The 288,358-nt window shown below is 39.5% G+C and overlaps 1 non-coding gene across 1 annotated transcript; it reads right to left on the bottom strand.

Annotated features, from left to right (window-relative positions):
- Positions 1-26,502: 26,502 nt before the first annotated feature.
- Positions 26,503-26,643, bottom strand: LOC118595935. The gene has a single exon (XR_004946620.1). It is a non-coding gene; the product is annotated as a small nucleolar RNA SNORA48 (small nucleolar RNA).
- Between the last annotated feature and the right edge of the window lie 261,715 nt (positions 26,644-288,358).

Genomic DNA, 288,358 nt, shown 5'->3' with positions numbered 1-288,358 from the left:
GATATTTGGTGCAGTGGAATGTCCTCATTTAACAGCGCAAACTCGAAGGGATTTTAAATGAGAATTTTCCGCATTTATATTCCTGTGAAGGGCTGTGTCGGGGCTGTTACCATCTCTGCTTGTTCTGTTTATTCAGCATGAATGTCTGGAACACGTCGTTGTTCTGCTGGCTTTTATCTGATACGCGGTCCCAAGGTACCACAGGGAATATCTTCATTATTAACATAATAAGAGGGAAACTGGCTGCTTGTGAAAACAGCATATTTTCAGAAATTGGCCTGTGTTACAGGCTGGCTGCTAATTAGAACCCAGCTACCAATGGCAGGGTATCAAAGGGCTCAGCGATCTACATGAATGCAGCAGAGAGTTATAACAGCAGCTGGGGAACTTACTCAGTTCAGGGTTTTCTAGCAAAATGAAAGATATCAGGAAGGTGGAACCTAACAACCAAGGAACCTCAGACTTGTGGATTACTTTTTTTTTTTTTTTTAAGTTCAGGAACTGTGCCAATGCATGCTTAGCCCTAAATGGAGACTACCCTGTGACTATTTGTTCCTGAGTGCAGCCTTAGGCACACCTCCCTTAGCTTCTCGAAGGGGCCAGGAAGGGGCTGTCAGAATAGAAAGAGTTCCTTTCTCTGGATTATTCTTAACATTTTCATCACAGGGATTGAAAGCTATGCAATGTGAAATATAACATTACAAAGACTCAAACAATTTTCAAGTGTATAAATAAAATGATAGCCCCCTTCACATCCTTACTTGATTCTACTTTTCACTTCAAAGATAACCATATGTATCAGCTTTTGTTACTAAATTCCCTTTGTCCACATACACAGATAATAGTATTCTTTCTAAAACTGCATGAATAGGACTAACTTTCTATATTCATCTACTGTTTCTTGAAAGATCTTTTCCTGTTGTGAAATGCAGTGCCCATGAATCCCCAAATATGTCAATGTCTCTAAAACATGTGGATTCTACGTAATATGGCACAAGGCACTTTGGAGATGTGATTGAATTAAGGTAGGATATGTGGATGAGTTCTATGGAACCACGGGAACCATTCTAAGAGGAAATGTAGCAAGAACTGACAAGAGAGGTAGAAGAAATGTGACCACAGAATTGGAGATTATACCAATGTGGCCAGAAGCTAGGGAGTGTCAACAGCCACTAGAAGCTGACACAAAACTGACACACGTGGCTAAAGACAATAAAGGACTAGAGTCATGTGGGTAAGCTTGGTGGTCGACTTTACATCTGGGTAAAGGGAATTTCAGTCGAAGCATTGCCTCTTTTGGACTGGCCTGTAGACATGTCTGCAGGGGCATAGTCTTTATTGCTGATTGATGGAGGAAGGCCCAGTTCACTGTGGGCAGCTGTCACTCCTGGGCATGTGGCCCTCAGGTGTACAGGGAAGGTATTTGAACAAGCCAGAGAAAGCAAGCCAATAATTGGCATTCCTCTGTGCCCTCTGCTTTAACTCCTACCTCCAGGTTCCTGCCTTGAGTTCCTGTCTTAGCTTCCCTTGATGATGGAATATGATAACAAGCTGAAGTAATCTCTTCCCTCTCCTACTCGCTTTTGGTTCATGTTTTATCCCAGCAATAGCAAGCAAATTAGAACCGTCATCTAGAAAATTTCTATTTTTTCTGTATCAGTAATATTCTAATTCAAGGCTTGGTAAACTGTGATCTATGAGCCAAATCAGTCCTAATGTCGGCTTTTGTAGAGCAGACATGCTAAAAGTAGTGAACTAATGAACACTTACAATTGGTTTAATTGTAGAGAGCACTGATTTTGAACCCTAATTAAGTAAAATGTTATCTCCTAAGCAAAGAATCCTATTCTTCTCATTAATGGACTCATATTATAAATATGTCACTTAACGATTGTTATTATCCCAATTGGTGTTCATTGTTGGCTAAATGTAGTTAGACTTCTATAATAGCCCTCTAAATATATATCCTTAGTATTTATAGTAAACAACAATGCAAGATATATCTGGAACATTTTTATGGATTTATACATATACATCACACACAGATGTGGTGTGGTGTACACGTGAGTATTGTGACATGCCTGTGGAGGCCTGAGGACAACTTGCAGTAGTTGGTTCTCTCCTTCTACCCCATGGCTTGTAGGGATTGAACCCAGACCATCCAGTTTGATGGCAAGCACCGTTTTATCCATGTAGTTCTCTTCTTTGCTCCACCCTTTTCTTTTGGATGCACATATTTGTCCACTAGAGGGAGCCAGCAGGAGAATAATTAGTATTAATAGGGTTACTAGAGATTCTTCAGCTGGCTGTTCTGTGTTGTACCTTTGAGTAAACAGAGGAAAGACTAAGAAAAACGAGGGCGGGGGAGTGCTACCTCATCCCAGTGGCTTCTGGAACCACCTTATCTGCCATCAATTCCAGTTTAGTGAATCAACAAATTGCTTGGAGTAAGCAGGACATTTGTCAGGAGAGGGTTTAAAATCAGGGACAAGAGTCACTTGTATCTGAACCTGTTCAATGATTCTGGGGCTATCTTAAGGAAAACCTAAATTTTTACTGTGCAATTCTGAATCAGGAAACTTGCTGGGTTAAGATTCACTAAACTCAGGGGCACATTAGTTCTTTTTAGAAGGAGTGAGAAACTTAGCATTTCCTACCCTCTGGAGCTAAAAGAGGTCCTGTGTATATCCAGAAATTGATATGGTTAAGAAGAACTTGCACATATATAGCTGTGACCTTTCTAAAACATCCATATGCTTACACACCTCTTGTTCTGTTGACATAGGAAGGGTTAAAATTTTGTAGCCTATAAAAGTTCAAATAGATGATTCTAAATCTTTGCCTGACTTAGGATAGTATCCATTAAAGGATGAAATGATCCAAGGACCTTCACCAATTACAGAGGACTTGATTAAACTTGATAACTCTAAGTACCAGTGCCTTTTACACTGCAGGATTGCCAGTTAAATTTGAATACCAAGGCTGTCTGTAGCTCATAGCCAACAGTTTATTAATATTATTTAATTCCCTCACTGAATCAAAATGATTCTTAGAAACAGATTGTTGCTCATGTTTTTTTAACGTTCTAGTTGATAGCATTGGTATTTTTCTGTTGTTTTGAGATAAATCAGCATTATACCTGGACCACACCACCACTGTGGTCACCCTGAATCCCTGCTTATTTTTTTCCCCAGGCATTTTAACCAGACTTGGGAACTCTGCAGTTTCACTGAAATTCTGCCCTCATTCAGTCATAGATGCTCTGGTGCTGTGATCTCCCAATAGAGTGCTCTAACTGACTCCCTCTGCTGTTTATAGCAATTCACACGTAAAGGTCACAAGGTTCTGATGGGAAAGACTTCAGCTTTTAAGGGAAAAGGTCCACTACTTAGGACATGACCTGATTGCTAAAGGGATTTCTCTCTCACCTGAGATAATAAAGGCTGCTCCAAGTTTCCTGTAGCCTGAAGCTAAAGGACAGTCATGAGATTTTTTTTTTTTTCTTAGACTTGTGGGATGCTGTGTATTGGTTTCCATGTCTTCTGTAATAGCTTTGCCCCTATATGCACCACCTATGAAAAGAACACAGACTAAGCTTTTCTTACCTGGGAAGACAGTCATAAGCAGGGTTCCTCCTCCTTTGCTTAGATAATTTGTTTCTGAGTGTTCTGAAGGATGGAAAATACAACATTAAGATGCTGACTGAATCAGCTGGTAAAAACTTCTTTCTAATTTTGTATATGGCTGCCTCTCTCTTAAGTGCTCTTCCTTTTCTTATAAGGCTGTTAAACCCATCATGGAGGCATCATCCTCTTGACCTTATCTAGCTCTAATGACTCCTAAAGCCCCTCCCTCAAAATAAAACTGGGGATTATGTCTCCAGTCAATTGTTGAGAGGCACAATTCAACCAATAGCAACCCCCTTCCCTCTGCCCATATATAATATGATTTACAAATCTGCATATCAATGTATATAAGTGCATACATACATGTATTTATATGTAGTTATGTGCTGCCCAATGACATCTTGGTCAGTGGTGGACCACATATATTGTGTAGTTTTTCCATCTCCATTAGAACATTTCCTCCTGCAGTGAGGAACAAGTGTTACAAAACTGAAGACACTGACAAAACCCATCAGGTCCAGGAGGCAGAAGAAACACAAGATTCAGGAGGCATGGGAAGTTAAAAGACTCAAGAGACCACTCTATGAAGTTGTAGAGGCCGTACATAGTTGCTGTGGGAGAGAATATTTTGGGGTTATCAGTAGGTTTAGTAGGGAGCCCCTGAGATGTAGCTGATGAGTCATCACCCCTGCTGGGGTGGGAGTTTTGATGATGCAACTGATTTTTCTCTATTCTTTCTTTCTTTCTTTTTTTTTTTAAATTAAAAATAGTTTTGTTTCTTATACATTATGTGCTGCTTATAGTTTCCCATCCCTCTACTCTTGCCCGTTCCTTCCCACGTTGCCCCACCCCCAAATCCACTCCCTTTTTGCCTCTCATTAGAAAAGAACAGGTCTCTAAGAAATAACAACCAAACATGACAAAATAAAATGTAATAAGATGAAGCAAAAACCTTCATATTGAAGTTGGACATGTTAACCCAACAGGAAAAGTGTCCCAAACAGGCAAAAGAATTAGAGATCCACTCTTTCTCATAGTCAGGAGTCTCATAAAAATACTAAGCTAATTGCCATAATACATACTTAGAGGATCTGGTGCAGACCCATGTCAGCCATGTGCTTGCTACTTCAGTCTCTGTGAGTTCACATGCACCTTGCTTAGTTGATTTAGAGGCCATGATCTCCTGGTGTCCTTTATCCCTTCTAGTCTTACAGTCTTTCCATCTCCTCTTCCACAGGATTCCCCAAGCTCTCCAATTTAGACTTTCTTTCCACAAAATGTCTGGCTGTGGGTCTCTATATCTGTTCCCATCAGATGCAGTTGATTTTTAAACCACTGGTGCTCTGGTAAGTACCCCCTCACCTATAGTCATATAAAGAACCCCAATAAACTCATTGGTTCACCAAGCTGGACTTCTCTGGAATCATATCTTTTGTCTGTTGTTAGTGCCGTATCTGGGGATAAATAGACATTTTTTTTTCATAGCTCCCAAAGAAAAGTCCTGCAGCAACCAATATAATAGTCCCTTAGCAGAAAATTCTTATGTCCTTGTGGTATCACACCTGAACAAGCAAGTTTTTGATCAGCTGAAATTCAACTATAAAAGCCCCTGGTTATCCCAGATCTTTAACCATATTTGTTAATAAACATAACAATAAGATACTAAGAGTTCTTGTCCAAGAGCATGGAGGAAGGCAGGCCCACTGCACATTACACCCACATTTACACCCAGGAGCAGAAGCACCTTTAGAGTGTTTTAGAGCAGTAGCAGAGAAGCAGCATGTGTAGAGTTCTCCTCTGAGGTTATTTCAGGACATGAATGTGTCTTGCAAATTCTACCTGATGTGGAAAGTTTATGAAATTCTGGTCAACTTCAGCATATTTTTAACAGCGTCTTTAGAATTTTCTTGCTTGCCTTCATCTTAGTCTCCCTCTAAATGCAATTTTATGCAGACAAATGCAATTTCATTTAAACAAATGCCATTTATTTCACTTTGTTCCTTTACTTCCCTCACCCAGTCTTGGTAGAAACCACAGCAGCACTAATGAGGCATCACAGCAGCACCAATGATGCCTCACATTGATTTATTTATAAATTGTTCCATTGGGTGACCCTGAGCTGGTGTTTTTTGCTCATGAATCTTTTGGTAAAACTCTAGAAGGAAAACTCCAAGGAGAGTATTCTGTGACCAGACAATATAAACCTGCAGGAAAAGAATGTTTGAAGTCAACTCAAGCAGTAGAGCTTTATGAGCTCAACTCATCATGTGGCTAAAAATACAAATCAGTAAATATTTATATGTGTTGCAAGCCTGCTTTTGGAGTTTTCTGTGGTTTTAGCATATGGTGGCAACAGAGGTTTCATTTGATGGTGAGCCATGTCACAAATGGACCTCAAGTCATTAAACTCTTTGCTTTTATCCTGTTGACATTGCAAATTGTTTCTTTTACAATTAAAACTTACCTTCACAGAACTGAGTATGCATATCAAGAAAATGTCCTGGTAAATTTTTGTGCTAAGACAGCTAGGAATGGATATACTAAAATACATAGTTTGGATAAACTTCATAAGATTGATTTTGATCAAATGACCTATAATACTTTATTCACTGAGCAATGATATATACTGGATTAGGAAAAACTGGTACATTTCAGGATGCAAGCTTAATACTGATAGTAGTCTTTGACTAACCAAATTGTTAAAAAATATTGCTGGAGTAATTACTGTAGAGTTGCAAAAATGTTTCATAATTAACATCTGATTAGTTGGACTCAGAATCTTGAAAAAACTATTAAGATTCATATTCAGCTTTATTTCATCATATTCAGTGAACTATCAGCATATTCTTTTCATTTTTGTGTTTGTTTTTAGGATGGCTTGAGGCTGTTCCATGATAGGTGGCTAATTCCACAAGCAAAATGATTTTAGAAAAACATTTTCTTTATGAGGGAATTCTTGAAGAAATTTCCAGTGAGAGAGAAACCTAGTTTCCTGGGCAAATTATTAGCTGGTTCAATAAGGAGTTAAAAATACAACAGCATTATTGTGAGTATTGTATTTACCATCTTTAGTCTTGTGGAAAATTGAAAGGAAAAATGATATTTTAAGAATAAAGCCAGCAAAGTCAATGGAATAAATTTGGTTGCCCAAGTTTTGCACTGTTTTTAATGGCAATTGTGTCTAGCCTCCATTTTAAAGGAGAACTGACACTTTATGAAATCATAACTGAAGACTGTTGCTTAAGAATCAAACCAATGGGACTGGAGAGATGACTCAGCAAGTAAGAGCACTGGTTGTTCTTCCAGAGGACCTGGGTTCAATTCCCAGCAACCACATGGTAGCTTACAACTGTCTGTAACTCCAGGTCTAGGGTAACTCATACAGACATATGTGCAGGCAAAACACCAGTGTGCATTTGTGCGTGTGTGGAGAGAGAGAGGGGGGGGAGATAGAGATAGAGATAGAGATAGAGATAGAGAGAGAGAGAGAGAGAGAGAGAGAGAGAGAGAGAGGAGAAGAAGAAGAAGAAGAAGAAGAAGAAGAAGAAGAAGAAGAAGAAGAAGAAGAAGAAGAAGAAGAAGAAGAAATAAAACCAGCAAACTGAATGGAATAAATTGTTTGCTCAAGTTTTGCACTGTTTTTAATGGCAATTGGGTCTATCCTACATTTTAAAGGATAAACTTATTTTTTATGAAATCATAACTGGAGACCATCACACCTAATGATGGAACATTCTGTATCTCTTGCACTTGTAATTTCTGATATGATATGGTCAAAATTAATTATACTAATGCATATTTGGATCAAATAAAAGGAACCTTCATGGCCCACCAACTGAGGATCAGATCTCCATGACCCAGATCTTCAAGACTGAGTCTTATGGAAATATGATACAAAAGAAGATTGCCTTTGATGTGGGGCACCATGCCAGGTTTTTTTTTCACCATTTATATACTATAATAAAGCTTCAGGACCTTGAGCCTTGGGTCTAATACTTTCAACTCAAAGAGAACCCTCTAGACTTCTGGAACTGCATCCCAGTGGGGATCTTAATTTATAGCTGACCATGGAGATCACACTTCTAAATCAGATGACACCCTGAATACAGACAGTTTTCCCAGTGTCATAGGTCAAGATTCTCTTCTGCTCATCATGAAACCTCTACTCTTTGATCTCTCCTGTTTCTTCCTTTTTACTTGTGAGTGGCCTGATAATGAGAAATTAGAATTTTCCAGTCAAAGACATCTGCAAAAAATTGAGCTGAATATTGAACCAACCATTCGAAACTCAGATCTTTCTATGATATTAGAGACATTTTAGTATGCATTATGGCTAAATTTCCCAGAATCCTAAGTGTGACCATCTGTTTTGACTTTACAGCTGGTCCCATCTATGGAGTTAAGCTTCTACACCAATTTATTTTTGTTCTTTGTTTTAATCTAACCCATCAGTGAACTGGGATCACCAGATCCACTTATTGTATTGAATGGAGACTATGTAGCAAAAAGAGTGGTTAAATATAGCTAATTTATAAGAGTGCCTACCTACCTATCCATTTTGGCAGATTTCCAATAGATAATAACTCAACATTATTTTTTAGTTAGAAACTCCAATTCCTCTGTTTCAACTAATCCCTCCGTAAGTGAAATCACCTAAGCAGGGTTCTTGTGTATATCTTTTTTGCTCTCAACTATAACCCAAGTAATGGAGAATGAAAGGCAAAGGAAGACTAGGGATTTTGATGGTGCCACTGTAGTTCCATTAACAGTTGCAAGAAATGCATTAGTTCACATTCCTGAACCTATATTCTAGATGACAAGAAACTGACTAGCAAATGTTAACCCTGCTGGAACTGGAAGTGTGTGTGTGTGTGTGTGTGTGTGTGTGTGTGTATTCATTTTACATCATAACAACCACAGTTCCCCTTCCTTCCCCTCCTCCAGTCCCCCCACCTCCCCCTCATCCCATCCCCCATCCACTCTTCAGAGAAGGTAAGGCCTCCCATGGGGAGTCAATAAGGTCTGGCAAATCAAGTTGAGGCAGGCCCAAGCCCCTCCCCTCTGCATCAAGACTGAGCAAGGTATCCCACCATAGGGAGTAGGCTCCCCAAAAAACCAGTTCATGCACCAGGGATAGTAAATCCAAGTCCCACTGTCAGGAGCTCCACAAGCAGACCAAGCCATGCAATTGTCACCCACATTCAGAGGGCCTAGTTTGGTTCCATCCAGAGTCTGTGATCTTGAACTAGCTCTGGTCAGTTGTCTCTGTGGGTTTCCCTATTATGATCTTGATCCCCCTTTCCCCATCCACCCATTCCCTATGCCTACCCCTTCATGCAATCCCTCCTCCCTCTCTTTGACTGGACTCCAGGTGCTAGGCCCCATGCCTAGCTGTGGATCTCTGGATTTACTTCCATCCACAATGCCAGAGAAACTAGGTAACAAGGAGGACCCTAAGAGGGACAGGCATGGGATGCCCTGGGAGGGGGGAATAAATAAGATCTCCTGGGTAAACTGGGAGGGGGTGAAGGGGGGTCAGAAGGGAGGGGATGAGGGATGAGAACATGAGGGAACAGGGTGATTGAACTGGGGGAGAGATGGAGAGGGAGAGCAATGAAAGAGATATCTTGATAGAAGGAGCCATTATGGGGTTAGGGAGAAACCCGGTGCTAGGAAATTCCCAGGAATCCACAAGGATGACCCCAGCTAAGACTCCTAGCAAGAGTGAAGAGGGTACCTGAACAGGGGCCTTGCCTTTTAATCAGATTGGTGACTATTCCAATTGTCATCATAGTACCTACTGGATTTCTAAAGTGTGTTAAGTCCCCTTTCTCATGGGCTAAGATTGAATATAAGTGAAGTGATGATTATAAATTTGTTTTTTATATTAGCCACTATGACTGCTCCTACATCCAAGGCTATAGCTACCCAGTGAAAATCTGGATCCCCTTGCTCACATAGCCTTAGATGGATTATGCTGTATTATATATCTCTTCCTACTGTCCCTAGACGGACACTTCAGATGTGTTAGAAATATAATTACAAAAGTTAACAGCTTACTTGCTTAAACCAGATTGGCTCCCCTCTGATGCATTCCTGGATCTGTGTGATTTGGACAGGTTTGGTTCATGGGACCTCAGCTAAGCAGCATACATAGTTCTTTTGTATCACCATCCTGATAAGCATCACTTTAATCTCCCCGATGGATTGTATTCTCTTGAGAATCTTAATTGCATGTTCACAGCCACCAACGGCACAGCAGATGGCTTCACTGCGATTAAAGAGACAAATGACAAACGAGAGAAAAACAGAAAAAGGATCTTTCTGCCATGAGCCGGATGTTGTGACTTACATGTCTGTACTGAGACAAACAATCCAACCACGATGGTCACCAGGAGTATTGCTTACATATAATCTTTTTCCAGTCTCTCCTGAAAAGGAGGCTGACCAGAAAGAAGGTTAGGATCATTATAATCATTATAGACAGCAAGAGAGCAAGATGATGAGAAAGCAAGATTGTGTGTGCGTGTGTGTGTGTGTGTGTGTGTGTGTGTGTGTGTGTGCGCGCGCGTGCGTGTGTGCGTGTGAGAGAGAGAGAGAGAGAGAGAGAGAGAGAGAGAGAGAGAGAGAGAGAGAGAGAGAGAGAGAGAGACTATTAACTCCTTTCTGACTAGGGTGGGTCTTTCTTGGTAAGTCAATCAACTATATTTTGTCTTCCTTCAAGGCTGCCCCAGCAGAGCACTTGGGTCCACTCCCCATCAATGAGTCCTTTTCAAGAAGGTTTTACTTGTTGTAAAATTCAGTTAACTTTCAATTGTCTCATATTTTCTCTGTTAATAGTATTTAAAGTCAGTGAATGAACTTTGAAGTCTCCCTCTTCCTGCATCATTTCATTAGTATATTAGTCAGGTACAACCAAAGATGGAAACTAGGCTAGTAATTTGAACCAAATTTAGGAAGAGTTGTCCTTTAATCTGGAGTTGATGAAGAGAATACTAAGAAAACACAGGTTCTGCTTCCTGTACCCCTATTTACCAATAAACAGGGGTGTCTGATATTAAGTTTGGTGGGAAGAGAACCTAACTCAAGACCATCAGTGGGGTGTTGCTGAAGAGATCTAGAGACCTTAGCTAGAACCATAATTCTGTAGCAACAGCTCACTGGAGGGTGCAGATGACTACTAGAACCTGGTGGACAGGATTGCCCAGTGGTAGCTATGAGTGCATACCACTGGAGACCGCTGGTCTACAGGAAGTAGTCACCAACAGGTAGAGAAACTTCATGGAAAGCAAATGTTCTGGTGTCCTACCACTGATTCTCTGGTAGGTATTTGGTTGGATGGAGCAACAACATACTATAATCAGGAATACATCAAAGCAAAACAAAACAAATACCCCACCCTTCCTTTCCTATGGTGTGGCAGCTGGTTAAGAAGAAACAGAATCGTGATGCAGGTCAAAGGAAGCTGGATTTGAACTGGAGAGACCGTGAAGTCAATTGGTATATTGAACCAAACATAAACAATAGACTACAAGGTAGAAGGTCCAGTGAAGGGTAAAGAATATGCACACAGCTTGAAGTGTAGATAGATGCTGAACTTTGGGATGAAGTTTATTGTTCTGCCATTTAGCTTTTCTTGTTCCATCATGTACCATGAACCTGTTATACTGCTAGTACACAAGTCTCTTGTGTTGCCAAAGGGGTTCTGCATATGGCGTTCCTAGAATTCCACTTAACCATTTTCCTGCTTATAGACTTTCAACTTGTTTCAAAGTTATAATCAAGTAAGTGCTGTATTGTTGCTCTTCTACTTAAACAACAATATACATCTACAGAGAAAATTCTGGAAGGCACATAACAAAATATGATACCTTCTTCAATGGGAGAGTTTGGAAAGTGTTTTCTTTTTACTTTATTCATAGCAGTTTATGTTGTGTTTTTACAGGTGTGTGTTTTTTAAATAATTAGAAGCACAAAAATAGTTTCAATGCTGAAAACCACAATTTAATTGACTTTGAATACTATCACTAAGCATCTGTTTAAATACTCAGATATTTCTATGACGTAGCCTTTCAGCCTTCTTGTAAGGACCAGCAGCTGGTATCTGCATTATGGGGTCCCATCAACACCATATGGATGTTCTTTCAAGCCTGATTTTCTGATCACATGCATGGCTCACAGGGAAGCTTTCCTCTGGTTGAGGCATCTTCCCAGGCATTCGTGGTGTGAGACTCTTCAGAGAAAGGCTAACCTGACTCTTATACTTTCAATGGCAAGGCACACAGACAGCAGGAGCTGAGGGCATGTTATCTTTTTGGTTCCAGTCCTGATGTGAGGCTTGCTGCTGGAGAAGGGAGCAGTGGGGGAAGGGAGGACACCTTTGGCCTGTCTGCCACCAGATCCATGTGACTGGACAGCCAACAATTCTGTTTCTAAACTGTAAGCATTTTTCATTTTCCCCGTTTATTGAAAATAGATTTTTTTCTCACATTAATATAGACTAATAATCTCTCCTTACTCCTCCCAGTACCTCCCTACCTCACCTTCCACATGGATCCAACAACCCCCTTATGTTTAATCATTAGGAAACAAATAGGCTTCTAAGGGATAATAATAAAATTTAAGATAAAACAAAAACTAACCGGTCAGAATAGGACAAAACAAACAAATTTTTTAAAAAAGGAAAAGAGGCCAAGAGAAGTCAAAATAAACAGAGACCCACTCATTCCTACACTCTGAAATCCCATAGAAACACTAAATTGGAAGCCATGACATGTATGCAAAGGACCTGTAGGGGAAAAAAGAGAGAAGAAAAATATGTAAATAGACTAAAACAAATAAGATAAAGTTTTGTTAAAAGAAGGAAAGGAAGGAAGGAAGGAGGGAGGTGGGGAGGGAAAGGGGAGGGAGGGAAGGAGGGAGAGAAAGGAAGAAAGGGGAAATACTGGAAAACCCTGACACCACATAAGGAACATCCGAAGATGTGATTGAGTTTGTTTTCTGTTGGCCATCTACTGCTGGGCATTCAGCCTACCTGTAGGAGCAGTTTATTTCCCTGGTAAGACTCCCTCAGAGAAAACTAAATTTTCATTGGCAGTGGTTATCCATTAGAGATTGCTTCTGGGTTAGGGATGGGGACCCATTTCCTCTCTGCTCTAGGATTCTATCTGGTGTAGACCCATTGCAGACCCTGTGCATGCTGCCTCAGTGCATTGATCCTGTTGATTTAGAGGGCCTTGTTTGGTTGGTGTCCTCCATCCCCTCTGACTCTTACACTCTTTCTGACTCCTTTTCCACAGGGTTCCCTGAGCTGTGAGGGAAGAGATTTGATGGAGATATCCCATTTAGGGCTGAATGTTTAGAAGTCTCTCACTTCCTACATAATGCCTGGCTGTGGATGTCTGTATTTATTTGTTTCCATCTGCTGCAGGAGAAATCTTCCTTCATGATGAATAAGTAAGGCACTGATCTATGTGTATAGCAGAATGTCACTAGGTGTCATTTTACTGCTGCCTTTTTGTTTGTTTGAAGACAGTGATGTTTAGTTTTACTCTAGGTCCCTGGGATATCTAGTTTCATGCTTTTGGTCACCCAAGCAGTATTGGGTATGGGTTCCAACTCATGAAGTGGGCCTAAAGTCAAGTCAGACATTTGTTGGTTACTCCTGCAAGCTTTGTGCCACCATTGCATTGGTACAACTGTAGATTGTGTTCCAAGGGTTTGTGGCTATATTGGTGTTTACATTTCTCCTTTGGTAATATACGGAGTACCTTCCTATACCAAAGGCACTAGCATGTTGGAGTGAAGGCTCTGTGTAGGCACAAACTCAACTTCTCCATTGCCAATGAGTTGTGTAGGTGTTGTGTTGAGCAACGGGGCCTTGATGTCGGTTCATGGTAAGCAACCTATTGTCTTGGCTACAGCCTTTTTCTAACAACTTGATTATATAAACCCCAACCCTAGTACTGGTGACTTCGCTTGGGACTCTCTGTCCCCATTATTTGGAGATTTGATTTACATCATTAGAGTAGTTTGAATAAGAATGGCCCCCATAGGCTCGTCTATTTGAAAGCTTAGTCATGCAGGAATGGAACTATTCCAATTGATTACAAGAATCAGGAGGTGTAGCTTTGTTAGAGTAGATGTGAACTTGTTGGAGGAAGTGTGTCATTGGTTGTGGGCTTTGAGGTTTCAAAGGCCCATGCCTGGTCCAGTCTCTCTCTTTTTTGCCTGCAGTTTAGGATGTAGCTCTCAGTTACCACTTCAGCACCTGCCTGCATGCCACTACGATCCCTGCCATGATGATAACGGGCCAAACCTCTGAAACTATAAGCAAGCTTCCAATCGAATGCCTTCTCTTGTAATAGTTGCCTCGGTAATGGTGTTGCTTCATAGCAATAGAACAGTGACTAAGATAATTGCCTTCATATTTGTATATGTTATAAGAAGCTTCCAATGTGTTAGGCTTACATATGGCCCTTAATTTAAGCTATGTCTGTTGCATGATATTTTGTTTGTGTTCTGACCAATAAAGCTTGCCTGGAGATCAGAGGGTGGAGCTAGCCATTAGTTAATCACAAAGGCCAGGCAGTGGTGGCACATGCCTTTAATTCCAGCACTTGAGAGGAGGAAGCAGGAAGATCAGGAGTTCAAGGCCACCCTGGGCTACACAAGACTGAACCAATCTAAAAGAGAAACAGAGCTAGGTGGTTGTGGTGCATGCCTTTAATCCCAGCACTAGGGAGATGGAGACAGGAATAGCAGGCAAGTAGAGACAGGACCTTGCCCTTCATTCAGTCTGAGGATTTGTAGAGACAGGATCTCCCCCATTCAGTCTGAGGATTTGTAGAGGTAAGAAGTTTATAGTGGCTGCTGCTCTGCTTCTCTGATCTTTAAGATTCACCCCTGATAACTCCAGGCTTTTATTTATTAAGACTAATTAGGATCACATTTCATATCTTTCCATATGTTCCCTCTCTTTCTCCCCTCTTTCCTCTTCTTCTCCACTTAATACTCCCGTTCCAGTCCCCCAATCAATTCATAATTATCTATTGTATTTCCTTTTCCTAGGAAGACTTGTGTGTTGCCCACTAGTTTCTTACTCTGTGGTTCTACTGATTGTAGCTTAGTTATTATTGATTTAACAGCTGATATCCACATATAAGTGAATACATACCATATTTGTTTTTCTGGGTCTGTGTTACCACGCTCAGGAGGGATTTTTCTAGTTTCATTCATTTGCCTGTGAATGTCATTGTTTTTAAATAGCTGAGTAATATTCCATTGTGTAAATGCACCATATTCATTCTTCTGTTGAGAGACATCTAGATGGTTTCCAAATTCCGGCTATTATTAATATAGCAGCAATGAACATGGTTGAGCAAGTATCTCCATGGTAGGATGAAGCATTCTTGAGTACATCCCTAAGTGTGATATAGTTTGATCTTAAGGCAGATTGAGTCCTATCTTCCTGAAGAACAGTCATAGTGTTTTTCCTAATTTCCATAGTGGCTGTACAAGTTTACGCTTTTACCAGCAATGGTTACATGTTGACCTTACTCCATATCCTCACCAGCATGAGCTGTCACTTGTTTTATTGATCTTAGCCATTCTGACAGGTGTAAGATGAAATCTCAAGGCAGTTTTGATTTGCAATTCCCTGATAACATTTCTTTAAGTGTTCCTCAGCCACTTCAATTTTGTCTTTCGAGAATTCTGTTTATAACCGTGCCCTATTTTTTTTCCATTGGAATGTTTGTTTTCTTGGTATCTAGTTTTTTGAGTTATTTATATATTTTGGATAATAGTCCTCTATCAGGTGTGTAGTGGTTATAAATCTTTTCCCTTTCTGTAGGCTGCTGCTTTGTCCCAATGATGATGCCCTTTGCTATGCAGAAGTTTTCAGTTTTGTGAGGTCTCATTTATTAATTGTTTATCTTAGTAACTGTGCTAACAGTAAGTCTTTTCCTGTGCCAATGAGTTCAAGGCTATTTCCTACTATATCTTCTATCAGGTACAGTGTGTCTGGTTTTATGTTGGGGTCATTGATCCATTTGGAATTGAGTTTTGTGCCAAGTGGTAAGTATGAATGAATCTATTTAGATTCTTCTACATGCAGATGTCCAATTTGAACAGCACCATTCATTGAAGATGTTCTGTTTTCTAATATGTTTTTCTGGCTTCTTTATCAAAAAGTAGGTGCCCAAGGGCATGTGAATTTCTGTATGGGTCTTCAATTTTATTCCATTGATCAATGTGTATGCTTTTGTGTCAATACCATGTTATTTTTATTACTATAGCTCAATAGTATGTTTGACATCAGTGTGGTGATACATCCAACAGTTGTTTTATTATTTAAAATTATTTTAACTATTCTGGTTGTATGTATGTGCGCGTGCGCATGTGCGTGTGCGTGTGCATGTGTATGATTCCGTATAAAGTTGAAAACTGTCCTTTTAAGATCTTTGAAGAATTGTGTTGGGATTTTGAGTGGGGTTCCATTTAATATGTATAGATTGCTTTCAGTAGAACAGCTGTTTTTTTTGTTGTTGTTGTTTTTTTTTTTTTTTTTTTTTTTTTACTTTATTAACCCTATCATTCATGAATGTGGTAGATGGGGTGATATTTTAATTGTGCTGAAATGTGATTTCATTTGTATGTTAATAAACGAAGTTTGCCTGGAGATGAGAGGTCACATAGCCAGAAACAGGAGTCAGGTGGTAGTAGCACATGCCCTTAATCTGATCACATGGCAGGCAGAGTCTCTGTGTGGTCAAGGACGCAGCCAAGTGTGAAGACTTTAACCCCAGGACCAACCATAGAGATCTAGAGGTCTGTATAGACAGGCAGTGATGAGGAAGTCATGTGGTTGGATTTAGAGCCAATGAGAAGGTAGAACAGGAAAGCAATAAAAGCTCAGGTTAGGCAGGAAGAAGCTCTCTCATGTGGGAAACTATGGCTTGGTGGTAAGCGAAAGGGTAGTCAGTGGCTCTTCGCTAACTCTCTGATCTCTTCGGCTATTACCCCTGTATTTGGCTCTGTGTTTCTTATTTACTAAGACTGTTTAGAAATTTGTTTACAGGTAGATCTTTCCATATTCTGACCTCTTCTTCAATTTCTTTCCCCAGTGTCTTAAAGTTTTAGCATATAAGTCTTCCACTTGCTTGGTTACAGTTACCCCCAATAGTTTATGTTCTTTGAGGCTATTGTGAAAGGTGCTGTTTTACTGATTTCTTTCTCAGTCCATTTGTCATTTGTTTATAGGAGGGCTACTGATTTATTTTCCTTTTTTTTTCTGTTGAACTTTTTCATTTATTTTATATACCTACCATAGCTTACCCCCTTCCTCTCTTCCCGAGTTCCCTACCACCACCTCCTGTCTATCCCCCCACATCTACTCCTCTGTTCAGAAAGGGGCAGGCCTCCCATGGGAGTCAACAAAGCATGTCATAACAACTTGAGGCAGGATCACTCCTCCCTCTGCATCAAGGCTGGGCAAGGCATCCTTGCATAGAAAAAACATTCCAAAAAGCCAGCTCATTTACCAGAGACAGGTCCTGAACCCACTGTTAGGGTCCCCACAGACAGACCAAGCTACACAACTGTCATCCACATGCAGAGGTCTAGGTTGGTCCCATGCAGGCTTCCTAGTTTTTGGTTGCAGATGGAGTTTTCTCCAGTCCTGTCCAGCTCCATGGACCCTACAATCACTTATAAAATAATCGCTCAGAATCTTATATTAATTAAACTGCTTGGCCATTAGCTCAGGCCTACCATTGTCTAGCTCTTACACTTATACTCAGCCCATTTCTGTTAATCTATATGTTGCCATGTGTTCCGTGACTTTACTTGCTGCCTTTACATGCTGCTCCCTGGACCAGAGGCTGGTGTCACCTCCCTCTGCCTTCCTGTTCCCCCCAATTCTCTTCTCTGTTGTTCTGCCTATACTTCCTGCCTGGCTACTGGCCAATCAGCATTTTATTTATCAGTCAATCATAGCAACATATTTTTATAGCATACAGGACATCCCACAGCAGTTGGTCCAGAGTCCGTGAGCTCCCATTAGCTCAGGTCAGCTATCTCTGTGATTTTCCCCATTGTCATGGTCTTGAGGGCTCCCCCCCACCCATTCTTGTATAGTCAGAAGGGCTACTGATTTTTTTGTGAGTTAATTTTGTACCCAGCTACTTTGTTAAAAATGTTGGTTAGTTGTATAAGTTCCTCAGTGGAAATTTTAGGGTCATTTATGTATACTATCATATCATACTTTGACTTCTTCCATTTCAATTTGTGTCCCCTTGAGTTTCTTCAGTTGGCTTATCATGAGGGCTAAGATGTCTAGGACTCTATTGCATAGGTAGGGAGAGAGTTGACAACTGTGCCTTGTTGTTGATTTTAGTGGAATTGCTTTGAGTTTCTCTCCATTTAAGATGATGTAGGCTGTAGGCTTGCTGTAAACTGCCTTTATTATGAAATGCATGTCTCACTTCTCCAGGACTTTATCATGAAGGGGTGTTGGATTTTATCAAAGGCCTTTTGTGCATCTATTGAGATGATCTTGTTCTTTTTCTTTTAGTTTGTTTATATGGTGGATTATATTGACTGATCTATGCATCTCTGGGATGAAACCTACTTGACCATGGTGGATGATCTTTTGATGTGTTTATGGATTTAGTTTGCAAGTATTTTATTGAGATTTTTTGCCATCTATATTAATAAGGGAGATTGCTTTGTAAATCTCTTTCTTTGTTGGGTCTTTATGTGGTTTGGGTATCAAGATAATTGTGGCTTCATAAAATGAATTGGGCAATGATCTTCTGTTTCTATTCAGAGGAGTATTGGCCTTTGAGGAGTATTGGCATTAACTCATCTCTGAATGCTTGGTAGTATTCTGTGCTTATACCACCTAGCCCTGGGCTTTTATGGGGGAAGGGGATTGGGGAGACTTTTTAAAACTTTATTTTTTTAATTTATTGTTTGTGTCTTTCACATCATGCATCTTAATTCTATTCATTTCCTATCCCTGCATATATGCCCTCAGCCCTCGTAGCACCACCACCCCCAATAAAATTTAAGAGAAAAAGGAAAAGAAAAAAAGGAAAAAAAATCTTGTCATGGAAGCTGTTGTGTGACACAGTGCTGCTTACAGTAAACCCTTTGTCCATATATCTTTACTTGCAAGTGTTCATTGCAAAGAGTTGTTGGTTTGATTCAGGGCCTCTGGTTTCTGCTACAGTATCAATGCTGGGCCCTCACTGAAACTCCTTTTGGTCATCCTGCTGTTGCCCAGTGTTGTGGAAATCCTGCAGCTTTGGGTCTTCAGGACATGTCCCTTCATGTGCTCCAGCATATCACAGTTGTGGTGGATATTGGGGTGGGCCAAGCCATAACCCTCGTTCTGGGTCTGGAGAGTTGCAGGGTTAGTCAGCTCACCAGCTCTCCCTTGTCCTCACCACTGGGGTGAGCTCTCATGCATTGCCCTGGTGAGTTCACCCCTTGCAGTGATGAGTAAAGGGTGGGGCCAGTTCTCTTGCTTTCATGTCCTCAGGGTCAGATATCCCACACCTACACCTTCAGGGCCAGCTCTACTGTGTTGCCCAGTGCTGCAGCAGATGAGGGGCATGACTAGCTCTCCTGCTCTTATAACCTCAGGGTCAGCTCTCCCACCTGCCTCAGGCATTGATGGGTGCAGGAGTAGGGGACTGACATCTCTCCCCCACCCGTGCTACCACATGAAAGTGAATAATGAGAGCTTTTCCATGCTCCCAGTATTGGGGCTGACTTGCCCACAACTCTGCCAATGGGATTGGCTCTGTTGTGTTGCCCACTCAAGGTTCAGGGCCTGCTTTCCCAAGTATTGCAGCTAGTGGTGAGTAGGGGCAGCTCTTTTGCCCTTCTGACCTCAGGGTCAGTTCTCCCACCTGCCTCAGGTATTGATGGTTGTGGGGGGCATCTCTCCTGCATGCATGGTATGACAAGACAGATCAGTAACGGGGACAATTCTCCCAACTTTGGGGCTGGTTCACCCACACCTCCACCAATAGAATTGGCTCTATTGTGCTGCCCAGGTGAGGTACAGGGCCTGCTCTGTTTGAGAGACTTTTAATTGCTGCTTCTGTTTCATAGGTCTCTTTAATTTGCTTATCTGATATTTATTTAATGTTGGTAAGTGGTATGTATAGAGAAAGTTATCTATTTCTTTTCACTTATCCAATTTAGTGGAGTGCGGGTGTTTAAAGTATGTCCTTGTGATTCTCTCTGGATTTCCTTAGTATCTGTTATTATGTCCCCCTTTTATTTCTAATTCTGATTAGAATTAGACAATTTGGATAGTCTTTCCTGCCTTTTAGTTAAGTTGGATAAGGGTTTATCAATCTTACTGATGTTCTCAAAGAACCAACTCTATTTCATTGATTCTTTGTATTGTTTTCATTTTTTTTATTTTATTGGTTTCAGTCTTGAGTTTATTTCCTGCATTCTACTCCTTTGTGTGTAACTTAATTTTTGCTCTAGAGCTTTTAGGTATACTATCAAGTTATTAGTATGTGTGATCTCTCAAAATTTTTATGTAGGCATTTAGTGCCCTGAACTTGCCTCTTAGAACCACCTTCATTGTATCACATAAGTTTGGGTATATTGTACATTGATTTTCATTTAATTCTGGAAAGTCTTTCATTTCTGTCTTGACCCATTTTTCATTCACTAGAGAGCTGTTCAGTTTCCACAAGCTTGTATGCTTTCTCTTGTGGATATCCAGTTTTATTCCATGGTAATCAGATAGGATGCAAGGGATTATTCCAATTTTCTCATATCTGTCAAGACATTCTTTGTATCTGAGTATGTGGACAATTTTGAAGAAAGTACCATGGGATTCTGACAAAAAAAGTATTTCCTTTTGTGTTTTAGTGAAATATTCTACAAATATCTGTTAGGCCCATCTTATTTATAATGTCTGTTAGTTTTAACATTTCTTTTTTCAGTTTTTGGAATGACATGTCTGTTGGTGAAAGTGGGGTATTGAAGTCTTCCACTATCAATGTATGATGGTCAATGTGTGTTGTAAGCTGTAGTAGTGTTTCTTTTATAAACTTTGGTGCCCTAAGTTTGGTGTATAAATGTTAAGAATTTCAATGCCCTCTCTGTGGATTTTTTCTGTAATGAATATGTAGTGTTCTTCTCTATCTTTTCTAATTAGTTTTGGTTTGAAGTCAATTCTGTTAAATATTAAAATGGCTTTACTGGCCTGCTTGGAGTATTTTTTTCCATCCTTTTACCCTGAGATGATGTCTAGCTTTGTTGTTAAGGTGTGTTTCTTAGATGAGGCAGAAAGATGGATTCTGTTTTGATGTTGGTTAGTTTGTGTATTTTTATTTGGGAATTGAGACCATTTATGTTGAGAGATATCAACATATGTAGTAATCAGTGATTCCTGTTAGTGTGTGTGTGTGTGTGTGTGTGTGTGTGTGTATTTCCTTTCTTAATTTTCTGGTCTAGGATTATTTATTTCTTGTGTTTGGTTGGGTATGGTTAACTCTTTAGGTTGAAATTTTCCCTCCAGCTCCTTCTTTATGGCTGGATTTGTAGATATTATTTAAATTTGGTTTTATCACAGAATGTCTTGTTTTCTCCCTCTATGGTGATTGACAGCTTTGTTGGGTACAGTAGTCTGGGCTGGTATTTGTGGTCTCTTAGAATATGTAGAACATCTGTCTATGCCATTCTGGCTTAGAATCTCCATTGAAAACTCAGGTGTTATTCTAATAGGTCTTCTTTTATATGTTACTTGTTCCTTTTCTATTGTAGCTTTTAATATTATTTCTTTGTTTCATTGTTTCATATATTTAATGTTTTGACTATTATATGATGGTGGGGGGGGGTAGCTTTCTTTTCTGGTCCAGTCTACTTGGCGTTTGGTATGTTTTTTGTATATTATAGGCATCTTGGTCTTTTGATTAGGGATTTCTTCTATGATTTTGTTGAAAATATTTTCTAGGCCTTTGAGTGGGATTTCTCTTCCTTTCTCTGTTCCTATTATTCTTAGATATAGTCTTTTCACCATGTTCCAGATTTTCTGGATGTTTTATGCCAGGATTTTTTCATATTTAACATTTTCTCCTACCATTATTTTATTGTGTCTTCAAAGAGTAAGATTCTCTCTTCCATATCTTGTTTTCTGTTTGTGAAGCTTGCCTCTGAAGTTCCTGTTAAAGTTCCTAAATTTTTCATTTCCAGATATTTGTTCAAAAAATTTTGATTGTCAGATCAAAACAAAATAATTTTGGGTTTCCTTTATTATTTTTATTTCCACTTTCAGGCCATGAACTGTTTTGTTCATTCCCTTCAACTGTTTGTGTTTTCATAGACTTCTTTAAGTGATTTATTCATTTCCTCTTTAAGGATCTCTTTCATATTCATAAAGGCTATTTTAAAGTCTCTCTCTCTCTCTCTTTTAGGTCTTTGTCTTTTGCTTCAGCTGTGTTGCAAAACTCAAGGCCTACTTTGGAAAGGTTGCTGGGCTCTAGTGGAGACATTTTCCTGGCTGTTACTGATTGTGTTTTTACACTGGTGTCCAGTCTCTGGGTTTCAGATGATTGTAATTCTAGGGGCTAATATCTAGTCTTGTCTTTTGGGTGATGGGTGTTTTGTTTATTGGTTTCTGTTACCCTGTCCGGTTTTTAGGAGAGTGTGGTGTTTGTGTGTTACATCGTAGGACATTTTTTTCTGGGATCCTATTAGGTTTGGCCACTGGGGGTTCTGAGTAAAATGTGTTTCCAGTTATTTGGAGCTGACACTAAGGAAAATGGATGGTTGGAAGGCAGGGTGGTGGGGTCCACAGGAGGGAATAGAGCAGTTCCACCTGAGTCTGCTTAGTCTCCTGCGAATAGAAGCAGAGAGTGAGTATGGGCCACAACAGGTAGTCTACTATAGAGCTGTGGATGAGACTAGGGGATTGGGTTTGGAGGAAAGGAGGAAGAGTTAAGATATGAAGCTAGTATCCTTGTGGGTTCTTATGGAGTGCCTGGTGGAGTTGGGGCCCAGGATAAAGCAATGAGTTGGAGAAAGAAGGTTTGAGGAAGGGTCTAAGTGATCTGTTGGAGATGGGGACAGGGAGGAAGGGGAGGTCTCTGTAGGTGTTCTGCTGCAGAGCTGAGGATGAGACTGGAGTGGGGATTTAATTTGAAGGAGAAGAGAGGAATAGTAAAGATCTGTGGTTAGCCTTTCTCCCTGCTTCCCTGGGAGGACTGGCCTGTAGATTGCCAGGGAATGACTGTGAGCATTTTTTAAACTTCTGAACTAAGGATTTGGTGTAAAAGGTTTAATGATCTAGCAGGAACTCTCCAGATTCTAGAGCTAAGCTCCCTTTCCTGACAAGCTGCAATAAAAATTCAAAACTGGGGCAGAGTCTGCATGACAAGCTTTGTTTCTATGATGCTTTAGTCGCTTCCCAGAGCTGGAGATTGAAAAGCCAGGCTGCATGTGTGTGAACACTGACAGCCATAATCAGAGAGGGCTCAGCAGGCCTTTGTCTGGGGCCATGTGCCTTACTAGGTGAGTATGAAATTCTAGTGCCTCTGAGATTGCAGGGTTGGTGGTGAGGTGTGCTTTATTTCTCTGTTAGATAGAGTACTGGTGACATTCAGGAAAGGGGTAGCCAGATCTCCTAGTGGTGGCAGGAAGGCAGACCACAGCAGGGAAGACAACAAAGACCACAGTGACTAGGGATAAAAAATAGCAGCTTTAGCTAATACAGGCAAATAATAACTGTCATTTGAAGACAGCATGGTGTGGCCTTTGGCCTTTTCTTTCTTTCTGGGTCCTGAAATGGTCCTTTCTATGGAGCTTCCTGGATGTGCCTGTGCAACCACAGTGGTATCATTGCTGTGTAAGACTGGCCTTTAGCCTGCCCATCACAGTCTTTGTTCCCAAAGCATTTTGCAAAATAATGAAAGAAAAAAGATGAAAAGCACTTAAAGTGAGAATAGGAGAGTAATCACCCTTTCTGATCTCTCTCTCTCTCTCTCTCTCTCTCTCTCTCTCTCTCTCTCTCTCTCCCCGTTCAACTTCCTTTCCAGTGGGGTCAGACTGGCAGCATTATTATTGTCAGAAGTGGAAAACAAGCAGAGAATTAATAGGAATTGCATGTTTATTTTAGAGCAGAAACCTGGGAGTCAGATGAATTCAGAGTGCTGTTCCTGTGTCTCTGCAGTTCCCATACTGGACAGCTATCTATCACTTTCACAGAAACTAGGAAAAGCACTGAAGTTTGCTAACTCAGTTAGGCTCCACGTTTTGAGTGTGACTTAAAGGCAACCATTTCTCATGGAAGATTGGGAACTTACACTAGAGTAGTGAGACATTCATAGTGGTTGTCGAGTGACAAGTTGTAGAACCACCCAAGCCTACGAGGGATTATTTAAATTTCATTAGTTGGGCTAGGAATACCCATTGTACATGTGTATGGGACTGTTCTATGGGCTAGGGTACTGGACTGCATAAAAAGGAGAAAAATGAAATGAGAACTGGCATTGTTTGCTCTCTGCTTTTCGACAGTGGATTCAATGTGACCAGCCAGGCTTCTTGTGTCCCTGCTGCTGAGTCTCTTCAATAATGGTTGACTCTGTCTCTTAGAACTGTAAGCCATTGCAATCCCTTCCTTCCTTCCTTAAGTGGCTTTTGTCTGATATTGCCATGGGAGCCCACCACACATGACCACTTCAGCACAATTTATCGCCACTGGAAAGTCTTTATTCCAGTCTGCTGGGACAATACCTAGCTGTTCAGGGACCAAGGTGTGACCCCAAGTATCCAGAACATGTGGTTTATGAAGGCAGAAACCATGTCCTTGCATCTTGTCCAGCAGCTTGTGGGGTAGGGGTGCTTTGTAAATACCAAGTCCTAGGGTTTTAAATAGTGCCCCTTGTTCAGGTCTCTGACTCTTCTTATGTGACAAGTGACATTGTCACAGGTTTTAACTTCTCACCTCAGGGCACTGGACTGGGAATTCTACATATTTTCACACAGAGACTTTTCCTTCCTTCCTGGAGATTGTGGCAGCCACCAAGACAGAGTGTCTCCTTGCTTTGTCTCCAGTTTGTGGGTGTGAGCAATGGTGCTTGGCTGGCATTTCTAAAACTGAGGGGAAAGGATGCTGAACTCCTCTGATCTTGCCAGTGAATGTTTTCAGAGCAAACAGGAGGAGCAGTAATAAATATTTCAAGGCTGGAAAGCATGTTTTACAGCACCACAGCCTTACAAATGTTCACAAGCCACAGCAAACATTCTGTGGGAGTGCATTAAAGTGATTCATAAGAATGGGAAGTTCATCCTCATCAGCCTGGCTGGACAGATTACTAGCGGACACACTATTACACCCAGTCTTCATGCTTTCGGCATTAGAGCTGGCATTTATTTCTAATATGTCATGGTGAAATAGGTGGGTGAGTTTACCTGTGCTACAAGACAGAAACATCTTTACAGGAGAACAGACACCATTTTCTGTGTGCTTATAATAAATAAACCACCCAGGAAAGGAGTAGTCTCCTAAAAAGCTTGAGAAAGTTTGCCCTGAGGAATCAGCACGGCTTGATAACAAGTCATTGACTAGGGTGTCCTTTTCTATTAGGCTGCTTGTAGCTAGTGCTCAAGGAATGCAGAAAGAGCATGACCTTCGTAACTATCAATGTTAGGGATTAGCATTCCAGATTTTAGTATGTGTGTGAGTGAGAAAAGCGTGTGTGTGTGGGATTATTGTGTTTCTTACTGTAGCAACTACTATCCATGGTAGAGTTTGTATACACATGTGCGTGTGTGTATGGACATGTGTTATGTAGTTGATATATTATGCACCCCAATAAACTTACCTGGGGGTTAGAGAAAAGAACAGCCAGCCATTATATTAAACATAGAGGTTAGGCAGTGGTAGCACATTCCAGAGGCAGAGATCCATCTGGATCTCTGTGAGTCCAAAGCCACATTGGAAACAGCCAGGCATAGTGACACACACCTTTAATCCCAGGAAGTGATGGCAGGAAGCAGAAAGGTCTATAAGGTATGAGGACCAGGAACCAGAGGCCTTTTTACGCTTTTAAGCTTTTAGCAGCTGTTCAGCCGAGAGCCATTCAGATGAAGACTCAGAAACTTTCAGTCTGAGGAAAAAGGATTGGCTGAGAAGTTGGCAAGGTGAGGTTGGATATGGCTTGTTCTGCTTCTCTGTTCTTTCAGCATCACCCTGATATCTGGCTCCAGGTCTGTTTTTATTAAGACCTTTTAATGTTCATGTTACAGTGTTAACTCTTCTTTGTCTTGATAGCCCCTCTTAGAGCCTTGAGATTCATGGTGCTGTTCCTTAACCTTGCTTGGCATTTGGTTTAGAATCCTTGATACCTGGTTGGGTCCCTTTGCGGTTTCCTGTATTCTAAACTGGCTTGTTAGAGAGACTGGATAAAGGGAAGGAACACTGAAGCTTGAAAAATGTCCAGAAATTGTAAAGGTTTGAGTAACAGAGCTTCTCCTGTGCTACTAAGGGGCCTGTATGGCTGAATGCTTTCTCTAGCCATCATATACAACTGATCTCCTTCAGGTCTACATGTAGCTAAGGGTGAAGATCAAGGTACGACATTTTCAATAGTTACAAGCTAGATTTCCCCATTGCATATGACTAAGGAAATAAATTATGGTTCATCTGCACCATAGCATATGATGGAGTTGAAAAGACTCACTTACACATGTAGATGTTGACTTGAAACCATTTCTAAGACGTAATATCAAGTGACAATGGTAAGTCATAAAGCAATGCTTATTGTTGGTTGATTGTTATGTACAAAAGCAAATAAACACTCCATTGTTATGTATCAAATAGATATAGAAAAATTTTTTTTGATGTGCCTTAGGCATGAAACAGCTTTGGCCACCAAGCCAGGCATCAAGCTCAGGTGAACAAAGGACTGCCATCTGCTCTGCCCCTGACTGATAGAAGAACACCACCAACAAGGTATCTCTTTGCCCATTGCCAGGGGTTTAGAAGAGTTCTTTAAGGAAGCTGTATCACTGCTCTAGGTGTACCATAAGAGAATAACACAGGCTGTGGAGTTTAAATAGTGGAAATTGATTTTTGTGTGTATGTGGTTTTCCAGGCTAGAGGCCCAAGTTCAAGGTATCAGAAGAGTCTGTTTCATTCTGATGCTTCTCTTCTCTTCATGCTGTTCAGAGGGCTGCTTTCTTAAAACTTTTTGAGAGTATAATTATAATTTAGATTATAATGATATCATTCCGTCTTCCCTTTCCTTCCTCCAAAACTTTCCCATATGTATCTCTTTACTCTCTTTCAAATTTGTGGTCAGATGGCCACTGTTTAACCGTGTCCTCATGTGGTCTTGCTTCTGTGTACACATCCCTGCTGTCTCTTCATATCCTAATCTCTTCTCAAAGGGGAGCTGTCATATTAGGTTAGGGTTTATTTGGATGGCTTCATTTGAATTTAACTGCCCCTCTTTAGAGGCCCTGTGTTTAGATATAATCACTGTTATGAAACCAACACAGGAATTCTGAGTGAGGATGCAGTTCAGTCTAAAGAGAAGCCCACATACCATTTTTAGAAGTTATCTAGGGGAGGGAAATGTGAGCCTTGGAGTAGTAGGGGTATATTTTTCCTTGTATAGCTCTGACAAGTGTCTGAATAGATCTCTTCACTAAGTTCTTCTTAATCACAAGTGATTTAAAAATAACATGATTTCCAGATCTTTCTATGGTCTTTTCCCACTTTCTGCACTGTGACTAGCAGCATGCTCTCATTTTATGGAACCATGGGGTCATTGGTAAATTACATCCATGCCCACTGATGGAATGGCTGTCAAATCATATATGGACCATTTATCACCTTCTCAAAGATCCTTTTTCTTACATTTCTATTTAGAATGTGGTTATTTAAGACCATATCCTTTGTGAGGCTACTTGAAACACAATTCCATTTCTAACTCCAGGATGCATTCTCATTTTTACCCAGTGGCAATGTGTTTCTTCTCAAGTATAATTAGGTCTCTGTTGTGACACAGATAGCATACCTGTGTGGGAAATTGTCCCTTTGGTTTTGCTAAAGAATAACATACAGATGGGAGGCAAGAAGTTTCCTACAGTTCCCTCCACTTCCACCTGCTTTCTTGTTGCCAATGGTGTTTCCCTTTTATTGGACAACTACTCTGGACACCTTCACTTCTTTCCATCTGCCATGATATGTGTACACTAGTGATACTATGACTTCAGATACATAGACACAAAATGTACATGTGGGCCAAAATGTATGCATGGGCCCTTGGTGTGTACCCTCTCATTTGGTGCCTTCTCATTTCCTGAGTATTCCTTTCCGTTGGTTTAAGGTCATTGGCCAGAAGCACCTGCTGTTCTCTACCTAAGGGATTTCATCTTGGCATGGGACTCACAGCCAGTGAGCAGAACAAGCCAGTATGTTGCCTCGGGGATCCAGAAGTAGTTATTGATGATAGACAAGGAATGTTCAGGACCAGCGTCTTAGCTCTTCAGCTGGGATGATGTCAGTGAATACTCCACATTAGCCTTGTGGTTTCTCTGGTAATAGTGACCTTGGTTGCTCATTCTGGAAATTTCTTTAGAGACTCAGTCTTTATTGACTTCCTTTCCTTTCTCCCTCTTGCACTTCCTTCCTTCAGAGTTTCCAAGAATCACTTCAGGATGTTCAGCTTCTATTCATATAATCATCATCAAGCCTTCTTTTGGGTTATCTAAACAAAATTTCTACTGCTTTCTGCTGCAATGTGCTCTCCTCAACATAGCAAATAAGTAATGTTAACAAGTCGCCCTGTTTCCTGCTTTGTTCAAATCCCCCCTTTTTCATTTTGAAATAAAAATGGTTCTATATCCAGAAAAGAGAAACCCCAGAGATGAGTCTTCAGGGATATACATTAGAAACCCAAACAGAGGCACTTTTCTATGTTTTATTTATTTTTTTTATAATTTCTTATGTGTATAGACGGTTTTGTATGTAAATGTATCCATCCCCCAATACCCTCTCATAGCCCTTTCCCATTCTTGCTAGCTTCCTTCTTATTCCAAACTATTCATGCTTCTGCCCCATGTCTTGTCTTTTTATTTATGCCAGTAGTGACAGTTGTGATAGCCGTGCCATATCCAGAAGACAGTGTGTCATGTCCTCTCCTTCCTCTACCCACTACAATCTTTCTACTTCCTTTCCTGTGATGTCCTCTGCACCTTGGAGAGGGGATACAGATGTTCTTTTTAGTGGTCAGCAATCTATCACCCATTCTCTGCTCTTCTACCAGCTGTGAATCTCTGTATTAACTGTTACGTTCTGAAAACAAGATTCTCTCTTCCAGATTAAGAGAAACACTATTATGTGAGTATAAACATCAGTATTTAGGAGGCAGTAGGGTGTGTGTTCATGTAGAAAAAAGATCAGTAGTACATAGAGCCCATGACTCCCCAGCCACAGGCTTTGACAAAGTTTCCAGTACCAACTACATATTGTTTATGATGGAGCAGGCCCACAATCCAATTGGAAAGCAGTTGGTTGGCCCCAAACATCCTTGCCACTACTGCGCTCGTGGCAATATCTTACCTGGCAGGTCTGAATTATAGCACACAGAATCCACATCTGGGAAAGACCACTGACGCTTCAAACATTGGTAGGATAAGAAAGACACACGCTGCCCTGGAAGGAGCCAGGCTATCCACAACTGGGAGGCCCAGCTCCAGGAGTGTCCCACATGGTTGTTTTTGAACTGACTTGCACCAATGTGAGAGAGAGCCTACCCAAAGCTTTAGTGGTTTAATCCTTAACTGCAATTTTATTCTGCTCTTTGAATCTGGCCTCCAAGTTAATGCTTTTTAAATGTGGCTGTTGTGAACTTCTCTGCCTCTGAAGGGATATTCAGGAAAACAAAAAGAGAAAATCAGTTTTCCAAGTTTATCTTTACACAGTGATTTATTTCCCTAGGAAAGGCTTAAGCTCAAATGTCATTTCTGGTTCTCATTGCTGCCCCTTCTTGTGCTGAAGGTCTCAGCAGAGGGGGGTGCACGGGGAACTCAGCCCCAAGGTGGCCCAGGTGGTCTGGGTCTTATGCCAGATTCAACTTCTCTAGCCTGCTGTGTTCTGTAACTGCTGGGGGCTGGTATTTGGTGCAGGGATTAAGTCACTGGCTCTGAGAACAGGCTTACAAATGTCACCTCCTCAGGGGTCATCTGGCTCATGGTGGGGCATAGAGGGGAAATCATCTGGGGCTCTACAGGAGGCTGCCCAAGTAAAGTCTGGGAAAGCTCCTGGCTATGTGAGTACCAGCTGTGGGAAAGCAGTTAAAAGTTTGGGCAAGTTTTTCAAATCTCCACCATAGCCACATACAACAGCGGCCACACATTTGTCTGCTCCAATTCTCATCAGATGATCCCGGGAAAAATTCTTTCAGAGATCACTCAATAGAGGCTACTTGGGAAGATGAAATTTAACATAGAGCCAGGGCACTCATAGATAAGATCTTGAAGGTTGGTGGCTGGTATGGCTCAGAAGCTGACTGACTCTGTGGGTATATAGGTTTGAATGTGAATGTCCCCCAGGGGTTCAGAAGGTGGAACATTTGGTCCCCAGTTGGTAGCACTGTTTGGGGGAAGTTTAGGATTTTTGGTCTTGTTGTAGAAAGTATGTCACTGGGGTCAGGGTTTGAGAGTTTAAACACTGTCATTCCACTTTGTTCTCTCTACTTCCTGCTTGGGGGTCCAGATGTGAGCTCTTGGCTTCCTCCTCCTGCCATTGTGCTGGTTGCTGCCATGCCTCCCCATCATCACAGACTCTATCCCTCTGGAATTATAAGCACAAATAAACCCTTCCTTCTTTATTTTGCCTTGATCATGGTGTTTTATTATAGCAACAGAAAAGGAATTAATCCAAAGGTTAAAGGTCTCCCTGTATCCATTTGTCTGTGTCTTTAGATACGCAAACCTTTGAATACTGGAAGGTCTTTTAGGCTTTAAGACAAACTAGACATGGAAGTTCTGCTGGTCGTAAGGACTTCCATGTACATGAATGTAGCTATTTCCTTATGAGGCTGGGATGTGTGGTACAATGAGTTCAAAGAGTGAATCTGAAATGCCTTAGCTTTGGGATGTTAAATCCGGATGCTTCACTCCCTTCTTATATCATAACTCTCATGAATGCTTGGGCGTGAATATATCTTTGTCTAAAAAAATGAAAGGTGAGGAATTTCACCGTGATGAAATCAAATTGCTTCTCTTTTTACACTGGTCCCTCTTCCAGTCTTCAGGAGCACAGGAAGGAGAGAATAACATCCTCACTCTGGAGTGCTGGGTGCATTCATGGTTATTAATTTGATCTAGAAACTTACAAACATCTGGTAAAGGGGCTGGAGTGATGGCTCCTTTCTGTAAAGTGCTTGCTGCGTGAGCCTAAAGACATGAGTTTCCATCCCCAGCAACCACATAAAAGCTAGACTTGGTGGTTTGTGCCTGTAATCCCAGTGTTGGGTAGGCAGAGGCAGGGAGATCATTGAGGCTTGCCTGCCAGTCATGCCAAGCTGGCCAAATAGTAAGACGGAGAGTGACTGGGGAAAGACACCTACTGTTGACCTCTAGTTTCCATGTGCACACACATGAACATGGGCACACACACACACACACACACACACATACATACACACCTACACACACACACCTCATACATATACACACACACATACACACACACACATACACACACATACTTACACACATATACATATACACACATACACACACACATACATACACATACTATACACATACACACACACATACACACACACACCCCATACATACACACACACACACACACACACACACACACACACACACACACACACACACACACACGTGTCCGCTATTAAAATATAAAATTGGAAAGCATAATAAAGAAGCAAAATATCAGTAAGACCGAAAAAAAAATGCCCAAACAAAACTATTTGAGTGTTTCACTATAACCATAAAATATCAGAAATTGGGATAGTTCCTGCTTCATCTTTGTAGATGAGTAGAAACCACATTGGATTTCCTTTTGGTAAAACTGTGAATACCACAAAGGGACAAAATAAACCAGAAATCAAATGAGACTATTTCAGAGCGAACAGGTGTCAGTTTTAAGGTTTTACCACAGTGACAGCGACAGTTTGTATTACACAGTAAGAGACAGGAATGTCTAGTGTCAAGAACACAGACTCTATCTGCTTTCTAGTGGTTTTGGTAAATAACTATCCTTAGTTTCTTTATCAGTGGAGTGAGGCTAATAATATTTCTTATCAGGTTTGTATGAGGATTGAATGAGATGGTATTTTTTAAGCATTTCCAACAGTGTTTGACATAAAAGTACTTAACAAATATCAGTAAATACTGGTCTGTCTTTTGTCACCTCCTCATTATATCCTGTCTTCCAACTAATTCCTACAAGTCTGTGAGAAAGTGTTGTGTTTTGTCCATTTCTCTACTGGCCTGTATAATGGACACTCTTTATTTGAATTCATTCTCCTTCTTTCCTTCCCAATTATAGCAAATGCTGGCCTCACTCCTCTCATTGTATCCTGTTTGCTTCCCTTCTTCCTCCCTCTAACAACCAAAGAATCCCAGCGAGATTCTGTCCACTTACTTTCAGACTACGGTCTATCCCTGCTAGCCAAGCCTCTATCTTGGTCCTGAATTATTAGAATGGTTTCCAATTTTTCCAACTTCTACTATTTTACACCCTTTAATAATATATTCTCAAATTCAGCCAGTCCACTTCAAGCCCTTTCATGAACTTCCATCCTACAGGAAAACTGTCAGCATGATTTGAGAAGTGTGTGTGTGTGTGTGTGTGTGTGTGTGTGTGTGTGTGTGTGTGTGTGTGTGTGTGTGCTGTCCCTGCCTCCCTTTCATACACCTGTGTTTATGCCTTTGATGCTATGAGCTATCATTCCTCTGTCCTCAGCCCTTCTCTCTAATAACTACACTGTCTTGTGGCTCCTGGAGTTGGGAGAGTACTCAGTTCCTGTTTTCCTTGCCTGGAGTGTTCTCTCTTCTTCACTGTTCTTACCCTGCTCCCTCTTATCTAAGAATGCTTTGTTCTAATGCCGCCTTTCCAATGAGATCCCCTTTAGGATCTGCCCCTATCTAAGGCTCTACCTCTGTCCTGTTTTGCCTTTTTTGCATAGTGCTTATTATAATGTGACAAACTCCAACCATTCCAGATAGAGCTTAAGCTTAAGTGGGGCTGAGGTTGATAGTGGGAGAGATAATTTCTACTTTGTTCATTGCTACCTCCCTAGCACTAAGACAGTGTTTATGAATTCACAGAGTTTTAATCAACATTTACTAAATAGACAGCTAGCTACATTTGTATTCTAGAGATGAGAAAACTTAGCCTCAAGGAGCTAAGACAATCTGTACTGCTGGGCATTCATGGAAGTTGCAAGGCATTAAGACATTGCTAGACAAATGGATGGGGGAGTGTCTTTCTATATGCTGCGAATATGTGTTGCTCTGATTGGTTGATAAATAAAGCCGTTAGGCCTATGGCAAGGCAGCTTAGAGGCAAGGAGGAAGTTCAAAGAGAGAGACAGGAAGAAGTTGGGGAGAGACACCAGTGAGGAGCCCAAGAAGCAACATGTAATGGGATGCAGGTAAAGCCACAGAATATGTGGCAATACACAGATTAATAGTTATGAGCTAATTTAAGATATAAGAGCTATCTAGCAAAAAGCTTGAGCTATGGCCATGCAGTTATAATTAATATAAGCTTCTATGTATTTACTTGAGAGGATGTGAGTGGGAGAGATGTGTCCCAACCTCTAGCAGGCCAGGACCCAGGAAATCTTCAGACTACAGATGATAAATTTGAAATGTCCTCTAATTTTGGTCTGAAGAAGAAAATATGTACTCTTATCCCCCCTCCCAATTCTGCACTGCTTCTATAGTGAAGGGAAGAATGTTATAGGCCAAATAATGCCTTCCAGAATTATGTTGAAGCCCCAGCTCATAATTGCACTGTATTTGGAGACAGAGCCTTTAAATATGTAATTAAGGGGAACTAAATGAGTGTGAGACCCTTATCTAATAGGACTGGTGCTGTGATAAGGAGGGGAGTAAACACCAGAGATGGGCAGGCACAGAGGAAAGACTGGGTGAGGACATTGACAGCAGGCCCTCAGCTGTCATCTATAGAGACTGGCCTTAAGAGCAATCAATCTTGACTGGGGACTTCCTAGCTTGTAGCAATGTGAGAATACACATTTTAAGGTATCCATTCCGAGGTGTTTGCTAATGGTGGTCCCAGAAGTCTACGAAACAAAGGTAGGCAATCTATTTCAACCCATTCTGTGTGCCTAAAAGAAGATGGAAGACCTGAAAAAACCTGACTATGGAATTTTATGATTAGAAAGAGTCAAATGCTTGTAGTAGATCCCGCAGGAAGAAAAGGCTGATGTAGAGCAAAGGTACCTTTGCAGAATCTGCACTCAAGCGAAACAGAAAAGCTTGGTAGGGAGCCTGTAAGTGGCTCCTCTCACTGTATCCCAGATGTCTTCTTTAGGCATGACTTGGGAAATGTAGACTAGACTGTGAAATCCAGAACTCTCTCTCCCACACATCCACATGGACTGAGTCTGTGATTCACAGCCACCATCCTCAAAAATGCAAGGTGGCAGACAGAGGGCTTCTTTCCAGGGTGCCTATAATGCAGTCAGTATGGGATATTTTTGAAAAGGGCTATTTATTGTTTTAACAGCTGTATGTCTACTCTCTTGGATTAAAAAACAATCTACCTGTATCCACAAATGACTTCTAGGGGTTGGAAAGTGTAGCTGTAAAATTTTCAACTTAAAAAAAACCCTCCAGGTTTTCCAAATCTGTCTCCAAACCACAGCATTTTTTCCATTCTAACTTACTCCTTATTCATGAAGGGTTGAGAAAGCCAACCTCAGTCCCAGCAGCCAGAGTTAGACTGGGATTTTAGTCAAAGGCAATAACATACACAGGACCCATCTTCTTGGATACCACCTCTCTAGGAAGAGCTAGTTCCGGTAAGCCTAAGAACTCTCTGCGACTTCTCATTTAATTTTCTTTCAGGTATTCGTTTTTCAATTTGCTTTGAAGGGCTGCTGATGACTTTGCTATGCTAAACTCTGTGGGTTATTTGTTTGTGGTTCGTACATGAAATGCTAGCATTATCATGACACAGTTACTAGTAAGTAATCATCTGATTGCCATAAACACGTCTCTCTCAAAATATTACAAATTAATATTCATGCTTGCCTCAAATCCACCATTCAGAACAAATGTATAGCTGTATTGTTTATCAAAAAGCACATTCCCCCTCCCTCACACATGGCACTGAAAGCAAGAATGATTGTTCAGTTCTATATCTTAAGGTAGGGGAAGTCTCTTTGGACTGTAGCATTAGTTACTTTGAAAGAGACTGCTCATGCTACTGTATGGCCACCCAAAATAAAACACAAATGATTCCAGGGGAAACATCTCCACACCCTTGGAGTTACATTATTCAAGAAACCATTCTGCTCATTCAATCCTGGCAGCTGAGAAATCATGCTACAGCATGTTCATATGAAATTGTCACATAAAATGGTAGTTGTGGTTATATTTCTAAGCTGATGGCTTAGTTATTGTTAAGGGGACATCCTGGAATCCCACTATGAATAAATAAATACAAATGCTTTTTTTCAAAACTTCACATCTACCTGAAGAAGGCAACCCTCAACTAGGCACTGGTTTTGAAGCACAAGATTCATGAAAGTCATCAGAGAGAACAAAGGCAAGACCAGAAAAACAGAGCTGGGATATGCCAGTATGTTCACAAACCATGGCCATAAAAAGATAGGGATAATTGTGCATAAAATATCTAAGTACAAGCCAGAGGTAGTGGTGCATGCCTTTCATCCCAGCATTCCCAAGACAGAGAGGCAGGTGGATCTCAGTGAGTTTGAAACCGGGTCTACACAGTGGGTTCCAGGACAGCCAAGGCTACACAGAGAAACCCTATTTCAAAAAAAAACCAACCAAACAAACAAAATTATTTCAAAGTAAAATGATAATATTCTTTTCTGATAATCCAATAGGTAACACCAAAAATATATTAAGATGGAGCTAGAGAGACTACTCAGGGGTTAAGAGTATCTACTCCTCTAGTAGTCTGAGGTCTGTTCTTAGCACCCACCTTAGGTGTTTCATAAATATCTGTAACTCTAACTCCAGGGAATGTAATGCCCTTTTCGAATTTCTATACACATATACACCACTCCCACATCCACACCCACACATATATACACCAGTAAAAAATATAATAAAATTCATATTATTTACCTATATCTTCTATCTATCTATCTATCTATCTATCTATCTATCTATCTATCCATCTATCTACCAACCTATCATCTGTCTATTTGTATATCTGTCACCTATATATCTATCCAAACTTTACTCTTACTAGGAAAAGAATTTGAAAAACCTCAATAATTTTCATGTACCCAATGTATATCTGTATCTTTGTGTACAGTGGTGGTGTTGGTAAATGTTTAGCAACTGATTGTCTTAAAACAAACTGATAGAAACCCAGATGATTTCAATGTCTGCCGTATAATCATCCTAGGATTGATTCCAAGCTACCAGCATGCCCATAACTAAATGCAAAGCTGGAGAGAAGGGCACACAATTAGCTTTTGCAAGTTAGTACTAGATATTTTTAGAACTCTGCAGTAAGACTTATAAAAAGCATGCTCAATTTAGGAAAGTGTTTTCAAAGAGTTACATACATTTGAAAGGAACAGATTTGTAATAAAATGTAACATACATTATTGTGATAATTTCCTGAGGAACAGTGGACTGCAGGGGAAAGGAAATTCTTGGTTCAGTATTACTTTTGATGAAACCTTACAATGTCCACCAGTTCTCTATGATGGTGACAAGACCATGAGAGGGACATGGGGTTTGGGAACTGAGAGACCTAGGTTTGAACGTAACTTCCATCATATAATTCTATGAGTCCATGAGGAAGGAACTCGGAGCCTTTCAGGCTCAATTTCTTCCTAAGTGAGTGAAATGATGAAAGTCAGTCATTATAAAGCACAGCATGGCCAAGGTGGTGCTTCACATATGGTGGTCATTGAATGTTACTTGGATCTGTCTTATTTGTGACTTATGAGAAATAATTATAACACATCATATCTTATGTTATCTTTTAATGTCTAAATCTCTGAAAAGTTTTCTCTGATCATTTACATTTAACCAAATGAGAGAACCTAAAATCCTTGATGTTTAAGAAACATTTGATAAATATTTCTTAAATGGATGGACACATGAATTTTGAATTATCTCTTGGATTTTCTCCAAGGTAAAAATCACAAAGATTCCATTAACCATGCTATAAAAATACTATCCAGTAAATTACAAAGTACTACCCATTTTTACCTCCTAAATACTTTATTTATTATGCCCCTCTGTCTTTATCTAGGATTCTTCTGTTGGTTTATAGCATCTTTTATTTTTTCCTAATCAGTTTTCTGTCTCTTATCTTGAAAACCTCAGAATTATCCTCAATAAGTCTGTTTTCAATTAGACATTCTAAATTCCTTAAGGTCAAAAGTTTTCTTTTATTATTTTTTTTTCCAAAGGCAGATGGAGTTCTACATACAATATGCTCAAGGAATATGTATTCAAATGTATAGTGAGTTAGCCACTTTGGGAAATTGACTTAGTTTTCTATGTTTTGAAATTACTGTCCACAATATTCTCCCTGGACTCTCCTCATATTCTGTTATTCTTGATAATTTCAAACTCCAGGCTTGATGTCACATACGTCAGGGATATTTTGTGCCTATACATTATGAGGTCCTACCCCTGCTATGTACAATATAACCTGTGCTGTTCTAGTCCTTAATGTCCATTTTCTGCATCACCACATCTGAGGACATTGTTTGTTTCCCTTTGGCCTTCTTCCAACTTGAGGTACCAAGAGCATAATCAATTTTTAACTTCCTGAATTATTGGAGGTTTGTCTACAAAATCATATTTGATTAAACAGATTTTACATGACCCCTGTAAAGAGTGGATTTCCATTGACCTGGATGAAAGTCCACACAGAAGCATAGGATTCAAATGCAATCATATATTCCACCATGGCATCAAGGCCAATGATGGACTGCACATGTATACAACAGTGGTTATTATACAATCTTGTGATGTCATGGTAAAGTCAGTATAAGCATATTCTATGGTGTTCATACAGGACAAAACCTATTAACAGTACATTTCTCCAGACCAATACCCATCATACATTCATTAAGCACAGGAGATAACTGATGACATGTCTACTGCCTATCTCTGAGTAGTTACTTAAATGAGGATATGAAGAAGGCAAAATTTCTAGTGCAAGCAGAATAAGAAATCAGATTGTTCTAGCACATTTGACAATGGCTGGTTTCATCCAAATGTTCAGTGTCCAGAATTGTTATAATTAGGAATCTTTACTGTTGACTTTACTCATACCCCTACACACAGATACAATCACAAGCACATTCTTCCTATGACTTTTACATTTATTGTTAAAGAACTTGACTTTTGTGACTCAAACTTCAAGGAGACTCCTTATATACTAATAGACTTGAATACCCAGGGTTTGAATTAGATCTCCACTTAGTTAAATAATCTTGTTTAAATAGCTTAACTTCTTCAAGCCTCAGTTTCTCCTCTCACATCTTCCCTGTGATAATTGGAGGGTTTAGTGGAGGTAAAATATTGGTCTTCTATCCCAGGACGAGCCTGCTGTTTAGGTGGCACTTAGAAACAAGGAGACATTTCTGCCTTCTTTGTGAACTGTGGGTACTCTGCCTTAATTACCCATGTCTTTTCTTCAGTTAGGTCTACTCCAAGTATCCAGCAACTTACCTCTTCCTGATATTCTACAGCCCTCGTATGTTTCATAACAAGTAGACAAGATATATGTAGCACTGTGGTATATTTCCTTATGACTGAGCATGTATTGTTTTGGCTTACATGCTGTCTCTTCTGAATGAGACTTCAGAAACTGTGTTTTATTTAGTATAATAGCACTGCTCAAAATTTATTCAACAAATAGACCAATCCATTTTTTATACATACATTCTAATAAATATATATGATGAGCAAAATGTTTGGTTGGTGTCAAACTCTTTGTTGATGTGGACCAGTTAGTAAGGGGTTAACAGTTTCATTGCTGAATCTTTAAATAAATAATGAGTGAATAAATAACCAGGGGCTGGGGACCTAGTGCAGTTGGTAGAATGCTTGCTTAGCGTTCGTTACATTAAGTGGGGGTTCAGTCTCCAGCATCACACAAAACCAGCATGGTGGTGTGTGCCTGGAATCCCATATCTCAGGTGATGATGTCAACAGAATGAGAAGCAGCATTTTGAGGCCAACATAGGCTACACAATAGGAGATCTTCCTCAAAAGCAAGGTGAGACAAACAGAAGCATTCATTCCATATCTTCCTCATCTGGGTTGGATCAGATAAGCACAGGGTTTCTTAAAACTATTTAATTCTTTCATCGACACATTAAAGCTACACATATTTATGAGGTCCTTATGCTATATTGATGCATGTATACTCCATGCAATGGTAAATCTGGCTATTCACGTCTAGTTTCTCAAACGTTCATCATTTCTTTGTCATCAGAACATTCAAAATCATTTCCTCTGGCTTTGCTGACCTGAACATACATTACTGTTATCTATAGGTGACATGAAGTCCGTTGGATCAGTAGCACCCATGCCTCTTGTCTAACTGCAGCTCACTCAGGATCTATCGGCTAACATTTACCCATCCCTCTGACATCTTTTCAGCCTCTGGTAACTAATATTCTGTTTCTAGGAATTGGTGCATTGCAAACCAGAAAATATTCTACTTCCTTTTACTTCACATTTGTCATCTCTGTGCTGGATATCGCTCGATTATAACACAAATGATGCTGCACAAAGAAGAAAATACGTTCTATGAACAAAGCAAATATTGTACCCATAATGCCTCTTGTCCTATTGTTATCCTGTATGTGCTTTGTTTCTGTCTTTGGGATCAAATTCTGCCATGAAGGAAATTGTTCTGTGGTTCTGAGATCTGCAGTTACATGAGGTTTTAGTCACCCAAGAACACTGATTTTGTAACTATTTGCTAACTCAAAACAACCCAGTCAGCAGGGACTGTGGAGAAAGACACTGCTGCCTTCCTCTCCTTTACCTTGACATTTTCCCAATCAGACACATCATTGTGGGGTCTCAGATCCAATATATTGCAGGAAGAATTTGGCCCTACCAGCTGGAATGGGGAGAATGGGAGAGCTGGCATCTGCAGTATCTGCCAGCGATTACTCAAGGTATGGCAGGAACAGAGCTTTCTGTACACAAGCCAAATGAAATTATTAAGGTTAACCTTCTCACTCAGCACTTAATAGGTAATCAATTTTCACTCCCAACAGTGGAGGGTAAAAATCAAGGCGGGAATGATAATGCTGCCTGCTTACATTTGTGACGGGCTGTTGAGTGTGCCAAATGATTTTACATGTATTATTTCATTTAGTTCTTACAGCAACATAAAATTGGCGGAGCGCACATGCATGCATGCCATGCATTAATTCTGCACCACTTATTTAACAAGTATTTTGGATCCATCTACTATACACCAGACTGTGTGGTAAGCTTTGGGGACAGAGTGATGGTGAAATAGACAAGCATCTATTATCTTGTTTTTAGCAGAGTGGAGAGGGATGCATCATTATGTGACCCAAGGTCACAGGAAGAAAAGCTGTTTGAAACCTAGGAGTGTTGTCTCAATCTTGATCCGTGATCACAGAGCCATTGTAAGTGGAGATTATTTCACTTTGTTATTCAGCTCCAATACAAACTCCCCTCTCATTGATCTATGGAGCACAACAAATCTGCTGTGGTTTGCCTTCTGGTTCATTTAAGCATACTTTGGGTATTTTATCATCTTTAGGAGAGCCCTCTAAAACTCTCTCTGCAGAGGTTATTGTGGTAATACCAGTAGTGGCCCGTATGATTAGACATATCACTACAGCTTTCTCCCAGTGGTATCAGGAAGCAATAGGCAAATCCCTATTGTCTAAACATTTTTTTTAACCATACCTCTCAACATTAAAATTTCAATGGAAGTTTTATCCCATTCTGTTTTCGGCATGCCTTTTATGGTTCAGCCATCTCTTTACTCTCAGGCTTGGGGATATATGTACACAAAAGCCTGGATGTCTATGATATGCCTTGCCTCTACACAGAGGCCAACAACATAAGGCTGAACTTATCTTTGAATGGGAAAAGGAAAAGAAAGCAAATGATCGAAAAAACAATAGTCACATATTGCTATATCAACGTAGTTTAATGACATTACAGAAGAGCCAAACCAGAACAGTGCCTGGTTGCAAAAGTCCAGTTTTTGATTGCAATTTGTGCCTATGGTGGAGGCAGAAAATGCAGACAAGCTTGGACATTAACCCTGGACAGTTGTTGGGTCTTGCTCACAGTTGCCTGGGTATCACCTAAAACATCCAGGTCAGCTCTACAGAACACCTCAAGGCTAGGGTAATGTAGGAAATAGAGAACAAATTCAAAGTGATCATGGCATGGAAGCCCTACTTTATGGCTCAAACTTGATAAGAAAATAAAATGTGTGCAGGTTTTCCAACCAGTTATTAAATGAGAAAGATGAGATGTGCCAGCAGCTCAGAGCAAAGGGTGAAATAAAATGAGCCACAGGGAAACTTTATATGGACAATATCTGGAATCCTTTCTTGTGAGTTAAAACTTCTAGTCCTAGATGTAAAACAAAGATGACTAGACTGCTATACAACTCCAGGGAGGCTACCTAGAAAATGGGACCCTAGGAAAGACACAGGGATCGCCCAATGACAGAGAAATGGATGAGATCTACATGAACAACCTGGACGACAGTGGGAGTAATGAAGGGCAAGGTTTGAGGGAAAGAAAGCTTAGGGGAGCAGGAGATCTCAGCTGGATCAAGAACAGAAAAGGAGAACAAGGAATAACAGACCATGATAAATGAAGACCACATGAGAACAAGAATAGGCAGAGTGCTCGAGAGGTCCCCAGACCTGTAGACTGCTGGCAATGGTCGAGAGAAAGCCTGATCTGACCTAGTCTTTGATCAGATGGCCAAGCACCCTAATGGTCGTGCTGGAACTCTCATCCAATAACTTATGGAAATGGATGCAGAGATCCTCAGCACAGGGACACTTTGCTCAGCCTGGAAGGAGGGTATTGGACCTGCCTGTACTGAATCCACCAGGTTTAAATGAATCCCCAGGGGAGTCTTGGCCCTGGAGGAGATGGGAATGGAGGGGAAGGGTTAGGGGGAAGATGGGGGCTGGGATGGGAGGGGAGAGGACAGGGGAACCCATGGCTGATGTGTAAAATTAAAACACAAATATAATAAATTAAAAAAAAGAAAAAAAAAACTTCTAGTCCTTGGGGTGATTTCCTTTTACAGTGAAGGAAAGTCACTTGAGAAAATGTTTATTTATTTATTTCCTATGTAATTTTTTATTTAAATTTTTTCTTTCCTTTTACATACCAACCCCTGTTCCCACTCCCTCCTCTTTTCCTATTTCCCCCACCTACCTGCATCTCACCCCCAACTCCTCCTTATAGAGGATAAAGCCTCCCTAGGGTAGTTAACACAGGCTGTCATACCATGTTCTGGCCGGACCTAGCCCCTCCCCCCTGTATCAAGGTTGAGTGAGGCATCACACCATAGGGAATGGGGTCTAAAAAGCTAGATCTTGTACCCAGGACAAGTCCTTGTCCCATCAACGTGATCTGATGTACACCTTCCCAGATCTTACCAGCCTACAGGAACATCGGGGACACATCTTTCTTGATGATGTGCTAATTGATTTCTTTTTTTTTCTGAGACAGAGTCTCTCTGTGTAGCTTTGGATGTCCTGGAACTCACTATGTAGCCCAGGCTGGCCTTATACTCACAGAGATCCACCTCCCTTTGCCTCCTGAGTGCTAGGATGAAAAGTGCACCACCACACCAGGCTGCTTATAATGGCACTTGATCCTCAAATGTTAGACTCTAAGTGTCAGCTTCTTCCACATGCTTTCCTTTAGCTTATCTGAGACTCATCATTGAACAGATGTCTCTGTGAACTTCCAATGGATTGACTCTGCCCAGATTGATTTCCCCTTGCTCTCAATTTCCCCTCAATCCACTCCTCTCAAGATTTTCTCACACATCTTAAGGATGGTTATCAATCATGCTTCTGTTACTACACTAAAGAGTTAATTCTCAAATCTCATATATGTAAAGGTTGAGTATCCCAATCTGAAAAATCCCCAAACTAAAATTCTGAAACATTTGGAGCATGTGTATGATGCTATACATGGAAAATTCCACATCTGGCCTCATGTGATGAGTAGCAGTCAATGCATATGCACATACAGTGTTGTCCTGTAGTGCAAATGGATTTCATGTTTACGTTTGCATTCAGACCCCAAGATGTCTCATTAAATACATGGAAAGACTAGGAAAAAAAATCTAAACATGGTGGTGGTAGCACATGCCTGTAATCCCAGCACTCAGGAGGCAGAAGCAGGCAGATCTCTGTGAGTTCGAGGCCAGCCTGGTCTACACAGAGAGTTCCAGGAAAGGCACAAAGCTACACAGAGAAACCCTGTCTCGAAAAACAAAACAAAACAAAACAAAATCTAAAATTCCATACCTTCCTGGTTCCAAAAAGTCTAAATGAGGGATAATAAGCTCTTTTATTCTTGCTGTGTGAGCAGCACTTGTTAGGTATCATATTTCCCTCCTCTTAGAATACCTTCATGTGGTCTCTTAGACACATGTCTAATGTCAGCATTTTTTGCTATTTCATCTCTCTCCTGCAGGGGTATTATAGCCACCTTTATCTCTGGACTGGGTCTTTGCCATAGCTTTTTAACTGCCCTTGTTCTGCCTACCTTCCTCTCAATACTGTATTCCCATCTCAGTAATTAAAGAACCTGTTAGCATGTAAATTAAAGCTGAGACTGGTGTTGCAGTCTCCTTCACCACACTATACTACAGCTCCTGTAATTCCACACTACCAAGAGACAGAAACAGGAGAATCAGAAGGCATCATCTGCCTGGTCTATTGAGTGAATTTAGGGTAAGATATGCTCTATCAGGTAGAACAGAGTCAAAACCTGTCACAAAGATCAAAGAAGGTAACTATATAGTGATAAGTTGATAAATGCAATGGAAGAAATCACAAGCATATATGAACCCAGTCTTGGAACATGCGGTTATATAAAGCAATGATTTTGTTCTAGGCTCATAATGTCAATGAATCCCTCCAAATCCCACCTATATAAAATGGACTCACATTCCAATACCATCTGTCTTTCCTCATTGGTATATTCTCTTTTTCAAATGGATGACATGATATTTTTTAATAGTTGTCTGATAGACTAGAACCTCTGTGGAGGCAAGTTTTACGTGTGTGTACATTTGAAGGTATATGTATATGCACATGTGTATGTGCATGTCTATATGTATACAAAGGTGTGTGCACTTATATGCATATGTGTGTTTATATGTATGTATGTGCATGTGCGTGTGAGTGTGTGTGCTGTGCTTACTGCCTGGTGTATCATTGGTTTTCAATGAATAGTTGCTGAATGAATGAATGAATGAATGAATGAATGAATGTAGTTTAGATTATGCCTCTATGTTCTTCCGGTCCTTACTCTTCCTGACCTGGAGCCCCTGCTTTCCTGTCTTGTACAAAATGCCAGGCAGGGCTGTCTTCTGCTAGTGGTTACACTTTGCTCCTGAGATGCCAACTATGCTCGAAGCCCTGTGCCTGAGTGGGCTGGCTTGTGGGGTCACTTAGCCATGCACACCCTGGCTTATGCTGATGTCTCTTCAAAGGGTTTTGTAAAGAGCTTCTTCAATGGCAGGCCTTATCTTCCTGCTCTTTTCATTGGATTCAAAACCAGCTCAGAACCAGGTCAGGAGGGTTCGGGATAAATACCCTCCAATCTTGTCCAGTCTTTGGGCCACCTGGGCCGAAAATCTTTTTCTCTATGAGTAGGAATAAAGCGACAATGCTTTCAGGCCTTTTGAGTCAAAGTACGGACCACACAGAGGTCAATATTTTTTTTCAATGTCATAGAATCTACATCTGGGTTCTGTTGAGTCACTCTGAGAGTTATAACTGGACTGGACTGGCCAGCTATGGTAGACAAGAATAGATGGGGTTAATGCGGCAGGGACTCGGTGAGGCATATGTTTCTGCTCTTTGGGAGGGCAGTAAGCCTCACTTCCACATTTTCCTTTAGGATATCCTGGTTTATCAGAGGAAAAAAAAAAAAAACAACCCAGCTTCCTGAGCATTTCTTCCGTTTTATGATGATTATTTTTTCCCATTTCTCCTTCTCTCTGTCTCTCCCTTCTCTCATCAGAAGGTGGCGGCAGAGGTCGCTTTCTCCGCTGCTCTCTGCGGTGGCTTCATCTGCCATCTGTCCAGCGGGACACAAATGCTCCCCAGTGAATAAACGCAGGGCAAAGTCCTTTCCAAAAACATATCGATTCCATCTGAGGAAAACAAATTCACAAACGGCCACTGCATTCATCAGTTCATTCTGGGCAAGGTGATACAGAAGTTGTGCAAAACTAAACTCCCAATAGTGGGCATCCTCAAGTGTGTCTTCCATATGCGGCAAACTGCAAGGCTCACAAGAGGGAGAAGTGTTGCCAGGGCTGACAGCTGCTCTCCAAGAATCCCTGCTTAACCCACCAACCCTGTGTGGAGCCAGGCCAGGCTGACTGTGGGGCCCTGCTCCCACACCCATGCAACTCACATAGTCCAAGTCGGCTGCAAAGCCTGCATGGGCTCTGCTCCCATCTTTCAAGTTGTTCTTTTTTTTTTTTTTTTTTTTCTCCTTCTGACTTTCTGCCTTGGTTGGTGTCCTGAAGCTGAGGAACATATTCCTCTCCCCACTCCCCAATTTTATCAGTTGTGTCTGTTTGAGAGAGATAGAGATTCTTGGACCTAATGTTTTCCTTAACATGTGAGGAAAGAGTTTCATCTTGAATCTCTTCTGTTTCTCTTCTGTCCCTCTGTTTCCAAGAGTACTGTTTTAAAAAGGCATTAGAATCATGCAAAATAGCTTGATATTTGGAAGTCTTGACAAGGTAATAGACATTCAAGGTATTATTTCCAAATTAGTATCACTTCAGCTCCAGCAGAATACCTGATGGAAATCTTTTTTTTTTTTTTTTTTTTTTTAAGGTTTTCGAGACAGGGTTTCTCTGTGTAGCTTTGTGCCTGTCCTGGAACTCACTTGGTAGCCCAGGCTGGCCTCGAACTCACAGAGATCTGCCTGGCTCTGCCTCCCGAGTGCTGGGATTAAAGGCATGCACCACCACCGCCCGGCAGGAAATCTGTTTTTAAACTGGGAGTTAGACCACCTAACAGAACAAAGGGAGGTTTTAAGTTTGCCCTGTTCTTGACCCCATGATCTCTGTGCTCCAGCCAGTAATTTTCCTCTATATTTTCAGGAGAAAAAGAGTCTCCTGAAAGTATTGCATTTCCTTCCAGGTCCCATTGAACAGAACTGAGTCACATGACCTTTCCTAAGCCAACAGTCAGTATTATAGAAGTAGTTTTACCTGGGTATACTTATGAATCTTACTCTACTTTTAGGTCCATTTTCCTTGAGCATGCTGCTGCTACTATCTGCACAATATTAGGTTTCTCTCAGTAAACAAAGCAATTGCCATGGTAGTCCAACTCCACTCAAAAGTGAAAGGATGTAGCTGTAGGCAGAACTTGGATGTGTGCATTTGGCTATTCATTTTGGAGATGGCCAGTGTTATCACACCAGTGATTTCTGTGAGTAATAGTTTGCTTATGGGTCAAGGGTTAGAAGAAGATTGGAACACTGATGACAAGGGGATTCTGGTAAATGACATATAGATGTATTTGATATGTGGAATGTGAATTTATCTATGCGTACATGTGCACTATATTAACAGACAACTACTGAAGAGGTGTTTTAAACAATGAGGAGGCTACACTGTGTGTGTGTGTGTGTGTGTGTGTGTGTGTGTGTGTGAAAGAGAGAGAGAGACAGAGACAGAGAGAGAGACAGAGAGAGGAGAGAGACAGAGACAGACAGAGAGAGAGAGAGAGAGAGAGAGAGAGAGAGAGAGAGAGAGAGGAGACTCATTGAACTCTTTTCATAACCCTGGCACTTAGAACAATATCATGAAAAGAGATATTCCTCCTCCCTATGATGATTCCACCAGGTAGAATGAATTAGATAAGGAATCCATTTTACTTAGAGGCAGATAAATTGACACATAATGTGTTGTATCACGACGATAGGGAGAGTATATATAGGTGAGTCTTCAGTTTTACAGTACTACTTGTAAAGTAGAAGCATGATATTACTATTACCTTGACTAAGAAATTAAACAAGAGTAAAAGTGTATTGTTGATTATGATCCAACAATATGGTGGGCCAAGAATAGGGTGGTTATCTGTTGTCCATTCAGTACCACCTCCCTCCCACTATTCATCTCTCTTCCATATGTGATAAGACCATTTGGGGAACTATTTTTTGTTATTTTGAAGCTCTGGGCTGGAGTTTTCCAATGATAGCAACTCATAAAATCTTTGTTAGGTAGAACACAGGGATAGGATGTTATGCTTCCATGGCAGTTGCTGTCAAAATAAATGGGAATTTATAGGAACTTAGCAGTAAGCCCTGGAGAATAATTCCCTTTGCTGCTGTAGATGGAAAAGGAAGGTAAGAAATCCCAGAGGAAGTTGAGGGTTCTGTGTGTTTCCCAGAAAAATAACTGAAGTAGAGGGTGCTTCCGACTGAGTTTGCCTGTTGCATGAGTTAATCTTCTGTTGCTGTGATAGAACACCATGACATAACCAAGGCAACTTGCTGAAGAAAAAGTTTGTTTGGGCTTATGTTTCCAGAAGGTCAGAGTCCATCAAATTGGGGAACCATGGCAGTAGGCAACAGACATGACAACATGAATTGTTGATAACTCATATTTTGAACTGCAAGCAGGAAGCAGAGAGAGAAAACTTGAATGGCATGAGACTTCAAACTCCCAAAGCCCTCTCCCAATGATGTACTTCCTCCAACAAGACCACACCTCCTAAACCTGCACAAACAGTGCTACCAACTTGGGATTGGTATTCAAATGCCGGAGCCAATCGGAGATGTTCTCACTCAGACTGCCACACTTGTTGATGCTTTTTTTACGTCTTCCAACAGTCTAGCAGTTGGGGAAGCTCCTATCCTCCATGTGCATGCTTTTAGTGTCTGGAACATACACAGTGATTTCTTTTTCCTGATGTAATTTTGACATATTTAAAGGTTCATAAAATTGTAATTAGTGTATCTATGTGCATGGTTATCTTGTATTGTGTGTGTGTGTGTGTGTGTGTGTGTGTGTATATGTGTGTGTATGTGTGTGTATGTGTGTGTGTACAAAATGGTCCAAAGGCATCATTCCTTTAAGTTATAAAGTGGGTCTATTATCCCTATGAGAAGTGAGTAATACAGCGCCACAGAGAAAAGTCTCTCTTATGACATTCTCTTCTCAATTACCGCTCAGTGTTTTTCTCAGTTTTTAACTACTCAGTTGTTAACATTTTATGTACTTGTTTTGTAGCCTCTGCTATTTTTTATAGATTACAGGTTAAGGTAAAAATGTGGTTTTACTATATTTGTCTAAGGTTAGATTTTTTTTTTTTTCTTTCTATGTGTGTGTTTGCAGACACAGCCTGTAGTTGGAGTTTTTCTGCCTGGACCACAGTCAGGACAAATCTCTCTCACCCGCCAGGCCCATAGACGCTCAGACCCAACCAAGTAAACACACAGAAACTTATATTGCTTACAAACTGTATGGCCATGGCAGGCTTCTTGTTATCTACTTCTTCTATCTTAAATTAACCCATTTCTATTAATCTATACTTTGCCACGTGGCTTGTGGCTTACCAGTACCTTACATCTTGTCATGGCAGTGGCTGGCCATATCTCTCTTTGGCCTTCCACTTCCCAGAATTCTCCTCTCTCCTTGTCCCACCTATACTTCCTGCCTGGCTACTGGCCAATCAGCATTTTATTTATACAGATCAATATCCACAGAAACAGCCGCCTCATTCTCTTTCATTGAAGGATATAATATCATTTATAAAATTACATTCCCCACTGTGGACACTCATATTATTTCTAATATTTCCCATTACAAGTAGTGAACATTCTTGTAACTATTTTCATACCTACATGAGGATTTAGAGGGAAAAAACTTACAAATTCATTATTGTATCAGAGATCTTAAACATATCTCAATGTAAGGACATTCCAAAACTGTCTGAAAAAAATCTTAATTTGTTTCAAAAGATAATTTGAATCCTGCCAGTAGCTCTGATATCATAAATTGGCATGATTCCTAACAAAATTAAGGAAGGGGCTTTTGAACTTGACACCTAACACTTGGCACCTGTCACCTAATTATAACTATATCTCGAATGAGATTAAGTTTAGAGTGGCTTCATTGCAGAAGGGTGTTTGTCTTTTCTGAAGGGTAGAGGGGCAACAGGACAGTCAAAATAATCTTCACTCTGCCCTTAATTCATTCACATTTGTTCAATGGTATTTCCCCAGGCACTACTTTCCTCTACCATTTCTCATAATGCATCATGAGTTGTGATATATTCTCTATTGGCCTCCTTGATCCTTATGTTTATTTATATTTAGCTGTTCCTGAGACATTCCCTCCTCAAAGGGCTTCAGACTGCTCAGATAATGTGGAAATGATCTAAATATCAGTCCTAAAGAAGAAACCTTGCACTGGTCTGCGTATTAGTCACTAGTGGGTGGAGCACAGTCCAAGCGAGCCTAGAAGCCCCATCCCAACTCACCAACACCCTGAGTGTTACAAGAAAAAGAAGACTCAAGAATCTCATGAACAGAGATTTTTCTTCTTCTCATTATGTACTTGTGGGCTTTTGGTAGAGTCTGATTAGTCCCAAATAACCAGACTACAAGATCTAGACTTAAAATTAAGGGATCTTTCCATTTAAATGAGTGAAGACTAGTAATTACTGAACACTTACATCAAACCAGAGAGTTTAGACAGGTTATTTAAACTTATCTCCACACAACCCTGTGAGGCAATTGGTATGTTGCATTTTACTGCAAAGGAGAGAGCAAATCAGACAACATACAAGAAGTCTGTCTGTCTAGCCAGTCATTTGTCACTGGGAATTTTGTGTCAAGTGTGCTCCAGAGGGTACACACCCCTACTTGTTATGCACAATGAGGACTCACTCACGGGAAAGATGAAGTAGAGATAGAAATGATGGAATAAATATAGAGCCAACATTAAAGGGTTATAACTGTTATCTCCTTCATTGACTCAGTTGAGCACTACCTTCCCAGAACAAATAACTTCAATTAAAACAACAATCTCTGAGATCAGTTTGTGGTTGCCGGAAGTCCATACATGGGTATCTTATTTCTTTAAAGCAGGAGTGCTCATCACAGAGCACTACTGATATTTTAGGCCATATGAGTCTTTGATATGTGACATGGGGGACACATCCTGTGCACCATAACAAGTTTCATGTCCCCTCTCAACTTTTACTCACTAGATGCCATAACACCTCTTCCAAAATGTAGCAATTAGAAATGTCTCCATGGTGGGGAGGTGGCTCAGATGACTATCCAAGCATGAGGACCTGAGCTCAGATCTCCAACACCCACATAGAAAATCTAAGTGTGGCAACATGTACCTGATGGGTATGGACAAGAAGATCCAAGAGATTACTGGTTAGTCCGAAGCAGTGGTTCTCAACCTTCCTAGTGCTGCGGCCCTTTAATGCAATTCCTCATGTTGTGGTGACCCCCAGTCCTGAAATTATTTCATTGCTACTTCACAATTTTGCTACTGTTAAGAATCATAACATAAATATCTGACATGAAGGATATCTGATATATGATCCCCAAAGCAGTTGGCTACCCACAGGTTGAGACTTGCTGGTCTTGACAAACCAGTGAGTTCGGGGTTTCATTAGAAGGACACTATTTCAGAAAACAAGGTGGAAGAGTGATTGAGGAAGACTTCTCAACATTAGTCTCTGGCCCTCTACTCCTGCACACATGGGCAAGCTCATCGGCACACACGAGTGCATACATGCGTATCCTACTACCACACACACATACACACACAGTACACACATACACTCACACAAATCTCCAGACATTGTGTCTTTGAGATCCACTGATTGAAAACGGGTAAATAAAGAGAGGAGAAAAAAATGAGGGATTGCTTTCCTTTCCCAAAATCCATAAGTAAAATTTATAATGAGTTTGCATCAAGTTCCCACTGCACACAAGTGAATATATCTAGATCCACAGGAGAGAAGAGGGCTATTTTCAGTATGATATTCAGTGAAGCATGCTACTATTGACTTGTTAGACATAAATAAGAACGTGGATGTGCAGAGAATATGTCAAAGTGTTATTCATATAGAGCCTCTGGGCAGGTATTATAACTTTAAATTTTTTTTTTCAGTTCTGCATCACAATTCCTCAGAGAAGTAAAATTAGGTAAATGATTTCAATTTATAATTATTGAGCTATTTCAAATATCCTGACAAGGTGGTGGCTCAGATATAAAGTTACTCATAACTATGCAGTATGAATCCCTGGTCCAAACTCCAGGAATTTTACAACATTTTATGACTGGTTTCCTAGGGACACAGGGAAATGAGGCCCATTGTATTTGATGGCTTTTAAGGAGGTGAAGTAGACATGTCATTGAACTGGGGGGGTCTAGGGATCTGAAATCTGGCCCGAAGCTTTTTCTACCCAGTTGCATGCCCTGGTCCAGGTCACATGGACTCCTTAGGGTCCAATCATATAAGAATAATGAAATAAAAACCTAAAACTGGTCATGCTTTATTGTGACTAAATGAAGACATATGAGATTGGTTGCATTAATGGCCTTCATCTCCGTCCCTTTTGATACAAGGCTGTGCTGCTCTGTAGACAGTCCCTCTCTGATGGCATCAGCTATGTAGATTGCTTTGATCAGTGTGACATTAACAGACCTGATACAAGAGGAAACTTGAACGATTGCTCACCTGTTTCTGCTTATACTTGCCCTCTGCTGGCTCTGTAACTAGGGTGTGTTGCTGATCCCAAGAGGAGGGGAGAGACATGTAGTCACAAGGGCCTGTAGTCTTTATATCCCAGAATAGGCCGCTGTTGAGCCTCCACAAGTGTGAGCAGCACTGCCAAGATCAGCCACAGTCCTACAGCTGAACAACTGAACCATGTGGACATTAAATGATAATTCCCTGTCACTGAGATTTGTGGTCCATTCCTATTTAGAATCTACTCCTTATTTAGGAAAAAACTTTAGTTGGCCTCCCAGACTATAGATGTTGAGTCCACTCCTACATAAAGTAAGGGTCTAGAAGGAGGTGAGAAGGTTGGATCTCTGTGTATCCAAAACAAAATGGGATGAGGTTGGTTCTGAGAATTGAAGACAGATGCAGAGAAGAGAACATGAAGGGTGGTGACCTGGGAGGGTTCAACCTAGTATGAGATGGTGCTAGTCTCAGGGTGGCTGAATTGGTCAGGTATATGGATCAAAAGTTTGCTGTTGTATGGTTTGGCACATCAGAAAATGATCCAAACCACAAGTTAAATCAAATGACACACACAGCTCTCACGGACGTATATGCATACAACCATCCAGCCCAATTGCCACACAAGTTCATAAAGAGTCATCTTGATCCTGGCTCTCTTATAGCCCTGCTTGGCCACATGTGCCTTCTGCTATCTCTCCTCCTGTCCTCTGCCAGGCTCTAGTCATTTTGGTTACACCCCATCCCCAACCCCTGTGATATGTAGTCTTGTATACACCTTACCACTAGCTTGGTTAGACACCCTGTATACAGCAGGTTGGCATTTGGTGGATCAATAACTATGTGTACAGTTTATAGGTGCTTGGGCGATCACAGAAAAGAATATGTTTCTTCAGTGATGTAAGGAGGAGACATCATAGCTATAGGAGGAAAATGAATATTTCCAGGGAGCCAGCAGAATCCACAGAGAGCTGGTAGAATCCATACCCCCTCACATAGGAGCTTGTTCTTTTTATCTAGTATAGAGACAAATAAACGCAGTGTACTTGGAGAACTGGGCATGTCCAAGGGAAGACACAGGATCCTCACAAAGATTTACATTTAAAAAGTGAATACCTTGATTGTAAACCAGGCCCTTGTGAATGTCCCTTTCAGCCACATGATTCCTGCAAATCATCTTAATAGGTTGGGGTAAGGCAGAGAGGTAAACATGGGTGAGAAGGAGATCTTTTTTGGAGGAGGCACTGAGGAAAGGTATGAAGAGGAGTGAGGCCATTGTTTATCCCAGAAGATAGTGGGGACCTCTCAGTAGATATATGACCCCCAAGCAGATCTTCCTTTCTACAGGACTCTCAATAACAGATAGGCCAGTTCCTTTACTTGTCTGGTGCTCAGTGATTCTCTTTGTAAATTAAAGAATATTCAATGCATGCTAAATGGTGGGAATGCATTCGTAGCTTAAATATGTGATATTTAACTATGATGGATTACCCAGGCTAACGAAAGGTTGACAAACCTCAGCCGTGTGCTGCACACTCTGAAATGAAATAGAAATCAATGAAGCAGTTAAATGCCCCCTTAAATGCCAGTCCCCCTCTCCACTACAAACCCCCTTCTAATTCTTTCATGAAAATACATGGAAGGATTCTTCATTACATATTCATTTTCTGAATCCACTTTGCTCATTAGGTTGAAATAAGGGGTAGGTGAGGGTTTATTAGGGAGTAAGCATATCTGATAAGCATTAAATTACTTCTGATGGCTTTATGTATTTAACAGAGTTAGCAAATTAGCTTAGGCTTTTGATCTAATGGAGCTGATGCTGATGAGGGCTGTGGATTTAACAACCCTGCATTAAACAGAACACTGACCCCAGGAACAAGGTGAGGAACTGAAGCGCCAGTACTCGCTCCCCACTCTCATCCTTGGAAACATTCCTCTTGCTCTGTGTCTAATTGCCTACAGATTGGTAACATTGAAATCACTGCCTCAACTCCTGTCCCTCCAGATGTTAACCTCTGTGTCTCACATGGCTGCTGCTGACCAGTGTGCCTGGCCATCCTGCACTTCAGAATCAACAAGTCAAGAGTCCTCTCGCTTACTGTTTTTTTGTTTTTGTTTTTTTCCCCCCTCAACCCTTGAAATATCTCAATTTTCATTTGTCCCATCATCTCCCTCATGACTCAGGATCCAAATCTTACTGTCATGAAGGCTTGTTCCATGCTGTGGTGGTTTTCTTCCTAGGCCTGGCTTCATCCTGGCACTGCTCCTTACTGTTATCAGAAGGGGAGAATATACAACTCGGAGTTGTGTGTTGTCAATAAGAAACTGTAAGAAAGGCCTCCCACTTCCTAGGATCACAGTCGGACAGGAGTAGAAGTTGTTGATAGGTGGCTATAATGTACAATTAAGCAATATTGGGTTTGATACAGAAGAATGAGTTAAGTGAACCAGTGGTTAGTGTTAGGGATGGCAGGATGCTGCAGGGGCCAGTGCTAAGTATCTCTGTAGGTTTCCTTGGGTTCTTAACTCTGTAAAGAGAGCTGAAACCTCTCTACTTCCAGTTATGTCTGTAGTTTACATGCCTTGCACATTGGGAACATAGAGGCAATCTCAAGTTTCCCCGCCCTCAAGCCCAATACAAGTCACATGGCACGTATGAGAGATTATGGGTTAGATCTTCACCATCTCCCAGAAGCTCATGCATGAAAGACTCAGTCTCCCATTCAATAGTGAGCAGAAGTGGAGCTCTTGGGAGGTGATTGAACCATGAAGGTTATCGTATCATCAGTGGATTAATCCGTTTGGAGATTGGTAACTTAAAGATTGTAGGGAAGTGGTGAAAATGTCAGGATATGTGGCCTTGTTGGCAGAAGCAGGCCATAAGTAATGCCCTTAGAGAGTTTATCTTGTCCCTGCCTTCTTCATCTGTTTCTTTTTCTCTTGCTTCTTGGATGCTATAAAGTGAGCTGCTCTGCTTCCCAACCATGGTGTTTTGTCTTAGCATAGGCCCAGAAAGAGCAGATGCAAGGGATCATGGGCCAAAACCTCTTTTCTCCCTTAGGCTGTTTTTTAAGGTATGTTACCATCTCAATGGGAAGCTGACTAACACACACCATGTATCAAGGTTTCTGTAGGAAATGGATACTTCTCAGGAGACTTTCTAATAAAAAGAGTATTTTTAGTGGGAAAATTAAGGTTGAGGACTATCAAAAGACAGTGCCCTGTGCTCCAGCTCCAACAATGGCAAACATCACTCACTTCTGAGGAGGCCATCAGAGACCATCGAGAGGAGGAGAAAGCATAAGGAAGCAGACTGCTTCCAGACACAAGAAGTCAAAGCACAGCACCAGAACCTCACCTAACCAAGGTGTCAACAATGGCTCTTTATGTCCCATTTCTTTTATACCCTGCTCTCTAATCTCCTTTGTGCATTTTTTGGGGGAGGGGGGATTCTAGACAGGGTTTCTCTGTGTAGCTTTGCACCTTTCCTGGAACTCACTCGTAGCCCAGGCTCTCCTTGAACTCACAGAGATCCACCTGCCTCTGCCTCCTGAGTGCTGGGATTAAAGGCGTGGCTTCTTTGTGCATTTTATTTGGCCAAAACCAACTAGAAGTTAACAAGCAAAGGAGATGGGCCATGCAGAATGCTGATGTCAACTTTTTAGGGTACAGTGTAGGCAAATGGGATAAAAAACAAACTCTCTAACAAGGTTGGGAAACAGGCAGAGGAAAAAGCATTAAACTCAAAGTGTGCTTCTACTCTAAGTAAATTTTTTGTCATCAAATATACCTCAGTTTTTATCTCCTGGAAGGGAGTTCCTATTGTAATGTGTAATAGCAAAAATAGCATAAAAACAACTGGAGGAGGTAAAGGTGTGTGTGTGTGTGTGTGTGTGTGTGTGTGTGTGTGTGTGTGTGTTAGAGAAGTATGTGTGTGTATATCTGTGTGTATCTGTGTGTATATTCATATTATGTGTGTGTGATAATTCTAATCCTCAAGAGCAGTTTTATTGGATTCAATTGTTTGATTAATTTTTGGAAGTATGTGGAATTAAAAAAAAGAGAAAGAAAACAACTAATTTTTTTCAAATTTACATAGAAGCTGTGGATAGTTGCTCAGCCATGTCTATTCTCAATTCTTCCTTAGAATATTGTACTTTTACTTAGTGTGGCAGTGGGCCCAACTTTAGGATGACATTTTTTTCAATCTCTTTTGTTTCAAGGGCATGAGCTGTAAGTGGAATATGTTGCTTGGGAACTTCCAAGGGAACCCTCACAATAGGTTCCCTCATTGAGCAGAGAATACCTTCTTTTATTGATTAGTATCTCCATTTGACAGTTTCATGTGTGTGTGTGTGTGTGTGTGTGTGTGTGTGTGTGTGTGTGTATGTGTGTGTGTGTATTCTGATTACCTGATTTCATATATATATATATGTGTGTGTATGTGTGTGTGTGTGTATTTCTGATCACCTCTATTCCCTCTTATGTCCTAATTATCCTGTCAACCCTGCCCTCCCTCCCTATCACACTACCAGGATTTCCCAAATTCATTACTTTTAGTTTAGTTTTGTGATCCAAAGAGTTTAACCATGGCCATCTGTGTGACTGTTAAGTTGGAACTAACCATTGTAGTTTGGTGGTGTCATCCATGGTTATGTAGCTGAAAGCATCAATTTCTCCTTTCCCTGAGTCTACCATAAGCTGATAGTTCAGTTGCAATCATAGATAGGGCTTTTGTTTTTGTTTTGTTCTTTGGTTTTTGCTTTTTTTTCTTTGTTGGTGGAAGCCATGCCCTATAGAGGGAGGTACTCAGTTCACTCAAATGAGTCTCTGTGCATATCAGCCAAGCATGAATCTATTAGATACATATGTTTTCATGAGCTGGATACTCTTACAACCCCTTGGCAGAAATTGGGTCTTAGCAGGAAAGCAGTGTTTCTCTGATAGCCCTTTCATACAGTAAGTCCTAGTTCTTTTTATGGATTACATACTTTAGCAGTAATGTATTCTGCATAGTATTACTTACTGATAGTGTGACCAACTACAACCTGGGAAATGAGAATATTCAGTAGACACACCACACACACACACACACACACACACACACACACATTTGGTGCTAAGACTATCCCAGAATCAAATGGAAATCCTAAGGCCATTCATAAACAATTCCTCAAATAGGTCATATGACCATTGTATCTTTGAAGGGTTCTAGTGAATCTTTTACTCAGGAATGCACAAACTACTACTAGCCTGGGGTCTGTAGCCAGCTCAATGCTTGATTTTTGTAAGGTTCTTTCTGGAGTGAGGCTCCTGTCAGTCACTTTGTATCTCTCTCTCCAGTTAATTCTGTGCTTCACTGGCCAATTTGAACAGCTTCACCTAGAGCCATATGACATTTAACGTCTAGAATGTTCACTAGTTATTTCTTGTGCCTATTAGGATCGTGTCTTTCGTTTGGGGCCTTTGTGCTCATGTGAAGTTTGGCTATCGTTTGGTATCTTGAGTCCGAGAAAACAGCAGTATCTGTTTAAGAATTTGTTAAATTAGTCAGTGGGGTTTATTTAATATGGATTCCCCTCCCCCATCTGTACCATCCTCTTTAAGGAGTGTGCCAGAGTGCTTCCAACCCCTTGGCTGTGATACCAGCCATGTCTCAGGTTAAAACACTCACTGTTGGTAACTCCCATAACCATCTGCTGGGAATTTTGAGAAAAGGATTGTTTGGATGGACTCGGGGGTGTGGCTGCCTTGAGACAGTTTATAGAAAGATTGTCACTTTGTACAGAGGTAAAGTTCTAGAACACAGAGAAGTTCTTGAAGGGGTCAGAGAGGAGAGGTCCTCTTTACCTGGTAGAAGTCAAAGATTCCTTAACTACCATCTTTCCCTAGCACATTGTAAAGTTGTAAAGAAATGACTGGACCTCACATTGCATCTATCCATCGACAAAACCTTTCTCCAGCCTGGCGGTGGTCGAGCATGCCTTTAATCCCAGCACTCAGAAGGCAGAGGCAGGTGGATCTCTGTGAGTTCGAGGCCACCATGGTCTACAGATTGAGTTCCAGGACAGGCTCCAAAGCTATACAGAGAAATACTGTCTTAAACAAACAAACAAACAAACAAACAAACAAACAGACCCTCAAGGTCTCTTGATTAATTAAAAAGAGTTGAGGCTTGTTTTTACAACTTAATACTGTACTATCTGTTCTTTTTAAAGTCTGCAATAGGATAAATAATAGTACTCAACAATTATTATTATTGTTAGACTCTACTGAGTTTCAAATCATACATAGAACTTAGGTTAGAATCTGATACATTTTAAACTCTCAGTGACTATTAAATATTGTTATTGTTTGAATAAATATTTTTCAGTATGCATAGTTCTTCCCCTTCTTTGCTAGATCATAAAGCTATTCTGTTAACAGGTAGGGTAAGATATTTCATTAGGCAATGTGGATATGTTTGTATGTCATTTATTTCAGCATTAGAAACTCAATAAAATTGTCTTGTATAGTAAAGTCATGTTTTGGGTATCTACTTCCCATGAGTGAAAAAAATTAAATATGGCTATTTTTTTTTTTACAAAGTTTCATGTATATTTGTTCATTAAATGAACCAGCAGTTTCACTTTACTTGGAGAATAGACTATTGATTTGCACCATAATTTAGGAGATTTATCTATCATTCTGAATGAATAAAAACTTATATGAGATTGGATTTCAGTATATGAGACAGGAAAAAACATATTCAACTGAAGCAGCTTATGGTCATGGGGCCAAATTCAAGGGGTGTCATCAATATATCAGGTTCCCGCTTTCAGTTTTTAATGATCTGTCACCTCTTATAAATATAACCTCACTTTTATTGAAGCAGAATTTGGCCTGGTCCCCTCATATTTTTTAAGCACATTCACTATACATTCACCCTGTCACTATCCTGGAATTGATATATCCACCTTCTGGATTTGTTAGTGTTGAAGAATCAATATGATTCGAAGAAATTTTGTCTTCATTTGGCTGTGGAGTGCGGCTTTTGCTGCACAAAGTTCAGTTCATTTCCAATCCACTTGCACAGAAAGGAAAGTACAGTAAAATCTGAATTCTGAATTCACCCCCCCCCCCCATCTTCTGACCTTTCCGCAGCCCAGTCATGCAGCTGGATAGTTGAGTTAAAAACACTTTCTTAAAATATATCTGGTTGCAGAATCAACCTGTCCTCTGCAGAGTCTAGGTAGTTCATTGAATACTTCCCCCATTCATTCTTTGATAAATAAATTCTGAGCCCATGTTTATGTAGTCATTGATTCTAATTTCCTAGCTTTCTTCAAAACTTGGGTGTGCCCATGAGACTGTTCTGGATTACCGCCTTACAGTGATGTCAATTTCATATTGCAGTCTATAAGAATTCTTGTACTTATTTATTGGCCTCTGTGCTCTACCCAGTAACTTTATGGTGACTCCCAGGAGGCTACCTAAAACACAAGAGTAGTATTGGACTACAGTGCTTGGGGTCTGATTTTGAAGCTGCAATGGCCCTCATTATCTGACCAAAAGCATTTTAGGCAGGCAGGGAAGACTAAGAGTCACACACAGCTCTTAGCTCTTGCTGTTGCCCACTTTCTTGTCCACGACCATAATTTGGGAGTGTCCATTCAAGGTTTTGAAGCCCATAGATAGGATTCTGAAGTCCTGATTGCACAGAGCTGATCAAACAGCTCCAGCTATTTAAGTTCAGCTGTCTCAGAAAGAGGAAAATTCATTTTGTTTAATTCATGGTTATTTTAGATCTTGCAAGAGTACCTGAACAGGAATCCTCATTCAACATAGGGTGTAACCAGAATAAGACAAAATAGAATGCATTACTTCACAGTTGGCTGCAGGTGACTGACATTCACGTTTCAGGCTAGGAAGTCAGTGTTGAATTGCTATGATACAAGGCAAAATATTTAAGAAAATCATCACCTATGAATTCTCAGAACATGTCACACCAGTAGAGGAACTGCTTTTGGTATGTGGAAGATGATTCTTCCTGGTGTTTCAAAGATATTTGAGGTGATAAACTCAGATGAACCATGATGTATCTATAGCAAGAGCTATACATGAGCTTTACTCTTTCTTAGGTACTTTTATTTTTCTATATATCATCTATCTCTCTGTCTGTCTATCTATCCATCATCTATCTATCTATCTATCTATCTATCTATCTATCTATCTATCTATCTATCATCTATCTCTATCATCCATCTATTTCTATTTATTTATCTACTCTGTATGTATCTATCATCTATCTATTATTTATTTAGTATATATGTATGAGGGAAGCAGCTTCCATGGTAAACATGTGGAAGTCAAAGGACAACTTTCAGAAATTGATTCTCTCCTTCCAGTCATGTGAGCTTAGGTCATCAGGCTTGGCAGCACGTGTCCTTACCTACTGAGCCATCTCTCAGCCTCCTTCACAGTCTTCTATAAATGTCTTTGTCCAGACAATGGGAGCCATTCCAGAAACAAAGTTAGATCCTAAGTAATGAGGGCTGTGTTTCACATGGCCTCAAGGAAGTCACCGCATAGGAGAAAGAGGTTGTTGGAAAGAGCGCAGAGGTCAATAAACTAGCATATGGGTCTTTTAGCCACCAAAACAGGATCAGATGAGGCTTGTGGGCATGATTCTGTAGGGTTTGGAAGCAAATACATGTTTTTTTTTTTTTTTTTTTTTTTTTTTTTTAAGAAATAGTATATCCAAGGAAACTACAAAACTGGCCAGTGAATGTCTTCAGTTGTTCCCCGTAAAGAATCTCCAACTTCCCTACTGCACAGCAGACAAGTCTACACAGGAAACCTGTGCAGCCCTGAGTGAAGAACACAGTTTGGTATCCATTTTACATGAGTTTGTGCATGATGACAGACAAAATGTTTCTCCCAATCAGCACCAGGTGGAGAAGATCCTCTAACTTGTTTTACATCCTGCAGGGAGGGAAAGTCACCATGGGGACAAAGACTGCCATGTGCTTTGGCTGTGTTAGAGTTCTTATTGCAGTCTGAGGAATCCCTGGAATCCCTGAAGCTGTGTTACCCTGAGAGCAAAGGCCTGTAGGGAGCTCAGGAATAGAGCGTGCCGATCAGACCTAGCTGAGCAAACTGCAACACCTGTCATTGCATTTAATCTGCAAGCAGAAAGTGGCCCCAATTTGTACTGTGTAACTTGGAAATAACGAGTATTTCTTGACTGGAAAGAGGAGTTTGCATCAGTGTTTGATGAGCAAAACAGGGAGACTGTGAAAGAATGCTAATTGTTGCCAACATCTATTACAGTTCTCCTTTAGTGATAGAAATCCCTAATAATTACTCAAGCCCATGGCTTTTTAGCTGAAGACTACATCTCCAAGCCTCCTATGTGGCCAGCTTGACTACTTGACTAATTTCTACATGTGAGTGGAAACTGTGAGTGCTAATCTTTGTTGAGACCTTAAGATGAATAGGCGTAGTATTCCCTTCAACTTGCTCACCTCTCCATTCCTTCTGTGTGGCATACAATCACGATGGAAGGGTCTGAGGCAGCCATCATGGACCATGAGCTATAATCTGCATAGATATATGTACCAAGGTGCCATGGGTACCAGGTGTCTGAGTCACTGCCATCAGAGAGTCCTATATATCCCTGAACTGCTGTGTGTGGATTCTTGTGTATCAGAAGAAAAGCTTTCCCGTGGCTGCTGGTTGGGGAGCTGACATCTACTTTAAGCAGTGCAACAGGACATTATTTTTGGTGAAATGTAGACCTGAGTTGCTGTCAGCTTCTCCTTCAGATTGGAACTGTGGGGGCATTAATCGTGGGCTCACAGATCCTCCTGTCTGCCTCCAATTGCTCCAAAGTCAGGCCTGCAGCAGCTGTGCAGTGACTCATCCCTTAACCCTGCTGAGGTGGCAGGATGTCTAGGGGTTTACTGTCTGGCCTCACCCGGGACAGGTTGATAGAAGTATGTGATATGGCTGTGTTAAGCATCCTGTCCATGAGCAGGCACCGTCTGTCTTAACTGCAGAAGTACCAGGAGCTGGCAGGGCTGCGATGATCTAATTGAAAAGAAGGCTGTGACCTCTATCTCCTACTCATGAATCCCTACAGCTGCCACCATGTCCCCGCCAGCTGAAGCGGCCTGCCCCCTGCTCACATGCTCGGCCTCAGAACCAGCCAGTAGCCAGGTCTCTGGCACAGCTTGTGTACAAGCAGCCAGCTGCTGTAAAGGCCCTTTCTCTGCCCAAACTCCTTAGGAAGAGACATAATGCCTTTGCTCTTAGAGCCAAGGTGATTATATTAAATTCTTCAATTTCATCCATAGATCTAGAGCAGGGCATCTTAGTCAAAGGGAGGTCCTAGAAAGAGCATAGGATTTTGTATAAAAGACTGACATTTTCATGTTGTTGCTAAGTCTCATGGCAGACATTAAGCTGGGGATCAATGAGCTTTGCATACATATGTTGATCAAGTCTTCAATCAATTAGCCTGGATGGTCCTTGTGACATAGCAGGCAAATTACTTTTGCTCTCTAATCGTGAGCCTAATTGTATCACCTGTGAAATGGGTTTTTTTAATTGTGAACATTACTCACATAGCTCCTATGCAGTGCCTGGTTAAAAATGAGCCTTAGGAACGTGTTGGATGCTACTGACATTTTTATCCTTGTAACTTTGGCTCACCAGACATGCACCTTACTAATCCTAAAAGTCCTTCTGGTATCTTTTGGCATCTAACCTTTGAGAGAACCAGAAACTCTGGCTGTGGACAGTGGTACGGACGGCTAAGTGAGGACTGTTGGAATGGCTTCAAACACATTCAGACTGCAGATGATAACCTTGAGAATGTAATGCCAATGAGAAGCCCATAGTCCTATAATGAATATAGATACCAATGCTGGGCTAGGATTTACTCTGTTATGGCTGGCATCTGAAATGTCTATACAGGCTCATGTTTTGAACACTTGTTACCCCAGCTGGTAGGGCTATTTTAGGAGGATATGGAACTTTTGGGGTTGGGGGCCCAGCTGGAGGAAGTGGATTACTAATGGAGGGCTTTGACTGTGGATCTCTGTATCTGCCTCCATCAGTTACTGGATGTAGGTTCTGTGATGACAATTAGAGCAGTCATCAATCTGATTACAGGGGAAGGCCAGTTCAGGCACCCTCTCCACTATTGCTAGGAGTCTTAGCTGGGGTTATACTTGTGGATTCCTGGCAATTTTCCTAGCACCAGGTTTTCTTTCTAATCCCATAATAGCTCCCTCTAGCAATATATTGCTTTCATTGCTCTTCCAATCCACCCCCCCCTTCCCGCTCAACCATCCCATCCTTTTCCCTCATGTTTTCATCCCCGACTCCTTTCCCTCTACCATCCACTTTGTCCCCAGTTTACCCAGGAGATCTCATCTATTTCCCCTTTCCAGGGTGATCCATGCATCCCTCTTAGGGTCCTCCTTGTTACCTAGCTTCTCTGGAGCTGTGGGTTAATGAAGGGCTTTGAGACCCCAGCGTGGCCTGGGGATTCATGTCCACCTTATTTCCTGGTCTGCTGAGATGTGAGGAGCCCCCAGTACATGCTCCAGTTACCATAAACCACCCTGCTCCCGATGTTCCTTCCCATGGTGACCCTGAAACCCTTTCCAATCAAGAGAGAAAATAAAGCTGCCCTCCCTCAAGTTGCATCTGCCAGGCATTCTGTACCAGAGAAAAGTGAAGTTACTAACAGACTGCCTGTTTCATGGGGACTTGTATTCTGGAGGATAGACCCATTGTTTAAAGAAGTAAGTGGTCCTTTGGGGGCAGTTAATGTTTCCCTCATGCCCTAACTGACTTGTTTGGTGTCCTAAGTCCCACACTGACTTCCAGTGTCTGGGTGATCTTTCACTTCTGACCCATGAAAATATATTTGAATAGATTAAGCACTTGCTGACTGCTTATAAAAGTGACCAATGTCCACGGAAGTTCTCTTTGACCGTAATTTCCCAGCAGGCATTCGTTCTTTACTCTTTACAGCATAGCCTTGACAGACCCTAGATACCAAAGCATAGTAGAGGCCATTGGCCAAGCCATGCAAATGCCCAAAGGGCAATTTTGGGTAATTGGGGCCTTGAAAGGTACTGGGTGAACTTTTCTGCTGGCTTCTTATAGCCACCCAGTAAACAGGCCATATGCACTTTAAAAACTGCAGAGAAGTTGGGGAGATGGCTCAGTAAATAAAGTCTCTCTCTTGCAAGCTCAGCTACCTAATTTCAATCCCCAGAACACACATCTTGGAGGGTGCTAAGATAGCTCAGTAGTGAAGAGGCTTGCTGCTCTTGCAGAGGACCAGAGTTTGATTCTAAGCACCCATGTCAGGTGGCACACAACGGCTTGCAACTCCAGCTTCAATGATAACCTCTTCTAACCTCAGGGCCATCTGTGCTTATGAAGTGGGTATACACACACACACACACACACACACACACACACACACACACACATACACACACATACACACATCACACTACAAGATTTGACACTAAATGAAAGCCCTTAGCTTGGTTGTTGGAGACATTCTGTTTGAAACTATCCCCTGGCTATAGACAGAGGCAGATCTAGCTGCTGTTGAGTAAGGCATCTGAGAGTAAATTCAGAAGAGATCAGAGTAGCATTCAAGTGAAAAGGCTCCAGGAAGCTCTGGGTATTATAAAAGCTATTAAATGGATGCAAGGTTAGGAAAAATACTCTTTTGAAATACATGGAGAATCATTCAGACAGTGAAGAAGCTAATCAGAATAGGGCGTGATATAATAGTGGAGAGAATTGGGAAGAGTGAACTAAAGGAAGTGCAGTCAAATGCCCAAGCCTTGCCTGTCCTCTACTGCTGTGGATATCGCTCTGTATAAATAAAGTTCTGATTGGCCAGTGGCCGGGCAGGAAGTATAGGCGGGACAAGAGAGAAGAGAATTCTGGGAAGTAGAAGGTTGGAGAGAGACACCGCCAGCCACCGCCATGAGAAGCAACATGTAAAGACACTGGTAAGCCACAAGCCATGTGGCAAAGTATAGACTAAAAGAAATGGGTTAATTTAAGATAGAAAAAGCAGATAACAAGAAGTCTGCCACGACCATACAGTTTGTAAGCAATATAAGTTTTTGTGTGCTTTCTTGGTTGGGTCTGAGCGACTGTGGGACTGGCGGGTGAGAGAGATTTGTCCTGACTGGGCCAGGCAGGAAAACTCTAACTACAAATGGCGCCCAACGTGTTGGCAAGAGTTTTCACCTAAAACCTGAGAAAAAAGATTCTAAGACGGAGCTAAAAACAGCTTCCTAGTTGTCTTTCTCAAGTTAGCGGCAGCCTGCCGGTTTGAGCTACTATGGCGGGTTCCTGGCTTGTGTGTCTGACCTGCAGTGTGGCGGGAATGAGGAGTCTACAAGCGGCACTTTACTCTGCTGTGTGGTGGATTTAGTCTTTGCTAGTTTAAAAAAAAGAAAAAAAAAAAAAAAGGTTTCTGGGCTATGCACTGCTTTGATAGAACTGCTTCTGATAGTTGATGGTACACATGGCTCCAGACCCAGAGCTGGCAGTAAACTGTACCACCGCCATGTTGGGAAGCTGAAGTGGGCGGAGCCAGCAGCCACAGAGGCATTTCAGTCTTACAAAGATGGATATTACACAGAGAATCTGGTTTGTCTTGTCTTTGGGATTTTTAACCACAGAAAAGGATTTGATCATAAAAGCTGTTGAGTTAAACAAATATGTAAATTTTAAAGGTACCTTGACTTTGAAATTTGGATATAAGGATATGTTGCTTTGGAAAGGAGTCTCTGCTTTTGTTTCCACAGAAAGCCAGAGGCTGTGGATTTGTTCCAGATTAAGATATATCAGGTTTGATCAGCCAAGACCACCTGAAAGGTCTCCGATGACACCATGGCCCAGATGATCTGACATCCAGAATGGTTTCAAGGCAACTGGCTCAGAGGTTCATCCTAATGGACTATTCTATAATCCTAAAATTTTCTTTGTGTCCCCATAAGATACAGCACCCCCCTCCAGCAGGAAGTAGTAAGAAAAACTACGCCCACATTCCCAAAATTATCAAGCTGGCTTTGGAGATGAAATAGGCTTACTCCTTCTCTAAACCCAGACATATTGCTAAAAGAAAAGGTGAAGAGATTCTTGTGTCCCAAATCAGAAGAGCCCTCTGGTGTGGGACAGAGAAAAACCAATATTTTTATTTAAATCGGGTTGATTATAAATGCAATCTCTTTCTAAAGAAGAAAAGGGGATATGATATAGATATAATAGGATAAAAGGGTAGATTAATGAACTTACTTCTAAAGAGCCACAACTTGTTTAAAATGTTTTACATTGGTATAGACTTTAGTCTATTGATACAAACTTATAGTTAATTTTGTTATACAGTGTGCATATTTCTACTCTTGTTTAAGGTATTATGTTTGTATAGCACATTTTAAATTGTAATGGATAATTAAAAATAGATTAATAATTAGTCATCTAGGATAATCATACTTGTAGCCATGTTAGTTAAGTCTTCTAGGTATACAAGAGATATTTCAGATAGATAGGTAATCTTCAAATACTTCAAAGACCTACAGAATATGGCATTTAAGATACTTTTAAAATTTAGACTTTTGGGACAGTGAGACATGTCTGCTCCTGGCAGCACCATTTTACTTCAGAGAGGAGGATGGGCATTGAAGACACTTCATATGGAGTTTATCTTCACCTTGACAAAAATAGCCATTTGGACAAGAAACTGTTCTTGCCTGTACTGCTTGATCGACTGGACATACAGGAACCCATAGAAAGGTGACCACTAAACTTTGCTTGACAAAATGGTCCTTCAGGTTCCTGCTTCACAGAGGAAACTGCCAGACATTCTACAGGACACTGAGAGAAGTGATCGAGAGACTCTAGCCCTGTGGGCTGAAGACAAATGCCCCAACTTTACAAAGGAACATTAGGTGACTGTCCAGGCTGCCAGCTGTCTCTGTCTACTCTTGCAAGACTCCCGAAAAAATGCTTGCATCCTTCTCCTGGTTCTCAGGTAATATTACATCCTTCTGAGGTCTTTGATGTGGTTGAAGACCAGATAGTTATAATTTCCTCAATTATGATAAAAGATAAGTTAGATATAAAACCTTGGACTCACAAATATAAGATAGATAGGATATCTTCTTTAATATTGTAACTGTAATTCTTGCTTGATAATTGTTTTGTTATATGTAATTGTACTATGTAAAAGTTAAAACCTCCCTTAAAAAAAAAAGAAAAGGGGAAGTGCTGTGGATATCGCTCTGTATAAATAAAGTTCTGATTGGCCAGTGGCCGGGCAGGAAGTATAGGCGGGACAAGAGAGAAGAGAATTCTGGGAAGTAGAAGGTTGGAGAGAGACACCGCCAGCCACCGCCATGAGAAGCAACATGTAAAGACACTGGTAAGCCACAAGCCATGTGGCAAAGTATAGACTAAAAGAAATGGGTTAATTTAAGATAGAAAAAGCAGATAACAAGAAGCCTGCCACGACCATACAGTTTGTAAGCAATATAAGTTTTTGTGTGCTTTCTTGGTTGGGTCTGAGCGACTGTGGGACTGGCGGGTGAGAGAGATTTGTCCTGACTGGGCCAGGCAGGAAAACTCTAACTACACTCTACCTCACCCATGGGTGAACAGTTAGAGAAAGGATGCTGGGTGATGAGAACCCAGGCCTGCAAAGTCGGTTCATGCGCACTGATCCAGACTGTGACCACACATCTGTGCTTAAAGCTTCATTTCTCCCAGTCAGTTGCAAACTTTCAAGTCCTCAAGGTCAAGTGCATTTGTGTGATAGAATGAAGGTTTGTTAGGCTCACCCTTCATCTAATAAAGTAATATTTTATTTTGCATTATATACCAGTCTTCAGGCTGTTAAAAATTATACATCAGTTTCCTGTAATATTACAAATAGTTTCTCTTTAAGTGACAGGAAAATTAGAATAGAAAAAGAGAAGGAAATAGATTCTAGTGCCAGTTGACCTAGAATCAAGGCATGGCTGTTAGTGAGCAGTTGTGTGACTTCAGGAAAACCAGGCGATGTCTCTGAGCTACTCTATTCCATAGTCAAGATACTACCTATGTCACATGTAAAGATTCAGGATTATAAACTCTAAACCCAATCTTAGCTTATAATAAGCCCTCTGCAAATAACAATTATCCTCATTTTAATAGTTTAAATAACACAAGACAAAATGAGTGGTATTACTTCCAGAAAGTCTCTATTTTGTTCTTAGCTTTTACTATTTATTGTTTAATACCTTAAACAATAAAAATGTCATGGTCATGCTGTGATTCCAACAGACTGCAAAATTTATCATTTTTATACTTTCCCTCAGTTTTATTATTATTTTCAAGCAAATATTGTTTTCTTAGAAGTCAGTAGGAAGCAGATATACAATAATAGAATTTGGCTGGCAATTGGAGGCTGGAAGTTCAGGAGTCCAAATTCATCTTAGATTATATAGAAAGTTCTAGGTTAGTCTGAGCTATTTGAGACGCTGTCTCAAAACAGACATAAAGAATTAGTCCTAAAAAGGTTTTGAAAGAATTTTAGGTAAAGTGCCAGATCAAGGTCAAAGTTGATGCTTTGTGTATTCACTGTGTGACCATTAAGTCTATATTCTGCCTTGATTTCCCCCATTTTACCCCTTTCAGTCTCACCTGGAGATGACACAAATGAGCCTTTTAGTCTTTGACACATAATGAAGTTCTCAAAGACAAGGCGTCGTTTGGTACCAGGATGCTTTTTAATAGGTCATGTCTTCCTGGTTGTAAATGGGTTTTTCAAGCAACCCCAAGCCTTGTTAGATTTGATCTGTTTCTTTGCTGGTGCTTCCAGCACTTTCTTCTGGGTTCTAAGGGTGGAGGTAAGTACTTCCATGCACAGGTCATTCATTTCAAACAATGGTGCTGCGATCTCTGAGGCTGAAGAGGTCTTGGCTCCTGCTTGTGGCTGCACAGCTAGCAAGTGGCATGGGAGGTGTATCCCTGGGAACTTTTTCTGCTCTCTAACAGTCTTAACTACTTAACTATTCTTTAACATGGCATCGTGGACACACCGACATTCAGGTTTCCCAACCACAATGTGTTTAAGAACCATAATCTGGCCAAATGATTGTCCTCTGCTATTAGATGGCTGTGAAAGAGCCCTTTAAAGCAATATCCTTTGTCTCCACAAAGCAATGGGCCACAGGCAATCACAATCAAAATGACCCCTGATGGACAAGTGAAACTCATAAACTCCCAATTCCATTTGAACTGTAGAGCAGAGCTGCTTCTGCCCTCTGCTGCCCTAATTGTTATACAGACTCTCTGCAGAATAATAGATCCATCCTGGCTATATATTCCCAAGACAACTAGCCAATCATTTCAGGGAAACCATACCCCACCTGCTCAGCTGTCCACAAAGCTCAGTCTCCCTTCCCTTCCACAATGGGATAATGAAGACTGGGAGAGAAGGCCTCTGGCCCTTAAGTGTTTGCACAGGGCGCCTGAGTGCAGGGAAGAAGGGAGATAAGGGATATTTCAGACTTTCTTTTGCGTGTGTGAATAGTACATGATTGATTTTAGAAAAGGAAATTTATTTCCCTGCAGACATATTTTTATCATTTGCTTGAATTCCTTGATGCCTTATTCACCGTGTGCATAGGAGAACCAGGTCTCCTTTAGAGGAGGATGGAAGGGAAAATGGATAACACTTTAAGCTTGAAAAAAAAATGTATATAAAGGTACTGCCAGATAAAATGTTCTGTGACCTATAAGCTTTGGAACGGGTCAGAGGGATTATGCGAAGGCTGACATTTAGAAATGATGAGATCCGTTGGCTGCTGTGTTTGCATGTAGCACGCCAAAATACCTTCCAGAACTTCCCTTCTGGGGGAGCCTCCAATGACACCCCTATTGAATAGCAGGCACTTTAACCCTGAGGGTGACAGCCAGACTTAGGGGGGTCACTTTGTCCAGACTTTTACAGGGTGAGATGACTTTATTTAAAGAGACATATTCGATTTAGTTAAATTCTCAAATTTATGTACTCTTTAAAAGCAGGCTTAGGTGAGAATAATAAAAATGGAAATTATTTCAGAGAGAATGATGATGGAGAGGGAAAGCAGAGGCGATGGTCTGGTTTGGGAAAGTGGGTAGAGACATGGGAATTTGAAATCAATGGGTCTGGACACATTTTTTCCCCATTGTATTCAATTGGTGTTCAACATGTAAGCAAGTCTCAAAATGTTTGGATAGATTGAGCTACTTGGCAATCTTGGTAAATTTTAGGACTGCTTTGTTTCCTGGTTAGGAAGTACATAGTCTTAGAGACATACACCTTGACTTCACCTTATGAACAGGGAAGTAAGGTAAGGTTGTTTTCATATAAGGGTCTGTCTTGCTAGTTTGTGCATGTGGGAACCAATCTGAAGTGGAACCGTTAATTCACCCACCAGGGCTGTCTTGTGAAGGTGTTATTGCACTTATGTGTGAATACCAGGCAGTCTGATATTTGGGGAATGGATTTCACAGCAAATGCTCCAGGGAGACAGAGCTGTCTCTGGAATGGCTACAGGCTGCCTCATTTTCCCAGCTGGCTCCTTCCCCAGCAGCCATCTGTGTTTTCTGCCTTGCCCACAGGAAGACATTTAGGACTTACCTATGGCTTGTCCTGACACTCACAGACTGCAGCAGGAAGAGGTCTCTGGAGTAGCTCCTGGGGCTCATCTATATGAGTGGTAGACTGTGTAAACACAGAGGCTGCATCTTAGGTAGGTCAATGGAATTATGGATGCTGGCTGTTGATGAAGGTGAACAACACACTATTTATCCAAGTCCATGCTTATGAAGGTATGGGGTGATTAGCAAATCTTGGAAGGTAAAAAGTATATATCCGTATATATCCAACATGTTGTTTAAGCTGATGCAGATTGGAATTCCAAAGAAATTACTTTCCAGTCATTGATTTAACCTGAATTCATGTCCATGATTCCCAATTCTGGCTACAGCTTCATTCTTTACTTGTGTTTAATATTTCTTTTGCATTCTCTCTTGGATTGTTATGCTTTCTCATGCTCCAGGCAGCCACCTTCCCTTTTTTGTGCACCTCTTATAGTGAGCTGCGTCTTTGATCTCTCCAAAGTTTCATCCACTGTTTACTTTCCCTTTCCTGTTTTACCCACACACACTGTAATGAACCCTAACTATATTCATGTTGGCTTCTCTGAACTCTGTGAGTTTTGCTAATCAACCATAGTCTCTGAAATAGGTCTTGGCTATTTCTGATGGTAGGCAGTTAACATAATTCCAGTTTTACCCTGTGCACTGGTCTCTCTGTAGTCATCACAATAGTATATAACCCAAAGGACCAATTTTCAAGAGCAGTCTTCACTGATTTATTATGCTTATTCACCTGGACATGCACCACATAACACCATGTTAGTCAAAGATAAACATACATATATGTGTCTGTGGTCCCATAAGATTACTGACATGGCAATTTCCCATCACTTACTTAGCCATTTTAAGGTAACTATGCAATGTCTTACAGATACATGACTAGACACACATTGTCCCTGTGAAAGCATAGTGCATGCAAGCAAGTTCTTAACACTTCGCCTTCATTAGTATTAATTGAGAACTTGACAGAATCTAGAACCATCTTGGAGACAGAATTCTGAGCATGCCTGTGAGACGTTATTTTATTTTGTCAGTTGAGATGGATGGAAATACATGCCTACTGTGGCTGTCATGATTCCCGAGGCATGATCCTAGAGTGTGTATGTCTTCATGGAGCTGAATGGCTCATGCTTTTATTACTGTTTGCTGTCCTAGAGTGAATGCAGTGAGACCAGCTACTTCAAGTTCTTGCCACCTAACTTTCCCATTGTGATGGGCTTTACCCAACGAGTCAATATAAAACCTTTATCACTTAAGTTTCTTTTGCCAGAATGTTTTATTGTAGCAACAGAAAATAACTAAGAATCAGTTGCTGTACAGGAAATACATATTGCTGATTTGTGTATTTATTCTACATTTAAAACCATTACTTTAGTTATTTATTTGTTCTTTTGAGGCAAATCTCACTCTTGTCCAGGCTGATCTGGAATTTACTCTGTAGTCCACCCAGGCTGCCTTCAAACTCACAACAATCCTTCTATGTCAGCCTGGGATTATAACATGAGCCAGTGCTGGGATTATAACATGAGCCAGTACTGGGATTATAACATGAGCCAGTGCTGGGATTATAACATGAGCCACTGTATACAGCTATATTAAGCTTTTTGTGGCTTTGTTGTTAATGATTTCTTTTTGATACAGGTTTATGCTAGGCCGGGCTGGCCTAGAACTCAGTAAGTAGTCAAAGATGACCTTATATTCCTGATCTCAGTTCTACCTCCAAAGTGCTAAGACGTGGGCTTGTATTGTCACTCATGGCTTAGACAGTGCTGGGAATTTGAACCCAAGGATTCCTGAATGCTGGGTGAGCACAAAACCAACTTAACTATGTCCCATGTTTACCATTACTTTGGAGTATATTTTTTTCTACTTACAGACGGTAAAGAATTAACTGTAAAACAGTGTAAAAATTGTGGTGTCTGCAGCAGCCTTCTCACGTTTACTGTTTCTTCATTGTGTCATTTTCCTTTCATGCTTTATTCAACTTTATATTGCTTTGTTTATTATGGTATGAAATACAATAGGCTATACTAGAGATGCTCACACATACTCATCCATTATATACCTTGGGCATACCTTGGGTGACACCACTTAGATATGTATTGAATACCCTCTGGTGTTTGAACAATGACAGAATTGCCTACACACATATACATTTCTCAGAAAACGTCCTGTGATCAAGTGACATTATTGTACTGTACTGTGATTTCTTCTGCTGACATCTTCCCCTCCAGGAGGATATTTGCAGTGTTGTGCTGAGGTTCTTTTGAAGGAAGCAAGCATGGTCACATGCAGTTATCTAGCTTTAGTTCTCATAATGTTTGCCAAAGAAAAACAGGCTGTGGCCAAGTGTGTTAGTGCTCCCATACTTGTCTGTTTACAACCCCATCATTGCATGCTTTATAGCACCTGCGGCTGCTTTAGATTAATCGAAACATTCAAGAAATAACCTTTTGACCAATACTTATAAGTGCATTTGATAACTCAACCTCATATATAGTTCATTACAGTAGATGTGTGTGTGTATGTGTGTGTGTGTGTGTGTGTGTGTGTGTGTGTGTGTGTTTGTGTGAATGTATGCTCACTCATGAAGGTATGTCTAGAAACAAGACACCAAGTATCTTTTACTTTTGTTTTCTACCTTAGTTTTAAGGATAGATTCTGTCACTGGATCTAGAGCTCATCATTTAGGTTAGACTGTCTGGCCAGGGATCTACTTGTCTTCATCCCCACCCTGAGAACTAGGGTTTCATATTTGTGCCTGTGCATTCTAACTTTAAGGAGGTTATAGGGATCCAAACTCAGGTACTTGTTTCTACACAATAAACACTTTATCTACTAAAACAGCTTCCAAGATCCCCCGCAACCTCTTTCTAATTTTGAGGGGTCTCGAACTTGCTGGCCTCAAATTTACTTTGTAGCTGAGGATGACTTTGAACTCCTGATCCTCCTAACTTAACCTCTGGAGTATTGTGATTGCAAGCCTGTGATATATTATCTGGTTATACAATGCTGAGTATTGAGCCCAGGGCTTTGTAATCGTATATGTATTCTACCAGCTGAGTCACGTTCTCAACTCTTATATTTGTTTTGTATTCATGAAAATTTGCTTCATTCTTTTAACCTGTGTTTCAGATTTCTATCTTTCTTTTCCTATTTAATTTTGTGCCTTCAAATTTCAAAGATAAAGACATAGAGTTTAAAGTGCAAATGAAATAACTCTCTTTGTCTCTTTTTCTGTCTCTCCCTGTCTCTGCTTCTGTGTGTGCATGCACATGTGTGTATGCCTGGGTATGTACTTGTATATATCATAGGATTCAGCGTGGTCACTGGTGTCAGATAAGAACTAAAATGACCTAAAGATATATTTTAGATTTCTTACAAAACATCTATCAAAAGAGAACAGTGTTTATTCCCTAAAATCCCGCACCCGTTAGATATCAGTAACAAAGAAAGCAGTATTACATTATCTTCCAAGTCACACAAAAAAAATCCCCTCACATCTCTGCTCTCTCTTTTCTAGATTAAAGGATGTCATTCCCTTAGAGCCTCCTTGTCTAGCTGTGTGATCCTATACCTCATGCATTTCAGAGCCCTTTCTGCTATCCCCTAGTCTACAATTTGAACAACATTCACTCACTGCCCGGAGTTGAATGCAGCAAGAGAGCCATTTTTTTAAGGATCAGCTCCCTCTTTTCAAAGCATATGAGAGAAATCAACAACAAGCTCAGCAAAATTGATCATTGGAAGCTTTATTGGGGATGTACGACAGACGTGGATAGAATCAAAGGGATGTAAGCAGCGACTGATAAGCTTTCCCACATGATAATTATTATTTTTTTTTTGTTAATAACTCCAGCCTTCTTTCCTTCTAGCTCTTAAGAACTTTAGGCACTTTCCCATAAGATTTAATTTAAATACTTTATGTAAAGAACTCTGATTGGTTGACCTTGATTCATATGCTCACATTTGAGCCAATCACTCTTAACTAAGCATCCAACCAGGGATGAGTTAAATGAGTCTTCCCTTGGGCAGTGCCTATTATCAGAAGAAGGGGAGGAAAGATAATGGGGAATAGGAAGAATTAGTTATTATGCTTTTGGTGCAATGGTGGAAGATTATTTTTCATCTTTTAGAACAAGGTCATGGTGGCATTGTTCATCTTCATAGCGTTGTGTTAGAGGCCTGTGTCACACAGCACAGTAAATCTTATCTCCTCTGAAGTTACCATTTGATAACTGGTAATCTGACTATTCTATATGTTATCCTAGCCAGGCTTGCTTTGAGTCACTATTGAATTACATCCTATTTTGTCAGATGGGTTTTGTTCAGCCCACCACATACTCTTCTAAAGAACTGAAAAGAAAAGAGCAAATCCTCCAAAGTTCCTCTAGGATAAAATTGTAATGGTCATTTAACATTTTGAAATTCTGTGTATTTGTGTTAAATCCATTCTTACAGCCATCACATGATTGTCTAAATTGGAGAAACCTGCTTGCCATTTTTCACAAGGACATTTGTGGGCGGAGAATTCAGTTAGCACTCGGTTTGCTTATCACATCACTTGATTTACTGGGGGTAGAGAGAGTAAGGTAGGAGGTTTGACAGGCAGTGGTAGCTCAGCCAGGAAGACTCAAATACCATTGCAGGGGGATAAACCCGTTAGCCAAACAGTCTTTCTAAATACCACCACAGAACAGGAATAAAGCATGCAGACAGAAATGAGGCTCCTGTCCAAGCATTACAGAACTGCTATCACCCACCAGCAAACTCAAAACACTCACACATGTATACATCCTTTCTTTTATTGCTGGTAACCAGAGAGCTGATGGTGTAAGTTTAGCATTGCACAAACTCATGTGCTGACAACTTATTTTTATAGGGTAGCCTAGGGAAATCCAACAGAGGCAAACCAAAAGCAGAGACAAAGTCATAAAGGAGGTGGGGACACATGATTTAATCCTTGCTATTGGTACCCACTAGCTTTTAGAACTATAAGCTTTATGATGAATGAGAAGTCAAAACAGGGGTAGATATGAGGCTAAAAATGACATCATGAGTTATGTGTAATTGGTGTGTGTGTGTGTGTGTGTGTGTGTGTGTGTGTGTATGTGTGTGTAGGCAAAGAATACAGGCTAGAGTATGAAGTGATAAACATTTTGATGACTAGGGAAAGGAGCATTTTCTGTAAAAGTTGAATCTTTCTGACCTGGTATCCTCTTTCTGATGAGGAATGGAATTAGGCTACCAGGACAGGGTCCTAATGCCACACTTTCTAGGATTTTTGTCAATGACACCACTATAATGAGCCTACTGCAAAAATAACTACCCACAGTGGATTCATGTGGCAGTTCAGTATTGTGGAAATTATACTGAACTTGGGATCAAAGAGCTAATCAAACTCTTGTTTTGTTTCCTGTTGGCCATATACTCTTACATTCTGGGAATCTTACATCCTTCAACTACAAAATGGAGCTGTAAGAATTTTACTGATAAGGTGACTGTAAGAACTTGCAGAGATGCACAGGGAATTGCTTTTTTCTTTTTCTTTTTCTTTTTTCTTTCTTTTTCTTTCTTTTTTTTTTTTTTTGATTTTTCAAGACAGGGTTTCCCCTATATAGCTTTGTGCCTTTCCTAAAACTCACTTGGTAGACCAGGCTGGCCTCAAACTCACAGAGATCCGCCTGCTTCTGCCTCCTGAGTACTGGGATTAAAGGCGTGCACCACCATTGCCCAGCAGGAATTGCTTTTTTTTTTTTTTTTTTTTTTTTTTTTTGCCAGAGCTGAGGACCAAACCCAGGGCCTTGCGCTTGCTAGGCAAGTGCTCTACCACTGAGCTAAATCCCCAACCCCAGGAATTGCTTTTTAAGATCTGCAAATGCTTGGCAACCACAGGTAGATTTTGTTGGGTTTCTGCTAAGAAGCGCTTATGAACAATAACTCTAATTCAAAGTTCCAAGGTCTTTTGCTTTTGTCTGGACTGTTTTACATGTTTACATCTAAAGTGTTCTAGAAGCACATAGGAGAATATTGTAGAAAATGAGAATGGATAAGTCCCTCAGAAAGGATAAAGTGATGGGGAAGTTTACCTCTGTCACCTTAGACAAAAATTCATTAGTTTTAATAGAATGGTCGGGTTGGACATCCCCATGCCAACCATGGCATATTCAGCAACACCTGCAGATATTTCTTATCTATTGAAGGGCTTGCAAATGGCATTTAGGACAGCAAGAGGTGAGATTAGACATCCTGCAGAGTGTGGTGGCACAGCTTCCCACAGCAAAGTATTGCCAGTTGCAAAATTTCATTCATTAGTGCTGAGTTTGAGAATCTGCTTTCAAGAAAGGACTTTCCTTGCTGGGTTTCCCAATAGGTCTGTTCTGTGGCAGGCTTCTGGAAAGAGGGAACCGTAACCACATCCCAATTGTATTTCCTACTCAGCCACCATTGCTTATATAATGTCTAGATTTTAATAAAATCGTATTCTAGACCAGGTGTTATATTTCTAGCCATTATCACACTTAAAATTTTGTTGCTTAGCTGTCACTTGCTATGGCCAAACTATCTAAGCAAGGCAACCTAAAGTGTGAAAAGATCTATTTGGACTCACAGTGTTAGGGAGTTTTGTCCATTGTAGCAGGGCTCCTTGGGGAGTGGTGATGGGAGTATGTGGTGGAGGAGAACTGTTGACTTCATGGTGAACCAGGAAGTAAAGAAAGGGAACTCTGGGTTCCTGCTTTCTCCTTTCCCCTTTTTGTTCTGCTCAGGCTCACAGCCCATGGGATGACGCCACCCACATTTGGGGCAGGAGGGCCTAACCAATTAATCTTCTCTGGAAGTAGTTCTATATCCACAGAAATATGTATGATTCTACTTTCAGTCAGGCTGAAAATGAATATTAACCATCACAAATCCACCCCTTGTCAATTTGACACCCAAACATAATTTTCAAATATGTGTTCTACCCTGGCCCTTAAAAAGCCGTATGTCTATCTCATAATGTAAAATATGCTCAGTTTATCCTCTTTTCTGCAAGTCCCTGTCATCCCAAAACAAATTGTGTGTTTCTAAGTTACAATGGTACAAAGTAAGCATCGCCATTTCTAAAGGGAGAAACAGACTAGCAAGGAATGATATGACCAAAGCAAAAGAGACACACAAAAGTTCAAGCATTAAATCCTGTGGCTCCACTCCTGGCATCCAGGGCATGTGAACTCAGACAGACTTGGAGAGACCCAACACAATGAACTTATCACTCACAGCCCATACAGTATCTTTCCTGGGATGATTCCATCTACTGTCTGAAATTTTCCTCAGCTGGCAGTCCATGTTCCTGGCATCTCCAACATCTGAGGTTTATATTGCAGCTTAGACTTTACCTTCACAGCTTCATGTACCACTCATTCTCTACAGAGAATCAGACCACACTACACATTCCCTGGTCTCCTTGAAGTTCCTTAAAACTATTGGTGAAAACCTTCACAACCCTGTAGCTCTTGTACCTTGAGTGCCTTCAAAGCCAGAACGATACTGGTAACCCAAAGGTTTGACTAGCTTGGTTAATAAAGGCAACCCCTTGAACCATGGCTGTAGCAACTTCAGGGAAATGTTTCCCTAGTAAGGGTGGGTTGCTGTGGTGGCTCTCTCTTTTTTAAGGAAAGGCTCTCAAATGTATTTATAGTTTTATACTTTGGAATTTACAATAGATAGAGTATAGCCAATTCCCCATGGCTTGGGTGTAAGGTGCTTAACTTCTCTTTAATGGTGCTAGCCTCACTAACAATCTTATCTTCTTTTTCCATTGTTTTCCACTTGTCCCTTCCCTGGCCTTTCAAATCCTTCTGCTGTGTTTTTTGCTCTGGCTCTTGATTTACATTGGACCAAATGTATGTTGTCTTGAAACAGCTTCTACCAATTTCATTAGTTTCTCATCTTTAAACTCAGTGTTCCACACAATTTCAGAACATACACATAAGGTAGGTAAATTCTTTTTCGAGATGGAGCATAAGTGGGCTGAGTTTAACTCCCAATTGAGTGTCTGTTCCCATCTGAAACCTCCTAAGCACATTCTTACTGTCTGTGTTCAGCATTCTGACCTAAGTGTTCACTTAGAATCACCTCGTAATCTCTGTATAGAACAGATTTGGGCTTCCTCAATACAGATGATGAAATCCTGTCAAATGCCTCCCACAAACCAGTTTCAAAAGGCCTAAGAATCCCATGGACTGATTTAGTTATAGCAACACCCCCACTCTCAGGTCAGTTTTCTCCTGTTATTTATGTTTTTATCTCTGTGACCAAAATCCATGATGTCGACAAAGTAAGGGTGGAACTGATTTATTTAGGTTTGCGGTTTCAGAAGTCTTAGTGCAACATGGCAAAACAGTTTATACCATGGTGGAGAGAAAGCTGTTTGACTCATGGCTGAACAGAAAGCAGAGAAAGGGGAATCACTTTTTTGAGCTACCAATCCATGGAATAGTACCATCCACATTCTAGATCCTTCTTACCCTCTCTTTAATCCTCTCTGGAGATACTGTTACAGATGTATCTGCAAATTTGTCGCTCTCCATCACTTAAGTGATTTCAAATCGAATCAGGTTGACACTGATGATTAACCATCACAAAAATGTTACAGATGGCGAGAAAGAAATGATTTAGGTTTGGAGAGATGGCTCAGTGGTTAAAGAACACTTGCTGCACTTGCAGAGGACCTTGGTTTGGTTCCCAGAAACCATATCAGGTGGTTTACAGCTGCCTATAACTCCAGTTCCAGGGGATCTGAGAACCTCTTCTGACTTCCTTAGTCCCTCCAGGCATGTAATGCACAAACATATACATAAAATAAAAAAATAAGTATTTTTTTTTAAAAAAAATGACTTTAACATTCTTATGCCTTTCCCATAGTTTTAAACAACGTTCTATAACACATATGCCTTTTAAGATAGAAAGTTTGAAGGTCACTATGATTTCTGTCTTTCTCTTTTGTTACTATTAAAATATGCTTTCTTGAAATAATTTAAACCCTTTATATAATTCATACAGAAATGTGATGCCTATAGTAAGAACTACAGAACCCCTCAGATTAACCTTATCTCAGAAAATATGTCACCATCTTTAAATTAGTAGTAATTTAAAAAAAACGTTTAATTTTAGTATTTTGCAAAAGAGCTTCAAAAAGTTAACATTTAATCCTACAAATGCTCTTTTTTATGTTTCTAACTATTGCTAGCATTTTATAACTTTTGTTATGGCCATTTCCTCCTCTGTCACAACCCCACACACACATGCACACATTCATACATGTGCATTCTATGTACTAATTACTGCATTTCCTAAAATGAACTAGGTACCTGTGCTCATTGATACTGCTAATTTGAACCCTTCTTTCCTTTGTGGTATACATAGGTGTCCTAGATCTACGGAAATCAGCCTTTTCTAAGTTTTAGCCCCTTTTAGTGGACAATAATATTAGAAGTCATGATCTCAGATATGATGTGCTCCATATCATTGGGGTGTTGGTTCTATGTTCTGGTAGCATATCTGGTGGGAAATACATGTTTGTAATCCTGTTTTCAGGTTCTAATCATCTAGCTATCTTTGAATCTATCTAATAATGTACAAGCATCAATCAGTAGTTAATATCCACACGTTCAATTTGAACATAACTTCAAAGATCCCAAATAATTTATTCTATTTTTCTCATTTTCATGTGTGTGCTCTTTTCTCTGGCAGTGGAAACCTGATACCATGCTGTGTTGATTGATTTTTTCTTTCTTTTTTTTGTCTACTTGACACAAACACCTGGACATATCTGGGAAGTGAGAATCTTAACTGAGAAAATGCCACTCTAAGTTTGTCTGTAGGCAAGTCAGTGGAATATTTTCCTGACTGGTGATTGGTGTGGGAAGGCCCAGCTCCCTTTGGGCACTGTCATCCCTAGGCATGTGGTTTTAAGTTGTATAAGAAAGCAGGCTGAGCAAGCTAGGAAGTGTAAGCCAATACATAACAGTACTACTCCATGGCCTCTGCATTGGGCCCTGCCTGCAGGTTTCTGCCTTGAATTCCCGCTCTGACTTCCCTCAGTAACAGACTATTTCCTAGACGTGCAAGATGAAATAAACCTTTTCCTTCCCAAGTTGCTTTTGATCATGGTGTTTTATTACAGCAATAGAAACCTAAACTTAAGACAAATGTTCTCAATATTTTTACTTGTTCGCTTAGCCCCCTGTGCCTTCCAGACTTCTAAACTATCCTAGCCAACACTTTTGTGGACTCATTACTTAGCTATTTCCCCACTCACTGGCATAATCATACAAAACAATACAAGGTCCCACTTTAAGGGAGATTATTGATTTTTTCTTTGGAAAAAGAAGGACAGGACCTTGCAGACAGTCTGGGCATAGCCATTGTTCTAGTTAATCCTGAATTAAAAGATATACCCACTTCCTGAGCTCTACTGTACCAATTGCTGGCCTTAGATGCATCTGCTTTAAAACATGGAAAACAGATGGAAGGCATAACAAATATACTATTCAACCTTCAATTAGATTCTGGTAAATACATTTTTAAGGTTTGTTTATGTTTATGTGTATGGGTAATTTGCCTGCATGCATGCCTGTGCACTAAGTACATGGAATGTTCACAGAAGCCAGAAGAGGGAACCTAAGGAACTGGAGTTACAGATGGTGAGCTGCCATGTGGGTACTGGAGACCTAATCTTGGTCCTCTGAAAAGCAAGAAGAGCTCCTAACTGCTGAGCTCAAAAATTTCTTTTTATAAAAGATGTTATTAGCATACCTGCTAAAATTGGTTTTAGAATTGTCACAGTAGTAGACATCCTTTCTCATACTGTGGTTGCATAAGAATATACCTTCCCAATCTGCAGAAACACACAGTGAGAGTTATTTAGGAGTAAATAGAAGATACTTGCATCTCATGCTGAATGAATTCAGTAGCCATGCTGATACCTAATTATGAGTGAGAAACTGATTCCCACCTTTACACTTAGCAACTGATGGCATTTGGGGTATTAATGTGTCTTTTGCTTCTCAATTTTCTTATTTGTAAAGCAGTTGTTAACTGTCTCTTACTTTGTGACTCTTTATAATAATTACAGAAAATGAAGACACTATCCCAGATACACTGAGGGTTGCTGTGTTGGTATGAGTATTTTCAGAAAGGAGTGCTTTCATCCCCAAAGGAGCCAGGACCTCAGCACACGAAATAACTACTAGCAGCCATAATTTTTCAAGCAATTCTCTTCCGCCTTTTCTTCCTCCACTGCTTTTCCCTCTTCCTCTTTTTCTCTAAGCAGTGTTTAAGGGGGATTTGGAAGACAGGATTACTCCCACAGACACACAAGGGACAGACATACAGAGGGAGTAGATAACTTTCCTTAGGTCCATTACATGTTTATTAAGTGATAAGTGAGGTTCAAATCTTGCTCATAGTGATGACACAATGCTGTCAATGGCTGTGATAATCTTAAACTGATCACCATTATTTGTAGTTTTATCCTTTGTTTTCTTTAGTGTGAGAAGGACACTGTGAGTTTACTGTCTGCTAAGTGCCTCTTTTGTACTTAGAACCGAATCCCTTACTCTAGAGTCTGTAGTTTTATCACATCCATTCAAACAAACAAACAAACAATTCAACATAGTCATGTTGGTTATTTTCTTGATGGTGAGTTAAATACCTTTGGGCATTATATATATTTGAAGACAGAATGCATCCATTCTCAGTGGTATCCAGCAGCCTTATGACTTTGTAATTGAAATGGCCTGGGCTATAGACTCTGTGGAATTGTGCAGACAAACTTGAGAATGCAAACTTCCCCCTCTCCTCCTCTGTTAGCATCATTCTTTCTGCCTGGAACAGCTGCTTTGACTCCACCCACTTACCTAATGTTAAAATGAATCTCTTACACAACTTCCCTGATATTTCTTTATTAGAATAAGACATTTATCAGATGTTCATTGGTACAGAGGTGACAAAGATAAATGCTCTAAGTTTTGACTTTGTCGAGAACATAGTCTAATTGGACTAATTATTTGCCCCTTGTCATCACAGTTAGATTTGACTCTGGTTGTCCTGGAAACATCTATATCTCTTAAAGTACTTTACTTTTTTCTTTCAGGAAGGAGACAAGTTTTAGCTTCTCAAAAATATTTAGCGCCCTGACTTCACTTGGGCAGTCTATACATTTTCCAAATGATCTGTGCCTTTGTTCATTTATTCTTGCGCACACTTTGCTGCTATTCATTGAGACTTCGCAAAATGCCATGTATTAACATTTGGATTGAAAGCCAGAAGGACAGACTAGGACTTTTCACTCAATGCCAACTCTTCCTCCTGCTCCCAGCAGACACTGAGAATTGTCGGGTAGATTGTCACCAATGAAGAGACCTTTATAATATTTAGTGTGTAGAAGCCAAAGAGGTGGCTAACACTCCAGCAGTGCACAGGAAGCTTCCCTTCTAGCCTACTCACCTTACCCACAGCAAAGAATTACGTAGTTTAAAATACCAATGGTGCTGAGGTTGAAAAACCGCCATGTGGCTTCTGATAATTCTGAGTTAGACAGAGTCCCTTCTTTAAACTCAGGAATCACCTTCATCTCTTGGCAAATTGATAATGTGGAGCCAGAAATCCTCCTCACCTACAAGCTGTGAAGCTTCGATTACTTTGGTTTCTCCTCACAACACCTGTGAGAGACAGAGGACATTCCTGTTTTACTGATGAGGCAGCTGTGCCTGAAGAGGTTAAGTAACTGTCAGAGAGAGTGTGCACTTTTCCTCTTTCATGAAGTATAGCAGAGAGGTTATTGAGTTTTTACTGAGAGGCTTACCCTGTGAGGCTGGGTGTCAGTGCTAGCACTTTTTGGAGGAAATTCAAATCCTCCCTCTATAGAGCTGTCAAGTCATGACTCGTCCTTAAAGGTGGGCCAAAAGTTCCTCTATAGTTTTTCAATTATGTGAGAACAAGAGCTAAGGAGTTATCGATCTCCAGAGTACGTGTTGGCACATGGAAGGGAGCATTAGCCAAGAAATGAGACAACTGTGGTTACTGGTAATTTTTCCCACTTCCATGAAGCTTCAGACAAATCTGGCTGCTTTGGAAGTTCTTTTGGGTAACTGTGTCCTTCTCAGGCCCCTAACTCTCCTTCCTTCACAGTCACTTAGAAAACACACTTACCCATTGAATCTACACTTATTCTTTATATTTCTTTGTAAGTTTTCCCCACAACTTTACTTATGCTCAGTTTGGATTGATGAGAACCTTCTTTGTGGGCAAATAATAAGTGATATCAACCAATAAGCATGTGGTCACAAAAAGGTCGCTCTCCACTCACTGAAGTCTTTCATTCAAAATAATTTATAGTGTTTACAAAGCCAACAAGTAAATGAAGCCTTTAAACATTGTAACATAAAGGATACTTAATGATATTGCAAGTTTGTATTGGTTTATTTTCGGATAAAACACCATAAGCAAAGCAACTTGCAGAAGCAAGAGTCTATTTGGTCTTGTGGTTTTAGAGGGACAGGAATCTACCATGTGGGAGTGGCATGGCACAAAGTGGCAGGCATGGTGGCCAGAACAGGACTCTGAGTTCACATCTCAACTTTAAGCATGAAGTAGAGAAACAGAGACAGCAAACTGAAAGTGGGGTGAAGCTATATCATCTCAAAGCCTGCCCTCAGTGACATACTTCTTCCAGTAAGGCCACACCTCCTAAATCTTCCTAAACAGTGCCTCCTACTGGAAGCCACGTGTTCAAGGCTCAGTCTCTGGGAGATATTTCACATTCAAACCACCACAGAATTTCATGGAATAATATGAAAAAAATGGCGTGGCAGAGAGTTTGACACACAGAAGCATGTACTATAAGTATCAAAGATGGTCAGCATTCTTCCTAATGCATAGACAAATACCATGGAGGCATTTGGTATTTATATAGCTTCACTGTATGACTGAAGAAGCCTTTAGTGGGACCCAAAATATGTAGCAAGATGTTGACAAATATATTTGTAGCCCTTAAAAAAGAGATTGGCCAAGGAAACTTTTTTTATAGCTGCGTCATCTATTCCCAGAGATGGCTCTGGGAATATTTGACAAGAAAACACATTTTTCAAGTCAAGTGAATAACTGGGTCTGCACCATGAGAAGGAGTTAGACCGGAGCATACTGCTCAGCTGTGGACGTAAATGTCATTTGATTTTCCTGGAAATCTGTCAGCTGCTCTTTACCCGGCTCAGCTTCCATCAAGAAGGATTCTGGCAAACAAGATGTGCAATGCATCTTATTAGAAGAAGGCCTTGTAATAAGAAAAGTCTGATCTACAACTGGCATTTGAGGAAGCCCCAGTAAACAAGTCTTATGTGTCAAAACCCAGAGTAAAAGAAATAATTGTCAAACTTGGAATACATATAGTTTTAAGTAGTCAGCCACTTCTGATGTATTTACTCAGAGATCATCAAGAATGCAGGAAGTTGAAAATGAGATCCTGGGTCTGCCTATTGTGGCATCATACCATGTTGAATAATATAGGCCTCACCATTTCAAGAACGATGTCAATGATCAAATTGCTCCTTGACACCACATGTCTCTGTGTCTTGTGACAAGGAGATAGCAAATCACAGTGCAATCTAAGTTGCTGAATGGGTATTAAAGTCAAATGATATACTTTGAATAAAAATTCTAGTACTCTTGTGTTTACATTATTGTTCTTGGCACATTCCCCCAGCTTTAGACCTATATTTCCAGTCTTGAATCAGTCTGACATTGCTTTGCTTTCCTTTAGTATTGAAAATTCTTTTTTGAAGGAATTAGCATAATTTCCCTTGCCAGAAGACCGGATTTCTTTCTCTGTCTTCTAACACTTTCATAGCATTCATTTTTTTTCTACTCCACAGTCAGTATATGCAACAAGACCTGTAAAGAGCTTTCATTGGCTATTTGTTGACTAAATAAAGAATTATTTGTAGCTGGAGAGTTTCTCTCCACTCCCGCCAAGCCCCACAGTCCTGTAGCCCACTTATAAAGTAAACACACAGAGACTTACATTGTTTACCAACTGTGGCAGGTTTCTTGTTAACTGTTCTTATGTCTTAAATTAACCCATTTTTATTAATCTATAAGTTGCCATGTGGCTTGTGGCTTACTGGTATCTTTACATGTTGCTTGTCATGGTGGTGGCTGGCAGTGTCTCTCTGACTCAGCCTTCTACTTCAAAGAATTCTCCTCTCCTTGTCCCACCTATATTTCTTGCCTGGCTACTGGCCAATCAGTGTTTTATTTATTAACCAATCAGAGCAACACATTTAACATACAGAACTTCCCACAGCACTTTCCTTTTTCTGTTTTTCAAAAAGAAAGGTTTTAACTTTCAGATAGTAAAATTATAGATAACAAAACAGTTATCAAGGAAGAATTATAGTTACAATATCTAGTCTATTTATAATATCTAGTCTGTTTGTATTTGGTAAAATTAAAGAAGATATCTTATTTATCTTATATTTGTGAGTCTAAGGTTTCATATCTAACTTATTTTTTATCGTAACTAAGGAAAATTGTAACTATTTAGTCTTAAACTACATCAAAGAACTCAGAAGGATATAATATTACCTGAGAAATGGAAGATGGATGTAAGCAACTTTTGGGAGTCTTGCAAGAATAGACAGAGACAGCTGGCAGCCTGGACAGTCATCCAAAGTTTCTCTGTAAAGTTGGGGCATCTATATTTAGCTCACAGGATTAGAGTCTCTCAGTCACTTTTCTCTATCCTGTAGAATATCTGGCAGTTTCCTCTGCAAAGCAGGAACCTGAAGGACCATTTTGTCAAGCAAAGTACAGTGGTCACCTTCCTATGGGTCCTGCATGTCCAGTCGATCAAGCAGTCCAGGCAAGAACAGTCTGTCTCACTGTCCAGAAAGTCTAAATTTTTAAAACATTTTAAAAGCCATATTCTGTAGGTCTTTGAAGTGTTTGAAGATTACCTGTCTATCTGAAATATATCTATGTATACTTAGAAGACTTAACTTACATGACTACAAGTATGATTATCATAGATTACTAATTAATAATCTATTTTTAATTATTTATTACAATTTTAATGAGCTGTATAAACATAATACCTTAAGCAAGAGTAGAAATATACACACAGTCTAACAAAATTAACTTTAAATTTTTATCAATAAACTAAAATCCATAGCAATGTAAAATATTTTTAAACAAGTTGTTCTTTAAAAGTAGATTCATTAATCTACCCTTTCATCTTATCATATCTATATCATATTCCCTTTTTTTTCTTTGGAAAGAGATTGCATTTATAATCAACCTGTTTTAAATAAAAATATTGGTTTTTCTCTGTTCCACGCCAGAGGGCTCTTCTGATATGGGACAACAGAATCTTTCAAACCTCCCCCCCCTTTTTTTTTTTAGCAATTTGCATGGGTTTAGAGAAGGAGTGAGCCAATTCCATTTCCCTTGCCAGAAGGCTGGATTACTTTCTCTATCTTCTAACACTTTCATAGCATTCATTTTTTTTTCTATTCCACAGTCAACATAGGGTACAAGACCTGTAATTGGCTATTTGTTGACTAAATAAAGAGTTATTGGTGATGTTTCTCACTGCTAATGCTGGAAAGGGAAATTATTTGCCAAGAGGGAAGGAATTATTTTTGCTCACAGTTTTAGGCTACCATGGTAGAAAAGATGGAATAGAGTATATGGTGGCAGGAGTGTGTGATATAAGGTCCTCAAATATTGTAGGATTAGACACTGGAGAAAGTGTAGCAGGAAGAAGCCAGGGATAATGCATTCTACAAACATCTCACTTCCTTCAGCTGGACTCTACCTGCTACAATTCACAGTCTACCAAGATGCACCACCATCTGGAGACTAAGTATTCAAACACATAATGCTTTGAGGATTATTTCATACTCAGACCTTTATGAAAAGGGTTAGTATCTCCAGTTATACCTCAACTTTATACTATGCTTCCTTTGCATGCCCCCATGGCTTGGTGGATTGGAGACATCATGATACTTAACTTTTACTATTGTAACAATCTCTTAACTGTCCTTATTCTCACTGCTAGTGTCTCCTCCCATCTGCTTGTCTCCACACTTTTATTGTTTATCTACTTAAAATGCTCCTGTGTCCCTCCTGTGTTCAAAGACTCCATTGTCCACTCATTGATTGTGTGTCAGCACAAGGATGCTCATAATTCAAGGTGTGTTTGTAGGACAATACTGACTTGGTCGCAAGCCTCTTTCTTCTGTTTTTCTCTACTTATTCAGCAATCCCTGTAACTCAACTGTTAGTCTCCTGCCCACCTGTGACTTCATCTTGGTTATTTCATGTGTCTCAACTTCTGTAAACATTATCTCCTCTTAATTATTTCTTTGACTTTGTCTCCATTTAGCAAATGTCTCCTCATTCTCCCAGATCAACCAGAATGTTGCACTCTGAAACAGTTACTAGACATACTTTGATTTGCTACAAACTTCTTTTAACATTGTCATTAAATAATTTCCTATTCAAATATTTTTTAGCACCATGTTAAATTTTTTACATGGCTTACTTAATTTACCAAGTTGTTTGATTTTTGGATAAATTGTCTAACAACATTTGTGATTCAACTTCCTCATTTGTAAAATGAAGACAGCAGTGTGTGTGTGTGTGTGTGTGTGTGTGTGTGTGTGTGTGTGTGTGTGTACATGCATGAATACATCTATCTATAAGTGGGTTCCTGCACCATTGTATGTATGTATGTATGTATGTATGTATGTGGATTTTAGAGACTGACATATGATATCTTTATTAGCCACTCTCTACATTGATTTTTTAAGCCAAGATCTCTCATTGAACCTGGAGCTCATGAATTCAGCAAGACTTATCTGGCCAACAAGCTCCAGGAATCCTTTTGTCTCTGTCTCCCTAGAGTTAAGAATGTAGGTTCATGCTATCATGATCAGCTCTCTACATGGGTTGGGGATTTGAACCCAGGCCTTCATGTTTGCACAAACAGCACTTTACTAACTGAGCCAGCTCCTCCTTGATCCCTATAAAATATATCAGAATTGTGTGTGGTTTAAGTGCTTTGGTGAGTATATTATACTTAGAACAGTTTCTAATAAACACTCAGCAAATGGTAGCTACTCAATATTGATCTTCTAACAGCTCCATAAAACAAGTATTATTATCTTTATTTTGTAAATACAGATGATACACTTAGGAAAGTATGAAGGACCTGACTAAAGATTTGGAAGTGCCGAGAATGGAAGCTGCATCTGTGAAACTCTGGACACCTGAGGTCCCACCAGTTGGAACGCTGCTGCTGTACAGTTAATTGATTAGCTGAAGTAATGCTCCAGCACCAGAATGACCTCTTAGAGGGTTTACACAAGAGCACAGAGAAACCAACAGACTTCTATGGGTGAGGAGAAGATTTTTATTATAGATATGAGAGAGACATTAGCCAGAGCCTTTGGGGAATCCCAAAGCAGCCATGACTACCTCTCTAGGACAGAGAGGAGAGAACAGACTGACAAAGAGCCAGGACTATCTCTCCTGATAGCAGAGAGAAGAGCAGGAACAGAGAAAAAATATGTGGGTTATAAACACAAGCGAACAAACTGGTAGCTTCAGGTTTGGGGAAGGGAATCTTGTTGACTGGAACAGCCTGGAAAATTAAGGTAGGGGTGGGGGTTGCCAACCATAGGAGCTTTATCAGTAGGGACTCAAGGAACATGAAGGCTAGCATGGACTTTGGTACGATTCAATAAGGAAGCGGCTCTTCATGGCCTACAGAAGCCCATTTCACCAGTTCCTGAGGAATGGTGAGAGTGAACTTTGATCTATGTGTGAGCAATCCTTCTGTCACATGCACTGCGTTTTGGAGTTTGGGACCTAACAGCAGGCCCTTGCTTATATAACATCACCATGTTAAAGCATGCAACACATAAAATAATGCACAGCAAGTAAAAGTATGAGTAAATACACTGACAAGTAATGGAGAATTAAGCTTGGTCATCAGTCATTGGCCTTGATAGCACATTCCCACTAAAGCACCATTGAAAATTTTAGCTTGAACATGCAACTTGCATTAATTTTCCATTGCTAATGGAATACCCAAGATTGGGCTCCTTTTAAAGAAAAGAGACTTAGCTATTTGTTAGAGGACATGGTACTTACTGGCTCTAGTAAAAGCAAATGGAAGATGCTATCACAATTGTGGGACTGAGTCCAAGAGGGGAAATCCCATGGTGAGACAGGAAGCCAGAATGTGACTGGGTCCCATGAAAGCATTCCTAATGACCTCACAACCCTTGACTAGACCATCTTTTTAAAAGACTTACCACCTCTGAACATTATGGCATTGAAAACCATGCTTCTACCATGTGTGAACTCTTGGGGAACATATTCATATGCAAATCATATGCAAATCATGCCTAAATTAGATCTGCAAAACAAGGAGTTCTGTAGGCAGGTGGAGTGATGAGTTAGACTGGAGCTTCTCTTTCCATTGCTTCTCTGGCGGTTGCTTTCAGCATGAAGTATGAAACAGGATATATGCTGCTATATAATTTTCAGTCTTTTTAGTCTATAACTCTAGAGTTATAGAGAAATGTCACATTCTTTTATTTTTATAAATCAGTTTTATTCTTCTCTTGGCCCCTTATCAGCTGGATGGTGATAAATTCAACTTTGGTTCTTATTGGGAGTCCTTATCCTTCTCTGTAGACTCTAAAATAATCTCAGGTTTATAAGGTGTTGAGAGCAGGAGGAAGCCTGGACCCTTTGTGTGGGCTGTTCTTCATCTTTGCCAACACTTCCTGTTTCTGACTACTGTTGAGTATGTGTTGTGCTCAGTCCCCTACGTTGTGGTCCACTCTGCTGTCCATGCAGTTGTATGAGGAACTGGCTGCTTTCCTCATTTGGAGTTAGCCTTTGTGAGCATTCCAACTTGGCTAAGGCAGGATCATGGAGAACCTCATCTCCATTCTTAGTGTAATATTCTGTGGCACTCCTGCTTTTCCAAAAGCTTCCTCCTTTCTTGTCATAGCACTGTTTTCCTCCTGCCCTTCAAACTCATCCAGAATCCCTCAGCACAATCTCCTTTTCTGCTGGGTGCTAGAAGCCCACTGTTGGATTCTATTTTTCTCGAATGTGGTAGCAGAAAATGGCCAGTACTGTCTATGGTTTTGCTTCACAACAGGCCTATTTATACAGGTGTGCCTGTGGTTTTGGGCAAAGCAGGTAGCTAGTAAACGTCGGGTAGAAAACCAGAGACGGAATTGCTCCTGGGGCACCTCTCTGGATCTGTCTGTCTCTCCAAGTTGTTGCTGTTTTTCCCATTCTCCAGTGACTCTCTTCCTCATTTTGCAAGTATACGGGTGTGAGTTTTCTTAGTCTCTTGTGACAAACCAGGCCTGAATTCTATTTCCTCTTCTCCAAAGGGCTTATTGAAAAGAATAAATCATTTTTGGTCTGCATGTTACCTTTGTGTTTTCTTTTGAAATCCCACGTGTAATTTTGCAGGCTTCACCTGTGCAAAGAAGCCGCAAGCATTTCTTATTTGGCAGCCCTCTTGCAGTTTCTTCTGTATTGGGATACAGCAAATAATTTAATTTTATCTCTTTCTATACATTGCCTTTAAAAGTCCTGCCAAAGGTGCATGTTGCTTTCTTTAGGTGGATTTTGCAGGGCTTAGCAGATCTGTTCATTTTTCTCTTTATTGACCTTGGGGAGTAAGAGGTACAAACACATTTTTTAATGCTCGGTACTTAGATAATGAGGCTGTGACTGCATCTAGGAGGCCCTGCTCTTCTAATTTTATCCTTCATGAAGGTGGTGGGAGGTACTAATGAGGGTTTTTGCTCTAGATAAGTGGAAAGACTTTTCTTATTCAACAAACTTCCATATTGGGAAGACAGTGTCTATTTTATAGTATTTCTGCCAGCTTAAGTATTTAATATAGAGCTTTTCCTTAGGAACAGCTTCAAAGAAAAATATCCTTTAACAACAGGAGTTTTGTGGGGCATGGCACATGCTTGTAATCCTAACATTTGAAGAGAAGAAGAGCAGAATTTCCAAGTCAGCTGCAGCTACATGATGAATACGATGCTAGCCTGGTCTATATGAGACCCTTCATTAAAATGAGAACAAAACAAAGTAGATAATGGGGAAAAAAGTCTTGGAGAGTTCAGATGAAGCATTTTGACTCGAGGATGTGATGAACCAGCCTGCCTCCATCTTAGGTTTGAAAGCCATCTTATAATAAAGATAAACTAGGCTCATTCCCATTTATGATTAAACCTCTGTGTCTTAAGGATTGGGTTATTCCTCATCTGTAATCTTAACTACAAATGGTTATGTATTGCCTATTTCAGGAGATAGCAGCCATGTAGTAGTTGAAGTTTTCTCTGGTCCTGCCTAGCCCACAGACCCCACAGATGCTTATAAAATAATCACTCAGAAGCTTATATTGATTAAAACTGCTTGGCCATTAGCTCAGGCTTATTATTGACTAGCTCTTACACTTAAATTAACCCATAATTCTGTTCTGCCTTCACATCTTGCTTCCTCTGTGTCTGGTTGGTGATTCCCGACTCAGCCTTTCTCTTCTCAGAATTCTCCTTGTCTGTTTATCTTGCCTATACTTCCTGTCTGGCTACTGGCCAATCAGCATTTTATTTATCAACTAATGGGAGCAACACATTCACAGCATGCAGAGCACCATCCCTATCATGTCTTTGTTTCAAAAAGTTATTTATAACCATCCTGCAACCCTATCTTTTTTCAAAATGTTCTTATGACTACCTTGTTACGACCATTTGCATTCATGTCTTTGTTTCAGGAGGTCATTATGACTAACTTGTTATGCTTATGTTATGCTCCTGCAACCCCACCTATTTTGCCTGCCAAATTCTGCATTTGGAAACCCCCTATGCCTGAGCTGTACAAACCTTCTCTTCCTCACATCTAAGGATGACCTCTTGAATCTCACTTTAGGGGGAGGCAGCCCATGTACATGAATAAGAGAGCTTGCTTTAATAAATGGCTTGCTTTAATTAATTTGGCTATGATGACTAGGGTCAGTGGTCTTTCTCCTCTTATCTTTGTGATTAACAGATTCGTGCTTCTCATATGCCCAGTTCTATTTCCAAATGAATGACAGTGAATCCAGGCTGAAATTAGAGTCAAACATGAAGTCCTTATTAAGGACCAAAGATTCAAGGTTGCCAAGGTTAGTTGGTTTGGTGCTGGGAGGATGCTGACTACACCAATAGTGATATCCCACCTAATGAAGCTGTCCATGAGAGGACAGAGCCTCTGCATGCAGGCTGAATAATCAGAAAAGTGGGGGACTTAGACAATGATTTCCTTGTGTCATTCATAGGAGTTTTTGTTTGTTTGTTTGTTTTTTGTTTTTATTTTTTTGCCTGATATCAGCCATCCATATGAGCATCTCTCCATGTACTGTGTCAGGAACTACCTTATTAGAAGTCTGGACCATTTCTGAAAGGAAGTTACATTTGATAAATGTGTGTGCAGTGCTGGACATTATGATCGACACTTCAAATGCAACAATTCGTTGCCATGAATTAATATTGCTAAGTGCTTAGAATAGGGATGGACATATCATAAGCACTCAGAAAACAGATTTATTATTGTTACTTTTGATATTTTTATGAGTGTGCAGAAAAATTAGATTTATCACCTCTCTCCTGCTGATAAAGGTTAAAATCTTGCTATACTTAAAACAAAGCTGGAAATAAGTCAAAAGGAAATCTGAGCCACTGACATGATTCCAAATAAACAAAGCTTGCATAATTTGAGTAATAAACTAGTAATGTTCTATATAGTTCAGGAAATAAACCAGATATCTTTGAAACTGTGCTCATGTGGATAAATGATTGCACAAGTAAACAAATGTGAGATGGGAAGCAGGTCTTCTCTGCAGTAGAATTCTAAAGAGCTTATGGGGTAGTCTCTCCTATGGGGATTGCAGTTAAGTCTGTATTACACAGTTCTGCATCACTATAGTGAAATATACAAAGCAAAGCAAGCTAATACAGAGAAAGAACTTCCATGGCTCATAGTTTTGAAGGTTTGTATCTAAGACTGGGTGGGCCTTATTGTTTTAAGTCCTTAGGGATGGTAATGAATGGTCATGGCAGGTGTGCATGCCAGAGAAAATAGCCATATTTCAAGCCAGGAAGTAGACAGAGAGGCATGTGGGTAGTCCCACATCTCTTATTAAAGGGAATTCCCAATGAAATAAAGCCCTCCACAAGGCCTAAGAGTCCACAGGACTTCCCAGCAGTACTACCCTGGGAATGAACTTTCTGTGGACTTCAGAAGAACACTGCACATTTTCAAGACACAAGCTTTTTCATTCTTCCACCTTGACATGTGAACTGTATCTAATGGTTGTTTCCAAAAGGGTAGGGTTTAGAAAATGAAATGGAAATGTATTTTATAGCACAAAAACCTGGCAAATGCTATTTTAGTTAGGCAATCAAAGTTTTAGCATCATCTTAAAAAGGCTATGTTGACAGTGTGCCAGAATGATATGAGGACAATGCTAATTAACTTTTGTGATCCTCTGTGCTAACCCCATGATTCTAGTGTAATCATGAGGAAAACAGCAAAACAAACTCAAATTAAGAGACATTTGGCAAAAAAATGCCTCATCAGTACTCTTTAAAAATGTTAATGTCATCTAAATTAAGGAAAGTGTGTGTTGGGGAGCAGTTAACAGGCTAGGCACAGAGGAATTTCAGAGTAATGAAACTACCCTTCTACTGTATTGTAATTTGGTGAGTATATTCCATCATCCACTGTCTGAAATCATAAAAGTTACATATAAACTATTGGCTTTGAGTGACAGTGATACACTAATGCAGGTTCGTCACTTGTAACACATGTACTGTACAGCATAGGAATGTTGGCTCTTGGAGAGGTTGTGCACATGTGAACATGGGGATTTATAGGAAATATCTATGCCTTTTTCTATATTTAAATGTAAATCTAAACTGCTCCAAGAATAAAGCCTAAGAATAAAATCAAAAGGCAAACACCAAGAAGCCTAAGAAAACTGCTTCTTGTTAGAAGGTGTCACAGACTAGTAGAACCTAAGAAAATGAGGATTTAGTATGTTACCATATCCTAAAAAGACTCTGTAACAGAGAAAGGCCATGGGGTAGGGAGGAGGAGCAGTGAGTTTTGACTGAGATGTGAAGTTAATAGTCACACATTGGGATGTTACTTAGCAGTGGCTAATGTCTTAAGATAGTAGAAGGAGCTAACCACTGAAGAAAAGTGTGGATAGACTATGGGTAAGCTCTGGGGACAATACCTTTTCTTAAATGTAAAATTCTTCTAAAAACAAACCTGTAAGCTACCATTATTCAGATTTAAAAGTTTCTGCCTATAGCTCTATTTTCTTCGTATAGTTTAGACAGTTGTTTATAGCAATTTAGTTTTTAAAATGTATCTAGGGTCCAGCAAGATAGCCTAATAGGTCAAAGTACTTGCCACAAAGGCTGATGATCTGAGTGACAGGAGAGAATGAACTTGTCCAAATTGACCTCTGATCTCCACATTTATGCTGTGGCATGTATGGCATACCCCCACATACAAACAATCAATTAATGTAATAAAGTATGTAAAATATCTTTAGGTATTAAATTACATTTTCAAAAAGCAAAGCATGTTCTTATACAAACAAAACAAACATGTCAAATACTCAATTCTTTTAATTAATGTTGCATCTAGGAATATTTACAAATCTAAAAAAAATAAGACTAGTGGGTTAAGAAGCAACATTTATTCATATTTCACAAGGCCATAAATGGAACTGCTGGGTTTTCCATTTAAACAAAAATTAATTGCATTTCTATCTGCAAAATCTCTAGAAGAAACTTTTATCCTCTTAGATGTAAAGTAGAACAATCAATAGGAAGTCAGGCATTGCATGACATAGAACAAAGCATGGTAATCGCTTTTGTTTATTTTAAAGTTTGGATATTTTTTTGTGAATCTCCTACCCTTGCTGATTATAAATAATCACCAATGATTATTCACAATCATATCAATAGGCCAATGCCTTTGTGTTTATTCTGATAATTCACAAAGGCAGGGTGGAAGTTAGGGGTTTGGTCATACAGACTCCTTGGATCTTATTTTCAAAACCAGAGATGTGCAACTTTGAGATCTACTCATGCCTGAAAGCTAGCTCTTACAAGACATTATCACAATGAATCTTATATTGGACTTAAAAAATACTTGCTTTTATTTGTATGTGTCTCTGTGTGCATATGTACATGTGTATATGGGTGCCAGAGAGTGAATCAAATCCCTTGGAACTGGAGTTATACGTGGTTATGAGCTGCTTGAGTGGGTGCTGGTAACCAAACTCAGGTCATCTGGTAGAGCAGCAAGTGTTCTTAACCACTGAACTACCTCTCAAGTCTTTTACATTGGACCTTTTAAAGTTCTGTAGTATTTGGCTTATTAGGTAGAGACTAAAACGTCAAGTTGAGATATAATATCCTATTTGAACTGTAGTTACAAGTGTAACTAAATTTTTCCTTTTAAAAAAATGCATGCACGTACATGGTCTCTCTCTCTCTCTCTCTCTCTCTCTCTCTCTCTCTCTGTGTGTGTGTGTGTGTGTGTGTGTGTGTGTGTGTGTGTGTGTGTGTGTGTTTGTGTTATGGGTTGGAATGGCATCTACCAAAAAGCAAGTATGGAGTTCAAAGGATAGCATTGTCCGTTGTTCCTTATATTCTACTTTGTTTAAGGAAGAGTCTTACAGTTAGCTAACCAGCCCACTAGCTTCTGGGGATTCACCTCTCTCTGGGATTAAAAATGTGTGGTTCTATGTCCAGATTCACATGAGTTCTGGGAGTATGAGCTCAAGTGCTCACTGTTGCATTGCAAGTGCTTTACCCTGGAGCTGTGTGCAGGTGGATTTCTCTGTCCTGCCAGCCACTCCCCAAATACACAGGCAGAGACTTCTTACTAATTACAAACGCTTGGCCAATAGCTTAGGCTTGTTACTAACTAGCTCTTACAACTTAAATTAACCAATGTCTATGTGCTGGCCCAAGGCTCATTTAGTATGCACTTTCCATCCTGCTCTCTCTGTGTCTCATGGCATTTCATTTGACTCCTCTTCCTTCTTCTTTCCAGCATTCTCTTAGTCTGGTTCTCCTGCCTACCATTATTCTGCCTAGCCATGGGCCAATCAGTTCTTTATTAACAATGACAGCAACACATCTTCACAGTGTACAGAGGGGTTATTCCACAGCAACCATCTCCCTGCCTCTGAATTTCTCTTTCTGAGGTCTTCTATACCTGGTAAGTCCTGGTCAGTTCAGGAATGACCTTCCTCACAGCCTCTGGGACTCACAGCAAGTTCTGACCATTTTTTTTAAAAGGACTTTAGGCACCAACCCATCTTGCAAAACCTCTCCCTTAACATGGACTGTGTAGACCTGAGTTGGAAAGCAACCTTCTCAACTATGGCATTCTCAGTAAGGCTTTATACAGAATCTATTTTTTTCCCCCATTTTATTCTGGACCCCCAGAGAATGGATTTACACTGAACTTAAGTCAAACTTAAGAAACTTAGCCCAAGTCTTGGGTTCTGAGTTTCCAGGGGCAGTATGAGTCAGCTACCATTTAAAAATGTCTCATTTTAGTTCACAAAAGTGGGATCTGTAATATTGAAGGTCAGAGATGGTTCAAAATAGAAAAAGAACTTGTTCATAGAAATTAAACCTGGGGAGACTAAGTCCCACTGAGACCTCCACTGCCACTGTATTGTCATTTCGATTTTCCAAAAGCCTGTTCACGTCCAGTAGCTGCTTTCTCTCTCTCAACTCCAGGGGTCCCATTCACAATGGATGCCACCTGGGGCTGTGTCATAAGTGACTACAACTAATCAGACGTGGAGAGCTTAACAGAAGTGCTCTGACTCCTTCACAGCAAGCTAGGTGGGGGATGGGTGAAGAAGAGACAAAGAAAGTAATATTGAAACTCTAGTAAGGACATTGTAGGACACAGCACAGAGCGTAATGTGTGTTTCATGTTTCTGCCCGTGTGATAAAGAAATCGACAATAGAAATGGTCCTTTTCTTTAATGGCCTCATGTTCTGCTGCTTGTAAAGCTACTGTAAAATCTTGTGGAAAATGAGCTGCTTTCACCTTGCCTTAGTCAACTCAGCCCCCAAGAGGAAGCCCTGGAAGTCTGGGATATAGTCTGTGGTTGTGGAAGAGCACAATCTTGTTTTCAATGTTTGCCTGCATTTAACGCATTTCTCCTTCTCCATGGCACTCCAGAAAGCAATGATGCTGGGTGGGAGGCTGAGCGTGGGAGAAAAGCAATATAGAGCTAAGAGGTTGGGGCTCACCTGCTGTGGCAACAGTCCATTGAACAACAAAGCACAAAAGGAAGGATCCAAACAACCTGAACACTGAGACAGAATTATCACACACCTGATGGGAGCAGCTTATTTGTAGTTGGTTCCTTTACTTCCATTGAGATTCCAGGAATTAAAACTCAAAGCAGATTTATTTCCTGAGTTATTTCCTCATCAGACTCTCAAGCACATTTGAATATTATCTCGATTTAAAAGTATATGTGGAGAGGAGAAGCAAAGACTAATGGAAAATCAATTGACCATAGTGTTTACTCGAGCAGAGGACAGTTGATGAGACTTGGCTGAGTGGCCACTCTCTATAGCACATCTGAGGCTGGCCTTTTGCAAACATTGTGGCTTCCCATGCAAGAATCCACTCAGGTGTGTTTGGATCTGTCTACCTTGTACCATCTTTTCCTGATCTATTTACTTTATTTGGCTTTACTATTTGAGAATCACCTCAATCTCTTCTATAATGTAGACTGCTTTTTAGTTTATGCTATCCATTCAGATATAAGACTGCCCATAGCTTTTTATAGACCCTTTCTGAAATCTGGACTTCATTTATTAATATGTTTGTAGCTTTGGGGCCTGATCATATCACTGTTTACAAATACCATTGTATTTCTTTTTAGCTATGTGACTTAGTAACATTTATTTTGATATGATAAGAAGTTCTGTTTCTAATGCCTGGTGTTCTGTATTTAAGCAAACAAAACTCCATTTGCCCATGGGGAAAAAAAAACGCGTTACCGCCACTTTGCGTACAACTCTAATGAAAAGTACCAACCTTCTATTTTGTGTCTTTCCAACTTTTCTCATAAAATTATGCTCTTATATGATACTGTTATACAAGTTAAGGCTTGGATATCCCTTTTCCCCCAATTACCAAGGAATTCCCAGTGAAGCCCAAAGACCTGTCTTTCCAAGGTGTCTTGTGCATGGTCAATAACATGGCCAGCCTTCTCTGCAACAATTCTCTCTCAGTGCAAAAGTCTCTATCCCCTGAAGCCACAGGACTTCTCTCACCTTGGAAACTTTTCTGAAAATGGTTTTTACCTCTCATGTCTAGAAGGAGAAATGATATTCCATGGCCAAGCCAGGGAGGCATTCAATCTCCCTGCTGGTTCCACTCTAATTAAATGTGGATTTTATGTAAACCACAACCCAGACTTTTTATGAATTCAGAATATACTGGCTCCATTATTCTTGTCAGACAGCAAAACTAGACCATGACAGATGAGTTTCTGAGCATTTGCTGATCACTCATCTACAAACCATAATAGTTTGATTCTTTCACTTAGGGCTATTTACACAAACAGAAGTTGATTAATTGAAGCACCAGCATTGGGTACATTCCCATTTTTTTTTCTTTCTCTCAATCCTCCCTTAAAGGATCTCAAGGAAATCCTTATTATCAATGAATTACCTAAGGAGGGACACAGTGACTCACTCCTTGTTTGAGAATCATATGATTTCATCAACCTCAGACACATGTGCAAGTATCCCTTTAACTCAATTTTACATTTGTTAAACACAGGCCCTCATATTATTAGATTCTATACAGTGTTTAAAATATATTGTCCATATTTAAAAGTGCCATGAAACAGGATGACAAGAATAATAACAATGGCCAGTGTGTTTTTAATATTGAATATAGATAGATAACTTTTTCATTGGTTATCTCAAATCCTGAATGACAAGCCTGGTACATAAGACATTTTACATCCATTTTTCCAACAAGAAAAATGACACAGAAGAACTGAGTAATTTATTCATGGTTAAATTGCTGGTTAGTGAAAGATAGGTTTGGGGACTAGACGTGATTGTTCCCCAAAGCTTACTCTCTAACTACTACTCTGTTACCTTATATAGTAGATAAATTACAAGTAGACCATAAGTACAACGAGTTGGTGGTAGAGAGAGAGACCTCTTATTAAGTGTTTGGACTCCTCACTGTTTTCAAAGATATCATCCAAGTCAACATCCTTCTCTGCTAGCACTTTTATGAGAACCAAGACACAGCCCTATTGGTGAACCACCCATTTCACCCAATGAGCTCTCCATTGGGGAACAGGAAAACCTCCCTTTGAAAGTCACAGTGTGGATTAGTCAAGTTTTGGATGCTTTCCCAATAAAAGAGGAGAGAAACATTATTTCTCTGGCTATGATCATTCACTATTATCAGCTAACATAAATGACTCATTTAACAAAGTTGGTAAGGATTTCCAGCATCCCCAGGGCTCAGAAAAGGCTTTGGGTTCTTCAGCCCTGACCTTGAAGATGGTCCTTTGGAGAATTTCACTCCTGGTACCGTGGTCTTGTAAGCCTGTAAGATGATATTTACAGGACTAAGGAACCTTAAGGGAGAGTTATGTATCCTATCTTCTGCTTCTTCCATGACCTTAGTGCTTTACATGGCTGAGGGAGAAATGAGAAAGAACTAAAATAAGGGAAAGACTGTTAGAAATTTGTCTTATAAGGGTTCAGTGTATCTTTCCAGGGTGCTACTACTAACTATACATTGGAGGCACGTCCTGATGTCATTTTCAAGCAGACCTGATGGGAAGAAAGCAAACTAGAATGAGTCAGGAAACTAGAATCTGCATCTTACGAGACCTGTGACCTATAGTTTATCATTTTTTCCTTTGAATCTCTGTTTCCTAATCTCTCAAATGGAGTTCCTACCTTGTACCCCACCTAAACCCACAGCTATCATCACTGAAGGTAATACGTTGGTAGAGGCCAGCTTCTATGGCAAGAGGTCTTTTATTTAGAAAGATGTAAGGTTACTTGGCTGATTATTTTTTTGAGTTTTTGATGTTGCCGACTCTGAACTTTCTCATATTTATGCATAAGTTCTATAAAATCCACATCACAGCATCTGCCCACACTGCCTGTCTTCTGGTTAAGATGTTGAGCCAAATTTTCATCCTCTGTAGCTCACTGGTATATTTAGCAATAAAATAAGTGTGGCTTTATCAAGCTTTCAGGAACAAGGCAATGGCACCATTTAATTTAGCATTTAATTACAATATCCTGCTTCAGTGACAAGTTGCTTGGCTCTGGCTAAGGAAACTGGATGGAAATGTCTGTGACTGCCTCAAGTTTCAAACTTTACTTTCTTCTGAACTGTCCCATTTAGACTCAGTCCTTCTATTTCAATCCAAGGTATGACAGAGAAAAAGCAGTGGTGGCGGCGGCGGTGGCGACGGTGGCGGCAGCGAATAGATAATGTGGGTCTTGATTCTACAAAAGTCAATTTTGGCGTCCTTTGCTTGTCCAGGGTAAGTCTATGTGGTGAAATTTCTGCTGACCAAAGTTCTGGACTCCTGGATGTATGTGCTCCCATTATTACTGTAGCAGTGTGCTTTATAAGACTTGGAAGCTTAAAACATCACAAATGTATTCAGGAAAGGAAAGCTCTAGGATGAGTATTACAAAGCCAAAGTCAAGGTTTCCATAGGACCCACTTCTTCTGGAGACTTCCAGGGAGAACCTAGTTCTTTGCCTCTTTCAGCTTCGGGAAGTTCCTTGAACTCTCACTCAGAGCTCTCGCTGTCTTCAAAGAGCACCATGGCAAGTTCTTCTTCCTTCCTCACATCTGTTTCATTCCTCACTCTGAGCCTCCCTCTCTCTTCAGGACCCCTGTAATTTCATTGGTCCTCCGGATAATCCTGAGTTATCTATCCCAAGATTTTTAATTTAATGTATTGACAAAGTCTTTTTGGTTATTAAAGTAACACATGGATATGGATATGTGTCTACCATACCTTCTCTCTTGAGACGTAAGTTATACTTGCAGCTAACAACTGTATCTCTACATACCCAGTCTTATGTTAGACTACCTAATATCTTTCCTTCAGCAGACCCTTAGCTTTCTGCTGCTTGGACCTCCCAACAAGCCTGATTTCACTTCTACCAGGTTATCTTGGAAATCTGGTCCACTTGGCAGTTACATAGGTCAAAATTAATATACATTTTATATACCATGAAAATCACACAGAGATATTCACCCAGAATTTCCCAGCTGATGAATGTAGAAATGGGGGTTAAAGATGAGGATCTGCTTTGGCTTGTGAATGGTACAGGCTCTCCATCCAGTAGAATCACTCTGTTCCATCTCAAAGAGCACATTGCCTCTGTTTCTGAGGAGGAGACATCTCAGTGTTTAAAAGTATCAGTTACAAGCTCTGCATTTCATCACTTTTTACATCCTCTAGGATCTTGACTTAACTTACATCTCTGTCATATTGATTCCTCCTGCATCTTTATCTTATCCTCTTCAAATTTAAAACCACAAAATACTATTTCCAAAATTCCCCTTACTTTCTTGTTGTTTCATCTAATTTCTGGCTTTTGCCATATTTTTCATAAGAAACTTTTTTTTTCTCTGTTCTTTGGCTTCCTACCAGTTGGCTTATGAAAAAATTTTTTCCACTGTTTCCCAACATCTTTGCTAAATGTTGTTGTATGGACCACACATTCCATCTTGTGTGGGCCATGCATTTCATCTTGGAATCTTTTCTTTTTTGTCTTTCTAAAGCATTTCAATCTGTTGATTATTTTCCTATAATTAGTCCATTCTGTGGTTGCTTTCTGCTATGGTTTGAATTGAAGCTGAAATTTAATTACCATTTTAATAGTGTTAAAAGATGGGATCTATAAGAAATATTTGATCTTGAGCCCTCATAAATGGATTAAGGCCATTGTTTCTTGGATACGAGTTTACTGTGTGTGTGTGTGTGTGTGTGTGTGTGTGTGTGTGTGTGTGTTTGCATGTGCATGCACGGGGGTGATTGTTTGTCTTCCTTTTCCCTTCTGTCTCTTGTCCTCACTTATCTTTCTATCTTCCATCATGGGACAAGGTAGCATGAAGGACATTACCAAATGCCGGCACTAGGCTATTGGACTTTCTGGAGTCTGGAGTCCTCAGACAAATAAATCTGTTTCCTAATACATTACTAAGTCTGTAATATTCTGTTATGGCAGTCAGAAATCAGTTAAGACAGCACCCTTTTTTGGATTTTGCTTTTTCCCATTGTAAATGAACCATCATCTATGAATGCAGGCATCATCTTAATACTGATGACTTCCTAAACTAGATTCTCAACCTTGGACCTATGCTTTGCAGAACACCCACAGGCTGGGATTTTCCAAATATAACATATGCAAATGTCCTGACACTCACTTTTTCAGTAGTATTACTTGAATGCTTACCATGTCTGAATGAAGTTCAGACATTAGGAAATTTAGTGGGACTACATTATTGTCGTTGAGTAGAATTGGTAGTGAAAGGTATGCTTTGGGGTACAACAAAAGTATGGAGGAAAATTCTCGCCCTGCCTCAGCAGATAGTTAGATCGAAAGTGTTAGCTAACCTGATAATGGGGAGGCTGGATGGCACAGCAAAGGATAACTTGTGCAAAAGGGACAGGATATGGCAGCACACACACATTCCCTGCATCCCCTTGCTTCTGGATTCAAGTACTTATGACCCATTTGCTTGTCTTTCACTTGCCTGTCCCCATTGATATGTAAAATCTCTTTGCATCCATTTCTGTTTCAAACAAGCTCCAAGAAATGGTCTGATCACATCACTGTCACTGTGTGTCCTTATTTACTGACATTTAACCCTAAGAGTATTCCAGGAATACTTAGTGAAAGAGTAATATTCTACCAGAGAAATTCTTGACCTTGCATTTGTGGAAAGTGATATTTTAGAACAGACTCATTTTGTTCCCTTGGGGAAGTCAGACTCACTTTCTCTAGTGATCACTCAGCTAGACCAAGGTTCTGTCTGTCCTTCCTAAACTGCAAAAGGCTTTAAAGTCTCAGTTTCTATGTTGTAATCCCAGTCCCACTGTGACTGTACTGGGATACTGTGCTTCGGGAGGTAATCAGGCTTATATAAGACCACAGGGTGAGGCCTCCACAGTAAGATAAGTGTCCTTATGGGGAAGGGCTGGTGAGCTAGCTAGCTCCCTTTCTAACATGTGAGAATACCAGCAAAACTTCACTGTCTCTCAACTTGGAAAATGGTGCTCATTAGAATTAATTATGTCATTACCCTAATCTTGTACTCTTAGCCTCTAGAAATGTGAGAACTGATGTTTCACTGTTTAAACCACCCAATCTGCGGTAATTTGTTAGAGCAGTTTGAGCAGATTGAGACAGATGCCATATTGTAAAGTACCTCAGTGAAATGCTTTTGAGGGAAAACTAATGTATGACCTTGACCTGGTGGGCTGGCCAGGCACTTTCTTCTCAACTGGACCTCAGAGAATAAGTTCAAGTTCAAGCAGAGGAAACATATCAAGAGACAAGTTTCCTTTTTTTCTAAATCTATATCATGCTGCCTCAAAAAAACCAAACCAAACCAAAACAAAACAAAACCCAAAATAAAAAAAAAATCTATACATGCCCAAGTTGCCAATAGTACTTAAGGACCCCTGTGTGTGTGTGTGTGTGTGTGTGTGTACACAAAGACAGGATGTATTACATACTTGAAGTCGAATGTGCAACTTGCCCCTCCAGGGCCTAATGCTGGAAGCTGAGTCCTTTCTTCTCTTTTCCCATGACGCTGTTAACTACTTCAAGCTAAACTAACCCTTTTTTATCTTAATGTCCCTATACAGTAATATCTATATAATAAGTGCCCACTAAGTATTTCTGGGATAAATGAATGAATAATAAAGTAGAAGGTACAAGATTTTTACTCATCCCTGGGGCATTGTGGGACATCATTAGTTAATGCATGCAAAGACTTATATGAGCCTTAATTACCAATGTTATTTTATCTGCCAACCTGTGATGGCTTATTTTTGGCCTATGATGTGACAGTTGGGCCTGGAACAAAATTCCCTGCTGCCCACTCCAAATTCAGCTCCTGTGCTGAATCTGAGGCGCTGATGGAAGGCATGTTAGAGAATGCTTTCCCCAGAGCATGTGTGAGGAGTGTTCCTTGGCAAATGTAGCAAAACCTGTGAGTGGTCCAGAGCCTCAACCCCAGTGAGAAGCAGAAGAGACAGCAGTTCTTTTCATGAGATCTTTGCTTTCTTCCATGCTGGTGCAAGAGCCAATCAGTTTCTGTCCTTCAGCTATTTGGGACTTTTTGGTGGATGAGTAAGTGCAGGACTCCCCTGGCTTTTCCACCTTAGGAATAAGACAGCCTTGCTGCTTCTGCTCCACCAGCTGCCCGTGTGAGAGGGACTGGGAAACTAGCCTAGAGCACTAGGAAGCATCCAGGGAAGTCATAAAATATGACTTTGGAGATCCACAGTCCCATCGAGAAGATGCCCCCTCCTCAGTCCCCTTCCCATCGAGAAGATGCCCCCTCCTCAGTCCCCTCCCCTCAAGAAGATGCCCCCTCCTCACACTCTTTCAGAAATTTCAGGGTAGAACATAAAGTTAAATTTTTTTCTCTGACTTTCTGATGGCAAGTGGTCCCTGGTCCTGAGAAGATATTGTACATGTACTTGTTTGTGTATGGATGTATCTCTGTGTATCTAAGTGTATATGTATGTGTGTTGACAGATTTGTGCATATATATGTGTGTGGTGCACACATATGTACATATTGTGTATGAAGATCTCATTAATAAGTATGCTTGAAAATTGGTGGTTTTCATTTTTGCTATACTCTACCAATGCATCTTCTGAGGAAAAGATGTTTCAGTGTACAAATCTTCTAGCATACTGTCTTTCTGGTGCACATGTGTGCACACAGATATAGATACAGAACTATTTTAGAAATTCATTGGGGGAATAATTAGCACTATTAATGTGGAAAGGTTAATAGTATCAGGGTATGCTACTAATTAACCAGTGATTGGAATAGGCAAGAGATGCTGGAGATTTATTCATGGTATCCTGGGAGCCAAATAAATGACTGTTCAGGCAGCTGGGCAGCTTCCTCATGGAGCCATGCCCAAGTGCCTTTCTCTACCTCCTTTCCTGTAACTACATCAAATCTCTTCTAAGGTCTTCTTTCTTAGTTGAACTCTTGTTTTGATGCTTAGGCACCAGTAGCCTCCCTTTAACACTGTGTAGGCACCTTCAGATGACTATGTCACCCTGTATTACATGTATCTGGAGCAGTCTGTTCTATTTATACTGGTCAATGGGTGTCCAACAAATTCAAGGCTCCGGGATTCTGTAGGTAGCATAATTTCTATGGTTTTCCAGGTTAGAAGAAAGATAACTGATGATGTGTCTTAGTAAACTGGAACACACATATTCTGCTAAAGGTTGGGCAGGATCATCTAGTTCCTTATGATTAAAACATGAGAATGAATGTAATTCCAGTATTAACAAGTCCATTGGTCCCAGAACTCATGATAACCATGATAGTTTATGTGAATCTTCCCAACTTAGAGACATTGAAACTTGCCTTGATTTTTAAGAAAACATTGGGTGCTACATTCAAAATAATCCCCCCCTCAGTGTGCATGAGGTTAATTACTACTGGGTCATGGACAACTTATCAAAGACTATATTTTGTAAAGGAAGACTCCCCCTGCCTCAGTAGCCATTAACTGTCAATAGGTCCTCAGCTGGGGGGAGGAGCCTCATGTGACATGCCATCATCATGCAGGAATGTTGACAGGTTCTAATTTGTGCCGGATAACTATATAACTGTGGCTGCTGTGACATCTAACTTCAGCATCCACACCATATCCAGAAGACATGCACAGCACTTTCCCTCATCCTCTGACTTTTATATTCTTTCTACCTATTATTTTTTAATGGTGCTAGGAATTGAGCCTAGGGCCTCAGGCATGGTTGACAAGGATTCTGCCACCAATCTATACTCCCCAATCAATCACAATATCTTTTGTTACTGGAATTTGGGTGTGAAATGTATGGCTCCTGGAAACTACCCCTGACTAGAATGGATCACATGTCTCAGCATACCAGTTAACAAGATGGGTAATGGTGGAAAGAAAAGAAATGAGATTTATTTAGCGAATGTGGAACATTGGGAAGATGGATAGATAAAGGGGTCTGACACTCGACTCCACCTTCAGGTTTCTGAAAATGGGGTTTTACATTTACATAGAGGAAAGGCTGGGGCAAGAGGTAAGGATAACCAAGCACTTTTGGTCCAGTGTGATCTGGTTGAGCACTGTTTCAGGTCTGTATCTATAAGGTGGCTCAGAGGAGGACAGCATCTTATTCCCACATGGTCACTCCTAATCCAAGCTACAGGCTTGTAGTGATTGCTAATTATTGTCTCTTATTGGATAAAGCTGGGGGTGGTCTGCCCTGCCAGGCCTTGCATTTGTTGGGCAATAGTTTCAGTTTCTTGTCATGATGCTTTATCGATCATTTCTGTTATTTATGGAATACAGGGTGACTTAGATTTAGATGCCTTTGGGGGTTCTGGAATAGGACATTGTAACAGTTGACAATTAAGATGAGATGCCTGAAGGAAATGAACACAGAGCTGATAGGCTTTTGAATTACTTTTAGTTACTTTGTGGCCCCAAGTGACTCAGTGACTCTAAATACCTGCTACAGTCTTTGGGCTACCTCCTACCTGTAGACCTATAGCTTATAGCTTTTGACACTTAACAAAATGATTGTGAAGTCTTGTATCCCTAACAGAAGAGAAATAAATTATAAATCTTTATATTGAAAACAAAAAATGGCAGAACAGAATAAAGCAGGGGACAACATAAAGACAAATCTTTGCTCAGATACAAAATTCAGCTAAACCACCTTTGGTATCATTGAGTCATGTAAGATAGATCACTACAGGCTTCCAGAATCCTATTATTCCTTACTAGGTTCTACAGCCACAGAAGTGGTGACCCATGAGGGAGGATGTTTAGCCTGAGACTCAAGCAGGGGTGAGAAATAACAGTTGGACCCTGTGGCTAGTGTCTGAAAGCAAAGCTATTTTCAGAAAGTTTGAGGAAAAGCCTACTGAGAAGTGTCTAAGTGCCCTTCTAATGCAGAGTGGGGGCTGCAGATGAGAAGGTGAGCCGGAATCAAGGGGCCTCACTAGGGCTGCTGACAGGGCACAGTGGCTGCCTATGGTCTCCTCATTCTGAAAAATCCTGCTCTTCAAGCCAGTGCCCTTTCACACTGCAAGCTAAAATGAATATTTTGAGACAATTTAACTAGAAATTATATATCTTTGATTTAAAGAATATTTTATTTATTTATTCATTTATTTATTTATTTATTTATTTATTTATTTATTTATTTATTTATTTATTTATTTATTTATGAGCTGAGGATTGAACCCAGGGCCTTGAGCTTGCTAGGCAAGCACTCTACCACTGAGCAAAGTGAAACACTTCATACTCCAATTCTTGACCAATCCAGCAGGTTACTTTCCAGTCCTCTAAAGCAGGATTAGCACCAGAGGGCTCAGGCTCTGCCTTGCTGTACTTTCCATGGATCCCCAAAGAGGGACTTTCCATGTCCCTCTGGTATCTTTGTCAATGCCATAATCCTCCCCCCATCTTTAAAAAAAATAGTTGCTTGAAGTTAGGGGTCCTCTGGCAAAGATTGTTGCTAAACATAAAATATGAAAATCCTTGATTGGGCAAAATGATTTTCTTTTCAAACACCCCATTTCTTTTTTTTTTCAGTGTGTGTGTGTGTGTGTGTGTGTGTGTGTGTGTGTGTGTGTGTGTAAAGCAACTTACATATTTCAGAAAAATCAATGGGATTGATTTATTGAGTTAAACGTTTGAATGAAACAGGTAGCTGAGAACTAGTCTTTTTCTAGGTAGAGCATAGTTCCTGATCTAAATCTGACTTTCTTTAAATGTCAGTTCAGAATCTAATTAAGTAGCTTCTAATGATAATGACTTATTTAAAGAACCTCTATAGCCAGAAGTCATAGTCTTGCCTCGCCTTCTCTCTATCCCTTTTCTCTCCCCTTCCTTAACTCTTATCTCCTTCCTTTCCACGTACTCTTGTCTTGGCCTCAAGTAACTTAAACTTAAGCAGCAAACATTGGGAGGTGCATTCATTCAAAGACTCCATAAAAAAAAAGTGAAGGTTCTCTTGGCAATAAGTGGGGATTAGGGTTGACCTGGAAGTTCTCTGTGGGAACACTCCAAGTGGTGTTGTCTCTACTGGGTATCATAGCTGTCCATATCTCTTGTGAAGTAGAGACTTAGCAATCTTAACAACAGGTATAGTGAGGATAGATGACCTTGCCCTTGCCTTTACTGTTTCTGCTTCCCAGGCATACTTCCAAACCAGAAAGTTCCCATCCTCACTTTTGGAGAAATAGACCAACTTATGGCCAATGAAATGAGCAGAAGCCTTATACGTCACTGCCAAGTGTGTGACTGAAAATCCTGTTACAGACGGCTCACCATTTTCTTTATTGAATCTGCTAGTGAAGTGATGAAGACTCCAAGTGTGTAGACACACAGGCATGTGTAAGTTTTTGACAGTGGGACATGATGTTGCCATCTATACAGTTTTCTCTCTAGAATCCCATAATTGAGTGTGGTGGTATTGTGTTCCCCCAAATATTGTGTACCCTAATAAACTTATCTGGGGTCAGGAAACAGAACAGCCACTAGATATAGGGGCCAGAAAATGGTGGCACACATGCTTTTAATCCTATCACTTGGGAGGCAGAGATCCATCTGGATCTCTGTGAGTTTAAAGCCACATTGGAAACAGACAGGCATGGTGACTCACACCTTTAATCCCAGGAACTGATGGCAGAAAGCAGAAAGGTATATAGAGCATGAGGATGAGGAACTGGAAGCTGGTTAAGCTTTTAGGGTTTTGAGCAACAGTTCAACTGAGATCTATTTGGATGAGGACTCAGAAGCTTCCAGTCTAAAGAAACAGGATCAGCTCAGGAACCAGCAAGGTGAGGTGGCTGTGGCTTGTTCTGCTTCTCTGATCTTCCAGCATTTACCCCAATAACTGGCCCCAGGTTTGATTTTATTAACAAGACCTAACAATTCGTGCTACAATTGAGTGACAAAAAATTGTACAAAATCCACCTCATAAGGTTTTTGGTAGGTTTACAATGTTGTATTAGGCCACATACATTTTTGAGCCACATGTGGCTCACAAGCCATGAATTTAATATACTTGATAATACATAGCTTTAACTAGATTGGCTTGACTTTTTCTTAAATTTCTAATCTGCAGTGCAACCAGTGTGCCAGGTGATTTGGGCCATACTCAAAATAGTAGGTACTTTCTTTGTGAAAAATCCGCTATGTACTTGGATATCACAGCAAAGTTAAACCTCCCAGTTTCCAAATGCTCACTCCCAATGTCTGCGCTTACCACATGACAGCCCATTAACAAGTATCCTCTGGATTGTCATGATTCATGGACTATACTGGCCTTCAAATGAAGGTTGGAACTGCACTAATCTAGAGAAATTGGGTGTTTTAGTAGAGGGAACATGGGTCCCTGACACACCACTTGGAGTGGAGCTGTACAGGAAAACCACACAGTCAGGGACGTCTATGTTGTCACTTTCACAAGGCAACAAAGAGTCTTTGTTTTTCTCAGCTTCAAATACACTGACCCTGGTTGACAGATGCTAACTCATCCAGCATTTGCTGGCCTTGGAGTGCTAATCACCTTCAGTCTGAGCTTTAAATGTCAGAAGACAGGGAACACACAGAATGAAGGTGATATCTGTTTGTTCTTTAACAAGAGACAGAAAAGGTGTGGATTCAGATGGGCATGAGGTAGGAAGAATCTTGGAGGAGTTGGGAGAGGGGAAACCATAGTAAGAATAAATTATGAAAAAAATCTACTTTTAATAAAAGAAAAATGGAATAAAAGTAAAATAAAAGAAAATAAAAACAAACAAGGAAAGAAAATTAAATAAGACTCTTTCATAACAATTTTCCCTCTTAAATATTAAAATGAGGTACCCAGTCATTTCTACCCTACAATGCATCACTAAAGACACAAAGAGAATGGGGGATTGTTTATGATGGGATCTGTCATCTCATGTATACTTTTATGCAACTTCAATGATGCAGTTTTCATAAGTTCTAGGAACCTGGTTGAAAGGCCTCTTGTAACCGTGATAACTTGATACTAATTGGAGCCAGTTGATAAGTAAAGTGGAAAAAAATGCAAGGCCATATAAAATGGGTATGGGCTGTATGGATTCTCTAGAAGAGTAATGCCTACATCCTGACTCTTGGTACTGAGAGATGAGTTACTAGATCAGGACACCTGGGAGGACGGTCAACTCTGTATATTAGTGTGTCCTACATACACATTTGGATAAAAAATATTTGAAAAAAAAATAGCTCCTAGGCTGAACACTGCAGTCATTCCATTGTTATCATTCACTAAGCAAAACAGTGTAGTGGCTATTAACAAGGCATTTATATCTTGTTAGGTATTATGAGTAATCCACACATGGTTTAAAGTATACAGGCGAGGTATAGGTTATGTGCAAATACTGTATCATTCTGTATAGAGAACTTCAGTATCCAAGGATTTATAGTGTCATTTTATGACTGTTGAGAAATGACTGTGTTCAGTGATCTTACTATTCTTTTTTAGAAAGATCTATCTATCTATCTATCTATCTATCTATCTATCTATCTATCTATCACAAAAAGATGTTAATGCATTTTACTATACTAAACCCTTCATTGATTGTTATCTACCTACCTCTATCTATCTATCTATCTATCTATCTATCTATCTATCTATCTATCTATCTATCATCTATCTATCTTTCATATATTGATCCATACTCTCCCTACCTAGATATCAATTTTTTGCTTATCTAGGTATCTATCTGTCATCTACTTATCTATCATCTATCAACCATCTATATCTGTCTGTCCATCCATCCATCCATCCATCCATCCATCCATCCATCCATCCATCATCTATTTATCTATCTGTATCTACCCACCAAGTAGAATCTGCAGGGGAAGGGGTTAAGAATAAAGGGTTGTTTAGTTCATTTCTCTAGCACAAGAAACACAAGCTTCCAATTAAAACTCCATGTAGTTGTATTGGATGTAGGACAGTGATACCATGAACTTCCACATCTCTCTTGGAAGCTATATTGCTACATGATCTCCATTTCACCAGTCCGGCATGTGCATAGCTAGTGTACCATCTCTCCAGCTTTTCTTATATACCTACCCGCCAACTGCAAAGTTTCCAGAAGACCCTTGCAGGACAGTTGTTGAGGTAGATTTGAGCCAATCCAGTCTAATTTGGTGGTGTTCAAAGGAGTACATGTGGAACACACCAACAATGTAGTTCTGAGATATGGAGAGCTGGCTGGGATGGCTCAAGCTCTGTTCTAATCTTCTTTAAATTTTGATGTCCTATATCACAATTTCATCTTTAGCTCAGCATGCTCTTTTCCCCATGTGTACAAAGCTTAAGGTGGGTTACTCCTCCAGGTCCCTTAGCTGTAATGCAAGTGAGATATTCACAGAAAAAATTGATTTGCTCTAGATTGCTTTCTTGATTCATGGGTCTCAGCTTGTAATGAAGCCTGGCTAGTGTTTTCCCTTGCAGCTTATATATAGGTAATACATCCACCTACGTATGTAAGACCTGTTCTGTGTCCTTGGACTCAAGCAATTTGGCTACCATTGCATAGTAAGCCTGATTGACACTTATAATCTACATTCACATTCACATTCTCTATTTGGGGATCACAGATGTCAACCATGTGAGATAAGCATGTCCTTCAAATACCACCACCCTGGAGGCCTAGTACCTCTCACTGTGCAGTAGGCACATGTTCATCTCTGCTGACCAGTGCATGGCCTTAAACTGTGTCTCTATTGTATGGTTGTCTGCACCCTACTTAGGAATGAGTTGCCTCTTGCCCACCAGCTCTGGCATTGAAGGCAGACAAGGTCTCCAAATTCAAATCAGAAGCTTGTTATTTCTGGCAAGTTACCATATGTCTTTGAGCTTCAGTTGACTTAACTGCAAAACTATAGCAGTATGTTTGTGAGACAAGAGCGTGGAAAGTGCTTAGTATACTGACCAGATCATTTAGTAACTATTCAAGAAATGTTAGCCATGAGAAATGCTATTAGCACAACTACCAGTGTCATCAGAGTTACTGTAATTATTCATCAATCAAAATGATTTATCCATTTCTGTCCTACACTATTGATTCTCAGCCCCAAATGAAGGTTTCTTCTTGGTCCTGCAGTGGTCAGTATTCTGTTAAAGATTTAAGTTTTGCACTATATTCAGTCACAGATTCTTTAAGATAATGTTTTCACTACTAGCAAGAGTAGATTTGTATTAACTAGAGTGGATATGGGTACAGCAAAAGGAAGTTTGAAGCCCCCCTGCATATGTATATGGTATATCCAAAGCACTGTTATAGATGCTTTTTTATTTTTTAGTGTGGAGGCACAATGTATTTCTCTGCTGTTGCTAAGTGCGTGTACAAGAATATTTTTTCTTGAACATCTAAACCAGATAAGCACACTTTTTGGTGATAAACTGTGCAAGTTTTGATTTTTGAAAAGTCCCATGGATTGCTATAAAAGGCTGTGGCTGCCCATATTGCAGTTATGAGCATATAAATGCTCATATCTGTCATAGGTGTGCATAATCATGAAATATATCACCATCCAAGTAGGCTCATGCAAATAGGCCACACTGCAGAATACCATAACATCTTAGAGTAATGCAGTATGTATGGTTGAATGATCTTTTTTTTAGTATAAACATGCATAATAATTTTCTCCAAAACATTGTCAGGACAAATGTGCTGGCTAGCTATATATCAATTTGACACAAGTTATAGTCATTAGAGAGGATGGAGCCTCAGTTGAGAAAATACCTCCATAAGATTGGACTGTACTTAAGTCTGTAGGGCATTTTCTTAATTAGTGATTGATGGAGGAGGGTATAGTCCATTGTGGATCGTGCCATCCCTAGGCTGGTGGTCCTGGGTTCTATAAGAAAGCAGGGTGAATAAACCATGATGGAGCAACACAGTAAGCAGCATTGCTCCATTGTCTCTGCATCAGCTCCAGCCTCCAGGTTACTTCCCTGTTTGAGTTCCTGTTCTGACTTCCTTCAGCGATAAACACTGATTTGGAAGCATAAGGCAAATAAACCCTTCCCTCCCTAAGTTGCATTGGTCACGGTGTTTCACCATAACACTGATAATTGTAACTAGGACAACAAACATTCTTGGATTTGATCAAATGCCAGAAATTGTGGTTTTACTGGAAAATTTAGGCGGCTATGCCATAGTAGTTTTCTCACTTGTACTTATAAATTGCATGTATTTGCGCTTTAGAAACTGGCATCTACACAGATGCGTAAGAGGGATATTTTTGAGTTATTGAAGTAATTTGTCAATCAATGGTTAGAGCGTTTTCCTTTCAACCCTAAAGATGCACACATTTGCACTCTGATATTAATTGTAATAAATTGCATCAGCCTTGATATTTCAGGCGGTGATGATGACTCATCTCTGATGCTGGTGAACTGATCAGCAGGGTGAAGTTTTTCTGGTTCATCATTATATCTCCAATTCCAGAAACTTCTCAATTGATCGTATGATGACAGGATTCAGGGATTAGTGAACCTTGTGAAATAAGTACCCTTACATTCCCTTGAGACTATTCTTTCTTATTTGTCCTCACCACCATAAGCCTGTGAACCTGAACATCTTTGCCAAGTCCCATCCTGTGTTTCCCCCTATCTCTCTCTCACTAGGCTGCCTCCATTCACCTATAGAATACACACTTGGAGAAGAACCTGAGCCATAGCATGGATATTTGCAACACTGAAATAATGGGTTAGCAGCCTAACTGGCACACTTTTAGGCATTAGCAACTTGAATTCATGGGTACAGGATAATGATAATAGTTTTATAATATAAAACAACAAATTTAAAAGTTTCAAGTGTACTGCTGTTTCCACATCATTTTTGTTGCAGATGGAATCAATTGGGTGTTTTAACATCACAAAGGCATGGACCATCCAGCATACTTAGATGGGAGATCTCCTTTTTTGCTCTTGATCACTTTTTTGGCCTTTTTTGCTCTTGATCACTTCTGCTAGCAGTATTGGTGGATGTCAAATACTGAGCTATCATGCTATATCTTTTAGCTCCATATAAGATGTGTCTAGAGTTGAGTCAAATAAGTTATCTCATTTAATATTTATCTTCACCATCCTAAGATATACACACATATATTTTTAAGTTAAGTATTTCAGAATTAGATCTGCCATGTACAACTGATTCAATGAAAACTAGCTTAAATAGAAGTTGGATTATCTCCTACATAGAAGAAACCTAGAACTAGAATTACAGAACTGGTGTTATATTTTAGGATATCACCTTTGATTCTGCTTTCTCCCAACTTACTGTTTCATCTGGCATCAAGCCTCCTTATTTGTGGTTCAAGAGAGTCATCCAGCTACTGTGTTCTTACTGTATGCTGCAGAAATGAATAGATAGAGAAGAGTATATTCTTACTTAGGAATTCTTCTAGAATGTCCCAACATAATTTAAACTTAAGTCTTACTGGCTAGAATTCTGCCACATGGTCGTATTTCTCTCATGACACATTTAGCTGTTTTGTTAATGTAATAGTTGCTGTTGAGACAGGATGTTACACAGCCCAGTTTGCTGACCTTGAACTCATTATGTAGGCAAAGATAATCTTGAATCACTGTCCTTCTGCCTCTGGTATCTCAAATGCGAAGATTATCAGCCTTTCTTGGTTACATTTGGTAAGAGTATGTTTTTGTTTTTGTTTTTTTCCCCCCTGGGACAGAGTCATTTCAACTAGAAATACAAACTGCACACGGAAGTGGAAAAAGTATTAAGCAATGTGTTCAATTCCTATTGCTGTCCAACAACAACAACAGCAGCAGCAGCAGCAACAACACAAATAAAAATAAACAAAAAACTGTCATTTCATTTACAAAAGCAACAACCACTTAATATCTACTTGTTTTTCTGATCAGAAGTCTGGGCATGGTTCATCTTCATCTTCTTTCTAAGACCTTATTAGGCTCCCATCCAAGTGTGAGCTAGGGTCCAGTCTCCTGTGCAGCCTCAACAGTGAAGAATCTATTCTAATCATACTAATTTTTATATTTCACTCTTACACAAAACACTATGGAGCTTTTCAATTAACTAAAAATGAAGTTATTAGAAATTTAGCTGTCCTACTGCTGGATGTGTGCAAAAAGAGATGCAATCAGTACCTAAGAGATATTAGCACCTTTATTTGAATTACACATATATAGACAATCATAACATTTTGCCCTTTGAATACATGAAATTTGTATTTGGCAAGAAAATTTTTTAAGAAAAGAAATATCAGGGAAGAAATCTTGTAGATGAGATTACACAAAACATGGGACCATGCCACTTCCATTTCCAGAGCCTCACATGATTGGATTACTGAAACTGCTTAATGACTGAACATTTATTTTTCTCACTGTGGCACAGTTCCATGTGCAGATATATAATTCAACAATAAGTGCACAAGTACAATAGGTTGCCATGGAAGCTGTTATTTCAGTGCCCAAAGTTATCTAATTCTTTGACATTGATGCATTAATTAGATGTTTCAGCAGTGAATGTGCCCTGGGAATGTATGTGCATACAAGGCGATAAATGTTCCTCTCTAAATATTTAATGTAAGAATCTCATCTTTAGGTAGTTACTTTGTACATCATCATGTGAGATAAAGTGAAGATGGATAGTTCCATTACTCATCTTTTTGGTAAAAAAAAAGATAAGCAGAATCCTCAAATGCATCACTTTACTGTTCTTGTTATTTATCCTGTGGCTTTAAGAATAATGGTTCCATTAGAGTTTCATGTATTTCCCGATTCAGGGAATGGTCAATTATTGGCAACAATCACATTCCCCACACTTCGCTAATGGCTAGTGGCCCACACTGTAAATTAAGTAGGAGACAGAGCAAGCATAAAATGTGGACCCCTGCTCTGGCTAATTTAAAAGGTGTTTCATAACATTAACCCTGCATGGAAAGACATGCCAATTACCATGGAACTATAGGAATATGTATAGAACATGGCTTTCAGTTTGGGGTCCTGCATTTTGAGCCTATCATTACCTAGTTGGATGGTTACCAGAATAACAAAGGACATAGAAATCATGATGGCTGGCATAATAAATGATTGAATGAAACAGGATGACTTTTACCAGAGAAAAGGAAATTTGAAGATGATTTAGTAGGTGTCTTTAAATGTTTGAAAGCAGGAGAACTGACTTATTTTATTTTAAAGGGCCATACCCAAAGTGTGGTTACAAGTTCCTGTTGTTCTGGCTCCAAGGAAGAGCATTCAATAGAGATAACCAACAAAGCAATGAAGTACTCTTTGAAGTATTCTTTCTTTAAAACTATTCTCATCAACATAGTGAATGTGGATACAAATGGATTTATTGCACAGCAGAGTTAGTTGGGCCAAATGATATCTTGGGTTCCTTCCATGTCAGTGTTTGCTGGCATTCACCTTACCTCTGATGTCTTGCTTCAGTACCCAGGTATCCATTAATAGGAAGAATCTTCAAGAAAGAAATTAAAAGAGACTGACAATAACATTTCATTCATTCAGCAGCCAGCACCATGCCTGACATATGTGAGTCACCTTTGTCTAAAAGAAAATGAATACCTCAGCTGCTTGCATTTATGTGATGTAGTTCTGAATCATGGTGCTGGAATGGTGTTTTGTGTACATTGTCTGATGGAAGAGAGAGGGATCAAATAATTAATTGAGATAGCACCAAATGATCTCTTGGAGTTAAGTCCACAGAGGCCTTTGCATACTTCCCTGTAGCACAGACTGACTGCTAAATGTAGCCCGATCACCTACACTATTTTATGATACCTGCACTGAACTAAAGAAAAGTGGACTAATAACATTGCCTATAATCTTTACAATATTGCAGTTGTAGAGCATCTCAGAATGTACCATTTCAGTTCGGGTAGCCTAATTCCAAATTTTTGAAGGGTTGTCGATAAGACTTGTTTCCATAGAGAAAGTGGACTGTGACATGTGAATGATCCCACATAATGGAGAGTGTCAAGGTTAGTTGTGAAGGAAGACAGAGCAAGCAGCTGCACTCTGACAACTGATTAGACTTGCCGTTTAGAAACTGTGTCTTCATGTTTGGTGAAATCTCCATCTGTAGCCCCAGGCCAATTGCTCTGTAAAAAAACTCTCTGAATGTTAGTTGGCAGAAATGATTTGGTCAGAGTCTGTCTCAATGTAGCCAAGTTCTGATCCACTCACATATAATTGGCTTAACAACTTCTCTATTGAGGCCCTATAGAGGCTTTCTCAGAGATGGTAGGAAGATTAAGGGATGAGACTGAATCATGTTTTTATGTTCTGGTCCCTGCTTCTTGGCAAACTATCAGGTGATGCAAGAATTTCTGAGGACATTAAAAAAGAATCTACAAAATTTTGTTACATTTATTTTGATCTTGAAAAGATAATGGAAGTTACATCAAACATTTGGGGGAGATTAAGGAACTATAAAATATTATTAAAATTTTCACAATTTCAGTTTAGGCTTGGAAAGAAGGGATGACTATTCATTGGGAAAGGATGGGGAGAAACTTGTGGGACAGAATCTTTAGCTAGCATAATCAATGGTATTTTCACTAGTCTTTTAAAATTGAGGAGAAAAGTAATAAAAGGTTGTTGTCTCCCACGAGCAACCTTTATTGTCACAGGGATTGAGTAGAAACACTCATTTTGCTCTGTCCTTTCCTTGCAGACATCTACATACCTCAGAGAGCCATCAACAGGGTGTGGGAATGACATTGAAATTGTGACTGGTTCCTGTCAGTAAGAAAGGAGTGCGTCACAATGAAACCTTTCCAACCCTGGGTTATTTGAGCGTGGGGCTACATTTCTGACCCCGGTGCGGTATTCCTTCTCCCTCAGAACCACCGCACTCTACCTTGGAGGGTTGTGTGTAGGCAGCTCATTGCTCTTGTTCTCCAAACCGAAGTCAGGTTATGTCAATCCTGTTTCACTTTCAGCTTTCTGTGAAGCTGTTCCCTTCATTATTTTTGACACACATTCTTAGATTAGATCCATATGTTTATTAATTCCATGAGAAATCCAAGAGAAATCAGATCTGGGCAATTTATGACTCCTGAATCCCTCGAAAGATTACAGAAATCTTTCAATAATAAAATACAATATGCAGTTATTCTAGAAATTTCTGCTCACTTATCTTCATAATCGTAAATTATTTCATACCTAATTATAAACAGGCAGACTGAATAATTGTCTTCATTGAGGGATGTTTGACACTGAGAATATATAGCCTTATTTTATAAACCTTTTAATGTTCAGACTATAAATATGTCACAGCTAAGGAGTACTGCATCTTTAAGTATATTAAAGTCACTCTTGTGTAACCAAACATAATGGGATTTTTAAATGAATTATAACTAAAGTACTTAACAAACAACTTTTTAAACTTCCAACATGTGTAAAGCGATTTGAAACTGTCCGTTTCATATTAAATGCCCCAAAGTATATTTCATTCAACTTATTTGGCAAAAAATTATATTGGTGGAGGTTTTTTTCTGAGATATAGACCTAACAGAAAGGAAAGGATTCAACAGGAAATTTAATACCGTATTCTCCCTTCATATGTGCAAAAAGTCTCACCAATGAGGTGTCAGATATCTGTTTATGTTTGGGAGAGTTTTGGAGTAAGATCAGGACATATGCATTCAATTTTTAGTAAGGGGATTGTCCATCTGTATTCTGGTGCCTTGGAATGAAGTAATGAAGTTGTAAAACACAAAGCCTTTCCTTCTGTTTGAGATCTCAATTCACACTGCAGACTGGCTGGCCTGCCTATAGAAAGAGCAACTTTGTGTGTCTTTCCATGCATTTGATCATCCATGGTCTTACATGTCTTATTTCAAAATCCTAATGACATATTGCAATGAGTGGCTTATTTAAACCTTCTTTTGACACCAAGAATGGGTCTTACATTCCAGGATAACAAGGTCTTTGTCTGTTTTTATAACCACCTTATCCTAGCATTTAGAATGTAAGGAGAAAGAGCCTTGCTCTTATGGACCCCTCTCCATGCAAGACAGTATGGTTTCTGGAGAGTGCATGAGACAAATTGAGGTCATCTTAGCATCATTGGCTGTACTGCTTTGGTCTGTAACAAGAATTTTATAAGAATTTATAGATGATAGACTGCTAGAAGTTCTAGAGAGTGTTCTGGAGTACTGGCTCCAGGGCTATCTTGTGCTTAATTTAACTATGAACCTTACAATTTCAGATTTGTGGAAACCACTGCCCTAGAAAGCTCTGTTGTTAGCAGAGCAAAGGATGTTGCTTTCATCTTCAAAAGAGAGAGGATGTATTAGCCATCTCCCTCAAGGCATGTTGCTCTGGTGCAGTCTTTGTGGTAGCACACAGGGCAATAGGCTTGGCTTTATGAGGGGATCACTTCATAGCATCAGAATTCCAGTTCCAGATGAGGACTCTTCTGTTGAGTTCATTGTAACCAAATGGTACCCATGGTATAGTTGTCTCAAGTCTAGGATGGGGTCTTAGTTGTAATTTTTCTGCCCTGGCTTCTGGATCAGAAAAGAATAAGTTGTTGAGCTTGGGCAGGTCACAGGACTCAGCTACAATTCTAATGAGCTAATATAAGAGAAGCTCAAGGCTACCAAAGCAAATAGTTAAACTCTGTGTCCTTAAATACCATTTGATTGTGATCCACATCATGAGGCAAAACCTAGTAACTCATTACCACACTTTGAAAACTATTTTTTTTCTTCTTTATTTTTGTACATTCTGTGATGATGCATTCTGAGTTCAGAGTATACATGTGATCATCAGTCATTTTTTCTGCAAGGTGGTTCATAGCTGCCAAGAAAAATTCAACTAATGGAGGCAATTCTAACTGAATCAAGAAAGGATTTATGTTGTCTTTCCCATTCCCAGATTCCTTGCAGCTAAATAAAAGCCAGATATCTCTAATTATCCAGTGGAGTTTCCTTCCCACCACCAGAATCATAAAAACACAAAGCTGGGGGTGGATTGGGCCTTGTGCTTTTCACTTCATCTTTCTGGGGTCACTTCTGGGAATGTGGTTGTTCTGAGGATACAATTCATCTTTCAGCTCAGATGCTGGTGAAAGGGAACACTTCACTGCATCTATTTGAGATCCCAGGTCGTTACTGTGGATTAAAGAAAGATTACAAGACAGAGCAGGATGAACAGACTAGGCAGGGGGTGCTGTACAGAACAGTCATTTGTTGGTTTATTTCAAAGAAGGCTCCGTGGAGACATTGCATCATACAGAATAGTTTTGCTAAAACTATGGCATTTCCTTGTCTTTCCATCAGTGTTTTGCATTTATTTCATCTATTCATTTTCAATTGTTGATTGTCCACTGCTGCTGGATTTCAGAAAAACTAAGGACTGCTTTACACATCTCTTTCCCCCTTCTTATTTTATGATATTAAGAGCCAAAACATACAAGGACTGTCAGTGTATCAGGGACAAGCCAAATGAAGTATATTTTTATGCCAGAAAGAACACAAAAAGCCTTTATTTTTTTTAAGAACAGAATATTTTCCTTCTTATAAAATTGATGTGTTACAATGGTATCCAGTGGGTCAGCAGAAGTTGACACGTCTCAGTACAACACATTGGCCTTTCATACTTGTGCGCACTCTTCTCATTCACAAAAAAGAAGCAACTCATGGTATCAAAGCTTCCTGTAACAGATGTCACAGAAAGCTACTGTGAGCTTATAAATTTGAATTAAACCTTATCATTGAGGCTTTTCTTAGGTAACCATACAATGCCAGTATGGAGGTGGAGGTTGTGCGGTGATGTCTTGTACATGGCCTCAGTAGCTCTGTTAGACAACCGAGACAAAAGACTGCTTATTTCTTCTCTTTTTTATGTGCCTGGTTTGAGGGGAAATTTACTTTGTTTTTCTTAGGCAAAGAGAATCTCCTACTTACACTTCCTGGCTTATAAAAATGAAAACTGAGTCATTGGACCTCAGACAACATAGTGTAGGGGTCAGCTCATAGAGACTTGATCCAAAGTACAGGACCCAAATCTAGGCTTTGCCATTTACTAGCAGACAGCTTAGACATATTGAACTAGGTTCCAGAGTTTCCACACCTCTGATATGTGATACATCTAGAACACAGTGAGAACTATAGGGCTCAGTCATGGTACTGCTCTGATTAATCCCATTTACTCATCCATCTATTTCAGAATTCAATATTCACTAAGTGTCAATTATGTATAAAGCACTTTGTTATGACTTGACCTCTAGTAGGGGAAAATCAATGAGATTTTAGCTTTTTTAGAGACTTCTTAGGGGAGAATATATTAAAACATCATATTTTCAGTGATTTCAGATTTAATAAGTGTCAAAACATGTGGCAAGTGTCATAAGAAGAAGATAGACTGGGGTAACCTTAGAGACAAGGTGATGGAGACTTTGGTTCAAGGTCCTTACAGAGGTTCCCTCTGAGGATGAAAGACAGACTTACCTGTGAAAGTACAAAGCATGAACTTTAGGGTCCTCTTGTGGCTGAGCTGGCTGCATGGTCTGAGCTCTGTTTCCATGTGAAATTATGTGCTTTTTTCTTAAGAAATGCTCTTCATATTGGTAGTGGTAGAGATCAGCATGATTAAGGCCCAAGGCCCAACACCCAGTTCCACAAAAAGGGAGATTTTTTTTTTTTTTCAGTTGTCTAGAGCACCTTTTGGGAGTAGGAGCCTATATGTACAAAAGCAACACAGGCCTCATCAAGTTCATAAGAATAAAAGAGGCAATTGAAGCTGGGCGGTGGTGGTACATGCCTTTAATCCTAGCACTCTGGAGCAGAGGCAGGCGATCTCTGTGAGTTCCAGGCCAGCCTGGGCTACAGAGAGCGTTCCAGGAAACACTATCTTGAAAAAAAACAAAGAACAAAAAAACCCCAAACAAACAAACAAAAAGAGGCAATTGTACCAGAGAGGCTTACAGAGATAATGTCTCTTAGGGACTTACCAGTGAGTAAGCAGGCTCTTAGAGGTAATTAAGGTTAGTGTTTGTTGGTTGGACTGTATCCAACAGACATGTGGGCATCCCAAAGAAACACAGAACTTCTAAATTTGATTTTATTTGGAAAAAGAGCCTCTTTTATATAGTCTAATTAAAGTGGTGTCATTGGGATGTATCATAATCCAGTAACACTGGTATTCTTATAAAAATGGAGGAATTGGGCTCAAAGTCACCCAAAGACAGCAGCTGAGGGATCCTGCATGGAAAATGCCACTTGACCCCAGATAGTTGAGCTAATATAGGTATCAGCCTCATCACTAACATAATCCAGGAAAACAACCCTAGGGTAGGAGATGCCAGAGCAGGCTCTCCTACAGGGTTCAAAGGCACAGTGGCCTCCCAACATACTGAGTCCAGACTTGTCACTCAGGGAAACTATAAGATGGTACATTGCTGTCATTTCAAGCTACTCAGTTTGTGGCGCTTTGTTTCAGAAGTCCTGGGAAACAAATGGAGATGGGAAGCCACTGGAGAACTGGAGTTTGTGAGTGGTGGACAGAATTGATGCAAATGAGCAGATGGAGGGGCATCAGTCTGGTTCTCACAGGGATCCAACTTGTAGATATGAGTGATTGTGGCTGCAGTGTTGACAGGGAGAAGAGGATGGATCCTGGGTGAATGTTGGCAGTTGAGCTGGTGGTATTTGCTCATGGGTTAGGCTTGGGCAAAGAAAGAAGGACCTAAGGATGCTTGAGACTTTGAGGCTTCCCATCCATCCTACTTATGTGTCATATCACTGAGAAACATCTACAGCACTGTTGCCGTCCTCCCTCACCAGTTTCATGGCATCATTTCACTTAATAATCTCTCTTGTTTATTAACTTTAATAGTGTTGTAGCATTTAGTTCCCTAGCTAAAGGGGATGCTAGCTATTATACCAGATGGTTCAACAAATAATTGTCTTCATACTTACATAAGAGCTTTATTTATTTTTTTTCCAATTACTGGTACATTTTTTTTTAACATATTAAAAGTCTAAAAGCGCTACCGATAGATACCTACAAGAGGCCCTATAATCTTCAAGGAGAATTTAGTATTTGGTTGTTGAGCTCCTAAACTCTTCCCAGCTATGCTACTGTTTCAGTCATTGAGAGTTTAATGGAGGAGAAAATCAGAATGTATTGATTTCCTCTTCTGCCTTTGGAAGAGGCATCCCGAGTTGTTTTTATAATGTTTTGAAGCACCCGTGGCAGTGCCTTTTAGAGCACTTGAGAAAGCGAAATCTGCAAGGTGAGCAGGGATGCAGCTTTTACTGGAGTCTGCCTCTGAGTTAGTGTAAATGTAAAAAAGGAGATGAGGATAGGAATTCTCTCCAACCCAGCCCCCTGCTCGCTCTCTCTCTCTCTCTCTCTCTCTCTCTCTCTCTCTCTCTCTCTCCCTCATCTTAGTCGATGTTGTATTGTTGGGAAGGAAGTATGATGGGAAGCGTGGTGGCACACAGGCAGATGTGGTACTGGAGAAGCAGCTGAGAGTTCTACAACTGGATCCACAGGCAGCAGGAAGAAAGACACTGGGCCTGGCTTGGGCCCTTGAAACCTCAAAGCCCACATCCAGTGACACATCTACCCTGTGGAGGACACACCTTCTAATAATGCCACTCCCTGATGACTAAGCATTCCAATCTATGAGCCTATGGGGGCCATTCTTTTCTTTCTTTCTTCTTTTTCTCCTTTTTTTCTTTATTGTATTTGTATTTTAATTTTACACATCAGCCATGGGTTTCCCTGTCCTCCCCCTCCCATCCCTACCCCCACCTTTCCCCCAGACCCTCCCCTCCATTCCCATGTCCTCCAGGGCCAAGACTCCCCTGGGGATTCAGCTCAACCTGGTGGATTCAGTACAGGCAGGTCCAGTCCCCTCCTTCCAGGCTGAGCAAAGTGTCCCTGTGTAAGCCCAAGGTTCCAAACAGCCAGCTCATGCACTAATCAAACCACTTCTCTGTTTCTGTCTCTGTCTCTCTCTGTCTGCCCCCCCCACCCGTGTGTGTGTGTGTGTGTGTGTGTGTGTGTGTGTGTGTGTGTGTGCAACCACAGACCACAGGTCACAGTTAAGTTTTACATTTTCCATGCTGACTCCAAAGACTCTACTTCACCTACCTCAACTATGTTAAAAAACCTTTTTGCATCTTTCTCTTAGCTTATTTTTTTTTTTAGCACTTTGCTTGGAAAAAAATTTCACTAGAAAGATTCACTTACAGCTCCACTACCCTTTGCCTGTCTTGCTCCTCTTCACTAATTGAGATCAGGAGGTTATATACTTGTGAGAGTAGGAGTATTAAAGAGTACAGAACTTTGCCCATACAGCACTTCAGTGATAAATATGTGTCACACAGCAAACTTAGCCAGAGTTTGTAGGCAGAGTTACCGTTCAAACAGATCATTGTATTGAAAGCTCTGGACCTGGCTTTTCCTTCTGACTTTTCAATCTCTCTGACCCTTAGGACTTTCATCTATGAAAACTTCGTATAATGATCCAGAAGTAAAGGTCAGATGAGGTTGTGCATATGAGAGGACTTGACACACTATAAAGTGTTAGATATATCTAAGGTCCCCACTAGTGAAGTCTGAAACAAAATGAGGAAGGTCTTGTAGAAACTTCAAAAGAATTTTGGCATTTATTGTAAATAAAGATACGCAAAATGAATAGGAATGGGCCTGGTGTGGTTTGCATTCATAGAAATGTTTCTTCAATAAAAACCAAAACAGGAAAATTGTGTGGGAATTTCCAAAAACCTTGCCATTCCTTATGATTCCCAACGTCTAGGCCTAGGCCTGGTTGCTCAATCTGCCCATTGTCCCAGCCTGATAAGTTCCCTGGAACCCCATCTGCCTGCCTTATTCCCAATACCCAGACCTAGCTCTGTTCACACAGCCTGCCTGGTGGGGTTAGCCTGTTGAGTACCCTAGATCTTTACCCACCTGTATTATCCTCATACATAAATGACAAGTAATTTTGAGTATATGGGTATCCCTATTTGGTATCGCTTAGCATTATAATCTATATATCAGCTAGTTCATACACTATTAATTTCTTCGTATGTTTCTGGTCTTACAAAAATTCTAGTATGCTGGGTCAGAGTGTCTCAGATTCAGTCTGGAGTTCTTGTCTATTTCAGTAGTGAGAAATTTGACATTCTTCTATCTTTCTTGTTAGAAGTTTCTTCTCTGGGCCCAGGCTGCTTTCTAATACTTCACGGGGTCCTAAAAAGGGCTAGTTCCACAATGACAAACTCCAGAGTTCATCAGCAAAAGAGAGTGTAAAACAACCTATAGGCTCTATAATGAGGTGTAGAAGTCAGAAACACAACCCTAGGTACCCAATAAAAGTGTCCAGGTTTGATTTTCACAAGGCAGCTGTCCAGCTACGTACCTGGAAGGGTTCTAGAAGCAGCAGAGCACTGTGATGACAAAGGTATGCACAGATTCAATGAAGTGAACACATGAGCACCAAACAGGACATTCAGTCTCCAAAGTAGGTTATCATGGCATGCCGGGTAGCCTTCTCAGACAAGTTTCCTGCACCCCTCCCCTTGTGTGCTGTTGATTTTACTGTGTACTCTCGATTTGTAGTTGAAGACAGAAAGTGAGTCAGGACCTGTTCCACTTACTTAGGCGCACTGTGGGTTTTCTGGAGTGTTTCCTTTCTTCTCTACTTTAAATCTGGGTGGGGACTAGAAGCAGAAAGAAAGCCCCATGAGGGAGACAGCTAGCTAGGGGACAGTTCTGGCTATGATGCTTCAAATCAAACCCAGCTCGGGTGACACAGTTCTGCCACAGTGCCATAGGCAACACTTTTCCACACTTGAAGGGCACTGTGGTTACCAGATGAGCCTCCCATCAGCATCGAGCCAGAAATGCTTTGGTTCCCCAAACCCTTTCTCATAAATCTCCGCCTAAATTAGCAGAAGAAAAGATATTGGGCTTCAGATCCCTGCCAGGCTTTCATTAATCCTCCAGACACCGCCAGGATCTGTCTCGTTTTCTCCTTTTCTTTGCCAGCAAAATGACACTTAACGAAGAAGGTACCCTCGAACATGCTGGTACGTTCCTGACAAACTTTCATAAATATGCCCAGCTGTTTTCCCTAGTTCGGCTCTGTGTAGCCTGCAAATCACTGATTAATTTGCACACAGCTGCTGCAGATTCAAGGCAGACGAGTTCCCTAGAAACATTCCATGTTGCTGGTATTAAGCCTCTAATTTCCTTAAGTGAAAAGTTTCTAAAGCTGTTCAAATTTTCTGAAAAAGCTGCAAAGGCAGGGCTCCTGGGCTTCCTCCCCACTTGTCTGACAGCCACACTGTCATGCTGAAAAATCTGCTTAACCATTGTGTGTCTGCTCACTACTTTGTAGCCAAGCAATGACTAGGTCTCTGTTTAGACTTTTCTAGACATTTTGGGCAAGGTCTGAAAAGGAGACTGTGCCCTCTTGAGGGTGAGACCTTGAGTTTTAAAGTCCAGCAGATTAAGATTAAAATTCTTCTTCCCTTCTTTGGCTCTGGGGCCCTGTGCTTCTCTGATAATTGAGTCTACATAAAAAACCCCTGGGGAGTCTTTAAGAAGATAATTTATTCAACAGGAGAGATTTTAAATGTTTTCGTAGCCTTTCTTCTCAGTCACTGTCTATGAGAAATTTGGGGTCTTGTAGCACACTTTGATTATTCTGTAAATTAGAGTAAGGGATAGAGAAAGCGGTTTGGAAAGGTCTGGAAGACCATATGGATTTACTCTGGGAGGGGCAAAGATCTTCTGAAAGGGATACTCTAACTGTAGGTGGCTGAGAGGCTGAGGGAACCAAAACAGATTGGCCTTTTCAGAAAGCACTTGGGAGTTTGGGGCCTATTGGGGAATGATGGACAGGCAGAGGCAAGAGATGAACAATGAGCCAGATGCCAGAATTTTCTGAACGGATGCTTTGGGGTCCCTGCTTACCTGACCAGTTTCTATCTCCTATTCCCAAGAGATGGTAAGGATCAAAAAGATTTCCAGCCTGGAGAAAAGGGAAGGAGGCAAGTATACAGGTAACAAGGACAGTTAGTAACGTGCCATCATGGATGGGCAGAGACTGAACACCAACATTCCAATGATATTCAACTAGAAAAATAATCCTAAGCACATGGAAACACAAAGGCTTCTAAAGCTGAAATTATTCTGAACAAAAATAACAATGGAGGTACCGCAAAACTTGGTTTCAAATGATAGCACCGTAGGAATAAGCATAGCATGGTACTGGTATAAAAGCAAATGTGTTGATCAATGGAATAGAAGACCCATAAAAAAATCTAAGCAGGAGAAATACTTGCTTGCCAATGAAGATGTCAATCAACACATTGGAGAAATGAAAGGGATTTGGTTTTAGTCTTCTACATGTGGATATTCAGTTTTTCCAGCACCAGTTTTTGAAAAGACTTTAATTTCTATAAAAAGCATTTTAAAATGGGGGAAAATATCCAAATTTAAGACTCATGGTGTTCAAATTGTTAACAGAAAATACTTCACAGTGTAGATATACAGGAGCCCATCCTGAATAGGACTGTGAGAGCTCAGGGGAAAAAACAAACAGTAAGAACTGATAGTATGGAGTTTATTCAATTTAAAAGCTTTGTTACTGCAAAGGAACTAACCTACAAAAGTAAAAAGATTATGTAGAATGAGTGAAGAATCTTTGCTAGCTATTTATAAAGCAGGGAATTATTATCCACACTATATAAAGAACTCACAACTTTAAACAGTAAAAGAAAAAAAAAGAAATATTTTCTAACCATCGTTAGAGAACTGTAGAGAAATCACGACTATTTAATGGAAAAGGAGATCTTCTGTTGTTCTTGTGACAAATTTTGAAAATTATCTCAATATTAATGCATATAGGCATTTGTCATTTGTCATGTAGAATTCCTGAACTAAGTTCTGGACTCAACTGGTGTTGGGAAACACCATAGGCTAGTGTTTGGACACACTCACATATAAGTTGTTTCTTCTTTTATTGAAATCCATCAGAAGTGTTTGATTTATTAATATAAATATTTAAAAGGTTATATATTATTGGAATTAATAGAATGCTTACAGAAGACTTTCATAGTTTAAATAAGATTAATTTGCCATTTTAGTAGTCCTTTGTAAATTTTGTACAATTTATTTTGGTCATATTTACTCTCTATACCCTAACTCTTCTTGGATCCACCCTCACGTTCCTGAATATTCAACTTTCTGTCCTTTTGAAAAAAAATCAAGTCCAGTTTGTGCTGCTCATTTACTTTTGGATATTTGACTTTCCACTGGATCGTGGTGGTAAACTTACCAGGGGCCACACTCTTAAAGAAAATTGACTCTCTCTTGCTGTGGAAATTGCTCTGTTTTCTGTGAATGTGTTGCTCTGATTGGTTAATAAATAAAGTGCTTATTGGCCAGTAGCCAGGTAGGAGGTATAGGTGGGACAAGCAGAGAATAGAATTCTGGGAAGAGTCAGGAGTCACAGCCAGACACAGAGAAAGCAAGATGTGAAGGCAGAACTGAGAAAAGGTACCTAGCCATGTGGCTAAACATAAATAAGAATTATGGGTTAATTTAAGTGTAAGAGCTAGTCAATAGTGTGAGCTAATGGCCGAGCAGTTTTAATTAATATAAGCCTCTGTGTGTTTACTTGGGTTCAAGTGGCCACAGGGCTGTGGGAGCAGGGCAGGACCAAGAAAACTTCAGCTACACTCTCTCTCCCAGAAGCTATTCATTGCTGATAGCTTTTCAGTTAGGGGTGGGACTTCAAGACCACCATATCTCTTTCATGCTAGTGTTCTGTCTGGCTTGAGCTTGTACAGGCCTTGTATGTGCTGTCACAACCACCATGAGTTCATGTGTGCACTTCTACTGTGTTTAGAAAACACTCTTTTTACAGTCTTCTAATACCCATGGCTATTACTTCACCCACTGTTCAACAATAATCCCTGAGCTTCAGGAGGACGGGGTGTGACATTGATGTCCCATTTCGGCCTGAGCATTTTGCAGTCTCTTACTCTTTGCACCTAAACCAATTGTGGGCTGTTGCACGAATTTATAAATGGTCTTATAATAAAAAGCACGGTAAATGCTGAAAGATCAGAGATGCAAAGGAACAAGCCACCCCTTACCTCTAGGACTCCTTAGCCTGAAAAGCTTCAGCTGATCAGCCTCTAACAGAATGAGCTTCCTCAGTCGAAAAGGCTTCAGCAGAAAAAGCCTCAAGCTGGAAGGGATGCTTCTGCTGAAAAGCCTTTAGTTCCTGTTTCCTCAGACCTTATATACCTTTGTCCGCCAAGCCATTACTTCCTGGGATTAAAGGCGTGTGTGTTTCCCAGTATTGGGATTAAAGGTGTGTGCTACCACTGTCAGGCTCTGTTTTCTCTCCTAGACTGAGTCAATCTCATGTAGTTCAGGGTAGCTTTGAACTTACAGAAATCCAGACAGATCTCTGCATCCTGAGTGCTAAGATTGAAGGTGTGTGCCACCACTGTCTGGCCTCTATGTTTAATCTAGTGGCTTGTTCTGTTCTCGGATCTTCAGGCAAAGTTTATTAGGGTACACAATATATCACCACAATGGGCCTTTGGGTTAATCACTATCTACTGAAGAAAGACACTTCTCTGATGAGAGTTGAAATAAGCACTAATATATTGGTATAACAATAAATCATGAAGAGTTCCTTTAAAACTATGGCCATTTAACAGAGTAGTGGTAATATGTAGTTGGAGTTTTTCTGTCTGGCCCAGTCAGGACAAATCTCTCTTACCCGCCAGTCCCACAGTTGCTCAGACCCAACCAAGAAAGCACACAAAAACGTACATTGTTTACAAACTGTATGGCTGTGGCAGGCTTCTTGTTATCTACTTTTTCTATCTTAAATTAACCCATTTCTGTTTATCTATATTTTGCCACATGGCTTGTGGCTTACCAGTGTCTTTACATGTTGTTTCTCATGGCGGCAGCTGGCGGTGTCTCCCTCCAGCCTTTTACATCCCAGAATTCTCCTCTCTCTTGTCCCGCCTATATTTCCTGCCTGACCACTGGCCAATCAGAACTTTATTTACACAGAGCGATATCCACAGCAGTAATAGGTTCTATCCTAGTACCAATGGCCTGTCTAGCCACAGGTTCTTGGTTTTGATAATTATTTCAGGTATGAGTTTCATCTTGTAGTGTGAGCCTTAAATCTAATCATAGAATAGTTGGTTATACCATAATGTTTTTGCCACAAATAGTCATGTCTTGCCTGCCTGGTTCACCATAGCTACTGGAATGTACAGATGAGTAAGATTGATGCTAATTTTCTCCTCTAAGCAGTGTGCATAGCAGCTGTAGAAGGGTTTGGAGGAAAACTGTAGGGGTAAAAAAGACTTTAACAGTCTTATCTAGCTGTGAGCCCTATGAACTACAATAATGACCAGTCTGGCTAGATGTGCCCATTGGTGCAATAACAGTACACATTTTTTAGGTGTAACCAATTACTTTATTATTGTATTTATGGCTCATGCCGCAGGGGAAACTCATACCTGCTACTATAAACCTGGTTAAGAACCTGTGGCTCTGGAAATAATAGGCCCTAGGGGAGAGTCTGCTACTATCATTTTGCTAAGTGGACATGGTATCAAACTGTCTTCTAAATATACCTTTATGCCCACAGATTGTTGTAGTTCTCAGTAAGTATCAGAGATGTTTCTTTTTTCCTTCAGTGGGTAGTGGTTAATACAGAGATTCACAACTGGCAAAAGCACAGAGAAAAGTGACAATGGAGTGATCAGCTCTAAAGAGGACATGTATATCACTCCCTTCCCCAGGCTCAGGGGAACACCACCAAAGAAGAAGCAGAAAAAAAAATGCAAGAGTTAGGGGTACTCTGTTTCAGTACTATGTCTTCTGGACATTGCTGATCTACTCATGAACTCAGAGCAGCTATCATTACTAACATATTTCCTGCCTAAGACTGGTCTCCTCAACATTTCATCATAGAAGGGAAAAGGGCTCATGGCATCCCACCCATGCTTGAGACACTATCGACAGTTAAAAATGGTTGGTGGAAGGGGTGTCACTTTCTTCGTTGGTGTAACAACTGATAAATTGACCATGTCCCAGTCAAGAAATCCCTACCCAAGCTCATACAGGACACCCAAATTAAAGCCAATGAGTTAAACACACACAAAAGACGTGTAAGTAGGAGGCAGACATGCTGGGGAGGAGTAGGGTTTAAGCAGGAAGCAGGGAATGAGACAAGGTTTTAGTGAGTGACATGTATTAAAACTATTATAGACATGTATGGAATTGTCAAAATTTAAATTATAAGACAGAGGAAAACCACAAACCAATCTCTCACCGAGTCCAAGAGCAATGCAGATAAAACCTATGTCTGACAGTGATAAAGACTGGGAACTGGGCTGGGAGATGCCTTGGCAGGAAAAAGCACTTGTAAGCATGAAGACCTGAGTTTGAATTTCCAGAATCCACTTAAAGCTGGATATGTTGTGTGAGCTTCTATAACTCCAACACTCCTAGGAAGAGATAGGACATAGAAACGGGCGAAGTTGCAGGACTGCTAGTCTGGTATATTCAGTAAAATAATCAAGTGGACCTTGTTTCAGACAAACGTGGAGGGTGAGGACTGAACCTGAAGTTGTCCTCTGGCCTCCATACATGTAGATTACAAATGAGAGTATGCTCATGTGTGCGCGCACACACATACTTTGCACATGTTCATACAGATGTAAGAACGAAGGGAAGTTACTAAAAGTCCTCCTGAAGCTGTGTGCTGAAGGCTTGGTTGTCACTATTCAGTGCCATTGGAATGTGAGAGAAACTGTAGCAGATGTGGCCTGGTGAGCGGAGGTTGACACTGGGGGTGACTTTGAACTCAGGGGATATTGGGATGAGGAGAACTCACTACTGCCATCCTCTCTTTTACATATTAAGGCATTATGCCATTATACACCAAACAGCTGTCCTCCAGCACTGGCTTCCCACCATGATGCTTAGCCTTGCCACAGGTCCAAAGCCACAGGGTCAAGCAATCATGGAACAAACTTCTGACATTGTAACCTACAAGAAACCTTTCCTACTTCTGAGTTGATATTCTCAGGCATTCACAGGAGTAGGAATGTGATTGACACAGGGATCGTGTTCTAGAAAAGCACATAGTTGATTTGGCAACTAATAAAGTATATGTTTGATTCGTGTGTGCTTTCTGAAAAATAAACTCACAGAACTTAAAAGCAGAGCACTTGGCTAACGGAAGTCAGTATCTGATCAATGCTAATCTTCCTAGTTTCATGTTGGTAAACTGAGACCTACAAAGATGATGACATTTGAAATTAGCCTAGTAAATGATACTAGTTTGGTCCCCTGGGGACTTTGGCTTTGAAAATATTTACCATATAAAATCTTATAAGATCTAAGCATGAAGGGATGTCTAGGAAGGAAACTGCTTCATAGATGGACTTTTTTCAAAAGTTCCCTTAAAGGCAGCCAGTGCACTTGAATTATGATTTGATTATGGGATATTTGATTTGCCCACATGTTTTCAAGAACCCTCCAATTATACAGAAAAAAAATGAACTCAGGCTAAGCTAGGCTAGTCTCATTTTAACTTGAATTAGAAGTGACCAACGTGTCTTAAAAGGTGATATTTCTTCCACATCAATTTTCACTTACCTTAATTTCCTTATAAAATGGAAAGAAAGGTTTTGACTCTGTGTGTCTTTTCAGCATAGATATATATTCTTAGCTGTGACTTTAACTTTATCTTCCATTTTCTTATCTGACTAAGAAGATGCAGTTGTTCAAAACCAATTTACTTGGTTAATTCTTTCCTCTGTCATCTTTGTAATTATTTCCAATAGATTTTGGGCAAACAATTCATTCTCCATCATGTGGTTTCATCTCAGCTAAAAGTTTGTGTCCACAAAGTCAGTTGTCATGGCAACAGCTGGGCTGTTACCAGCCCAATATTGTGACTATACTGCAGGTACTGCAGGAAAAGGAAAAGGAGAAGGATGGGGGAGAGGCGATTTTCTGGCCATTTCCATAAATCTGTATTTTAATAATTAATCATCACTATTGTACTTCATTCTCATGCACAATTCTGTTCTTAAGCACTCTGAGTTCTAGTACACTGATCATCCTGCATGCATTTGTCATACATTTATAATTTAATCAATATTTATTAAGAGGAAACCATGATGTCTGGTCTAGCATAAGTGCAATAATTGACTTACTTGTGAATTTATCCATAAATATGTATTGAACACATACTCTGGGCCAGGCCAGGTTTGAGGAGTTGCACCCAGTAGTGAACATGGTAGATGATGTCATGGCTGTCCTAGAGAAGTAGGAGAGCCAGACAGTGAACAGGTAAACACACATAGAAGGCAGATTCTGATGATTATACATGGTACAGCAGAGATAAAATGTAGTGCCATGAGGACGTGATGACTGATGTTGAGGAAAAGCCTGATAAATTCACATTGGAGTGGGTACCTGGATAAAGAGTGAGTCATATAAACTGTGTGGAGAGTCTTTTCAGATAGAGAGGTCAGTAGGTGTGAAGAAACCAAGGCACAAAATGCTTGACATCTTAGTTTGTTTTGAGACAGAGGATCAAAATCTAGCCCAGCTTGGCTTGGCACCAATGACAACCTTCCTCCTTCAGCTTCTCCAGTGCTGGAATTCCAAGTGTTTGCCATCACATTGGTTATTATTACTTTAGGAAACATACAAACAGACCAGTGATTATGAAAGGTAGGGAACAAATGAATGAAGGAGGAGAAGTCTTAGATCCACTCTTCAATGACAAGAAGGGCACAGGTTATGAGTCTTGTATCAGTTATTCACTGCTGTGACAACACACCCAAGAAAAGCTACTTAGGGATTGAAAGTTTATTCTTTTTGTTCACCTTGAAGAGACAGTCCTTCATGGTGGCAAGAGTGTGGGGCAGCTTCTCACCTTGCACCCATATTCAGGAAGCAGAGACAGAGGAATAAAGGTTCTCAGCTTACCTTCTTATTTTTCTTCACTGTAGGAATACAGCCCATGAGGTGATTCCACCCATGATTAGGATGGGTCTTCCCAGATCTGTAAACCCAATCTATATCTTCTCTAACAGACATGCCCAGAAGTTTGTCTCTCCAGTGACTCTGTAAAGTTGATGATTAACATTAACCACCACAAGGATGTAACCTATAACATTCTTAAGATTTGGAAAATGCCAAAGGGCCCTGTATTTGGTCTCATTCTCTACTCTGAAACATGGGTATAGGTGGAGATGACACGCAGAACACACAACGTGAACACCTGCTGTTCCTCATCTCTCCATCTGCACACAGCATTCACAACACATGTGAATATAAACTTCAGGCAGACTCATGTTGTTCGAAGTTCAGCAAGACTCTGAGAACAAGGTAAACTCTGCTACATAAACCACTGTAAATGGAAAGGCATTAATGTCTCACAATAGCTATGTCCCCTGAACTCACTTTGCATGAAGGGTGAAGACAATGTTATGCTGAAAAACATCAAAAGCTAAGAAAGTCTATTATGCCATTTCTCACTTGTATGTTTTCAGTATTGGACCCAAATATTCTTTCAGTGACAGTGAGGACACAGAAGGAATGGGAAAGGACAGTTCTGAGCTCCTGTTCCTTACACCCATTCCTTGCTCATCAGTAAGCCAAAGAAGAGAACACTGTACCTCAAAAATTCAATAACAGCTGGTCAAGTTTTGTAGTTATTCTTCTTAGATTAATATATACATGCCCAAATATAGACTTTGTATTCTGTGGTTTCACATTCAGCTAATGACACGTGCTCACATTGGCTTCTGAAACTAGCATGACATAGCTTTAAAATAATTAAAATTATGTTAGCAATTTAAATTTTATGATAATTATTATTATACTTATTTTATTAATACATTTAAATTTCCTTTACTGAGGGCAACATTTAAATAGTACACAGAAAATAGAATGGTATGCCCAAAGAAAGGCAGTAGATGGAAAAATCTAATGTTTTAGAAATTTATCACTGCATTCCACAAATTCATGACCAGCTCTATGATAACGTAAGATATATAACAACACATATTATTGTATAAAAGAATCTCAGGTCAATTACTTAGCATGTCTGAGCCTCTAATTCCTCAGCTTTCAAATAGAATTTAGTAATTGATGAACAATGCTGTAATGAAGGTTATTCCTCAAGATGTTGCAGGAGTAAATCCTTCACTGGGAGACTTTTTTTTTCTGGCAGGAATTCCATAAAATATAAGTGTGATGTGGTAAAAGTACCTTATAAAACAGTAGGTTCTGCATGGATATGATTTATTTTAGGATTGTAAGCAAGGCAATTTTATATCACTATAGCAGTAGTTTTTGCTTTAAAGAAAATTGGGAAACAGCATTCAACAATATACCTGTGATAGTTAATTTTATGAGTTAACTTGGTTGGGCTAAAGGATGCCTAGAGAGAGCTGGTAAAACATCATGTCTGGGTAAGTCTGCTTCAAGAAGAGATTAGCCTTGAAATCAGACTGAGTAAAAATTTCTCACACCAGTGTAGGAGGACATTATCAGAACCTTTTGAGATCCCAATCAGATTAAAAAGATAAAATATGGCCAAATTTATTCTCTTTTGCCTTAGTCAGGACATCTATCTTCTTCTTTCCTCAAGTCCTCTGCTCATCAGATTCTTGTCCTTACATCAATTGACCCATCCACCCTCCTGTCATTCTTAAAGATTTGAAGTTGGAACAAAATATGCAGCTGTGAGGTGGCATGTTATAGACTTCAGCCTCAGTAATCATGAACAAATCCTACAATAAACTCAGATTATGTCTCTTTGGTCTTATGGGTGTGTCTTCTGAAGAATTGCAATATAGTATCTTATGATAGCCTAGCTTCAGGAAAGAATTTGAAAATGCTTTTTTTTTGTGGGAAAAGGAGAAATACAGGCTTGGCAATGGAATGGATACATTTGTACTATTTCTGTAGCTATATTTGAAAGGTCTGATGAATGCATTGTGGTCACTCGGGAAAGTCTCCCTATGAGAGACCAGGGACATCTGTTGCTCGTTTTGGATCTTAGTTCACTATCTTATTTGAGACAACATTGGAAATTATTATCAGATATGTGACTGATACGATGTTAAAATGGGGGACTGAGGAATAATTCAAAATATTGTGACAAATGAAATGTGAAGCAGTTCTGTTAGGATGGGATCTGATAGGGTTGAAAGTAGTTAAGGTAAGAAAGAAGATGGAGTAGTTTAGGAATGTAAGTTTACTGTAGGAGAGGCATTAATATCCACGGCTGACTGAGACATACAGTGATTCTTAACCTGTGGGTTGTGACCCCTTTGGGAGTCCCATATCAGATATTTATATTACAATTTATAACAGTAGCAAAACTACAATTATACAGTACCAATAAAATAGTTTTATTATGTGGTGGTCACCATGATGTGTATTAAAGGGTCTCAGCATTCAGAAGGTTAAGAACCACTGGCTTAGGATATTTTGCTTAATAGTTGCTATGTGTCAGCTATCAGGCAGGCTGTAAGTAGGAATACAAAAGAACTAGAAAATGAGATTGTAGTGGTAAACTTGACAACAAACACAATGAAATCCAGCCATGTTAGGTGATAGAGGGAAGGTTGAGAAACCATACCAGCCTATAGTGTGACCTTTCTATAAGGTATTTTACTTGAATAAAAAACAAAAAACAAAACAGAGACTTATACATAGTCCTACTGAAGATAAGCTTTAGTTCTAAGAACTAATTATATTTATAGGATTATATTTCATATAAGAAAGTTTTGCAAGATACATTGAAGATGATAGGGACAATGCAAAGTTCAACACTATTAAATGAGGAATGAAAAGAATAATTGATGATTTATCATTGATACTGCAGCTATAATTGATGAAAGCTCATTCTCCCAAAACCAAACCAAAGAGGAAAAAGATTCCCTAACTCAGCTAATTCTATACATTTAGCCCTGTAAAATGCAATTGGTAAGTGCTTAATTGCCATTTTTAGACACTTAACAGACCTTTATGTGGAAACTAAAATTGGTCCTTCTCTACTGAGCTTTATTTAGAATTAGGACAAATGAGAGGGCATTATAGGAAGATGGATTTTGGCTCAATGCCAAAAAAATTCTACTAAAAGTTCTTCCCATCACTTGTCCTTCTCTAGCCTGTGTGACCGTTTGTCAGGCATGATGTCAAACTCGAACAAATTAAGGCCTGAACCAAACAGCTCCTATACCTGTTTTTAAGATTCCAAAATGCTGTCATAGAAGGAAATTAAATTAACAATCACTTGGCCAACTCTTTGGGAGCAGTCATCTCACTGTGTATTTCAGAAATTATGCTAGACTTTGAAAATATTTGTCTCTATCCAAATTCACACCATGCATGATTCATCAACGATGCTCAGCCAAGGAAGTTATCCTAATGCAACCCCTTTGAGTTGAAAATTTAAAGATTATTGTTTCAAAAAATCAATGGGGAGGGGGAAGGAAAGAAGAGAGAAGATGCAGTGAACACTCATAAGCATTGGCAGACTAACTGTTTGGAAGCAGGACCTGAGTTCTACGACACAGAAAGAGTCTTAGAGAAAGTTATATGAAGGTGTGTTTGAAGTGGCTTCTTCTCTATGTGTCCAGTGCTTGGAGGGATGAAGAAGGGGAAGAAACTGTGAAAATGGCTCTAAAGATGTTGCCATGTGGAGTGTTTACCAGTCCTTTCCTGAGTGGCATCTTACACACAGATCATCTTTTTTTGTTTGTTTATTTCTATGTGGGGACAGATTGTGTACCCTAATAAACTTATCTGGGGAATCAGAGGACAGAGCCAGTCACTAGATTAGATATAGAGGCCAGGCAATGGTGACACACATCCTTAATCCTATCACTGGGGAGGCAGAGATCTGTCTGGATCCCTGTGAGTTTAAGGCCACATTGGAAACAGAGCCAGTCAGTGGTGGCACACCCTTCTAATCCCAGCATTGGGAAGTACACACACCTTTAATCCCAGGAAGTGATGCCAGGGCAGAGAAAGGTATATAAGGCATGAGGAAACAGGAACACTAGGAGACGGAGGATTTCCTAGAGGTAAGAACTTATGGCTGGCTAGTTCTGCTTCTCTGATCTTTTGTCTTTCACCCCCCATATTTGGCTCCATTTTTTTTTTTTATTAGTAAGACTGTTTAGCAATTCATGTTACATTTACATATTTTTGTCACCAAATTATTTTGGCATCCTGTCCTTGGTTGATAAGAATGAGAACAAGTGTGCTGAGGATCAGTGTATTCCAGGTGAGGCTGATGGGATTGCTTGGGATTGCTGTATGCAAGTCAGGTTCTCCATAGACAAATGGCTGGTGCACCCCAACACTTTTTTTTTTGAGCTGAGGATCGAACCCAGGGCCTTGTGCTTGCTAGGCAAGTGCTCTACCTGATCTAAATCCCCAACCCACTTTTGTTTTTTGTTTTTTAATGTATATGGGAGAACATGAAACAGTCTAAGGAGTCAGCTAATAGGACACAGTAAAAAGAAGACATGCAGACTAATGATAGAGAGCTGAGTCCAGGATGTAGCAGATACAAAGAGAGCAGAGAGAGAGAGAAAGATACAGCAATGCAAGGCAGAGAGAGAGAGAGAGAGAGAGAGAGAGAGAGAGAGAGAGAGAGAGAGAGAGCTAGAGAGCAATGCAAGGCAGACACAAAGAGAAACAGGAAATAAGCTACAACCATTGCACTTAAGCTCTGGAGACCAAAATAAAGGGAACTAGGAACACAAACCAGCACACACCCCAACTAGACAGTAGATGCTGAAGCATTGTAGGAACCAGGGAACAGAAAGAGCTCAGCGGCTGGGATAGAGGAATCCCTGGGATGAGAGCAGTTTAAGGTGTGCATGGATAGACTTTGAGTAGCTAAGGAAACTACTGATGGGCAAACACAAATGAAACAGGGATGCAAAGACCACCATCTCTGAAAAACTTTCCCTGGGAAAATCATGGATATGTGTGCTAAGTGAGCGCAGAAAAGTCTTACTTCCCAGAATCTATTGTTTGCTTTAAAAATGTCAAGATGGCCTCCATGTAGCACCCCCTCTCTCAGAGAGAGGCTTAAGGAAGGACCATTATAAACAAATGCACTCTGATTGCTTTCTCTGTCTTCAAGGTCTTTTCCATAGGTGCGTTGAACTCTGGGAATATGCATTCTCCTCCACTGTGACAGGATGAAAGGCTGTTCCTATTGCTTGACACTATCTACCAATGAAATCATAAATCATGAGGATGATTTGGGTGCTGTGGACAGCTGACCCTAGGACCAGCATACAGGCCTTTTAAATCATTTTCTATAAATAACTGAATTTTTCTCAGCTGGTAATGATTTTCTGTCTCTCCTGGTAAGACATGAACTTGAACCGAGAAGCCCATTGTTCTTATCCCCCATTCCCCACTGGGTCCTTTGATCAACACCAATGCGGAGATGATAACCCACAAAGGCTGCTTCAAGCTTTAGTGGTTTTCCCTTTGCCAGTGATTAGATTTAAATAAACACACCCAGGTTTTATATTAGGAATCCATCTTTGTTCCATGCAAGGTGCATACAAAGTTCCTACCTTGCTCCTGGCTGCAGGCTGAAGACTGTTTCCACGCTCTTATGAATAGAAAAATTTAGACAAGATTCAAAACGATGGGGAGAAGCCACAGCACTTGCATGAGGCACAAGGCAAGGCTGGGTCTATTACAGTCCCATTAACTGGCTCACAAATTTCTTATTTCCATACACACACAAAAAAACCTCTGCCAAGTTTGTCTCTTAGTTTATTATTCATACATGAGAGAGCTCCTTGGAGGAGATTGTAAATACAATTTCTGTCAGCCAATTAGATGGAGGGTTTCTGATGAAGTGATAAGAACAGCAGAATTCAGAGGGATGAGGAGACAAAATGGAAAAAATGAAAGCAGACGGGCATTTCTGGAAACTGCCTTGCGTGAAGAAACTGGAGAGATGAGGTGAATTAAAGAGCATGAAGCAAATCTTGAGCGCTGATTGGTGAGCACACCAGTCAGCAAACATGGGCTCTCTAACTGTTGGCTTCAAGGGCAATGCACAGCTCCTCTAGCACAGGAGAGATGAACCCGTGAGAGCTACAAACCACTTGGATGCATTGAAATCCACAGATTATCAGCACCATGGCCTGAGAATGCAGCCTAATCTTGAATGCTGATGGCTTTTGCAACAGCTAAAATGTAAGACAGCATTATAGAGAGATTTGTGGTTTGACTAAAATCACAGGGCCCTGGATCATCGAGTCCAGGGAAGAATGATATTGGAGAAGTGGCCAGAGAGGGTAAAGCTGCTCTCAGTAACTGCAAGTCACAAATCCCTTATAAGCACCTTCTCTGGGGCATTGCAGCAACAGGTGTCCACTGGGATCCACCGACAGATTGGTGCTATCCCCCTGAGAAGAATTTAGTTTCTTTATGGTATTTGGAGAGCTACAAGAAGATTTACTAGCCTTTCCTGGAAGACTGGGCAACTGAAGATAGGGAACTTATTTTTATGTCTTGATACTCCAGTAGGAAAAAGGCAAGAGTGGTGATTATTGGCTCACAGTGGAGGGTGGCATGGTGGCCTGGGTCTCTCTTATTTCCTGTCACAAGGGTCAGGATACTAAATTAACTGGTGAGTATAGAAGACCCAACTCCTTGATTTGAAAGGGATACTTCTTATCGTGTTCATAAGGAGTGTCAGCTACCCCCAGCTCACTAGGGCAAGATTTTGTGTTCAAGGTCATGACCTTCTGTAGTTAGAGTTTTCCTGCCTGGCCCAGTCAGGACAAATCTCTCTTACCCGCCAGTCCCACAGTTGCTCAGACCCAACCAAGAAAGCACACAAAAACGTACATTGTTTACAAACTGTATGGCTGTGGCAGGCTTCTTGTTATCTGCTTCTTCTATCTTAAATTAACCCATTTCTGTTAGTCTATATTTTGCCACATGGCTTGTGGCTTACCAGTGTCTTTTCATGTTGCTTTTCATGGCAGCGGCTGGTGGTGTCTCTCCCCAGCCTTCTACTTCCCAGAATTCTCTTCTCTCTTGTCCCACCTATACTTCCTGCCTGGCCACTGGCCAATCAGAACTTTATTTACACAGAGCAATATCCACAGCACTTCCCCTTTTCTTTCTTTTTTTTTTTTTTAAGGAAGGTTTTAACTTTTACATAGTACAATTACATATAACAAAACAATTATCAAGCAAAAATTACAGTTACAGTATTAAAGAAGATATCCTATCTATCTTATATTTGTGAGTCTAAGGTTTTATATCTAACTCATCTTTTATCGTAACTGAGAAAATTATAACTATCTAGTCTTCAACCACATCAAAGACCTCAGAAGGATATAATATTACTTGAGAACCAGGAGAAGGATGAAAGCATTTTTCAGGAGTCTTGCAAGAATAGACAGAGACAGCCGGCAGCCTGGACAGTCACCTAATGTTCTTTTGTAAAGTTGGGGCATTTGTCTTCAGCCCATAGGGCTAGAGTCTCTCGGTCACTTCCCTCAGTGTCCTGTAGAATGTCTGGCAGTTTCCTCTGCAAAGCAGGAACCTGAAGGACCATTTTGTCAAGCAAAGTTCAGTGGTCACTTTTCTATGGGTCCTGCATGTCCAGTTGATCAAGCAGTCCAGGCAAGAACAGTTTCTTGCCCAAATGGCTATTTTTGCCAAGGTGAAGATAAACTCCATATGAAGTGTCTTCAATGCCCATCCTCCTCTCTGAAGTAAATCGGTGCTGCCAGGAGCAGACATGTCTCACTGTCCAGAAAGTCTAAATTTTAAAAATATTTTAAATGCCATATTCTGTAGACTTTTGAAGTGTTTGAGGATTACCTGTCTATCTGAAATATCTCTCTGTATATCTAGAAGACTTAACTAACATGGCTACAAGTATGATTATCATAGATGACTAATTATTAATCTATTTTTAATTATCCATTTCAATTTAAAATGAGCTGTACAAACATAATACCTTAAACAAGAGTAGAAATATACACACAGTATAACAAAATTAACTTTAAGTTTGTATCAATAGACTAAAATCTATACCAATGTAAAATATTTTAAATGAGTTGTTGCTCTTTAGAAGTAAGTTCATTAATCTACCCTTTCATCCTATCAACCTTCTGGGGTAGACTTTCTCCAGTGACTTTTAGTGTCAAGTTATAGAAACCCATAACTTAATCCAAAGCAACTCTCTTTGGGGCCATCTGAGTTCTTTGGTAAAAACTGGAATCAAGGCTTCACTGTGAGTCAGTGTACAACTTCTCTTGGCCTAATCACCTTTTCCTGCCTCCTTTCTTCTGATATATCCACTAGGCTCATGTTTTACTTCACAGTTACAACTCAGGGGGATCAACTTCAGAGAGTGAGAGGCTAGGATATGGATTATGATGTTATTACAGAGATGGGTAACGTTATTTAGGCAGGTTATTTAATCTCATCTGAAGTTTTAAATACCATTGAAGGAGGCCTTGAAAAATGCTTATTGTGGTGGATCATGAGGTAGAAAAGGCCTTATCTATGTTCTCATAGAATTTCAGGAGCCAATACGAAGCAAGAAGTTGCATTTCGTTCAGACCTAGTAACTATTAAAATTTCCCATGCCCAAGTGGAGTGTGGGCTTTTTGGAGCCCAGTGCCTATGGGGGGACACCTTGCGCAGCCTTGGTGCAGGAGGAGGGGCTTGGACTTGCCTCAACTGAATTTATCAGGCTCTGCTGACTCCCCATGGGAGACCTTGCCTTGAAGGAGATGGGAATAGGGGATGGGTTGGGGAGGAAGGCTGGGGGGCCAAAGGATGGAGGAGAGGGGGAATCTGTGGTTGGTATGTAAAATGAATAGAACATTTCTTAATAATAAAAATAAAAATAAATTGCCCATGCCCACTATGTGTCAGGTTTGTGAGTGGGTTTGGCTGATTTTCATTGTTGTCCCTGACAATCATGCCATTTTAAAACTATCTTTTCCTTCAATCGCTTTGCTGTCAGGGAAGCAGCAACAGTCCAACTCTCTCATTCTTACCTAGAAGATGTGAGCATTCGATGCCCCATCCACATTCTGCTGCGTCATTTCCTCCTATAGAGAAAAGCCAGGTGCTCCATTATCATCCTTATTGCCCTTCCCTCCTTTGACACTGAGGCAACAGCATTACTTCCAGGGAGATGGTGGAAAGAAAAAGTTGACTACAGGGCTCTAAAGCCATGTGTTGGGAAAAACCCAAGAGGCCAGTGTTTGAAAGACAAACAAAAACAATCCTTGAGGAGCTGTAGGGTGATGAAAAGAAGGCTTTGAACTGTGCAATAAGGAATAGCCAAAGGTCCTCATAAAGCTAACATGTATTTGCTTAATGATTGTTCCAGTGACTTAGTACTTACCACCAATAGCACACTCACTAGCTGTAAACAGCCTTGAACTTCTAGGTACAAGAAGTGAGTTACAGAGGCCCAATTCTCATAACACCTGTTTCATTAGGGTTGAAAGCAGCCTTCCCCCCCAGTATTCATCCATCAATGTAATACTCTCTTGTCAGTTTCTATAGGTCACTCTGATATTCTCTTTCATTCCTTCCATTTTCTTTAATGATGCATACGTTTTTGACATTTTTAGAAGAGATAAAAAGTAATCACTATTATCAACGCCTGCTGTGTTCTTCTGTATTCAGATCAGAATAGGGAGATGTGCTTTTATCAGACACAGTCCAGGACCACTCCTGAAAAGCAATTTAAGGAATCTCAGACTGGTGTGTGAGTGGGCAAAGGGAGGCAGTGAGGTAAGAGTTAGGTTAACATAAGATGTAAAGACTTGATTAATAGGAAGTGGAAACAAAGGTGCAAGAGCAAGACATTCCCAGGCATTAGAAACATGTCATATAGGTTGTTTCCAGGTTCTTGCTATTATGAATAATGCTGATATGAATAATGAACATAGTTGAGCATGTGTCCTTGTAAGATTGAGCATTCCTTAGGTATATGCCCAAGAGTGGTATGGCTGGGTCTTGAGGAAGACTTATTCCCAATTTTCTGAGAAACTGCCATACTGATTTCCAGAGTGGCTGTACAAGTTTACATTCTTACCAACAGTGGAGGAGTGTTCCCTTTTCTCCACATCCTCTCCAGCATAAGCTGTCTTCAGTGTTTTTGATCTCAGCCATTCTGACAGCTGTAAGATGGTATCTCAGCCTTGGTGCAATGGGAAGGGGCTTGGACCTGCCTACGCTCAGTGTGCTGGGCTCTGCTGACTCCCCATGGGAGACCTCAATTTGGGGGATGTGGGGATGCGGGGTGGCTTGGGAAAAAGGGCTGGGAGGTAGGAGGAGGGAGGAGGGGGGGTTCTGTGGATTGTGTTGGAGTGAGTAGAAATTTTCTTAATAAAGAAAAAGGAAACATGTCATATTAAGTCAAATGGACGGCCAAAACTACTTCTACTGAGATGGCACTAGAGCTGAATACCTAACAGTAATAAAAGGGGTAGAAATTATTATTTGTGTCTTATTTTGGTGTATGGATACTTCAACCATACCATATTGTTCATCCAGCCTAACTCAACAATGACACAATGCTTCACTCTGGGAACAGCCATTGTGACCAGTTGCCAGGAGAGGGCAGCAGAGAGCTGAGAACTGAGAGGCCTTGTGCCTTAGCTTGCCACCTCGCCTCCTCCACCCACAGAGGAGAGAAAGTGATACCCAACTACCCCAGGCACATGTGGATGGATACCTGGTTTCCTGAAGAGGAGAGAGATGCTGAGAGATGGTGAGAGATGGTCAACAGTAGTGTTGAGGTGAGAAGAAATAAGAGCCTTAAAGTAGCCTGAAAGAATGCTAGGAGAGAAGGGTAGAGGAAACAAACTCAGGAAGCATGGCTTTGTTGTTTGTTTATTATTCATTCATTATTCATCCATCCATCCATCCATCCATCCATCCATCCATCCATCCATCCATCTATCTATCTATCTAGTTATTTACCCTTGATGACCATTTTTTATTATTGCATAAATATTTATGAATGGGAAATTTAGGATCTTGCTATTTCCAAAACATTGATGCTCAAGAAGGTTAACATTGAATTAGAGGTAAATTCTGAGTTGTCCCTCAACTTAGTGTTCCAGGAAAATAAGGGCTTCCTGAGCCTCCTTCGATACAGTTGTGAGTATTTTGCTATTTGCTTTGGGAGACTGAGGCAGTACGGCAGAAGCAGGTCACCAGATGCTCTTTGCACCTGTTAATTCCAATGGGCATTCTCTGCCAAGACAGGAAGCTAGAGGCTATAACTTACGAAGTCTTCCAAACAGTGAGTCATAGGGTTGAGACTCTGGTTAAAAGCCAGAACCATCTTTTGTTCACATGCTGGGGGATGTCATAAATATCACCAACTATTGAATTTTCTCTCCCTCTTTTCTCCTTTTTCTTCTGGTTAATGGTGCATCAAAGTCAGCTTAATGGACAAAGTTCCTCACTAATCACCAGGATAGACAAATAAACAAAAATGATCTATAGTGAGTGTGTAATGTGGGGAAAGTAAATGGGGTTTTGGGGTGAAGTAAGCTAAATATAAGTCCATGGAGGGAAGTGGCAGGCAAGAGAGAATGCAGTGTGAGAGTCGAGGGCAGAGTCTAGAGAGGGGGAAGAGTGAAACCAGGAGGCCTCAACATTTTTAGAAACCTTGATTTATTTTCTTTATGTCTTAAATAGTTGTAGACTTTTAAAAACTTGACAAAAAACTGTTTATTTCAATTGTTTTTGGAGATTATAATTACATCACTTCCCCATTTTCTTTCCTCCTTCCAAACTCTCCCATATATCCTTTCTTGCTTTCTTTCAAATTCATGGTCTCTTGTTTCTTTAATCATACACACAGACACACAGACACACACACACACACACACACACACACACACACACACACACACACACACCCACGTTCTTAAATACATAAATACAACCTGCTCAGTCTGTATAATGTAACGGGTTGGCACTGGATAACCAGTTGATGTGCTCTTCCCTGGAGAAGACTGTTTTTCTTGCTCTCAGCCTTCCCTAGTTATCTGGAGTTCTTTGTGTGGGGTGGAGTCCTCGTGGTTTTTGCCTAACCACAAGGTCTATTGTTGTCTTCATTCAGCTCATGTCAGGCAGTCCTATTGGAGAGACTTTATGTCTTTGAAAGCATTTGTAGATTATGAAATTCTCCTCTATGAAAAGTCATGTGTATATATAGATAGTAAGGTAGACTCAAATAAAACAAATGTTCTCACTTAACTACCAAATTTTATGCTGATCCACAACACTATTATGTAATGAGCACTGTCCATGAGAATATATGCACTGTTGCCTACCTACTTGAAATAGGTAGATGAGCATAGTGTGTAGAAACAACTGAGAGCCAAGAGCCTGTCTGGAACTACAGTAGGGACCAGTTAAGTGATCAGTTCGGAGATTTGAGGACTTCTCTTTATGGCCAACTTTGAAGATCAAACTGCTTTGACACTCAAGGTCAAAGTAGAAATGAAGACAGAATCCAATAGCTGCTAAGTATATTGAAGTCAATAGAGCTAGAAAATAAAGTGGCTACCTTAGAACTCACAAGTTAATGAGATGTATACAGAAATGGCTGTGAGAGTGTATGGAGGTCTACTGTTTATTCTGAAGTCTATCAAAGAATACAATGAATTGATGGATGGATAGAAATAAATTGACTGATAAACAAATTTGATAAACTATTAATACTCAACTTCAGTAGTGTTTGAAACTGAAATTTGTTTATTTTTTTCCACTCTTGAGCTTTTGATGTTAAAATGTCAGAAACAAACACTCTGGAATTCACCCAGCCAGGCTGATCTGAATAGCAATAACCCATTCACTGGAAATGCCTCATCACCAGTTGCTTCTAGGAAATGAAAGTTTACTCACAGTGACTGATGAAGATTGGATTTGTCATCAATACTTCGGGGATCCATGTGCTGTGCTTTGCATGATATCAATCTGTGGATGTGTGAGATTTTATAAAAGAATATGCTCTCCTCGTGTGCAAAGATGGAGGGCAATTAGTATGAATTTCTGCAAAGGAGAAAGAAATAGAGGAAATACTATAGAAAGATTAAATATTCATGGATGTAAATGGTAAACAAAAGTTGTACTTCTTGCTGGCTAAAAATCATGCATTTTTCAAGTAAGGTAAATAAAAATATGCACCTCTGCATTTAAGTAATTTTGTTTTTTCTAGCCCATATCCTGGGCTTATTAGTTACACTGCCACAATGCTTAGATGCTTAGGGCTGCTTTGTAAACAGACCCCTGGCCTTTTTAGATTTCATTGTATTTCTTGGCAGTGGGATGTGTGTGTGTGTGTGTGTGTGTGTGTGTGTGTGTGTGTGTGTGTGTGTTCTTCTACCGCAGTAGCTTTCTATAGGATCATTCAGATGGCCCTTGGTTTTTGCTTTTCCATCCACATCCCTTCCCTTGTTCCCCTCTTACCTTACTGTCTCTCTTTATCCTCCCTTGGAAAACTTTAATCCGAAAAGGTTAACCACACCCAAGAAAACCCAGTGAAGAAGTAATTTCAGCCTAGCTAATCAAAAGAGGATGCAAAACCCACAATAAAGGAAATTCTTATTCATTGCTCTATTGTCTCAAATTTTGAAATATCTGAATGCAATGAGGACTGAAATATTCCTGCGTCCAGATTAATCATTTTATTTCAGTCTAAGGGCACACATTACACTCTTTCATGGCCAAGGGACATGCCTTGTTGCTATAGCAATTACTTGGCATGTGTGTTCTAGGATCAACCCTCAGGATCCTAAAACAAAGTAAAACTAAGAAAGTAATAGGATTTTACCTGGATATAGTGGCATACAATTATTGCTATAGCACTTTTAAGGAAGACATAGGATGATAATAGTAAGTCTGTGTCTACTTTAGACTACATAGCAGAACATCGTCTCACACAACGACAACAGATAAAACCTTTGAATACTAAAGTTAGCTCAATGTGCTCTGAAGCCCATCATCGTCAAATTATTTTTCATAGTAAAAGATAGTTACTCCTTATTAAATTAAAACTTGGCATAATGCTTTTTTTTTCAGTCTATGCTAGAAGTTTTAAATTTTCATCCCTACCTTTCTGAAGACTTATAGAAAACTAAAATTTAATCAGAGAATTTTTATGTATTGGTTGTTTGCCTTCTGCAATACCAACAGGTCACATAGGCAGTGCACACTTCTCAGGAAATTGGCAACATTGTAGGCTAATTTGTACATGGCTTGTTTCCTCAAGTTCTGAGATGTGGACAAAGACCTCATATTTCACTTAGTTGTCAGATCCTTCCTCCAATGTATTAGCAGTTTTCCATTGTGTTTTGTTTGAAAGTGGGCTTCACACGACAGACTGACATCCTAACTTTGTAGTCAAGGCTGATCTTGATCAACTCATCTTCCTGCCTCTGCCTCCTGAGTGCTGGAGTTAGTGTGTTTGGGATTTCTTTCTCTTCTTTTAAAAATGTTCCATGACCTTGCAGATTTTGAAAAGACACATACCAGTTGTTTTGTTTGATTTGCACTAGTCCAAGTGGTTTTTTTTTTTTTTTTTTTTTTGACACAGTTAACATTGTGTATTTGGGCATCAATAACACTGGTGATGTGTGCTTAATCACGTATGATATTGGTGTGGATGATGTTGATGTGTCTTCTGGCTGTGGATGCTAACTATGGTATATTGATGATCAAACTCTAAGAAAAGGCTTTGCACTATTCAGCTACCGATTTTCCCTTTGTAGTTCATAAGTCACACATATCTGGGGATAAAGAAGGAATCGTCTACGTTCACCCACTTACTTCAGCATCTGTTCTTGGTTCAGGTTTACCATATGTTACTGTGCTGTTCAGCTGATTGAGCTTCACTGTTTCCATGATTCTATATTTATTAATTGGATCCTAGAGTAAAAAGTATCCAACATACATCCCTTATTTATTTACATACATGTATACCCAATGTAACAATGAACTCATTGGTATTTATTTTATAATTCATTGGGTTATAATCATTGCTCTCATGGTTTATTTTGATGCTCACAGGTTTCCAGATTTGGGCACTGGGGCTTCTTTCCAGCTGGCTCTATGCCCTTTCAATATGCTCTCTCCATCATTAGTTGAGCATTTCCTTAATTCCCAGAACCGCAGGACCTTCCAGGATTAGCTTTATTTCCTTGTCCCAGAACTGCTGTCAACACAGCTCCTGAGAAGTCCTGGTTCCCTTTATTTGCAAAGTAAAATACAGTTGTGCCCATTGTCCCTAGGTGCCGTTTACTCTGGGCAATTGTCAGATAGAGGGAGAATATACAGAAACCAGCATCTGAGTTTCCCTTTCTTTCTGTCAAGAGTTGACAAAGAATTTAATATCACACACAGAAGTGATATAATCAATAACAGAGCAAAGGATTAAAAGGACAATTCTTAAAAGTGCAAGTGGCCAACTTACATACACACACAAAACCCTATTCAGCATCAGAGAAATGCAAATTATGGCTACACTGAGATTAATCTTACCCCTATCAGAATAACTACCAGCAAGAAAACACATTAAGAAATACTAGTGACGATGTGCAGGAAATGTAGCCAAATATAACACCAATGCAAATATGAACAAGTATAACCCCTATGGAAATCAGTTTGAAGGACCCTAAGAAAACTCAAAAGAGAAGTGGAGTATGATCCAGCTATGCCATTTCTAAACATGTGCCCACAGGAACCTAAGGCAGAGACCCCCCGCACATCTGTATTTATTACAGCTCTGCTCCCTATAGTCAAGTCATAGATTTAGCCTAGATGCTTATCAACTGATGAATGAAGCAAACGTTGTATATATATTGTATTAAAGAAGCTATGAAGTAAAAGGAAATTATATCACTTAGGGGAAAATGGGTAGGTCTCAAGTAGACTGGAGATTATCATGCAATGTGTAGTAAGCTAGATGGAAAATATTTCTGATCATCTCATTTACAGAATTTAGATGTACACAAATAAAATGGTACATATCTATCTTGAAAGTAGAAAAGTTTTTGTATATGGAGTCTTTGAAGTAGACCTTCAGTCTTGTTTTCCAACATGTCAAACCAAATTTACGTGCTATGCAATTGCATCTATCAGTATTTAGTTGCTTTTGAACATCGGGTCTTTGTTAGGAAGTCTCTTTTTTATGGATGTTAAGTGGGACTTCACTTATGCCATGCAAGATCTGTCTAACTCTTTCTTCCTCCTCTCCCCTCCTCTTTATCTTCTTCTCCATTTAGGTCTCTGACCCCTTTGGAGTTCACTCTAATGCATGGTGTGAAGTTTGTGTCTGTTTTCTAAGTGACTACACAGTTATCATGATCCATTTATTTCAATTTATTTCAAAGGTTATCACTGCCCTACTTATTGAGATGTTGTCACCTTAGAGTAAATGTTTACATGTATTTGTGGTAATGTCTAGATTTGTGTGTTATTATTCTGGCTTATTTGTGCATTTGTGCATGGGGACCACCATGTCTTAATTGCAGAGACTATGTATTATGTTTTAAATTCTGGCAAGCCTAGACTACATTGATTTTGTGTTTCATTTTCTATTCTTTCTTCTTTTTCAATTAAAATGTTCTTTGTTTCTGTTAAGGCTTCTTATTTTAGACTCAGTTTTGTTGGTATGGTTACTATTACATCTTCTTTTGTTGATTTGAACTTACCCACATATAACCAGTTTGCCTACCTAAGTAGCTGGCTGCATTCCTCCGTGTGTTCTCATGCACCTGATATCAACCTTTTGTGGTTTTCTTACTGCTCTTAGAGTAGTTAATTCCTTATTGCCAAGTAATATATAATTATTTCTTTCTTTATTATCTCCAACATTATTTAAACACCACAAGGACAGCTTGCCTTCCCACGCTGCCCGTTTCCTAACCTGTCACCAGGAAGATCTTCAAACTCTACTTGTGGACTTCCTGGGTGATTTTACCCAGAGTGTTTCCCCCCACACTCTGCTAGACTGTATGTTTTAGTCTTCTCCTCTTCCTTCTGCTAATTGAGACACGGAGGACATTTTTATCCTTCAAAAATTTAATTGACTGTTTAGCTAAAATGCTTCAGCCATATTTATCAGATTTTGAAATTATTGGTGGTTACTGGTATCTCCCACGAATAATGGTGAAATTTCAGTGACTCAAAGCATATCTGCTGTCCCTTTCCAATTTTTGGTTTTATTGGTAGGCTCAAGAGTTTTTTATTATGGTTAAATATAATTAAAATAATAAATTTCTAAAATGAGCTATAATGGAACTATAATACTATAATAAATACTACAATAAAACAAAATGTTATAATAAACTACAACATAATATTAAATATAAGGCTATAATAAAATGTTTCTTTATTCAAGAATTAAAATAGTTATGTTCTATTTTATAAAGTCCAAAAGCTATTTAGACTAAATTTACTGCCCAAATACTGCCATTCCTTTCATAGGGAATTTATCTATTTGTGATTTACTTATTCCTTCTCGGAGTCCATGATGTTATCTATAAAGGATATGTATTCATTCTGTTTCCTTCATCTCTGCATATCTGGAAGTTTCTGGTGTCATAAACAATAAAAAAATAAGTGAGGAATGTCCTTGGATTCTCCATCCTGTGGTATACTAGATTTAGTTGACTTGGGCTGGTAAGATGACTCATTGGCTTAAAGCACTTGGTGCCAAGTCGACTGATCTGAGTTCATTCTCTGGAACACACACATGGGAAGGAGAGAAACAACTCCTTCAGGTTGTCCTCTGACCTCTCTATGTGTCATTGGAACATGGATGTACAAGTGTGTGTGTGTGTGTGTGTGTGTGTGTGTGTGTGTGTGAATATGTATGTGTGCTAGTGTGTGTATGTGCATGTACACAACCATGTATATCTGTGAATGTGTATATGTACATGTGTTAGTGGGTATGAATGTGTGTCTATGACTTTTTTTTCTGCCAGGCTCATTCAATTTTTTATTCTGTCTACTGAACACTATTTTGTTATTTTTTTTTAAATCTGAATTACAGGGTATATGCTGCTTTAATTCCTTTGAGAGCATGAAACATTTCTGTCAAAATATTTTTCTTACCCAGGGTAAGTCTTCTCAAGCTTGCCTTCTTTATTGTCATTTAGATGTCCTTTTTCTTACTGTCTTTCTTGTTGTCGTTGCATATGGTTCTCAATTCCTCTCTCTTATTGAAGAGTTGTATTTATTTTGAGTGTTGACAGTTTTGCCCAAGACTTCTCTTTGCTTCTCCCAAACTGTACAATAATTCATCCTGGCTTGTTTCATTGTTTCATGGGTAGTGTTCTCATATTTCCTTAGGAAGGAGCTTGGAGGATTAGAAACCTGTTGTTGAGGTTGTCTTCCTCATCCTTTTCATTTGACAGAGTAGAGCTGACAGTGGGTCAATGACTGAGCCTCAGACTTTATTTTCTTTCTTTCCTTTTTTCCTTAAGAATAACCTTCTTATTTTTGTTTTAGAAGGTTTATATAAAATATTCAATACAATCAAGAAATTGTTACTTCATGACTTTTTTTTTAAGATTGAAAATAGATTCTTTTCTCATGCAATACATCCTGACCACAGCTTCCCATCCCTCTACTCCTCCCAGCTCCCCACCACTCCCCCTTTCCCTCAGATCCACTTCTCCTCTGTCTCCTGTTGTCCAAGAGACAACCATCAAATACAAAAATAAGAAAAGGTAAAAGCTCTAAGAACAAGACTGTGTAAGGCAACTCAATAGGAGGAAAATAATCCCAAGAGAAGGCAAAAGAGTCACACCTGCTCCCACTCTAAGGGGTCTCACAAAACACCAAGCTAACAGCTATAACACAAATGCAGAGGACCTGATGCAGACCCATGCAGGACCTATGCTTGCTTCTTCAGCTGTGAGCCCATATGAGCCCTGCTTAGTTGATTCAGTGGCCATGTTTTCCTGGTGTCCTGCATCCTCTTGACTCCTACAGTCTTTCCCATCCTTCTTTCATGGGGTTCCTCAAGTTCTGGGGGGAGGAACCCAATGGAGACCTCCAATTTAGACTTTCTCTCCACATAGTATCTGGCTGTGGGTCTCTGCACCCATTCCTTTCTGCTGCTGGGTGGGGGAGCCTTTCTCATGACAACTGGCCAAGGCACTGGTCAATGAGTATAACAGAATATTATTAGGAATCATTTCATTGATTTTTTTTTTTTTTGGCCAATCATTTTCAGTTCTACCACAGGTCTCTGGGCTGTCCAGTCTCTAGTCCCTGGCCATCCAGGTAGTGTAGGCATGGGCTCCCTCTCATGGAGTGGGCCTCAGGTTAAACTAGACACTGGTCAGCCATGCTCACAAATTTTGCACTGCATTGTCCCAGCATATCTTTCAGGCAGGACAGATTGTAAGTCAACGGTTTTGTGGCTGGGTTGGTATCCAGGTTTCTTTTTAAGTAGGCTGCAGAGTACTTTTCCATACCAAAAGACACTAAAATATAAGGGTGAAGGCTCCATGCAGTCATCAGCTTGACCTCTCTACATTCAATGAGCTTTATGGATGTTGTCCTCAGCAACAGGGCCATGTTGTCTGTTTTCAGAGAGGGACTTTCTGTCTTAGCATCAGCCTGAGTAGTTTAGGGATCTCCACAGGACTCCCTTGGCCAACAACTCAACTTGGATGCAAGCTAGTCTTAACATCCATGCCCTAAACACCAGGACACTCCACTCTACAACAACAACAGCAAAGCCATGAATACAGCTTTAATCACAGATTGACCATCAATCACACACTGACAATGGGAGACTTCAGTACGCCACTCTCACCAATGAACAGGGCAGATACCAACAGAGAAATACTGGGACTTGCAGACATTACAAGCCAAATGTACTTAACAGATATTTACATAATATTTCACCTAAACACAGACTAATATACCTTTTTTCTCTGCACCTCATAGAACTTTCTCCAAAATTGACCACATACTCAGACACAAAGCAAGTCTCAACAGATACATGTGGTGATATTGTGTTCCCCAATATATTGTGCACCCTAATAAACTTATCTGGAGTCAGAGAACAGAACAGCTACTAGATAGACATAAAGGCCAGAAAGTGGTGGCACACACGCTTTCAATCCTAGCCTTCCGAAGGCAGAGATCCATCTAGATATCTGTGAGTTCAAAGCCACACTGGAAACAGCCAGGCATGGTGACTCATGCCTTTAATGCCAGGAAGTGTTGGCAGAAAGCAGAAAGATATATAAGGTGTGAAAACCAGGAACTAGAGTTGGTTAAGCTTTTAGGCTTTTGAGCTGAGATTCAATCTGGATGAGGACTCAGAGGCTTCCAGTCTGAGGAAACAGGATCAGCTGAGGAATTGGCAAGGTGAGGTGGCTGTGGCTTGTTATGCTTCTCTGGTCTTTCAGCATTCACCCAAATACCTGACTCCAGGTTTGATTTTTATTAATAAAACCTTTTAAGATTTGTGAAACAGATACAGGAAAATTATAATGACTCCCTGATTCCTATCAGATCATCACAGATTAAAACTAGATATCAACAACAGAAATCTTACAAACTCATGGAAACTGAACAACTCTCTACTTAATAAAAATATGTGTCAAGACAGAAATAAAGAAATTAAAGACTTTATAGAATGCTATAAAAATGAATACACAGCATATCCAAATTTATGGAACACAATGAAAGCAGTGCTAAGAGGAAACTTTATTTAAAAAAATTGGAGAAATATCATGCTAGCAACTTAACAGCACACCTGAAAGCTCTAGAACAAAAAGAAGTAAGCACACCTAAGAGGAGTAGATGGCAAGAAATAACCAAACTGAGGGCTAAAATCAATAACACAGAAGCAAAGGGAACAATACAAAGAATCAATGAAACAAAGAGTTGTTTCTTTGAAAAAAATCAATGAGATAGACAAACCCTTATCTAAACTAACTAAAATCCAGAGAGAGAATATCCAAATTAATACAATTTAGAAACAAAAAGAGGGCATTGTTTTTTTTTTTTTTTTTGCCCTGAAGAAATCCAGAGAATCATAAAAACGTGCACTCCACCAAACTGAAAAAAAAAAATCTAAAAGAAATGGATGATTTTCTCAATAGGTACCACTTACCAAAGTTAAATCAAGATCAGATAAATAATTTAAACAGACCTACAGCCCCTACTGACATAGAAGCAGTTATTAAAGTCTCCCAACCCAAAAAAAGAGTCCAAGACCAGATGGTTTTAGTGCAGAATTCTATCAGACCTTCAAAGAAGATCTAACACCAATACTCTTCAAATTATTTCACAAAATAGAAAAAGAAGGAACACTGCCCAATTCATTTTATGGGGCCACAGTTACCCTACTATCCAACCACATAAAGACCCAATAGAGAAAAAAATTTACAGACCAATCTCTTGTATGAATATAGATGCAAAAATTCTCAATAAAATACTTACAAACCAATCCAATAACACATCAAAAAGACCTTCTGCTGTGATCAAGTAGGCTTCATCCCTGAAACGCAAGAATGTTTCAGCAGACTCTATTTTCTTTCCCCATTTTATAGTTGATTTATCAGGGTTTAGAGGAAAATAATAAAGCTGTGACTATGCTATTATCATTCCCCCAGAGGCTTTCTATCAGCCCTTCTATTACGTTTTATTTGATTTCATTTATTTTCTGTATGTATATATGGGAAAGGGAATGGGGAGGAGGAAGAGTGAAAAATCAAAGAGCATGAGAGAGAAGATAGAGGGATTAAAATTCTATTTAGATTGAAAGTTACATGTTGCCCATGTGTGTAAGTCTGTGTCATCCAAACTAATGGCATACTGTTGCCTGGATTTTAAATGTTCCCCCAAAGTCCCATAAGTTAAAGCCTTTGATACAAGCCTGTGAACTTCTGAGATGTCATGGAATCCTTAAGAAAATATCCTTGGAACTTTGGGGGCATGCCCTTGGAAGGGATATTTGGATGCCAGTCTTCTGTCTCTATTTGCTTCCTGGCCATCAGGGGTGAATAACCTCTACCATGTCCCCCATACCATGGCACATTGTCTCATCAAGAACCCCAAAGAGACTGGGCCAGGAAATATCTCAAGCCTCAGACACCATGTGCCAAGATAAATCTCTCTTCCTTCAAGCTGATTTTCTCAGGCACATTGTCACAGTGTCAGAGGCTGAATCATACAAAGCAGAGCCAGTCTACAGTGGCAGTAATAGTCACCATATGTCAAATACAGGCTCTTCCAGACATGCTATAGAAGCATTTTTTTTTAACAGCACATTGATTCCAAAATTTCATCAATCTTATTGAAGTGTTCCCCACTGGTGCCCTGCTTTCTGTGATAGACAGTCTAATTAGAAGCTGTGTTGGCTGTAAATAAAGAATGCAATGATCTGGACCCTGGACTGTCTGACTCTAAGGATGATCTTCTCAGCCAGTGTCTGCTCCCCAGAGCAAAGGCCTCCAGTACTCAGCTGGTGCCTTGAGCTTCCTTCAGCCTGTCTGTACATTTAACTGTATAACCTACCTTTTAGTGTCCTCTCTGGGCACTTGTCTCTTAGCTCCATAGCCTCACCAAACAGATACTCTTGTTCTCTGAATTTCTAATGACCCCCAGTTCTTTGCACAGAGAATTAGGTTTGTATTCCTTTGATGAAAAAGTAGAAGATCATCTCACACTTTGGACCAGGTGGCCTGAAGCCAGGTCCGAGAGTTGCCATGGGAGAGTATGAGGCTTTCTGATGGTGGCACCTATGGGTACAAGGAGGTATAACCTCCTTGTAGGAGAATGGGAAGGAGATTTTAGCCTTTACTGCCAATGTGACACATTAGATTTTGGGTGATCTAAATAGTCCTTGATTTCTGAAGCCTCCTATTGTGCTCAGGCAGGCATATGATACTGGGACCACCCTCATGTGGTGGAGGAGACTGAAGAACATGGTATTGCCTGTATTTTGATTTGAGGTCATCTTGCTAATCACATAAATTGTGTTTCTTAGGCCTTGGCTTCGTTCCTTTAACTCTCCTACTGCAGTATTTCTATAAATGTGATGATCTATATAAAGGTGGGAGCATCCCGATACTTGGAAAGCCTTGTCCAGGATGGTGATATTGGAAGGGCAGGAAGAAAACATATAAGTATGGAATGGAGTCTTCAGTGGATGAAAACACTGAAAAAAATGGGAAATCATTTTCTTTAATTTAGTTAAGAAACAGAGAGACAGACTAGTAAAAGCAGGAGTAACAGGTGTGTGACAGCACTTTGCCAGCTCGAAGGGTTGCATTTGGTGCTCGCAGTAACCTAAGATAGCAGGTGTTATCATTATATCCTTGTTTGTAAAGGAGGAAATGGAGGCAGTGGAAAGAGCACTCCATGATGTGGATGGTGAGTGAGCCCATCCCACTTGCTGTTGACTGAAAGAGAGAAAGAGAGAGAGAGAGAGAGAGAGAGAGAGAGAGAGAGAGAGAGAGAGAGTTGGAATTAGGTCAATTTCCTGCCAGTCTCTGCTGTGGTTTAGTTCTGGACTTTCTTCTCCAGGCTCATGCTTTGGCTACTTCTCCAGCTGGTACATTTATTTTGGAAGTTGGAAATTAGTAAGAGTCAGTCATTAAGGGCAGGCATTGGGAAAGTTATAGCCTATCCACTGGTTCTGGGATCCACTCTGTGAACAGCCTCTGCCTCCTGCTCAGCACCATGAACTGAACTATTGACCATGCATGGCTTTCCGTGCCTGGATTGAATAAAGCCTCTAAAACCATGAGGCAAAAAAGAAGAAGAAGAAGAAGAAGAAGAAGAAGAAGAAGAAGAAGAAGAAGAAGAAGAAGAAGAAGAAGAAGAAACTTTTCTACTTTAATTGGTGTCTGGCAGGCAATGAATATGTAACTAATGCACAGTCCTTGAGATGTTGACGGCAAAGAATTAGCTGCCCTGTGATTACCTGCCATCCCATCGTGGCATGACAATTCAGTAACATGTCACTCAGATGTGGGGTCCCTAATGCCTGCCATACTTCAGGAAGCACTGAGTGCTGCAATAAGTTAGCAGTCACCTATATGGATCAACTTCCAATAATTCATACACATCTTCTGTCTCCTTCAGGTTCTCTTTTCATCCTCCCCTTTCAAAAATAATTCTACTCAAGTTTTTGGTTTTAGAAATCAATGCCTGAAGTTCATAGTTGATTTTCAGATAGTCAGATTTTGAAGTGGATCACATGAGCACTAGAAGTCACAGAGAACTAAGATTGTCCTGAAAGGTCATATGACATCTTTCCTTGAAGTAAATGATTGTGGCAAAGTCATGGAGTGTGTAGATAGATAAAGGTGGTGCAAGCAGGGACAGGGGTAAGCTCAGTCTTTTCTATTCTATCTTGGATTTTAATGTCACCTGTTGTTGGATATTTGATACCTAATTGTGTTATTTGGGATTCTGTAGAGGAGCGAAACCAATAAAGGATCTGTTCGAGTAGATTACAGGATAGTGGCTAGATAGCCCAACAATGGCTGTCTATATGCTAGAGAGGCTCAGAACTTAGGAGCTGCTCATTCCACAAAGCTGGATACCTCATCAGTCCCAACCTAGTGCTGAAAGCCTAGAGGATTACAGAAGAGCTACTGGTCTTCAGTTTACATCGGAAGGCTGATGAACCTGCATTCTGGAGTTAGAGAACAGCAGCAGCAGCCACATGGTAGATACACTCGCCAGCTGAGGTGGGCAGCAATTCCCCCCGCAAACCACCTATGACACTACTAGAAAGTGCTGCCCAAACTCTGGGGGAGCATCTTTCCCCTTTCATCATCCTTACATGAGATCCTCTCAAAGTCTTGCCCAAGGGAAGTGTCTCTTTAAGGATTCCAGATCCAATCAAGTTGATAATGAAGATTAACCATCACACAAATGCAACAAGGTGTTCTAAATGACTCCAGACAGAGAAAGCCAGCCTCAGACTTTTCCAGAAATTATGGATTCTTCACAAATCTAGACAAAGGCTTTGGAGGAGGGGAAAACAGTCCAGAAAGATATTATAGTTATGTGACCTTATAAACCTGCAGCAACCCAATATTCTCATAGAAAGAATATTTTGGCTAATTGCCTATTCTAGTTTACAGAAATTTAATCAGAAAGCTATATTTATTTCAACCACCATTGAGACTCTTTCAAAAAATAAGAGCAGAATAGGAATCATAAATGGATTTTTGTTTGGTCCTAAAACTTTTATGGTACACTAGGGCCATCAAGCCGAACTTGAATTTCATTATCTAGTAATACAGTTGTTGAAGGTTTGGAATAAATGGCAGAGCATGTACAAATCCCAGGCTATGTCTGAAAATTTAGATTTCCGATAGCTCCCAACCCAGCCTGCTTGTTGTTTCTTTCTTTAAGATCATGTGTGTGCTAATGGAAAGAAAAGGAGTAAGGGCAAGATGGGAGACACAGGTTGGGTCTCCTGTGCCTGCTCTTTAAGATGAATGGCTAGTGGATGTGGGTCAGTCAGCTCTCTTTGGATCTCAAGTCTTTATTGGTTGGACTTGTGTTTTAGCTTTTGTAAATAAATTTCTAGATGTAATATATGGTGATTTATGAAAATACGGGGTAGGGAAAGGGGAGAAGAGGGAAAGAAAGAGGGGGAAGGAATTAGGATGTGTTCAAATGAGATGAGTGTCTCTTATCTGCTGGAAGCAGCAGGAATGTTACATGAATATTAATACACCTTGCCCTTCTGCTGTCTACTTATTGTTACCATTTTGGCAGCAGTGAGTGGGTGCCATTGTCTATCTGTTCTTTTTGTTTTGTTTTGCTTTTCGAGACAGGGTTTCTCTTTGTAGTTTCCTGGAACTCACTCTGTAGCCCAGCCACCTATCTGTTCTTGTGTGTAGATTCATATATGAAGACCCAAAGTGGATGTTGGCTGTCTTCCTTGATGGCTTTCCACTTTATTTATTGGGCAGGGTCTCTGGCTAAATGCAGAAACTCACCAGTTCCCACTAGTTGAGCTAGTCCACTTGCCCTAGGAATGCTGTTTCCGACTTCTGAGTGCTGGGATCTCAGACAGTTGCTATGCCTGCATGCCTTTTACATTCTTGCGATCTCAGTTCTGGTCCTTACTCTTTCACAGAAAGTTCTTTATCTGCTGAGCCATTTCCCTAGACTTTCTTATTAGTGTAGTTTGCTCTCTCTCTCCCTCCCCCCATCTGTGTTTGTGTCTGTGTGTCTGTGTCCATGTGTGTGACTGTGTATATGTGAGTGTGGGTGTACATGTGACACAACATGCATGTGAGGGTCAGAAGTCAGAGGTCAGAGGACAATTTGGGGTATGGGTCCTCACCATCCACCTTGTTTGAGGCATGCTCTTTGTTTACTGCTGTGCTGGCTAGGGTAGCTGGCCTGTGAGCCATGTATTATTACCCTGTCTGCCTCGTTTCTTGTCATGGACGCACTGGATTACAGTGCTTCTGCATCTGGTTTCATGTGGGTTCTGGGTGTCTGGACTCAGGTTCTCACACTTGTATGACAAATACTTTATTCACTGCACCATCTCCTCAGCCCCTCACTCCTCTTCAATATGGAGAAATACTTGACTGCCCAGGTAACTGGCTGTGGCTTAGAGTGGACACATACAACTGAAGAACTAGAAGTGATGGAGCAAGATTAGATTTATCTACATCTAAGAAGGGTGAACAACCCAAATCTGGAAAACTGAATTTCTGGGGGAGGAAAGATTGCCAGGCAGCTGCTGGGAAGACCTGGGGAAATCAGATGAGCAGGGGATGTTTAGCAAATCCCTCCACGTGTGTCAAGGAAATGGAAACCACATTTTCTACTCTTCGGGGCCTCAGAAAACGTTTACACGACTTCTCAATGCTTTGCACATGCCTGGCTTGTGTCTTCCTTGAGCATCATAACGTGACATGGCTGAGACCTTTTTATCTGTGTGGTCACAGGCTTTGCTACAGTGGGAATAGAATAATGTAGGCACATCCAGACTGTCGTGGAACAGCTAACCAAGCTTTGCTGTATTTTTCTAGGTGTAGGCATCAAGGAAAAATGTAACTAAAAGAGAGTGTTAAATGGCAAGGATGGAAGGAAGACTTGAAAATGATAGGTGGGGTTGGCAGGCATGCGTCACCAGCAAAAATGCAGTTTGCTTTTAATACAATAGCATTTCTTGGATTGTCCAGTTGCTTGTTTAATAATGAAAACTCTTTTCTCTGGTGGCCACATGCCAACTTAGGTGATGATTGGCAGGGAACAGATGACAGAATGAGGAAGAAATTAAAAAAATGTGAAGCGGGTGACAGAGCCCTGTGGCTGAAATGTTCCTTGCAAGATGCTCAGTGAAGCTACAGAAGGCAGCTAATGCGGGTCCCTGGCTGCAGAAGGAGCCCAGAGGCAGCTCCTAGCTCCACATGCTTGTTTCTCACTACCATATGCTGGAGACCATCAGGAGAAAGGAAGCATGTAAGATTCTCCTCTGCCTAGTTCCTGAATATGCTTCTTTGGTGATTGGAAGGGCCTCTCCAACAGTGTGGATATGAAACCTGCTTAAAAGCTAATAGGTTGCTGGGAGTTCATGACAAAATCAGTTCAAATTATTTTGATACTTTGAGAATCTAATCTGATCTCAGCTTCCAAAGGTTTATGGCTTTGAATCAAAGTGTGCTATTAAACATGATCTGATAGATAGAGATTAGCAGGATATCTGTCCTCTAATTTAGAAATTATTTTGGAGTTAAAATTGAAATCTCTAACACATATATATGTTCACAATGCAAGAATACCCAATGATGAGTCCATTCATTGACTGGAGTCTTTCTGCCAAAAACTGTGTTTGAAATTCCAAACACACACAATGCTTTCTGAGTGTGCCTGTGTTGAAGAAAATGGCTTCTTTCAATGTTGCCAAAATTTTCAATGTTTAAATTTGGGTTGTATTTTAAATATAAATATTGAAGAAAGACTACACTATAACATTAAAATATAGTGGAAAAACCACAAAGCTACTATCATTATATAGTAATGAAAATATAAAACAAAATACTTAATAATTGTATACTCCTTTAAGGCAAATGTTTACCAACTTGAAATAGCACTTATAATTCAGATGTCTAGGAAAGTTGTGAGGTTATATTTTTTTAGGCTTTCTACCTGCCGTCAAATTAACTCTACACTATGATAAAATTTTCCAGTGTAGGTGTATGAGAGTCTCTATATTTGTGCTTGGCATCAAGGCTGAAGCTTTGTCATCTCTCTGACCTATTATAACCCCTTCTTTGTAACTAGATTGAAGGTGTTGTCTATAATGTATTTACTGGACAGAATTTACAGTTTAATTGAATAGATACAAGAGAACGCAAGTTATTCATCTTTAGGTAAATACTAGTTTTTTTGGAAAAGCAAGGCTCACTTTTTAATATACAAAGTCCCAGGCAGGGGCAGGGACTCAAGCCCTTTGATTCTGCTTGCTGGTGGATCCAGGGGGAATTGAGAGCTTTTGGAGGTTGGAGTCTTGAGGGTTTGGTCCAATGTAGACTCTGGAATCTGAGCACACAGGAAGCATGTCTGCATGTGATAACGCAAACCATGAGACTTAGGAGAGCAAACATGGAGACACAGGATTCTCCATAAGGACCCTGGGGTGGAATGCTGCTACACACATAGATTAGAATGTAACAGATGGATCCATGCTGGGTGGAGTTGAGAATTCCTGAGGTGATCCAAGAGAGGTGTGTTAGTTACTTTTCTATTGCTGAGACAAAAGATCATGACTAAGGTAACTTAAGACAGAAGGTATTTAATTGTGCTTATGGTTTTAGAATGGTATGTAAATGTGTGTGTATGTATGTGTGTGTGTGTGTGTGTGTAAATACATACATACATCATACATACACACACATACACACACACACACACACACACACACACACACACACACACACACACACGCAGATGGTGAAGCAAAAGCATGGAAGCAGGAACAGCTGAGAGTTCACATCCTGATCCCCAAATAGGCAGAGATAGAGACAGAGACAGACAGACAGACACATAGATGGATAACAGTGGTCCCAATCTTTTGAAACCTTAAAGCCCACCTCCAGTATTATACCTCCCTCCAACAAGGCTACACTTCCTAATCCTTCTCAAGCAGTTCCAGCAACTGGGGAGTAAAGATTCAAACACATGAGCCCATGACGGGTATTTTCATTCAATCCACCACAAGGAGGCTTATAAAATGAACAAAGTGGGATTTTAATGTTTTGCATTGATTTATAAAAATTATACCTGCATAATGTGGGAAATTTGTGAAGAACAGAAAACTGTGAAAAAGAGACATCATATATGTTCCTTTTCCCCCTTTAGTTAACCTATGTTTAGTATTTTAATCACTGCTCTTTCTTAAACTTTTTTCAAAAGCATAAATCCCTAATTATGATCATGTGATTTATACACATAAATATTCATACTTTTTGTTTTATGACATTCATTCATTGAACATTGAAGAAGCATTTGCACCATGCTTGATCCAGGACACCACGTTTGCCAAGTGCCACCATTCCAGGTCTCAGCAGACATTCATTTAGGGTGTAGCTTTATAGTGTGATTTATGAAAAAAGCCACTGGAGGAGTACACTGGAGGAAATAGGGAAGCATGACACATTTCACGGTCAATAAACATGTCCTTAGTCCTAGACGTGGAGTCTTGGGAAAGCTTTTGGTACAACAGAAGCTGTGTTCATCAAGTGTAAGAATTTTGGAAGAGGAAGAGGCATATGGGGAGGATTGGGGGAATCAGAGACCATGAGACTACATTGCAGTATCCCTGGGGACATGGAAATGAGTTCTATCTCAGGTCTCAGATATGGAGACGTCCATATTCCCCATAGCTGTGCTGTGTTCTGGGTAAGAAGATAATGAGGATAACTGAGAAAGTGTATATATCAGAAGTAAGCCCTGTGGTTCAGTTTAGATACAGTTGGCTAGCTAGGGCATAAATGGAAAAATAAACACAGAGAGGCAAGACTGCCATGCTCCTACCAACCCAGCTCCACAGATACCAGATGAAGTTTCCTGTTGCAGGTGGTAGATTGCTACTCCTGCCTTGAGATGACAGGAGTCCCTCTCACCCACTGTATCATCGATTTCTCCTGCTGTATGGGACTGTTTCATCATCCCAGAGACAAATGCTAGAATTATTTATTTTATTAAAAAAATGTCAAACTCCACATTTTACTCCAGGGGCCAACATAATATGTAACTCACTTTCACAGCATAATGCCTTCTAAATGTCTCAAGCCCCAAATCGCATTTCTTCTTCCTTCTCTTTTTCTCTTCAATACTTATCAGTAAAGTTTCTGTGACTGTCACTGCTGTGCTGTGGACTAATGCTTTTGTACACTGGTTTAATAAAACACTGACTGGCCAGTAGCCAGGCAGGAAGTACAGGTGGGACAAGCAGAAAAGGAGAATTCTGGAAAGAGGAAGCCTGGCTGAATCAGGAGACGCCAGCAAGCTCCCCAAGGAGCAACATGTAATAGGACACAGGTAAAGCTACAGAACATGTGGCAATCCATAGATTAATAGTTATGGGCTAGTTTAAGATATAAGAGCTAGCTAGCAAAAGGCTTGAACCATGGCCGTGCAGTTAAAATTAATATAAGCCTCTGTGTGTTTACTTGGGAGAGATTTGTCCCCACCACCAGCAGGCCAGGACATAGGAAACCTTCCAGCTACACTTCTAGGCCACAAATGACCACGTAGCTAAATCTATGTGGTCACATCTGCCTTCATATTAGAATACATTGGAGGTTTTGACCCACAGTTGCACATTTCTCTGTCCTTGGTATCAGCAATCTGCAAAAGCAGACTGTCTTCTTGTCTTCTCAACTCTTGGCCTTTCCTGAACAGTATCTTTAAGGAGAGGTTGCCACTAGACTCAGTCATGGACTATTCTGTTTATTTTTCTGTGCTGTCTTCTGTATTATTCACATAATAAATGATTCTTCCAGCCCTTGAATTTCTTTAGCCAAACAGACATTCCTATTGCTGTTCATATCCATCCTATCAGCAGGTTGCCTGTAGCTTGAAAACATGCTAGAAATATGTCCGCTCCCTGTGGTTCTTGCCAATTTTAATCCTCTCTTGAGGCCAAGCAACAGCCTTCATTACCCGGACCACTGATGAGTTCTCTCCCCCTCATTTGTCAGCCCCTACCACTCCTAGACCACTGTAATCCATATAATATATATTTTTTTAAAATTCTAAATCAAATCATGAAGTTCCTATTAACACTCTTCAGTGACAGTCTCTTAACTTCAAAATAAAACCAAAGTCCTGCATTAATGATCGCTGATCCCTCATGCCCATCATTTTACTCAATATTACCCATCATTCCTTTGACTTCTTTCGGTCTAAGGCTGACCAGGACAATACTGTTTCCTCCACAGAGTCTTCATACTTCTGTCACCCTCTGCGTGAAGATGGTGCCCATGGTCCACATCTCCTAGGGCTGACTCATTCTTGTCCTTTAAATTTGTCTCAGCAGTTAAGTGTACTTAATGCTCTTGCAGAGAGTACCAGCAGTCATGATGACTGGATGCTCACAATCATCTGTGACTTCAACTCTAGGAGACAGATGACACCTCTTCTGCCCTCTGCAGGTGCCTTCACACTTGTGATCCTACTCAACTCACACACAATATAAATAAAAGTCAGAATAAGTCTGAAAAAGAGATGTCCTTATTTGTATCCATTGATTTTGGATTTTTTAAAGGTACTATTTACTTAATCTTCAGTATATTCCAGAAACCCTTACCTCCCATGTCATCTATTTCTCCTGTCTGGAGGAACCATTTGAATAAGTCTACAAACAAGTTCTAGAATAATTGATCTTTAAAAACTATGTTGCGTACAATCCATTGTGAACAGGTGTAGTTGAGAAATGCTAGCAACATATGTCATATTCAGCACATGTGCTTAGAGGCACAGATATATCCGATTGTTAAGAGGACATGCACATGAGTTGTTCACATGGCCATAGGTGGTACTGAATAATCTGAAGACAATCACGACACTCCAGTTCTATTCACTGAGCTACCTGCTTTACACAAATGAGTTCACTTAATCATCATGGAAACCTTATAAGATACATTGAATCTTAGAGGTGAAGTCACTGAGACTGAGAAAACCTAGTTATTAGTTATATATTTACAAAAGCAAATATGATTGATAAGATGGCTAAGTGGGAAAGAATGCCTACTGAGTGAATATGAGGACCTGAGTTCAGATCTCCAGCACCTACTTTAAAAGCTGGGCATGGCCATACATGAATGTAGTCTAATGCAATGGGTGGCAAACATGGTAAACTTTCTGGGCCTCACTTTCAATCAGCTCAGTTGAAACTGATAAGCCATGGGGTCAGTGAATGATGTTGTCTCAAGAGAATAAGGGAATAACTTCCTACTATGGATTCCACAAGTGTGTCATAGGCACACATATACCAATGCAAGTGCACATATGCATACACACACACACACACACACACACACACACACACACACACACACATCTTATTAGAATCCAGTACTAGGAGGTTATAGTCTCATATTTCAGAATACAGTTTTCAGACTGATAGTACTTATAGTTGAAAAAATAACATCACATTCATCAATACAGTACATGGGGTATTTGTCATGTGTGGATGCAAGTACAGAAGAAGGTCCAGACCTTGAACACTGAATTTGCTATAGTAACCTAAAAGGAGTTGGAAGGAAGACTAACACTGGGGATGGATCTCTGCCTTATCTCTGAGGTTTAAACCAGTTTGTTTTGTGAGGAGAGTCTATTCATCTTTGTTATATGATAAACTATTTAAAGGGCAGTCTCACTTTTTCTCCTCACTGTGAATGCAGAAGTGATCATTATTTTTTCACTTATGAATGACCACCTGACAGCTGTCTGCTTTTGGCCTTCAATCTTTTTTTTTTCTTCCTTCTGTTTTTAACATTCTTCAGTATACTCCCATTTCCTCACATCTACTCTGCAAATCTTGTAATCTGTAAGGAGCATAAAAGATGAAATTCATTAGCAATTTGACACATTTTTTATGAAGGCTGTTTAATACACACTGTTCAATTTTCAGTGACTAAAGCAGATGGCACAGCCTTTGTCTCCCCTCATAATGGAAAGACTACAATACATTCTTCAAAGCAGCAACATACTGCTGATCCATGGTGCTTTGACTGATGTGAGCCTGGGATAGAAGCTGGTGTTTCAGCTATCTTAGGGAGCATGACATGGGTATATTTTGGAAGCTGTATGGTGACCTCATGAGTGGAATTTTTGAGTCATATTTATATCTAATATACTTTATACACATACTGCCCTTTGAAAGTCAAGATTCAAAAAAGAAGAAGGCTTTGCATATTTTAAATCAATTTTCCAGATGAGAAAACTGAAATTAGAGAAGATAACATATCTTTCCCAGTGGTTCAGCCACTATGAAGATGAAATTCAAAGCCAGGTTACATAAACTCAGAGGCTCTGGCACATTCCATGCACCGTGTAGCCTTCCCAACTCTTTCAGGGTTGACTAAATGTTCTTTATATTTATAGACACTATAAATTTCATTTTATACATTTTGTGATTTGCCATAAGACTGACAAGTAAGTAGGACACCTAATTTAAAAGGAGCAAATGCTAGACTCCAGTGAATAGACCGTATGGCAAGGAAGTGTGTGTTGGCATTCACAGTTAAAGGAAGCTTTATTACCATTTGACTTCTGATGTTTGCATTAGATGTGAAGTTGAAGACAAACACCACTTTGGGGAAACATTAAAATGCTACAAGCAAGTTTCATTCTATTTAGCTAACTGGCATGTCACTTGAAATTCTATAAAAGACCTCTTTTTGCCTTTTAGGAATGCAAAAATGTACTGTTTCTCTTCAAGGAGTATGACAGATGGGGTCAGATAAGCACCTTAGGTTTTACTTATCCATTAATACAAACAAACAAACAAACAAACAAACACCCTCTTGATCTTTCAAAATTGAAATTCAAGGAAAACTACAGAAATTATTTCTGAAAAAAAATGGTTATGTATACTAATAGTCACCACCCTCAAATAGATATCAACTTGGCTGTGGAAGTATCATATATCCCTTGATAGTATAGCCCCTTCATTGGGAGGCAAGCCAATTTCACACCCCCCCCCCACAAACACATACACACACACACACACACACACACACACACACACACACACACATATACACACACACGAATCTAGTGATTTAAGTTTAGATTTTACTTTCTCAGGTTTAAACATGGTGTTTACAAATAATACATTATATATATGCCTGCATCTGCATAGCCCTCTCACCTCAAACCATGCATTTAGCATCTAGTTCTGTAGTTGGGGATCATACTGTATAATGGACTGGCCCCTGATCGTTCCTCCCTGGAGGAAGAGATTCACTACAGGATACAGCGATGAAATAAAGGAGTGGTCCAAATAACCTCACATTCTTCTTTGGCTGTCACCTTATCCTTTCTTCTCTATTCATGTTCTAGAATTTCAGAACTCACACAAGTCTTGACTGATTGATGCTATCTTTGGAAAATGATTTGTCATATTCATCAACATTGTGAAAATTGCTGACCAGGCTAGATTTCTAAATGAGCTTTATCATTTCTCAGCACTCACACAATATATGTTGGTAGAGTTTGAATATAGCGGTGTGTGACCTGCCCTCAAAACAATAACGCAGGCTCTATCTACTTGGAGGGACATGGGCCTGTGTTCACATAGACTAGAGGGTTACTTTGGGGAATAAGATCTGCACATCAAAGCCATATTTAGCCAGAAGATAGTGACCTGAGTGAATCAAAGAACTCATAAAAACTTACAACTGAAAAGGCTAGAATCTACTCTACAAATCGACTGCTATTTTAACCTTCTTTCCTGGGGTCATTTTAATTATATCTGAAAAATGAGTTATTAGAAACAAATGAATTAAATTTCCTTTTATAGGTAATTATAATGCAAATTTAAAACTGTTATCCCAGTTCCTAGAAATGACTTACACAGATATTTTCTTTCTCTGTTTCTTTTTATTTTCACTCTTTGTCCCCGACTCATTTCAGAAAAGATGTAATGATTACGAAGAAATGGGAAAGCAAAGTTAGAAACTTAAGTGTAAAAAGCAGCTTCCTCTCCTTGTTGCTCTGAACACTAACAGCTATGTGTGGGTTTCATCCTGTCTTTTTGTCAAAGTAGCTTTACAATGAAAACACTCAAAAGCTGGCTGAACTTCTCTTTCTTGACTCAAGATGAACTAATTTCAAAGTGCTTGCTGGTTTAGTGTATTCACCTAAAATTCAGGCACCTGACTTAATTCTGGAGCTCCTTAATATTTTGTTAGTATAAATAACAAAAGTTGGAGTTCTTTCTGTCAAGAATTCTGGACTTCTAGATACAGTCTGTGCCCAATTCTATTTGGTCATGGGGTACACAACTCACTTCTTTATCATTCAACATCCCCTGGATGTATTTGGATCACCATGAACAGACCTAAAATATACAGAATTCAGTTTAAAAATAAAATACTGATATGGGGTAGGGAGGGGATTCTATGATATTATGAAATATATACCTAATACTCATACCTGCTTCCTGGCACCAAACACTTGCATTTCATGGAGTGATGAGTACCATTTGAATGTTAATAAAATTATAATGCTCTATCTGGGGCCACTAGATACAACTCCTAAGTCCTGGTTGATCACTGGAAAGACCAAAGCAGGATTAGAGAGTTTTTGGACATTCAGCTCTTGCCAACCCATGCTTTTAGGAAGAGAGAGAGACTGGAGCACCGATGACCAATGATTTAATCAGTTATTTCCATGTGCTAATATCTCCAGGATTTGGAGAAGTATAAATGAGTATGTGGGTATGTGGGAGGTATCTGGAAGGGAATGCTAAGACAGCATGGGCACTCCATACCTACCCACGCATGCTTCAATCCCACACATTGCTTCTACCCACCTGTTTTTCTATGTTCTTTCTGGTTACCATTAACATTAACAGGAAGACAGTAAACATGGTGGCTTTGATGAGTTCTGTAAAGTATGCTGGTAAATTAATTGAATTGAACTTCTCCCAGTGGAGGAGTTGATGAAGCCTCAATCACTGCAATTCAGAAGCACAGGGTCACATTCCATACCAGTCTTGTCAGACAAAACCTTCACCTTGGGAACTGATTCTATCTCCAAATAGACTTTGTCAGAATGGAATTCAAGGACACTGTCTCCTTTCTGCTGGAGAATTGCTTGGTGGATGGAAAAAATTCTTACAGACTTTTGGTACTAGAAGTTCTATACTGAGTGACCACACAAGAGTGAATAGCAGATTACTCTATCCTTCTCTTCTGTCTCTTTATTTGGGAATAAATATGCAACACTCAGGTCTTGATCTGTGTACATCAAAGTGTGTTCTGTGGACTAACACCATCAGCATTACTCAGGATCTTGTTAGGGCTGAACCACAGTCCCATCAAAACTTGTTGAATAAGAATGTATATTTTGCAAACTCTACAAACATTCCTATGCAAGTTTAGTATTTGTAATGCACACATATAGAACATTCTAGCGTCCAGTTATTTCTGGGTTTTCCTTTTTGCATTACTCTGCCAAACAGTATTATATTATTAAAGGTAGTAATAAGCTGTTTGGAACCTTGGGCTTACACAGGCACACTTTGCTCAGCCTGGAAGGAGGGGACTGGACCTGCCTGTACTGAATCCACCAGGTTTAAATGAATCCCTGGGGGAGTCTTGGTCCTGGAGGAGATGGGAATATAGGTGAAGGGCTGGGGAGAAGGTGGAGGTGGGGGCGGGAGGGGGGAGGACGGGGGAACCTATGGCTGATGTGTAAAATTAAAACACATATAATAATAATAATAATAATAATAATAATAATAATAATAATAAAAGAATCAGTCCAAAAAAAAAAGGACCTGAAAAATTTTTATTTTTATTTTTTATTTTTTTGGAGCTGAGGATCGAACCCAGGGCCTTGTGCTTGCTAGGCAAGTGCTCTACCACTGGAAATTTTTTTTTTTTTAAAAAACCCTAGAAGTTCTGAATAAACATATTTCTCATTTCTTACTTTTAGTCTACCTTAGATGGGGCTGGGGCAGGCCATCTTCCTCGTGTAGTAATTTCCTGACCATTATTGTTATCTTGGAGCTTGTTTTTTTATTTCCAGAAGCCACATGATTCTTTACTGACTCTGGTGTTTCAATAAATAAAGAGCCCAACTTGGAGAAATGTGCAAGTAATGTGTGGGATAGGACTGAAGGAGAATGCTCCACTATCTATATCTCATCAGTCAGATCCTATTTAGCTACAGGGGAGGCTGAAACATAGATATATTATCTGTCTTCACACACTGGAAGGAGAAGAAGTTACACTAAAGGTGTAGTCAGTCATATGTCACATATTTGTCCTTCAGGCTTCAACAAAATTCCCACCTCTTCAGACTGGAGGGAGGTCTTCTATTATACTTGCTCACTCTTTTCAGCTGCAAAGTCCTCAACTGCTCAATAAATCATGCACTGTCAGGTGTCTTACTTTTCAATAGAAGTTGCATGACCTTATAAAGTAGAGATCATATCAGTTTTTATTTTGTAAATGCTGCAGTCAACACTACGCATGGGATGAACACATCATTAATATTGATTTAGTTAATGAATACATGGTACAACATCATGATTCTTAGGTCAACATTTAGTAGACTCTGACTTTTCTGTGTCTGGATTTTATGATTAGCTCTAATAGACTCCAGATGTTTGTTTTAGTCTTCAAAAATTCATCTATTGAAACTCCACCTTCCAGGATGAGTATAATTAAAATTTAATAGAGAGTATGTACCTCTGTCCCCCTTTGGATTCTGTCAATCATCTAATTGTTTCATGAATTCCAAAATCAGGACATCGATGGAAGCAAGACACAGATGACTGAACACAGTATTTTTCTCAAGGCATAATCCAGAAAACCAAAGACCCAACCAAAAGGAATTTTGCTTGAAGCCATATTAAAGATAAGCTCAGAGGAAGTTGGGTTTGGACGCAAATGAGTCTGTGTGGCCCCACACAGCGCCATCTGAGACGGCATTATCCTGTAACCCTTCAGAGCATGATGGAAACATTAGCAAAATTGTGAAGAAGTGTAATTTGTAGCTGTCACTTTTTCATTTTGTAGTCCCTGTTTTTATCAATGATAGCATAGGAATTATAGGCGTATTGTCATTTTTTCAAGGCACTTAGCAATTTTGCATAAAATGTATTTGCTAGCCTAATCTAATCTCTGAAAGCCAGTCTGCAAACTTTAATGTGATTATTTAATGCTGTTGATTTTGGTGTCAAAACAAGTTGCTTTTGACTTTGCTGGCAATTATGTGTTATTTACTTTTTAAAAATTAATTTCCCAAACTAATTATAATTATTTTCTTTTCTTTAGAAGTTAAAGGACTAATTTATGTATACTTCCATATCATATATTCTTTGTCTTTTTCCTGAATTTGGTAAAAATTTAAATAAAAATTTTTGTCTCCTAAGTCAATATTCTTGTATTATTCACTTATTTTATGTGTTCTCTTGCCTTTGCTCTCTTTTGGAATCCCATTGTTATTTATTTAGATCTCAAGGATCTGTCCTTCACCATTCTTTTAGACTTTTCTGATTATTTTCTATGATTATGTTCTTGGAGGCATTCTTGAGTTTCAAATCACATATTTGGTTTTCTGCATCATATAGTCTGTATTACTGACCATCAAAACATTTCAAATTTTGAGAGTCATTTCTTTGGAAACCTAAACCTTATATCTCAACTTCAAATAAGTACATTTTCCTTGAACTGAATTCAGAAAATTAATCACAATTAAAAATATGTATTTATTGTGTGTATTTATGCCGAAGTATATGTGCACCATGAGCATTCAGGAGGCCACTGAGACCAGAGGAAGTTACTGGATCCTCTGGGACCAGTGTTAAAGTTGTGGGCTGCCATGTGGTTTATGGGAACTAAATCTAGGTCTTCAACAAGAGCATTAAGTGCTCTTAAGCACTGGTCCATCTTTGCACCCTTAAAAGCATTTTTCTTAACAGCTTTTCTTTTGTGTGTGTATGTGGTAAGGTCACTTAATGTAGTGTTGACTTACTTAACAATTTTTAATATTAATAATTTTTATCTAACTTTATTGTCATTGGGTTTGTATTTTTTCTTCTGTCACAGTTTTACACATACATGCAAAGTGTATTCATCCTTTTTGCCTCTATTCCTTCTTGCATTTCCCTTCCACTCTGGCCAAACTCCTTCTTTCTACAAGCCCCCTCACCCCCAATCATGCTTTCATTTTTGTGACCAACTGAGCTTAGAGTTTGGAGACTATTTTGTCAAAAAGGATTTATTTTTCCCAAAGAGGTATAGCAGTCACTGTACTGGTTAGTTTTGTCAACTTGACATAATCTAGGGAGATTCTGTCAATCTCTTCACCTTGGAAGAGAGTCTCAATGTAGAATTTTCTAGATTAGGTCATCTTGTGAACCTGTCTGTAAGGGATTTTCTTTATTGGACTCATCATAAATGAAGATGTTTGTGGGCCTGACCCCAGAACCAATGAAAAGGAGAGACCCGAGCACTGGCATGCATGTATTACTTCATTCCACTCTGCTGCCTGACTATGGATGTAATTAGACTATATGGAAGTTGAGTCAAGCTACTGCTGCTGTGAATTTCTCACAATGATGGACTGTGACATGGAATCCTGAGCTAAAGTTAACCCCTTCTCCCTAAATTGCTTTCATCAGAGTAGTGTATCACAGTGATAATAAATAAATAAATAAACAATCAAATAAATAAATATAAACAAACAAATAAATAAATAAATAAATAAATAAATAAATAAATAAAACTATGGCAGTTACTCTTTGTTCTTTCATTTTGTCTGGTGATTTTATTTATTATTCTGTATGATGAATTTGGCCAAAATTTTATTCCTGGAAAGGATACTGATCTTTATCTAATCGTTTTCTTTTTAGTTTAGGTAAGCATGTTGAAGGAGCTACTGGAAAAGTAATTCCACATTAAGAACAGTCTCTGATTTATACAGTATTTCTTCCTCTTCAATGCTTGATTTTTGTCCCAGTTTTTTTAATCTATTACTTAAGTAGCAATGCATTCCCATGATATGCTCTTGAAATTATGAAAATATTAGAATATTTATTTGTTATTATGGCCCACTGAATCAATAAAACTCAACGCTATTCTTCAGTGATCCCATCAAATACCTTACCACTCCATCTGTGTTTCCTTGGACCAATGATATGGAACTGTCTTGTAAACGCTGAGATAGCTGTATTTCTTGTTACTGTAACAAATGCTTGAAATATGATCAACTTATAAGGAAGAAAAGTTGATTTTGAGTTATAATTTTGAGGTAGGATCTCTCACTAAATCTGGAACTCACTCACTGACTAGACTGTCTAGCCAATGAGCTCCAGTAATGCACTTGCCTCTAGTCTCCAAGAGCTGATATCATACATATGCTTCAATTTCACGTGCGTGCTGGGGAACCAAATGCAGGTCTCCATGCTATATCCAGCTACTTATACCAGTCCTGTTGCTCACAGGAAGCCCAGTGCACTTGTCATGAGTATGATTAATTCCTTGTTCACTGGTTCTAGCAATTTTGTTATATCTAACTCTGGTTCTGATGATTGCATTGTCTCTTTATATTTGTTTCTTTTGCCTTTTGAATGAAAGGCAGATATGCAATGTATTAGAATTCTTAATGTTGTGTATGACAGATGAGATGGGGATTATTTGTGTAAATATGAGACAAAAAGGTAGATTGTGACTTTGGTTATATTGGATAAGTCTTGAGTAGAGAGGTAGGTGGGAAGGTGGAGTTAATCTGGTTAGGAGTTATGCTTTGGCCGAAAGTGCTATTGCCTTTGTTACTCTGAACGCACCACAAATGACAAAATCCTCTGTGATACTTTGTGTTAAGGTTGGAATTTGATTTGACACATATCTGATCTCCATTCCTGCTTTCCTGGAGGTTGAAGACTTTGCTCTCAGCAGTAACCAAAGGAAATCTGCCTACTGCACTGTACCAGGCTGTGCTCCCCTGGAAATGGGAGCTGCTTTGGGGTAGGTAAGGAAAGAAGTGTGGGTTCACCAATGTGTGGAGACACCTTACTCTCAGGAAGGTCCCCTCATAGCTTTCATGTTTTGTTCCTTCCCTTCGCTCAGTACAGAGCCTTGACTGACTACCACTGTCGTTAGTTGCAGTATATTTCTCCCTACCCTGTGCCTAAAAGTAACAACCCTTCCTGATGTAAGCCAGGGGTTTAGTTCTCTAAGGCAAACCATGGGAATAGTCTCAACAGTACCTGAGGTTCTTACCATAGTCTCACATACCATCTGGGAAACTCTCTTTGGATTCCTCCCTGTCAATGCCTGGTGGAATCCATCCAAGGAATGTGCACAGAACTATGAATGAACTTATGGCTCCTAGTAACCCCATAGTTTCTCATGGGCACTATTCATTGATTGACATTTGTAGTTAGAGTTTTCCTGCCTGGCCCATAGTCAGGACAAATCTCTCTCACCCGCCAGTCCCACAGTTGCTCAGACCCAACCAAGTAAACACACAGAAACTTACATTGTTTACAAACTGTATGGCCGTGGCAGGCTTCTTGTTATCTACTTCTTCTATCTTAAATTAACCCATTTCTATTAATCTATACTTTGCCACATGGCTCGTGGCTTACCATTACCTTACATCCTCCTTGTCATGGCAGTGGCTGGCAGTCTCTCCCTGCCCCAGCTTTCCACCTCCCAGAATTCTCTTCTCTCTTGTCCTGCCTATACTTCCTGCCTGGCCACTGGCCAAACAGCATTTTATTTATACAGAGCAATATCCACAGCACTTCCCCTTTTCTTTTTTTTTTTTTTTTTTAAAAAGGAAGGTTGTAACTTTTACATAGTAAAATTACATATAACAAAACAATTATCAAGCAAGAATTACAGTTACAATATTAAAGAAGATATCCTATCCATCTTATATTTGTGAGTCTAAGGTTTTATATCTAACTCATCTTTTATCATAATTGAGGAAATTATAACTATCTAGTCTTCAACCACATCAAAGACCTCAGAAGGATATAATATTACCTGAGAACTGGGAGAAGGATGCAAGCAACTTTCGGGAGTCTTGTAGGGTAGACAGAGACAGCTGGCAGCCTGGACAGTCACCTAGTGTTCCTTTGTAAAGTTGGGGCATTTGTCTTCAGCCCACAGGGCTAGAGTCTCTTGGTCACTTTTTTCAGTGTCCTGTAGAATGTCTGGCAGTTTCTTCTGCAAGGCAGGAACCTGAAGTACCATTTTGTCAAGCAAAGTTCAGTGGTCACCTTTCTATGGGTCCTACATGTCCAGTTGATCAAGCAGTCCAGGCAAGAACAGTTTCTTGCCCAAATGGCTATTTTTGCCAAGGTGAAGATAAACTCCATATGAAGTGTCTTCAATGCCCATCCTCCTCTCTGAAGTAAATCCGGTGCTGCCAGGAGCAGACATGTCTCACTGTCCAGAAAGTCTAAATTCTAAAAATATTATAAATACCATATTCTGTAGGTCTTTGAAGTATTTGAAAATTACCTATCTATCTGAAATATCTCTGTGTATACCTAGAAGACTTAACTAACATGGCTATGAGTATGATTATCATAGATGACTAATTATTAATCTATTTTTAATTATCCATTACAATTTTAAATGAGCTGTACAAACATAATACCTTAAACAAGAGTAGAAATATACACACAGTATAACAAAATTAACTTTAAGTTTGTATCAATAGACTAAAATCTATACCAATGTAAAATGTTTTAAGTGAGTAGTTGCTCTTTAGAAGTAAGTTCATTAATCTACATTTTCATCCCATTATATCTATATCATATCCCTTTTTTTCTTTAGAAAGATATCACATTTATAATCAAAATAAAAATATTGGTTTTTCTCTGTCCCACACCAGAGGGCTCTTCTGTTTTGGGACACAAGAATCTCTTAACCTTTTCTTTTTAGCAATATGTCTGGGTTTAGAGAAGGAGTGAGCCAATTCCATCTCTAAAGCCAGCTTGATAATTTTGGGAATGTGGGCATAGTTTCTCTTACTACTTCCTGCTGGAGGGGGGCACTGTATCTTATTTATTAAATTGGTTTTTTAATTGATTAGAATATAACTGTGTTCTTCCCACAGGCTTAAACAGCCCAGTATCCTCTGACCCAAACACATGGATACTTGGTAACTATTCTTACTTTTTGTCACAAATTAAAATCTTAATTTAGACATCAATTTATTTTCCTGAAGACCTAATGTTTCTGATGATATGAGGCTTGGTGTAATTTACAGCTGTGCATTTTGGGGTCTGATATAGATTTCCATGTATATGTATGCTGCTGTGTGTGTCTAAGTCATCTTTGGGCAAATATTTAGCAGGCTCTAAAACACAAACAACAGCATAGTACACATGATATAGTGTATCTTTCTTTGATTATAGACATCTGATTATTTGGCATCATGCAATAAACATTCTCCATTTTATTTGAAAGGGGTCCTATTAATTTTGTTCACAAATTTTACAAAAGAAGCAAAATTATGTCAAAGACATGGATATTTCTGAAGTTCCTTCTGGAACTCATAGTTCCTGTGACACATGACTTGGCTGTATACAACCTCCCTCTGAACAACCTGTGAGGGCAGGCATGATGTCTCATCCATCTTAGTTTTTCTAATATTGAATAAAGTCTGTGGTTCAGAATGAGAAGTGGGGTGTTTACTTGTATTGTTGAGTAATTCTGTGTCATGCTGAGAATGGATTTTTTTTTCACCAGAGTACCTTGCTTTTCCAGAGATGCAACTCAAATGACCCAAGTCGTCCTCCAACTACTTGGCTTCCATGATAGGATAAACTGTGTGCCCTTCAGGTGTGCTTAAGAAGCACCAGGCATGTGCTGAAATGCTGTGTGTGTTCTCTTAGGGATCTTGTTTTACTTAGCCTGGTATCCAGAAGCCACTGGCTGATCTCCAAATTTAGCTATGATTTCTCACAGTTGGAGTATTTTTAATGCTTAATGACAAATGGCATTTTAATTTGAACTCCATAAGGCAAGAAGCTTCCATTAAGTGAACAAGTACACGTAGACATGAAGAAGAAGAGCGACTGTCTTCATTATGGCTGTGCAGTTCAGCAGAAATGATGCTCTGAGTGAAATCTTAAATAGTGGAGCAAACTGTAGTCCCATCCACTCAGCTGTGCAGTCAGTGAATATGGTAATCTGTGTGGCAGAAGCCCACACAGCTGGTCCTCAGCAGTGCAATCTGACTCAGGGATTTGTTTGTGAAGCAAAGCACACTGAACTCTCCATAGCACATGAAAGAGAAAAATGTGACCCAAATTAGCAATGATTAACTCTTTAGATACTGGTTTTTAAAAATTGGATCTCGTTAAGTATGAAGAGTAGATAATGAAATTTAATGTAGAAGAATGAATTTGAGGACCCCCCCCCCACACACACACAACATACACTCCCAATTCCAATTCTGTATTCTCATAGTACACCAAAGATGATGATTTGAACATAACAATAGATTTAAGGCCACTGATTTGCCAGGTCAAACTGTGTGTGGCTTATTGTTGGTCTTTCTTTGCCCTTGTTCTGAAGGAGGTATGATGGGACTGTGGACATAGCAGGAAGATGGAGGGATGGAGGACATTGCAAGTAGCCACAACTAGGTTTCAATTCTATCTGCTAATTTATCACATTTAGAACCTGGTGAAGCAATGGAATCTTTGTTACCCCAGAATCTATATAACATAGATGTAGAAGCATCATGGTCATAGAATCCGTGTTATGAGACAATGGTATCTCATCAGGGAATCTTCCTCCTGCAGTGGATAGGAACTAATACAGAGATCCACAACCAGATAATGTGCAGAGAGTGAGAGTCCTTGAAACACTCAATCCTAAATGGGATGTCTCAATCAAATCCCTCCTGTCAGAGCTCAGGGAACTATGTGAAAGGGGAGTTGGGAATACTGTAAGAGTCAGAGGAGATGCATGATGCCAACAAAACAAGGTCCTCTAAACACAGCAGGACACACACACACACACACACACACACACACACACACACACACACACACACATTCAGAGACTGTGGCAATATATTCAAAGCCTGCCTAGGTTTGAAGCCAGATGAGATCCCTGTGCTGAGATAGGGAAGTAGCACAAGCTCCCCCCCCCCCTCAACTAAGAAGGTGTTTTTAACTAACAACCACTTGCAAAGAAAAAATTAGTTTCCCCAAGGGAGTCTCACTGGGGAAACCACACTTAAGGGCAGGCCCCATGGCCAGCAGTAGATGGAAAACACAAAATGAACTCAAAGGTGTTTTTATACATTTTTTTCCCCTCATACCATTTTCTTTGAGTATTTTTTTTTTTATTTACCTTACTGGAGTTTCTCCTGTATATTATAGTTTCCAATTTTAAGTTTGTATATGGGATGTGTGTGTGTGTGTGTGTGTGTGTGTGTGTGTGTGTGTGTGTGCTTGTATATGTGCATCTGCATGTGTATGTATTTCTAGTGCTCTTTCTTAACTTTTTTCTTGTTTGGTAGTTTGTTCATTTTGTTTTATCCTGATTTGTCTTTTTTTTTTATTTGCCTGTTTGTTTTCTTAAGAAAAAAAGAAAGAAGGTATAGAGTTGGAAGGGTAGAGAGAGGTAGGGATGAGGGAGCCACTGAAGGATGGATCTTCCTAAATCTGGGCTCCCTGAGTAACAGTATGAAGCAGGGCTTGATTGATGTATCAATGATTATGACTATGGAGGCCATACTGTGAAGAACTGAATTTTGCTGCTGGAGCCCAAGAGATATTTTTGCCTATTACTGCAGCATGGTCTAGCCCATTCTCATTGCTATAGGTCCTATATCTCAATTCTTTTCTGAGTAAGAGCTTTGTCTCACTGCTAACAGGTCCATCAAACCACCAGGATCATTCCTTCTTGTCAACTTATTTTTACCTACCTTGTGTCTATCCACTTGGGGAGAGTAGCCTGAAGTTTTGCCAGATCCACACTTTTCCATTACCCAGCTGCTGCTTACTGTACTTCAATTAGATGTTACACAGCTTTCTGTTACTATCATGAAGTACCTGAGAACTCTTGAAAGAAGAAAGCATTCATGTTGGCTCCTGTTTTCAAAGAGGCTTTGCTTCTGCCAGCGGCATAATACATCATGTTAAGAGCATGGGACAGCAGCCTGTTCATGTCATGTTGGCCAGGTGCAAAGACCGAGTAGGAGTCATAATCTCCAAATCCTCTTCAAGGACATGCCTCCACCAACCAAACTTCTTCCCATTAGGCTCTGCCTCTTAAATGTGCCCCCAGCTGGAGACCAAGACATATATGGACATTTGGGGAAAATTCCACGTCTAGCCATAGCTGACTCTACCTTGTAGATGGAATGGTAACACAAGGATGTAAGTGAAGTCCTAGACTAGGAATGGCTGCTCTGAGATGTTTCAGTCCTTCCACTTCTCCTTCATTTCCTGCTGCTACTCAAACTAATTGTACCTGTGCAGTTCTCTGTGCACTACAGATGAGGGCTGGATCAAAGCAGGACTTGGGCAGTGTGTATCTCTGGTTATTTCTCTTTCTCATGATACCGAGTCTCTTCATCTGGGCATGCTCCCAGTTTGCAGGATAATAAACCACTTTTAAGTTACTTTGGGTAGGTTCTGGTATTATCTTGTCTTTCCGAGTATCTCTGTGGACCCTGATGCTTAGCTCCTTTTGGCCTTTACCCAAGACTTAGGACCTTTTCAGAATAGAGGCTTCCTTGCACTCACAATCTAGTGATGTTAGCCAGTACCCAGAGCTAAACTCATTGGTTTCGACTCTGTCACTTTCTGATGTCAGTTAATTGGTTGTCACAAAGAACAGAAACCATCTTGAGAAAAAGAAGGCCTTACTTATAGAGGCCAATTTGATTTCTAAAGCACAGTGCCATAGACTGAGTGGTTCATAAACAACAGGAATGTGTTGCTCATGGAGACCTTGTGTCTTCATTTAGGGGATCACTCTTGTCATGAGCACCATGTCCTCAGGACTTATGGGGATGATGAGTTCAGCCCAATAGCATTGTGGGTACACAAACATTTAGTCAAAATCACTGCGAGACTGCAGAAGGCCTGGAACTACATAAGTAAGATCTTTGGAAATAGAGCATGATCGCTAGTCTTGGTTGTGAACTCGACATGCCTGAGAGAGGATACCTCGAATGAGGAATTGCCTCCATAAGATTTTCCTATAGGCATGTGTGTGTGTGTGTGTGTGTGTGTGTGTGTGTGTGTGTGTGTGTGTGTAATTTTTTCTTGGTTTCTAATTGATGTAGGAGGGCCTAGTCCACTGTGAGTGGTAGTATCTATAAACACATGAGCCTGGACTATATTGGAAAGACACCTGAGCAAGCCAGAGGAAAAAAAAACAATTCTTCCATGGTCTCTGCTTCAGTTCTTGCCTCCGGGTTCCTGGCTAGAGCTCCTCCTCTGGCCCTTCCTAGATGATAGACTGTAGCCTGTAGGTCATGGTGCTTATCACAATGGTATCAGCCTTAGTACCAAGCCTGTTAGGACTCTCATGATTTTTTCTCATAAGTTTCAGCTATTGATTGGAACTATACTGAAAGGCTGAAAATATTCCTCCTATTATGAACAGCAGCCAATGCTTCTGCCAGAGGGTAGCTCACCTAGCCTGTCTATTGCTGGGGCTTTATTTTTTCTGCATGTGGTACTGGTAGCAGCTATGTGTGTCTGTCTCAAGGGTACACTTTTGAGGTGGTGGCCATGCCAGGGAGGTTGCTAAAATTCTCCCTGAATCCAGCACTATAGTAATGTTCTGTGAGAGGCACAGAGCCTGCTTTCTGCTCCCCACAGCATCTGCTTTGTCCTTGATCGCCTTCCCAGTGAACAGGCAGGTGCCGCTCTTCATTTTACCTCTGCCTGGTTAATTGCAGTGATTTCAAGAGACACAAATGCATCTGACAAGTCTCATTGGAAAGAAAATTCCTTCAGATTAACAACAAATTGATCTGATTACCCAATCCTAGTATCATTCACAAGAAAAAAGGCTGGGCTGAGTTGGAGTGGCAATCTTTATTCAAATCAGTCTGGGAGAAAATAAGAGTGTAAGAAAAGCTTGGGGCAATGATCAAAAGCTGCCTGCACCCTGATGTTCCCCCAAATACCTGGGTCTCAAAGATATTTTTATATAGACATGCGTGGGACATGTATTTATGAACTATTAAGAATTTTACAAGTTTATTAATATATCTTTTTGTAACAGTGCCAAGGTCTCAAGATGTCAATATTTGGAAGACAGACTGGGGTAAGTTTATTTCCTATTAGTGATTATCTAATAATTTTTACTTTAAAAGATATGTTTTAACCATATATACCTAGGGAATATCAACAGAAGAGTGGTGAATCCTGGCTGTGTTTTGCAGTAGACTTGGCATACATGTTAGCTTGTCATTGTAATGGTAGTGAAAGACTAATACATTCACATAATATAGATTTCTGTCATGGTCACTATCAGTTTTGATATATTAGCTCTGTGGTAAAAACTTATCTGACCAATAAGTTACTACTTTCTTCCTTTCTTCTCACTGTCTTTAAATATATCTCTGTAAAGAGATTCTTCATATCTCTTCCATCAAATATTTATTCCATCCTCATCAGATGTCAAGCTCTATGCTACAGTGCATTAACAACACATTACTTCATGATTTCCCTGCCGTTTTATATTGTGTCCTTTTTAGCCCTTTCTTGGATTGTTCACTCAAAGTATAATTCTTATTCCCAAGCAATTTAAAGTCTATCAGGAGATGATTTTAGACACTCTCAGTTAAAGACCAAGCAAGCTTTACCTGTTTTCTTGCTGTGGGAGATCAATTTTGTTCTGCTGGACCTTTCCTGTCACAAGATGTCATGGTTTGAATTGGAAATGTCCCTCATAGGCTCATGTTTTAAGTGATTGCTCCCAAGCTCCTGGCAGTGTACAGAGAGACTTGTGGAACCTTTAGGTAAGTAGCAGTAGCTCACTGTAGAAGGCCTTTGAGAGTTATAGTTGGATCCCCGAGTCTTTCCTCATTTTCTTCTCCCTGCTTCTCTCCCAAACCACTGTCACTGTAAATCCAGTTGGTTTTCCATGTCTCCCTTTCTTTGCTTTACAGAATTCCTCTGAAAACATGGCCCAAATAAATCATTCTTGTTGTTTCTGTCATAGTGACACAGAAGGAACTAATATGTGCCATTTAGGTGTGATCACAGGTAGTAAAAATACATCATGGTAAAGCAGTGACTTTGTTGTGGAGAGAAGTTGTGTGATTCTTCTTTGTTGTGGAGAGAAGCTGGTTAAGAAGCCATAAGGAGAAATGGACTGGAAAGGCTTCCAGGGAAAATGCTACCATTGTCATAAAGAAACAGACAAGAGCAAAAAATTTTTTAATTCAATCCCTAAAAATAAGCATTTGTTTTCAGAAGGCAACTTGCCCGTGTTGAAGCTAAAAAGGGTAGCAGAAAGGTAGAAGCAATCTGTCTTCAATAATGTCATCTTTACATTGCTCAAATGAATGAAAGTAGAGGTAACCTACAAGGGAGTATCTATGTGAATGCTTAAGAAATACCCTGTTGTAGTTTTTAGTTGAAGGCTTACTTGGTAATACAGGGGCATAATGATAGAGGCTGTATTCACTGTGACAGCAGGCCACGAGGAACAAGAGAGAGGTGTGAAGTGCTGTGAGAATTCAGCAGAGGGAAGGAAATACAACCCATGGAGGTGAGGAGAGGTAATCAGACAGTCGGAACTACAGCATGAGCCACACAGAGGCTTTTAGACCACAGACATTTTTTCGAATGTGTCTGGATTACAAAATGTCTAAAATTTTAAGCTAGATATAAAATTTAAAAAAATCCTTATTCTTATAAAAGCAACACTATTTTTTTTTTTCGTACTCCACTTCAGTGCCCACCTGAGAACACAGGCTGTGGTTGAGAACTGGGGTTCCTTGACACAGAGCCTGGGCTTTGCTCCAGATGGCTAACTTCTACTTGTCCAGAGTGCCTTTTGACTGCTCTTTCCAGGAAGGAGGAAGCATATGCCATAGAAAAGCCTGTTGTGTTTGCTGCTGGAAACCCTTGAGACCAGAGCTTAGCTGAAGAATGGAGACATAAGCTGTGAAGTTTATAAAAACAGGGTGTGTTATTCGGTCAGTCATTTATTTAGGTCCATGATGGAAAGTAGAGAGTTATAGACTCTCTGAAGCTATTTGAAGGTTAGCAAAAGACTCATTTTTTTCTTACTCAAGGGGAAACTTTCGTTTTGTTTTTGTTTTTTTTTTTTTCCAAGCAGAAGGACAGAACTCATTTTCTGTAGAGAAAAACAAAACCTTTTCATAATATGAATGAAACTTCTGGAAATCAGTTCCTTCTATAACTTCAATGGTTCCTCATTGATGGGAATCTTAAAATACTATGTATCCTAGATTTTTATATTCCTAAGCACTTTGGAGTATGAATGACACATTACGGATTTCAAAATCCTGTCACTACATATAATATACTATTGTATCTACCTACTAAGGTAGAGGGCTGATTAAGATAAGTATAGTCAATGATCTCATCCTAGGCAGAATTGCTATGGCAAAAATATTTGACAAGAAGATCCCACCTTTATCTGAACAATAAAATACATCAATTTTTCAATGCTGTTGTGTTTGGCCAGTTCATCTGGTGAGAGCATGGAAAAGAGAGGCCATTCATCAATTTTTATATTTTGCAGTACATCACCCATAACAAACCAGGAGGGAGAGTACATTGAAAAGAAAAGTTATTTTCAAAACATCTGGAGTAGGGAACAGATCCCATCAGCTCAATTCTAACATATGCAGATAAAATTTTGCTTTTGAGATATCTCCATTTGCTCCCATTATCTATAATGCTTCTACCACAGGCCCACAGCAGCATATTAGAATTAATAATGTGGCTTTTGGAAATGCAACAGTGATGTAATTAGCATATTAGCATAAGGTTAATGACTTTAAAACAGGAAGGCTACCGATGTGCTTAAAAATAATAAAAAAAAAATATATATCAGAAGAGATGATCTCAATTGAATTGGCCCCTTTCCATTCTTCTGCCACTTGTTCATGCAACCAGCCTGGGAGAAGAGTTAGAATTTATGCAGGTAGGAATACCCACAGACATATTAAACAGGTTGGGAAATGCTTCGTAAGTGAAATCCAGCCAGAAAATGAACGAGTTGAGTGTGTACATGGAAGAACAGAGCAGCCTTGATAGCAGAACTCTCCAAATGCACTGAAGACACTTTTGAATAGTATATTTCAGATACTACATAGCTACAGATATGAGAATAATCAAAACACATTTTCCAAACTTCATGTAGAGGTTTGGTAACCAAAAGGAAGACCTAATGCACAGCTGAGTTTTGTTATGAGTCTATATCTTCTCTTTTCCTCCTCCACTCCTTCCCTCTCTCCTTCCTTCTTCCTTCCTTCCTTTTTTTCTTTAACTTTGGTTTTTCAAAGAAGTGTTTCTTGTGTAGCCCTGGCTGTCCTGGAACTCACTCTGTAGACCAGGCTGGCCTTAAACTCACAGAAATCTTCCTGCCTCTGATTCCCAAGTGCGCCACACCCCCACCAGCTTATATTTTTTATAGTAAACAGACAATTTGCATACATAATTTTCACAAATAAATATAATAAAAGAATAGACAATATTCCTAACAGGATTTTATAGCAAATTATAGTAGAAAATTTAATGTAGGCTGTGTTGTACTGCACTAGGAATTCTTGATTTATTTTTATGTACATATATATATTCATGTGCATGATAGTGGCCTTGGAGGCAAGAGGAGGGCATTGGATGCCCTGAAGGTAGAGTTACAGATAATTATAAGCCTTGTGGTTGTGAGTTTGTGAGTTACCATTGTGGAGGCTGGGCACCAAACTTGGGTCCTCTAGAAGAACAGCAAGTTTTCTGAACCACTAAGTCATCTCTCCAGCCCATGAAGTAGGTATGCTACATAGCAGTGACATTTGAGAGGCATGCCTGAGTCAGGAATATGACATTAGAGTTCTCTATTTGTCTTCCAGTTCTGCCTTTTATAAAGATGTGGTCATGAGAACTCACTGAAATTTTGACTCAGATTTCGCACTGGTAAAATTAGGCTACATATGGGTTGTTTGGTGGGGGGATGCTTTGCTATGTGCATGACACATTCAAGCATTTTACAGTCAACTGACAGTAGATAGACATTAAAAATTAGCTGTGATTAGAAAGCTTTTTTGTATTTGTACTTCTTAATTTATTGAGACTATCAAAAATAAAAAATGGTAAGGAGAAAATATAATGATTTATAAAGATATCTACATTTGAATATTATTTTACATAGATTAATTCTATATTAATTCCTATAAACTAATGAATTTCAGTCATTTGGTTCTAAATACTGATATGGTAAAAATAATAAGTTGATATATAAGTGATTTGAATATAAAATGATTTTTAAAATTTATTTATTCTTCCTTCCTACATTGCAACCCATTGGTAATTCCCTTCCTCCTCTCCTTCCAGTCTCTCCCGCACCTGCTCTGTCCCCCAGATCCATTCCTCCTCCATTTCCCTTCAGAAAAGAATAGGCCTCTTAGGGCTATCGACTGAACATGGCATCACAAGTTACAAAATGAGAGTAGGCACAAACCCTCACATCAAGGCTGGACAAGGCAACCCAATGGTAGGAGAAGAATCACAAAAGCAGGCTAAAGTGGGAAATGGAGGCTGTCTCAGACTAAAATGCTTTTTAATATTAAAGCAAAATAATATTTAAATGCTATTTTAGAACTGAAGGCAGCATTTCTAAATATAGTAATACCATCATAGTCAAATCTACATATGTTTGAGAAATAATGCATTTATGTATAAAACATACTTTACTCAATGAAAGGTATTTTGTAGGTGTGTGCTCAAGTGTCAGGCAGTTAGGTGAAATGTGAGACCAAGGAGCTTCTAACTTCAGAGAATTTCCTCATGTATAAAAGAACTAGTCATGAATATATCATTTGGGTTTGCAGCAAAGATTAAATAAAATAATTCAAATGTCCATTAGCACTCTTCCAGACATGGAACATAAACACAATATATGTTATCATGGTCTTACTTAGTATCATCAGACAAGTCATTGTACTCACATGAACTGTGATAAAATCACATTGTCCTATTATCCTTCATGAGAATGTTTGGGGCTTGGATCTCAACCCTTTTCCCATTTGCCAGCAACATGACTCCACTTGTCAATGAGGTGTTATTAGTTAGCTACTTATGAGCAATAAACCATCTCAACATTTAATATATTAAAAGAGAAAAAAACGTGCTATTTCCCTCTTCTAGAGGTCGCCAACATGTCTTGTCTCATGACTCCCCTTTTGATGTTGAATTGTGTTTCCCATAATTCATGTTCAAGTCATAACTCTCAATTCTTCTAAATGTAACCATGCTTACAGTATTTAGGAGCCAACAGACTGTTACATGGGACTTATTCTGATATAGCTGGTATTCTGTTAGAAGAGAAAGTGGCACCTGTAATGAGCATATATGATGATATTTTATTTGTGCTTTAATAAATAAAGCTTGCCTGGAGATCAGAAGAAACAGCCAGCCATTATAAGTAAACACTAGAGTCATGCAATGTTAGCACAAGTCTTTAATCCTATCACTTGGCAGGCAGGGAACTGCCTGAATTTCTGTGAGTTCAAGGCCACACTGGAAACAGCCAGGTGTGGTGGCACACACCTTAAATTCCAACACTAGGTAACCATGGAGGTCTGTACAGACAGATAGGAAGTGACAGAGCTGGGCAGAAAGAGGAAGTGATGTAGCTGGACAGAGAGAGCAAATCAGATGACAGAATAGCAAGGCATATAGGTATGGGTAGACAAAAAGTCCCTCACATTTGGAAGCTGCAGAGGTTGGTGAGGTAAGGTTAGCTGTTCTTATTCCTCTGATCTCTCTCAGGCTTCAACTCCTATATCTGGCTCTGTGTTTTTATTTAATAAGACCATTTAGAAATTCATCTACAAGCATGTACAGCAGAAAGGCCAAATGAGCATATGCAAGGTGAAACTTCTGAGAAAAGATGAGTACTTCAAAGAGCTGGAGACATGGTACAGCAGTTAAGAGCACTCATTGTACCCACACATTAGCTCATAACTATCTGTAACTTCAAATCAAAGAATCCGCATTCTCTACTTACTTCAGTGGATACAGCATACACACATAGTGCACATGCAGATAAAACACACAGTTAACTAACTAATAATTCATTGATTAATTAAAAATAGGTGTTCCAAGAGAAACTCAAAATCTGTTAATATCTTGATCTTAAGCTTGTAATCTTCCAGCATAGAAGTAAATTTCTGCTGTTTGAGATAACCAGTGTGTAATATTTTACTATGATTTCCCTAGTGAACTAAAACAAAGTCAGCTACTTTTTTTTTTTTTTTTTGTCACTTAACACATCTCTGTTGGAAAAGGGTCTGTGCTCTTAGACTCATGTGCTCAAGTAAGTCTTAGCAAAACCCAATAGGATAACCTTCCCTTGTGAAGACCTGTGACCTGGATCACAGGCATGAACATCCTTCTTCTGTGGAGGACAACACACAGGCTCTGGTGATAGGATATAGGACACACACCTTTGGGGATAAAGGACCATTATTCTGCCAATCAGCCAACATAGTATTCTTGACACGATATAACTCACAGTTCAAGATGTTAAGATGTTTTTAAGTTATGAAGTTTGTTTTTCTGTTTTTTTTTTTTTTCAAGAAAGACTATTGCAACAAGAACAGCCATTTAATAGAAACCTTTGTTGTTTTTGTTATTGGTCTTGCATCCTCTGATTCCCTAATTCTGGAGTCCAGATTTTAATTAAAATTCACCTTGCTCTTTGTTTTCCTAGTAGAATGCACAAGAATTTAATCCACAACTTTTATGTTAACTAGCTTTTTAATCATCCCCTTTCTTAGTATCTTGTCTCTTTTTGCAAGTTTCTCAAAAGAGAAAGATCTATCTAGTGACTCTGTCTCTCTATTGAGGAAAGTTCTTAACAAGAGCTGTCAGCTGCAAGGACCATTCATCCAGTCTATCAGTAGAACCCATAGAAAAGCTTTTGTAAGCCTATTTCTTGGGAAAGCCTCACAATGCTGGTGGAAAGTGAGGGAATGAATTGAATGGCATAGCTTGCTTTCTGTAATTTGGGGCTCAGAAGTGCTATTAAAAGTCGATCAAGTATTTTATCAGCTTCCCTTGAAGCTGTGGATGATGGCTTCATGTTGATATTCTTTTCCCACATGCTAGTGACAGTATCAGAAAATACGTGGAGATGAATTTTCACATTTTCCTTTCCTGGCTAGGGCTTGCTGGAAAGCATTTTCCATGTGAGTGATGTGGCATGTACATCTTTAAATTTAGATATTAACACAGCATGCATACCAAACACACAAAGTTGGAATGATGAAATGAAATCGCCAAAGGAGGAACTATTTTGGGCCAATTCACAGGTAATAATGCAAGCATCAATCAATTAAACATCTCTGCTCATAGTGGGGCATGAAGCTTATGTACTCTGATCACAGATATACATTTGGCAATGGTTAGAAACTAACTTTCTCATTCCTGTGTAGACATTTCACTCTTCAACACCGTAACATTCAGCATTTAGATTTGACAATAATTCCCAAAACACAAAGTGACAGTTGTTTTCCAAGTTACAAACATAGCCTGGGATCCATTATGACTTCTTCAGATACTTCGTCTATGACATCAGTTGGCTTGCTACAGAAAAACCCAGACAAAGGTCACCTACTTCTTCAAAATGCAATGTACTTCATGGCATATTTAAAATTGAGTCTTAAAATGCAAGGTTTGATGGTAGCAGCTGAATGCAGCATCCTGGTGGCATCTGGCAGTTTTTGATTTAAGGCAAGTAAGTCAGGAGCTGCTGGTCCCCAGTAGCTCACCCTTGTAGATCTGTTTAAGCAGAAGGATAGAAATGAGGACTTAAGTGTCATGGGTTTCTTGCAAGAAAAATTTAGATATACATTCTGTTATTTCAGCTGCCAGCTTCCTAAAATGGGTAAAGATACTTGCAGTTACTCCATGTGGCTCATTTTGTGTGTGGGATCAGCTCTTGGCAAATTTAGAGAAAACAACAGTGATAGAAGTTCAGCAAATATTTCTATCAACACCGAAGGATATAAACAATGACTAAGAGGCTAGATAGCCATCCTTACACACAAGTTTTATTGCTTCCTAACTATGTGCTGTTCTGTGGAGCCCATGGGCAAGTGAGAAAAGGAACTGATTCATTGCTGATGCTGCATCAAAAAACAAAAACAAAAATGAATACCCCCCCCAAACTGGTTCCCTTTACAATAAGCTAACGCACACTTATCATCTAATGATGAGGGTTGGAAAACACCACTTTGAACAATTAGATATTGAAGTAGCATTTTAAAGCATTTTCACCTTATTGTCTTCATTTGGCTTCTTCAGAGGACTCCCACACCAAAGGAAAAGTGAGAACTTCCTGTGTCCTGGCTTTGTTGTTGTTTGTGTCTGCTCTTATGGTGGGGGCCCACCACCCAGCTCCCAAATCAATCACACAAGGAGGCTTATTCTTTTTTAGGACTGCCTGGCCTTAGCTTGGCTCCTTTCTAACCACCTATCCTTAACTTAAATTAGCCCCATCTGTCTTTTGCCTCTGGGCTTTTCCTGTTCTCTTACTTCTGTAAATCTTACTCTTACTCCATGGCTTACTGTGTAGCTGGGTGACTGACCCCTGAAGTCCTCCTCCTTCTCTGGCTACACCTCCTTTCTCCCAGATTTCTCCTTCTATATAATCCTCTCTGCCTGCCAGCCCCACCTATCCTTTCTTCTGCCTTGCTATTGGCTGTTCATCATTTTATTAGTCCATGAGGTGTTTCAGACAGGCACAGTAACACAGCTTCCCAGAGTTAAACAAATGCAACATAAACAAAAGTAACATACCTTAAAATAATACTCTACAACACTGGCTGACTTCTTCATGTGCCTTGGTTTCCATGCTATGTGTGATGTGATACACAGCTGTTCTCTAACTGTAGAGGTGGAATTGATTTCTTCACCCCATACAATGCAGCAGAAGTGGCTACATGCTACTACTGAGCATCACCTCAAACTGTCTTGCCATTTGTTTGTTTTCCTTTTGGTGCTTTTGCTGTTGCCAAAAGCAAGACTTGGCTATATATGCAGGAAGAAGGTGATGCCCTGTATAGCCATAGAAGTGAGACAGTTTGTCTTTCTGAGTCTGGGTTACCTCACTCAGCATGATTTTTTCTAGATCCATCCATTTGCTTGCAAACCTCATGATGTCATTGTTTTCTCTGCTGAGTAGTACTCCATTGTGTATACGTACCATGTTTTCTCTATCCATTCTTCAGTTGAAGAGCATCTAGGTTGTTTCCAGGTTCTGACTATTACAAACAATGCTGATATGAACATAGCTGAGCAAATGCCCTTGTGGTATGATTGGAGGGGAGGGTCTGGGGGGAAGGTGGGAGTGGGGGGGAGGGGGAAGACAGAGGAACCCATGGGTGATGTGTAAAATTAAAAAACAAATATAATAAATAAAAAAAGAGAAAAAAAACGAAGTGAGACAGTTAAGAACTGCCTAGCAAACTCTCAATGGCCCACAACACAGAGGATGTCATAAACCACTACATTTTGAATAGTTGACTGAGCAACACCTCTGGGCAACAGCACATCACCAAACACACAGATACATACAAAATGAACATACAAAATCATATTTGCAACACTTCTGTATTGATAGATAAAATATATAAATCACACATGTATTTATTCAGTCTTATAACCACATACATCTTAGACAAAGATTCACACATACCCAACAATGAGCCATTAATATTGTTTTGGACCTGGAAAATATCTGTCATCCAGTTATGTCATGACCATCATAATGTCTTACCCCATTCTTGTCATGTTGGTACAAGCAAGCCTATTGTGCTGCCGGTCATGGGAGCATATATTAAACATAATTATGTACTAATCTTTACATAATGATAGTGTTAATAAAAGATTGAATTTCTGCTCTATGTATTTTATATGGTTCTTTTATTACTACCCTGGCATCTTATCCGGTTTATACAAAAAGCTTGCTGTAGAACAGTGTGCGGTATTACATTGATATCAGCTCCATACTTCTTGAGTTTAGATGGTTTTCCTCATCCTTAGGTGATGTATAATTGTACACAGAAATGTGAGTTTTACCTTTCTGCCAGAATAGACCTTTCTCTGTTTTGCCTTTGACAATTCCCCTTTGCAAGCGAGGCTGGAGTTTATTGGTTTGTTGCAAAACTCACACAGAGTGAATGAAAGGCAATTGTACATCTATCATGTATTCAGAATTATGTAGTTTACTGTCCTGCTGAATTTGACTTTGGAAGCTGTGACGGTTAGTGCTAATTGTCCACATGACTGAATCTAGAGTCACCTGGAAGAAAGGTCCCTGAGGATGCTCATAGGGAATTATTTTAATTGTGTTTACTGATGTGGCAAAACTCATGTTAATTGTGGGTGAGACCAAACTTTGGACAGGAGATCCTGGATGGTATAAAACAGGGAAAATGAGTAGGACACTAACACGTATACGATATGGGGTATTCACAAGAGAAGACCACACAGAAAGTATTAGTTGCCAGCACTCTGGGTGTTCAGGATCCCACTGTAGCCCTGAGCCTTCCTCACAGTCAGCTTTTAAGCACAAAAACCATGTTCTGGGTTGACATACTTCAGTTAACAGGGACAGTTAGCCAGAAATAGAATTACAGAAGCCATAAAGCAAAGTTAGGACATTTAGAGATATTCCCAGACTTATGGATTTTGATGGATTAGGCTTTTGTTTTAGTTTTGGCTGGTGGTGCTGTTGATGTGCTGAGTTTTACAGCCTGAATGGCACTTCCATCATGGAGTCAGTTGTGTTAAGATCTTGGGGTCTAGCTATATTTGGGGCCCTATTATAATATGTATTATTCTCTGTCTGCTTCCTGACTGTGGAATCAATGGGACCATCTGCTTCAAGCTTCTGACTCCTGGACTTCCTTACCATAACTGACTGTACCTGGAACCATGACACAGAATAAGCCCTTTCTTCCTTAATTTGCTTCTGTCAAAACATTTTATCTCTGTGACAGAAAAAGAAGATAGTTCAGAAACAGTGTGACTTATTTATAAACATTCTGTTTGTTGAGAGATCATGCAAATCAAAGTAAGTCAAGTGTTGAAACAAGATGGCAATATTGTCCTCTATTCTCCCTGAAAAAGAAGAGATGCATAATGTAATTTTCTTAACGTAATTAATTTCCTACTTGCTACTGTGCCTTTAAAATACCACAGTGTCTGTTGTTGGGAAATACAGAGCTATGCTGCAGGAGCCACTCAGAAGCAATGTCTTCCACATTTGTGCCACGGTTGCATTGAAGGAGACTAGAGAAGGATTAATTAATTTCTCTGCTCAATGGGAGTTTAATTATAGCTTGCTAAGTAAGGCTGGAAATAAAACTTGGAGTTGATAATGGTATATCTGCTTTCTGATCGATCTCTCTTCCTCGACATGTTTGGCATGGCATTTTCCCAGAATGAATAAAAAAAGGCATGGCTTTTTGGAAATAAAGGAAGTGGTGTTTGACACAAAACTCATCAAATCTCTTATTCCCAAGACATTTTTAAGTTGCTAAAATTTTATTTTAGTTTGCTTTGAATATTTGAAAAATAAACATAGAAAATTTCATGGTTTTTTTTTGTTGTTGCTGTTGTTTAGGTTGTTGAATGTGAAATAAATTTAATTTATTACAAGCACCATTGCTACTGGGGTGTTAAGTTAGGGCTAAGTTTAAGATTACTGTGTACAGATCTTTATAAATTCTCTTATTAATGAGACTAAGCAACCACAAAGCAGCCCTCATTTCCCCAGTAACATTAATAAGGATCATCCAAAATGAGCATTTCTATAGGTTCCCAGAATACCATGACAAGTATTCTTGTTTATTGCTTTATATATACATCTACTATATGCTTGTACAATCTACTATTGATTTAGCATTTTCTTAATGTAAGCAATAAAATACTGCATATCACTATAAACTAAGGAAAATCAATAAGTAATCCCCAAAGAAGAATATTCTTTATACTCTCTAAAAGCAATGCATTGTCTATAAAATTGTATTTATGATAGCAATCCACAACTTGCAAGTATATTTTATGTAGTTCACATGATGCAACCTAAGTTAGACCAAGTGCATGGGGTTAGGGAGGTGGCTCAGTGGATAAGAACATTTGTTGTGTGGGCATGAAGACCTGAGTTCAAATCCCCAGAACCCATAGTTAAAAAGAAAGATCAATTGTCTCCACACTCATTTCTTAACCCCAGTGCTCACAGAAGGCTTTCTGGGCCATACTGGCTACAAGCCTTGCTCCAGCTTCAGAACTAGACACCATTTCAAGGGAGTAAGGTAGAAAAGTGATCAAGCAGGATATTAGAAGTCCTTATCCAGCCACAGTCTGCATACAATCACTCCAACCTGTGTATATCACACATTCACATTCACATGTACACACACACACACACACACACACACACACATACACACACATATGCACACATAGATACATACACACATACATATATACACAAGACATACATACACACACACATACACACAGACACATACACACAGACACACATACATACACACACACACATACACACATGCACGCATGCACGCACGCATGCACCATAACCTTGAAAACATGACAAAAGATGTCAAAAATGCCTTTCTCAGAGTATTTAACTTATTTGAAGACAACATTTCCTAATGAATAGAAACATTTAATTATATTACTTGGTTTTAATCTTTTTTGTTTAAGTATATTACATTCTCTTAGAAATTCCAAGTGACTCTGATATTTCTCTATTACTTTTGCATACTACAAAGGATAATTTTTGTGGAGTGTGAAATTAATGGCTTAACCACCTAATAAGTGAAAATGAAGGATTGTTGTTCATCTTTAAAGTTGTCTGCATATTCCCCAATGATGAAATTTTGATAATGGCTGGTTGGCGACACCTGTCATTCAGCATCTCATCTGCATTGCCTCTGTGACATAAAACCAGGAAGTGGATCAGATGGTGAAACTTTCTGCAATGAGAGATGCTCAGTGATAGCAAAAGCTGTATGATGACTATGTACCAGAAAGGTAAAGAGGGGTTTGTGTCCTCAGCTCTGTCTTCATTGTGCTACAGCACAGCTATTTGGCAGACAGTGGGACTCTGCCTCAGGACAAAGGCGGATAAACTGAGGCAGAAATAAATATGCTGGGGAAACTGACATGAGAAAAATATAAAAATGCCAACAATTGTTTTAGTGGCTGCACAAAACAAATATTGGTAAAACTGGGGAGAGCTTTGTGAGTGATGTTTCAGAGGGCTCTTGGAGAACCCCAGCATTATCACAATAAATTTTCATTCTTCCTCCTTTATCCACATATCCAATTGATCACACATCGCGTACGTATGCTCTCCAAATCTATGTGGAACCTGAGTCTTACTCACGCCTTCTGATTCCCTTCTCTAGTTCACACCACTGTAATTCTGTCATGGGAAGTTTTAGACTATTTTGTTGCAGGAACCTCTGCTGTCCTCAGTCAGTGTGTCTCAAGAGTCAAGTGAATCAGCTCAGCACTCACAATGTGATATCAGTGGCTTTCAATCACTATTAAAGTATGGCTCTAATCTTCACTGTGTCCTCGAAGCCCACATCTTATCTCTGACACTGTTATTTCCTCACATTGTGCTAATCTCCTCCTGGCTCATTTTCCAAGGAAAGCCTTTTCTTTTTGTTCCCCCAAAGTGAAAAGTCCAATATAATAGTTAATTCTATGTCAATGTGGCTAAGTGATAGTGCAGATATTTGATCAAAGGGTATTCAGTTGTTTTTTTTTTTTTATGAGACTAATACTTAAAGTGGTCAACTTTAAGTAAATAGAACATTTCCTTGCATAATTGGTGGCCCTCTGCCAATCAGTAGAGAGAGGGGCTAAAAGAAAGATGAGGTAAACTGAATCAGGCAGCCAGCAGCCTGTGGTCTCCTGATTGCACTTGCTCACTGGGTATCTAGTTTCTCTATCTCCCATTTGTATTTTGTGTTTATCAGACCTCCATTATTGTATAAGATAAGCCTTAAAATAAATCTCTGTCTCTGTCTGTCTATAATCTATCTATCTACCTATCTATCTATCTATCTATCTATCTATCTATCTATCTATCTATCTCCCTATCTGTCTCACAGTCTGTTTCTCTGGAAGCTCTGACTAGTGAGCCCCCCAAAGCCTTCACAATGCTGCTCATAAAAACAACTGATTGGTTGTATGCATATATGAATATGCATGTAAATATATATTTGTAAATCTTACTTATTCAGTCTTTATGATGTTACTTGTAAGTGCATTTTCATGACTGACCTAACACTGGCCTTCAGTAACCTCACTAGCCTTTAACTGGTCAATTCTTAAAGCTGAAAGAGAAATAACAGTTCTTCCAAAATGGCAATAGCGTTCTTGACTCCCAACCCTTCCAATGTCAGTATCTCCTTCTGAGAGAGACCACAGGATCGTTTTATTCTCCCAACAACAAGATCAATGGGAAAATAGCAGATTAACAAAATAGATGCAAGCTTCTGCAGGCAATATTACTCTGTTATGATTTACTGCCTGCCTGCTATGTCCATGTGAGTGCATGCAAGTGTGTGCTTGTATATTCAAATGGCTACTCACTGGGAGTGGCATGTGCAAGTTTCTTTGGTCACTGAATTTGAGGAGGGGATTAGACAGGTGAATTCTTAAAAAGTCCCTATTTGAGTGGCTTGCTAGAACAGTGCTTTTTTTCAGCTTTAATTTCTTTTTTTTATTCCTTACATTATTTTTATTTTTTCATTTTTCTTTATTAAGAAAATTTCTACTCACTCCAATGCTATCCACAGACCCTCCCTCCTCCCTCCTCACACCCCAAGCCCTCTTTCCCAAGCCACCCTGAATCCCCACATCCCCCAGATCAAGAGCCCAGCACACTCAGCCTAGGCAGGTCCAAGCCCCTTCCAACTGCACCAAGGCTATGCAAGGCATCACACCATAGGCACTGGATTCCCAGAAGCCTGCCCACAGACCAGGGACAGATCCTGATCCCCCTGCCTGGTTCCCCCCAAAACAGTTTGAGCCAAACAACCGTCTTCTATATCCAGAGGGCCTAGTCCAGTCCCAGGGAGTCTCCACAGCCACCAGTCCATAGTTCATGGGCTTCCACTAGTGTGGCTGGTCATCTCTGCACATCCTCCCATCATGATCTTGACGTCCCTCGCCTGCAGTATCTCTCCTCTCTCTCATCAATTGGATTCCCGAAGCTCAACCTGGTGCCTGGCTGTGGATCTCTGTATCTGCCTCTATCTGTCACTGGACAAAGGTTCTATGATGACAGCTAGGTTATTTGCTAGGCTGGTCACCAGAGTAGACCGGTCCAGGCACCTTCTGAATGACTGCCAGCAGACCAAGGTGGGGTCAACCTTGTGGATTTCTGAGAGCCTCCCAAGCACCCTACCTCTTCTTATTCCCATGATGTCCTCATCTATCATGGTATCTTCCTCCCTGCCCTCCCACTCTGTCCCTGTTCCAGCTTGACCCTCCCATTTCCCTGTGTTCTCACCCCCCCCCCCGACTCCTCACCCTCTGCCACCTCCACCACCCCCCTCACATACGCACCCCCCGCCACCCAGTCCACTCATGTAGATCTCTTCCACTTCTCTTTCACAGGATCATCCATGTGTCCCTCCTGGGGTCTTTTCCTGTTAGCTAGGCTCTCTGGAGTTGTAGAGCAGTGCTTTTTATCATGGTTGCAGAGAAGACAGAAACCCCAGAGTGTAAATTACTAGAAATGGTATCACACATCTCTTCATTGTTGGAGCTGATGTTTGAGTATACACTTTTTCTACTCAGCCTTTGATCTATGGTAAAATGTCAAGGGAAAAACTCTGTGTTTACAAGCAAGCAACAGTCATCAATGGGTGCAGGGTCTCTTTTCCATCATTATGTGCCGTCTTTTATGATTACTATGTGCTTATGTTAGAGGCTCATTTGTGCCCTTTGTAGTAGTGTTGTCTACTTTCCTGTGATTCAGCTTGGGAGTACATATAAGGTTCTCTGCTTTGGCTTTCCCAGAGGCGGGCAAGATTACTGATGTGAAATGGGACACAGGGTAGCTTCTTAATTTGAGGAGAATGTCAGGTATCATGCTAAGATTAATTGATGAGCAAACTTGCAAGTACCACATGATGTGGCTGACTCTCAAACCAGACTGAATGAACTCAAATATCTCTACTGCTTTCGAGCTTTTTGACCATTATAATCATACTCAACTTTTCCAAGCTTTGATTTCCTCAGTAGTTATAAAGGACTTAAACTTCCAGATGCAAAATAAACATTCAATGCAATAATTCATAATATCAATCAATAAATAAACTCTTGGTGTTGCCATTAGATGTCTTCACAGAGCTTGGAAATATATAAGGGAAGCAAGTAGAAGGCATTTGGCATTCAGTCGTCATGCTAAACACATGTAACTGTGTGTAATTTGCACATTTTCAAGATTCCATGAATAGAGGTGGGTAATGAGAGTGAGTGGGTAACCACCAGCTGAATGTGGAAAAAGATACATTCTTAAAGGTGTGCTATAGCCTTAAAGAGCTGCTCAAGGTAAATATCCAGAGTGAAGGGAGTGTTCTTTCATGTACAAAGCCCTGTGGTTTATTTGGGGCTTGGTCAAGGAGAACATCATGTGTGATAATGTGCTGTCTCTGAACCATTCTTACATGGAGCATCATTGCTTATCTGGAAGTGATCACATATGAGATGGTGTTCCTTTTGGCCTGTGGGCAGAGAAGAAATCTTATACTATAGTTCCATCTTCACCAGCCTTCATGAGAATAAACCTTTATTTTATTATAAATTGTAGGGACATCTCTTTTATTAATTTGATTGGCTTTTCTGTTATTAAGTTTGAACTTATGCAAAGGATTAATAGTAATGTTTAAACCAAACTCACAATGGGGTACACTCAGCATCCCTTGGGGAGCATTTTAGAAATGTGTATTTCCTGACCTTAATCAAGCCTAATAAACACACACTTCTAGGAGGGAAGATGTGGGCAAGAGTGTGGAAGAGGGTAGGATTTGGTTCATACATTTCCAGTGCTCTAAACCCTTCTTTATTTCTACACCTCACTTGTGTGTGTGTGTGTGTGTGTGTGTGTGTGTGTGTGTGTGTGTGTGTGTGTGTGTGTGTGTGTGTGTATGTATGTGTGTGTGTATGTGTGTGTGTGTGTGTATGTGTGTGTGTGTGTATTCTTTCACAGTCCCACCATTTATATGACATACCCATATGTATGAAAGTATGTATATTGATCATGCTTATCTATCACTACTTGCCTCAACTTTTCCTAGTGTCCCCTGTTCCCTATCTTCCTGTCTCCCTGTCCTCTTTTGTTTTTTTTTTGTTATTAGTAAGCCCCTGAGTCAAATTAGTGCTGCCCATATGCAAATAGATGTGTGGTCCTCCACTGAGGTGTGTTTTCTTTCAGAAAAGACTAAGGCAGTTGAGAAGTCCCTTTTGCTTTTGAGCATCTTCAATGTTTGGTGCTAGCAGATTGGATCTCCTTGAGTTGGATGGAAAACTATTTATGAGGAGGCTGAATCTGTTGTTCTGATTTACCACTCCATCTGGAAACTGCCATTTGGAAGGAGTTCCTGACTTCCAATGACTCCCAAGAGCTCTGGAAAATAAGTTTCTAAGGACCCCTTGTAACTTTGAGCCAGAGGTCAAAATGTGTTTTTCTCAAGTCACTTTCCTACTCCAAGCAGGATGACACCTGGCCAGAGAGGCTTCTTTAGCTTTTGGCTTTGATGTTCTGTGATGGAACAGTGTCTAGCTCAAGAGGAGTGAGAGGGAAAATTAGATGAGGCAAACCAGAGTGCATGTAGCAGACAGCAAATAATAGTATGGATATCTTCCAATTCACATACCTTTTTCTGTACCAATTTTTCATTATAAACACAGTGTCTAGGGATTACAAACCTAGGGATGCCTAACCAAACAAGCTACTAAAGTAACTAATATCACCATCAATATAGATCCACACTCTGCTTCCCTATGTGATCTTCATTTCATGTAGGAACTGTGTGTTCATCAGAGGCTTAGAAATTCTTGGTTAGCAATTTCACTGAATCACAATCAGAAATTTGCAGGAATCAATTTCCTGCACCTACTCCCTTGTGGCACCTCTGTGGTCTTACGGTTGTTTCTGTGTGTTGTTGTTATCAGGCTTTTGCTGGCTTGTTCTCACATAGACATCAGTTTTCTAACTTTATAGCTATAATAAGGTGTGACAATCCTCCTTTAGATCCTTTATCCAGCCATCATCCCTATGACACCTCCCTAAAACATGCCCCCCCCCAGAACTGCATTACCAATGCATCACCATGGGAAACCTGAAACATGTAGTCTAGCATCCTTGATTGAATATCTTGACCCTTTTGATGTTTTAATTGTTTGCTTTGAGACAATGTTTCTCTATGCAGCCCAGGTGAGCCTTGAACTCTGAAACCCTTGTTATACAGCCTCCTTAGTGCTGGGATTACATATTTGTTTCACCATGGCCAAGTACACTTATGTTCTTAAGAATATGAATTCTTGTACCAATTAAAGGGTGAAAACTGATAAAAAAAAAAAAAAACAACCCCTAAACCAGAAGCCTCATGAGCCCTTTCATGTCTTCAATATATAAACATAATTTGGAAATGTACCAGTGTGAGAATTTAGACTCACTGCTGGGAAAGTTTGCTTGATGCAAACTCCTGCCCTGTTACTTCCATCTGTTTTTCTGTTTGGTGTTTATTGCCCTGAGAACACAGCTGACATTCTTGTAAAGCTCATCAGCAAACTGGTATTTTTATTGCTAAGGAAAGGGGAAAAATTACAGTGCTAATGAGTCCCTCCCTGTATACTATCCTCTTTCTGCATCTATTAAATGATTTTCAACATTGCTCTTTGTTGCTGTTATTATAACAGTATTTATGCATTTTTGGTGTCTCAATGAGGCAAGTCTATTATCAACAAAATGAGAGGGGAGTATGTCATAACCAGACCTTTGCAGTTATAGTTATAGTTGTTTTATCCAAGATTAACTTATTTCACCTAAATTGAAGAAATACAAGTTGAAAAAGTTTTATTAATTCTCCTCTTTGTAAATGTATCTCTCTCTCTCTCTCTCTCTCTATATATCTATCTATCTATCTATCTCTATCTCTATCTCTATCTGTTCCCAGCCCCCTACACTAATTTAGACAACTTAATTGCAATGTTCTACTCAGTTTTGTTCAAATCCCAGCTTCATTGTAAATTAGTTATATAACTTTGGGCAAGCTATGTCTCTTTCTAATCTGCCTTCTTCATTTGTCAAATAAGAATATGAATCTTGTTTGTGCAAATGGGGTTATAGTGCTCCCTGTCCATTTTCTAGAGCTGTAACTGAATACCCCACACTGAGTAATTTATAGAGAATGAAGGTTTATTTAGCTCACTTGGAAGAAGAGCACTACAGAGGCATCTGTTCATAGTCTGGTGAAAGTCTCACATAGTGGGAGTATTGTCTGATGAGACACAGCAAGCCTTTACATAGAGAGAGATTGCTTTTATAGCAAAGCCACACCCCCATAACCAATGAATCTGTAAATACATCTGTAACATAAAAATCCATGTGTTTCAATCACCTCCCAAAGGCTCTAAGTCTACATAGTAACATACAACTCTAGAAATGTTTCCAATATATGAATTCCAGGAGATACATCACAACCATAAAGGGCTACTTATGCCGGATACCAACTCAGTTCCTCTGGAATAAATTACTCACTTTCTTCCAGATTCATATCTCAGCAATGTGATCTACCATAATAAAGATTGCAGTCCCCAGCTACCATCATGGGGACATGTGGCCATCTGATGAAGTTCTGGATAGTGAACTGTTAAGTGGCTAGAATGGAGACGCTTGAGGTCGCAAGCAAGCTGGTATGTTGAGCTTCAGGGTAAGGTGGTCACAAGGACTGTGCTGGCTCATTATTCCATAATATCAGGATGCAACCTTATTCTCTATTGTTACTCTGTCATGTATGGGCAGTATTTTTCTTTCTTCCTTTTGTTCCTTCATTCTCTCCTTTCTTCCTTTTCATGCTTAGCAATTGCTGAGACCATCTATTTACTTTAAAATTTATTCCACTAAAATTTAACAACAACCCCACTTATTTACACTGTATCCAGTGCAGAAAGACAGTGGCTTGGTGTAATAAGTGCTAACCATTGCTTGAATGAATCAGTGAATGAGTGTAGAATGCTAAGAAGATTGAAAATTTAGTGTGACCACTTTGTCAGGGACAAGTGGGTGCAGTTAAATAGCAGGTGGAATAAGAGTGCTGTGATTGGACGTGAGGAGATAGTTATGTAGTAAATCTAATCAATGTATTCATGAACACAGTGCCAATATTCACTATGGTACATGGAACTACATGAGTATATAAAGAGAGAATGCTTTGTGTATGATGGCCTTCCTGGGTAAGTTGTTAGGGACATTGACCTTGTAGCCAAATATAAATTATAGTTGTTTTTCAGAGATTGCCTGTGCCCACAGACTAGTCAACATCTGTCCTATAATCTTCATCATTTGTGGTGTCAAACACAAAGTTAGCTTTACTTCTCATTTCCTGTACCTTATTGAGTGCTGACTCCTTCACAGCATTTTCATTTACATCTGGCTCTTGGCTTCTTCTGGATCCTGTATCTGGGTGCTCCCTGTTCACCTATCCTGCAGGTGGATGAGGTTCACTAAAAAAATCTACTTCATTTGTCTCCTGCTTCTCCAATCAATAGTCACAGGGCCCAGACTTTTGATTAGATGTGCTTTTGCCCGTGTGTTTTCTGATCCACGTGATTCACAGAGATAACTTACACTTAACACGTTTTGTCTGAGTCAGCTGCAAGTGGCTGGAGTGGCTCACAGGGCAATGATGTGTTCACAATATGCATGGGAGGAAAGCACTGATAAAATGCTCTTGGAGGAATTAGAAAGTATAATGGATTAATTCTGTTCCACCTGAATTCCTCTCCTTCCCAGCCTCCATATCGTCATGTGAAGAGCGAGGAATGAAGAGGAAGAAGGAAAGTGTAAGCATTCATGAATTACATCACTGACTTCATTTGAAAGAGGCAACAGAGCTGCTTCCAAGGCTGGAGAAAAGGAAAAGAGATACAGAAAGTATTTGTGGCCCCAATACATTAAATATTTAGAAATTTGGAATAAGTTGCTAACAAAGATTTGGAGTAGGAATTTGCCAATTGAAAATGATTTACCATAAAGCATGCAGAAAATCAGAAGGAAAAAGGAAAAGTCAGAAGAGGATTTGCCTTATTCAAAATGATCAGCACACATAAATTTTAACAATTTCTTTCTCCTCAAGTATAAGTGAAATATAATGTCCTTTAAGCATAGAACTATGAAGCATTGAATTTCTTTTGTTTGGGATTTTCCCCTCCAAGAGAAATCTGTCTGGATGCAAACTATTGTGTTCTTGGTTTTCTATATTGATTAAAAAAAAAAAACAATTCTGATTTCTTGGTGAATAAAAAAGTTTTTCAAACATGCAGCTAATGAGAATCTTGAATACAAACTACTTCAGGCATTTACAAAGACTGATAAAAGTCTAGTGCTAAAAACAGCATAGAGATCATGCAAATCAATCCACATTTACTAAGTGAAGAAGCCAGAAAGATTAAATGACTTAAAGCATGATCATTTGGCTTATTGTTAGACTTCAAGGCTGGGGTGAAGTGCTGGGTTTTGACTTCTCAATGCTAATTCTTTCATGCTGAACTGGGCTGAGTTTCCTGGCTACAAGTGGTTCAGTCATTGCTCATCTCATACCTCAACTCACCCTTTCCTCTCACATGTCTGTTAAGAAGAGAACAATGAGAAAGTTAATACTGAATTCACGGAAAGCCTCCCATCTTTTGTTCAGAATATCAAATCTAGTGTAAAAAAAAAAGAGAAAATAATGTTTAAGTGAAACATCTCAAACCCAAGAAAACTTGACTGGGAAGCCCTGGATCTTAAAGCAGTTCGTGTTGAACTTATGAATACACTCCACTGCCATTCCAAGAATTTATGAAGCTGTGATTATTCTTTGAGGCCAAGGATGTAGCTTTTCATATCACCAAAGGGTAAAATCTTTACAATGGTTATTTTTACAAGTATTATCATGGCATCTACTGTGAGCTCTAAAGTAAGTACGTCCAAGTATTACATCATGGTATTTCAACAGCAAATTGCATTTATAGTAGTCCTACAGTCCTATGATGCTGAGTGACATCATAGATATCTTTGTAAAAGTATACTTTATGATGTTTGCATTACAATAAAATTATATTATGACCTGTTTATCAAAATTTAACCATGCTAAATGACATGTAGACTATACCCAATCTTCACAAATGTCATTCATTCAAATCCCATTTAGTAGTTTCTATTAATTTATTTAAAAGTAAGCCAAATCATGTATCAGTTTTTGTGCATCCTAAGCAACATGGAATTGACACACTTATTGAGTTCACATTATAATATATTAGTGCTGCAAGCCAAAGCTACATAATTATGTGCATATTTTATGGACGAGGAATCTTAGACTCAGGTAACCTAGGGAAGTTTCAAGTAAATGATAGAAATTGACTTCAGCCTAGGTTAGTCCTGGTTCAAACTCATCTCCCCCTGCTCCCAGCTTACTTACTTTGCCATGTGGTAGCTGTCCTAGGTGCTGAGGAGGCAAAGGCTTGAAACTGTAGTCTATAATATTGTTAGAGAAATCAGGACAATGTCAACATACAATAATGCCATGATAGAATAATTTGTGAGTTACAGCGTGAATCAAACTATAATCTAAGATGGTTGAAAAAAAAGTTTTATAGGAGAAAGTGCACATAAATGGGGGCCTGGAAGATAGGTAAAGTTAAATGTATAGGACAGAAGATGGGAAAAGGTGCACATCTCACATAATAGACACAGAATTGCAAATGATTAATTAAACACTTTAGTTCACCCATCTCTCTACTAAAAAAGTAATGGGATAAAAGTTTCTTCAGATTGTTGGATATTAAAATTAGATTAATTCTGTAGGCAAGGGATCCATGGACATTTTATTTAAGTTAGAATATGTATTTTAGAATGGGAGGGCCTTGTAATTGCCATTTTAACCACAAACTCTATTGGTAGTGTGAGCAAATAGTGACAGTCATCTCTCAAAGCCTTAAATTCAGAAGTAGAGGTTTTATGGAAGTGTGTTCTCATAGATGTTAATTATAAGAAAAAGAATGGCAAATGAAATCAACAAAATCAACTTGAAGATTATTCTAGCCATGCTTTTCAAAGTATTAAGAGAGAAAATATGCATGGGTGGGGAAGAAAAGGTAAAACACAAGGTATCACAAAATGAAAGCATGATTTAAGTTCTACAGTTTTCAGATATATAATTGTGTGTGGGATTCTTTAAAAGAAAACACACAATATTATACTTAAATTGTTAAGTAACTGACTAAAAATTACCAAGGATATATCAAGGAATTAATTAGGATTGTAAGCATCAAAACCTAATTGTGGAATTGTGGAACTCAATGATAAATGAAACATTTTAGATAATAGCTTAAGGGGATATTTGTGATTAAAGGAATTATCCACAGTACAGTAGAGTACTAGAGGATGTAAGGCTAAACGTCATGAAAGATAAGTTCAGATCAGACTTGCAGGATGAGAAAACTGGGAATATGAAGAGAATTTAATTGGAAGCCTCAGAGTTGAGAAGCATGACATTAGTCACAAAAAAATAAAGAAATCATTATATTCAGAAGGTGTGATATTTTGGAGAATGCCAAACAGAAAGATTTTTAGAAAAGAGCAAGGATATAGCAGATTCCCCTTAGAATAGACGTTCAGCAACAGTGAGTGGGAACCAGAAGAGTTAGATGGCTTCACTGTTCTAAGAAAAAGTGTCTGTCAACTTGTGAACATAGCAAAATGCTCAAGAACAAGTACACATAAAACATAGATCTCTCCAGATTTGAAGAAAATAATTGGAGAAAAGTAATATTTTCTTTCCTGTTTTGGTGGAAGAATAAACTGCTATCATCAACATAGAAGTCAATATGAAAATTAAAATTTGAACTACCATATGACCCAGGTATAACATTCCTGAGCATATATTCCAAGACCCCTATATCCTGCTACAGAAATATTTGTGTATCAATGTTTATCACTGCTCACTTCACTACAGTAAGGAATTGGTATCAATCCATATGCCACTCAGCACATGAATGGATAATGAAGGCAAGGTCCATACACACAACAGACTTTTACAAATCTATAGAGAAAAAATTGGAATTATGAGATTTGCAGAAAATTAGATGCAACTGGAAACTGTTTTATTAAGAGGAGAAAACTAGGCTGAGAAAGGCAAATACCACAGCTTCCTTTTCATATGTGGATACCAGCTTTGAATTGTTAAGTATGTGCATCTATGTACACTAAATGGGAATAAAGTCAGAAAATTAGAAATGGTTCCATAAGATTAGAGAATCAGGAGAGAACTTGAGATGTGGAAGTTGTTGGAGAATTCTGATGGTGGAGGGGCAGAGCGGGGAAGTGGATACAGAGACGTGGGAAGTGGAGTATGTGGGGTTGGAGAGAGGTGGGGAATCGATCAAAACTAAGTGTGTATGAAAATACTATAAAGAAATCTATTTCTTTGTAAGATGATTTAAATAGATAAGTAAATAAACAATCTAGTGGAGGGTAGCTACAGAGATGCATTCAAGAAGCTCTAAACAATATCTAAGCAGTTTTTCTTTTTTTCGTTTTAGAAGCAATGGTTTGAGTGTGAACCACAGAACGGCCACTCACATATTGTGTGGCTTCTTCTTCCTCCCTGAGTTTCAGCTGTCTTATTTGCATAATGGGAAAGAATTGATTCACATCAGGACTAAATTGGCTCTGATTAAGCTGGTGTTTTGGCAGAGGTGCAGCCAAGGAGTTATGGAAAAGAGATGACCAAGACATGACACCTACTCTTACTGTGAGTGAAGCCTGCCACACAAGCCCTGTGCTCTGTGAGTATCTGCATTGAACTTGTTTATCATCATTTCACCCTCAGGTTGAATGGACTTGTCTCTTTGATTTTTAGTGTCATAGAATTTTGCAGAAAATGGAGAGAGTAGAGGACCTTTGGGACAGTAGATCAATGTGTATATCGCAAACATAGAAGCCCAGATACACAAACCAGATTTTTCATGCTATTGAGATTAATTGTAGAATTAGGGTGCTCATTACCTTTCTGAAATATTATATGAGTAAAAATAACCCCACATGTCAGAATGCAATTCAGCATGCTGTCATCTGATGTCATTGTGCTTACTCAACTACTGTTCTCATCCCTTTTTGGTAAATCTGCTCTTCATTGACTCTGTTGGTTATACTGATCTCATTCAGAGTATGGTGCTTTCTCAGTTATTTCTGATCATGCAATGTCCATTTGTTTTCCCCCACTGTTCATCAACTGTTCTAGTTCAGCATCTAAAATCACTTTTCTTGAGCTCATCATACTGACACATGCCTATAATCCTAGGATTTGAGAGGCTGAATCAGGAGGATCTTCTAGTTCAAGGCCAACCTGGGCTATGTAAGGAAGAACCTGTCTCAAAATATGTAAACTACAACAAACCAAACAAAACCAGCTAGCAAGAAAGAAAATGCCATCTTTCTTACTAGACTCTCACTCATGACAGATTTTCACTTTGAATTTTCTCTTCACTGGTCCTGCCTTTTGCCTTGAGCACATAGTTTTCATTCTTTTGTTTATTCTGCACATGATGCCTTAGCCCCAGCCTGGGCATAGGAAATATAGAGGAGTTAAGACAATCTGTTCCTTTCTCTGTTGGTAATGATCCTAGGCGCATAATGAGAATATAGTGAGCGAAAGACTGTGTGCATAAAAGCCTTAGTTTAAAATGAATTCCTCAGGATGAAAAGTGTTTACATCTCAAGAGTTATTCATGTGAGGCCGGCAGGACACACCATGTGTTACTAGCCTATAAGTCATCTTATGAGGTCTCATTAGTCTACTAATTTGTCACCAGGCTTTAAGGGTTGCTTGGTTTAAAAAACCATTAAATGTTTGAGTGGAAGGATAACCTGTCCTCAACCTCTTTAATAAAGGCTTAATAACCATTTTTTTTCTCCCCACATATAAGTAATTGTTCAACAGATTTCAGAGGAAGGAAAAGAAGTGTGCACCAATCTAAGCCCCTGTAATTACCAGAGACTCTTCATTATTTTACCAGTAGTCTACCTCTCAACCCTAAAAATAATCTCAGCAATTAGATAACTACTTCACAACATTGGAAAACAGTCAGTCTTTGAAAGAAAAAAAAAAAGCCAACAACAACAACCCCCCCCCACACACACACACAAATCCTCACTTTTTCTAAATATCTAAACAGTGAGGCACTCATTTGAAATCATGTAACAGTGAACAGTTTTATATGACAGTGGAGAGCTTGAAACTTTCTTCTCATCATGGATTGATTCAGGGATTTTTGTCCTTTTCATCAACACAATTTACCTATATGATCCAGACATCTGCTACATGGAGACTTTCATTTGGAGAGGCTAGGATTCGTATCATATAAAAGCTGCCTCTTATGTTGCTGAAACAAATCCTAGGATTTTTAACACAAGGCTAATTATTAGACATATGGTCTATAATATCAAATGCCGATTTGAAATACTTGCTGAGAATGTGAATAGCTTCACATTGAGCCGAAACAATCTGCCAAGTCTTTTATTAGATAGCTGGAGGCAGATTCAAAAGATGTGGGTCTGACCCTTTAGTCTATTTCACTGTAACTGAATCATTTAATCAGATTTTATAAAACTCGGGGCTATAGTGCAACGAAATGTTAAGCACATCTTGCTCATTAGAAACAAATGAAAAACTCATCAGCCTTGAGACTCAGCCATTTATATTAAATATCTTCATAAAATGCTACCACAGACATGGGGGCTGGGCTGCTATAATCTTTGATATAGCCTATTTAAGAGATTTATAAAAATATATAGTCTATTTAATACTAATATTTCCATGGCACAAATGAATAAAAATCCAATGAATAGAATTCTAAAAGCATATTTTACTTTTTTATCTGCTGTTTAAGTGTTCCATTTCTTTCTTTTAAATTTGGAATTATCTTCATGCTATTGTCTCAGGAAACTGAAGTATGAGACTAAATAAAGAGCACCCAATAGGCCTGTTTTTGGTTTGTCAAAATGGAGACATTTGAAATTGAAAAGAGGAAACCCATGGCCCAAATATGCTACAGGTCATTCACCATAGAAGTCCACACTGATGATCAAGCTCCAGTTTGTAACACAAATCCCTAAATAGACTTTTAATAAAAAAAATCTGGAGCTAGAAATTGGGATAATACTGAAAGATCAAATGAATGGCCATGGCCACGTTTCACCTCTAGGACTCCTCAGCCTGAAAAGCTTTAGTTCCTGTCTCCTCACACCTGATATACCTTTCTTGCTGGGATTAAAGGCATGCGAGTCCCAAGTATTGGGATTAAAGATGGATTTCTATCTCCTGAGTGCTAGGATTAAAGATGTATACCACCACTGCCTTTCATCTATGTTTAATCTAGTGGCTTTCTGTTCTCTGATCATCAGGAAAATTTTATTTGGGTACACATTATATCACCACATCAGTTAGAAAATTTAATAAGAGCTGTATTTTGGGAAATAATCACTTGAATAAGGATTGGTTTCCTTTTGTTTCACTATAGACTGGTCTCTGTGAGCAAGAAACTCTGTGACCCCAATAGCCAGGGCTTACAGAGGCTACTCTATAAAAACTCAATAACAATTAGTGATACTATATTTCTGATTGGAATCAAATCTGGTAAAAGCAGAAAAAGAATTGCACAAAACCATTTTCATAGGTACCAGTAACTAGACCTGTCCAAGCAATATGAGTGTGGGCAGGGCAATTTTAGCAATAAGGAAATTCCTGTGCACACTTTCTGTTCATATTTGGAGGGAAGATATTCTAACTTTCCTATGAGATACTTGAAGAATATTTTTAATGCAATTTTTCATTTAGTCAAAATAGAAAAATGCATTCAGCACTTGATCTCCACGAATTTCACACTTGGTGAAAAGACAGGCATATAGATACATGTAAAATAGATAGCAATTATATGTGTAAAATACAGGACATAGACATAGCTTAAATGAAGATGGAGAGATGAGTTTAGCAGGAACTGGAGAAAGAAAACACAGAAATTTATCATCAGATGAGGTCAAGTCTGGTCAGGGTTTGAATGATTCCATGCATATGAGTATTTTTCAGATTTCCAGAGGTGTGGCCAATGTGAGCATGCCCAGTCCAAAGAGTAGAAGGACCTGATGTCTGTCAATAAATCAAATTTGAAATTATACTCTTTTGTTTCATGTTTAGACTATATTAAAATGTGTAAGTCAGGTTACACATTGTCAGAAGAATGTCAGTATGTCATTTTTTTATTTTCATCCTAACTTATCTCACACTAAATTAATTTTCACACCAAAAATTCACCTACACTATAGATAATGCTCACATTCATTTCTAAATAAAATTGGTGCCTTTTCCCTTGAGAACCAAATCTATGGCCATATGCTTGCAAGTCAAATATTTTATTACTGAGCTAGATGCCACCCCTCCAATGGCTGCTTACAAATATAAGGACCAATTGAACACATTGCAGGTGTCAATAATTATTTATTTTAGTGAATGAAAAAGTCACATCAGGTTTCATAATTGCTAATCTTATAGTAGCTGTTTGCTTCAAAGTAAGAGAGGGCTTCTAAGGTGCTACCTATGTGTTTGATTTAATGCTTCAACTTGCATCTTTAATGTAGCTAAACTGAAGAAAAGTTTCCTGTTCTGATTAGGTTCATCTGTATTTTTTTTTTAAATTTATTTGTTGGTATGTGAGATGTCTGTATACCCATGTGAATGTGCGTGGAGGCCAGATGTGGAGGATATCAGGAATCTTTCTCCATCATTCCTCATCTTAGTTTTTGAGACAAGGTCTCTCATTAAACTTGGGGTTCACTGATTGCCTAGACTAGCTGACTAGCAAGCTCTAGAGTCCTACTGCTTCTGCTTCCCAGAGCTGGGATTACAGACTCATACTGTCCCATCCACCCTTACATGGGTGTTGTGTTTCCAGACTCAGGAGGTCATACGTGTATAGAAAGTACTTTATCCACAAGCCAACCTTCCCAGTCTGGTCTTTCTGTTTTAGTGGGTGAGTGTACACTAAGAATATAGAGGATACAGTCAAGACTCTGTACCAAAAACCAGATCCACCTTTCTCACCCCCAGAATTCCCGATGTTCAGTAGATGCTTATAACACATATGATGACAGAAGGAAGAAATACAACTGGAAAATAACGATGACAATCATCTCAGATTGCTAGGAAGGTCAAGTACACAGTCTGACTAGAACCAGTCTGGCAGGAAGGACATTATCAATGTGGTGATATTTTATTTGTGCTGAAATGTGGTGCTATTTTATTTGTATGTTAATAAATAAAGCTTTCCTGGAGATCAGAGGACATAGCCAGATATAAACAAAAGGCAAGTGGTTGTAGCACAGGCCCTTAATCTGATCACATGGCAGGCAGTCCCTGTGTGTCCAAGGACACCACACGCCTGTGGTGGTATTGTGTTCCCCAAAATACTGTGTGTTCCCCAAAATAAACATATCTGGGGTCAAAGAACAGACAGCCACTAGATACATAGCCACAAATGGTGGCTAGAAAATGGGAAGAGTAGGCCATAGCAGAAGTTGGGTGGTGGTGGTGGTGGTGGTGGTGGTGGTGGTGGTGGTGGTGGTGCATGCCTTTAATCCCAGCACTTGGGAGGCAGAGCCAGGTGGATCTCTGTGAGTTCAAGGCCACATTGGAAACAGCCAGGCATGGTGACACATGCCTTTAATCCTAGAAAGCAAATCTTTAATCCCAGGGAGTGGGGGCAGAAAAAGAAAGATATATAAGGCGTGAATACCAGGCACCAGTGTTAGTTAAGCATTTTGTCTGGTTAAGCATTCAGGCTTTGGAACAGCAGTTTAGCTGAGAGCCATTGGGATGAGGACACAGAAGCTTCTAGTCTGAGGAAACAAGATCAGCTGAGGAACTGGTGAAGTGAGGTAGCTGTGGCTTGTTCTGTGTCTCTGATCTTCCAGCAGTCACCCAAATAACTGGCCTCATGTTTGATTTATTAATAAGACCATTTAAGATTGCTGTTACACACGCCTTTAATCCCAGTACCAACCATAGAGACCTAAAGGTCTGTACAGACAGGCAGTGGTGAGGAAGTGAGGTGGCTGGGCTAAGAGCCAATGAGAAGGCAGAATAGCAAGGCAATAAAAGTGTTAGGTTAGACAGGAAGAAGTTCGTTCACTTGGGAAGCTATGGTGGTGTGGTGAGCTAACATTAGCTGGTGGCTATTTCTGTTTCTCTGATCTCTACAGCTTTCACCCCTGTATTTGGCTCTGTGTTTCTTATTTAATAAGACTTTTTAGAAATTCATCTACACAAACATCAACAAACATTTCTTATGATGGATTGAATTGTATGCCATCCCACTCCACACCAGTTAGTATTCTGAAATGCTGACTTTCAAGACCTTATTTTGAAATAGTTTGTTTGCAAAGGTAATCAAGTTAAAATGATGTTATTAGGGTGGACTCTAATGTTGTAAAGGGGATTCCTTATAAAAACAGGGATTTAGAGACCAGCGACACAAGAAGACTCTACAGACACATGAAAACAGACATCTAGGTGATGTCTTTTTTTAAAGATTGATTTTCTTATTGGCATGTGTGTAGGGGATGGGCTGTGGGAGTTTATGTGTACCGTGTGTTCAGGTGCCAATGGAGGACAAAAAGCGTCTCAGATTTCTTGGAACTAGAGTTACATGTGGTTGTGATCCAGCATGTGGATGCTGGGAAATGAAATTTTATCTTTTGCAAGAGCAAAGTACTCTTGACCACTGAGACACCACTCCTGCCCTAGGTGGTCCTCCTTTATCCCAAAGAACACCAAAGATAGCCAGAAAACCACTGTGGGATGGGAGTGTCATGGGCCAAGTTCTGTATCTGAGCTGTTAGAAGGAAGGAACCTGTTGACAAAATCTTCAGACTCTTAGCCTTCAACAATCCAAGAAGATACCTTTCTATTAGTTAAGCATGTTTTCTATGGCAGCTATAAGAGATCAACATCACCCTCACACCCTTTCCAGATTGTATCCTTATTCCTGCTTCTGAAATATATCAAGAGAGGGGAAAAGTCCAGAATTTTAATGAAATCTAGTAATTAATACACATCTAAGTAACTTTTGAAGCATTTTATGCAGTTTTGTATAGTGTTTATATCGAGCTTATGCTATATGGAGCTATAAGCTATGATGTTTCATTTTTGCAAAAATACCTCAGTAGAAATTTAATTTGCTCAGTATTGAATTTGGTTTGTCTTTGGGTTTTTAAACCACAAAAGTCATTTCTATATCTTAAAATTTTCTGATCCTAGAAGTGTGATTTCAAGATGTGCCAAATGCCTTGATCCGAAAAAGCATTATGCTAGCTGTCTCCATGGAGAAGGCAAAGGGATGAAGTGGTATTTTACACTGTGTAAAATAAAACCTGCCTTGTTCTTGGCTCCTGAAAAGAACCTCTCAGGCCCCATGGGGGCTCCGAAGGGTTTGAAACTAGTATTTTTCAAATCCTTCTCTAGCATCCTGGAATACCAGCACTATTCATTTTTTCCCTGCTGTGGACCCTTTGTCAGGTGGTACCAGGTAATTTTGCCTCTCCAGTGAAGAAACAGATCTTAAAGATCACTGTGTTCTCTGTGAGCTTGGGGATCCTAGTGTAGCAGCTGCTAAGGCATTCAGGACTCCCCTTTTCCAGGTCAAGGTGTACCTTAGTTATTACACCTGTTACCTTGTGTCAGATGCTTACTTATCCATCCACTTCCATACCACTTCTTCCAGACATTGGGTTCTTAGAGAGCAGCAATTGGGTTGTATGCTTTTCTATATCAGTAGCAATTTGCAGAGTACTTGACTTGTTAAGTCACAGGCTCCTTCTTTGCATGGGTGCACAGTATTCTCTTAGCTTTCTAAGAGAATGTGAGAGGAGAACAGCTGTTTTATGATTATCCTCCCAAGGCCTGAGGGAGCTAGAATGTTTACTCATTGGTTCCCATCAGCTGGGAGTCAGTTCCTTCATAATCTTGCTTTACAGTGTCTATATGAGCTGAGATAGTTTTGGTAACCTGAGAGACCTATATAAGCCAGATGCTGGGGCAAGTAGAAGCCTATATTTACCCTACCTACCCTAAACTAGCCCATTCCATCTAAACTTGTCTTATGCTCTTAAGTTTGTTGAAACTCTAGATCTCTCTAGAGTCTTGTTTCTTATTAGATCTCTTTCATGAATTACTATATCAGTTCCACTCATGATCAGGTATTTGTGTATGTGTGTGTGTGTGTGTGTGTGTGTGTGTGTGTGTGTGTGTGTTAGCAATAACCACAGTTTATTTTTACACATCTGACTATACAACTTTGATTGCAACAGTTTTGACTTAAGGCATTTATTGAAGCATTAACAACAACAACAACAAAGTTGTTCAAGGTATAAAATCTTTATGGAGACTAGAGACTATGTGTTGGTGTCAGGCCCTAGAGAGACAGCCACCACCAAGGATTAGTGGATCAGTTTCTTTTCCTAGAAGTCTGATTCCTGAGGGGCCAATGCTGCCAGACTGACTGTGGTTTGATGCAGGGAAACAGTTTGTGTCCCCGAGTGCTGCCTACTCACTACTACAAGAGACAATGGGGTCAAAGCTGAGTTAAACTACTTTTTAAAACCTTCAAATATTTTAGAACTGAAGACACATCTTAAAATTTCATCTTGAGTCAGCTTTAGCTTAGACTGGTGGCTAGTTGGTTAATTGATTGATATTCATTCATTAGACATCCTTGAACATTCATTATGTATGTTGTAAGATACTGAGTATGCAAAATATAAAGGGTAAATAAACTTTACCACTGCAAATGAAAGCATTATCAGTAACAAAAATCTTTCCATCAAGCCCTCAGTTCCAGGTGGTGCTCTAAGTAATTTATTCGGATAACTTTACCAAGGAGACGTTATTTCTGCATCACTGAGCAGAGGCAGAGATTGGGGCACAGGAAGGTTAAGTGACTTGTCCAATGATATCATGCTAGTAAGCTCTAGAGGAGAAATCAGAGCCAGGTCATCTGGACCTCTCCCACTGCTCAGTTTTCAGATCTTAAAAACCCTGGGCTTTCAAGGAGATAATCAATGAAAAGATAACGTGTGGGGCCTGGATATGGATCTCAGTTGTTAGAGTTCCTGTGGAATATGCATGAGGCCTTGGGTTTGAGTTCCAGCACCACATAAAACTGGTGTGCTGTAATGCTGTATACCCAGTGATCTAGTAGTCAGAAGGTGGCAAGAGGGTGATGAGAGATTCCAAGTTGCCTGGTGTTCATGAGAACCTGTCTCAAAAACCAAACAACAAAAGGGAAACGAAATTAAAACAGAAAGGACAAGACTGATAATACTTATTAAGTGCTTTCTACATGCCAACCCAAGCCCCGGTTAAACATTGTAAATGTTGGGCTTCATTCAATCCTCACCATCAATCTCTACAAGGGGGCACTGCCGTTATCCTAAATTTGCAGGTAGAAAGTTGAAGTCCCAAACAATGGATGACACGTAGCTGGTAAATGGCAGGATCAAATTCTGGAGCAAGCAACTCAGCCTCCCAGCAATTCCTCTTTTGTCTCCTTGTTGATGTCTGATGGGGTGAACTCAAAGAGCTGTGATTCCAAGGAAAATGTGTCTAAAATAAGTTAGGTGGGAGATGGTAAATATTAAAAATGTTCACATAGTATCAATAAGTCATCTGAATCTTGGAGGCTGGACAGTGGTTGGGCCAGGTGATGACACTTATGGGGACAATAATGGCAATGACAGAGCAGATCATGGGAGGACTCAGTGACAAGTGGGTGCTTGGTTTGCTTAGCAGAACTGCAAGAACCCTTCGTTCTTGTATAATCAGCATGGAAGAGAGAGTAACAAATATGATGAGTCATGTCTGGCCAAGGGCTGAAGAACACAATGGAGTCAGCTGGATCCTGCCTAGATAATAAAGACTACTGAATTTTAAGCAAAGTAATGTAGGTGTCAGATGTCTGTTCCGATAAAGGTCATTGTGCTGTATAGGCTATGACTAAAGGCAGGGAAACATGAACCAGGCTGATAGAGTTGTTCTTGGGATAGGGAGATAGTAACTTGCCCATTAAGATGGCAAACTGGGCAAAGAGAAGTAATGTTAGGTGTTAAAAAAAGGAAAAATGATGGGGTACATGTGAGGGTAATGAGAGAAGGGTGAAAGATAACCCTATGCTTTCATCTTGGGCAAATGGGTAGAAGGTGGGCTATTTGCTGAGGCAGGATGGATGATGGGCTGACAGTTCCCCTGAGGGCATATAGAGTTTGATTTAGCTATTGGAAAACCTGTCAGCTGCCCAACATGATATCAGAGATTGGGGGACACCTCCAAGGAATTTTAGGGTCTTATACCTGTGAACAAAGGATTGAACTGAGAAACAGCTGTAGCAGAACAGGGACCATTTATTAGGAAAAACTATACTTCCAATGGAGGAAGTTGCCTAGGGCAAAAAGAGGAAGTTTCACGGCTCATCCACCTTGCAGAAGGGGAGTAGCTTCTATGCTTTCTTGTGCATTCTTTATCTATTACATGCTCTGTTATACACAACTTTATGCATCAGATGTCTCATTAGCATCTGAACTCTGCACATTTAATTTTAGTTATACAGTGAGCTACAGGTCATTCATCTTCAGACACTCTGGAGTACATCTGTGCCTTTAACAATGGCCTTTAAGAATGGCCAGATTCATTTTGCCTCAGCCTTCTTGGCCTTGTGGCCCCCAGGTCTATTCCTATGCTAATCTGCATACTTCACATAACATTTTCTGGATCTCACTCTCTACTCTAGTTTCTTGCCTCAAACAAGTAGTGTGAAGTCTGATGCTGGAACACTGGAGAGCTTATCTAGACTTCTGTAAGAACTGAAGAGGAACAAACTTATCTATCTCTAAAGCATTTAAGCTTTAGAATACATGGATATGTCAGCTTGAGAATCAAGTAGCCACATCATAACTGGTGAGCTTGAATCAAAGTCTAAAAAAGTAGCTTCAATCTAGTATCACTTCTCATTTTCTTTTGGAGAATTCAGTAATATTTTGTATCACCCTAGCTTCATGCTGTCTTTCTAAAACTTTCATATGTATTATCTCATTAACATGTTTGCCTTGAAAACCCCTAATTGTGGGCTCCTCTCTAAAAATAGGTATGGTATTTTAGAGGCAGGAAGAATTTTGACACATTCCTGATTAGAATATTGCAGGGGTGGATACAGAGATGTTCAAGTTTACATCAATTTATTGGGGTTCTTCATAGATCTGGTGGATCTTGATTTGGTGTTGCTAGTGGCCAGAGACTCCTTTCCAAACCACTCCAGGATGACTGTGAACTAGATGAAGAGAGAATGAAGAGATTCCCCTTTTCTCCTCAGTGTTATTTTGTTACAGATGGGAAGAGAGACTTTCCTCTCCATTCCCTATAATCCAAACTACAGCAGGAGCTTCAGTTCTAGTGTCTGAGGCAGAGAATTCACATCAGGGCACCGACAGAGAAGATGAGTAATTGAGGATTTTTTCAAAAAACGAGAAAACAAAAAGAAGAACTGAGTACACCCTCTATAGTTGGGTGTAGCTGTAGCTGGAGTTTTCCTGTGCCTGTTCAGCTCCCATGACCCTGTGGCTGACTGCTTGGACCCAAGTAAACAAACAGACTTATATTAATTATAAACTGTTTGGTTGTGGCATGCTTTTTGCTTTCTAGTTCTTTTATCTTAAATGAACCCATGTCTATTAATCTATAGTTGCCATGTGGCTTGTGGCTTGTGGCTTTCCAGTACTTTACATGTTGCTTGTCATGGCGGCAGTGTCTGGCAGTGTCTCCTGACTCAGCCTTCCACTTCCCAGAATTCTCCTCTGCTAATCCCACCTATACTATACTTCCTGCCTGGCTACTGGCCAATCAGTGTTTTATTTATCAACCAATCAGAGCCACATATTCACAGCATACAAAATGACATCACCCATCAGTTGAGGATGTATCAAACCACAGGGCAAGGGCAGAGGGCTGTGTCTAATATATGGGCTTCTAAATCTTATCATTTCCATGGCAATCTGGGGTGGTCTCTCTCCTGGATTAGACAGAGGATTTCTAAAAAAGCTATCCTTTCCCACAATTTAGTTTTTGTTTGTTTGTGTATTTTCTTTACCACGAATGAACTAGATGCAAGAACATACATAAATATGTAATTACCCATAAAGTTGAGAAGTTTCCTAGGTGAAAGGACAATAGTATTTTGTTCCTTGTGTTTTGGGGAAGAGACTTCATGGCAGTCAGCTGGAGCATGATGATGATGGGATTTGTTCCTCCCCCCCCCCCCCCAGAACCATGTCTTTCCTCTTCCCTAGTCAGTTTGGCTGTCCTGATTGTAGCCTCTCTTATTTACCACCCCCAGTGTTTTCAACTTCTATGTTTTAATCCTAATGTTTACTTTATCCATAACATATTCACTAATCCACGTTAAATTTGGATATAATGCTATGAATAAGCCAGGGTGGAAGATGTCATTCCTGGACCTCAGGTGACAGAAACTTTCAGTTCTTAGAAGCACATCTTTGAGATCCTAGTACCAAGCTGCACTTCTGCAGAAAGAGAGTTGCTATGATTTGTTTTCACAGATCATATGTTGAAGTCCTAACTCCCAGTGTAGTATCAAGGGGAAGGACCTCTGGAAGATAATTCAGTTCTGAAAGCAGTACCTTCATGATGAAATTAGTATTTCTAGTAAAGAGGTCCCAGAGAGAGCTTCCCCCTGCTGCCATTTGAGGCTGCTATGGAAAGAAGCCTCCACAAACCAAGAAGTGGGATCTACAACTTAGTGCATAGTGAATCTGCCAGTACCTTCCTCTTGGACTTTCCAGTCTCCAGAACTTAGTAACACACACATTTTTTTTTTTTTTTTGCTTTGCTAGTCACCTAGCTGATTGACATTTTATTATAGCAACCAGAATAGCTTGAAATATTGAAATAATGACAGGATCCATCATTTCCTGGCTAATAGTTTGGTGCTTACAACAATGCATATTTCCCTTCATGCAGATTTGGAGGCATAAGGAGTTCAGTGAGATTCAACAGACTTGGTGTTTAAATGTCTATTTACATAGGATGTTTTCATCCTCAAGCTTATTCAACTGCACATATGCAGGAGCAAATTGCCCCGAGTTGTATTTGAGAGAAAGGGCAAGCTTCTATCAGAGGTAATTAATAAACTGAAATAGAAAAGGGAAGAGAGAAGAAGCATTGATTTTGGTGTTAATACCAATCAGACATCACACCAAATTCTGGCCCTTAGTTCTTACAGGAAGCTGGGGTCCCAGCTGACCATAGATTTATTTATCTGTGCCCCACTGCCCCTGAATTATGGAGTTACACTTTTAAAACCCAATTACTCTGTCTGGGAAGTGTCTTCTGTGACCAGCAATGGTATCATTTTTCATGAGATGATCTTTACTTTCGTATTTAAATCCAATTTTCTTTAATTTAAATTTTGCTGAAAGCAGCCATATTGCTGTATGTGTAAATGAAGGTAGATGAACATTTATGGTGTCAGTTCACAGCTGTTCTTAAGTTAAATAATTACTGCTCCCTCCCATGGATCTCAGTTTGCAGTGCCTACAGTAGTCAATTAGTTGCATAAGTCCTTTTCTATATCATTGTGATTAGGAGTGGGCTCAGGTGGAAGAATCTGCAATGGGCTAAGAGACATGGAAATAAGGCTAAAACTTAGTTAATGAACCAGAGCTTGCATGCATTCGCCAGAAGTCCAGAAGCACTGTTGCCTTTCCAGATTTATTGCATTTTCTTAAAAGGATCTAAATTAATGCTACATTAATTACTGCTGGGTATGCACCCTGCAGCATATGTTGCTATTAATTGTATCCATTATCACAAAATAAACATCTCTTTATAACAACAAATGATGCTTCGTTTTCATATGTGGCTTGAAACGCCCTCCTCCACAGCTGCTGTTACTTCTGTTTTGGTGCTTTCCTTACGAAGAACCACCTGTTACAATAGATATTTCATTTGTTTTTATTTGAAGAGGAAAAACCTTGGAAAACAAAACCCTACCACCTTAAAACACTATAATCACACTAGCTGTAAGACATGATGATATTGGGAACTTCAGGGGGAAGTTAGAGTTCTTCCAGTCCCACATTCTCAACACCTGTGGCTTCTATGCCTTTCCCTCAGATCTTTCTTCTTTTTTTTTTCTTTGAGACGAGGATTGAACCCAGGGCCTTGTACTTGCCTGGCAAGCTCTCTACCACTGAGCTAAATCCCCAGCCCCCCTCATATCTCTCATACCTCAATCTATATTTGTTCATTTGTCTAGTACATCTAGACATATATCCTTCTAGTCTAAATATCTTTATGTTGCAGACCAAGAGGCTAAGGGTAGCTCCTTTGAGTTCAAGGCAGGATTTATGCCCCCTGGTTCAGTAATTTAGTTATTTTGGATATGCTGAGTGCTGTGGACTGCATAGAGGAGCTGTGTGACCTTGTATAAATCACCCAACCACTGTGACCTTCAATTTTCTTCACTTAACAAAGGGTAAATAAATAGTTTGTTAGAGTTAATGAGAAGACCAAATGAGTTGACACATGTTTATTGCCTAGAATAGTGTTAGGAATTTGGTTGTTCCTCAAAGCAATTGACTAGTGTGATATTTGATGTTATTACTGTTAGTGGAAGTAATGACTATCCTATAATCAACATTTAAAGCATCTGCTAAAGTTGTAAGTTTTTTTCTTACTTTTTCCACTGTCATGTATCCTTCAGATATCTTGGGTGTCATTTTTTTTTTACATAGACCCTGATCTTTCAGGCCTGGATATTGAAACCAGGTCCTTACACTTGCTATGCAAGTGTGTTAGTTAGGACTACCATTGGTGTGGTAAAACACCATGACCAAAGCAACTTGAGGACAACAGTGTAGCTAGAGTTTTCCTGCCTGGCCCAGTCAGGACAAATCTCTCTTACTCGCCAGTCCCACAGTCGCTCAGACCCAACCAAGAAAGCACACAGAAACTTACATTGTTTACAAACTGTATGGCTATGGCAGGCTTCTTGTTATCTACTTTTTCTATCTTAAATTAACCCATTTCTGCTTATCTATACTTTGCCACATGGCTTGTGGCTTACCAGTGTCTTTACATGTTGCTTCTCATGGCGGCGGCTGGCGGTGTCTCTCTCCAGTCTTCTACTTCCCAGAATTCTCTTCTCTCTTGTCCCGCCTATACTTCCTGCCTGGCCACTGGCCAATCAGAACTTTATTTACACAGAGCGATATCCACAGCACTTCCCCTTTTCTTTTTTTTTTTTTTTTTAAGGAAGGTTTTAACTTTTACATAGTACAATTACATATAACAAAACAATTATCAAGCAAGAATTACAGTTACAATATTAAAGAAGATATCCTATCTATCTTATATTTGTGAGTCTAAGGTTTTATATCTAACTTATCTTTTATCATAACTGAGGAAATTATAACTATCTATTCTTCAACCACATCAAAGACCTCAGAAGGATATAATATTACCTGAGAACCGGGAGAAGTCTTGCAAGAGTAGACAGAGACAGCTGGCAGCCTGAACAGTCACCTAATGTTCCTTTGTAAAGTTGGGGCATTTGTCTTCAGCCCACAGGGCTAGAGTCTCTTGATCACTTCTCTCAGTGTCCTGTAGAATGTCTGGCAGTTTCCTCTGTGAAGCAGGAACCTGAAGGACCATTTTGTCAAGCAAAGTTCAGTGGTCACCTTTCTATGGGTCCTGCATGTCCAGTTGATCGAGCAGTCCAGGCAAGAACAGTTTCTTGCCCAAATGGCTATTTTTGCCAAGGTGAAGATAAACTCCATATGAAGTGTCTTCAATGCCCATCCTCCTCTCTGAAGTAAATCGGTGTTGCCAGGAGCAGACATGTCTCACTGTCCAGAAAGTCTGAATTTTAAAAATATTTTAAATGCCATATTCTGTAGACCTTTGAAGTGTTTGAGGATTACCTGTCTATCTGAAATATCTCTCTGTATATCTAGAAGACTTAACTAACATGGCTACGAGTATGATTATCATAGATGACTAATTATTAATCTATTTTTAATTATCCATTTCAACTTAAAATGAGCTGTACAAACATAATACCTTAAACAAGAGTAGAAATATACACACAGTATAACAAAATTAACTTTAAGTTTGTATCAAGACTAAAATCTATACCAATGTAAAACATTTTAAATGAGTTGTTGCTCTTTAGAAGTAAGTTCATTAATCTACCGTTTTATCCTATCATATCTATATCATATCTCCTTTTTATCTTTAGAAAGAGATTGCCTTTATAATCAACCTGCTTTAAATAAAAATATTGGTTTTTTTCTGTCCCACACCAGAGGGCTGTTCTGATTTGGGACACAAGAATCTCTTAACCTTTTCTTTTAGCAATATGTCTGGGTTTAGAGAAGGAGTGAGCCAATTCCATCTCCAAAGCCAGCTTGACAATTTTGGGAATGTGGGCATAGTTTTTCTTACTACTTCCTGCTGGAGGGGGACGCTGTATCTTATGTGGACACAAAGAAAATTTTAGGATTATGGAGTAGTCCATTAGCGTGAACCTCTGAGCCAGTTGCCTTGAAACCATTCTGGATGTCGGATCATCTGGGCCACTGCGTCATCGGAGACCTTTCAGGTGGTCTTGGCTGATCAAACCTGATGTATCTTAATCTGGAACAAATCCACAGCCTCTGGATTTCTGTGGAAACAAAAGCAGAGACTCCTTTCCAAAGCAACATATCCTTATATCCAAATTTTGAAGTCAAGGTACCTTTAAAATTTACATATTTGTTTAACTCAACAGCTTTATGATCAAATCTTTTTCTGCAGTTAAAAATCCCAAAGACAAGACAAACCAGATTCTCTGTGTAATATCCACCTTTGTAAGATTAACAAATCCACAGCCTCTGGCTTTCTGTGGAAACAAAAGCAGAGACTCTTTTCCAAAGCAACATATCCTTATATCCAAATTTTGAAGTCAAGTTACCTTTAAAATTTACATATTTATTTAACTCAACAGCTTTTACGATCAAATCTTTTTCTGTAGTTAAAAATTCCAAAGACAAGACAAACCAGATTCTCTGTGTAATATCCATCTTTGTAAGACTGAAACGAAATGCTGCTGTGGCTGCTGGCTCCGCCCACCTCATTTTTCCAACATGGCGGTGGTACAGTTTACCACCAGCTCTGGGTCTGGAGCCATGTGTACCATCAGCTATCAGAAGCAGTTCTATCAAAGCAGTGCATAGCCCAGAAACTTTTTTTTTTTTTTTTTTTAAATACCAAAGGCTAAATCCACCACCCAGCAGAGTAAAGTGCTGCTTGTAGATTCCTCATTTCCGCCACACTGCAGGTCAGACACACACGCCAGGAACCCACCAGAGTAGCTCAAACAGGCAGGCTGCCGCTAACTTGAGAAAGACAACTAGGAAGCTGTTTTTAGCTCTGTTTTAGAATCTTTTTTCTCAGGTTTTAGGTGGAAATTCTTGCCAACACGTTGGGTGCCATTTGTTGTTAGAGTTTTCCTGCCTGGCCCAGTCAGGACAAATCTCTCTTACTCGCCAGTCCCACAGTCGCTCAGACCCAACCAAGAAAGCACACAGAAACTTACATTGTTTACAAACTGTATGGCTATGGCAGGCTTCTTGTTATCTACTTTTTCTATCTTAAATTAACCCATTTCTGCTTATCTATACTTTGCCACATGGCTTGTGGCTTACCAGTGTCTTTACATGTTGCTTCTCATGGCGGCGGCTGGCGGTGTCTCTCTCCAGTCTTCTACTTCCCAGAATTCTCTTCTCTCTTGTCCCGCCTATACTTCCTGCCTGGCCACTGGCCAATCAGAACTTTATTTACACAGAGCGATATCCACAGCACAACAGGGTTCATTTGCCTTACACTCCCATATCTCTATTCGTTGATTTGAAAGAAAATGGCTCCCAAAGGGAGTGGCACTACTAGCTGGTGTGGCCTTGTTGGAGTAGGCGTGGTCTTGTTGGAGGAAGTATATTGTGGTGGAGGAGGGCTTTGAGGTCAAAACTCAAGCCATGCCCAGTGAGAGAATTCTCCTCCTGTTGCCTGGAGATTAAGACATAGCTCTCTTAGCTCCTTCTCCAGCACCATGTATGCCTGCAAGTCAGCATGTCCCACCATGATGATAATAGACTGAACCTCTGAAGTGTAAGCCTCCCCATTAAATGTTTTCCTTTATAAGAGTTGCCATGGTCATGGTGTCTCTTCACAGAAATAGACACCCTAACTAAGATAATCTATTCATGATTGAAAGAAGTCAGGACAAGAAATTAAAACTGTTCAGGAACCTTGAGGCAAGAGATGATGCAGAGGCCATGGCAGGGTTCTGCTTGCTAACTTATTCCTCATGGTTCACTCAGCCTGTTTTCTTTTAGAACCTAGGACCCCAGCCCCAACCCCAATGGGCTGGGCCCTTCCTCCATCAATCATTACTTATGAAAATGCTGTACAGGCTTGCTTACAGCCCAGTGTCATGAAGCTCTCTCCTCTTTGATGACTTGTGTCAAGTTGACATAAAACTATTCAGCACAGCAAGCATTCAGCCTCTGGGCTATTTAGTTTTAAGCTATGCCCTTATTATTTATAAACAGAAGAATATAATTGTGAATTAAACTGACATTGAACTCAGTTTCAATATGTGTTACTAACTATATCACAAAGATTAAAATGGCTACTATTATTAGCAAGATCTTCTTACCATTGGTTGCTTGGCTGCTTCTTTCTATAAAGAGAAAAAAATTACCTTAGTATTTTATCATTCATTCATTCAGTAATTTTGAAAGTCTTGTTTTCAAGAAATACTTGGCTATGTCTGGTACAGAAAGATAAAGTGATACGTATTAAACACTTGGAATGAAAAAGAAATTGGGTAGAATTATAGCAGCCATAAATAGCTTACAACCTATGGATCACATGCAGTCAATGATAGGTATGACAATGGTCAAACACAAAGTAATAACTTAAAAGATTATTAATTTTTGGGGATTTTTGTAACTCAACTACACAATTCTCAAATTTGAACACTGTGAATGACACTCTTTCACTACAGTGTTAGAGGTTGGACAAACATGATACTGCATGTTTTAAGTGTGCCGCTTATAGGCTAGTGAACAGGAGAAAGACTGTCCCTGGTGAGGCATGATCCCAAGATTCTCTTCCCAGTGTTGTCCCTCTGACAGGCTGTCCTGGTTCTCAGTCAGGAGAGGCAGCACCACTGTGTAAGGGCTGTACCTGTGTGTTTAGCTACATGACACATTTATAGATCACATGATTTGCTCACCATTCCTCCATGTCATAGTCTTGAGGAGATACTTGTGCCTTTTTGTGAAATAGTCTTTGGGTGATGCTGAATGTAACATGTATACCTTCTTAGAGATACAGAGTCAGTTAATATGGCTATTTATTGTTACACTAATTAAATTTTCTATTATTATTATTATTATTATTATTATTATTATTATTATTTAGTGCAGTATCTCTTAGCATCTCCCAAGACCTAGTGTTCTGCACTGAGGCTGCTTGACATTGGATGGTGGCTATCTTCCTCCCTATGAAGGATGTTGGGAGTCTTTCTCCTGCCCTTCCCTAGCTCTGTGGCTGATACTGTTGCTTACCCTCCTCTTTTTTCTTTCACTATTCCTAAACAGTTAATGTGAATGGCCCCAATTTTTACCTGATTCTGACAGTAGGTGACTCCGGGAAAGGTCTTTCTTCTTTTTGAGTATACTTTCTCATCTATATAACTCACCTAGTCAGGTCTTCCTTCCAGATCCTATGTGCATGCAAGTAAGATAAAGCATATTGAGATGGTTTGACTGGCATGATACCAGTCTTATTAATTATACTTTATCTTATCCATTGAGCTTATATGCTCTTACCTTGTGTTGCTTCCCTGACCTACCAATTCAGAAAGCAAAGTACAACAACAGGAAATCACTTGGGCTGTATAAAAGATTACTCAGCCAGGCAATGGTGGCTCACACCTTTAATCCCAGCACTCAGAAGGCAGAGGCAGGAGGATCTCTGTGAGTTTCAGGTCAGCCTAGACTATAAAGTGAATTCCAGGACAGAGAAACCTCATCTTGAAAAAACAAACAAAACAAGGGAACAGCCCCCTGCCAAAAGAAACACAACAAACAAACAAAAAAACAAAAAACACCAAAAGAAAAGAAAGAAAAGAAAGGAAAAAGATTACTCCCTTTTATAATCCTAAAATTTCCCTGTTGAACCTATACCACAACCTGCAACCTGCTTTGCTTTGTACTTAGAAATGAAGAAAGGAAAGACAGACACTAAAGGAACGTCAGACATGCAGAATCAGAAAAGCTGAAGTCTGGTAGGATGTACTCTGGCAGAATAACATCAACTATGCAGCAACTGGCCACTTCAGCATGTTTATTATATAAGTATAGAGGAAGGGGTTAGCAAGTCTCAGAAGGAGGTCTCTGGAGGTGAGAAGTTTGAGGCTGTAAACATCCAGAAGGAGAAAGCTATAGTTGCTAGGTTTTGCAGACCCTGGTCAATCATTCATGAACTCTACCGCTTGCACAGTCAACATTGCACTTGGACCAAAGGAAGCAAGGCTTTGCCAATTCGGAGTCCAGACAATAGAAGGAAGACTTTGTCAGTTGCCCATGGGTTTGAGGCCTTGGCCTGTGACATGTCCATGACCATGTCAACAATACATATTCACTCAGTTCTTCATCCATTCATCAATCTTCCACAAACCCCAGCAGCATCTCTGAGGTTTGTGAGCATTTGCCTCCTCTGGTGCCACTTCCACTTTGTACTTGTGACACTCTGTGTCTGAGTAGTTGATCTACACCTAAGGTATCACCTAGGGCATACATTGGTTTATCCTCTTTCACATCCACTGCTAATTTTTAGTCTCAGCCTCTATCGTCTCCTGAAATTTGGAAGGATTCTTCTAAAGAGAAAAGAAATGGAAGTAGACATAGAAAAAATATATATATAATATAGCAGAAATCAACAGTGCTATGAAAAGTGATGTTAAGCACAGTTAGTGGAGGAACTCACTTCTAAGTGTATGCACAGGTTACTGTGCCAAGTATAGGAATAAAGAAATGGATTTTAAAAGATTGTCTTAGCCAGCAATCCATCTGCTTGAGCACCCTGACACGGGTATATGTATATTTTAGTAACTTTAGAAGCTTCAAATTAACAATAGAGATGCATGTGGGTGCTTTGGGTAAGGGGGCTTTTAATTCTTGACTGGGATCAGAAATTGGCACTTCAAATGTAATCTGGACATAAGGATTATTTTGAGATGAAAGCAATTAATCAAGAGATTCAGAAAAAGTGTTATTGGTCCCCTATTGACCTAAAGGTAAGGTAGGACATATGCTTGTAAAGGCACCACCTTCCTCTCTCTAACAGAAAATATGCAATTTAGTTACCAGCCTCAAATCTAGATTTATATTAACTCAGAGGTGACACAGGGGGAATCTGTAACAAATCTTACCAACCAGCTCTTGTCTCCCCTTTGCCTCTCTATGTTTACTGTCTCCAAAGTGGTTGTTCTAGACACCCAGTGTGCTCTTACTTTGTCTTATTCCTTCTCTAGCTATGCTTTGTGAAGATGTTGCTTAACCTCCAGTTCCGACCACTCCCTTGAAATACTAGTTTAAATGTTCTCATCTGTAATTAAAACTCACTGGTTCACAAATTTCTTTTTTCTTTTGCTAGTTTCAGGCCAATGAAACTATATAGAGGAACAAAATTAATAGGTTTTTTTTTTTTTCTTTCTGTTCCTGCACTGTCCAGGAAGCAATGGAGAACATTTTGTACTCAAATGAGGGTTATGCTAGGTTAGAAGGTTTCTTTCTAGCTTGGGGATCTGCAGCAGAAGTCCCTCTGTTCCATTCCTAATATTTTACACTGACATACATTCCACTGCTTAGCTACAAAATCTCTGTTTATGTGAACTGAAAAATTTAATAGACAAGAGTCTTTAAAAATATGGGATCTCTAGAGGACAATTTTAATGAAAAAAAGTTATCTATTTTGAAAAAAAAGAAGTTAGTTATTTTTAATTAAGAAATGTTTTTATTCCTTTTACATACCAATCACAGATCTCCTTCTTCCCTCCTCCAGCCCCTCCAGCCTCCCCCCACAAACCACCCCTCATTCCCTTCTGCAAGAAGGTAAGGAAGAACTTAGTGTTTTGCTGTCCCAAAAATGCTAAGGTTTCATGGAGATTTCTGAGAGTAAAGAATACAAGAGTACTTTTAGAAATCATTTTCTAAGTGACTAGAATTTGTACTGCTTTCCTTATGTTAGAAGATAATTAAATTTTAGAGGGATGTTTAAAAGACTAGCACCCTAGTCAGTCTTTTTTAATTTAAATGTTTTTATTTTATAATTAATTTAATTTTACATATTCGCTTTGGATTCCCCTGTCCTCCCTCCTCCCACCCCCCAGCCTTCTCCCCAATCCACCCACCATTCCCACCTCCTAGTCAGTCTTGTCCCACAGAGCTTTTTGTCTGTCTCTCTAGCTTATTTCACTTACTGCAGTAACATTGGATGTTCTCTAACAGTTCCCAGCTGCCCCTCAGTCCTCTGCATATATATCTGCATACGATTATTTTGTCTGAAATTCCTCTCCAGATGACCTGAACTGTTTTTTTCTCTGTTATGTAGGGAATTAACCTCAGGGCTTCATACATACTAGGCAAGAGCTCTACCACTGAGCTACGGTCCCAGCTCCTCTGATTCTCCTTTGGTTTTAGAATTCCTGCCCAGACTTCATTTCTTTTGAGAAATCTTTCAATATCCTCAGGCAAATTCATCACATAGCTTTTTGATGCTTTATGGGAGAGGCAATTACTGGGTGCTGTGGGGGTGCGGATTTGTAGCCCCCAGAGTAGGTGCTCTACGGAGCTTATTGTGAGTCATCTGTACTTTTTAAAGGGGGTTTAGAAAAGGAGAGAGAAAAAAAGAACAAACATAGATTTTAGTTTCAAGATTAGTTATTTACATAAAGTTGTTATTTCAATTATGTAAAGAGAATGTCAAAACAATGAATTATACATTGTGATGACAAAATTGTGGGGGAGTGACATTACTATTGGGGATTTGGAATTTAGGAATAAGGAAGTGGCATAGAGATTGGAGAACGACTATGGAGCATTTTGCTGTTTTGTTGCTGTTGGTTTTTGTTATTCTCTTCTCATGGGAATGGTGAAAATCCCCGGGAGGGAATTTGCAAGAACATGAAGAGTTGAGGGCTTTTCAAAATTCAAAGGCACTGAATCACCTTGGGCATCTTGTCAAAACACACAGTTTTGTCAATCTGGGCCAGGACCTGAAATATTACCTTTTTACTAAGATCCCAGGTATTGTAAAACAGAAGAATCAAGATTAAAGATCATCAAGATTAAAAATACACACATGGATAAAATGTATCTTCTCAGGATAGGGAGGATAAATCCATGGTTAAGAGCATTTGTTGTACAAGTGTGAAGACCTGAATTCAAATCCTCAGCACCAACCTAAACAGCCAAGTATGCCATATGTACTTGTAATTCCAGCAATATAGCATACAGAGTCTGGAGGATCACTGGGGCTTGCAAGCTGCCTGCCAGTCAGGCTAAAGAGTCAGTGAGGTACCCTGTCCTAAAGGAGTAAGCTAAGACTGAGAGCATTCTTCCAATACTCTTTCCTGCCTTCTGTGCATGCACAAGCTTATGCACCTATGAACACGTGTATACAACACACACAGACACACACACAGAAACATGCACAAAGCACAGACACACACCAAACACCCTTTCCTGCCTTCTGTGTATGCACAAGCTTATGCACCTATGAACACATATGTATATAACACACACACAGACACACACAGAAACATGCAAACAGCAAGACAGACACAAACACCACACACACACACACACACACACACACACACACACACACACACACAGGTCACAGGTTTCTCCCAGGTTGAAGTTGTAAAGCTGAACCTGTTTAATACCAAATAGTTATTCAAGACTTCATGTAACAAGAACATAAATTCAGTCTTAGGTTTTTTTGCCTTTCTACCTGTGATTCAGATATAGCCATTTAATTTTGTTCTCTATAAGTCTGATCTTGAACGTGATTAAATATAAATTGGTTGCTAGGAGAAACAGTAAATGAGACTTCACAGCGGGGAATAGATAGAAAATTTAGCTGTTAGGTAGTCAAGAAAGAAGAATGGAAAAGTAAATTATTAGCTATCTTCATTCCTATTCATCATATAACTTTTAATAATAACAGGATATCAATTAGGTGAAGATATCATCTTCTCCACATTAAATGTGTTAATTGACACTGCATTGCTTAATCAATCTTGTTAAGCACTAATTACATAGCTGCTGCTTTTCTTCTTTTTCTCTATCATTTCTTTGCGGGGTGAGAAAGGTAAAAGGAGAATTGGTTACCAATTGATAGCTGTCAATGTAAGCCGCCAGATTTCCTACCCTGGAAGGGAAACTTGCATTCCTTACCTTGTCATATGGCATGAGGAAGCTGTAAATAATGAAACATTAAGATAAGAGAACATGACTTGCTTAGAGTACTTTTTCCAGGATCTAAACAGTAATTCTAAAATGGATCTTGTTCCATGAAAATAATAATGATGATGATGATGATGATGATGATGATGATGATGATAAACAGCGGTAAGAAATGTGCACCTTTTTTTTTTTTAATACAGTTGGTCAAATTAATGGGTAGAACAAGATCAGGGGCTTCACTGGAATCTTAAGTGCAGAGGTGGCTAGCTTACTTAGTACAGATGAGTGCAGCTCTCAGACCCTATCAGAGAAGCTTCTTTGTGCGATGGATAGTGGTTAATGCAGAAATTAGTAACATATCAAAGTTCAGAGAATAAGTATTGGTGGGGTGCTCAGCCACACATGGAACATCGAAACCACACCCCTACACCTCTGCAAAAAGCCCACAGAGTATCATGGAGAAGGGGGCAGAAAGTTTCTAGTAGCCAGAGGTGGGGGAGGGCCAGAGTGAAACAGTGTCTTCTGTACATTCATGGACTCAGTGCAGCTGTGGTTGCCAGAATAATATCTGCACAAGATCAACACAGTCAACACTGAAGCATGGAGTGGGTAGGAGCTCATGAGCATCACCACTAATGGAGGAGCTACGGAGAGCCGATGGCTTCTGGGGCTGGTGGTAGTAGAATCAGCTTTTATTTTGATGATGTGGTCCCTGTTAGGTTGAATACTCTCCTCTATTAGATGCCCCACAGCTGTGAGTATGCACCAACTGGACTTGATGGGCTATTAAGAAAAGAGAGGTCAGAAAGTTAGGAGAGAGTTGGGAAGGTGGAATGGATCCTGGAGGAGTGAGGGGAAAGGACGTGGTATGAATATCATCAAAACATATTGTATGACATTCTCAAATAGTTAATAAAATTCTATGTTTAAATGAGTGGTAGACAGAGGGGAACAAGAGAAGATGGTTGGTGGGTGAATGTTATCAAAGAGTTATATGCATGAATAAAAGATACCACACTAAAACTGAAAAAAAATTAACACTTATGTTTAAATTGGACTGAGACAGACATTTCTTACAAAATTAGAATGTTTATTTAGAAAGCATAGGAAGGGTCATGAATTCATTGTGAGGCCAAAAACCTTTCCAACCCCAATCTCTAAATCCACCTCTTGGTACTGCCATTAGCATGAAATGCACAAAGAGATTCCAAAGTACCAAGAAAAGTACAGTGGCCTATAAAACACTACTCAAATTATAGTTTGTATTTTTCTTATATAGTCAGATTGAGGGAAAAGAAATCATAAATGAAATTAAATGCTTTCTGAGTCTCTGTTGAGCCTATTTTTCAAGAATTGCAAGTGAAGTTTTAAGCATCCATAAGAATGTAATTATGCTTTCATTGCTTAATGTATGGACTCAGATTCCGACTTAATTATTCTGTGACTAAATTTATATGTCATTTGTGTAGTAAATCTTGGCAATTGCTCTCCCAACTATCATTGGAAATGTAATTAACTTGGGTTAGATAAGTTTTTACAGTGAGAACTAAATGCAATGTAATACCATGGCATTATTTAAAAGGCAAAGGCCAAATACATCTTCCTTCTAAAGTTTCTTCTTGGTTTGCGATTTCTTTTCCCAGAAGGCTAAATGCTGAGTTTTTCCTTTCTCTACTCTCACATTTTTGTCTGTTAATTGGCGGCTCCTTTTTATTTTCTCTTTTCTTTGTATTGCATCGTTTATGAAGAAAATAGTTTGTTTTTTGAAAGAAGCCTTTCTCTGTGATAAAGCAGTTTGACTGTTCTCAAATCTAAGTTCTGTTTTTCTAGTTAACTATTAAATTTCTTTTGTAATTTGTAGCTGAAACTTCCCCAGAAGGAAAGTTTCCTAAAAACTTGCATTCTGCCGAACCTAAAAAATTGCATTTTTATGGCAATATGAAGTTATGATGCCCTGTATTACTTTCTTTGTAATTTACACAATGACGCAGTGATAATTGAAGGAAAAGTCTTCCAATGAGGAGGAAAATCACTGGGTAATGTAGTCAGTCTCCATTTGAAGCTGAATCAGAAGGGCCTGCCGGATAATCTGTCCTGCTTGCCATAAGAAATAGCATGGTCTACCAGGCTCAAACATTGGAAATGTATCCCATGCAGTTCTGGAAGATGGAAGTTTTAGAGTAAGAAGCAAGCAAGGTTGGAGTCATTGTGATTTTTCTTGCCAGGGCCACTTTACTGTCCTCAAATGGCCTTCATTTGTGCATAACCGAAATGAGAAAGTTCTTTACTTTTTCTATTTAATGGGGGCACCAATTCTACCCCTAGGGCTCAAATTCCATGAAAGAATAAAAATGCAATTATGCTCCAAAGACCCCATGAATTCCAATATGAATATTGGAAAGTAAGTATGCATCTCAGTCCATAGCAGATAATAATTACCTCCCTAGAGGTTTGAGATTTGGAGAAAGCATGATATCATATCACAATGACATGCTGTCATACCTGGGCCTGATAAATCATTTTTTTTTTTTTGTCTCTTGTTCAAATGGAACTACTGTTGTAGTAAAACCTTAAGGAAGTGGAGCCTAATGTGAGATCCTTAGGTTACAGAGGATGTGTTCTTTTTATTTTCCCAAACATTTTACTTGAATATTAAATTAAAAAAAAACATAATCAACTAATACATTAATATGAGAAATAAAGCAATTCCATCATAGAAAAAGAAAAGGCTATTACACACACATACACACACACACACACACACACACACACACACACACACACACACCTCTTAGATCTTGTAGTATCTTTAAATAGGTGATACCATTGCAGACCAGGACAGGGCTGTAAGGATCTACAGAAACACACCATACATGTCAAAAACCAAAACCAAAGCCAAAACAACAAAAAATCCCGAGTAAGACTTAAACCCTTAACATTACTATCCCCAGGAAGGGGTGTTTTTACGAGGGATGGTGGGGCCTGGGTGTCTTCCTCTGTCTGTCTGGATGTTTGCTTTCTGGGTGAGTGTTTTGCTTTGATTCGTATTCTTGCTTTGATGCTCTTGCCAGAGGCCCAAATCTGATAGGGTCCCGTGATCTTGTATGAGAACCTCGAAAATTGTAAGATAGCCTTTTTTTGTTGTGTATGTAAGTTAATTTCCCCAGAAAGTATATCATAGCAATGGGAAACGTGCGGCTACAAGGTGATTTACACTTCTATTACAAAAGAACTCAACATCTTAAGGATCAGAGTTGTCTTGGACCAGGTTTTAAAGTTTTGTTGAAAATGGAATTTCTTTTTTTGAAAAGCCAGAGTTTACAGAGGTCAACTGCTAACCTTGCTCTTTGTTTAGACAAATGACTAGCCTTTCTTCCTTTAGCTGCATCTCTAAAACCTGTTACTGTCTGTGAGTTTCATGCAACTGAAAGGCAGCCATGCCGCACTAGCCCCTTCAATACGTCTGTGTAACAGATGATAAAGAAAATGGTTTGAGTTGATGAAGTGCAAATTCTGAATAGACACGGGTATGCAAAAGGAACAAAAATTAAATAAATTAATAAAATTTAAAGCAATTTTTCTTAATGAATAAAAACCCATAGGTTATTCACTGGGCACTGAAAGCATGTTTTACATTGGGTTCCTCTTTTCATGGTTTTACTGTATTCTCCTTAGCATCATCTAGAACAGCTTTGAGGATGGCCATTGAAGCACTGCTTTTCCCAGTAATCTGCTTTTTAAAGGAACACTGCAGGTTTGGGTTGGAGACAGAATTGTACTCCAGGCTAGCTATCTAAAAGTTTAACAGAAACTAGCATTTTAAAGTAACATTATAGGCCGGGCGGTGGTAGTGCACACCTTTAATCCCAGCACTCGGGAGGCAGAGCCAGGTCTCCAAAGTGAGTTCCAGGAAAGGCGCAAAGCTACACAGAGAAACCCTGTCTCGAAAAACAAAAACAAAAACAAAACAAAACAAACAAACAAAAAACATTTTAATGATAACTTTGCACGCTTTCCTCTATATAACCAGGGAGTACCAGATATGGAATGTAGAAGGCCTTATTTTTTTCATGAAAAAAATAAAAATTAAAGACAAAACTTTCATTCTCAGTGCTTAACTGAGTGCCTCTTTGGCATGTATGAACAGCGAGGATGAGAAAACAAATCATTTGCCTACAGCTGGAAGCTTTAAAGCTGCTTGCTTTACCCTCATTTATAAACGTGAAGGTAGTCTCCACTGTGGAGGGCTTGTTAGGAGACTTTTCTGGATGAGGTTAATGGAAGTGGGAAGGTGGACACTAAATGTAACTGGTACTACTCCCTGGGCTGGAATTACGGATGATGTAAAAGGGAAAAAAGGGAGTTGCACAGCAACATTCATCACTCTATTTCCTGACTGCAGGTGCCATATGACTGGATGCCTCCTGCACCTGACACTGTGCCTTCCCCACGATGGCTGTACCCTCAAACCCTGAGCCAGCCTGAGTCCCTCCTTCCCTCAGCTGCTTTTGTCTGGCATTTTGTCTAAACAATCAGGCAAGTGATTAGTGCACTGGCTATCAATGTTTTAAATTTGTATTTTTCCTTTTTCTTGAAAACAGTATTATTTCTCCCATAATATATCCTAATCACGGTTTTCCCACCATCTACTCCTCCCAGCTACTCCCAGCTCAGCTCCCATCCAAATCTACACCATTTCTGTCTCTCATTAGAAAACCTCCAAGCTCCATGTATGCACTCCAGCATTGTTATACACACACACATAAATAGTAGATAAACAAATATGCTAAAAACAATTAATGTTAATACATAAAATTTATTCCTTCAGGAATTCTTTTTAGGGTTGTATTATTATGCTATTTCAAATAAATTAATTAAACTTATTAATTAAGTTAACATAGATTGAATCATACAATATGCTTTTCTGTTTGGCTTCTTTTGCTTGTAGACCTCTCATTACAGTGTGCAAGAGTTTCAGAGATAATCATATCTATCTATCTCTTTCTATATATTTATAGAAGTTCTAAAATTGTACTTTCCACACCCATGCATAATGTGCCTACACGAGTTCCAATTCTATACAAATTCTATTCTTGTCTTCTGCAATATATGTGATAATTTTCAGTAGGTAAGTTACTAGTTACTTGTCAATGTTTCCATTGTAATGATAGAGTTGTTAATCCCATCTATGGGGAAACTTATTTAAATTTTAAACAAGAAAGCCTCTCCATTGAGGACTCCTTTGATTAATTTATCTTTTATATTTGCTCGCTACAGGTTTCTGACCATGTTTCCTGTTCATAAATAACCTGTGTGTTAAGGTGTCTTTGTTATAAGGGATGAAATTGATTACTTTATTATTACCATGCTTTGCTGGTTTAAAATATTATAGCCTAGTAGATTGCTGTCATCTTATTAATTATGAATTAATTTAATTTGTGGAGGTTTAAAGCATCAACTCGTTTTCTTTAATTAACTGTTTTGCATGGCGTTGCTAGAGGAGTCCTTTATAATGGTGATGTGAGCTAATGACAGGGTCTTTCATTGTGAGAGTCTTGAATTTCATGGGTGTCATAAATAATGCGAATCCTATCTTGTTTTCATTGCCACTCATAGGAACTGACATTAACTCCATCAATTGACTTACTAGAGAGAAAATATGGAAGGGAATTCCTTGAGATTTGCCATAGGGAGGGTGACAGGAGCTGCTTTCTGCCTTTGATGGACTTTGAGTTCCTATCAGTCCTGTCGATTCAGAATCCCTAAGGTCTATTAAAGTTTGGTCCCCTAACGGCTCATGTGTTTGAGTTGGTGCTACAGGAAGGTGGTAGAAAGTTCAAGAGGCAGGGCCTGGTCAGAAGCAGGAACTTGTTGGTGCTTGCCTTTGGAGGGTCTTTGAAAACCCCATCCCTTTTTCTTTCTTTGCTTTCCCAACCCCGGGTGAGCAGCCCTATTCTGCCATGCTGCTACTTCATTTCAGGCCTGCAGCAACTTAGGTACAGTACCAAAGAGTAAAAGCTTTGAAACCATGGGTTAAGAGAAATCTTTCTTCCAAGTTGGCTAAATTAAATATTTTGTCATAGTAACAGGAAAAAAAGACTAATATAAGATCCTTGGATTATAGAACCTATATGATTCCACACAAGTTGGTTCAACTCCCAGGCTACTGTTTCTTCAATTCTAACTGAGAAAAAAATTTAAAAATATCTCAGAGAGACAATCAATCAATGTCTTAGTATGTTGATAAAGGAGAAGAAGGAGAAGGAGGAGGAGGAGGAAGAGGAGGAGGAGGAGGAGGTGAATGACAACAACAAGAAAAAGAGGGGGAGAGAGAGAGATGAGAGATAGCAGAGGTATATAATATTGTGAATGGAAACTTACTTCTTGGAGTTACAGAAGTTCAAGTCAAGCTATAGGTGGGATCAGTGTCTGATGAGGAGTTGTTCTTTGCTAGTAAGTGGCATCTTGACTATCCTCAGGAAAAGATGAATGCCACATCCTTATATTACAGAAGGGGCAGAAAGGGAAAAGGGGCTTAAGGAGTTCCATTTAGCCCTTTTAGTAGTTCTTAATTCTTATAAAAGGAGCTGCTATAATTCATTTAATTTATAAAGGTCCTACTTAATAACACTATCACATTGGCAATTAACTTCCAATATATGAGTTTCAGGACCACATTCAGATCATGGCAGATGGTGATGGGAGTGAAGGAAATTACAAATGGATGAAGTGGCACCTTCATTAGAAGCTAGTGGTGATGTAACAGTTGCTTTCCTGGTTATTAATTAACTTCGTCTTAGATCTCTGCTTCTTACCCTTCAATTAGCTTTTCTTTTTCCATTTAATTCTTCTACCAATCTAGTATTCTCATGTATTCTTTTCCTTGGTCCCAAGGACGCCGAAGACAAAGAAATCTGTTTTAATGTAAGTAAGAGTTTAAAGGTGCCTTTTATTATTCTGCTTCTTCAGATGGACCTTGTACCACAAAAGGAATTTTCTTCCTATTGCATTGACTATTGAATAAGAGAGAGAATGTGTTAATGTGCTTGAAAGTTGGTTGATACGTTTTAAGTTTGTGCATTAAGCACTGTGTTTATGTGAGACTGAGAGTGAAAGCAAGACCGAGAACGGAATGGGGTGGGGAAAGAACTTAGAGTTTGGAGGCCATAAGTCCATAGTGTGTGTCTTCCTTAATTACTTTCCATTCTGTTCACTGAGGCAGCATCTTTCATTAAATCCAGGCCTTGCTTTGTTTGGCAAAGTCTACCTGCCTCGTTTGCCCCAGGGATCCCCTGTTTCTGCTCCACTAGCATTGGATTGCAGGTGGACCACCAGAATTTTCCATCTATACTGGGAGTCTGAATGTGTACTAAACACTTTATGGTCTGCACCCTCTCTTCAGCTATTCATTAGGAAATTTGAACATATAATTTGGTAAACGTCTTTAATTTGCCATGTATTGCATGCATAACTGGAATAATTTGAAAAGTCTTCCTCACTGTAAGCTATCAGTGTTCACAGGTATTAACCAGTAATTCCTGACATGTGTCAGGCATTCTTGTCGTTACTGATGTATAACTCAAAATTTACCCTGTATTTACCAATGAGGGTCATGGGTAATCTTGATAGTTGGCTAGCATGATTGGACTTGATTGATGGAGGTGAGGAATAGAGAAATTGAGAAAAACACATGCAGATAATTCCTTTGGGGATTTTTCCTTCAAAAACAGAGCAACCCCCAAAATAGGGAATTAAAATGAACTTTTGATTTCTGGATAGTATTATTATTTATACACTAACAAGAGTTACTTGGCCAGGCAGGCAAAGGGCATTGGTAGAGAAAAGAAAGGCATCTGCTTGTGCAGTGTCCTTGAGAACTGAGGCAAGGTAAAATTTGTCCCACAATAATGCCAGACTGCAATAGGTCTTTGATAAAAAAGGGTCACTTAGAGTGAGAAGGAGAAGTTGAGTATGGCTTTCCAGTGTTTATTATCAGCCGAACTGTGCTTAGCTGTACTTTCCTCACAACATGGTGACTGCACAAAGCTGTTGCCCACATGGTGGCTATTTAATATCTGCTCCAATCTACCTCTTCTGCTGCCCTTACAGGAGCCTTCTTTCTATCACCAGGTTCCAGGCCTACCTTTGCATTTAGCACAAAGGTGAATCATGGCGTGTCTCCAGCTCTTTTATTAAGAGATAGCAACATTGGGCCAATAGCACCTGTGCATCTATGAAATCTAGAGTGCTGTGTGAGTTCTAGTGAGTGAGAAGTGATTTTTAAGTTCTTCAACACAGTCGTTAGTTAGCTTCCTGTTTTTCTGCTTCTGTTTTGTACTAATTAGTGCCTACTTATGTAGTTAAAGTTAACCCACAAAACAGAAGTGGCATATTCAGCATGTATGTGTGTATGTATATATGTGTGTGTGTGTAATCTTTTTTACCTAAAAATATTTTGAATAAATTTGGGGAAACTGAAATGTTTTTGAAAGTACATGGGAAAAATATTATCTAGACTTTTAAACTCTTTGTACACAACCAACCCTAGGTTGCATAATTTATGAGAAACCTCATGCAGACTAGAAGTTTGACTTGTGGTATACATGCATGGACTTCAATATTTGTGCTCAACTGATTGGTCCAGTGACAGGATACTGTTACTTTAGTGGCTGTTGGTACAGGAGAGGCTGGATGACAGGACCACAGCGAGAGAAAGCTGCTCTTTTCCCTTGAGCCACTGCATAAGAGGGAAATTTTTAATTGCTTTAATTACTGCCACAGGTTTCTTTGAAATTCCACAGCTCCTTAGCACAGTCCTAATAACATTGCAGCCTCTCTGGGAATCAGTGCCATAAGCAGCAGGGGCCACTGATGTCACCCACATGAACTAGTCTTTGATTTCTTCTCATGTAAAAGCTACTTATCGTGACTACCACCTTGACTTTCCCAGTTGCTCTGAACTGATTTCTCATTCCTATTAGCAGATTGATGTTTTATTTAAATGAAACATCTGAAGAACTCTTTTTGTTTGGGGGGCAGGATAAAGAAAAAATTATTCATAAAATTGTTTCTACTCAATAGGGCTTTCAGTGCTTGATGGTCCTGTTTAGAATCTAGAATCAGAAATAGACAATGGGATAATAGACAAAATTTGAATAGCTGAGAGTGTAAAGCAGATAACAGTGCAATGTCAACATTGCTTTCCTGATGAAAAGCACAATGAGATTCTTTGCACTGATTTTATGACTCTTTTGTAAGCCTAGAATTATTTTTTTGGGGGAGGGGGATAAAATAAGTCACTGTTCTGGAGTTTTTTGTATTCTCTCAACTCTGGAAGATGAATGTCTCAATAAAGCTAAATCTAAATTTTCCCTGGCCACATGACAATGGGGAAAAGTGGTGCTACATTTTGGGGAAATAGAATGTCTGTTAGACATGATGTATTTCAGAGCAGAGTTGCTGGGGATGACTTTGAGGAAGACCTTGAAGATTACCTGAAAAATTCCACTAGTAAAGATAGTGGTCACTTGTGACTTGATGTCCTATGGCAGAAGAATTTGTTTTCCGTCCATAAACTTAACAAATTAATTTGGACCAGTAGATTGAAAATACAAGAAGTGGCCGGTGGCACATGCCTTTAATTCCAGCACTCGGGAGGCAGAGACAGGTGGATCTTTGTGAGTTCAAGGTCAGTCTGATCTACAGAGGGAGATCCAGGAAAGGTGCAAAGCTACACAGAGAAACCCTGTCTCGAAAAACAAAAAACAAAAACAACAACAAAAAAGAAAATACAAGAAGTGAATTTGGGCTTATTACATGGAAGGAATTCTAACTTAGATGTATTCAATTATAACATGAACATATTGTCTATCAATAGGACATAAACTAGGAAACCTTTAGGGTTTTTTTTTGTTGTTGTTGTTGTTGTTTTTGTTTTGTTTTTAATACTGCAAAATAAAAACTAGAATTTTCTACCAAACAAAGAACAAACAAGCTCTGAGGACTTTCCCAGCTTTGGTGGTCTATTGGTTTGTTTCCGTGATAAATTAGTAATGCTCCCAACTGTATGATTTACTGTATTAATACTACTGATTGCACTAAACCACTAATACGAGACATGTGTAAACATGTGTATTTATATGTGTGTGTTTTCTCCTTAAGGCACAGTGTTGGAAATCCTTGCCACAAAGTGATTATTTGTATGGATTATTTATGTGGCTAATATTAGAAGCTGCACAGTGGCTATTAAGTATGATTTATTTGTCTGTAGAACAGTAGCATAAGACTGTTTCAAATATACCTACAGGGTGCAAGTTTGAAATTAATGTGCTAGGGTACTTTAATATAGGAAATGTGCTGGCTGGGTTCACCGGTGTTTGGTACAGCCAAAGGTTCTTTGATGGATGGTTGTGTTTCTTCTTGATCAATGAATGAAACATCTCTTCTAGGTCAACAAAGAGGGAGAACAGTAGGGGGTCCTGCCTACTGCTGGATGAAGTTCAGAACCTGGAAAGGACTCTGCACTTGTAGAATAGATACTAGAGAGTGTGTTTGTTTGAATCTCCAGCACATTTTTTTTTTTCAAGTTCATGCTGCCCATTTTGGATGAAAAAGAAAGTCTATTCCTTCTTTACTTGTTGAAGTGTCTTAAATGAGTTAGATAGTATCACAGAACCATCTTGATGTTTGTATTTCAGTTTTTGGTTTGTTTTCAATGAATAACAATTGAGTTTTGATTGTATTTTACTCCTTCATTTTGTGCACACATACAGGTTTTTGTGGAAACATGTATGTGCCATGATATATGTGTGGAGGTCAGAGGACAACACAAAGGACCTGGTTCTTTCCATTTTGTGGGGCTTAGGAATTAAACTCTGGTCAGTAGGCTTGGCAGTATTTACTTTATATGTTGAGCCATCTTCCTTGCCCATGGTTTTAAATAAAAATATGACAGGTTATATTAAATCATACTAAACCCTTAAAGATACCTTTACTTGACTGAGGGAACAAATGAAGTCTTTGGTGAATGTGTGTTGTTTGACATTTCAAGACCATGCCAAGGACCTCAGTGTCTTAGCTCTATAAGTGATGCATAGCCTTCCCTAGGCTCAGAGGAATGGCAAAGACTTCCTTTGATCTAAGTGTGAACGTTAACAATGTGTGCACAAAATGACCACTGTAGCTGACCCCATAGACACCCCAAACTTCTGGCCACCCAATCCCGGCTTTTCTGTCTGTGTGTCTGTCATTTCTTCTTTCCCTCACCTTCTCAATTAGGTCAACTCCTGGAGCCAGGCAGAGCACAGCACTTAATAGGTCTAACTCTCTCTTAGACAATCAAAACAACAATACAGTATTGTAATTGGTCAGTTTAACTTCAATTTACTAGGATGTAGGAAAAAAAAAAACCCTCTGCTTTATCACAGAGGCGATTCTCACAGTCCACTCTCACCTTGCAGGTAGCCATGGCAAAGTTCTATGTAGAATATTCCTTTACACTGTGTGTATATATGACATTGTGATTGGTTTAACAAAGAAGCTGACTGGCCAATAGCTGAACAGGATAAGGTTAGGCAAGAGAACCAGACTAAAACCACTGGGAAGAAGAAGTCAGAAGAGTTGCCAGCCAGACATGAATAGGAAACAAGAGGTGCAAGATGAAAGAGAGGTAATGTCATGTGGCAGAATGTCGATTAATATAAATGGATTAATTTAAAATCTAAGAGTTAGCTAGTAACAAGCTTGAGCTATTGACTGAGCATTTATATTAATATTAAGCCTCTTTGTGGTTATTGAGGAGCAGGGTGATGGGACAGATAAGTCCATCTACAGTTCTACACAACATAAGTAAGTCATTGGGGCATCAGGAAGTAGTTTTAAGGTATCTTTAAAAATATGTGGATGAGGGAAACATAAAGAGATATCCTATGGAGTAAATTCCTACTGACTTAAATTCAGCAAATGAAACTCTGGTGGTAGAACAGCTAAAGGAAGACTTCTACACAAACAAGTGGCTGCTCTAGAGATGAAATGGGCCTCCAAACCAGGCCAATCTTTCAGGAATTCAGGTGTTTTGCTTAGCAACTTTGCAATCCTGGAAAAATGGCTTCTGTTTCCCAAGATATGTTTGCCTTACTTGTAAAATGGAGAAATATTAATTTCAAAAGGGCTGTTGAGTAGAAGGGATATTTGCAAACTTCATACTATCTTTTATTAAGCTGACACTAAAAATGTAATTGTGTTTACTAAACAGTAGTTTATTTCAGGACAAGAAAAATGACTCTGGATGTTGGGAATCTATGACTCTAGTAGAATCCTTGGGAAGAATAACTGACCACTAAGTACTGAGAAACTTAATTTCAATAATTTTAGTTTTTATTTTCTTGAGAGGCCAACTTGAGTGACAATGTCCTTGATGACAATGTCATTGAGGTTAGGCTGGGAGGCCAGTCATGGTCCTGAATGCTGTGGTTGGCTCTTTTTGTGTGTTAATTCAAAGATTATCTCCTAGGGCTGGGTGTGGTGGCACATACATTTAATCTCAGCACTCAGGAGGCAGAGGCAGGTAGATCTCTATGAGTTCAAGACCAACCTAGTCTACAGAGTGAATTCTAGGACAGCCAAGGCTACAAAGAGAAACCCTGTCTCAGAAAAAAAAAAAAAAAAAAAAAAAAAAGATTATCTTCCAAGCAACAAAGATCAATCACAAAGAAATACAAATAAATAAATATATGCTCTCCTTTTAGAACCAGAAAGAGTCAGTTGGTCCTGTATTTAGAAGAAAGCACTGGAGATTTTGTTGAATGGTTAAGAAGTGTTCAGAAGTATCTGAATGATAAAGCAGGATGGTTGTGGGAAGTGTATCCTTCTGGCTACTTTCCTTAAGTGCAATGACATTTGTTGCTTTGAAGCCCCTCTGCAGGGCCATGGAAAAGCAAATCTTTCTGGAACAATCTTTATTAAAGTCAGGTGAAGGCAGCTGCTTCTTACATGGATGACACTGCCCTTATTCCTTCAAGATTTGGATATTGTCTCCATCTTTCAAGTAATTCCAGAGTAAAATAGTGGCACTAGCTTTTCCCACATGGCATTCAGTCTCTTCCTGGAAGCGTCTCGGCCTCTACCTGCCTCCTGTGAACAGTGCAGACTGTGATCTGCAAACAGATGAGTGTCCCATTGCGCAGAGCAATTAGTTCAGAAAGAGCCTCATTCGTTTTGAAAATTTTGCCATCAGGTCCCTGTAGTTAAATTTCCCAAATGACCATTTTTAATTTAAAAAATTATTAAGATTTTTTTTGCTTCCCTCTCATTATCCCTTGCTCTTTTATATCTCCACAACACTCCTGGAATTTCTGAGCTACTTTTGATCATTTCCTTCTCTTTATAAAGAATTTAAAATATATTTTACATTAAATGGAGTGAATGGTTCTATATTAACATCCCAAACCTTGCCCAAGCACTCTGCAAATACATCTGATTATTCTCAGGTCATGTAAAGCCAATGGAGATAACTGAAGAGTTTAAACAAATGCTTTTCCTACCATGATTGGCAGTTCTGCTCCACAATGAAATACAAAGAAAGACCTCTTACCATTGATGAATGGTTTGGAGATGAAGAACAGCACTATAGCCTGTGTTGACTGTATGGGTCTATAGGGACTTAATTATCAGTGCAGCAACTTGGAACGTCACGCCGTATATAAAAATTAATGAAACTAAATGGTGAATGTACCAGGGTAAGCATTCATTGAGCTCATGATGCATATCAGAAACCACGAGCTTTGAAGCCAAGAGGCACCTTGACTTGTACTCCAGACTGTACAGACATAATACCTCTGAATCTCCTTGTCTCTGGAAGCTGGGAAAGTCTGTGTAGACACTCCAGGGATCAATTCCAACACCAAGCTGAGAAGATGAGAAGAGACAGCTTCAGTGACAACTGTGTTTCCTTTGTCCTCTTACTGACTGTGATGTGGGAAGCAGGATCTAGATTTGAGACACATCTATCATTGGCTACCTACTGGAATGTGGGGCCTTTGCTTACCCTTTGAGTTATTTTGTTCTTATGGAGGGGTTCAATTTGCTACCGAAGACTGGATTAATCACCTCCTTAGTTCATTGGATACCATTGCAGTTGGTGAATTCAAGGACCCTTTTGATATGTCCACACATTTAATTTTCATCTATACTGTTCAGTTCTATGACTCCAGCTTTTCAAAATATTTAAGACTATTATTTTGTGAGTGTGCATGATGTGTGTACAAATGTGTGTATGTATGTTTGTGTGCATGTGTGTGTGTGTGTGTGTGTGTGTTTGCAGGTATGCCACAGTATGCTTGTGAAGTTCATAGGATAACTTTATGATGTTATATATATATATATATATATATATATATATATATATATATATTTTTTTTTTTTTTTTTTTTTTTTCTTACCATGGATTTCTGAGATGGGAGTTAGTCTTCAAGCATGTACAACAAGCTACTTTACCTGCTGATGCATCTTGCTGACTCAACTCTAGTTTTTAAATGTGTTTATATGTGCTATTATCACTATATGTCTTTATAAAATGCATTACATATTTGTTTGCATATAGTTCTAGTTTGCACATAGTATTCAATGAATTTCATTTTTATATTTATACATAACAACCTATTTTATAACATCTATCTTTGTTGTATGTGTAGAAACCTAAACCTTACTGTATTGCACATCTCTACTGTATTTTAGTATATATCCATTTATATCCACTTATCCAGTGGTGAATATATTTACTTTAGTTCCCCTATTGGATTGGAAAAAGTTAGAAAACTGACATTTTCTACTGAGAACAGCCTAGAGGATAGAGAGGTTCATCTCTGAATAGCAGTGTGTGTGTGTGTGGGGGTGCATATTCAAATAGTTATATACAAATTAATATGCATAAACAGAGAGAGATATTCAGATTATGGTAGATACGGAAATGCACACAAATGCACAATCTGACCTATCATGTGTGTTAGTGGAAGCATGGGCAGTGTAGGCTCCTAGCATTTAACTGGTGTACAGGAAGAGCAGTTAGGAGGTATCAGAAGTGAAGGCTAGGTGTCAGATCATCCCTTTTCCACATGAGTTATGGTAAACTCAAGAGCCCATCTATGTTTACCCTGGTGATATTAGAGCAGGGTCTACATCCTTCTTGCACTGTGACCCATGTAATAACTTGAGAAAGCCCACAGAATCCTTGCCAAGACAACATGTTTAAATGAATGAAAGAAAACAAACATGATTTCTCAGGTGATCAATTGTGTCAAAACTGTTATAAAATACAGATTGTGTGGTACTGTAATTAATGATGTATTTCTATCAATACATCAAGGTAGTTTCCAGTGATATATATAGGAAGCAGTTGCTATATCTGTGAAGGGATGATGACAGGAAGGTCTATTGGTCTTCAGCAGCTTTTATAAGATATCTGTGATCAAGCTGTTGATGAAGTCATAGGTACTGCTGGAATCCTGAGTTGGCCTCAGTTTCAGGTTCAGAACCCTCAGGAGCTTTAGATCACCCCAGGCTACTAATGACAGTACTTATCTACAGGCTTTCACTGAGTGTCTACTCAAAGAGTGAATTCACGTTGTAATTCTGAAAGATTCAGTGTTGAAAAGTGTAAGATCCCTTCATGTTACCCTGGAAGTTTGGAAGTGGGGAAATGCAAGGATGACTGGCCACTAAGATCTGCTGCATCACTCTATTGTCCCAATAGTGTGAACTATAGTGACTGCGAATTTTGTGGGGTGATGGTGTAAGTGGTACTTGTTCTCCCTGGTTATATAGTGACAAAGAGCAAAAAGTAGAATTGAATTCTCCTCCTGATACTCTCCTCCCTAACACCCTCTGTCCACTAGTCTCCATCTCACAGCCCTTATAGTCTTTGTAGACATCCCCAAGAAAGCAGGAGTTTTCAGATTTCCCAAGAGTGTCTGGCGGTTTTGTTATTCATTCCTCAGGTCTGTAATCCCTCTTTGATTCAGTAGCTCCTGCAGCCTTTTATTTTGAGGGGAAGCAGCCAAGAGTTCCTGATAATTTGTCATTGTGACAAGAACATATTAGTTTTACTATTTGAAAAATAGCAACTTAAGGTCGTCTTTATAGGATTGTCATGAGAATGAAATGGGGGGAATGCAAGGTAACATAGCTCAGCTGCTGGGCTAAGTGTACATAGTAGGTGCACATCCTAACTTCCTTACATTTTCTGAGCTTCTAGCATGGCAACAACAATCTGGTGTGTGTCCATCCACCACTGGAGGAAAGGAGATAGAAGAAGTCATTCACCCTGAGGCAGCAATTCTCAATATTGGCTAAATTTGTAATCACCTAGGTGTTTGTAGAATCACTATTCAGTTCCCCTGATTATAGTCCTTTAAATAAGGGCCTGGGTAAGAATTTGTTTTGTGGGGTATTTGTTTGTTATTGTTTAATTGTAAAATAGGGTCTCACTATGCAGTCATAGTGTTCTGTCACTCACCATGCAGACTGGGCTGGCCAGGAATTTCCCGAGATCCACTTGTTCTGCCCCCAGTGGATGAGATTACAAGCATGTATATCTTCTTAGGATCCAAGTATGTACATTTTTTAAATTAAAAAGAAAATGTCAGGAGATTTCAAAATTAAGTGTGTCTGAATGGGATCTTTGGCTTGATTTTTCTTCTATTTATATCCGTTAATTCATGGTGATCAGTATGAGCAATAAAACTTCTAGGTGAAATGCTCAATTTTCATTTAAAACCATGAATGTAAAATTTTTATGAATATCTTCTCCTATACAGACATGGTATGAATAGTTAGACAATGGTTCAAAGCACCGAGGGGCCGGATGCATTTGAGGAGGATGGGATCACTACAGCTTTAGAAAATACAGTTTCTAATCATATGTTCAGAGTGAGTGTAAAGCTAGTGATATGATCCATTTGGTTCACATGAACTTGATCGGAAGAACATAGCAATGTACTTCAAGATGATAGTGCCATCCATTTTTATGAAGGTTTGTCTGTAATGTTAGGTCTGCAGGAGATTTGACATGTGACTGTATAAACTGTGACTCTGGCCTGTGTCATTGATCATCTTCTGGCTCTGTGGCATTTGAAATCTACCAGACTTGGAATGTATTATCTAGAGTTATTATAAACTCTAGTGTCTTCGTGTTGCCTGCCAACTCAGAGTTATATCTGTATGCTCTTTCCTCGGAGTGAGGTGTGGGAGGAGGAGAGACAAAGATTTGGCATGAAGGGTGCTTCCTCAGGGCGGGAGAGCAGGGCAGATGGCCTTGCCAGTAGGAGAGAGGAAATATAAGCCCCAGAAGAGATGATGACTGAAGATGGATTATGGATTTCCCTCCGAAAACATTCATAAAGCAAGAGCTGGTGGGAGTTTACATAGCTACATTGATAAAAGGAAGACAAAGTTGAGCTCATACAAAACTTCACAGCCCCTTTCTTCCTTCCTTCGTCCCGCCCTCCCTCCCTCCCTCCCTCCCTTCCTCCTGCCCTTCTTTCCTTCCTTCTTTTCTGTCCCCTATTTCTCTCTTTCCTCTAGTTCTCTCTTTGAAATAGTATATCCATTTTTTAAGGCCACATTTTCAGACCAATGGAAAGCTAGTATTTGGCAGCTTTAGTTTTGATCCTTGCATTTTCTTTATATTTTAATGGTTCCAATAATTACTGTAACCTAGCATCCAAGGGCAGAATGCTGTATAGAGACCGAACAAACAGCACAATGAAAACAATACTGATGACTGCCCAGAAGAAAAAATCTACGGACGGCAGAATGGCTAGGATGCCTTACTCTCCCCTTGAAAATGTAAATATTGCAAACTGCCCAGCAGCCAGCCTGGGTGAGCCTGTGTGCAGTCTGGCACTAGTCCTTTGTTTCTTTCCCTTTCTCAGTCACATTTATCTCTCTTTGTCTTGTTTCCTCAGTTGCTACTCTGTTGAATGTCAATTAATTTGACTTTTTTTTTTTTTTGCTAATAGTTTGAATGTTAATGTATTCATTAAAAAAATAATAAAAAAATTTATCAAATGCTCCCTAGTGTCAGAAAGTATGTTGAAAGCATTCACATATATGGTCTCCAACCAAGTTAATATTTCCACTTCTAAGGAATCTCATAATTGATGAAAATGGTCAAGATGGTAGACCTTTGGATTCCTGGCAGGAGAGGCAATGTGTATCTATTGTCTGCCAAATGTGATTGAGTTTCATACATCACAGTGATGCTATGCCATCTTTTTCATCTGTGGCAGCCTGTTAGACAACATATAAAATTCAGGTTAGAAGCCCCAGGTTAGACAACAGCATCTTTTATTTCCCATCCTGGTCTGCCACCACTTGAAGTCCTTGAGTCTAAATGTCCTGTCAATAACAAAAGAAATATAGTCAGTAAGTCTTTCATGGATGACTGCAGAGATCAGGCATTATTGGCCTATTTGTCATTTGAAATGATCCATGAGTATTTTAATTGTCCCAGTGCTTATTATTAATGAGACTTAAGTTAGTTTTCTTTTTCTCTTTTAGTGGTGGTGTATTGACATCAGGGCTTTCACACACTAGGAAAATGTCCCTGGAGCTGTAGGACCATCCCTTATTCAGGCTCTCAGAAACATAATCCCCAAGGCCAGTTTTGTCATTTTCATGGACATTTATTCAGGATGATATCTTGAAACTCTTTAATCTAGCAAGAACTCTGCCCTGGAGTAAGATTGCCATATTAACACATGCCAGGATTATTATGGATTCTAATTTAGTTGGGGGAATGTATGCTTAAAAAAATAACTATTTTTAATGAAGTGTAGTTACCTTTAGAGACTGGCATTAAATTTTTATGTTTAGTTAATGTGTTGATCATACATATTAATGGAGTTCCTTGTAATAATCTATCCCAGGAATATAGCATATTCTAATAAATTCCAGCCTCCCTGAAAAACCCTTCTCAACCTCCAGGAATCTCCATTCTGTATTATGCTTGGCTATTCTTTAGTTTCTACATTTAAGACAGAATATGTCTTTCTGAGTTTGTCTTATTTTATTTGACATGATGTTTTCTGGTTCCATCAATTTGCCTGAAAATGGTAAGATTCTGTTCTTCTTTGTGGGTCAATAATATTTCATATATCTGACATAATATCTTTATGCATTAATCCATTGGAATCTTAAGTGGATTCTGTATCCTTGATGTTGTGCATGGTGCCACAAAAACCATGGACTATATGTTAATGCTATATCCTTTGGATACATTCCTGGAAGTAAGGCATATGTATCAATAAGTAGATCAATTATTAGTCTTTCTGAGGAAGTTTTTTTGCTGTTAATTGTAATGGCTGTACTAATTTATATTCCCATTAATAGTGCTTAAATTTCTATTGTCCCTACATTCTTTTCAGAGGTTTTTATAACCATCACACTCTAAATGTGGTGAGATGGTATCTCACTGTAATTTCAATTTGTATTTCTCCAAAATTGTGTTTCTGTTTGAGCTATGTCTATTCATTGCATTTGTTCATTTTTTAATCATGTGAAATTATTTTTTTTCTTCACTGAGGTCCTTATGTATTCTGGATATTACTTCTTGATCATGAGCACCATTATTTTCTCTAGTCAGCAGATTGTTATCTATTTATTGTTTCCTTCTCCCTGCAGAAACATTTTAGTTTAGCTCAATCACATCTGTGATATTTTAAGTTTCACTTCCTGTGCCTTTATATTTTTCTTTTGTTTTCTGTGTTTCTGGACTCATATTTAAGAGTCATTGTCTTTACTAATTAATGTCTTGAGATATTTCTGTAATATTTTCTGCTAGTAGTTTGTAGTATTAGGCCTTACATTTTCTTTGGTTAATTTTTGGTTGAATTTTGTACATCATCAAGAGAAAAAAGTCTTAATCTCTCTTTTTTTAAAATATATTTTTATGATTTTTTTCTTTTATTTTTTAAATTTTTTTTCTCCTTTTTAAAATTTATTATATTTGTGTTTTAGTTTTACACATCAGCCATGGGTTCTTGGCTGCTTTCCTGCATGTCTTAGAATTTACTAAAACCCATTAGGTTATAGGGATGGTGAAAAAGCACAGCAATTAAAGTCACTTGCCATCAAGCCTGATTACCTAAGTTTGATCCTTGGGCCCCTATTTGGTGGAAGGAGAGAACTGACTCCTGCAATTTGTCTTTTGGTTTCTACATGAACACTGCGGTGCGTGCGCGCGCACACACACACAATCAACTGGATATAAATGGATTATCTATTATTATATCTCTCAGTTATGTGCATTTATCACTATGTTCCCTTTGCCATGTACTTTTTGTTAATATATCTTCACAGGATATCTTGAAATCAAGAATATGCACATGTAACATCTTTTCTGTTTAACATTGCTTTAGGTATTTGGTAGCTGGTTACACTTCTATGGGAATTCCAAGATTGTTCCCCTACTTCTATGAGGAGTGCATTTGATATTTTGATGGGAATTACATGGGACCTATATTGATTTTCATAGTGTGGACATTTAAAAATAATCCTTCTAGTTCAAAGATGGAATTTTCTTCAGAGAAGGTGAGAAGGAGGGAGAGAGGGGGAGAGGGAGGAAGGAAAGAAGGGAGGAAGGAAGAGTGAGTGAGGGAGAGGGAGGAAGAAAGAGATAGAGAGAATGCTAAAGATTCTGTCTTTGGTGTTTTGTAATTTTCATTCTAGAGGTTCTTTTTTATTCTTGGTTAAATTTATTTATGAGGACTTAATTTTGTGGCTACTATAAATAGGATTGACCTCATGGTTTGCTTGGTTGTTTCTTTTTCAGAATGGTCACTGTTGAGGTTTGAAAGTGCCCCTGACTTTTGTGTGTTGATTTTAGATCCTCAAACTTCACAGTATTCATTTGTTAGTTCCAATAGCATTCGCATGAAATCTGTACATTTCCTAGATGTAGAATCGTATCTATAAATATGGATGCTTGATTTTCTTTTTTACTGTTTGTGGATTCTGTATCTCTTTTGATTGCCTGATTGCTTTGGCTAAAATTTCCAGTACTATAGTGGTTAAAAGGTGGGTAAAAATCGTTCTCTTATTTTAGATCTAAAGGGGACAGGTTCTCAGCTTTTCCCTAATCAGTATCATATTGACTGTAGGCTTGCCATCTACAGCTCTAGTTATTTTAAAATACAATTCTATACCAAATTGGTTTTTTAGGTGTTGATTTTATTTTTTCTTCACCTACTAAAATGCTCACATGTTTCCTGTTCTTTATTCTAGTGATATAATATAGTACATCCATTTATTTTCATATATTGAAGTATTCTTATATCACTCGTATAAACCCAAAATGATTCTGGTGAATGAAATTTTGCATGCTGTTGAATGTTTTGTTAATATTTCTATGACAAAATTTGAATTTAATTTTTTATAAAGAATAATGATCTGTAGCAAATGTATTTGCTTCTAGAAGGCCAGTGGTCAATTGTGGGTGTCCTTCTCCATCACTTCTTGACCTGATATTTTGAGACATGGTTTGTCAGTGAACCTGGAGTTCATAGATTTGGATAATGTTGTTAGCCAGCAAAACCCAGGGATCCCCCTTTCTCAATACCCCAGAACTAGATCACAACTGAGCACCACCATGCTTGCATTTTTAAAATGTATTTTTAATTAAAATATAGTTATATCACCTCTCCACCTGCTCCTTTCTCCAAACCCTCACATAAGCTTCTTCCTCCTCCCTCTCAAATTCATGGACTAATTTCTTAATTATTATTGTTACACACACACACACACACACACACACACACACACACACACACACAGCCGCCTGAGTCTGTTTAGTGATGCTTGTATGTATGATTTTAGAGATGACTATATGGTATTGGATAACCAATGAGTGGGCTCATCTCTGGAGGAGACTAATTCTCCCTTCCTCGGCAGTCATTAATTGCATATAGTTCTTTATCTGGGGTTGGGGCTCTGTGAGATGACTCCATCCATGTTGTCATGTGGATGAGTATTGTCTTTACACAGGTTGTGCTGGGATTTTTATATGGGTTCTTGGTATTGAACTCGGGTATTCATGCTTATACAGCAAGCAGTTTAATTACTAATCCATCTCCCCTGTTTTTAGATTTTAAAAAATGTATTTGATTTATTGTTATGGGAGACATATGTACCATGGCATAAGTGTGTCTCATTTTTTTCCACTATGGTCAGAGAAGATACATGGTATAATTTTTAATGTTTATTAATTAGCAAGATTTGCTTTTTGGTCTAATATATAGTATATTCCGGAAAGAGTTTCAGGTGCCGGGCAGCGGTGGTGCATGCCTTTAATTCCAGCACTCGGGAGGCAGAGCCAGGATGATCTCTGTGAGTTCAAGGCCAGCCTGGTCTACAGAGCGAGATCCAGGACAGGCACCAGAAGTACACAGAGAAACCTTGTCTTGAAAAGCAAAACAAAACAAAACAAAAACCAAAGAGTTTCAGGTGGTAAGAATAAGAATGGTATTGTGTAGCTATTGCATGAAAATATCTGTAATATCAAGTTCATGTGCTCTGTAGTGTAATGTAGCTCTACTTTACTGTTGACCTTTTATCCAGACTGTCTGTTGATGTGAGTGGCTTAACCTCTCCACCTATGAGTTCACTGTCCTTTCTCTGACATTAAGTCTAATAATATCTTACAACACTAGGTGCTCTGGAAGGAAGTACATATGCATTCATAATTGTTGAGTATTGTTTGTTGAATTGACCCTTTGATTATTCTATGATGGCCTTCTCCAACTTTCACAGTTCACATCCTTGATTATTTTCTGATGAATTATCTCCTTCCATTTGCATGAAATACTTATCCATCATTTCAATTTTACTCTTCATGTTTCTTTGCTAGTGAATTCTTGTAGACAGCATATTGTTGGATCTTGCTTTTATATCCATTCATCCCATTCTATATGTCCTAACTGAAGAATTTAATTCAAAGTCACTGCAGATATGTAAAGACTTACTGCAGTAATTTTTATTATATATTTTTCTATTTGTTTGAAATATTGTGTGCTGTATTCTTGTCTGTTTTCAACTTTGTGATTTGGTATTTTTAGTTTTAATGAAGCTTGATGCTTCCCTACTTTCTATTTCTATTTTGTACATTTAATTTACCAGTGAGTTTTAAACATTGTGAATTATTGTTTATGGATGAAAGGCTACCTTGCATGCCTTTTGTTAACTTACCTGTCATTAATTTCCTCAATTTCTCCTCTATTACTGAATGATACCTTCGCTTGGTATAGAATCATTGAATGACATTTGTTGTTTTAAAAATAATTTAATAGTTCTTTGAGAATTTTGTACAAAATATTTTGATCATATTCAACACTCAACACTTTCTAGATCCACCCTCATTTCCTATCCACTCAAATCTTGCAGAATATTTGTTTAACTATGTAAAGATGTGTTGCATTTGTTAAATTATGTAAAGATGTGTGGCTGTTTTACCTTACCTGCCCAAGGCACTTGATTGGTCTAATAAAAAGTTGAATGGCCAATAGCGAGGGAGAAGATATAGATGAGAGGGAGAGGAAGTAGGAGGAGAAATTTAGGCTCCAGGGAAGAAAGAAAAAGAGACACCAGGCAGATGCCAGGGGCTAGCCAGCCGGACACGGAGGGAGCAGGAACATAGCACATACAGAATGAAAGAAAGGCAAAAAGCCCTGAGGCAAACTGTAGATGAAGAAAACAGGTTAAATTAAGTTAAAAGTCTAAGCTAAGGCGGAGCATTCATAATTATTAATAAGTTTCCATATCTTTATTTGGGAGTTGGTAGGTGGTCCAAAGGAAATTCCAACTATACTCAACTTTGTGTATTTTATTTTTTCAACTCATCAAGACCAATTTGTACTGCTCACATATTTTTGAATGTGTGGCTTTCTACTGAAGTGTGGTCGACTTACCAACAACTGCATTCTTAGGAAAGCCCTCTTCTAGCAATAGCTACATGACTATGTGTGAGGATTGGGATGCAGCTCCCATCTCCATGCTAGGATTTTGTCTGGATTGGACTTCTACTTCTCTTGTGAATGCTTTTACAACCATTGGGAATTCATTTGTGCAGCTTCCCTGCTGTGCCAAGACAGGGAAGACTTTTTCCTTTAGTAATTCACCTCCTCTGGCTCTTACATCTTTTTCTGCCTCCTCTTCCACAATGGTCCCTGAGCTTTGGATGGAAGGATATGGGTATATGTGTTCCACTTAGGGAAGAGAAATACTTTCCATCTGTCATCGAGATGAACTATGAACTGAAAGGGATTCACAGTTTCAATGGTAGACCACATTGCATTCTTTTCCTAGATGCCACATTTTCTGAAGATGCTGCTTTGAGACTGTATACTTGTGTTAGAATAAAATGGGGTTAAAAAAATGAAGGTGGCCTGTCTAATTTGATCCAAGTGTTTGAGAATCTAAGCAATGCCCCACAGGCATATACACCTCATTAGTAAATAACAACATAAAAATGTCGCTTTTTTCAGTTTCTATGTATAAAATATCAAAGTGGCTAAATTATGATGTAAATATTTACTAATCTGATTGGATCTCCATAGTTAATAAGTGACTCTGTTTGGTGTTTCTCTTCAAAAAGCAAGGATACAACAATAGAAACTATAACAAACTGCTGAGGATACTGTGAACCTTTGGTATGCTGGGTGATGTGGTTAACTTGTAGTGAGCCCAGTACCTCCTATTATATTCAATAGATGCTTTCTTCCTTGAAATACCTGTGCTCAAAGTCCTGGTAATGAGTTTGTATTAGCATGATTTTATTTCACTTGAAATTCTTGAAGCAAATAGTGGATCATAAAAAGGGAAAAGTCACAAGCCGTAGACACTGAGATTTGGCATGGGGCAGGGGTGATGGGAGATGCCTCACTTCTGAGGTGTAGTGTAATTTTTCCACTCAGTTTTGAAGCTATAGGTCATTCTTAAATTATATTTTCCAGTCACTCTCCTTAGGAAAAAATTTCTGTGTCTCTGGAATCTTCAATGTCTGAAGCAAAAGAAAAGAAAGGATATTTGAAAGCTTGTCAGATGTCTGGGATAGTGAAAACATTATCAATGAAGGTGCATGGCAGCATTAGGCTGAACTCCAGCAATCAGTTAATAAGGGCAACAACGATGAGAAACCGTGAGACTGCTCACAGGTTTGGAGGATTTTTAGAAGTCACCTTATCTATAACCCCTTACCATCAGATGTGTGGTACACACACACACACACACACACACACACACACACGTGCACTTCCTCCACATACTATAATTATGTTAGATAAGGAATCAGTTGACATGTCAGCACCAGCCCGAGAAGTTTCTTATATTTTGCAGAAAACATTTCGGGAAGGATTTATTGCATATGTTACAATGCCTTGAAATATGGAAGCATAGGAGTTTCTTATTCCCACAGATGCAAATGTTCCCATATAGGAGACATTTTCTTAGAAGGGCAGATCAGAGTGGAGCATCATGGGAGAGGAGACCACAAAAAGCCCAAATCAGTGAGTATTGGGAAGGACAGACAGTAGAAGAAAGTAGAGAGGACCCAGGGAGAGCACTGCAGAACAGAGAATTCACACTTGGAAGATTTTATAGTTTTTGCCTCAGGCCAGCCCTGCAGCAACCAGGCAGTCTGTCACTAGAAACCTGGATCTGTGGCTTACTTAAGCAGATATGAGCCTTACAACACTACTTCATCTTTACTTGCAGTGTCTGTGGGCACATGATGCTAGGTTTCCTGCACATAACTTTGAGGGCCGTCTAGTACTCACAACTGTGAAGAAATTCAATAATTTCTGCTGATGTTCCAAAAAAACTTGTTTCACATATCATTTTGTTTTTAATAAAATTAAAAATTATGAGCTAAAATAAAAACAAAGGGAAAGGGAGCTTGTGGTAGTCCTTAGAAAAATGGTTTGAACATTAAATGTGATGTTTTTGAATATAAAAGTATTTCAATTAAATTTTAAATTTGGGAATAGCAATATGTACAGTTAATATTTTCTAAAAAAACAAAAACAAAAACAAAAAACTAAGACTGACAGTTAGTAGATATATTTAAGTGCCATAGGCAATTGGGAAGGGAGTTACTCTAATTAGGAAAAGAAAAAGTACCTGAAGCATAGGAATTAAGTATTTATTTTATTTGTCTTAAAGATGATTCCATGTCCTTACTGTCAAACTAAAGTATCTTTTACCTGACTCATAAATCTAATTAATTATCCAGAACACACTTAGAAAGAAAACATGGTAAATCTTTTCACTGAAATTACTTTTCTTTGTTTAAGAAATATGAGGATTTCTGACATGTGTTGTTGGTATTCTACTTCCTGCCCCGCTTTTCCCGGATCCACCCCCTTTCCCTCCTGCTCGATAATTGTATCCATCATTCCCCTCACCAAGGCCAATTTGTATTTCCTAAATACTCGTGGATATGTGATCTTCCACTGACTTCTTAGGAGCTGCACTTCTAGAAAAAGCTGACTTTCTTTCCCAGCAGGTAAGAATTGCAATAGCTCCTTGACTAGGAATCGACCCTCTTACCTGCCTCTCTTAGAAAACACTTTTTGTTTACTGTTTAAAGTCCAGCTATAAGAAGTTACATGTTAACCAGCAGGTGTTTCTTTAATGAAACATAGAAAAGTAAAGAGCTAAAAGTTTATTGTGTTACTGCTTGATATGACAATCGATTTAGTATTTCCTGTCAAAGTAATTTTGGCATTCTTTTGATTAGATATATTTAGATATATTATTTTCCCTATGATCTTTTAAAGTACTTCCATTATCTTTGATTTGAGTAAAGCATTAGGTATATTGGTTAGCCTTTATTTATTTAAGAACCATGCTTTTAGTTTTAAAAATAATTTTGAGATAAGAATCAGACAGATAATCATTGCAACATTCCTTAACCCAAGTCTTGAAATTAATCATATTACTCTATTAATTGTTTAGAACCCCAGACAGGCTTAAGCCATAATTTGGATGAGGAAGAAGTACTCATTAGGAAACTGCCTATATAATTCAAGTTATTTCTTGAGGCCTACATGTTCTCTGGCCAGAAATTATGCCTTATAACTAGAGTATATGTTATATTCCTAAAGCAGCCATCATGTCAACTAAATGAAGCATGCCTGGGAGATGGAAGTGGTATGCTATGAAAATGATAATTTGCTGAGTGCTTTCCACATGTGAAGCAGCTGTTAATTATGTTCTAGATGAGCTTTTACAATGACCCCGTGTAGGAAGATTATCCTAATCTAAAGGCAAGAAATCAAAATTCAAAGAGACAAACTCCTTCCACACTTCCAAAATCACATCTTTCCTACCTGCTGCACTGGCTGAGGATCATTAGTATTTCCAAGCCAGATGCTATTAGATTAATAAGACCGCTCACTGATTCACCAGAATTATCATGTCTTCCTTTTAAAGACATCAAAAATTTTGTTCAAGAATTTTTAATGAGATTCCTAGCGTGGTGATTCTATTAACTCAGAATTTAGATTGTGGTGTCAAGTGAGAATGAAGGAAGGAAGTGCATGAGAAGATATTCAGAGAAAAATTTAAGAGCAAGAACTTTTCTACAATGATGTGGTTTAGAGCAGGCATTAGATTTCCTATATGAATTCTTTCATTCCTGACTTCATTTGGTCATTGCTCACTGTGTCTTTAAGGTAGGTGCTAATGCTGATTCTCATGATGGAATTGGCAGATGCAATGGCCCTTTCTTCTTGCACCAGTGAGTGTTGGGGGTGGACTATCTTCAATGAGACACTGTTTTCTGAGAATCTGAAACCTCAGTGGACTCTGTAGAGCTCTAAGAACAGGTGGAGAACAAGGAAGAACAAGGGGTCCTTTTAAATCTACAGAGCAATGCTTGCAGTTCCTCCTTCTTGGGGACCCTTGTGGGGTTCTCTTGATATAGCTGAGACAGCTGATATTTTCAGAATATCTGTTTTTCATGTACTTACTGGTTTTTGTAATTCCAGATCAAGATGAATGCTGATGATTTCCATCTGAAATACCTATTCTTCTCTGCAGTCAAGTGCAGGCAGATAACTAGATTTCGGACAATGGGCAGCAAGCCAACCTTATGGGGGAGTCCACTGTCTTTTCCTTGTCACATCCAACTTTTCTTTCTCCTTTCATGTAGGATCCTTTAAAATACTTATTCATTCATTCATTCATTCATTCATTCATTTTTAATAGAACTTAGCATTGTAGCTCAGACTGGCCATGGACATTCAGGCTTCTCATTTCCTGAGTGCAGAGATCAAAAGTGTACATGAAAATATCTCACTTATGGTATTATCATGATGAAATGAAGATCAAGGGGCCAATTTTCAGTAGATGTTCTTTTGATTTATTTTTCATTTTGGAGATTAGAATGTCATTGCAACATTTCTCCTTTTGCTTTCTTCCCTCCCATCTCTCCTTTCAATTCATGGCCTCTTTTTTCCCCATCAATTCTTATTGCATGCATATATGTGTTTGTACATACACATATATCTCTAAGAATACCTTGTTAAGTCCATATAGTGTCATACAGTTATAAATGAGGTTATTATAACAAGGAAGCTTTACTTGGCACAAAGGCCTAGTGGACAAAAGCTAGAGGGAAGAGAACAGGGCCTCTTGGAAAGGTCTCATCAAGATCTCTAGACGAGGGGTTGGGGATTTAGCTCAGTGGTAGAGGACCCTGGGTTCGGTCCTCAGCTCCAAACAAACAAACAAATAAATTAAAAATAAAAATTAAAAAAACAAACAAAAAACCCTCTAGACCAGTGATTCTTCTGAGAATAAGGCCTTATAGTAAAGATTATACCACAATTTGGCCTCTTTATCACTGTGGCATTGTTGCAAACTAGTTAATAACTTAGATTCTTCCATCTGCAGACTTCATCAATTCCATACATCGCTGGAGTCACTCCTGTAAAGTATTTAAAAAAACATTATTATTATTATTATCATTCTTATGGTTGTTGTTTGTGTGAATGCCTGATGCAGTTTACAACAGGAGCTCATGTGTGGTGTGTGTGTGTGTGTGTGTGTGTGTGTGCGCGCGTGCACACGTGTGCATCTCTGTGTGCGTCTGTATATATGTATAGGTCAGAGAACAACTTTGTAGAGTCAGTTCTCTCTCTTCACATTTATGTGGTTTGGTGGGGGATGAAACTCAGGTCACCAGACTTGAGTCCTAAATGCTGTCACTTGCAGAGGTCATCTTGGTGGCCCCAAAGTCTCCTTTTGATTAATAGTCAAATGTGGATTCTTTTGCTTGCTAACAGAAATCTGTGAATATTTCTACCACATTATGACTTAGACCTCCTTTGGCTTCTCCCAAGAACTCTGCATCAACAGTTTGGTCTGCTCTTTGCTGATTATTTTCCACCTATCATTGGCAGATACTAACGTTTGTTTCAAAGGGCTTGAAATGAACAAAGTGGACAGCTGCCATCATCATGCTTCATCTCTTTCAGTGAGGGGATAGCATAAACCACTAAGGGTATCTTGAGTGAAAATGCTGGAGAAGATTAAAACAAAACAAAACAAAACAAAACAAAATAACTGTACTTAATCCAGCTATTCCTCAGTAATCAGTTCTACCTTCTTGTGGGAGGGAATAGGGGGGGGGTTGGGCAGGGGAGGTTGGAGGGGCAGGAGGAGAGAAAAGGGGGATCTGTGATTGGTATGTAAAAGGAATAAAAAAAAATCTTAATTAAGAAAAAAAAAGAATCTAGTCACAAGGCTGCACACTGTGCCTGAGACACTGCTGACGTCTGAGGGGCTTTCCTTGCGCTGTTCACAGGCTGGGTCATTACAACCTCAGCCACAGCAGGAAACAGCTGGCACTCAGTTCCAAACTAGGCAGGTTAAAACCTCCCCTTAAATCTAGAAGAGGTAAAGAAAGTCCTGCTGTTTTCACTGTCCCTGTGTCTTCCTCATTTAGTTGTCAGAGATGGGCTTCAATCATGCAGCTTCCATGTGTTTATTCAAAAGCAATCTTTCTTCAGGCTGCTTCTGCCCAAGGAAGCTGAAGGAAACATCTGCTGGCTAGTTTTATGTCAAGTGGACATAGTTCAGTTGGGAAAAGAGAACACAATTCGAGCCAATACCCCCACTAGTGTGGCTTGTGTGCAAGCCCGTGGAACATTTTCTTGATTAGTGATTTATGTGGCAGGGTCCAGCCCATTTTGAGTGGGCAGAGTGGTCCTGGGTAATTTAAGAAAGTAAACTGATCAAGTCATGAAGAGCAAGCCAGTAACAGCACTCTTCCATGGCCTCCTGCCTCCAGCAGCCACCAGCTTCTGCTTCCAAGTTCCTTTGCTGTTTTACTTCCTGCCCCAACATTGTTCATGGTGGAGTATGCTATGGGAGTGTTTGCAAAATAAACCCTTTTCTCCTTTAAGTAGCTTTTAGTAATTTTTCATCACAGTAGAAACCTTAAGAAAATACATTAGTAGTTTGACTGTGTTTAAGCTTCCTATTGAATTCCCATTCTCTAGAGCAATGGGGACAGAGAAAACTGACATCCAGGTCAGATGTTGCTTTCCTTTGTGAGGTGTCTGGTATGGGGATATCTTGTGAAAAGATCTTATAGATTCTCACTCTTTAATTCATGTATCCCTCAAGTGTGAATGAGTGCTACCTGAACTCAGTTCTGGGCACAGAATGTCAATAATTCAGATACTATCCATCCAGGGGCACTGTAATTTCTTCTTATTCCTACTGATTTAACCTTTTAGTAACCAGTGTATAAACAAGTCTTCCCTGAGTGATTCTACTTTGTGTCTATTTCATTTGTCTCCTGATTATCCCTAACTGACACTATTTTCATTTAGAGTTTGGAATATTCATGTTGTTAGATGGCTGGTAAACCAACAGGGAGATCCAATATACAGCAAATTAAAAATAACTGGAATGTATCTGTCCCTCACATGGCCATCAGAAGACTGAGCAGTGCAGAGTGCCCTCTTTACCCAGAGAGAGAAGTCAAGTTGGCTGTTGCTGCCTTCACTGTCTCCCATCAACAAGAGTAAGGAAAATAAAACAAACAGTGGGGTTCTTGTTCAATGCTTTCAAGTCCAAGACCTCAGAATAGCACTCATCCTGTCTACTCACAGGGCAAGGGCATTGACTCAGTCTCAAGCCTGTAGTTATGTGGGAAAAAAGGCTGCGAAATTCAATCTGACTTAGGGCAGGAATGTCTTCTACTGACATTCTATTACTAGAAAGTGAAGGAAAAATTGTTATTGGGGGAAACTAATAGAAGGCTAGAGGCTGATTTTAAAGTTCCAGAGGAGCCTGGCAGGCACTGAACATATCCCAAGGATATAGAATTTAATATTATGTTCCCACTTTTTGATGCACTGAGGGCTTCTAGGAGAGATATGCTTCCGGACAGATAGTTTTAACACTGTGTCTAGGACCTGACCAAAATTTGACAGCAATGCTTGAGAAACTCAGGGGAGGGACAGATAGCCTGGGTCTACCTCCATTCAGTCAGAATATCAGGTTAAGTTGTGGTCTGGGATGATGATCACACATGATGATCACCGAGTCAATCACCTCTAGGGGGCTTGACCTTATGTGAAGAGGGATCCATGGTGAACTAAGAGGAGGCTACCCCTACTTTTTCTGTCTGATGAATATTGACCCAAATATATCTTGCCATTTGAGGTTGTCATAGTGTTTGACATACAGCACTAGAGAAACTGCTGGCTTTATGTGGAGTCTCTGACTAAGTTATGAAAAATCAAAAATGACTTGGGGAAAAAAGGAGTATCTTACATTTGGCCCACTACCTACATGTTAGGTACATAGGACAAGAACAACCTAATACCTTGCTTCCCATGGACAAACTTAGGAGATCTTGGGCCCAACCTGAGCAACAAGGGCAGCCATACATCCCAGTGTGACATCTGAGGTCTGCAATGACAACATGCCTTAGAAATGATAGTGCCCAACAGAGGAATGCCATTCATAAAGGATGGCTATAGAGATGATCTGATTCCTAGACTATTAGAAGCCCAGTGAGAAGGCTTATCCTCTGGAATATGCCTTGGTGGGAATCCTGAGTGCACAGTAATTCAGCAGTGCTTTAGCTATAGCTGAAACCAAGTCCTGTATTTAATCTTACCTGTTTAGAATAATTGTAGTGGTTTCTATTTTCCTATTTGGATACTGATAGACCCAGACAAGGCTTGGACTAGTGTGAGCTATTTAAACAACTGCAAACAAAGGATAAAATAAAAACAACCTCTATAACATAATATTCTCAGTGAGGTTTATATTTTTATTTTTGAACTTTGCTGATTTTTAATGTATTAGAAGAAATGTACAACGTAAATTGAACATGTTTTTTTTTTTTTTCTTAATCAATACTCATATTCTAGCAACAAGTTACTTCTTTGACAATTCTTGGTGGGACCCATGTATTTAAACACACATTCCTGTAATTTTAAAAACCTGTCTAGACAATAAATAATCTTTTTTTTCCACAGCACAACTTGTATTTATCATTGAGCTATCATGAAGGTGGGTATGGAAATGAGTTTCCTGAGTGGCCAGTGCATTTATTTTTAGTTTTATTTTTTGCAATAGGAAGACAGATAAAGTACGGAGTTATACAGTGTAGGCTTGAGAAAGTCTTACGTTTCTTCCTTTTAAAGTCATAGACATACCACTCCCATACCCACAATGACTTATGATTTGGCTGACCTACCACAGATCCTACATATGGCAGGATCTGACGAGTCTTTTCTATTCCAGAATATCCAGGATGCCCTGAGCCTATTCCCCCAAATTAAAACAACTCTCAGAAATAAAAGTGAACCTAATTAGAGGCCGTTGTACTAACTGCAAAATCAGTCAAAAGCAGACTGTGTATGAAAGTGAAGAGATGCGGAGTGTGACCATTCAAAGCCAGTCCTAAAAGCTGAGGTAATTGAAGTGCAATTGATCACAAAATAATGGAGTTTATCAGCCTAAGAATGGAAAAGGGAAGAGCCAGAAATGAAAGGATAAAATAACCATGAACAGCAGAGTTAGACCAACACAAGGGACCAGTGAATAAGCTCTAATGGACTCAGAAATGAGGGCTAACAGGAGTTCAGCTTCCCCGAAGCCTTCTGAAGGGTGTATTAATTCAAACCCAAGATGAAAGAGCAACCCATAATCCTGAAGTGTGGAGAAAATAACAAAATATCAATATGTGTGTGGCAGGTGGATTTAAGAGCATGATAATGGAAAGGCCATCGAGCTACAATGGGGGAAATTATAGGGGAACAAATAGAACCTGAGGAGCAGGTGGGAAGTGAGGCGGGTGTGCTTAAGACTTTCATCAAGGAGAACAAAAATAAGTCATGCTGGGAAGGAGACAGGATCCAGAAAAGAATGGTTTCTTTTTCTTTTTCACCTTATGGTATCACAAATCACAGTTAGCAAGGAAAGTACTACATCCTGGAGCTCCTAGGGACAGTTCCCTGACTTGGCTAATGGGAGCTGTGTACATAGGATGTATTGCTCAGACAAGGATGGTTTGAAGGGCGGGGAAGGGGGATTGCTACTTAGGACATGATGCATTAATATGGATGGTAATTTTTAAGACATGGTCATTTCACCAATGGAAAGGGGTACCCACCACAGTGTTCGTTATACTGACTATGACTGGGATATAAACAGGACCACATAAACGTGAATCAAAACAAATAGGAAGGAGATGGTTTGGCTTGATAACACCTGTGATAACATTGCTAGAAGCAAATTTTAATTCCCAAATGACAAGTTGGACCAGGAAATGCCAGTGTCCCAGGAACTTGAAATAGTTGGAAGGTGAAAGATAGACATGTAGCCAAACTTAAAACTTAATGAAAATATTTACAGGTGGATAGCCCAGTTGGTAAGGTAATTGCCTGGCAAAAGAACCTGAGTTCAGTCACCCAGAACTCACATAAAAAAATGCCTGGGAGTTGTGGAACAAACATGTAATCACAGCACTGAGGAGGCAGAGACAGACAGCTTCCTGAATCTCAGTGCCAGCTTCCAGACCAATGGGAGACTTATTTCAATAATTCAAGATAAAAGATGCTTTCTGAATAAGGACACCTGAGGCAGATTCTAGTTTCTACATGTCCACATGTACATGTCCCTCCACACACAACATGCATAATAATAATAATAATAATGATAATAATAATGATAATAATAATATAATAGTAGTAGTAGCAGCAATAGTAGTAGTCGTAGTAGTAGTAGTAATTTAAGAATAAAAAAGAACTAATAAGAAGGAAACAAAGCTGGGATATGTGTCTTTGAAATGCTAATTGATATCAAGCCAACCCAGGAAGCTAGACAATGAGTTGGGATGGAAGGTTAAAACTAGCGATTTTGGGTATATTTATCCTTATACCTGAGTAGTTGGTGGTTTTATATTCCTAGAGGAGGCAGGGTATAAATACAAATGCTTATAGGGCTCAAGTAGATAGCAAGAAAAGTAGAAGTCAGACTGCTATGAGGAATAAGGATTTGGGAGACACTGTAGACAGTATTGGAATTCATAGTCAACTAGGCCAAAGTAAAGTAAAACAAGACAAAATTATTGCTAAACACACATCTATAAGTTTCTGAGCCCCTGTCTGCTATCCTTAGTATTTATTTGAATTCTAATAAGTCAAAATACGGGAACACATCACTTCTTCACTTATAGAGCAAGGAAGGCCAAACACATTAATTCCATGACCAAGGTTTAATCCTCCTAATGTAATTGCTGCTATAAAGATTGGAGGTTCACTGAATGGACGGGGAGGAGGGGTAAGTGGCAGCCATTGTGTCTATAACAGCAGAGGTTCAGTCTTGACAGTTCACAACAGTGAAAATATAAATCACACAAAGAGGCCTTCCCTACTCTCCAGGAGAAGGGGTTGGGGATCTAGGAAGGAAATTATCCCTTCCCTCTCCTTGTGATCCGTGCCCCCTCTCTCTTTGTGTCTCAGTCTTTGACGAGTGATTATCAACTGTTCTTTATTAACTTACACTGAAATACTGATGGAATGCTAATCAGTTTCCATTACAATGTACGTTCTCCAAACAAAAACCTCGTAGGACACTTGGAAGGGCTGTGCAACATCGCATGACTCAATTTCTTCATGAAATTCTTTTGCTTTGCTTTTCTCTTATCTAAATTACGTTTTTAGAATTTTAGAAATTAAAGTATCATTGTGTCATCTGCCTGTAGTGATATTTTCATTGTGTTGAAATGTGATTTTATTTGTATGTTATTAAGTAAAGTTTGCCTAGAGGTCAGAGGCTACATAGCGAGCCATAAGCAGAAATCTGGTGGTGGTCGGTCACACATGCCCCTAATCCGATCACATGGCAGGCAGAATCTCTGTGTGGTCAAGGACACAGCTAAGAGTGGTGATACATGCCTTTAATCCCAGTACCAACCATAGAGACCTGGAGGTCTGTAGAGACAGGCAGTGATGAGGAAGTCATGTGGCTGTGCTTAGAGCCAATGAGAAAGCAGAACAGAAAGGCAATAAAAACACAGGTTACACAGGAAGAAGCTCTCTCTTGTGGGAAACTATGGCTTGGTGGTAAGCTAAATGGTAGTCAGTGGCTCTTCACTATTTCTCTGATCTCTTCGGTTATTACCCTGTATTTGACTCTGTGTTTCTTATTTACTAAGACTGTTTAGAAATTCATCTACATCTGCCATCTTCTCCCTAAAACTTCTCCCTCATATCTCCTCGACAATTCTCTCAAATTCATAGTCTCTTTTTCTTCTACTATTGTTACATGTATACATATGCTTAAATTTGCAAACACAACCTTCTAAGTTCATTTGGTGTTACTTGTATGTATATTTTTTCAGGACCAACTGCTTGGTATTAGATAACCAACTAGGAATTACCTCCCTGGGGAAGATTAATTCTTCTTCTCATGGCAGTTCTTAGTTGACCAGTTCTTTGTCTAGGGGTGGGGTCCTGTGATAGCCCGCTCTTCCATATTAGCTTGTTAGTTGGTTCTGTATTGTTCAGGTTTTTTTTTTTAAGATTTATTTATTTATACAGATGAGGGCGCCAGATCTCATTACAGATGGTTGTGAGCCACCATGTGGTTGCTGGGAATTGAACTTAGGATCTCTGGAAGAACAGTCATTGCTCTTAACCTCTAAGCCATCTCTCCAGCCCCCATGTTTAGGTCTTTTGCAGCAGCCATATTGTTGAGGTATCATGAGTGTAGCTTTCCTTTCATTTGTAGAAGACACAATCTCACAGCAAGCTTTCTGGTCCTCTGGCTTTTATAGTCTTTCAGCTCCATTTCCAAGATGTCGCCTCAGCCTTAGGTATGGCAGCTGTGTTGTAGATGTATTGATTGGGATGAATACACCATGATCAACTGTTCTCTGCATTTTTACCAGTTGTGGGTTTCTGTAGTGGGCTCTGTCTGCTACTAAGAGAAGCTTTTTTGGGTGAGGAATGGGAGCTATGCTTAGCTGTGTGTATAGGATAAGTATTTCAAATGCAGTTATAAATTACTGTAGTTAGAGAGCTTCTCTCCAGGTTCCACCAAGCCCCTGCTGTCCCACAACCCATGTATAAAATGATCATACAGACACTTATGTTATTTAAACTGCTTGGCCATTAGCTCAGGCCTACCATTGTCTAGCTCTTACTCTTATATTTAGCCCATTTCTGTTAGTCTATACTTTGCCACATGGCTTGTGGCTTACCGGTGTCTTTACATGTTGCTTCTCATGGCATCAGCTGGCAGTGTCTCCTCCCAGCCTTCCTGTTCCTAGCCTCCTCCTCTTCCTTGTCCTGCCTACCCTATCCTTCCTGCCTGGCTACTAGCCAATCAGCACTTTATTTATACAGAGTGATATCAACAGCAAATTACACTGATTTAGTTAATCAGCAGTAGTAGACTCTCCTCTAAGATCCATGGTCCTATTAGTCATGGGTAGTTGGCTAGGTTTCCATTGCCAGCCTTGATTTTCTTATTTTTCAACCACCTCATCCTTTTGGTCCTTAAGTCCAAATAGACAACTGTTGTTGGTCACCCCCAAGATAAAAGTGCTGCTAAGTTTGATAGAAATATTCTACTTATGCCTGATGTCTGCATGGGAAGAGCTCATTCAGTTTACTGGTGTCTTTGATCTCTCTGCTTCAGAAGTGTCTATATCTTCTCAGCTCTCAGATTCTTTTTTTGTTTTGTTTTGTTTTTTGAGACAGGGTTTCTCTGTGTAGTTTTGGTGCCTGTCCTGTATCTTGCTCTGTAGACCAGGCTGGCCTTGAACTCACAGAGATCTGCCTCCCAAGTGCTGGGATTAAAAGGCGTGTGCCACCACAGATTCTATTCATTGAACTTACACTTCCAGTTTTCTTAGGGCATCTCTGATCCTTTCTCATCAATTAATACCAGTTCTTTCCTGTCTTCTTTACCAGATATGTCATATATGTGCCCATATAAGATCTCCTGACTTTCTTCTGCAGAATATTTGTTTCTGCTGAGACAAGGCACTGGTGTCAGAGGAGCTGATATATAGTGAGAGTTCTCAAAGTAAGAGTGTGATAGGCAGAATTTAAAATGTGTCCTTTTAAAAGGCCCATAATCCTCATTGTACAGCAAAACATTCATTGGAGGCATTTTCTAGATAGAACTATTGGTGGTAATCAAAACTGTATTTTAAAATAGGATTATCCTGGATTATCTAGGCTAGTCCAATGCTACCAGCCAGAGAAGACAGGAGAATGTAAGGGGTTGGGAGGGAAGGAAGGGTGAAGCATATGACAGAGGCTTAGCACCCAAGAGGGAATTGGCTCACTGTCATTGGCTTTGAAGATGAAGGGAAGGGTCTATGAGACATGGAAAGTGGTAGGCATCTAGTAGCCCAGGAAAACTTCTGACCATCAAGGAAATGGGGATCTTAACCTTCACCCCAGGAACTAGATCCTATCAGCAATCTGAAGTGCTCAGAATCAAGTTCTCCCTAGAGTCTTCTGATAAGAACTCAGTCTTATGATATTCAGGAAGAGTTGGAGCTTAAGTATATCAGTCTGGACGACTGGACTCCTGACCTGTAAAACTGTAGCATTAACACACCTGTGTTGCTTTCAGCATCATATTATAGAAATTTGCACAGAATCTGTAGAAAATAGATTCAGAGGGAAGACAGAAGATTCAATAGGCCCTGGAGAGCAAGTTAAGTACCTTGTGAATTCTGAATGTCTACACCCAGCATGCTTCCACAGATCTGTATCAAAATGAACAGTTACTGCCACAGAAACTCCAAAGCCTAATTATGTAAGTCAAATCCATTCTCTGCCGTTTACTACCTCTGTGACTCTATGCAATTTAGTTAACCTCTGCCTCAGAATATTAGTATGCAAAATGAGGATAATAACAGCATTTGGATCATGAAGTTCCTGTATTGGTTAAATTACCTATGAATAAATATGAGCAGGTATATAATGAGTCTTTATAATGTATTAAATAAAGTATGCATTAGCTATTGTTTCAATACTGTTACTGGGAAAATTCTCATAGGTTTTATGTGTGTGTGTGTGTGTGTGTGTGTGTGTGTGTGTGTGTGTGTTGCGACTTCTGGTCAACCAGACATCAGATGCCTTTTCATTACTGCCTCATCACCAGCACCTAGTGTACATAACTGCTTTCTAGAAGTTCCTTTTTTCATAATTAAATGAATAGATAAGTAAATATATAATTTCCAACTGCATAGACCGGCAAACTCAGTATAGGCTGTTAGGTATTGAAGGAGAAGGAATTGGCCTGAATGATTTCTCCTGGAGATAGGTTTTTATGGGTGAAAGACAATGTGATAAGAACACTTTAATTCATTTGCTTTGCTCTGATAACTATGCACTATATTAAACAAACTGGCATCAAGTTTAGTTGGTAAGGTACGTTTCCTAGTTTGATGACCACTGTCTCATTCAGAGAGCCAGTAGGGAGCTGTTAGGGGCACATGGGGAATCCTCAAAACATTTTTTTCTGGGACAGACACAGAGCTGAATATAAAGTGGTGAGAGGCCCGAGCAAGCTGCTTTCCATACTGCTAAGAAGTAATGGTGGCAGAGGACCAGCTCCTGTCAATTAAGAGGAATTTAAGATATCTCCTCTTGACACAAAGGCAAAATCATGCTTGCCACTCCATCACAAAGATGGCAGGTGATATGGTCCCACTGCCCATAAAGTTATTGAACAAAGGAGGTGCAGAAGCCATTGCTAGAGTTATAGTTCTGGAAGAAGCTGCAGCCTGAGATGTGCAGAAGGAGAAGGCACTCTCATGATGGGTGGTCTCATGGTGTGACCACAGCACCTTTGGTGTTCCTGGTATTTGTGAGGGCCAGAGCTCTGTGAACCATGTCTTGTGAGACCTGGGTCTAGAAGAGGGTAGATTATAATGCAGGGGGGAGATAAATCAAATGCATAATAAAAAGCCAGTAAAACACAAGAATCCAGCACTATTACAACAGATTGAAGAGCAAATCAATAAGAGGACAAGAGAATTTGATCACTGTTGATGAGATGCAATTCATACAGCAATCTAACTGGTCCTTGTTTAGGAAGATCAAGAAGAAAGATACAAAAATGATATTTTTTTTTTAAGGCATGAAATTAGGTACCTAATTCAGGTGTATGTATAAGTAGAGAAACGGTTGTGAGGAACCAATATAAATCTTGGAAAATCTATAGTTACTTAAATTAAAGAGAATTAATACTGCATAAACGCCTACCTTCATAGAGCCGGTGACAGAAAGAGTTGGAATGTATTTAGAAATAATCCATCCATAGTATAAATGGGAAGCTGTGAGAATCTATCTGGGGAGATGCAAGGCATGGAGGTGGCAGACTGAGCAACTTTAAGTCACACCTTCCTGTGGCTTAGAAGAATGACAGACTCAGTGGGAGAGAAGCAGAATTCGACAATGAGCAGAGCTCTGCTCCTGGATGCCTGATGTCCAACTTCCCACTTGACTCTCTGCATTAATCATTTCACCCCATTCTCACCTAGCTCTGTAATTTGATAGCCCTTTTCTCACATGCAACTAATTAGCTTGCTTCATTTCACTGAGAACATATACTTCATTAGCAGAGGATTCACATACACATATCACCAATTCTCTCACCATATCCGGATCAGGACTCATTACTTCTACTTCCCCCTCCTCTCACAGAAAGCGTGTACTCCAGTTCTGCTTCTGAACGCCAGCTCCCATCTTGCCTCATCTCTCTCTTGCAGTGGCCATCTGAAGTTTCCCTCTGCTGAACCATTGTATCTGAACTGGGCATGCTATGCTCCCACTCTTCTTAAAAGTGCCACCACTCCAAATCAAATCGAAAGGCCAATACACTCCAGAAACAGTTAAAAGACATGAGGGCTCGGATGAAACTTCTGCCTTGGGACCTTGGTGCTTGCTAATTCCTCTGTCTAGAATCCTCTCCTCAGACATCAGCATGGGTTTCTCTTCAGCTTCCTTGAGCCTCTATCTAGCCTTATGTTTCCGGCGTTCCTTAACTACAAATATGAAAAACTGTGTTCCTCACCTTTCTCCCCTTGTAGATGCTTTTCTTTACATGGCATTCCTTAAACACTTAATTACCTTTTTTATTTGCTTATGCTTATCTTTCTATACAAGCATCCGAGCTTTGTAAAAATGGAGTTTTAATATGTTCTGTTCACTGCTCCAACCTCCCAGTCTTGATGGTGGGTGGAAATTAATTGAAGTTAACAGCAAACATTTGCTAATATACACACGCATATGTGGATGCATAGTCAAGCTGCATAATTCTCAAAATAAGAGATGATCTTGAACTCTAACGTGTACTTTATCTGCAAAAGAATAATAAACCAGAATCAGATTTCTCATGAATCATTATAGACATATAAAGACAATGAGAACAGTATCTTCAAGACACTGGTAGAAATATTAACCTAGAAAAAAAATGTGTATGTGGTCAAGTCCCAGTGTAAGCATGCTCAGCCAAGTGAAGTCATGTCATGTTTTGGAGATGGAAGAACTACAGTATTAGGTTGAGCAAAAGAAACTAGATACAGAATGATATGCATCCCATCTCCCCTCTCATTTGTGAAAATGAATAAGAATGACTTGAAAGAAGAGGGTGAGAGGGCCTCTTAGAGATGGACAAGAAGGCTCTGGGGGGAAAGTAAGGGAAGGATGAGAGAGGGCAGACAGGGAGGGGACATCAACAAGGCCCCAAACAAGCATATGGTAAACTGTCTCACTCAAGTCTGTTTACTCTTGCAACTAGTTACTGTTCCTTTCTTTTCAGAGCTGAGGATCGAACCCAGGGCCTTGTGCTTGCTAGACAAGCACTCTACCACTGAGCTAAATCTCCAACCCCTAGTTACTGTTCCTAAATTAAGGCAGAATTAACCCTCCCCCAGAGTACTGTGTCCATATCATACCCTGGGGACATTCAGCCTTAGCTGTTCCTGAGATGGCTTCGAGGGTCTTCTCCACTGAAATTTATCCCTTCCACAAATGCCAAAGCCTCTCTGGTATAATTTTAAAGAGGTATATTGGTTGGTACTTACCTGGGAACATATACTGATAATCCCTTGAATGGCATCCATCAAAGACTGTCACGCACATCTATAAGCAGCCTCAAGATTGTATTGTTCTTCTTTTGGGTAACTGAAATTATCAATAAGATGAATATAGTCAAATGGTAGGAGTTTCCATTTTAAAACCCTCTAAGGAAATGTTAAGACATGTTACACAGATTTGCTTCCTTTCCCGTCATTTTGAAAGTCTGTAATGTGTGAAGGTTAGCTTTTTATTCATAAGGAGTCATCGAGTACAACAGACTCTAAAGGATGAAAACTTGCCTTTCTTCTATAATTAGTTTTGAACCGAGGTTTGGCAAACTTTAGAATACATTCCTGAGAAATACCTACTCTTTAATGACAAGAGAATGCGGCTTACGTAGTATATAGTTTAGAAAATAAATGAACATGATTTTAAAATAACTTTATAAAATTCACTTTAATACATTTAATATGTCATCTTTTATAAAATACTTCCTTGTTTTTTTTTCATTTGATTTTAGCAGAATTGATTAATATTAAGTCTTCAAAAGAAAGCATCATTCTCAACATATGTAATTTTTAACTTAATCTAAATTAAGCTTGGGATTTTTAACCAAAATTATTTAAATATACAAATTGTAAGGTGACTTCTTAATATAGCACTAATTGATGATAAATGTGAGGAATATGTTTTATATACGTATTTGAAACTATTACAATGAAATCCTCTAATTTACATAATTAATGCATGCTAATCTACAAGAATAAAATCTGCTTATTATCTTCTATTTGAAATTCTTATAGTTTCTTTTTAAATGCCTAATCAAAGTTGTCTAATTTGTGTTTTTCTTTGAACTTGGGAAATTAGAGAGAAGAGTCTCTGTTTTATAGAAATATTAGCTAGTTCATTTAAGACCTAGCTAGTCTTTGGAAACACTAAATGTTTATCACTTTCCTTTTGCAAACAAAAATGAGAAACACCCTACTTCCCTCGATAAGAGCCCCGGTCCTCAGACTGAAGATTTTGTGAAGGTCATCTTATAGAACATTTGCAAAAACATTTTCCTCTAATAGTTTTCAATCACTTGCTTTCTCCCCATTGCCATTTCTCATACTTCTTTGACCAAAATCTGTGATTGAAACACACAAGATGACTTTGAACTATAACAATTTATAGTAACACAGTTCTGGGAGTCACCTTTGTGACTGGTTGTCCAAGTTAATCATCACAGGCCCAGGAGTGGGACATCAAGGGCTTTGAGGCAGGTGCTCTGTGATGTGGGCATCTCAAGGCATGAGACCTGGGGCAGGAATTTTGTTTGCTGCATGGGTGGCATTTATGGTATGTGTGCTAATCAAAGAAACTTACTTTAAAGTAGCATTATATTTAATTTAACATGATGTTAACCAATTAATAAATGTCTCCAATAAATATGAGTGACTATTATGTGCCAAGAACTGTAGCAATTCTTTTTAAAGAGCAAGCATAAGTCTCTTGTCTTAGTTAGGGTTTCTATTGCTGTGAAGAGGGACTATGACCACATAAATTCTTATAAAGAAAAACATTTAATTGGGGCTGGATTACAGTTTCAGAGGTTTAGTCCATTATGGCCAGGTAGGACATGATAGTGTACAGGCAGGCACAGTTCTGGAGAAGAAGCTGAGAGTTCTACATCTTGATCTGCAGGCAGCAGAAGGAGAGTGTGTGCTACACTGGATGTAGCTTGAGCATATGAGCATACTCAAAGTCCACCCTCACATGGCACACTTCCTCCAAGAAGGCCATACCTCCTAATAGTGTTACTCTCTATGGGCCAAGCATTCAAATACTGGAGTCTATGGGGGCCATTCCTGTTCAAACCACCACATCTCTTCTTTAAGCCTCTATCTCCCATTCTCTCTCTATAGCAGTTATCTCTAGAATGACCTGGGGTAACTGTGCACCATCTAAATTATCATTGAGACTGGAGAATCTGGAGTGACAAATCCAAGCAGTTGAGCTACCATCTGGCTGAACTTGACCTATCTCATTCTTAACTTCCTCAGCAAAAATTTTTCAAAAAATTATTATGTTTATAGTGCTTATGATAATTGTCTAATGTATAGATGATGGTCTGAAATTAAAATGCCAGTGACTTAGTGGCTACTGTAACATCTGCTGAAGCTGGTTAAATTTTCCTTAATCTGAAATCTACCTATCTTAACTGGTCCTAGGGTGAAACATATAATACAATAATAGTGTGAAGCTATTTAGACATGTCATTAGTCCTGTCTAAAGTGCACAGACAAGTGTAAGACTAAAGAAAAAAATGCCCTATTTCATGGAGTTTTGCTGCATTCTGTTGTGTTATGCAATATGCTGTGTAGGCAACATATCTTTTAAAAAATTTCTAAAACAATGACCATAATGAAGTGTGCAGACACTAACAACACAAAAATTGCTGGAATTGGTGTTTTCTTTTTTCTTTCTTCTTCTTTTTTTTGAAATACCTCTGACCTCAATATTCCCCCCTATGCCATATATCATGTGGAGGCATGTATATACTCCCCATAGTTTCTATTGCTTGGTATTGTGTGCGCAGCAAAGATGGGTTAGTTTAGATGTTTTGTTCCTTGATGAAGATGTGATTTCTTATCAACACATACTCTAAGTTGCTTATTCTATGGGTGGCAATTACCTTTTCCAGAATCTAATTCCCAAGTAAAAGTGTGGTCTCTGTAGGTTTAGTTTATAATTTTCAGAGTTGTAGTTGCTGAATAAAAAATTAAAAAGGGAATCCCAGCAAGTTGTTATCTTCTGTTAATGCTTTGTTTGCTGGGACACCTTTTCCCCACGTTCTAAAGTGTGTGGTGGGACAAACAGTCCCTTTCTTTGTAGTCAGTATTCCAGTAGTCAGTATTTCAGCGATGGCAGAAATCAGAAGCAAGCCCACAAAAGTAGGTAGAGGAAAAGAAATCAACGACCTAATGCTACTGAAACTCACAAGTATGCTGAGTCAGAGAAAGGAACTGGTTCTTCCAGTTCTTCAGATTCAGTCTATCTCTTTTCTGTCTCAGAGTTAAAAAAAGATGCATAGACTTGTTCATGCCAGCCTACTTCATCATGATACTTTATTGTTCTAGAAATGGCTGCAACTATCATGAGCTGTAGGTCAAGGCCATAAATAGAAAATAGGAAGCAGGGCCAGCCAGAGCTAAGCTTCCTTCTTTGCTATCTATGCCTGACACTCTTATTCTGTGTCGGAAGTGGCAGCAGAATCAATACACAGATATTTTGGCTTGGCAAAAGAATTGGAGTGCATTCTGCTGCTTGGTATAATAACTTTGTGTCTTGAATTTCACAGGAGAGACAAGATATTTGTTACAAAGTATACCTAGGGTTTCTTATGATGGTCCTACCATAGGCTCAGGTGCTGAGGTCAAGTTCTCAAATTTATGAAATATTAATATGAGTGGGTCTTCACACAAGTCAGGTCGAATTAGACAATGGCAGTCACGGAAATAGGTCCTAAGAAAGCTTGAGGTAGTATCAGGGTAGGAATCCTAGAGCAAAACTACATGTAAAAATGTAAAAGACTTCATAAGGTTAGGTAATGTTTTACAGTAAGCACTCTGGTGGGATTGGGCCTCTTCTTAAGAAAATTAGCACTCGACACTAGGCCAAGTCCTGATGCATTGTGGGGCATTTCCTTGTTTTACATCATTCTAATCTCTAAAGGGGAAGAACAATTAATTTTAGGAATTTACCTTACCTCCTTCCTGAGCAACTGTACACAAGTGAGCCTAGATGATTGTTCAACACCTGTAGAGGGTTTATTTGTTTTTAAACAACATGTTTTATTCTAATTACATTCCACATTGAATTTTTTAAAAACAGATGTGTGAAACTCATGCATTAGTTTCAAGTGACATCTAATTAATTAAACTTTTGCAAGCAGATTCCAAATAGTACTTAACCCAAAGTATTAGCAATACAAGTTGAATTTCCCCTGAATCTTCTGCCTAAACCTCAAATGTTTCCAATGCACTATATATTGAGAACAATTTTTGGATAATCTTCAGGTAATTTGGGAAATCGTTTGTATTGAAAGACCTTTTAAATCGCTGTCTTAAAAATGTGGCAATAGAATTATTTTCCTTTAGAAATTGATGTCTAATCTATCTGTCTATGGGATGATATTATCTACCTGAGGCTAAACATTTTCTGGAATAGAAAATGCCATTCCTTTAAATGTTTGCCTTTGATCCAGGCATGCAGAGGGAGTCAATAGCTTCACAGAAATATTGAGTAGTGAAACCATTTACACCCCATTTCCCTTTCTTTATGACTGGCACTGTGAGGTCATCCTTTTATTGTTTTTCTTTTTTTAAAAAAAAATTATTATATTTGTGTTTTAATTTTACACATCAGCCATGGGTTCCCCTGTCCTCCCCCCTCACGCCCCTCCCCCACCTTCCCCTCCCCCCCCATTCCCATCTCCTCCAGGGCCAAGACTCCCCTGGGGATTCATTTAAACCTGGTGAATTCAGTACAGGCAGGTCCAGTCCCCTCCTTCCAGGCTGAGCAAAGTGTCCCTGTGTAAGCCCAAGGTTCCAAACAGCCAGCTCATGCACTAAGGACAGGTCCAGGTTCCACTGTCTGGATGCCTCCCAAGCAGTTCAAGCTATTCAATTGTCTCACTTATCCAGAAAGCCTGATCCAGCTGGGGGCTCTACAACCTTTGGTTCATAATTCATCCACTATGATACATCCTCTGTAGACTGCTGGCAATGGTCAAGAGAAAGCCTGATCTGACCTAGTCTGGTGATCAGATGGCCAAACACCCTAATGGTCGTGCTGGAACTCTCATCTAATAACTGATGGAAGTGGATGCAGAGATCCTCGGCCAGGCCCCAGGTGGAGCTCCAGGTGTCCAATGGTTGAGAAAGAGGAGGGACTGTAAGAGTGTGAATTGTTGAGACCAAGATTGGAAAAACACAGGGACAAATAGCCAAACAAATGGAAGCACATGAACTGTGAGGTCATTCTTAACCATCTTAGAAAGAAAACTCGAATGCACTGAGTGTAATTTAACAAGTAACTCCTAGTGTAACATTAGTGTGTTTGTCTCCAAACTTAGATCCTTTGGAGTTACATTAGTGCCTTCTAGACATAACAGAACCGATGCACATATAAACTCACAGAGACTGTAGCAGCATGCACAGGGTGACACAGATCTAAGCCAGATGTGTTCCCAGTACTGAGAAGGGAAGTGGACATGAACCCCTATCCCTAACATAGAAATTATCTCCAATTGACAACCACTTGCAAAGGAAAAATTAGTTTTGTTCACTGGAGGCTCATGAATATACAAACCACATTTAAGGGAGGCCCCATACCCAACAGTAGATGGCCAACACAAAACCAACTCAGAGGTATTTTTGGAAGTATCTTGTCTCATAATGCTTTGCTTGGGCTTTTTTTTTTTTTTAATCCTTACTTGTCTTTTGCTTATCTATTATGGTTTCTGATTTTGTGTTTCTATGGTGTGTGTGTGTGTGTGTGTGTGTGTGTGTGTGTGTGTGTGTGTGTAGAATGTGTATGTGTTTCTCATGCTTTTTTTATTAGTTTGTTTATTCTGTTTTTTTTTTTCCTGTTTGTTTTCTAAAGAGAGAGAAATTGAATGGATGGGGAGGTGAAGAGGATGTGGGATGAGACAAGTGAGGGAAAACCATGCTCAGAATTTACCTTATAAAAATCTACCTATTAAAAATGAAAACAATTTGCAATTCATCAGAAAGTTACAAAGCATTCTAAAATGAGGCAAGGTAGATTTTGAACAAGGGCAGGAATAATGAGCATCAATGACTAAGATGTTTTCAAATCTTTTCTTCTGTGATACCTTGGGCTTTAGAATGTTATAATATATAGTTTCTTCTTGCATTACAAAGATTTAATTTAATGTTATTGGTTGGCTATCAGAAAAGCAAATCAATTGTGGTACCCATTCAAATTCTTCATCTTTATGATATAGTTTTGTGTTGGCTAGGGTTTTTTTTTTTTTTTGTTGTTTTTTTGTTTTTCAAGACAGGGTTTCTCTGTGTAGCTTTGTGCCTTTCCTGGATCTCACTCGGTAGACCAGGCTGGCCTCGAACTCACAAAGATCTGCCTGCCTCTGCCTCCTGAGTGCTGGGATTAAAGGCGTGCACCACCATCGCCCGGCATTGTGTTGGCTAGTTTTTATGTCAGCTTGACACAAGCTATTGTTATCAGAGAGGAAGGTATCTTCACTGGAAAAAAAAAAAAAATGCCTCCATGAGAATGGGCTATGGGCAGGCCAGGAGGACATTTTCTTAATTTGTGATTGCTGTGGCAGGGCCCAGTCTATTGTGGTTGGAGATATCTGGGCTGGTGTTCCTGGGTATAAGAAAGCAGATGGAGCAAACCATTAGAGCAAGGCAGTTAGCAATACCCCTCCTTGGCCTCTGCATCAGCTCCTGTCTCCAGGTTCCTGTCCTGCTTGAGTTCCTACTCTCAGTGTTTTTGATTATGAACTGTCATATGAAGACATGAGTAAAATAAATTCTTCCCCTCCCCCAAAGTGGCTTTGGTCATGGTGTTTTATCACAATAGTAACTCTAACTAGAACAGAAATTAATACCAGGATTGTGGGGTATTCTTCTGAAAAACCTGTATTTTGGGGAGAATTGTAAGGACGTTTGTAGTTTGCTCTGGAAAAGCCATTGGTTGTCTTGGCGAGCTGTTCTATAGGTGGGAGGAACATAAAACTATTGAGAGGAATGCAAAAGATGGAGGTCTGGCTGGTGAAGTTCCACAGGGAAGTTTGAGAGTCACTTAAAGACTCTACCAGGGCCGTTATATATTTTGCATGAATAATCTATGGTTCTGCTCAGATGGGGATGAATAATCAGCTGTGATTAACAGGAGACCATCACTATCGAAGTGAAACCTTTGCATTACTAGTTATCGGGACAATTGATGCTGGTTATCTGGAGCTGATAAATTAGGGATGACTGAGAAAAGAACAGTATCACCAAGGCAAAATCTGACAGGAAGTATTTCCTCAAAATCAGAGCACACAGTGGTTGTGTTCTGGAGGTGGTCAAAGTTGTACTTCGATCTGGCAGCTGAACTTGGCAGTGTAAGAGTCACCCAGGTGGCACTGGGTTTGAAAGCATGAAAGGTTCATGGAAAGCAGCTGAGCTTTGGTACTGTGAGAGGGCAGGATGGGCCATTGAAAAGAGCCTGGGAGAGGCCACTGATGAAAGTTTAGCCCAGATGCAGCAGTATTTTGGAGATGCCAGAACCATGAGATGGCTACCAAGGACTGTAGCACTGGTAGACTGGAACCAGCCAGAGCCTAGAGACAAGCTGTGTGTTCTGTGAAGGGAGGAGCTTAAGAAGAGAGTTAAGGCCTTGTGGAAGCCCAGAAGATCCTGAGTGAATTTCAAATACTATACACTGAGTTACTTACACTGTTGTAGTCTGACATCACTTTGATTCGATTGTGATTGTGCCGTGGTTCTTCACTCTTGAAGTAAGGAAGTTGTTTCATTTATTTATTGATTTTATAGGAGCCCAAAGTTGAGAAGCATTAGATTTTAAAAGACTGAATCTTTTAGAGACTGAATTTTTAAGTATTTCCATTTTTAAAGGCTGTGGGACTTTTAAGTTTGGTAAAATGTTTTCTATTGTGATGTCTTTATTAGTGTGTAATTTTGGGGCTGAAGAATAAAGGAAATATTAGGTTATGGCTTAACAGTGATGCGTTTGTGTATCAAATTGATAAGGGATAAATTGTGCTAGTGTTACGTCAATTTGACACAAGCTGGAGTCATCAGGAAGGAAGGATCTTCAGCTGAGAAACTACCTCTGTAACACTGGGCTGCAGGCAAGCTTGTAGAAAATTAAGCCATTTTCTGAATTAATGATTGATGGGGGAAGGCCCAGCTCATTACCACTTCTGATAGTGGTATCTGGAACTGAGTTGACAGTCCTGGGTTCTATAAGGAAATAGTCTGAGCAAGCTATGTGGAATAAACCAGTAAGCAGCACCTCTCCATGGCCTCTGCATCAGCTATTGCCTCTACATTCCTGCTCTGAGTTTCTGTGCTGACTTCCTTCGATAATGATCAGCGATGTGAGAGGATAAGCCACATAAACCCTTTCCTCCCTTGGTTGTTTTTGGTCATGATGTTTTATCACAGCAATCATAACTCTAGGACAGGTATTTATGCAGCATTAAAAAGTGAAAAAATGAGTAACTGTTGTTATAAGATAAAGCACTATTAGACATTCTGTCTTTGAAGTGTAGGTTCAATCCCTCATCTGTTGCTCTGGCCACTACTCCTTAGGAAATCCAATTTTGACCTAGCATTTCTGCCTTCTTATCTCCCCAGGAAAATGAATTGATTTTTGTTCCTTTTTTTTTTTTTTTTTTTTTTTTGCCTAGTAAAGTTGAAAGGGGCTCTACACAGAGAAATGAGCCGATGACATTTCCTGACAGTTTGTGACATCAGGATCAGTCAGGCTTTTGTTAGAGAACAGTATTCTCAAGGCATGAATGAAGAATATTTAATCAAAGAATGATTTATAATGCCATGAAAAGGGCAAGGGACAAACTAGGGGTGGTAAAGTACCCGGAATCTACCCTAAGATGAAACATCAGGGACCCAAGAAGTCTTCACTTGTAAGAAATGAAGAGTGGGGTCTGGTGGACACCTGGTAGGATTTCCAGCATCATGTGCCCTGGAAGGAGACATTGGACAGAGATATGTGGATAGTGCTGGAAGTGGGGACAGTTTATGAGGAAACAAAACCTTGACTGGGAGAAAAGCTTGGCAGCTCAATTGTGCCCATGTCCTGTGGACTGGGATCTCTATTATAGACTATTTGTACAGGGTTCCTTTACTGTGCATGCTTTGTCTGGTATGTGGGGGCCATGCTGGGGAAGCTTCCTAGTCCTTTTCTCTGGAGAACATTTTCATATGCTAATTTTGACCTTACTCTCTGTTCTGCCCACCTGCTAGTTACAGCCCAGTTGGAATTGGACTTTGTAAGAGCTTTAAAAGTCTCAAGAAGTTGTGACCCATTTGAGGTACTGCAGAATAGAAGGTTGAGGAGTTACTACTCCAGCCAACCTTTGCTCCCACCATTCTGTGGACCTGCTGATGCCTCCCACCACCATTTAAACTGCTGGAAGCAAGAATAAGAACTTAGCTTTCTGATAATACAGCCTATAGAAATCAGAGTCAGCAGCACCAGTGTATCTGACACATGGGGTAGGTGGGAAATGGAAAACAAAAAGCCCTATTCTGAAAGTTAACACAATACAGAAGAATGAAGCCTCAGTTGATGGACTATGCCAAGTAAATACAGCTTTGAGTCTAGGGTTTGATCAACAAGATCAACAGGATAATGCTAGGCAAGGAATTTAGCTCCTCCAAATTATTTTCTTTCCCACCTGTGCATTGTGAAAATGTCATTAGCTACTTTTATAACCATTAGAGTATTTTAAAAAGATAGAGACTTATAATCGTGTTTCATTAACCCTAAGATACATCATATTAGGCTGTAGAGTGGTGTTGTTCACCGAAAGTTTGTTTCCACCTGCAAGATCAGATCAATTTATGCGAAATTGATTTCTCAAAAGATTTCTTTTGTAAAGATGAAATAATTCCAAATGAGCTTAGGTACTCCATCTAGTGACTAGTGTTTTCATAAGGAGGTCATGCAAAAAAAAAAAAAAATGATGAGACATAGGGGGAGAATTCTGTGTGATGATGGGATCAGAGATGGAAGCAATGAGTTCAAAAGCAATGAGCAACTAAAGCACCAAGCAGCCATAAGAACACAGCAAAAAATAAGTCTGGTCTCTCCCAGGGTCTCCAAGGGAGCATGTCAGCCTCCAGAACTGTGCTAACAAAATCCTTTGGTTTTGGTATGTTATCATGGCAGGACTAGGAATCCAACATAAGCAATATCCCACACCCCACCTTTAACATACCAAAGTTCAATACATGTCCAGAAATAATAAATACCAATAATTTTAAGACACTTGTGTGTTGGGGTCACAGAGGTCCTTGTACTGACAGAGAAGCACTAAGAGAACCAGGAATGTTGATCGTGCAAGGATGTCTTGACAGTGGAGAAGATAAAAATCAAATACCTGCATTCCATCCAGAAAGCTGAGAGTGGATTTAGTTAAGGGCCTGGTGACCTTTTTGTTATCTGTGGAGGTAGACCTTTTTTTTTTTTTTTTTTTTTTGCTATAGAGGCAGACCTCACCCAAATTCCCCAGAATGGTTATCCCAGACTCTTTTCTCCCTAGACTATTACCCATCTTTGGGAGCATGTCACACATACTCCATGCTCTGCTGACCTCTATGCTACCAGTCAGAGACCACACTAGATTCTAGGTCTTTCAGTTGTAGAACCCAGCCTCATGGCCACATGTACTCTGGAAAAGAGTCTCTATGTAGTTACATCTTAAGCTTTATTGTGCACCTGAAATTGGACTAATTGTTGCCTGGAAACCTTTTCCCAAATTGTACTGTGTTTTAAGTGTGCTGACAATGGACTGCCTGGCATTAGACTCCCCAAAGTCTGATCCAGGTTGATAAAGTCAGGCTGCACTGGGTTTTCATTTCTTATCTCTTTGCTAGATTTGCTTCCCATATGACACCTGCATAGACCCCCTCATTTGTGAAATCATTTTCCTGTTTTTGTTGTTGTTGTTTGTTTTATTTTCTTTTTAAATCATGGGAAACAAACATTGGGAGAAGGTGTGGTACTTGACAAGTTCAGAACATGCCCAAAGCAGGAATCAAAATTGATGTTAATTCTATACAATTACATGCCTGCGGGGACTCAGCACTATGAGATTTAGATATTTTTTTTAATGGATCCTTGAAGAAAATCTATTACCAGTGTTCCTGATGGCACTGTCAATAACTTTCTGTAGCAAAACCCAGAATCATATCTGTAAGTCCAAGGCTGATTTAAAGATGGGGATCCTAAATGGGAGGAAATTTAGAGAAATTTGCAGATATTTATCTTATTCACGTTTCATTTTAAGTATGCATAGTCAAGCTTCATGATTGGAATTCATTTATTCTATTCCTAAATAAGTTTGAAATATGTATGAAGCAAATATTTTAAATAAAAATATTTATGCCATAGTTTAGCTGAAAGTTTTTTTATAGTTCCTTAGAGGATTTATTATTTTGTTAATTCATAGACTCTCAGGTAAATACTTCACTATTAATTACTACTATTTTAATAATCATTTAATAGTTCAAATGATTCAAGTATAAATTATTTTCTTCGTTCAAGTTTTTCCTTAGAAATTGACTTCTATAGTTTGAATTTTAGAAAGTGACATTTGAAAAGACGTAAGAATAAAACTTGGCCAGGTGGTGGTGGCAACATGCCTTTAATCCCAGCACTTAGGAGGCAGAGGCACGTGGAATCTCTGTGAGTTCCAAGCCAGTCTGGTTTACAGAGTGAGTTTCAGAACAGGCTGCAAAGCTACACAGAGAAACCCTGTCTTGAAAAACAAAACAAAACAACAACAACAAACATGAAAAAAAGAAAAAGAGAAAAAAGGAAGAATAAAACTTATTTCACCACAGCAGGCACATGGAAGTTCTTTTGGAAGATAGTTATTAAACAGGGTGCAGTGGCCCGTACCTGTAATCCCAGTATTGAGAAGGGTGGAGCTAGGAGGGTCAGAAGTTCAAATGAGTTTGAGCACTGCCTGGGCTATAGTAGACCCTGTCTTAAAAATAAACAAGTAATTAGAGGGTATCGGTTGAGTGATGTCTTTAAAAGATAAGGTGCTATACAAAGACAACACAGAAAATCTGTTGCTAGGATGAGATTCTACAATACTGTCATTTCAGTAAAGGAAGCATGCTGTTTTCTGTGTGTACCCCATTCAATCCCAGCACCCTTTTCTATTTAGCAGCATCTAAAAATACCATTGGGCAATTCCCTGACATCACCCTTTCTTCAGTATCTCCTCTTCTGGACACAGAAAGTGATTTCAAGAAACTTTGCATTTATACCTAAAGTTGAGATCAACATACTAGTTAGATTTATCACTTTAAAGTAAAAATAAAGTAGAACAAAAATATTATGCATATTCTCTGTATTTCAGACCCATAAATTAGTCTCATGATGTTGGCAAGGCAATATAAATACTTTATGATGTTGTAAAAGGAAGATGGTATGTATTTAAGATCACATTTTAATAATTCTTAAAAACCTACCCCATTAAATTTCTTTTTCACATATAAAATTTTAGAAATTTAAAGCTAGAAGGAGCCTTAGGTAATCAACTCCACATTGTCTTTTACTATATAACCTATTATCTTGAATTTGAACTGTTTTTATTTCTGTCATTTCGACTCTTGTCTCTGTCATTTAAGTTTACTGCCCTAATGCATGATAATCTCAGAACCCCGGGTCTCAATCTCAGGCATCAAGGGTCAGCATTCAGGTAAGATCATGAGTAACTCCAGCCAGGATCTGAGGAACCTGCGTGTAAGCCAGGAGTAAGTTATGAGTAAGCCAGGAGACAGTTAGGATGGGAGCTCCAGCCTGAATGTACTTCATCCTCCAGAGAGGACAGAAATCTAAGTGCTTAGCATGCAGTCTTCAATTTAAAATTCTTCTGTGTGTGTGTGTGTGTGTGTGTGTGTGTGTGTGTGTGTGTGTGTGTGTGTGTGGTGTTTCTCTGTGTGTGAATTTCTGTAAACACAATGATGCATACCTGTGATCCCAGGACTCAGAAAGCTAAGACAAGAGGATTGGCAGTTTCAGTTCAGCCAGCCTGGGCTGCCCAGTGAGACCCTCTTTCAAGACAGGTTGCTTTAGATCGTCTCTTAGAGGGTTTTGGGTCAGAGATGAGTTGAGTTGCTTGCTTGCTGATGTATATGATGACCAACTGCTTTAATTGTTATGAAGGACACATTTTCAATATTTTCACGTGTTACAGTAAGGAAATAATCATTACTATTGTGTTCAGAAAGGATAAATTATGTTGAGGTTTCAAGTAACTGTTGCAATACATTACCACAAATATTCAAACAAATGTCTTAAACTTCAGCTTGTGGTCCGCCTCTAAGGGTGCTTTTCTTTATACACTACTGAAGTTGAAAGGAGAGTACAGATGAAAAAGGTCTTATACTGGCTCAAAGAATGGCTGGCTGGCTTTTCAAACAGGAGCCTTGAATGGATTTTCTATATGTATTTGGCACACAACCTTGAAAGTCAGAACCTATCGTTGAATTCTCAAACCTACCATCCATTTTTCACAGGTAAAGAAGCTGTGACACAGCAGGAACAGCTACCTCCAGAGAGACCCCACTTTGTAGGAGAGATAGCTGATTCCATTGGTGATGGGATTTTTTTCACCAATGGGCAAACTAATGGTAGGAAAGGGCTGCTGTGCTTGCTTGGGTGTCAGAAGCTTTCTTCCCTGGACTTAGCATGGCAGATGGATCAACCCCAGGCACCTCATATTCAAACTAATGGAAATACTTTCATTTTGTACCAAAAAATATGTTTAAGTCTTTGCACTTAGAAAACCTTTAAAAAAAACCCACTTAACTAGTACTTAATACAAATATTTACTTTGTTGGTAATATCACAAGATGTTTAAGGAAATATGCATATTTTATAGAACTCAATACTGTTGAAAGGAATAAAATATGATTGATATTAATGAAAATTTAGAAAGTCTAGAAATTCCACATCATATCATAACTTCTCACTCCTTTACTTCACTAGAGTGAGCATTTGCTCTTGATGTATGAACAAATAATCAGCACCCTTTATTGACATGTTTTAAAACCTCATTTTGTTTGATGTTAAGGATTTTTATCATATGGGTGAGCAGAAGACTCATCACACTGGCGGATCCTAGTTCAATAACTGTAGTCATGATACAGACCTATAAATCAGATGTGTGAACACTTTCTACTCCTTAGCCATCCAATTGCAATGTATCAGATGATCTTCTATCATGTCATCTGATATATTCTCAAAGCACCCAATTGCTTTTCATAATATAAAGTAGTTTTTCAGT

The sequence above is a fragment of the Onychomys torridus genome, chromosome 14 (assembly GCF_903995425.1).
Source record: "Onychomys torridus chromosome 14, mOncTor1.1, whole genome shotgun sequence".
Lineage (NCBI taxonomy): Eukaryota > Metazoa > Chordata > Mammalia > Rodentia > Cricetidae > Onychomys > Onychomys torridus.
The sequence above is the reverse complement of the archived record's forward strand: the minus strand, read 5'-3'. Positions and strand labels throughout refer to the sequence as shown.